General features: G+C 46.4%; 6 protein-coding genes across 11 annotated transcripts; 1 reads left to right on the top strand and 5 right to left on the bottom strand.

Moving 5' to 3' along the window:
• Positions 1–21,469: 21,469 nt before the first annotated feature.
• KIF3B (kinesin family member 3B) lies at positions 21,470–54,167 on the bottom strand. The gene is made up of 9 exons (XM_052650961.1): positions 54,121–54,167; positions 35,360–36,816; positions 31,104–31,205; positions 30,770–30,892; positions 30,546–30,664; positions 25,598–25,711; positions 24,808–24,913; positions 22,556–22,734; positions 21,470–21,976 (listed from the first exon to the last, which is right to left on the bottom strand). The coding sequence occupies exons 2-9, from the start codon at positions 36,749–36,751 to the stop codon at positions 21,883–21,885; spliced, it is 2,229 nt and encodes a 742-aa protein (XP_052506921.1). The 5' UTR covers positions 36,752–36,816; positions 54,121–54,167; the 3' UTR covers positions 21,470–21,882.
• Positions 54,168–67,954: 13,787 nt separating this feature from the next.
• On the bottom strand, positions 67,955–107,527 carry POFUT1 (protein O-fucosyltransferase 1). Of its 2 annotated transcripts, none has more exons than XM_052650724.1 (7): positions 107,395–107,527; positions 105,479–105,600; positions 100,897–101,079; positions 99,639–99,751; positions 92,270–92,462; positions 90,632–90,874; positions 67,955–68,299 (listed from the first exon to the last, which is right to left on the bottom strand). In XM_052650724.1, exons 1-7 carry the CDS (start codon positions 107,525–107,527, stop codon positions 68,147–68,149), a joined length of 1,140 nt encoding a protein of 379 aa, XP_052506684.1. In that variant the 3' UTR covers positions 67,955–68,146. The 2 variants fall into 2 exon arrangements, with proteins under 2 accessions (XP_052506684.1, XP_052506683.1); XM_052650723.1 differs by lacking the exon at positions 67,955–68,299 and adding an exon at positions 83,331–87,243.
• Positions 107,528–107,770: 243 nt separating this feature from the next.
• Positions 107,771–121,798, top strand: PLAGL2 (PLAG1 like zinc finger 2). Of its 3 annotated transcripts, XR_008200420.1 has the most exons (4): positions 107,771–107,828; positions 113,025–113,397; positions 116,727–118,873; positions 121,302–121,798. XR_008200420.1 is itself a non-coding variant. In XM_052650637.1 (3 exons), exons 2-3 carry the CDS (start codon positions 113,138–113,140, stop codon positions 117,955–117,957), a joined length of 1,491 nt encoding a protein of 496 aa, XP_052506597.1. In that variant the 5' UTR covers positions 107,771–107,828; positions 113,025–113,137; the 3' UTR covers positions 117,958–118,994. The 3 variants fall into 3 exon arrangements, 2 of the variants coding, with proteins under 2 accessions (XP_052506597.1, XP_052506598.1); XM_052650637.1 differs by lacking the exon at positions 121,302–121,798 and having other exon boundaries at positions 116,727–118,994; XM_052650638.1 differs by lacking the exons at positions 107,771–107,828; positions 113,025–113,397; positions 121,302–121,798 and adding an exon at positions 113,860–113,905 and having other exon boundaries at positions 116,727–118,994.
• A 4,698-nt stretch (positions 121,799–126,496) lies between these two features.
• On the bottom strand, positions 126,497–179,609 carry TM9SF4 (transmembrane 9 superfamily member 4). Of its 3 annotated transcripts, none has more exons than XM_052650659.1 (18): positions 179,496–179,609; positions 159,153–159,266; positions 154,067–154,166; positions 149,000–149,168; positions 148,771–148,900; positions 147,439–147,562; positions 146,040–146,158; positions 145,825–145,936; positions 144,522–144,592; positions 139,714–139,846; positions 139,033–139,114; positions 138,865–138,940; positions 136,010–136,093; positions 134,046–134,221; positions 133,511–133,574; positions 132,202–132,321; positions 131,360–131,449; positions 126,497–128,404 (listed from the first exon to the last, which is right to left on the bottom strand). In XM_052650659.1, exons 1-18 carry the CDS (start codon positions 179,508–179,510, stop codon positions 128,255–128,257), a joined length of 1,929 nt encoding a protein of 642 aa, XP_052506619.1. In that variant the 5' UTR covers positions 179,511–179,609; the 3' UTR covers positions 126,497–128,254. The 3 variants fall into 3 exon arrangements, with proteins under 3 accessions (XP_052506619.1, XP_052506620.1, XP_052506621.1); XM_052650660.1 differs by lacking the exon at positions 179,496–179,609 and adding an exon at positions 160,237–160,404 and having other exon boundaries at positions 159,153–159,269; XM_052650661.1 differs by lacking the exon at positions 179,496–179,609 and adding an exon at positions 160,237–160,404.
• Positions 179,610–194,669: 15,060 nt separating this feature from the next.
• Positions 194,670–239,810, bottom strand: HCK (HCK proto-oncogene, Src family tyrosine kinase). Its single transcript, XM_052650679.1, has 13 exons — positions 239,734–239,810; positions 221,001–221,118; positions 217,994–218,036; positions 217,487–217,586; positions 216,631–216,729; positions 212,594–212,697; positions 208,948–209,097; positions 208,452–208,604; positions 206,748–206,927; positions 205,835–205,911; positions 200,407–200,560; positions 198,379–198,510; positions 194,670–195,083 (listed from the first exon to the last, which is right to left on the bottom strand). Exons 2-13 carry the CDS (start codon positions 221,115–221,117, stop codon positions 194,881–194,883), a joined length of 1,512 nt encoding a protein of 503 aa, XP_052506639.1. The 5' UTR covers position 221,118; positions 239,734–239,810; the 3' UTR covers positions 194,670–194,880.
• Positions 239,811–258,045: 18,235 nt separating this feature from the next.
• Positions 258,046–275,694, bottom strand: CCM2L (CCM2 like scaffold protein). The gene is made up of 10 exons (XM_052650960.1): positions 275,635–275,694; positions 273,071–273,238; positions 270,790–270,873; positions 270,514–270,697; positions 269,253–269,713; positions 266,683–266,818; positions 264,205–264,268; positions 261,699–261,828; positions 261,063–261,201; positions 258,046–259,955 (listed from the first exon to the last, which is right to left on the bottom strand). The coding sequence occupies exons 1-10, from the start codon at positions 275,662–275,664 to the stop codon at positions 259,645–259,647; spliced, it is 1,707 nt and encodes a 568-aa protein (XP_052506920.1). The 5' UTR covers positions 275,665–275,694; the 3' UTR covers positions 258,046–259,644.
• Between the last annotated feature and the right edge of the window lie 11,990 nt (positions 275,695–287,684).

The following is a 287,684-nucleotide window of genomic DNA, read 5'->3' as shown; positions in this document are numbered from 1 at the left end:
TAGCGGCGGGGCGGGAAGGCGAGAATCGGCTTTCCCCTCGGCGCCCGGGTGTGTGCGTGTCTGCCGTGGGTGTGTGTGAGTGTGTGTGAAGAGTGAGGAGGGGGAGTGTGGGGTTTTTTTTTTTTTTTTTGAACAAAAACAAACCGAAAGGGCAGCTGGGAGTCGTAGTCCCGGCTGCCTCTCTGGCCTCCCCCGCTCCGGAAGAATATGGCTGCATGAAACTCTTGGACCACACTTCCCGACGTGCCCCGCGTCCCGTCTTTTCCGCCCTCCCCTCCCTTCCTTCTCCCCGCGCAGAGCTCGGTAGGGAATGGGGGACGGGCAGTCGTTCGGGGAAGGGGCTGGGCGAGTCTCGCGAGGTGCGGGAACTGGTTGGGGGCCCGAGGCATTGTGGGAGGTGGTGCTGGGAAGGGGCGGTGGCCGGCTGCCCTCCTACCCCGAGCTACGTTTAACCCCTTCGGCGCGTCTCGTCTTCGGGCCGACGCGCGGCTAAGGGTGGGAATAGAGAACTGGTAGCTCGACTCCCAGCGCCCACTTTTCCCCGTCTCCGCCTAAGCTGTTCTCACTGACACTTCTTGTAGGTGACTAGAGACAGGACTTTCCCTTTTGGTCCTCCCCTAAATGACTCACCGCCGCATAATAATGAGACAGAAAGACACTTACACCAGTAAAACGGTTATTGCACGATTGATGGACCTAAACAAGTAGTTCCCCATTTCCTCCTGTGCTTTCATGCCGCTGTACGTTTGCAGAAGCTGCACCCGCAGCCTACAGCGTTCTTACCACCTGGTGAACTTGATAAGATTACGGGTTGTGTCAAGAACTTGGACTTTGGAGCCATACTTACCAGAATGCACCTGAGACCTTTTTAGAAGCACTACCCCAGAGGAAACACAGAACATGGAGTCAAAAGAACCTAGAGCCGAATCCTGGCTAAACCATTCCGTGGCTATCACAGTATTTTTGAGATGAGTATCAGCGTAAAACACCTGGCAGGTTGGAAGAGGGTGTGCAGGGGGAACCCTGACATTAGGTCCGTATAATTTGGCTCCTGCCATAGAGTAAGTGTTTAATAATTGGCACAGGCTAAGAGACAATGAGCAACGTACTTACCCTCTCCAAGCTTTGGTTGCAGAAGCATGAAATGAAATGGGTTCAGAGTACCCAACACATAGGTTTTCTGTGCCTATTTATTGAATCAGCCAACTGCCCAGAAGCATCGCTAGAATCAGTCCTAAACTGGATAATGGCCAGTTCTTTAAAATTAGAGAGGAGGTGTCACTGGTCACATTTGAAAGGATTCCCGCAGTGAAGAAGCACACCTTCCACTCCCTGGTGTTAGCACATGGGAGAGCCAGTGATGAGGGAAGATAAACAGGGTGCTGCCCACGTGGAACACCATGGAGTTAAGTGCTCCCCCTTCAAATTCTCATCACACAGGAGGCTTTCAGGTCCAGTAAACAAAATCCTGCAAGGTGACTAGACTGTGCAAGGTAAAATAAGGCATGGTTTTGTTGGGGTTTTTTTTGGCATGTGGGATCTTAGTTTCCTGACCAAGGATGGAACCTGTGCACCTTTAAGTGGAAGCACAGAGTGCGAATCACTAGACTGCCAGGGAATTCCTAAGCGTGTTTTCTAATCTTCTGTCCCCTTCTAACTTTACCCCAATGCGGGGAAAGAAGAACCCCATTTCCATGATGAAAAAAAGTGTTTGACCTGACTTTTCACAAAAGGGTGATGGTGGTGGTAGTGGTTTAATGTATAACCTTTGACAGGTCATTTGGCCTGTTTAAAATCTTTTCTTGAGTAGCTTCATCCCACTACCACCCCTGCCCCACTGACCTCCAGAGAGTCACCAGAGAAGATTTATTCTAAAATGTACACGTTTAGTATAGGCACTGTGGTTGGCAGAATAATGTTCTTATTGCCCGCCTGCCAAAAAAAAGAAAAACTATGCTCTAGTCCCTGGAATCTGTGAATATGTTATATTCCATGGTAAATAGGACATTGCAGATGGAATTAAGGACCATAAAATAGGGAGATTATCCTGGATTATATGGGTGAACACAGTGTAATCACATGGACCCTTGAAGGCAAAAGAGATGCCTTGGAGAGAAATGGCAGAAAAGAATCAGATTGGAAGCTTGAGAAGTCAACCCACTGTTGCTGAAGGGGTCATGAGCCAGGGAATGTCAGAAGCCTTTAGAAGCAGAGAACCTGTCCACAAGTAATGGAACCTCAGTTCAACAGTCACGGGGGACTGAGATTTCATAACCTGAATGAGCCTGGAAGCACGTTCTCCCCGTCTCTCATCCTGCAGAGAGAAGTCCAGTCCTGCTAACAGGCTGATTTTAGCCAGATCAGAGAACCAGCTGACCCACGCAGTCCAGACTTGTGACCCGTAGAAAGTGTAAGACAGAATGTTGTTTTAAACCACTAAACCTAGTAACTTTTTATAATAGCAAAAGAAAGCTAATGCAGGGACTGTGGAGATACCTAATTTTTTTCCTGGCTCTCAGTTGAGTCAAGCCACAGGGGAATCCAGATGTGAATGTTTCAAAGTCTCTGCCCTTGCAGAATCAAACAGAAACCAATGACAACATCATAGTTAAGTGTGAAAAGAGTATGTTCAGAGGACTCTGCAAGATGTGTGTTAGAGAATTGGCTTTAGTCATTAAACCTTAAGTAGCTGTCATTTTTTTTTAAGTTAATGAGACTCATGAGTATTCTATTGTCAGAAACACCAAAAACAAGCCTATATATATATATTTGGGGGGGGGGTGTTTTTCTGTTTTATCACAGTGTTTTTATTACAAAGTTTCTTTGAAGTCAACACAGGTGCCACAGCACAGTATAAGATAAACAGGTCTAATATTCAGCCCTGCCCTGTTTGGGGATGAGTCAGTGTTTTCAAACTGCACAGTTATGAGCAAAGCACACAGGAATCTGAATAGCAAGCATACCACCAGCAAACTAAGCATTCTCAAGAGGACACATATACCCTAGGAACCTCACTAAGAGATAATGCATTGCCACAGACTTTGGATTTTGGCAGGCCTGGGTTTGAATCTTCTTGTAGTCATTCTCCATGGCTGTGTGGTCTTGGTCAAGCTGTGAAACCTCTCATTGAATCAGAGTCACCATTTGGATAATGGGGTACATAAACTCAAATGGGTGGAATTGGGATTAAGTGGGATCTTTGTAGAGAGATCACAACGGACTCACTGGAACACAGCAGACTCACTAAAGGCCATCAAGAAGATCTGAGTCAGAAGTGTAAAAAGTGCCTCATTTTTATACTTCAGTGAACCAAGCCCTGGAACAGAGTTTGCCACACTGACACATGTTCTCTCCCAGTGATTCTGTCCCCATTTTCAAATGAAGTTCAGAGAGGTCAGATTATCTCCTTCAAGTCCCAGGGAGATAACATTGGCTAAACTTCCAACACAGCAGATGATTCCCAAATGTGCACCTCTCCTGGTCTCCCTCCACAGTTCATTTCTTTGTATGATTTTTGGTTTAGTGTCTCTGCTCTTGTTAGCATCTTCTTGGGTTCATCATCACACTTTCAACACCTGGCACAGTCTTGGCATGTGGTAGGCACTTAATCTGTGGAATTAATTACCTTACTCAATAATTACTGTATTGGACAAAATCCCTAAGTACTACTTATGAGCCCTGTACAGTATTTGGAATCTGCCCAGGCAGAATTGGTAAACAGGCAAGATTCACCCAAACATATCTATGCAAGCTGTAAAGATGCTTAGAGATGGGGACTTCATCACCACACTAATTCAGCTTATCTGCCTTTCACCATCATTTAAATCCATTCCTGTTTTTCAGTCTCCCATGAGGCTGAAAAAGGTGTTTAAATCCTGTTAATATTGGTTACTTCTGGTTTGTAAGACTACATTCAACTGGGGGGAGAATGGGTTTTACAAAGCATTACATTTTTTTTAGTTGAAAAAAAAATTTTTTTTAATGTATTTGGCTGCGTTGAGTCTTAGTTTCGGCACCTGGGATCTTTATTCCTGCTGGCAGGCTCTCTATTTGGGCTCCAGAGTGCCTGGGCTCAGTTGCCCTGAGGCATCTGGGATCTTAGTTCCCCATCTAGGGGCTGAACCTGCGCCCTGCATTGGAAGGCAGAGTCTTAATCACTAGACCACCAGGGGAGTTCCAAAAAAATTATTTCTCATCTAAACCACAAAACAAAGCATTTAGATTAAGGTGGCAGATCTAATGTTTTTCACTTCTTTACAGTTGTCTGTAGTTTCCAAATCTTCTAGAATGAGTATGTGCTACTCATACTCATTTGAGTATGATGAAAAAGTAAAGTTTTTCATGCTTAACAATGTAAGAACACTTTTTTTTGTTTTTTTTTTGGCTGAGCTGTGCAACTTGTAGGATTTGGGATCTTGGTTTCCTGACCAGGGATTGGACCCAGGCCCCTGGAGTGCAAACCCAGAGTCCTAACCAGTGAACTGACAGGGAACTCCCAATAATACATCTTTCCATTTTACTTTAGGGACTTTCCTGGTGGCTCAGTTCGTAAAGAATTCACCTGCAATGCAAGAGACCTGGGTTCAATCCCTGGGTCGGGAAGATCCCCTGAAGAAGGAAATGGCAACCCACTCCACCATCCTTGCCTGGGAAATCCCGTGGACAGAGGAGCCTGGCGGGTTACAGTACGCGTGGTCATAAAGGTCTGACACAACTGAGCAACTAAACCACCACCACTATTTTACTTTAAAAGATCTGTGGGATCCCCTCCTAAAATGGCTTCAAAGGATGACCTGAGTGATTTTTTACCAAAATTGTAGATAAGAACAGGATACTGCCTAATTCTTTTAAATTTTCAGGTAGAGATTTCAGGACCCCATGAAGGAACCCATCCCAGTTTTCAGTCTCTTTAATGCCAGAGAGTTGTACCCATATCTACCATAAATCTTTCTCATCTTAATTTAAGCCATTTCCCCCATTCTTTCTCTGTGAAAAAGGAAAAGAAACTTTAAAGTGCATTTTGACACCAAAATTGTAAGAGTGGTGCTAATTTGTTGAGACTGGTAGATGAGCTGGTTAGTTCTTCATTTGCTATTTTTTTGTACTGAAAACATTAACTTACACATTGCACCAAATGGCTTTTCTTCCTCCTCCTCTTTATTGATTGCTAATAACCGAATGTGAAGTCCAGGGCTTGGATAAATGGCTTTCACAGGCCTTAACTCTTGAGTAGCACAATTACCATGTGAGCTGAGTGAGAAAACTGGCAGGGCCAGGAAAGTGAAGGAACTTTCCCAAGCACAGTTGTCAGTGGAGTCAAGATTTAAACTGAAAGCTCCTCATTCCAAATTCCTTGTAAGGCACTGTGGTAGCCAGCCTCCAAAATGGCCCCCAGTGATTCAAAGCCCTGACATTCACACCTGTTTTAGTCCCTCCCATTCTGAATAGGGCTGAACCGTGAAACCAACTGGGTGCTTTGGAAACAGCCATGTGTGGCTTCTGGGGTTCGGTCATAAAAGACACTGCAGTTTCTGCCTTGTTCCCTCAGATCATAAGCTCTAGGGGAGGCCAGACACCGTGTCATGAGGACACTGAGGCAGCCATATGGAGAGGTGACATCTACACCACAGGTAGCCTCAGACAAGCTTTCAGATGACTTCAGCCCTGGCTAACATCTTGAGAGATCAACCTCATAAAAGATCCACAGCCAGGATCACCCAAACAAGCTTCTCCTGGACTCCTGACCCACAGGAACGGTCAGATAATGTTCATTGTTTTGGTCAGATAATGTTCATTGTTTTAACTCCCTAAATTCTAGGGTCATCTGCTACACAGCAATACACAGCAATACATAGCAATAGACAACTAAGAAAATGCCTTTCTCCTGCTTAGCTTGTACATTTTTGTGAAATTTAAAAGTCAAGGAACCATCCTTCCAGAAAAACTTATACCTATTTAAACAAAATTCTTTTTTTTTTTTCAAACAAAATTCTTTACAGAATTTTAACATGTGCCCAGACCCTCTGAAGCCAACATGGTAAGACTAATCATAGTCTTCCCCTTTTCTTGAATGCTCAGAGAACTAAAACCACTTGTCCCACCTCATGGAGCTACTAACATGCCAGAGCCAGGATTGAAACCCAAGTAACCCAGCTTTCCCTGGAGAAGGAAATGGCAACCCACTCCATTATTCTTGCCTGGAAAGTTCCATGGGCAGAGGAGCCTGGCAGGCTACAGTTCATGGGGTCACAAAGAGTCCGACATGACTGAGTGACAGAGCGCAGCCCAGCTTTGCACATGGCTCACACTCTGCCAGCTTGCTTCTCTGCTCTCAGAGCCCTAGGTTCAGAACCGCTGCTCTAAGCTAACTAACCCCACACTGTCTCTTCTTTCTGTACTCTACCCCTTTACTTATAGAAGTTTCTCTGACCCCATTTTAATTGCAGTTCCTAAGTGATCCACTGTGTATTAGTTCCCACCAGAGAGACAGAGTCAAGGTCACTGACTCTGAGGGGCCCCTGGTCTGATGGGATCATACACATGGAAGCATAACTGTACACAACCATCAGTATTGGACAAGAATTCAGTAACAAACTCTGGGAGGGCAGACTTCACAGAGGTGGTGATACTCTGGTTCTTGAATGCCGAGAGAAAAAAGGAGAGGCTCAAGGGAATTCTTTGTAGATGTTACAGTGAATATGATGGGCGCAAGGGATGGCAGCCTCCCCATGTGTGAAAGTGCAAGTGTGTTCAGTTGGCGAGGAGACTAGCAGTTCAGTGGGGCAGGAAAAGACGAGGTCAAAGAGGTGGGCTGGGGCCTAGTAGGGGGCATAAGGGAGAGACAGGAGATAGATCCCCATGCTGAGGAGTTCTGATTGTCTCCTGTAACTCCCAAGAATCAGCAGAGCTCTGATTAGAGCTCAGATACTGGCTCTTACCCAACCCTGTGGCCCCAGACCCAGCAGCACAGGACCTGACACAGAGCAGATGCTCTTTGCTGAATGGATTTATTCAAGGAGGCCTGGGTGCTAACACTAGTCTGCCCTGGAGAGGGAACGCGTTGGGTGCAGAGTCGTCCTGGGCTCCTCCTGGAATATTTCTTCAGCAAGGCTTTTCCTGCTGCTCTGTACTCAACTAGGTCCTTTACACTCCCATAGCACCCAAAACTCCCTTCAAAATGTAATGAGGAAAAATATGTAATGTAATTCACTCTTGACCCTAATGATGACTTCCTCAATGTCTGCTCCCAAATTAGACTGTCAGCCAGATGAGGTCAGGGATTGCCGGCCTATTTGCTGTCCTGCCCTGTGTCCTAGAAGAGAGGCTCTTCTGTTCCAGAAAAGAGTAATACAGCATGGGGCACCTTCTTTAATTGGCACTGGTAAGTCTGTACTGATACAAGCCCTATGCTGAGCCCTAGGGACTAACAGCCCAATTAGACACGGTTTCTGCATCAGAGAGATGGATTTCAAGTGACAGAAAACCAAGGGATGGAAACCTGGGGTGCTCCCAGAGCTGAGAGAAGGGAATGTCTCAAAGCTGATACTGTGCAGGGAGAAATTATTCCCCATATCAACAATTATAGCTACTTTGGGTGCAACATATACATTTAAAAATGAATGACTAGATATAGAAAACAGACTGGTGGTTGCCAGAGGCAGGGTGGACAAAATGGGTAAAAGTGATCAAAAGGTACAAAGTTCCAATAAAATAAGTCCCAGGGATATAAGGCACAGCATGGTGACGATAGTTAATAATATTGTACTGTATATTTAGAAGTTGCTAAAAAAATAGGTCTTAAAAGTTCTCATGAGAAAAAAGATGTATACTATGGTGAGAGATGTTAACTAGACTTATTGTGGTGATCATTTTGCAATATATACAAATACAGAATCATTATGTTATATACCTGAAACTAATATTATGTCAATTACCTCTCAATTTAAAAAGTGAATAACTTTCTTATGTACTAAAGAATTCACGTTCACCAAAATGACAACAAAACTTATATCACCTGGAAATAAAATTAACATAAAATCGCACCTCTTATATGAAGAAAACTATAAACTCTTCCAAGGAGCATAAAGTCTTATACCCATAAAGAGCACAACTTGCCTCGGACTGGAAAATGCTATAACATGTGGACATTCATTATCTGAAAATTAGCATATCAAGTAAATGTCATCCCAGTCAAGATCCCAGGAAGATTTTATTGTTAAAGTGATCCTAAAATTCAACTGGAAAAATAGATGCATCTTTTTCATTACAGAAAGACTGAACATTTACTGACCATTTACCATGTGCCAGACTTGCTATGCATCATTTCATCTCATCCTCACAAAAACATAGTAAGGTAGATACTGTTACAATTAACTTTAGACAGTTGAAGAAGCAGAGTTTCAGAGAGAGAAAAAAAAATTGCCTGAGATTACACAGTTTGTGGATGATTGACCTGGGATTAAAGCTCTGGCTGGGTTGTCGCTGGTGGCTCAGTAGTAAAGAATCCAGCTGCCAATGCAGGAGACACAGCTTCAATCCCTGGTTCAATCCCGGTTCCCTAGAAGATCCCACGTGCTCGTGCGCCACAACTACTGAGCCTGGGAGCCTCAATTACCGAGCCCACATGCTGACACTACTGCAGCCCGAGCACCCTAGAGCCTGTGCTCAGCAACAAACGAGCCACTGCAATGAGAAGCCCGCATACTGCGACTGGCGAGTAGCCCCTGCTCGCCACCACTAGAGAAGAGCACATGCAGCCGCAAAGACCCAGCTCAGCCATGAATAAATAAATGAGAAAACTATAAAGCTCAGGCTGGCTGAAAGAACACAAACTCCGTCAACTGAACCACTCCACTCCACTGCCCTATTGCCAAGAAAAGTTTGAGGATGAGTTGGGACTTGTTCTACCAAATATTAAAATGTACCTACACCAACTAGAGAAGGGAATGGCAACCCACTCCAGTATTCTTGCCTGGAGAATCCCATGGACAGAGGAGCCTTGCGGGCTACAGTCCATGGAGGTCACAAGAGTCAGACACGACTGAGTGACTTTCACTACCACTACACCAACTAAAACAGTGCCATTTTGAAAAATGAACTGACAGACCTATTAAACTGAACAGAGTATAGGAATAGAGCCAAATGTATAAGGAATTGCAGCGCACAGTAAAAGTAATATGTCATATTGGTGGAGAAAAGATGGAAGTCAATACACAGAACAGGACGTTTGGGTAGCCATTTGGAGAAAAATTAAGTTGGAGCTCCATCTCTCTCCTTAAATCTAAATTTCACTTCTTATATCAAAGAGGTGTATGTAAACAATGAAATCTGTTTCTTTTTTGGGAAGAAATAAACAAGTGACTATTTTTATAATCTGGAAATGGCAGTATTTCTAAACATGTTTAAAACTTTTTTTTTTTAATCCATCAAGTAAAATCAAGTCAAGATTTGACTTCAAAAAAAAAAAAGATTTGACTTCATAAAATTAAAAATTTGTATTCGGCAATAAAACACTACAGACAAGGTTAAAGACAGCCAATACAGTGGAGGAAAATATCTGTCACATTCATGACAAAAAGTTCTTAAAATGTCAATAAGAAACACTTGAATAGAAAAATCATCAAATAACAATGGCCTAAACAGGCAATTAACAAAAGGAGAATCACAAATGGAAATAAATACTTGAAAATATTTTCCACTTCATTAGTAACCACAGATAGAAACAAATTTGAGACACCATTTTTCAACAGGTCAGACTGGCAAAGATCAAAAAGATTGGGAGAACCTAGTGTTAACAAGGCTGTATGGAAGTGGGCACAATTTATGCACAGTTTATGCTGGTGGAAGCACAAATTCATATAGTCTACTTTGGGAGGCAGTTTACCAAAATGGAACAAAATTATAATGGGAAAATTCTTGGCTAGTCATTCATTTACAGTGATTTATCCCAGGAAGGACGTTAAACAAGTAAACAACGACCTACGTATGAGGCTGCTTAACACACTATTGTATAGGGACTTCCCTGGCAGTCCAGTGGTTCAGACTCCTTGCTTCTACTGTAGGGTTTGATCCCTGGTTGGAGAACTAAGATCCCACGTGCTGCGTGGTGCAGCCAAAAAAAAAAAATACAGTGTTATATAAAACAGAAAATAATCTGGAAATTACTTCAATGATCATCATGTATTAAATAAACTCTGGTGATTCACACAATAGATTACTAGGAAGCGATTAAAAATGAAAATGTAAATCTATATTTATTAACTGAACATATGTGTATAACATATTATTGAGTGGAAACAGGACAGGTGTGTACTGTGGATCCATGTATATTATGAAGGTCAAACCAAGAGTTTGCATAAAGAGATACCTAAAAAATTCACCATCAGCTATAGGAAATGGAATTTCCAGTGATACGTAAGTACTTCCTTAAATGTTTTTGTATTGTTTCAATGTTTTATCATCAGAATATATGATTTTTATAATCAGAATATTCAATAAAGCTTTCTGTATTTTGATTTTAAAATGGCACTTAGCACTTATTATACAACCTAGGAACTTATTATTATCACATTTATCATGTCAGTCCTACAAGGAAGGTATTATTCATTCATTTTACAGAAAAGGGAGACAATCCAGTGCTCAGAAAGTTTAAGCAACTTGAAATGGGAATGTCAGGATCTGAACACAAGTCTCTTGTGTTGACACAAGAGCTTGGCTGACACAAGAGCTTGGCTGACACAAGAGCGCTTTCCATAATGCTACACTGTTACTAATAATTAATAGTTATTACTATTTTAATTTATATGCCTCTTGAATCTGCCTGCAATGCAGGAGACCACGGTTTGGTTCCTGGGTCAGAAACATGCCCTGCAAAAGGAAATGGCAATCCACTTCAATATTCTTGCCTAGGAAATCCTATGGACAGAGGAGCATGGTGGGCGTAGTCACAACTTACTGACTAAACCACCATTGTGTGCCTATTAAGTGCCGGGTGCTTGATGGATGTTTTCTTTAACCTTTCAGCAAACTCTGAGAGCAGCAGGGCAGGTATTAACCCTCCTACCAAAGTGCAGTAACTTGCTCCAGGTAGGAAGTGCTAACCCAGGTTTGCTGCTGCTGCTGTGCTGTGCTCAGTCACTCAGTCGTGTCTGACGCTTTCCAACCCCATGGACTGTGGCCCACCAGGCTCCTCTGCCCATGAAATTTTCCAGGCAAGAATAATGGAGTGGGTTGCCATTTCCTGCTCCAGGGGATCTTCCTGTCACAGGGTTCAAACCCACGTCTCTTGCATTTCCTACATTGGCCAGCGGATTCTTTATCCCTGCGCTGCCTGGGAAGCCCAGCTCCAAAACCTCTGTTCCAATTTGCCACATTTCCTGCTTATCTGGTAGAATACTGTCTACACCTTGAGAAATTTTTTGCCCTGAAGTCTTTGCTCCTCCACAGGTCCTTACATCTCTATCTTGTAGCTCTTTGGTTAGATCATAGTGCCTAAATGGGGCTTCACTGGTGGCTCAGATGGTAAAGAATCTGCCTGCAATGCAGGAGACCCTTCGATCCCCACGTCAGGAAGATCCCTTGCAGAAGGGAATAGCTACCCACTCCAGTATTCTTGCCTGGAGAATTCCATGGACAGAAGAACCTAGTGGGTTACAGGGGTCACAAAGACTTGGACACGATTTAGCAACTAACACTTTCACACTTAGTGCTTAAATAGACATTATGCATTTGACTATAATGCAGCTGTCTACTTTTACAATGAAGTATTTAAACAAGAATGTTGAGAAGTCTTAATTTATCTGCTAATTTGATCACTGAGTTCAAAAGCCTTGGGCTCTCCCCTGGCAGACTAAAACCAAGGTGCCAGGCTTCAACACAGTGTAGCACAGAGTGCTGTGGGCCTTTCCATTCACGCTGCTGACCATACCTCTCCCAGGTTTTTCATCGCAAAAGCCTGAGCGTCGGGACTGGCCCAAAGTGGCATTCAGTTAATGCCAGCTGAACAGAGGAAAAAAGAACGCTCTGCCATGAGAGAGATTTCAACCAGGCAACTCAAAAGGGCCTTGGAGGCTGAGTGAAATTTAACTGAGCAGAGATGAGGGTAGGCTTGGATGAAGGCAACATGCTTGCAGTCACCTGGAGAACCACTGCTGTACACTGCTGTCCACGGTTTCAAAGTGCTTTCCTATAATAATCACAACAGCTTCCGTTGACAGAAGGCTTGCCTCATGCCAGGCGCCAGGTGAGTTACATCTCTGCTTTCTTATTCATGTATTTTTAATGTATTATGATTACTATTGTCTTTATGATTAATATTTACTTGCTGTCTCTACTAGCTCCACACAAGCTCTAGGGAAGCATGTTTTTTTCCCTGTTGTGTTCAAAACAGTGCTTAGTACTGAACAGGTTACTGAATCCTCCACAGAGCCCCACGAGGTAAGATCTTTTGCCCCCATTTACAGATGGGCAACCTGAGGCTCAGAGGGGACTTTTCCAAAAGTAGAGATCCCACAAAAGGACAAGACTAAAAATAAATCTATGATTTCTCTCTCCATTACCACTGAAACTGCCTGAAATGTCCCGTTGGCCTCAATGTTGGGAGCTGCCACCTGCCTGCTCCTCACTTAATGATAACAGCCTTGCAACACTGACCCCTCCCTGAGCACTTGCTACTACACACCAGGCACTCTTCCCAGTGCTTCGCATGGTTTGACTACGAGCAACTTAGGAAGTACTTGCTATGATGCCTTTATGGCAGTTGAGGAATCTGAAGCCCCAGAGAGGTTAAAAAGCTTTGCAGTAATCATACAACCTGTCAGTGGTGGGTTCAGAATTCAGAATCCAGCAATCTGGGCCCAGCGCCCGTGCTTTTCACCCCTGGCCACGATGCCTCAGCAAGATGGCGAGCAGTGGGGGAGAGCTGGGATTTCCAGAGCACTTATGAAGGCCAAGGCCATTCTGCCTGGCAACCATTAGGCATGCTGTCCTGTTTCTCTTCATGCTCTCTTTTCAGCCTCACAATCACCCTGTGAAGTTACAGAGGAGGAAACTGGAGCTCTGAGCACCGGACAGATGAGACAGAATCGATTAGTGGTTGCCTACGGCTTGTGTGGTGGGGAGGAAACGGGGAGTGGCAGTTAATGGGTATTTGGGGGGTGATGAAAATGTTTTAAAATTGATAGGGGATGATGATTACACAACTGTGAATATACTAAAAACCAGTTAATTATATGTACTTTAATGGGTAAAACGCATGGTAGGGGGATTATATGTTAATAACGTCTTTTATCTTAAAGTGGGGGGGGCATGGAAGGAAGTGGCAGGGGTGGAATTTCCACAGGCTTCAGATCAAAAACTTTGGAACCGCTGTTGCCTCTTCTTTGTCTCTCACTTCTCACATACAACTATCAGCAATCAGTGTATATCCTAAGGCGTGTTCCCACTTCTCCCCACTGGCTCCCACTGCCTGGTCCAAGCTACCACCTCTTCTCCAAACCACCACACCCCTTCTAATCAGTCTCCTTCCCCTCCCCTTGCTCTCGCTCCTCTGTTCTCCACAGACCAGCCAGAGGGATCCTATTAAAGCATTCCTGTCAGATTTCCCTCTTTTGCTTAAAAGCCTCCAGTGGTCTAAAAATAAAATTCATTTACAATTCAGCATTGGTCCCCCGCCACCTGTCCCTGCCTGCCGGCCACACTTGTCCTCAAACACACCGCAGCCTCCAGGCCTCTACACCTTGGATCCTCTTCCCTGGAATGCTCTTGGTCCTGGTGCAGGAAACCCATGCTTATTCCCCAGTTTCACTCGGGGCTCTGTTCAAATGGAAAACATGCTGCACAGAAGCCCTGGCTGGCCTCCCAGCCTGAGCCAGCCACCAACCCCTGCTCGTCTCTCTCTCACCCCTGCCCTGCCTTGTCCTGCAGGGCACCTTTGTGGTGAACCACCTGTCTCCCCCACTAGAACGTGCCATCCCTGGGAGCAGGAGCTTCATCCTGGGTCCCTGCGACTAGAACAACGCCCCCACATATGAGAAAGGATCTGACACCAAAGTGCTGGCTCCTCTCACTGCCCCAGATCAAGCAAAGAAGACTCATCACCACGTTTAACAGACTGCACCCTGGAAAGTCTACAACCCGCCCACTGCACTCCGTGAGTGCTGTATCTGAACCATTGAGCACTTTGAAATGTATGCATTTGTGCAGGATGATAATTCCCTACCAGGCGGGGAGCTCCGAAGGGCAGGGCCCTGAGTCATATGTAGCCCTTTCTGGCATAGAGTGTTGAACAGCATTTGGTAAATCTTTTGGTCACTGGCCAAAGAAGATAAATTTCAAAACCAACGGCAGAAGTTTAATTTCTCTGTTCCTAAACGTAGCAAAGGCACCACCTTCCATCCTACTGCTTTGAAAAATGCCTCAGCCCCATTTCCAAGGGAACTGAGTCACAGTCAACCCTTGGAATTCCTTGGGTTCTGAGCTGTGCCAGGGAAAGCTCCCTGCAGAATGGAGTTTGCCAACTGAGCCCAGAAAACCTGTGTGAACAGCAGGCACACTTAAAGCAGCACTTGGTGAAACTGCTTCCTGTTATCTCGGGGAGACACAGGAGCAGGAGAGGCTGGCTAAGGAGAAAATGCCTGGAGTGTAAGTAGGACCGGGCGTCACTCCCTCACACACACATCCACCAAAAAAGCCTCCAAGGGCCGGCCCTCTATCTTCAGGCTGTGCCGTGGAGTTGAGCCCCTTCTCACAGTCAGCTTCCTCACTCCAGCACACCCTCCCTGTGCTTGTCCATGCTGTTGTCTTTGTTTGCCGTGCCCTTCCCTCCTCCTCGGAGGGGGCTGCTACCCTGCTCGTTCTGCAGGAGCACGCCTCCTCTGTGAAGTCTTTTTCTACCCCTCCTGTCCCACCACCCTTTCCTCTGACAGAAAACACTCTGTTCTGAGCTGCGGGTGTCAGCACTGACCCTACCACTTGATCCATCAGAGCGTCAAGCTGGAGAAGACAACACAACACGCCCTCAGGGAACTTAACGGTCCAGCGTGGGGAGACCAAGACAAACAAATACATTGCAATTGGGGAAAGGGCTTAGAAGGAAACGCGGTTCAGTGAGAGACACTGCACAGCCAGGTAGAGACGAGGGGAAACCAGAATGGGTGGTTGGGGAAGGCTTCTTAGAAGAGATGGCATTAAATGAGTGTCTGAAAGATGAGTATGAGTGAACCAAGCAGGAGTGGGGAGAAATTACCAGAAACAGGGCACAGCACATGCGAAGGCGTCATGGCCTGTAAGCGGCTGGAATTACCGAGCACCAAGAGGAGGCCTGGGAGAGCGGCACGAGGGGAGGAGACTGGCCGTCTAGAAGGTCCTAACCACTCCGAATCACTCTTCTGAGACTTGTTTCTCTCATCCTGTTTCTCTCTCTCCCGGCTTCAGAAGGGCTGGAGTACATGTTACTCCTCTGTCTCCAGGGCAGAGCAAGACACCTGGCGCTTGCAAGCATTTAACAAGTTCCTGTGGGTGGCACCGTCCCTAGCCATGCGGGTGAGCCACCTCTCTTTCTGCCCATTCCCCACCCTCAAAGCCATCCCCAGTCAGCTCGCCTAACTGAAGCACCGGGGGATGGTTAACCACAGACTGCTGATAGAAACAGAGGATGAAACAGGAGCAGCTGTGAGAGCTACAGTTACATCCTTGATAAACGCCATTGACAACCCTGTTGGCAGATGTGACCACCGCATGGTCCTCGGAGACCAGATTCTCAGGGTAAACGTCAGTCCGATGGCAACTCTAGTGCAAGAGGGCCTGCCAAAATCACGCGCCCTGAGACAGACTGTCAGCGTGAAGTTCAAAACAGTTTCCAAGGTCAACTGTTCTTAGTCACAGTACTTCTGACAATGCATGGGTTTTTTCTTCCCTCCACCCATTAAGTCTCTGATTCTCCAGAAACCAAATGGGTGTCCTGCAAATCCATTTTCAATACTGACACTAACTCCCAGTATCTAAGGACTTGGTCCCACAAGACTGCCCCCCCCCCACACCCCGTTTCAGAGGCTAGTCCAGTGTTCCAGGTTGCCACTTGGACCTCTGACCAACCAGCTGTAACTGCCGAGGGTTTCCACAATCCTTTCCTCAGGTTAAATAATTACTAGAATGAATGGCTCACAGAAACTCAGGAACGCACTTTATACTATTACCATTTTACTGATGCGACTCAGGAACATGCAAATGGAAGAACTGCATAGTGCCAGGTCAGGGGAGGGCCATGGAGCCTCCTGGCCCTCTTTAGGCACGCCGTCCTTCCAGCACTTTCGTGAGTTCACCAGCCTGGAAGTGCTCCAAACCCTCATCATTCAGGTGCTTTTATGGATGGGTTCCATTAGGCAAGCAGGAATGACTGAATCATTGACTATTGGTGATTAACTCAATCTCCAGTTCCTCTCCCCAACCCGGAGGTCAGGAAGGGTGCTGAAAGTTCCAACGCTAATCACAAGATCGGTTCCTCTGGCAACCAGCCTCCACCCCTAAGCTATCCATAGGTCACTTTGTTAGCCTAAGCTCTGGTGTGGCTGAAAGGGGCTTCTTAGAAACACCGGAAGTTACTCTTGTAATTACGGAAATTTCAGGGGTTGTAGAAGTTTTTTGGGGGACGAAGACCAACTACATACTTCTTACTCTGTCACACGAGGTTTGAGTAGTTTCTTGATTTTTTTTTTTCCTTAAAACAATCCAGAAGATGAGAAGACAACCTGGTGAGTCAGCAGGAATTTCCAAGTTGCCCAGCAACCCTGCCCTGGACCTCCCCTGATAGGTTAGCCCCTGACCACCCAGAGCTCTGTCACTTTCAAGAACACACTCATAATTCTTCAGATCACACTTTGAACCCTTGCTTTCCGGCTAATGAGTTTTGATTTTATTCTAAAATAGTTAACCATGTAGGCTAGGCTAACCTATGATTTTTAACTCTTTTGGGAAAGAAAGGGGACTATAGGGACGTTACATGTAGTTTGAGGGCATCTTCTGAAGAGTTAAGGATCATCTGCCCAATCACAGAAACCACTGTCCTCTCTGTTCTTTCCATTTCTCGCTGGTGTACTATTTCTAAAGCCCTATACTATAATCTTTTTTACAGAAGCTCTGCATGCTTCCCCCTAGTGAGGGTAGAAGAGGACTGCAGATACCTTCCCATGAAATCCTAGTTGTCTGTTACATGAGGCTTTCACAGGTGCTGTTCCCTCTTTGAACAAATTTCTTTCTTTATTCCTGTCCCGGTAACTCTTGGTCCTCTGGATCTCCCTTTATGCCATTTCTTCAGAAAGCCCTTCCCTTCTTTACTCACCCAATCCAAATCAGGCTGCTATTACTCTCTTATAATAGCATGTCATGACATTTGTCATGACTGGGTAATACACATTCAGGTGCTTTTGGTTAGCATTTACCCCACCTCCCTCTCCCATGCAAGCACAAGCTGTGTGTGGGCAGGGGCTATGTTGCTCACATCTCTGTATCCAGTTCCTGGAACAGCATGGCGCAGAGGAGATACTCAACATGTATTTGTTAAGTGATTAGCCGCTTTTCTATAGAGGCCTAGGGGTTTCTGAACATAATACACCCAGTACTAGCTTCTAGTTTCTTAGGATACAAATTGCTCATGGTGTCTTCTGAACCCAGGGCCCTGTCATAGCAATAACCAAATAATTTTACTATTGAGTGGTAGTGGGGGTGGGGTGGGGGCTTTGGGGGTACGAGGGAATCATACCACACAGTTTGTATGATCTTAGTTCCCCAACTAGGGATTGAACTCAGGCCCTCAGCAGTGAAAGTGCAGAGTCCTAACCACTGGACCACAGGGAACGCCCAATAACCACATTTGAAAATGTCTGCTTTCATCCATATACTTGTGTACTTGTTGCTTTAAATGCAATGCTAATCCCTACAGTGGCCCTTCCAGGTGTGACTATGACCCTGTTTTACAGACAAGCCCCACCCCTCCACACACACACACACCACGGTTTAGACAGAAAAACTAAAATCCTCATAGTTGCACAGCTAGTAAGCACAGGCACAAGCAGGATTCAAGCTGAGCTCAGAGTCCAGGGTCTGAGCTCCTTCTATTGAGTCTCCACTCCTCACACAAGGTACATGACCCTTCCTCCATCCTGGGGGCCGGGACACTCCAGCAGGCCTGAGCACATAAGAAACCATAAGACCAACAATGAGTCGCTCATTTCTGGTAATTTTTTCTTGATAGTAAATAACATGAAATATTTTTGTGTTAAAAAATGTATATTCTAAAGTATATAATAAATGTAAAGAAACATTAAAAAACAAAACACAGAAATTAAAAGTAATTTCATGCCTGTCTTAGGAACTTCCATGGAAAACCACAAAGAGCATTCTTTTGTCACTCTTTCATTTCATGTCCCTTCACCTTGCTGCTATATTTTTTAAATGCCAACATTCCAACTCAGTCTTCATGTTCCACTCCCACCCTCCTTCCACTGGAAAGATTCAAATGTTTAAAAGAAATTGGCAGTGTGTCAGCCACCAGCATGTCATTCTCAGAAGCATCAGTCATTTATGAGGACACCTTTTTGGAGGTACAATAAATCTGATTTTTATTACACATCTTAGTTTAGAGTCACTTTTACATTCCTAGACAAAGAGATGATACAAATAAATATTGACTATAAAACTCAGAGCCCCAAGTATTGGCATATTCTTTGTCTAAAGGTAGCCAAAGAGAAGGTCAAGATCAACAGTAACTCCAAGGAGCCATAAAGCCCACTGCCTCCTGCCTGCCCCAGGATCACTCCTTTCATAAATAACCTCAGAAGCATTTCATTCAAGAAGCGAGGGCAGGGAGGAGGTGGGTCAGATTTCCAAACAGTACAAGACACAGCCTTGCACGATACACAACAGCCAGGCCTGCTGTTCTTACCCAGGTCCTTCTGAGCATTCTGATTATGGCTTTTACAGTGTATTAACAGCCCCATTTTTGTCCACTGATGGTGCTGAGATGGCCCAAGGTGGTGTTCGCACCGAGCCTTGACCTCCAGTGGGAAATGTGAGGCTGGACTGATATCCCACGTTGACAGGGAATGGACACTTCTCACAAACTTGGCAATGATTCTACATTCAGCGAAGGAGCGCTTACAAGAGTCACACAGGAGAAGCAGACCATGGCCCATGCTGGAGCTGAGCAACTCTCTTGACGCCCGTGGTCGTGGAGATGCGGGTGGTGCCATTCAAGCAGCATGCAGGCATTCAACGGGGAGCCATCCAGCGTTAGGGTGGAGTCTTAAGAAAGTGCTTCATGCCTATGATTTGTGGCCGTGAGTTCTGAATCCAGGGGCCTGGGAGACATGGGATTTGAAATCTGAAACCAGATACATTCCTGCAGGCAGTTGCACGTTTGTCTCAAACTACTTCTCTCAGATGAGCTTATTAGATCCTGGGATCTTGCTGCCAAATTTCATTAGGTGCTGCTGACGTGAAGGTGCTCAGAGGGCTTGGAACATTCTAGCATGACAACAGACAATAAAAACCTGGTCCCTCAGAGCCCAAAGCAGCAGCTTCCTGGTGGCAGCAGGACACTTTACTCTATTCGAATATTCATCGGATCCATTTGAGAGAAGAAAAGCACCGGAGACTCAACCTCCAGCCAGGTGTTCTTCGACTTCATTTCACAGACCACCAGATGAACACAGCTGAGTACAAGGCAGGCCTGTTTTCATGACCCTGCCTGTCAACTTGGCTTCTTTTGCCTTCTTAGAAAAGTTCCATGGTCATTCAACCACCCATGGTCAGAATAGTCACCTTGAGACATCAGTATTCAGCTACAGGGTTATCTGCAATTTTTAATTCTCAGACTTCCTAGATGGAAATGTTCAGCCTACAGAATTCAGATCAGCTTCAAGGAAATGCAGTGCCAAGAGACAGGTGTAACCAGCAGGTCACCATCTTAGGCTACCCACCCCATCATTTGGTTCCTGTTCAAACAGGGACATTCTTAGTAAATAATAAAGAACAGGGTTTGATCCCAAGAAAGATGAGGGATGCTTCCATTATGCTCCACGAATTGCTGAAAAGGGCCCTGGGTTCAGAAAGAATGGTTACTAAACAGGAGATAAGCTGGTAGACGACAGATCTCCATTTGCAGGACGCTAAGACATTGCACTCGGTACCTCCTCTTTCCCACGGGTTCTGATCCAGAAATGTGCCCTGGGAACTGAGCAGCTGAGTTAAAACATAACTCAAGGCCCACTGAGTCGCCACCTTCCCGAGGCACGGTGCCAGCAAAGTGCGCCGGTGTGGCCAACTAGGGACACGTATTGTCCCCTCAGGCTTGGCTCGTGGACTCAGACCCCCACGTGGGAGCTTCCAGCCTGGATTAGTCATTCAGCGGGCCTTTAATACAGACAAAGGCAACAACTGCACGTTAGTGTATTTCTAAAGTCGGGCAAGTTCTTGGTCTCTCTCTCTCTTACAGACACACACGACACATTCAAAGAACATAGGCACCACTGTGCTTGCACACCCACACACACTTATGAGCTTCTCATGGGGGGAAATGAGTAACATCCACCTAGTGACCAACATAAAGCCAAATTCTGAGTTTCAATAATACAGAGAACTAAAACTTACAAACCAAACCAGTACATGTAAACGGGAACTCCTAACTCCTCTGAACTATTCCATCGCACGGCCATGCCTTGCTACTGCCCCGGGCTCTGCCTGGGGGGAGCCCCAGTTCTAGGATTAGGTGAGTTTTCTGCTGGAGGCAGGCAGGATTCCTCTGCCGCACCAGCTGTGACGTCTTCCTCTGCCACTGCACCAAGCCTCACGGCTCCATCTTGGCACCCACCTCGTCACCCCAGAGCTCTCTATGCAAGGATGGAACAAAACAGGGGATGCAGAAGTGCTTCTCTGTGTCTCATGCCCCCAGCTCTGGTCCCATCAGAGAAGGCAGAGACAGCCTCCCTTTTCCCAAAATACAGGCCCACTGCAGAGCATGCTCCGGTGGCAGAGGATGGCCCCAGGCAGGTTCGCTCAGGGAATGTGCATGGGAATAGATGGTGACCTATAAAGAACAAAGTGACACGGCGTATGGACATGGCATCAGCTTACAGATTCACGTCTTGGATAAGATGGTCATGGTTTTGAGGTTCTAAAGAAGCTGTTTCCCTAAACTCTCCAAGGAGGCAGAGGAAGTGTTATTTCTATTGCTTCTGACATGGAATCCTTCTGGAGCAGAAGTTGGCAGCTTCCTTGGAAAATATCTGCTCCTTCAGCAGATCCCAAAAGCAGATCCACTTCTTACTGAGGTGCATGGACCATGCCCCTCAGAGGCTTAGCTCCAAATGAGATTTCTCATTTTCTACCTATAAGAACGAGCACCTGCTCAAGTTCTAGGACTTTCGCTTTTCAGACCCTTTGCCACTTTATCCTGAGGCTCCAAAGAGTTGGTCTGCTGAGGTGACTCCTGATTTTGCCCTATTGTTCAACAAGAAGGGAGCCCAGTATAAAGAACAGGCTAGAAAAGTAGAGGGGAGAGGATGGGACAGCAAGAAAAAGGAGAGGAGGTGGCAAGGGAGAAGGGAAGCAAGGTCACCGGTCACTCTCTTGCTTTCCACTCTGGCTATCACACTTTACCTTATCCAGGCAGTTCTGAGATGCTAATTAAAGGACAAGTCCCAGAGGAGCTGAGTGCCATCTTACGACCAGCCTGTTCAACCAGATTAAGTTGGTTCATCGGCAAAGAGGCCATTGCTTCTCCCCAGGGGAATGGTTCTGAGTTTGGGGTCAAGTCCTCTCTGCAGGTTTTTGCTTGTCTCTTCTCCCAGAAGGCAAGGCTGTTTGTAACCTGGGAGAGGGGAAGTGGCTTTACTTTGGAACTAGCCCCCGAGGCTGTGGATAAAGCTGAGATGCGGGGGTTCCTGAGGAAGAGGAGGAGCCCGACTTCCTTCCACTTTTAGGCCTGCAAGAGTCAAGCACATACGTCCATTACACATCCCATTGCTCTCTCTGATGCGGATAAGCCTCCCTTCCCATCAGTGGCCATTATGTCTCAGAGTGGCCTTGCCTCATGGACTTTCAATTGTAAAACCACCCGAGACTGGCACAGCGTGACCCTCTCGGATAGCCGACATGACCCGACAATGGACGGATGACACCTCAGGGAGGGACTCTTGATTCTCAGCAATTGTTCTTCCATTAAAATTACATCTTGACTGTCTTCTCCAAATTGGTAAGAAGGAAAAAAAAAAAACTAAGTATGCAGGTAAAATTCCATCCATCTTTGGCTTTTTACTCAGTTATTTTCCTTAAACTTCTAATCCGGAATTTAATAAGACAGGATTTCTAATTGAGCACCAAATTAAGTGGCTGGTTATTTAAATTGAGGCTCAGAGCCTGGGCTGTGGATGCAGACAGACCGAGGTTAACTCGGGCTTTGCCACTTAGTTCTATGATAAACAAGCACATTTGCTACCCTCTCCCCTCATCTGTCCTTGTTCAGACATGTTCTGTTCAAACATAGGTCCCCAAGGCCACTCACCTGGCCTTGGTTTTCTTATGTGCAGTGCTTTCAAAGGATGACGCATCCACCTGTATCTCATCTTCATCCTGTAGAGCCGCATCCAATGCGGCCTGGACCTTGGGGGCGATGGCGGGGCCCTCGTAGTCTCTGGTGGTCCGACTGGGCATGTCCAGCTCCAGCAGCATGATGTTTTCTGCCTACAGAAGCAGAGCCAAGACAGCTAGGATGGCGCCCAATCAGACAAAAGGAGTTCTAACAATCTAAACCCAAGAACAGAACCTCAGATTGCTTGCTACTCAAAGCCTACCAAGGGTCTGTCTAGAAAAAGTGATGTAGTTTTATAACTTTTTTCCTGGTGCTATTTCAGATGACTTTTATTTACTTTCTATGCTTTTCTCTATTTTCCTTTAAAAAAAAAAAAAAGAATGTGTATTGCACCCTAAGGGGAATAATCAAGAGAAAATAATAAATTAAGTACAACCCATTTATTGTAGACAGTATAAAAATATTAAAAGATATGCAGAAGAAAATTGTAGTCATCAAAAATCTCCATACCTACAGCAGCTCTGATGAATTTTCTGGCTGTAGAGGGAAGGAGGCAGGTATGGTGCATATATAAGGAGTGTGTGCAGGGGGCAGTGTACGTGCTTATTATCAGATTTTGAAAATCAGAGCAGGCTCTGCCTCATAACTGGCCTTGTAGAGAGATCCCCTCGTTCGATCTTCTGTGGTGGGCCTTTTCCTAACCCCTAAACACCAGGCCGAGGGTGACGAGGGAAGAACACCCATGGCTCCACATCTTCCCCTCTAGCTCCTCCCAGTCGGTGGAGTTCAAGCCCCAGGGCCCTGGCCGGGGCATGAGGGAAACCAGCTGGGAGGAGGTTACGGGAGAGAATGGAGTGGCTCTGTTGATCAATTTTATATATTGAGATACTGCAATACATGTCTCTCAATGGAGCAGGTCTGTTGCTAAAAATCATCTGAGCGCCACTGCTTGAAATTCTATCTCTGGATCAAGGTAAGCCCCCTGGAAACCCATGTATTTGATTTGTTGGCTTTAAAATCATGTTTTTAGGCTGAAGACATGAAATGAACTGGCAAGATATGCATCCTCTGAAACTGCTAGAAAAATGCTTCTGAGAACTCTGACACATTCCTCATCTTCCACGACATAAAGCCACATCTGATAATCTCTTTTTTGCTTTTGTTTTCCTTATTCAGAATAACTTAGTGCCAGGAAGAACGGTGCTTGAAGAGTTAACTAGTCCTAATCTGCCTTGCTCTGGCTGCCAAGGGAGACTCAAAAACATCTCAAAATTTTTAAGTGACAAGCTTTCATCATAAAAGTAATTTAGAGAACTCCCTGGTAGTTCAGTGGTTAGGACTTGCTGCTTTCACTGCTGTGGTCCAGGTGCGAACCCTGGTTGGGGAAACTAAGATCCCATAAGCCATGCAGTGCAGTCTAAATAAATAAACATAATAGAGGTTCCCCATGGATAGTTATAAAAAATACAGATAAGCAAAATGAAGAAAATTTTAAATGACTGTGCTTTCATTAACCAGCAATTACCAGTTCACATTTTGATCTACTTTGCACCCGACTTTTAAATTCATATATACGCTTTCAGGACCAATTGTTCTATAGCTGAACAATACCTGCATCTCCTGGCTCATCCACTTACCAGCTACCTGAACTTTTAAGCCATAGGACTGACCACACAGAGTGAGTGAGAGGGCTCAGTCACACAGAGCAGCAAAGTGCTGAGTACAGGGCCTGCTGCATGATCAGTGCTTATAAACAGAAGCCTGTATGGTGTTTCTCCTGTAAAATATGCTTGGGTCATTAACTAGTTATCAATTAGGTCATTTCAATTAACTACATGGCTCACACATATTCTGTTAAATGGAAGGACTGCAAGTTCTTTCACGAACCTCCATCTCCTGTCATTAGACGTCTTTCTTTCCCGTCACCCCACAAGGCCATTCTGAAACTCACTATTAATGTGTACTGGCCACATGGACTACAGTATGTTTGTACTCTCTCCTTCCCTAGCCCTAATTTGCTAAATCTCATTCTCTTTTACCTTGTTATTTATGATTCATTAATCATACGTATTATTTGTTATAATTGTTATTAACGTAGCTGTCCTCAGGTCCCTCTTAAAAGTGTCAGGATACAAATTATGACTGTGCAGACGGGTCAAAGGGTTTACATAAATTTAAACTTCTCCAGGACAGAGAGGAGAGAAACATGAGTACAATCTTCTCACCCTGTATCGAACGTCTGGACGAACCATCATGGACATTCTTGCGTGCTGGCTCAACGGTCTCCTGTATCCCACAGCTGAGACTGGCCTTTTCATCATCTGCTGGTTCCTGGAAATGGACTGTGTGCTCAAGACCCAGGCCAGAGTGTGTCCCACAGTCCCAGGATTGGGACTGTGGAACTAGCACTCAGAAAATTCTGAGCCTCCTTTAGGTAGAACCCTAAATGGGAAACTCCCTGGACTGAGGGCTGACATGTAAATGGGGTGGGAGCTGCTTATATTTTCTGCTTGAATTGCTTTCTGATTCACATGTGAGCATCATGCATCTTTCAAGCTGGAGGGGCTCTGAGTCATCATCCAGTTCTTAGATAGCAGGCGTGAAGCTGAGCTGTCCACACTCCCCACTCCCACATCCTTGGCAGATTTCTCTCATCTTTCCAGCAGGACCCAGACAGAGACTGAGAATCCTCCACACAGTCAGACTGACAGATAAGATAACACCTGTGTACTACCCACCCCCTTGGCCTGGCACACTTCACTGGACAGGGGAAGCTGAAGAGCAGGAACTTGGGAAAGGCCACTAGTTCACTATGATAATGTTTCCCAGTTCCTAATACCACACTCGTCACCAAATGTTTACTTCATGAACTTACAGCAGCCACAAAGTCACAGCTGCAACTGGTTCCAAGTTCAAAGGAATCAGACTGTATTTTACCATTCTCCTCTGGGCAAGTCCAGCTTATCAACATTCTACCCCACCCCATTCCCACATTACAAGTCAATAGTGACTTACTCCAGTCTGGTTATAGGATGTAATTTCCAATGATCTTCCTCTTCATCAAAGAAGGATCTATTCATAATTTTACTTTTTTCTTCCAGGGGAATGAAGTTTTCTATAATAAGATGCCTGTAAGAGCACAAATACACAGGCGAATAGATGGACAAAGAACAAGAAATGGGTGCTGGTTATCTGGTCCCACATGAAGCAAGTAATAGGTAAGGGCCAAGTCACTCAACCAACATCTACTGAGCAGGTACAACGGGACTACCATCATACTAGGAGCTGGGGTACAGACAGGAACGACACTGGCCCCTGCCTGAGACAGAGGAACACTCGTAGGTATGCTGACAGGTCTATCGTAGGTATGGAGAAGGCAACGGCACCCGACTCCAGTACTCTTGCCTGGAAAATCCCACGGAGGGAGGAGCCTGGTAGGCTACAGTCCATAGGGTTGCTAAGAGTTGAACACGACTGAGCGGCTTCACTTTCACTTTTCACTTTCATGCATTGGAGAAGGAAATGGCAACCCACTCCACTGTTCTTGCCTGGAGAATCCCAGGGACGGGGAAGCCTGGTGGGCTGCCGTCTATGGGGTCGCACAGAGTCAAACACGACTAAAGCAACTTAGCAGCAGCTATTGTAGGAATATGGAAAGGTCACTTATCCCCAAGCAGTAGCATCTTGAGGAGGTGGAAGGACTAAAGAGGAAGGGAGGGACTTCCCTGGTGGTCCAGTGGCTAAGACTCCACACTTCCAATGCGAGGGGCCTGGATTTGATGTCGGGGAACTAAGATCCCACAGTTTTTGAGGCAAATAAACAAATAATTTTTAAAAATAAAGAGGAAGGCAATGCCTGGGCTATGCTGCAGTGAACTTGTGCTAAGTACTTGAGGGAGGGCCACTGGTACTGCTAAACCTGCTCCTTAGTTTCCAAAATGCTGAAAACAGATTACAATTTCAAATGCCTTCCTCCATTCCTATGGACTGTTGCCCAAGGTGGAAAACTCCACATTTGAATCACCAGAACAAAGAGGAGAACAAGATGCATTTCAGCCCCTTAGATCCCTGCAAATGAAGACCATTCCTGAGAAGAGTCTCTGCCTCAGAAGCACCCAGGGAACACGGCAGACAATGAAACTGGAACCCGCTGAGCTGTGTCTCTCCATGGTGATGACTATTTCCTGCCCCTCTCTGAGTGCACTCCTTCCAGACCTCAGGACAGAAAAATGCCAACAGGGTGTGAACGACAGAGACACACAAAACAAACACCACAGAGGTCGAGGGGACTATGAGAAACAGGCTGGCTTGCTGTTTACTCAGTAGATATGAAGAAGAGACAGAACAATGAAAATTACTTCCTTAAAAAAATAATTTGAAGAGATGACATTTTCTCTTTATTTGACTATTTAAGAAATGATTTTTCATATATTTGGGGTCCTTTTTTGTGTGATTTTAAAGATCTTATTTATACATTAGAAAATGTGAGACTTCCCTGGTGGTGAAGTGGTTAACGCTCTGACCTCCCAAGGCAGGGGGTGCAGGTTTAATCACTGGTCAGGGAACTAAGAACCTACATTCTATGCAGGGTGAAAAAAAATTTTTTTTAAAGAAAAGAAAATGTGAGAAATACAATTACAATTTCAATACTCAGAAATAGACATTTTGACATATTTTGTTCTGACCTTTTTTCTAGGTGTACATGCCTAGCAAGAGGACTAACACATATATTTAATTTTAAGGGCTCCGTCCCAAATTTACAACTTAATCATTAAAAGAATCTCTTTGAAAGTTCTTTTTCAAAAAAGATGTATTTATTTTTGGCTGCACTGAGTCTTTGTTGCTGCAGTTGTGTTTAGTTGCTAAGTTGTGTCTGACTCTTTGCGACCCCATAGACTGTAGCCCACCAGGCTCCTCTGTCCACAGGATTTCCCAGGCAAGAATACTGGAGTGGACTGCCATTTCCTTCTCAATAAAAAGTTCCTCTTTAAAGAAAACTTTGAGCAAATAAAGTGGAAGAACTGATATTAAAAATTTGTTTTTTAATTTGCAAAACCCCTAATGAAATAATGGAGTTACACAAAGATCACTGTTGGCTGAAACCATTAGCTCAGTGGTTCTCAAGCCAGGCTGCACATCAATATCACTTACAATATCTTAGTCAGACCTCGTGAGAGATCAGTGATTCTCAAAGTGTGCTCAAAAACCAGCAGAAACAACAGCTGGTACTTGTGAATGCAAATGCTCAGGCCCCACCCCAGATGTGCTGAATCAGATTCTCTGGATGTGGGGCCCAGCGATCCACGTTTAACAAGCCCTTCAGATGAACTGGTACCTGCTGAAAGTTTAAGGACCACTGCCTAGACGAGTGAAATCAGAACCTCTTGGGTAGGACCCAAGTGTCGCTATTTTTAAAAACTCCTCCGATGATTTATGTGTGTAATCAAGGTTGAGAACCAGTCCTTCAGAGTTCACCTTCAGTAAAAGGAAGTAAAGAAGATAGAGACGCAAGCTAAATGACACCATGAAGAAGCAGCAGACTGACAAATCCAGAATGTGGTGTATTTCTCTAGGCTAACTGCCCCAGCCTTTTCAACAATACAACTATGAAAAAAAGTTTCTAAAAAGGAAAGGGGTTGCTCCAGATTAAAATAAGCATAACAGACATAATAACTAAATGCAATATATAGTCCTTATGTAGATCTTAATACAAATAAACCAAGAAAGTCCAAATATGGGTAGGGTATGAGAGAATACTAAGAAACAATGTTAATTTTGTTAGGTGAAAATATATCATTACATCCACAAAAATCAATTTTAATTCTGACACAGTAGCTTCAGAATAAACATTCTGAAAATAAAATTAAGAAAACAATTCCTCATACGATAGCATCAAAAAAATAAAATACTTAGGTATAAATTTAACAAAAGAAGTGCAAAGACTATGCAATGAAAAATACAAACATTTATGACAGAAATTAAACAAGATTCAAATAAATGGAAAAACATCCCATGTTCATGGATCAGCATACTTAATACTGTTAAGATAACAATACTCTCCAAATTGATCTATACAGTCAACACAATTCCGATCAAAATCTCAACTGTTTTTCTTTTTCAGAAATTGAGAAGCTGATCTTAAAGTTTATATGGAAATGCACGAGACCCTGAATAGCCAAAAGAATCTTGAAAAAGAACAAAACATTGGAGCACTCACATTTTCTCATTTCAAAACTTACTACAAAGCTACAGTAAATAAGACGGTTGATACTGGCATAATGACAGACATATAGTTCAACAGAATAGTACCGAAGGTAGAGAAATAAACTTTACAATTACGGTCAACTGACTTTCAACAAGGATGCAAAGACAAAAAGGGAAGACACTTTCAACAAAAGGTGCTCGGGCAACTGAATATCCACATGCAAAAGAATGCATCTGGAACCATACTTCAGACCATGTAAGAAATTAACTCTAAATGGATCATAGACTAAATGTAAGACCTAAATCTGTAAGACTCTTGGATAACCTAAGAGAACTAAAAATGTTAAGTCCACAGTTAAACTTGGACACAAATGTTCATAGCAGCATTATTAACTATAGCTGAAAAGCAGAAACAACCCAAATGTCCATCAACTGATGAATGGATAAATAAAATGTGGAATATTCATATAATATGGGTCAGCTCTACAAAAAGAAGTACTAACATCCTGCAACATGGATAACTCCTGAAGACATGTTAATTGAAAGAAACCAGTCACAAAGACCACATCCTATATAATTCCGTGTATACGAAAGGTCCAGAATAGGTTAATTTACAGAGTCAGAAAGTAGATCAGTTACTTATAAGGCTGGGGGAGGAGATAATAAGGAGTGACTGACAACCGGTACACGTTTTCTTTGGGTGAGGGCACCCACAAATGTTCTAAAATTAGACTGTAGTGTTGACTTTACAGCCAAGTAAACATATGCATACATATTTAAATAACTTGTGGGGGAGTTCCCTGGTAACCTAATGGTTAGGATTCCTGGCTTTCATTGCTGTGGCCCAGGTTCAATCCTTGGTGAGGGAACAGATTCCCCAAGCTGTGCAGCCACAGTAAAAAAACTGACTTGTATCTTGCATACTTTAAATAAGTGAATTGTACGGTATGTGAATTATATCTCAGTAAAGATTTTACTTAAAAAAAAAAACAACACTGTGGTACATATGTAAGTATGTAGGAATGAGGTAACATGATGTAAGATTTGCTTTAAAGTATTTTTATGAGGATAAAGATCTGTGCTTTCACTGAAGGGGGCATGGGTTCAATCCCTGGTGGGAGAGATAAGATTCTGCAGGCTACACAGTAGAGCCTATCCCCCTAAAAAACCAAAAGCAACCAAACTATGAAAGATGGAGAACAAAAGACTGTTTATCATAGCATCTTGGGCTTTCCTGGTAGCTCAGCAGTAAAGAATCCACCTGCAATGCAGGAGACTTGGGTTCGATCCCCGGGTCAGGAAGATCCCCTGGAGAAAAAAATGGCAACCCACTCCAGTATTCCTGCCTTCCTGCCTGGGAAATCCCACGGACAGACGAGCCTGGCAGGCTGTAGTCCATGGGATCACAACAGTCAGACATGACTTAGCGATTAAACCACCACCACTGCTGGGCAATGGATATTTGGGTGTTCCTTATACCATTCAGAAAATTCTAATTAATAAAAGATTCCCTTTCATCAATAGATAATGGCTTCAGTAAGGCAGAATGGGAGGAACTTGGAGATCATCCGGTGAAGATACTCAGTTAACAGATGGGATGCAGAGACAGAAAATAACTTTCTTAGGAATAAACAGAAGACAGACAAGGTGGCGAGAGATGGAGAGAAGTAAGCAGGGGCCCTGTCTTCTGAGGGGTTTCCTACTTAACAAACAACAACACAGCAAGCGGCTGGGGTGCCCCGGAAGACCCAGGACTTACTTGAGTTTCAGCTCCCTGGTGAGCTCATTTTGGGTCTGCTCCAGCTCCTGCCGCTCCTTGATGTGCTCTTCTTGGAGGTCATGGATCTCTGCCTTGACTGCCTGAAGCTTAGAGAAGAGCTGGAAACAACAGGAGAGGCGGCTGAGCCGGGCAGCCCTCTAGACAAGAGAGTTCACTCTGCCCCACACCTCAAGGAGCCTCTGCCTGCCTCATTCCTTTCCTACCTTTTTGAGTTTCTTGGTCTTGATGTCCACCTCTTGCTGCAATGAGCTGTATGTCTCCTTCAGTTCTAAGGTCTCCTCGTCTCGGCTTTCCATCTGCTGCTGGATTTCTCTTTCTCGACGTTTCTGAGCAATGTCACAAAACTGATCAGTGTGCCTACAGACAACGTCTATTCAAGAATATGGGGCTGGGTGCTCTAGATCAGTCTCCCACCAGGAAGGCACTGACACACGTCCTTCCCATCACCTTTGAAGAGTCTAACAGAAAAGATATTGGCTCTGTAGCATTGACGCACTCCGCCCCACTCCATTCTCTCCCAAAGGGAGTGACAGTTACCTGTTCTGCAATTTCCTGCCGTTTCTGCTCCAGGATTTTCTGCTGTTCATTTGTATGATCTACTATATTTTTTCCTCCAACAAGCAGCTTACTCTCCATAGCCTTTGTGAGAAAAGAGCAGAATCCAGGTCGTGAGTGGTCTCGCTCAGAACATAGCTCCTCACAGGGAAGCCTGTGAAAGACAAAGAGCTCCGGACCGAGCCAAAGCAGGTAACTTCTTAGGGAAAATATACTGTGCTCAGCTGGGCCTGTCTCATCACTCGGGTGGAGCTTTGGCGGCTTCACTAGGGCTTTATAATGGAAATACTGAAGACACAGCTTCCCTACACATACATGAATTTCAGCTTTATATTTTAAAGAAAATTTTTGGTTTGTTTGTATGAAGTATTGACCTCAGTTAGAACCTATTAAGCACCTTCTACATGCTAGGTACTGAGGATGCCACTGTGAATATGAGTCAAAAGCTGAGAGTCCACAGAGGGCCACAAGTAGCAGGTTCTTATCAGATGGAGTCAGATCTTATCATGAGGAAAGGACAGAGGAATACAGGCAGAGGCACACGGGAAGGAGGGAATTCAGGCTCTTCCCAAAGGCAGTCAGAGAAAAAGCTTCCTGTCTCAAGGGACAGCTACAAAAGTGCTAAAGTAAAAATAGGAAACAGCTAAGGAAAAAAAATTGTTTTCAGAGGGTAGAGTAGAGAGTGGTGATACATGAAGTTGGCAAAGCAATCAGGGGGTAGTTCAAAAACCTCCAAGCCTTGTTTGGGAGACTAGGCTTGACCCTGAGAACTGCAGGAACCACTGACGTGTCCTTTGAGCACTAGGATACATAACCAGATCTGTGTTTTAGAAACAAAACTCCCCTGCACAGGAAGAAAAACTGGAAAAGGGCGGGCTGGGTGGAGTGAGAGCAGACAGGAGGCTGTTTTAAGGTTTCAGGCCTGAGCTGGGGCAGGAGAGGTTGGGAGAGCAAACTGGATGGGTCCGAGAGAGGCAGGATTCAGAGACCGCGGGAGAGAGAGTGGCAGCTGGCAATGATAACTCCTAGGAAGGAGTCTGGCTAGACTGAGGAAAGGCAGGCCGAAGCAGGCTCTGCGTGGCCCTGGGCATCTCCATGGAAATACCCAGCAGGCAGAGGCCATCAGCTGGGATATTAGGAGACAGCTTTGGGCTAACCATGGAGACTGAAAACCTTCAGCAATTTAGATGAGGGCTGAAGCCAGGGGAATGATTTGCACCTGAGAAGCACGGGCTCCAAAAACTCCACAACCTTGCTTTAAAGAAACTTCTACCCCTGCTGCCATGTTTCTGCCCCTGCGACTTTCCTCTTTTTTCAAAACGAAAAGGCTGGACTGATTAGTAATCACCACCCCCAACACACTCCCTTCCAGCTCTAAAATTCTTTTGTCCTATGACTGTATATCATCCAGGGATTGAGAAAGACAGATGTCATGTCATTCTCCCACAAATAAAACATGTAAGAGGTCCAGTGACCTTGAGCTGATGCTGAGTCTGGCCATACTCAGTTTCTGAGAGTTGCCCGACTGCCCAAGGTTGTTTAGAGTCTAGGTGCTCCCGGGCTTGAATAAAGGCCGTGATCTTTAAAAACACCACATGCAGATCAAACGCAAGCATACCCAGTTACACAGTGCAGGAGTCAGGAAGGGTCAAGCGACATAACAGAACCCCATAGTAAGCCCCTCCCCAGAACACAGTTACTTCCTAATTGTGTTGTATGTGACTCCATTTTCACACCAGGTCTTGAGAGTCCTACAAAGGATCCCTACCTCAAGTCAAACAGGACCCAGCTCTGTGAAAGGGCTACAGCTTCGCGTGGTGGGGGAAGGAGAGGCAGGAAAGAGATCACTTTGGCATTTTTTAAAAAATTAATAAACATAGACACGTTTCAGAGTAGAAATCAAAGTCTGCATAAACACAAGACAGAACCCAATGCTTCAAAGGAATTCTGACGGGTTGTCAAGCAGTGGTCATCCTCGGTTTTCCACAGCCAGCACTGTGCTCTCCTCTGCCAGGAAAGCCCTTCGCCAGAAAGAACAGGCAACACGCGGGCGCCTCCACACTCTAGAATTCTACTCGGCCACTGGCACACAGGGCCTGGCTGCAAGGGAGCACCCAGGGGGTGACCTTGCCTAATCAGACACCCTGCATAGAAAAACCACAAGCAGACACCATTGTTTATCTACCAGACAGACAAAAATTCAAGCCTGCTAATCACAAGTGTTGGTAAGGATGGGGAACAACCAGGACTCACACCCCGCTGGTAGAAGCATCAACACACACGACCACGTGAGAAAGCTACATGTTGTTGTCTGGTGAAGGTGAAGCTATACAACACCCTAAGACCTGATGGTGTCAAGCAAGAAACTCACCCACACAAGTTCTCCTCGAGTCAAGGACAAGGAAATCAGGGCAAGAAAACTAAAACAACCCACACTATCAGGAGAATGGAATGCCATGGAAATCTCAGAGCAGTCTGAATGAATCCCAGTTCCAGGCATCAAAATGGGTAAATTTCGTTAACATGACATTTAGCAAATAAAAGTAGATCACAGCAGTGGGATTCAATTGATACGAAAGTTAAAAATTATGTGAAACTAAAAAGATCTTTATGCAGAGTACATCATGAGAAACGCTGGGCTGGAAGAAACACAGGCTGGAATCAAGATTGCCGGGAGAAATATCAATAACCTCAGATATGCAGATGACACCACCCTTATGGCAGAAAGTGAAGAGGAACTAAAAAGCCTCTTGATGAAAGTGAAAGAGGAGAGTGAAAAAGTTGGCTTAAAGCTCAACATTCAGAAAACTAAGGTCATGGCATCCGGTCCCATCACTTTATGGGAAATAGATGCGGAAACAGGGGAAACAGTGACAGACTTTATTTTGGGGGGGCTCCAAAATCACTGCAGATGGTGACTGCAGCCATGAAATTAAAAGACGCTTACTCCTTGGAAGGAAAGTTAGGACCAACCTAGACAGCATATTCAAAAGCAGAAACATTACTTTGCCAACAAAGGTCCGTCTAGTCAAGGCTCTGGTTTTTCCAGTAGTCAAGTATAGATGTGAGAGTTGGACTGTGAAGAAAGCTGAGTGCTGAAGAATTGATGCTTCTGAACTGTGGTGTTGGAGAAGACTCTTGAGAGTCCCTTGGACTGCAAGCAGATCCAACCAGTGCATCCTAAAGGAGATCAGTCCTGGGTGTTCTTTGGAAGGAATGATGCTAAAGCTGAAACTCCAATACTTTGGCCACCTCATGCGAAGAGTTGACTCATTGGAAACGACTCTGATGCTGGGAGGGATTGGGGGCAGGAGAAGGGGACGACAGAGGATGAGATGGCTGGATGGCATCACTGACTCAACGGACGTGAGTCTGAGTGAACTCCGGGAGATGGTGATGGACAGGGAGGCCTGGCGTGCTGCAATTCACGGGGTCGCAAAGAGTCAGATACGACTGAGCGACTGAACTGAACTGAACTGAACAGGTGGCTTAGTGGGTAAAGAATCTGCCTGCAGTTCAAGAGATGCAGGAGATGTGAGTTCAATCTCTGGGTCAGGAAGATTCCCTGGAGAAAGGCACAGCAACCCACTCCAGTATTCTTGCCTGGAGAATCCCATGGACAGAGGAGCCGGGTGGGCTACAGTCCATAGGGTAACACAGAGTCGGACATGACTGAAGCGACTGAGCATGCACAAAATAATCCCTTATGTAGAGACATATATACACATTTGGGTAAACTATAAAGAAAAGCAAAGAAAGAATAAACACCAAATCCAAGGTAACAGTTACCTCTGGGGAGGTAGGGGCACAAAGAGCTTGTAAAGATACAGATGCTACTCTGTTTCTTATACTGGGGGAGGAAGAGGGGTACATGGATATTACTGTCAAAGATTCTCCAGGCAAGAATACTGGAATGGGTTGCCATGCCCTCCTCCAGGGGATCTTCCCAACCCAGGGATTGAACCCAAGTCTCCTGCTTTGCAGGTGGATTCTTTACCGTCTGAGCCACCAGGTAAACCCATGAATACTAGAGTGGGTAGCCTATTCCTTCTCCAGGGGATCTACCTGACTCAGGAATCAAACGGGGGTCTCCTATATTGCAGGAGGATTCTTCACCAGCTGAGCTACTAGGGAAGCCCTTGGGCACTGAATATCAACATCATTCCTCATATCACTTTTTTTGATAAAACAAAAAAATTAGAACAAAAAAAGAACGGCCCTAAGGCAGGGTACAGTACCTTGATTTTGGCCCCGAGCACCTCAGCAGCATCCTTCTCCCGCCGCAGATCCTCCATCTTTTTCTCCTTCTCCTTCAGCAGCCTCTTCTTTTCCTCTGCAACCAAGCTGTGGTCCTCAACAATGGCCCGCTTCTCGATCTCCAGTTTCTCTTGCTGTTCCCGCCAATAATCATCCTTGTCATCCCCTTCCTCCTCCCCCTCTTCTCCCTCCTCCTCCTCCTCTTCCCCACCCCCAACCCCCCTCCGCTTCTCTCGCCTCTTCCTTCTGCCAATGGACCGTTTCTCTAACTGGGCTTTGAGCCGAGCAATCTCTTCCTGGAATTCTCGAAGAAGGGCGTCCTTAGGGTCCTCGTTGACCCTTGGCTTGTTCTTAATGTTTTTGGCACGGTTGGCATATCTTAGAGTGGTTAGGGTCTCTTCTACGTTGTAAGAGGCGGGCCCCACGTTGGCCACCATCACAGTTTTAGCATTGCCACCAAGAGAATCCTGGAGGAGCCTGGTAAGCTTGGAGTCCCGATATGGAATATGGGTGCTTTTTCCATCTACCAGGGCAGAAATGACATTACCCAAGGCCGAAAGGGACAGGTTGATCTTGGTTGCCTCCTTCAATCTTTCCCCTTGCGCACCAGTCTTGGCCTGCCGTTCACTGCCAGCAAGATCTACAAGGTTCAGTTTCCCTACCCGGATGTGGTTTTCACCGTCGAGGCCCACCTCACTGCATTCGATGGTGATGACGAAAATTGCATGTGAACGGGAACTGTGCTCATTCATGTTGGTGGCCCCAACAGAACGGTTCTGGTTCCCCACGTTCATCACATGCTCTATTTCCTTCACGCTCTTGGTAACGAAGGAAGACAAGTCTTTCACGTACACCCCGGTGTCAGGCCTCTCTTTGAGCTCAAGCCTTTTGGTCTGATCCTTGGAGAGCAGGTCTCGGATCTCCTCCTGGTAGATCTCCAAGTAAGAAGCCCTGACCAAGTACTGTTGATTCTGGGATCGAGAGATATGGGTGAAGATGTGATCAAACGAGTTAGGGATGACCCCTCTTTTTTCAGGGTCGCCCCGGACTCCTTCCATCGTGTAGGTTTTCCCAGTCCCCGTCTGTCCATAGGCAAAAATTGTCCCATTGAAACCCTGAAGGACAGAGTCCACCAGCGGTCTGAAGGTCTCATCATAGAGTTCAAACTGTTTCGCATTCCAGTCGTAGACAGCATCAAAAGTGAAGGTCTTGGGCATTTCGTGGGCCACTCCCTTGGGGTTCTTGACAGACACCTGCCCTAGCTTCACGTCCACATCCACCACCTTGTCATATGAAGCAGCCTTTTCCTTGCCATTCATGGGCCTACAGCGAACCACCACCCGGACTGATTCTGAGCTTTTCAGCTTTGACATGATGACCTCTGGCCAGGTCACTCTTAAGGGCTATGAATCCAAAAATATCTCAGGATGCTAGGGTCCTAGGGGAGGGGAAAAAAAAAAAAAAGCACAGACAGTACAGTTGTCACTGGGGGCTGATTACACACCCAGGTCACCTCCATCCAGCCAACCTTCTGACAGCCATACTTAATAACTACTACAAATGGCTATTTCCTCATGGGATCTTAACTAGTTGCAGAGAGAAAAATAAAAACCCTACTCGACCAACTAGCTTGTCCACTCTTCAATGTATATTTTATCCTATACTACAGGTTGAGGTGGCTGGAAGCTTTATAAAAGCCCAAATAACCTTATATGCTATGGAACTACCATAACCTCTGCATAGAGCCATTTGGAGCTATCTATCTAAATTTAAAATGCAAAGCCCCTTTGATCTAGCAGTTGTATTTCGAAGAATTTATCCTACAGATAGAAGGATATCTGTTGTGGCATCATCTGTGGTAGCAACAGATTGTGGACAATCTCAATTCCCATCAAGAGGGGGCTGATGAAATAAATTTAATATATGCAGTGGAATCCTGTGCAGTTGCTAAAAAGAATGTGCTAATCTAAACATAATCCTAAACCAAGATATGCTGTTAAGTGAAAAACCCTGGACGAGGAACAGTGTCTATAGCACAGTTTACATATGCATGCTACAATATTAGAAGCATATATGTAAAAGTGGTAACGGTGGCAACCTTGGGAGGGGAACTATGGGCCAGAGGACACTCAGAGATCTAGAGAAAGAAAAAAAGCACTTTCACTATACACTCATTAGTACTGTTTGAATTTCCTATCTTGTACTAGTAACACTTTCCCATTCTAAAATCAACTATGGCTTGTGCAAAATGTGTTCTAATAAACAAGGATGTGGGGTAATGCATCACATAGAAAGCACTTATCCAGTCAATAAATTTAAATTTGAATGCAAATAAGAAAATAGATGTGAAGAAATTTTTAAGTAAAAACAAAAAAGAACTTCATTTGGTGCTAAAAACTCATGGAGCAGAAGAACAGATGATTAAATGGGTTCTTTGGGAAGGGGTAGGGAGCAAGCAAATTAGAGCAAAGAGATACATATGATGTTAAATTCCCCAAAACCTCAAACCAAGGGTTTTTAAAAAAACAGATAATTCTGACTTCCCTGGTGGCACAATGGATAAGAATCTGCCTGCCAATGCAGGGGACACAGGTTTGATCTCTGGTCTGGGAAGATTCCACACGCCACAGAGCAACAAAGCCCATATGCCCCAACTACTGAGCCCACACCCTAGGGCCCGAGAGCCGCAACTGCTGAGCCCTGCGTGCTGCAGCTACCGAAGTCCCTGTGCCTAGAGCCTGTGCTCCCCAACAAGAGATGCCACCATCACGAGAAGCCTGCGCTCGCAGCAAGTGGAGAAGGCCCTCGCAGCAACAAAGACCCAGCACAGCCAAAAATAAACAAATAAATAACTTTTAAAACAAAAATTATTTTAAAATACATATTTTTAAAATTAAAAACAAACAGGTAATTCACATGATTCTTGATTCAAAAGGTCCTTTGCTGACAGGTCCCTCTCCCTTACCTGTTCTCCAGCCAAGTATTATTAGATTTTTAATCTTCCTGAATAAGTTTATGCATAGCAAGCTCTATGTATTAACGCACACTACCCTCTCCTTTTTAACACAAGCATAGTATGTAATATACAATCCGCAGTGTCCTGCAGCTTGCTTTTTTTTACTTAACAACCTATCTTGGAGTTTGTTAGCCTCAGTAAATGCAGAGCTGCCCTGTTCTTTACGACAGCAGTAAAACATCCCTCTGTATGAAGGCATTGTAATTTATTTAACCACTACCCTAGCACTTAAGCTGTTTCTGATATTTTACTATAAAAACCTAGGACCACATCCTTTCATGTATGGGAAAAAAAATCTATCTGGATCACAGGATATATGCATTTATAATTTTGATAGATACGTAGAACACGAATTATAGTACTCATCGAGTTGTGAGACTGACCTATTCCTTGCCAACAAAAGGCAGAAAAATGTGAAGCCGTAATGAGTCACTCTAGGAATATATGCTGCCAATTAATAAATAGAGTTGTTATGTTCCTTCACTGATCTTTCATAAAAATTGTTCTGTCGGTAAGTAAGCACGTGGAAACATGAGAAGTTACTTTTCATAATTCTTCTAATTGTTACATGTAATAAAATAATGTTCTCTAAGAATGAAGAACCACAAGACCTCTTAGCCTCCCTGCATCAGTGTTTTTGTAAGATCTGTAAAACAGGGATAATTCTCCTTCATTATGGATGATTGTCGGACAAACAGTTACTTATAAAGGTGGAAATACTTTCTGAACTAAAATAGTCAGATTAAAACTAACTAATACAGGGACTTCCCTGGCTGTCCCAAGCATAAGACTCAGCACTTCCACTGCAAGGAGTACAGGTTCAATCCTTGGTGGGGAACTTTTGCTCACATGCCACAGCATGGCCAAAAAAGAAAAAAAAAAAGCCACAACAGTTGCATCCAAAACCCTTGTCAGAGGGGCATTCCGAAGATTACTGGTGGTGATGGTGGTGGTTTAGTCATTAAGACGTGTCTGACTCTGTGACCCCATGGACTGTGGCCCACCAGGCTCTTCTGTCCATGAGATTTTCCAGGCAAGAAAACTGCCATTTCCTTCCTCTGGGGATCCTCCCGACCCAGGGATTGAACCCGTGTCTCCAGCATTGCAGGCAGTCTCCAACATTGCAGGTGGCTTCCTTATTGCTGAGCCACCAGGGAAGCCTAATTTTATGCATTAATTATCACTAGACTAATATTTTCTCTTGTTCAATTTGTAGTCATCATCCTTTAAAAAAAGAAATCAGTTCAAATTTAGATCCAAGTAACTAATCAATGTTCAACTGTAGTGGTTTGCAGTTTAGTCGCTAAGTCATTAAGACGTGTCCGACTCTTGCGACCCCATGGACAGTAGCCTGCCGTGCTCTTCTGTCCATGGGATTCTCCAGGCAAGAATACTGCAGTGGGCTGCCATTTCCTTCTCCAGGGAATGTTCAGTTAAAAGTAAATATCAAGTCATTTAAAGAAAACTATGTAAAAGGCAGCCTTTCATTCATCACCTTCTAGAAGCTACTAGAATTTCGCCGGATGCTTCGAATCAGATATCAGAATGGCCAGGTTGCTAGGTCTCCTTTTCTTTTCCAGGGGAATGGCCCCCAAGCTACAGCCATGGCTGATCCCTTGACTGTCTCTCCCTCCACTTCAACAGAGGCCTAAAAGCTCTCTAGGTGCCAAGCCCAAACCCCAGGTCCCAGAGCCTCCTTTGGGGAGGCCTCTGCTGTAGCACATGGGATGGTGAGACAAGAGCTGAGACTCCAAGGAATAAGAAACAGAAGAGGGGGATGGGGAACAGGTCACTGGAGAAGACCGATTCTTCTGCATTTCATACCTGGGGAGAGGTTTTACCTATGAAAACGTGACCCCAAGCCTCTCTAATAAAACTAAAAAGCCTGCAGCAGGCTTTCATGCAGAGATGTTGATGTTCAGCTGCTTCTGTTACAGCCCTGTATATTTTTGAGTTCTCCAAAACAATAAAAACAAAGGAATGATAATGACCCACAGTAACCTTAAAAAGCTTTTAAAAAGAAGGAATTCCCAAAGTCTGAGTCCACTTAATTAAATCTCCTTGACTTGGAACACAGAACATCATTTCTTTTCTGAACTCACTGAGCTTGGCTGAACTAGTCATGTACTACTGACATATTACTTCAGGAAGATGGACTAATTTAATTTCCTGCCACCAGAGCTTAAAATCTTGCTGTGGGTCCTCCTCAAAGGAGAGGGTTTTCTTGGAAGGATGCCCTGATAGTCTTTATTACCTTCCTCCTCCTTCTTCTGGTCTGTCTAATTACAGTGATAAATCTTTAAAGGAACTCACAGCATTGCCAGGAAAGGAGAAACCACAGGTCAGCAGCTCAGCGTCTTCACCCCGAACACCTCCTCTGCTTGAACTTGTCATCCCATTGTTAACAACCACCATCAGAATAGATACTACACGCGAAAAACTGAGTCTTTGTCCAGCTTCATCTCTTTTGTCCACTGAGGAAATCAGCTGCACATTTCTCAGGGCAACCACTCTCTCCCAGAATCTTTCGTGTTTGGATTCACGCCCTCTCACCTGTGCTGTCAAGGAGTCCACAACAAATTCTAGAACTAGGGGTGGATTTGGATGATCATAACTATCGGCTTCCTATAGAGATTCTAGAACACAGGTCACAAACTGGTCACATTCTACCTGAAGCCACTTTTACTTGGCCCAATCATTGTTTAAAAAAAAAAATAACAAAACAAACCCCCCAGCAATTCTACCTCTATATCTGTATATGCCTTGGTGAAAAACCTTTGCACATACGCAGCACAAGGAAACATAGAAAAGGATGCTTCCTGCAGCACTGCTACAATAGTAGAAAACTGGAAACAACCTAATCATCCATTTATAGAGGAACTGAAAAATAAAAGATCATACATTCATGCTACAGATATTATACTATTCAGTATTTAAAAGGAATAAATTGGAGCAGGAGTCAGCAAACGACAGCCCACAGGCCAAATCCAGCCCACAGCCAGTTTTTGTAAATAAAGTTTTATTGGAACACAGCCATATCCCTTTGCTTACATACTATCTATGGCTGCATTAGCTACAAAATAGGAGAGCTGAGTAGCTGTAGCAGAGACAGTGTGGCCCACAAAACCTAAAATCCTGATCTGTCATAGAAAAAGTCTGTCAACTCTGAATTAGTTACATATATTTACATTAATAAATAAACAGGTTGAGACTTTCCTCATGGTCCAGTAACTAAAACTCTGTGCTCCCAACACTGGGGGCCCAGGTTTGACCCCTAGTCAGGAAACTAGATCCTACATGTTGTAACTATAAAGATTTCACATGCCAACTAAGACCTGGCACAGCCAAATAAATATTTTTTAAAAAAAAGAAAGAAAGAAAACAAACAGGCTGAGTGAAAAAGCAAGCTACAGAATGACAATGACTAAAAAATTAGAAAACAATAGGTTCATGGATTTGCATTTATATATATGTAAGTATCCCCAAAAATGGAATAGAAGGATATACAATAATTTATGATAGTGCCTGCTAAAACTGGACAGAGTGAAATGTAGAGAATGGAACAAAAAAATGTAAAGGATTTTTTAATTTATCTGTAATACTTTATCATTTCTCTTAAAAACAAATAGAAGCAGGTTATGAGGCTTGAAGCAAATAAGAAAACATTAACGATTGTCAATTCTGCTTCCTACATTATTCTCTGAATGTTTAAGATTTCTGAAAAAAAAAAAAAAACTAAAACAAACAAAAAACCAATAGCAACTTCACATTAAAATAGACAGGATTTCTGCTTCTCTGGAAGAATGGGAATATCCTGATGGCCCCTGGCCCAGGCCCCAAGCACCAGCAATAGGAGCTGAATGACAGCTCAGCCACCCAATGATGGGCCCAGCCACCCAATCCTCCCCAACCCACACTTCCTACTGTCTCACTCCCAGCATGCTTTGCTCATTTACACTTCCTGCCTGGCTCCTGTAGGCATCTCTGTCTATGACCAAATTTATGTATGCACGCTCAGTCATGTCCAACTCTTTGTGACCCAGTGGACTGTAGCCCACCAGGCTCCTCTGTCCATGGAATTTTCCAGGCAAGAATACTTGAGCAGGTTGCCATTTCCTACTTCAGGGCATCTTCCTGACCCAGGAATCAAACCCGTGTCCTTTGTATTTCCTGTGCCTCCTGCAGTGGTAGGCGGATTCTTTACCACTGTGACACCTGGGAAGCCCTTGTCATGCTGGTCCATCTTTTTAAATGACACTTACCAAGGCTCTGTAATGACATGGAATATGCTTAGCATAAATGAAAAAGCAGTTTACAAAATTAAATACAAGTGATCACAATTGTATAAAAATAAGACACACATCAAAACAGCAGTAGTGGTCCACCCTGTGAGATGGGACTACATATAGGAGATTTTCCCTGCTCCCTCAACCTTTCTATATTTTCCAAATTTTCTCTAACAAGCATGTGGTATCTTTAAGTGGGGAAAAAATAAAGGTCTGGCAATTCACTGTTCCTTGCAGGAACAGCCCTGCAAGGAGGGGTACCCCGTGGGTACATAGTGCATACCGATACACTTTTAATGGATGCATTTCAACGCAGTGTTCTCTAAGCTCAGATCAGGTAAACACCTGCCAACTGCTTGGCCTGGAGTTCAAGGACTCAGAGTGTCTGAAAGGCAACCCAAGCCACAGATCACAGAGCCCAGCAGAAAAGCACCACAACACTCAGACAAGAAGATAAAAGTGACGCCCTATTAACCAGCCCAAACCAAGTCCATGTGCAGCTTTCTCTCAGCGGAAGCAGCTGTTTCTACTCTGTATCCACCTCATCACCATCAACACGACTCTTTCGCAACTGCTGTTAATTGTTCTGAAGGATCAGGACTCCTTGTTTGCCAATCCCTAAACCAACATCAAGAGAGCAAGCTCAACTCCGGGTCTCTGGTTCCCATGACAGCCAGTTAACAAAATGGGAATTACACAATTTTCAAAACAAGATTATTCATCTCCAATTGAAAAAATAACATCCCTGCCTGGAGAACTTTTAAAAGCACATGGAATCTGTTTTGAGAGAATAGTTCTATATCTGCTTCTATGTACATAAAATACATCTGGAGGAATATGCAAGAGCCAGATAACAACACTGGTTGCCTGTAAAGAGCTGGGTAGCTAAAAGCCAAGAGCCGAAGGGAGGCTTTACAGTGTATATCCTTTAATACCTCTTGAATCATGTAAATATATTACCCAGTCTTAAAATCAAATTAGGGGAGGAAAAAAGATTGAAAATTTTTGTGAAATTAACTAAACTATATCCAGATGTTAAAACTCATTTTCCTTTCATCTATCCACTTTCACTGACCACCACGAATAGAACGGAATAGAATGTTTTAACTAATGAACAAGGGCCCTACGAGTAAAGCTACTTGTTCCCACTTCACGGGGAAGTGTCATAAAAGAGCTTCTATGAGGTCTACAGCCATGGAGTCTTTAACATTCTAATGTCAATGTTACGTGCCATGTAGCCTCAGCCATAAAAGGCATTCAGAACAAAGACATCAAAATAACAGACTAATAATATATATTCTGTTATTACAGGCACTGTTTATAAACATGAGGGGATCTTTTTTTGTAAGCCAGTTGAGTGCTCTGTCTAAACACTTTCAAACTATCTCTTATAGTAATATAAGAGGCACAGCATTTCAAACCGGCACAAATTATTTGGGCATTTGAGCAATCAATATCAAAAAACTGAAGGGATTTCCATGACAGTCCAATGGTTAAGATCCCACACATCCACTGCAGGGGGCATGGATTCAAACCCTGGTTGGGGAACTAAGATCCTGCATGTCACACATGCTAAAAAAATATATATATATAAACATTGAAATGCAATACTTGAAATGTAATACTCCCTTGAAACAGCAACTCCATTTCTTGCTACTATTTTAAGGCCATCAGTGAATAACTGAATAAATGTGCAAGATGTACATACACCTTTATGTTTATCTCAACTGCATCTCTGACCACTTAAACACTCATTGATAAGGAACTGGTTAGATTATGACTTATCTCTACAATGGGAAATTATGCAATCATTAAGAATGGTAATAAACCTCTAGCTACTTATACAAGGGAAGATGTTCATGACATCTTGTTGGGAGGGAAAAAGCAGGCTACCCAACAGGACAGTTACTATGATGCAATTTATGTCTACATGTGCGTGCACAAGTGCAGAGACAGATGTGAAGGAAACTGCAAAGACAAGACACACCATTCAAGCATAAACTTGAACATTCAGCAGGTCAGGATTTGAAATTCTACTCTGCTACTCAGCTATAACATCTTGAGAAAGTTACACTGTCATAGTTTCTTCTATAAAATGGAATTAAGTAACAACACCTACCATAAAGAACTGTTATAAGGACTAAGTAAGCTAATAAATGTTAAATGCTCAGTCTAGTCCAAGATGCATAATAAACCCTCAAGAAAGGCAAATAATATTGATCTCTGGGAGTGAGCTTGCAAATTACTGTTTTTGCTTTCTTTGGGCTTTGTGATAAGTATGTGTATTTTGTTTCTTACAATCAAGCAGGGAGATGGCAATAAAAATATTTTTTCTTTGGGGGAAAAAGGTCTAGTACCTTGGTTTCAGCTTACGTGTCTTAAGATGACAGACTACTTATCTGGAAAGAAACCTGGAAAGGTCACAGACAAGAAACGTGATTACACAAATGCCTGCCCCAAATTCAAATTGCTGCCATGAGCTCCGTCATTTCATGACCCCAACAGGCAAACAAAGAAAGCACTTATCTAGCAGGGAAAAGAGGCAAAGAAACCGAAACATTCATAAAAAATATATTCAAGTCTAGGGGACACTAATTCAGAATCAATGTGGGTCTGGGGCTTCCTTGTATTCAATAGTCACGACTCATAAGCACTTAATGTATATACCTCTTCTAATCCTCAAAATCACCTTTTGAGGAATAGGTATTAGCCTTATTTTAAAAACAAGGATGGGAGGCTCAGAGAAATTTATTGGCTCAAGGTCACAGCAGTTAAATGGTACAGTCAGGATTTAAAACCAGGTTTGTCTTACTGAAAAACTCTAAACTTACTAAACATATACACATGCATATACATGTGTATCAATATATGCAGAGATTAAAACAATTCAAGTTGTATATACAGTGAACAAATAAATCTTCCTCCTACCCTTGGGGAGATACTTGAAGCACATGCAAACATTAATATATGATATATTCATGCTTAATATATCTTAACTAATATAAACATTGCTTCCCCACTTTTAAAATTGAGGTGTAAGTAAGTATATATCATCATTCTTTATCTTACTTTATAGATCTTAGAGAAATCTCCCATTCCTCCAACCCTCACCCCTGTCCCTACCTTTTAAGTAGCTGCTTAGATACCACAGCACAGTTGCCTGATAATGTATTTGATCAGTTCCCCACTGAGGGAAACTCCAAGAGTTTTTGGTCTTTGCAAAAGGTTTTGGTTAGTGCAAACAATGCTGCCGTGAATGTCCTGAACACTGGGCTTCCCAGGTGGCTCAATGGTAAAGAATCTGCCTGCCAGTGAAGGAGATGCAAGAGATGAGGGTTTGATCCCTGGGTCTAGAAGATCCCCTGAAGGAGGAAAAGAATACTCCAGTATTCTTGCCTGGAAAATTCCATGGACAGAGGAGACTGGTGGGCTACATTCCATAGCGTTGCAGAGTCAGACATGACTGAGCATACAACGCGAATGAATATACCTTTAACTATATGTGGAGGTTCTTAGTAGAAGTTACTGCTAGAGGTTTAAAGCTATGCATGTCCTTTTGACAGAGGGCACGGTCTTACCCACTCTCCTGACTACACCATTTATCCTCTCACCCACAGGGCACCCACCGTCCACACAACCCTGACGTTCAGGGCTAATGCTCTGAACTACCACTAAGCTATGAAGCTGGAAGAGCCTGCCTGCCAGGAACTTCTTGTTCCAAGTACTGATCCAGCAAAGAAATGAAACAGTCTCTCTGCTTAAAATTCATACTGTGATGTCAGAAACTTAATCAACCAAATACAACATTTGGTCCTTGAGTAGGACCCTTTTCTGGATCTTGATTTGAACAAGCTGATTATTAAAAATATATGAGACCATCAAGAAACTTCAAACCCTGATGTTAAGGAACTATCGTTACTTTTTAGGTATAAAAACGGTATTTGTTAAAGAAGGTTCTTACTCTTAAGAGATACAAAAGCATTTTCAGATAAAAGTGACATGCTATCTGGAATCAAAATAATCAGGGGTGAGGTCAGTGGGGTGGATAAAAGGTCACAGGTGAACCAGAACTGCCATGTGCTGATAACTGCTGGAGCTGGGTAATGGGTTCATGGTTCATTCCACTATTCGATTTTTATGTATGCTTCAGAGTTTCCAAAATGGAAGAAAAAACAGATTGCCTTCTGACCAATGGCACTTTTTTTTTAACTTTTAAGAAAATTTTAACTGTGGTTAAAAAAAAACAACCCACCTTATTATAAAATGTACCCTCGCAACCAGTCTTAAGTGTACAGTTCAGTAATGATATTTACAGTGTTGTGTAACAGATCTCTAGAACTTTTTCATCTTGCCAAACTGAAACTCTATACTATCAAATAGCAACTCCCCACCTCCGTCTCCCCAGCCCCTGGAAACCACCATTCAGCCTCATGGTTCATCTGTATTGTAGCATGTGACAAGATCTCTGTCTTTTATAAGGCTAAATACATCCCATTGTAGCATATACCATATTTTCTTTATCCATGGATATGGCCATGGACATGCGGGCTACTTGTACCTCTTGGCTATTGTCAATAATGTTGTAGTGATGATGGGTGTACACAATGACTTGTCCTTTTAATCAGACAGCCAGGCAGCTGGGCAGACAGCCACAACAAATTCTGTATTTGAAGGAGGGAGGTGGCCTGGAATAACAAAAAAGAGGTTCAGACACACCAGGGATTGAAACCCAGTCCAACCATTCCCAGCTCTGGGACTCCATGCAAGTTCCCTCACCCCTCTGAGCCTATTTCCTCCTCTGCAAAATGGGACTATCATGAATGCCCGGCTATTTGGGGTTGTGTGAGGATCAGAGAAGGACAAGCATGACGATGCCTGGCCTACAGGAGGTGCCTCTGCCCTGACCCAATTTACGGGAGTGAAAAACCTTGGAGATTGGAGAGAGAAGCAACATGGCAGACTGAGATAATCAGCAGCAAAGTAAGCAGAAACCAGGGCGACCTGGCTCCAAAGTTCATGGCCTTTTTTCCGCACCAGCATGTCCTAAATGTCAGTTTTTGCCATATCCATGCACTACCTGTACTATTACTGAGTTAAGGTTTTGCATTAAATCTACTTTTAACACACATTTCTTTTTATAAGAAACTTTCTATCACTACCATAAATGGAAAACCAGTATCACTTGTAAATGGAAGGTAACTGAAAATACATATAATGACACACAACAGTGTTACTAAATTCAAACTAAATAACTATAGCTTATCTAAGGCCCCAGAACTGATCTCCCTTGGTTAGAAAGGGAACTCAGCACATGTTAAGGAAGACTGGAACCAAATACTCTTCTTGACATAGTCAGAAGAGCCAAAAGAGTTTCAGAAGGAATAACTCTCACAGTGTCAACTCAACAGAATTTAGGATGTTGTATCGGAGTGTCACCTAAAATCCTCCCCCATCCCACCTCGTTTAACCTCTAGAATCTAATGCCATCTAAATCCTCAAAATCAGAGTCCCATTACCAACATCTCTAGTGATTCTGGTGTGTACATTCATGTTAGAGAAGCTGCATACACATGCTACCTTTATAGTAAACAGTTTCCAAAGCTGATCAAACAGAATATCCCATAAATCACAGGGTGTTTCAGTAATATAATGAATTGGCTACATTTTAAAAATTCCTCTCTGGAAGTCCATCAAAAATATCATGGTTCACTGCCTGATTCCATAAAGACATGCTTGCTCTCACAGCTCATCCACTGCACAAAACTGGTAACGTACATACAGTATTTCTGGTTAATCACCAGCCAATAGTCTATTCAGAGAATGAAGGGTTTAAATGTTAAAGTCTCATGTTCTGAGTTGTATTCACAAGGAATTCTGTATCAAAAAGAAAAACAGGGACTTCACTATAGTCCAGTGGCTAAGACTCCATGCTCTCAATGCAGGGGGCCCAGGTTCAATCTCTGGTCAGGAAACTAGATCCCACATGCCACAACTAAGAATTCCGCATCCTACAACGAAGATCGGAGATCTGTGAACTGCAACTAAGACCTGGTACAGTCAAATAATTAAATAAAAGAAGAAAGAAAAACAGATTAAGGAGACAGCAAAGAAGGCTGACAAAAGTTATTAAGAGATACCTTATGGTATGTGAATTACATCTCATGACGCTTTTTTTTTAAAGATATTTTTAGAGGGTCCTAATAAAATTTTAAGAAGGAAAAGGTACAGTTTTCCTTTTGAACTTCATAAAGTTCTAACTTTCCCTAAACTAATTTATTTAGAACTGTTCTCTTATGAGGCTGGCAGAGAAGCAAAGATGCTCACCACAGCACTATATGTGATTATTAAAAGCCAGAAACATCATCAGTGCCCACTGCTAGGGAAAGTTTACTAGCTCATAATTACTAAACATGAAAATACGGAAAAATGGTTATGAAATGTTAAATGAACATCTCCAAATGCAACACTGGAAATACACTTTGAGAGCAACTATCTGAAAAGACATCTGCAAGTGGACCAGTAAGCTGAAACTGAATCAGAATACCTTTTTTAAAGGTAATCCCTCCCCAGTAAACCATTAATGGCTGCCTTTTCAACTTTGTTTAGACACTATCTTGTTGAAAACATTATTTAGAAGGCTGCCTTTACAATTACATTTTTTTTTCAACAAGGAAAGGATCCAGTTTAAAGAAATCACGAGGGGACTTCCCTGGGGGTCCAGTGGTTAATTAAGACTTTGCCTTCCACTGCAGGGGGTACGGGTTCAATCTCTGGTCCGGGAAATAAGTTCCCATATGCCTCCAGGTCAAAGAACCAAAACATAAAATTCAGAAACAATACTGTAACAAGTTCAATAAAAACTTAAAAAAAAAAAGATCCTCGTTAAAAAAAAAAAAAAAAAAAAAACTTGGCCTTCCCTGGTGGTACAGTGGATGCGAATTCGCCTGCCAATGCAGAGGACGTGGGTTTGATCCCCGGTCCGGGAAGATTCCACGTGACATACAGCAACTATGAAAGCCCGCTGCCTAGAGCCTGTGCTCTGCAACAAGAGACGCCAGCACTGTGAGAACCCTGAGTGCCGCAGCCAGAAAGGAGCCTCCGCTCTCGGCAACGAGAGGAAGCTTGTGAGCAGCACAGAAAACCCGCTGCAACCAAAACATTGTTTTAGTTTTAAAAACATCATAAGAAACATAAATACAAGTTTATGCAAAGATAATCTTTAAGATGTCCACTGTAGCATTACTCATAGAATTAAGTACTGAAACCAGCCTAAATGACAGTGATTAGGGAAATAGGTAAGAACTGCATATCCATGAGATAAAACACATTTAGGAATGCATTTTCCTTTGGACAGTAAGATGATTTAACCGTAGTTATTTCTGGGTGAATCTTAGTCAATCTTTAGGATTTTCCTCATTTTTCCTCAGTGGAAATTATTTTTATAGTTAGGGGGGAAAAATATTTTTTTAAAATGCTGACAAAATTGAAGAAATAAGGAGGGAAAAGCACCATGTATTTCTTGGGCTAGAATCTGTCCTGCTATTGCAGACCTTGCAAAACCAGTAACTATTTCCACCAAGAACTATCTTCTTGCGGTTATCTTAAGTAACTCAAGCTGACGTTTTATCTTATCTGGATGGAATCTTTTATGATTTACTAGCTAGACTTTTTTGCTTAGGTTATTGAAATGTGTTATAAAGTAATGCTTACTACAGTCCCCTATGCAGCTGGAGACAGTACTATGAGATTTAGACTCTGTTTAATTTATTTCACACATGAAAGCCTCAAAGCAAGTCTTTCCAGAAACCAGTGCTGAAGCGGATGTTAAGGACCCCACGGTGGGTAACGGCATGTCCAGTCTCAGCTCCGAAGAATCTATTACAATTTCTATTTCACTTGGACCCACTTCCATTTATATACTATGTTCAAATATGACAAAATGCAACTGCTGCAAATATCTTGCCAAAAATTATAAAAATAAAACCACACCCACCACAATTATCACTGATGCTCTCTAATGCAAACTATGATTTAAATAAACCAGCATGCTAAAGATAGATGTGCCTGTGTGTGAAGAGCTCTCCATCTCCTATCAGTGTGACAAAGTGAGGAGACAGTGTGTCACCAAGATTAACTGAGCCTTAACCAAGAACATCCCAAGCAGCAATGCAGATGTCTGTGCTGATAAGATGAGCTGATGGTAAGGATCTCTGACTGCCAAGACAGAGCTCTCAAAGCCCCACCCTGGAAGGCCTGGGAGAAAGCACTGCATCAAGTCACCACGGAAAAGGAAAAGATTACCCAACTCAAAGCTGTCTTTCAGGCAGCGCTGGAAGAGCCTTGAAAGACGATCCCATGTCCATTTTGACTATACAGATCCTGAGGGCCAAAGACGCTGAGTTACTTGCCTTGGGTAACACAGCAAATGGCAGAATTGTGCTGATAATTCGTCTCCACCCAGATCCCACTGCCTTTTCACACCAGAATTTCCTGCGATGGTACAGGCTTTGATCAAGAACTCTTTCTAAGATTGCGGAGATAAGGGGATACTGGAAGGAAAATCCCACCCAGCAGACAGGGAGAGCTGAGGCTCAACAAAGGGAATCTTTTGCAATTAGTCCTCGCTGGTGGCACAGGACTTTAGCCAGCTTCTCCTCATTGGTACTGATGTTATCACCAGAATCAAGAAGCAGTTCAGGCCTGAATGACTCAAAATACAAGCTCACAGTACCTACCCGCTTCATGTTTCAGGCCTGAGTTAGAGCTAAGAAGAGGGAGAGGTGGCCTATCTCACTAATCAGGTTATCTGCCTGATGCCTGTCAGTCAAGTAATTGACATCCAGAATTATATTCAAACACCAAGGGTTTTTCCCCTGATTTCTTCAGTCATTCTATGAAGTCACTTTGCCTTCATCAGCACTTGAAGTTAGTCACCCGGGTACAAAAGGGAAAGAAAGGCCTTTGACGAGACGTCAGGGAGGTGCTGCCCATCTGAAAAACAGATGAACAAGGAGGGGCTGGAAGGGCAGTGGACCTGGAGTCAGCAGGCCTGAGTAAGTTATCTGACTTTCTGTGCCTCTACTTTCCTCTTCTGGAAAATGGGATTCATCACAGTACTCAGTCACCAGGCTGCTGTAAGGACTAAACGAGACAAGGCGTGTAAAGAAAGGACAGCATTTGGATCAATAAACGTGAGCTATTCCTGTTACAGGCATAGCTTGGAGATACGGCAGATTTGGCTCTGGACAACTATAATAAAGCAAATCTTGGAATAAAGCAGGTCACACAAAGTTTTTGGTACCCCAGAGCATATAAAAGTTATGTTTACACTATACTGTTGTCTATTAAGTGTGCAAGAGTATTATGTCCAACAAAACAATGTAATTGTTTAATTAACATGCAATTGTTAATTTAAAAATACTTTATTGCCCCCAAAAATGCTAACCATCACCTGACAACGCAGGGTTGCCACAAACCTTCAAATTGTAAAAAATGCAGCACAATAAAACAAGGGAAGCCTGTACTTTTATTATCATTATGTTTGGTTAAGTCCTAGTTTTGTGACTTATTACTGAAGAGATGCATCACCAGCTTTAATGTACCCAGAAAACACCCTGGGGGCACGTCTTGGTAAAATGCAGACAGGTTGACTATATCTAGACATAAACTCTACATTTCTAATAAGCTCTCAGGGCACATGGGTGCCTTGATCATACAGAACAGCCTTGGACCAACAAGGACCTACCTAGCCCTGCACCTACCAAGTATCTAATATTATTGACCAAAATGAATGCCCTCGGAGCGCTTCATCTGTCAACTAGGTAAAATACATATGCCACATGGTCTCAGCTAACTAAACATCAGTACACAAGAATGTGGAGGGAAGAGCATTCTAAACTGAAAACAAAGCTAGACAAGCGGAGGTGGTAAATTATTAGTCTTACTATTCACAGTGCTGAATCTACAACATTGTGAAGTCTAAATTTACCGAGACAGTTATTAGCATAAATGAAAAGCAGGCTCAAATTCCCCTGCTCAGAAGAGATACTCCATTCAAGGATGCTCTAGGAATTCTAGCAGAACACAACAGCTTCTCAAGGGATTCCCAAATCAAAAGCTCTGAAACTTTAGAAATGTCATTCGATGGCCAAGAAAGAACCACTTTGGCAGGCAGACTGTGGCCATTTGAGGCACTGAACTTCACAAGTGATTCCATTCTGTCTCCCAGAGTTGGCCAGCCTTCCCCCAGAAACCTTCATCAGCAAAGATCTTGAGTTAGGACAGCAGAGCCAACAGCAATGAAACAGATGGGCACTGCTCTGGCACAGCCCGCACCTGCCCCTCCAGAAGCTGGCAAAGAGCCAGACTTCAAGAAAAGTAGGGCTTCTGATGTCCTGGAGGAGGCTTCAAACAGACACACCTGGCTGTCTATCCTGTAGGATCTCCTCCCCAGAGGCTCTAAGTGGGATGTTTATATCTTGTGCCTCTCCTCCAAGGGTTCACAGGAACCAGAGCTAATTCTTCCACACAGGGCACCTTACCAAAAAGCTGTCTTATCATTTTCAAGGCAGATGGCACCACCAACATCTACCTAGTTGATCAGGCCAAAAACCCAGGAATCATCTATGATTCCTTGCCCTCAACCACCATCCCGCTGGTTTCACCTCCACGACACATCCCCAATCCATCCTCTTATGCCATCTCTACTGCCAACACCCTAGAAAGCCACCATCACCTCTCACTTGGCCTCTGAACGACTGTTCAGGCTGCCATTCTTATACCTCTTAAAATTCACTGGCCACAGAGGCCAAAGTGAGTTTTAAAAAACACAAAACAGATCATATCACTTCCTTCTTAAAGCCTTCAGTGCTTTCCCATTGCTTCTGGAATAAAAGCCTACCTCCGTGCTCTGGGCTACAGGCCCTGCACGACCTGAAGCCTCACCCCCACCCATCCCCGACATGTCCACTTGCTCCGGCTACTCTGAGTCTTCTTTTGTTTCCCAGAATTTACCAACCTTATTCCCACCTCAGAGGCTTTACCCCTGCTCTTCTGCCATTTTCAAATGGCTGGCCACAAATCTCAGCAAAAATATCATCATCTTAGAGTAACCTTTTTGGACCACCCAGTTTAAGTGGCAGCACCCCCATGGAGAAGTTACTCTCTACAACACACTGTTTTACTGTTTTCAGAGTACTTATTTCCATTCATTTACCGGTTTCTTCTGCTGCTGCTGCCATTAGAATGGAAGCTGCATGAGAGCAAGGACCTCACCTACCTCTCTACCATCACAGCTCCAGGCTAGAACTGCACCGGACACACACCACGTGTTCAGCAAGTGAATGAAACTGAGCCAGTAGGGCGAGAGCACTGAACTTGGAGTCAGAAGGCCTGGAGGTCAACGTGAAATGGGCCACCTACTAGCAGCCTGGCTTCTTACCTCAAGTCCCTCGACTGTAAAATGGGAATCTCAATCTGCACCCTCCTGTCCTCACAGGGTTACTGAAAGACCAAATGAGTGAAGACACGTTTAAGCATTCTTGTAAACCATTAGGCACCATAAAGAGGGCACCGTATTATAAACCAGCACAACAGAAGGTTCTTTCTCAGAGACCCATAAATCAGTGGATAAAGGGCTTAGAGAGCAAGCCAAAACTTCTAGCCCAGGCACCCAACAGAAACCTAAGGACACAAAGAGATGTGAATCCACACCTTTACACCAAGGAGGGGAAGACACAAGACACGAACTCACTTAAAGACATAAAATTCAATTCAAATGCTAGCGACATGCAAATTAAGCTCCGAGGTCCTTGAAGAATGTGGAGTTGGGGCTGATCTCCACATGCCCCACATGCTTGGCAAATAGGGATTTGGTAAACATTTACTGAACTGGGAGTTGGACAACCAGACCTGGCATCTGACCATCATCTTTCGTTTTTCTTTGCAATCCATTCTGACATGGGATTACTGGTTCCTGGGGTAACCCCGTAACAGTGACATTTATACCATACTATGACAGCTACTGTTTCATGAATTCAGTGACCTTGTGAAGTTGACAAGACCTAGTATCATCAGCATATGCTTTAATTTATTCATTCACTAACCATCATTAGAATATAAAGCATCAGTTCAGTTCAGTTTTAATTCAGGTTATTTAGGCAGCTGCTGCTGCTGCTGCTGTTGCTAAGTCACTTCAGTCATGTCCGACTCTGTGCAACCCCATAGATGGCAGCCCACCAGGCTCCCCCATCCCTGGGATTCTCCAGGCAAGAACACTGGAGTGGGTTGCCATTTCCTTCTCCAATGCATGAAAGTGAAAAGTGAAAGTGAAGTCACTCAGTCATGTCTGACTCTTAGTGACCCCATGGACTGCAGCCTACCAGGCTCCTCCATCCATGGGATTTTCCAGGCAAGAGTACTGGAGTGGGGTGCCATTGCCTTCTCCTTAACATAGCCTAAATAACAATAGCTAACGTTTACCAAAATTGCCAGGCACTTCACATGTATTAGGCATAATAAATCTTCACAACAGCCATGGGTGGTAGATACTATTATTACCCTACTTTTCCAGATGCTGAAACTGTAGCACAAAGAGGTAAAGCAAATTACTCAGTGGCACACAACTTAGAAGCAGCAGAGCCAAGATTTGAAGCCAGGCAGCTTCATTCCATGCTTTTAAACCACTAGCATGCCATCAGAATTGCACAATAGCACTAAAAGGACCCATTAGCTTACTCCTCTCATTTTACAGAGGAGGGGTCAGGAGGACAGAGAAACCCCTTTAAACATTTCAACTCTGTTCTGAAGTTCACACTTTGGATGGTATCTATTTAACTGAAGCTTTATGTAAGATCTTGTTTCCTTGTCAGTGGAAGAAAAGCCTCTAGCCACAGCAGTCAGAAGGAACAAAAGAACCGCTGAAATATCAGAGATATCAGGGTACGGAGAAGAAAATACAGGATTTACCTGGAAGTGTGTCCAGCTCCATCACTTAATAGGTATAAAATTCTTAGGCAAGTCATTCACTTTTCTTAGCCTCAGTTTCCTCATCTTCGAAATGGAGATGACATCACCACCTACCTGGCAAAGTCTATGTGAAGATTAAATGAGATAATATACCTGAAAAGTGCTTCTTAATCATATACAGCTGACCCTCAGTATTTGTGGGGAATTGGTTGCAGGAGCCCCGGTGGAAACCAAAATCCATGGATGCTCAAGTTCTTTATATATAAAGGTGAAGTACATAAGTTTGTTTAAAAAAAATCGCATCCACACAGTTCAAATCTGTGTTGTTTAAGGGTCAGTCACACTTGGAAATAGCTATTACTGTTTCAAGAACTTCTCAAAAGACAGAAACATAACTCTCTGTCTTCTGGAAGAGTCAACAAGACCTAAGTAAAAAAATAAAACCACAACCTCAACTATCAACAAGGACTTGACCCTAGGGTTTCCCCCACCAGGACTATTTTGCAGAAATCCACACCACCTCCCTTGCTCTTAGCAGAATGAAGAAGTAAAACTGAGGGGGGATGTCAACAAGGGAGGAACATCACTGGTGCACTACACACCTAAACCCTACCTGTCTCAAAGTCAGCCCCTCCAGGAAGCCTTAGCCAAACCACTCCACATGCCTCCTAACAGCTTGTTGAGCACTTATTATGTGCCAAGCTACTTGACATACCCATCTTACTGGATTCTCACTGCAGTTCATTAATGCATTTTACAGATAAGAAAAAAAGGCTCAGAGATTAATTTGCCCAAACCAACACCATTACTAAGTGGAGATGCAGAGTCTCAAATCCAGGCACTCGGACTTCAAATTGGACTCTTGGCCCTTCTCCTCCCGACTGAGGGAACTTCCAGCATGCACGGCTCAATATCTTAAACACTCCGAGCAGCAAGTGTTAGGACCCCACTGGGCAAACAAGTCAACTGAGGCCAAGAGGGAAAGGGACTTGCCCAAGGTCACACAGTGAGCCAGGGGCAGCGCCAAGATTTGGACCCCAAGCTTTCGCTTCCCCACCTCCCTTACCGCTTCCCCTCTCCCTCCCGCTTCTCCCCCGAGTTCCGTCTCTGACTTCCACCCCTCGCGGCCGGGTCTGGGGTCGGGCCGCACTCCCGCTTGGGGGAGAAGGGGACGAGGCCGTCCGGACTGCCTGAAGATGCCCAGGAGGCAGGGCAGAAGATGCTCCCGCTGCCGGAGCTGCAAAGCCTGTCGGTGGTGCCGCCGCGGGCCTCCAGGGGAAGATACCATGCGGCGGAAAGATCGGCCCTGCCCAGCGGCCCTGCGGCTCCACCCCGACTCACCTGCAGCCCGAGCTGAAAGCGGGCGGCTGCGGGGGCGGCGGCGAGCCGTGGGCTTAGCCGTTGGCTCAGCCGTTCCCCGCTGCCCCGGATGGGGAGAGAACGAGGCCGCTCACTTCCTTAGCAACCGGCTCGGCGACCTACTTCCTTAGCAACCAGTGTCAATTTCAATAACTTTATTGAGACACGAATGACGGTCATTGACAGTCAGGCACGGCAGGGAGGGGCCGGGCACGGCAGGGAGGGGCCGGGCCCGGCCAGGTACTGGCCCTTAGTAGGTACCCAAGACCCTTCGGTCCTTTCACCCATCTAAGGGGGTGTGAGACGAGCGATACACGGTCTGACTCCGCCTGCTAGTATCTCGTGCCTCAATTTCTCCATCTGTAAAATGTAACGCACTGGCTTTGTCGTGTCCTTTGGCCTTTTCTAAAGTGCTTTCATGTCTCAAACTCCCATTTAGAGTCCAACAGACCACTCAACCGAAAATTCAGCAATCATTCCTGTCCCTTCTTTCTCCTTCACATGCCCCTCCCACCCCATTAAGTCAGTCACCATGTCTCTTATTTAGAGTGTGTATGTGCGTGCGTTAGGCACTCAGTCGTGTCCGACTCTGCGACCCCGTGGACTGTAGCCAAGCCAGGCTCCTCTGCCCGTGGAATTCTCCAGGCAGTTCTCCAGGCAAACTCTGGAGTGGGGTTGCCATTCCCTTCTCCAGGGGATCTTCCTGACCCAGGGATCAAATCTGGGTCTCCTGCATTGCATGCAGATTCTTTTTCGTCTGAACCAGTACCTCTCAAATATTTCTCCTATCCACCTTTCTCTGTCCCCAGTGCCATCACATCAGGCCAGGCGTTGTCCTCATCTCTAGCCTGCCTGACATAGTTAAGCTCTACTTCTACTCCTGTGTCCAGCCCTGACCTCCCAATCTATTTTCCACAAGGTGGCCAAAGTGATCATTTTAAAACATAAAGCAGATTGGGTCACATTATGCTCAGTACCATTTAATGGACTTCCATTTCTTTCAAAATCAAGTCCAAAGCCCTTACTACTTTCTACAGAATCAGTAAGACTCTGTTCCAGCCACATTTGCCTCTTAGGCCAGGTTCCATACCCCCTCCCCCAGGAACTCGACCTGCTGTTACCCGCTGCCGCATACTGTTATACCTGCCATGCTTAGTCCATAGTAGGTGCTCAACAAGTATGTGAGTCCATACATGCTTAGTCATGTCCAACTCTTTGCCACCCCATGGACTGTGGTCTTCCAGGCCCCTCTGCTCATGGAATTTTCCAGACAAGAGTACTGGAGAAGGTTGCCATTGCCTACTCCAGGGTATCTTTCCTGACCCAGGGATCAAACCCTTGTCTCAAATGTCTCCTGCATTGGCAAACGGATTCTTTACTACTAGTGCCACTGGGAAGCTCTGAATACCTGGGATGTTCTTCCCCACCCTACAGCCTACCTTTGTCTAATATGGCAAATATTGCTACTTGCTCCTCTCACATTATTTTCTGGCTCCTAAACGCACAATTAGACAACATTTCCCAGCCTTCCCTGTGGTTCAGACCAAGTTCTGGCCAAATGAACATGATGTGTGCCATTCTCAGGCCTAACCCATAAAAACCTCTCATATAATTGTTCATACTTCCTCAGCTTTAAGGTGAAGGGCTTTAAAGGACTTGAAAGTGAAGGACTTCAAGGCTCTAGGAGATGGCTGAGTTGCAGAATTGGAGGAATCTGGATCAATGAGACACTTCTTAGTAGACAGCTGTCCAAACTAGACAAAAAAATAAACTTTTGCTAGATTCTGCTACTGAGGCAAGGAGAATTTTTGTTACAGCAGTTAGCTGGCCCCAACTAAGATACCTGACTCGGAATCATCCTTTGGGTCCTTACTTACTTCCCTTCACATGTTAACCTACTCTACGTGCCTACCCAGCATTATTCAATATAGTTAAGTCCATGAATCATGTTTACCCTATAATAACTACAAACACTGTTTCTACTGAACCCAATAATGTGGGTTTATGTTTTATTTCTTCCACACTTTTTCATTTGTTTCCTTTGCAGCTATTGCTATTTTTTCTATATGTCTTAAACTTCTTTAGAAATTGTGTCTTGACCTTCTATTAGAAATTGTGTTTAATGGACTGAGCTAATTTTCTCATTGTTTTTCTCTTTCATTCCTCTTTTTTGGCTTTTTCTGTTCTACTCTCTGGGAGATTTCCTCAACTTTAGCATCCATTTCTTCTAAGAAAGGATTCTGGGCTCACCTTTCAGTTATCAGTATTCCTCTCTGCAGACGTTAGATCGTAACTTCCTCCTCCAGTTTAAGTCAGTACTTCTCCTCTGTCTCTGTCTGCTGTAAGTCTGCCAAAATTTCTGGACCACTGATGTCTGCCTCCTCTTCTATTCACATTGTGGGCTGATACATTTTTTATTTCTTACTGTCATATAAGCAGGAGTCAAGGAGAAAAAAAATCAATCAATACTAGATGTCTATATTTATAATTTTAAAAAAAACAGGTACATAAGGAGTATAAATAGCTAGTTCAGAGAAAGGGTATAGAAAACATGGCTTTCAAACCTAAAAAGATGCTCTGCTCACTCATATTAAAGAAAATGAAAATTGAAATAACATTGAGTTTTTTTTCACTTATCAGAAAGAAAAAAAACTTTGATAAGGGCCTGTTGATGACAGCCTGATCTTGTTTCTGTCCTTAGCAAGCTATATAAAACTGTGTAGAAAAACAGGATTAGTAACAATAGTACTAAAGTGTAGGGTGATCATCTCATCCTTGTTTACACAGAACTTTTCCTGTTTGCTATCAGTCAAAAGTCCCATCTCCCAGGGAATTCCCTGGCAGTCCAATGGTTAGGATTCTGAGTTTTTGCTGCCAAGGATGTTGGTTCAATCCCTGGTCAGTGAACTTAGATCCCATAAACCACACAGCATGGGGGAAAAAGTCCCATCTCCCAAGAAAGCTCTCAGCTGGGCAAACCAGGGTGGTTATTCACCCTAGTATGGTGGGGTACTATTTTGATATATTACTTAGTATGTTTCCATTTGCTTTCACACTGTGACCCCGTTTCCACTCAACTTAGACTTTGAGACAATTATTGCTCAATAAAGAGTTGCTTCAGGAGAAAAATAGGGAAAGGATGTTCTGAATTCTAAAGTCCTGGAGAGAAGACTCACGGCATGCAAGAAAGTCAGAGCAGGGCTCCCAAGCTCCCAGTTCTGGAGACTTGCTAAGTTTAAGGAAGAAAAAAAAGGGTGACAATGCAACAGCAAGGAAAGAGGCCAGTGGGGCCGGGATGAGTGGGTCCTGATATGGAGATATCATGTGGACCAAAGCAGAGAGCCCTCCGCTCCAGCTCCCCTGCAGAGCAAACTCCAGCCTAGAAACGATCTGGTCTAATTCCAGTGAACGCCACTGTGTCAGTTCATTTTAAGCAATAGTAATCAACTCTGGCTGATGATAAGCAGAAACACAATTCATTAAATAAGAAGTTCAAGGACTTCCCTCATAGTCCAGTAGCCAACACCTTGCACTCCCCAAGCAGGAGGCACAGGTTCAATCCCTGGTCAGGGAACTAGATCCCACATGCCACAGCTATGAGTTCACATGTCACAACTAAAACCCAGAACAAACAAATAAATAAAAATAATTAAAAAAAAAAAAGAGAGAAGTTCAAAACTCATCAGGAAACTCCTAGAAGTGAACAGGAATGACAAGACCAGGTCATGTGACACCTTATACTATGGAGTCGTCTGGTGAGGACATTGGGTACCAACTTTCACCACAGATATCTGGCCATGGGCACTATCTCAACATCATTCTCACCTACCCTCCACATGAGGTTTGCTGGCAGTCTCAGCTTCTTTGTAACCCAAGCTCTGATTGGTTGAGTCTGACTCACATGCCCATCTCATACTTGCAGTGGAAACTATAAAGGCAAATACCTGGCTTTTGGCTTCTATGGTGGGAGACGACTGCCTTCATTTACAAAATGAGAATTCCTTGAATATAAGAAAGGGATTCTGTTGTTGTTCAGTTTCTCAGTTGTGTCTGACTCTTTGCAACCCCGTGGACTGCCGCACACCAGGCTTCCCTGTCCTTCACCATCTCCCAGAGTTTGCTCAAACTCATGTCCACTGAGTCAGTGATGCCATCCAACCATCTCATCCTCTGTTGCCCCCTTCTCCTTCCGTTCTTAAGCAAGAAAAAATCCAATTATAATCAGACATCTCCTTACCAAAGATCTCCATCAGTCCTCCTCCTCACTGTCACTCAGTGAAGACACCTCTCCCCAGTAGCCTCCATGCATCCAGTAGCCACCTAGCTGGAACGAAGCTCAGTGTGTCGTGAAACTGCTCAGTCCCCATCTGACTTGTCTTGTGAAGACATCTCATTTTAATGGCCAGGAGCATCATGAATCCCCTGTGCCAGAGGAGGGCACTGGGTAGCTAGGGGTTGGGAGCAGAAGGGGTATGAGGACACAGATCCGTGGGCACCTGTCCAGGGTGGAAATGAGTGTAGTCAGCTTGCAGTCTCCTCTCAAACCAGGAGAAAGACAAAACACATCCCAGAAACCCATGGATAATTTTATTTTGCTCTCACCCAGGGAAGATAACTTCTGATAGACTCCATACAGGGTTGACAAATGGCAGATGGCTGGCTCCCCTTGCAAGAGTAAAAATCACCAAAGTTCCTTTCTTTTCTTGACATTCTACAGCAGTGCTATCCAACAGATCTTTCCACAGTGGTGGAAAAATTCTATATTTGATGGTGTCCAATACAGCCACCAGCCATGTATGGCTATTGAGTGAGATGTGGCCGGTACTACTGAGGAATTGAATTTTATTTATTCAACTTGAATTAAATTAAGTTTATATGGCCAGGAGTGGGTAGTGGCTACCGTATTGGATAGCACAACTCTGGGATATGGAAAATGACAAGCATGACTGTGGGGTCCAAATGGCCTTGGGTTTGAATCCCAGTTCTACCTCCACCAGATAGCCGAGTGTCCCAGTATGTCACATTATCTCTCTGGCACTCAGTTTCCTCATCTGAAAAATGGGGCTATTAATGCCACTGCTCAGGTTTATTGTGAGGATAATGGACATACAGAACGGAACAGTGCTTGACACTTAGTAGGTGCTCCAAAAAATGGTGACTCTCTTTCCCTCCTTTATTGAGTGAGGGTCATGGCTTCCTCCAGGCAAACAATAGTTGCAGTGTAAGGAGTCCTACCAGTTACAGAGTTTAGTCTACTTGGAAATTTCATACCAATTGGGGAAGAGGGTTGGAAAGGGATTGTTTAAAAAGAAGGAGAAGGTAAGTGAAATAAGTCAGGCAGAAAAAGATAAATACCATATAACCTTACTTCTGTGTGGATTCTACAACCAATAAGCAACAAAACAAAAACCAAGCTCATGGATATAGAAAACAGATTGGTGGTTGCCTGAGGCAGGGGGTGAGGGTTGGTGAAGTAGGGCAAGGGGGTTAAAAGGTCCAAATTTCCAATTATAAAGTGAATGCAATGGTGATGTATAGCACGGTGGCTAGAGTTAGTAGTTCTGTATTGCACATTTGAAAGAAGCTAGGAGCCTGGATCAGAGGCGGCAATGGCAGCCCAGTCCAGTACTCTTGCCTGGAAAATCCCATGGACGGAGGAGCCTGGTGGGCTGCAGTCCATGGGGTTGCTAAGAGTCGGACACGACTGAGCGACTTCACTTTCACTTTTCACTTTCATGCATTGGAGAAGGAAATGGCAACCCACTCCAGTGTTCTTGCCTGGAGAATCCCAGGGACGGGGGAGCCTGGTGGGCTGCCGTCTATGGGGTCGCACAGAGTCGGACACGACTGAAGTGACTTAGCAGTAGCAGCAGCAGGAGACTGGATCTGGAAAGTTCTCATCACAAGAAAAAAATTGTTGTGACTGTGTGTGGTGACAGATGTTAACTGGGCTTACCGTGGTGATCATTTTGCAATACACATATATAAATATGGAATCGTCACACTGCACACTTGAAATTAACATAATGTTATGTCAATGGGAAAAAAAGAGTGCAAAGGGAATGGTCTGTGAGAATGAGAAGAGATGGCATCCCAGCGCCCCTTTCAGGAAGAAACAAGATGCTGGGTTTGGACGGAGGCCAAGCGCCTGAGACATACTTGATGGTCCTCGCTTGGCTGAGCGCCCAGGCTCAGTATGGATGAGACGCTGGGATCTGAAAGAGGCTCTAAGGGCTGGGAATCAAGCTAATGTCTTCTAAATTCACATCTTGATGTTTTCTGAAGAAAGCCAGACAGAAGTTTGCCGGTAATGCTTCCTCCTCAGGCACTTAACTGGCTGTACGACCTTGGGCAAGTTTGTTCACCTTCTGGACCTTCTTTCTCTACACGCCTCCTGCAAGGTTGCTGTGAGAATTCACCCAGAGAATGGGAGGGAAACTGCTTTTCCAACTATCAGTCACCATAAACGGTAGAAGATGCAGAAAAACCGATGATGTTTAAAATCTCAGAGCCAGAAGGTCGTTGTGGAAGACTGATGACAGAATGAGAACTAGAATCGATGCCCCAGGACAGGGTCTTGTCTTGTTTCTCATCCTCTGGCACAACACAGGCATTTAAAAGCAAATATTATCTCCATTCACCTTTAAATGAGCAGATTTTAACGCATAATACTCGGCATTGGCAGGAATGAAGAGAACTTTCACCCCACTGCAGACAGGATGAAATTGGCACAAATTGTAAGGAAAATTAACAAGATGACTAAGAACCATTTGAGTCAGCCCATACCACTTCTAGGAATCAAGTACAAGAAAATAATGAAAGATGCTCCTAAAGATTTAGACACACGCATGTTAATCCCAGCTTCATTTACACTTATTATGTCCAATGTTCACTTCACTTCACTCACTTATTATGCCAACATTAGGGGAATGGATAGATAAACTAAGTTATTGATATATCAGTAACAGGGAATGTAAAGTTGCCATTGAAAATATTTTTTGAAGAGCATCAAATGATACGTAGGAATGCTCCAGAAAATATAATGAGGGGGAGAGTAGGATATGTATATCCATCAGGAAAACTTTTAATGTCCCATGGTGGTCATCAAGAAACAGTCTCTTAGGCAATCAACAGAATGAAAAAGAAAACCTCCAGAAAATAGTTGCAAGTATAAGGGGTTAATGTTCAGAACATGTAAAGAATCCCTACAACTCGACAATAAAAAACAAATGAGTCAATTAAAAACTAGGCAAAGGCTTGATATTTCCTAAAAAAAGGTATACAAATGATCACCAGACACGTGAAAAGATGCTCAAAAGATGCTCAAAATCATTCAGTTCAGTTCAGTTCTGTTCAGTTCAGTCACTCAGTCATGTCTGATTCTTTGCAACCCCATGAATCGCAGCACGCCAGGCCTCCCTGTCCATCACCAACTCCCGGAGTTCACTCAGACTCACGTCCATCGAGTCAGTGATGCCATCCAGCCATCTCATCCTCTGTCGTCCCCTTCTCCTCCTGGCCCCAATCCCTCCCAGCATCAGGGTCTTTTCCAATGAGTCAACTCTTTGCATGAGGCGGCCAAAGTATTGCAGTTTCAGCTTCAACATCAGTCCTTCCAAAGAAATCCCAGGACTGATCTCCTTTAGGATGGACTGGTTGGATCTCCTTGCAGTCCAAGGGACTCTCAAGAGTCTTCTCCAACACCACAGTTCAAAAGCATTAATTCTTCGGCGCTCAGCCTTCTTCACAGTCCAACTCTCACATCCATACATAACCACTAGAAAAACCATAGCCTTGACTATACGGACCTTAGTCGGCAAAGCAATGTCTCTGCTTTTGAATATGCTATCTAGGTTGGTCATAACTTTTCTTCCAAGGAGTAAGCGTCTTTTAATTTCATGGCTGCAATCACCATCTGCAGTGACTTTGGAGCCCCCCAAAATAAAGTCTGACACTGTTTCCACTGTTTCCCCATCTATTTCCCATGAAGTGATGGGACCAGATGCCATGATCTTCGTTTTCTGAATGTTGAGCTTTAAGCCAACTTTTTCACTCTCCTCTTTCACTTTCATCAAGAGGCTTTTTAGTTCCTCTTCACTTTCTGCCATAAGGGTGGTGTCATCTGCATATCTGAGGTTATCGATATTTCTCCCAGCAATCTTGATTCCAGCTTGTGCTTCTTCTAGTGAAATACAAATCAAACCATAAATTAAGAGCTATAACAAGTGTCGGAGAAGACGTAGAGAAATTGGATCCTTATGCTGTGTTGGTGGAAATGTAAAATGGTGCAGCTGCTGTGGAACTCAACATTGATTTCCTCAAAAAACTAAAAATAGAATTAACATACACTCCAGCAATTTCACTTCTAGATATTCACCCAAAAGAACTGAAAGCAGGATCCCAAAGAAGTATTTGTACACTCCATGTTCTTGGCAGCATTGTTCATGATAGTTAAAAGGTAGAAGCAACCCAGGTGTCTATGGATGGATGAATGGATAAATAAAATGGAGTGTAAACATACAATGGAATACTATTTAGAATTTAGGAAGAATTTAGGAAGGAAATTCTAATACGTGCTATAACATGGATGAAGCTTGAGGACATTATGCTAAGTGAAGTAAGTCAGTCACAAAAAGATAAGTACTATATGATTTCACTTACATGAGGTACATGCTGCTGCTGCTGCTGCTAAGTCACTTCAGTCGTGTCCGACTCTGTGTGACCCCATAGACAGCAGCCCACCAGGCTCCTCTCTCCCTGGGATTCTCCAGGCAAGAACAGTGGAGTGGGTTGCCATTTCCTTCTCCCACATGAGGTACATAAAGTAGTCTAAAACCATAGAATGGTGGTTGCCAGGGGCTGGTGGGGGGATGGGGGCTGTTGTTTAATGGGCACAGAGTTTCATTTTCCAAAGATGAAGCATCCTGGAGACTGGCTGCGCAGTGACCAGAATGTACTTAACACTGAACTGGATACTTAAAATGGCTAAGACGGTACGTGTGTGTGTTAATCGCTCAATCGTGTCGGACTTTGTGACTAGATGGACTGTAGCTTGCCAGGCTTCTCCGTCCATAGAATTCTCCAGGCAAGAGTACTGGAATGGATTGCCATTTCCTTCTCCAGGGGATCTTCCCAACCCAGGGATCGAACCCAGGTCTTCCACACTGCAGGCAGATTCTTTACTGTCTGAGCTAGCAGGAAATAATAATAAGAGGGCAAATATTATGTATATTTAAACCACAAGTTTTTTAAAAAAAGAAAAGTGGCTTTTAGCTCTTTTCATCCTATTCTACCTCCATACCACACAGGTTGTTTTCTTGTCCTTGAACTTGTCACTTTGTGGCAAGGTGGCAGCTCCAGGCATCAGATGCTCACAGCAGCATCTTAGGTGGGAAGACGCAGGGACAGAGGCTTCATCCCAATGATGCTGTCTTTCCATCCATGCAAAGTGAGGTAGCAAACTCACCACTCATGTTTCCTGGCCAGAAATGGGCCATATGCACACCTCCAGCAATGTTCGGTGTCCATGCTGTCCAATACTGAAGCCACAGTCATATATGTTAATTATAATTTCATTTTAATTAGTTGAATTTTAAAAGCCACATGTGGGCAATGGTAACCAAATTGGACAGTGCAGCAATACAATCTATTAATAGAAAGAGGATAAGATGAACATGAGTGGCCTGCATCGGTCATGAGTCCTTTCCCTGGACAGGCTGAGTTCTCTAAAATTAAGGCAACTCCATTACCACCAAAAAACAAAATTGAGGGACTTCCCTGGTTGTCCAGTGGCTTAGACTCTGCGCTTGTAATGCAGGGTGTCCAGGTTCAATCCCTGGTCAGGGAACTAGATCCCTCATGCTGCAACTAAGATCTGGTGCAGTCAAAATAAAAATAAACAAATAAATATTAAAATTTCTGAAGTTCTGTGAACAAGAAAGAAGGGTGTGTGTGTTGAGTAGATTACCAACAATCTCTGCTACAGGTAAGCTACTGTATCTAATCACACATTTGGTTTAAGAAGAAAGATGTGCATGTCTCTGTGTGTGTGTGTGTATGCGTGTGTGTGTGTGTGCACACGCGCATGCGTGCAGGAAAAACTGGAGGTATATCCATCAAATATTTACAATGGTCATTACCTCTGGGTATTGGCATTATAGTTTATTCTTATTTTCTTCTTAACCCTTTTTATATTTTCTAAATTTTATGTAGTAAGCAGAACTATATTTATTGTGAATAATAAGTAGCTACCATTACACACTTATTAGAATGGCCAACATCCAGAAAAGTGACAACACCAAATGCTGGTGAAAACGTGAAGTAGTGGGAGCTTTCATTCACTGCTGGTGGGAAAGCAGAATGGGGCTTCCTGGGTGGTCAACGTTAAAGAATCTGCTTGTCAGTTCAGGAGAGGCAGGTTCAATCCCTGGATCAGGAAGGTCGCCTGGAGGAGGAATTGGCAACTCACTCCAGTATTCTTGCCTGGAAAATCTTAGGAGACTAGCGGGCAACAGTCCATAGGGTCGCAGAGAGTCTGACACAACTGAGTATGCACGCTTATGTTTACAGGAATGCAAAATGAATGGTACAGCCACTTTAGAAGACAGTTTGGCAGTTTTGGTTATTTTTTTTTTACAAAACTAAACATACTTTTAACATACAATCCAGCAAGTATGCTCCTTGGTATTTACCCAAAGGAGGCAAAAAACTGTCCACACAAAAACCCGCATACAGATATTTATAGCATCTTTATTAATAATTACCAAACTCGGAAGCCACACTGAAGATGTCATTCAGTAGGCGAATGGATAAATAAACTGGAATATCTAGATAATAGAATATTATTATTCATTGCTAAAAGAAATGAGCTATCAAGCCATGAAAAGCCATGAAAAAACTTAAATGTATACTACTAGGGGAAAGAAGTCAATCTGAAAAGGCTACACAATGTATGATTGCAACTTTGTGACATTCTGAAAAAGTGTTCAGTTCAGTTCAGTTCAGTCACTCAGTCGTGTCCAACTCTTTGTGACCCCATGAATCGCAGCACGCCAGGCCTCCCTGTCCATCACCAACTCCCGGAGTTCACTCAGACTCACGTCCATTGAGTCGGTGATGCCATCCAGCCATCTCATCCTCTGTCATCCCCTTATCCTCCTGCCCTCAATCCTTTCCAGCATCAGAGTCTTTTCCAATGAGTCAACTCTTTGCATGAGGTGGCCAAAGTATTGCAGTTTCAGCTTCAGCACCATTCCTTCCAAAGAACACCCAGGGCTGATCTCCTTTAGAATTGTCTGGTTGAAAAAGTGTGGAGACAGTTAAAAGATCAATGGCTGCCAGGGGTTAGTGGAGAGGGATGAAAATGTAGAGAGAGCATGGAGTATTTTTAAAGCAGTGAAAATAACTCTACATGATACTATAATGCTGGATATATGTCATTATGGACTTGCCAGGTGGCACTAGTGGTAAAGAACCCACTTGTCAGTGCAGGAGATGTAAGAGACTCGGGTCCGATCCCTGGGTCAGGAGGATCCCCTGAAGAAGGGAAATCCCAAGGATAGAGGAGCCTGGCTGGCTACCATCCATAGGCTCGCAAAGAGTTGGACACAAATGAAGTGATTTAGCATGCAAACACACATATGTCATTATAGATTGTTCAAAACCATAGAATGTACAAAAGCGAATACTACCATAAACTATGGACTTTCAGTGATAATGATGGGTCAAAGTAGGTTCATCAGTTGTAACAAATGCACCACTCTGGTGAAGGATGGTGATAATGGGGGCAGTTCAGTTATGCATGTGGGGGACAGGAGACAACTTTGCTGTGAACCTAGAATCCGGCTCTAAAAAAAACACTTAAAAAATGAACGAACTAAGTATCAGTTGCGGTTTTGATGAAGGATATCATTGGCAAACCACCATTCTGATTCTGGTGATTACAATTCCTGGGGTAACCACTACCTATAGGGTGATGAAGGTCCATCACTTCCCTTTCCTGTCCCTGAGCAGCAAGGATATCTCTGATGCCTTGGAAACAGCAAAACTCAGGCTCTGCACAAAGATAGCATCCAACATAGCAATGGCCAACCCATCAGAAAACATTTACTGAAGCGACCGTGGGCAGGGCATCACTTTAGGAACAACAGGACACCTAAGGATGACTAAGACATAGCGTTTGCACTAAGCTGGGACTGTAGAAGCACGGGGAATCTTGGCTCTACCAATTCTGTGTGACCTTGAATAAGTTGCTTTCCTTCTCTGAGCTTCAGTTTCTTCACCTACAACCTGGGTGTGACTCCTGCTGGATGACCTCACAGAATTCCTATGGGAGAGTTACTAATGAAATGCTATAGTATGGGACTTTCCTTGTGGTCCAGTGGCTAAGACTCTGACTCCCAATGCAGGGACCTGGGTTCAATCCCTGGTCAGGGAAGTAGATCCTGCATGCCACACCTAAAGATCCCGCATGCCACAACAAAGATCGCAGATCCTGCGTGCTGCAGCTAAGACCTGGTGCAGCCAAATAAATTAATTATTTTTATTTTAAAACAGAAACACTGAAGTGAGATGCTCCATTACTTAATGGCTTACGGGAGATGCAGGTAAGGGGGAATCTCCAGGTTTGGAGGCAGACAGATCTGGGTTTGGGTCTCAGCCCTGCCACTGACGGCTGTGAGGCCTTGGACAAGATGCTTGATTGCTCAAAGCCACTGAGTGAGGAACACAGGTGCAAGGAGCATGGTGTGATATCAAAGCCCATGAACTGAGAATTCAGACCCGGATGCAAGACCCAACTCTGGCATTTATCAGCTACATGTGTTCTTCTGGCTATTTCCAAGGAGAATCAGAAGTAAAGAAATTCAAAGGCACACTCCTGACCAGTAGGAAAGTGGGATCAGGGGGTAAAAAGATAGGAAGCACTTGGGTTAAGAACGGAGACAGATAATCCACAGGTACAAGGGTACAAGGCTGAGGGTAAGAAGACCAAGGGGAAGCCCACGGGAGAGCGGAAAGGATATTTATGGAGCATTTACAGTAAGTCAAGTATTCAATCCTTACAATCACCTATTCTGAAGACACTTTTATCATCCTCACCTTATAGGTAGGAAAACTGGCCAAGGTTATGTTTTTGTCCCATGAACCCAGAGCCCACACTGTTTCCTCTCCCTACAGTCAGGTGGCCCTAGCTCATCATCCCTGTATTTCTCTCAAGTTTTCTGCAAATACTGGATGTGTCTCCAGACTAAAAAATAGCCTATTTTCCCCCTCCCCTGAGGCTTCCAGACTTGTGGAGAGCAGACACAAACTCATAGTGATTTGAGATGAAGCCTGGGGAGGCCCATTCAGCCCATTACTGCCTGCAAAGTGATGAGGCTCGGTTACTCAGTCCCTACCCCTGCAGATCTGCCTGGCCTGTCTCTGACTCTCCAGAGGCTCCCCTTCTCTCAGGGACAGAGCTTGGGGGCTCTGACAACCTCACTGTTGGCCATATTTCCCACATTTCTCTGGCCTGTCCCCATGAGCCCACAGGCCTCTTTGTGCCTTTTTTTCAGAGGTCCTTCCCCCCTGGAATTCCCTCTCCCCTGAACCCCTCTTTCTTCTCATACGTGACAGACCTCTGTTCATCACCCCTCACCCACCCCCATTCCACTCCAAAATAGGATCCTGCAAGCTTCCTCTTTCAGCTCAGTTTTGTCTCGGTCTTGCACAAAGGGAAATGTTATATGTGCTGGCACCTAAGAGGAGAATGTGAACTGTACTTCTAACAATTAAAACCAAGTAAGTAAGTAAGTGCTAGTCATTCAGTTGTGTCCAACTCTTCGAGACCCATGGACTGTAGCCCATCGGGCTCCTCTGTCCATTGACTTCTCCAGGCAAGAATACTGGAGTGGGTAGCCACTGTCTTCTGCAGGGGATCTTCCCAATCTAGGAATCGAACCTGGGTCTCCTGTATTGCAGGCAGATTCTTTACCATATGTGCTGACACCTAAGAAGAGGAAAAGGTGAACTGCACTTCTAACAATTAAAACCAAAGTCCCCCTTTAAAGGGCCTCCTAGGTGGCGCTAGTGGTAAAGAACCCGCCTACCAATGCAGGAGGCATAAGAGATAGCAGGTTTGATTCCGGGTCAGGAAGATCCTCTGGAGGAGGGAATGGCAGCCGACTCCAATATTCCTGCCTGGAGGATCCCATGAAAGAGGAAACTGGTGGGCTACAGTCCACAGTGTAGCAAAGAGTCAGACACAACTGAAGCAACTTAGCATGCACACACACCTCCTTTAAAACCTTGGAACTTACCTTAACCATCCTTATCAAAAATTACCTTCACAGGCAGAGCTAGGAACAGTTTATAGAAGCCCAAGAGAGGCCTTCATAACAATTTATTTATTTATTGCATTTATTTAGCACTGCGTATTCATTTTAAAATATTTGTTTCTATTTTTTGTTTATCCCTAGGTTGGGAATATCCCCTGGAGAGAAGGGAAAGGGTACCCACTCCAGTGTTCTGGCCTGGAGAATTCCATGGACTATACAAGAGTCGGACACCACTGAGTGACTTTCACTTACTTACTATAAATTATTTATTTATTTATTTGGTGTTTCCTTATGCCAGGCACTGTTGTAAATACTTTACAGCCTATCTTTTCCCATATCTACATCTTTAGGAGGTGGAAACTATTATGATCTCCATTTCACAGGTGAGAACTGAGATTTCAAATCGTTACCCAGTAAGAGGCAGAGCCAGAGTCATTCTGTTCTAATGCAGTTTCAAAGCCCATGACTTTGGTGTCTCTGGGCCCACAAACTGGTGGACTGGGGAAGCACCTGACTACAGTTGTGTTTTATCTGGTCTGCTACATATTTTAAAAACAGAGAGGGCTTCCCTGGTGGCTCAGTGGCAAAGAGTCCGCCTGGCAATACAGGCGACATGGATTGGATCCTTGATCTGGGAAGATCCCACATGCTGTGGAGCCACTAAGGTCGTGCGCCTCAGTTACTGAACCTGTGCTCTAGAGCCATGAAGCCACAGCTGCTGAGCCCATGTGCCGCCACTACTGAAGCCCACATGCCCTCTGCCCACATGCAGAGTCCGTGCTCTGCAACAAGGGAGGCCACTGCAACGAGAAGCCCGCACACCAGGTCTAGGGGGTGGCCCTGCTTTCCGCAACTACAAAGTCTTCACAGCAGTGAAGACTCAGCACAACCAAAAATAAGTAAATAAATACAAACAAAAATTTTAAAAAACTAGAGAATCAATTGCCAACATTTAAAAACTAGCAGATTTCTCCTATCAATTGGAATTTTCAGCTTCTCTTGAAATATCCAAGGAATTCCCTGGTGGTCCAGTGGTTAGGACTCTCTCTCACTGCCAAGGCCCTGGGTTCCATCCCTGGTCCGGGAGCTAAAATCCCACAAGTCATGAGGCTTGTGGCCAAAAAAAAAAAAAAAGATTCCTAAGACTCAGCCACACTGTCTGGGTTCCCACATGGCAATAATAGGCTGGGGGCAGTAGCAACAGCCCCTGTTAAACAGAATGTGTGCATTCCACTTTGCCATTGGCTCCCTGGTCCCTCGCAGGCCTACCTCATTTTTAGAAAACTTTCTTCGGCTGCGCCACATGACATGTGGGATCTTAGTTCCCCGACCAGGGATCGAACCTGGACCCTCTGTACTGGAAGCACAGAGTCTTAACCACTGTATTGCCAGGGAAATCCCATTTATTTTCTTCGACTTCCTGGCCTTTGGAAGCATGTGAGTTTGTGGCTCCTGAGTCTACAGTTTCTGATAGTTGCAGTTTCCTTGCAATGTAGTGAGTTCCCCATCACTGGAGACGTGCACACTAACGCTTAGTGCAGGTGCTGGAAAGAGATTGCAAGAGCTGACTGGGATCACATGGCATATATAGTCCTTTCCAGCCCTGCAATGCCAAATATTTACTTAAGACTACAGCATGTATTGTCAAGAGCTAACTTCCCCTCTGATCTCAACTTACTGTTTCAACCTTTCCTTCCCTTTACCTTGGTTTCTTGATCTATTTATATATTTTAATCATATGATTATGCTGTATGAATTCTGGTAAGCTTCCTCAAATCCTTTTTGGAACAAGGCATGGGGAACAAATAAATCCAGACATAAATATTTGCATAAAGGGCTTGGTTCCAGATACTGAAAAGAAAAAAAAGAACTATAAGTTGTAACAGCCAAGGTATGTTAGTTTCCCTGAGATGCTTGGGCTCAAAAAGATAAAGGACCTAAGAGTCTGGGATGTAGCAGCTGAATGAGCATGAAGCTAGGTGGTCTCAACTGATTGTCTCAGGAAATGAAGACTCAATGCTTTATCACCCATTCTTTATTTAAAATAGATTTTAAAATTATAAAACTAATTATGGCAGTTTTTTTAAAAATCGCTTCAGATTCCTTAACATTTCTCCCACAGAGAGGGAGAATCTATGTTTTCTTTCCTTGAATCTGAGTGGGCTCGTGGCTGATTTAACCAATATGCTGTGCTTAGTTGCTCAGTCATGTCTGACTCTTTGCAATCCCATGGACTGTAGCCCACCAGGCCCCTCTGTCCGTGGGATTATCCAGGAAAGAATACTGGACTGGGTTGCCATTCCCTTCTCCAGGGGATCTTCCCCACCCAGAGATCGAACCCGGATTTCCCATGTTGCAGGCGGATTCTTTACCATCTGAGCTACCAGGGAAGAAAGATGGTACAGATGATCTTATTTGAAAAGCAGAAATAGAGACACAGAGAACAACAGTATGGACACCAAGAGGGGAAACTGGGGAGGGGTGTAGTGGGAAATATGCTCACTACTATGTAGAAAATGGTAACTAACGAGAACCTACTGTACAGCTCAGGGAACTCTGCTCAGTACTCTGTAGTGACTATATGGGAAGGGAATCTGAAAAAGAGGGGATATACGTATATGGATGGCTGATTCACTTTGCTGTATAGTAGAAACTAACGCAACATTGTAAAGCAACTATACTCCAATAGAAATTGATTTAAAAAAAAAAAGTAGCCTCATGGAAATACCTACATGGGGAATAACTAAAGCCTCCTGCCACCAGTCAGTGAGGAACTGAGGCCTCCTTTCTGCAGCCATGTGAATGCCCCATCTTGGAAGGAGACTCTCCAGCCTTGATCAGGCCTTCAGACAACTACAGCTAAGGATGATTTCTTGACTATAACTTCATGAGCCAGAACCACTCAGCTAAGCTAATGCCAGATTCCTGTCTCTTAGAAATTGGGTGAGGCGATAAATGCTTATTGTTTTCACCTGCTGAATTTCAGGGTTCATTCATTCACACAAACAGATAACTAGTACCCAAGGTTCAAAATTTTTAAACATACAAAAGAAGATATAGCAAAAGCTCTTTGTCACTCCTATCTCTAAACACCTGGTCCCCCATCCTCTCCCACCTCCCCCAGCTAACTTACAGAAAGCCTTGGGAAATGTTAGGTTTATTATCTGGGATACAGAAGCAGATACCCTTGGCTCCTCTTATAGATTATCTGACTGAAGATAGACTGCAGCAATATGGCATTCCCCTTCCAAGCTATAAAGCCATGCCCTTCTTTCTGCACAGGAACTGAGCCTTTTCAGCCCTGATGCCACCTTTCCCTGCCATAGCCTCGATCTCCCACGAGCATCCCCACATCCTGTCCAAGTGTGAGGGTGAGGGATTCCCCTCCTTGCACACCAGTGGAAAACATTGGTGTGAAAGACATATGTCTTTTTCTTTGACCCACAGAAATCAGAAATCAAACCACACACCTCCCAACACACAGTCCCAGCCTGGTCCCCAGCCTTCTCTCCAAGGTGTCCAATCTTTATCCTGCCCCAGCCTTATATCCTCACCCCAGACTTCCCAGTCTGCTCTTCTGACCTCCCAAGACACTGCTCGTGCCAATCCTTCTTCCCCGAATGCTCTGCTCCCAACCTACCCTTTTGAAAACAGCCACCTCTCTCTCTCTGTGAAGCTTCCTCAGATATCCTCACATGCCTCCTTGCTTCCAATCTGGCCCCCATCCGTCCATTGTCCATTTGACAGCCGGGAGACTGATGCAAAACCTGAAGTGGTCCTTCCACTTCTGGCAAGATGGAGAAACAGTCTCCACCCTGCCTCTGCTGCTGAATGCAGCTCCACACGCTGGACAGGGACAACAAGCAGCTCTTGAGAGTTCAGAGAAGTCAGCAGTAGAAGCCAGATTGGGGAAGAGAGCAATTCAAGGATCACCAATCCGGCAGTGAGTTTACGTGTTTTTTTTTTTTTCAACTGAAGTGTATGTACTTTATTTTATTTTATTTTTATTTATTTGGCTGTGCCAGGTCTTAGTTATGACATGTAAGATCTAGTTCCCTGACCAGGGTTCGAACCCGGGTCCCCTGCATTGGGAGCTCCAAGCGTTAGCAACTGGACCACCAGGGAAGCCCCCAAGTGTTTTGTTTTTTCCCTCTGGTATTCCTTGGGCTGTCTCAATGCACTCAGAAGGACCAGGATGGGGGCGCAGGGAGATCCTTATTTTTATCCTTTCTGCCGTTCTCGTGTGTCCTTCTCCCCAGGCCATCTGTGGTGGCACAGGTGGTGGCAGGTGCCTCCGGGAGCCTCAAACAATGAGGAAGGAAAACTTCCTCTCCAACTGGAGGAGCTGTGGTCCAGAGTGGGGTGAACCACTACTGATTTGTCCCCTACTTGAGCGCAGTCATGGGAAATGCGCGTCAGAGTCGGGTAAATAAAGCCCCAGGGAGCCAGAAAGTCCCAGGGGGAGAGCAGGGAGGCGGGAGTTTGGAATAGTGACCCCATAAAGTTAACTGTGAACTTCTGGTCTCACCCACTAGCTGTACATGAGTGGATCTCACTTAAACAGCTCCGCATAGACTTTGAGAACTGAATCACGAGCGAGGCTGCTCGAGACCCAAGTTCTGAAAGCCCATAAGTGGCCCACACATAGAGCAGATGCACACGGCACCAAAGAGAGTTTGAAAACAGGACTGACATCGGAACCAAAACCCACAGAAGGCAGGAGCTGAACCCACTTTGCCAGTTGCCTGCTAAGACATAACTATCGATATTCTCTATGCGATTTAAGTGAGATTAAAGGCTATTAACATAGGACAGGCAGGCCTGGTGTGCTGCGATTCATGAGGTCGCAAAGAGTCGGACATGACTGAGCAACTGAAATGAACTGAACTGAACATAATAATCAAAACATCCAGGACAAACTACCTGCAATACAAAGAAGTAGAAAATGTCTACTAGCATGGGAAAGTCGATGAAAAGATGCCGACAGCAAGACGCTGGAATGATCTAAAGACCTTTAAGCAGCTGTTACAAAAATACCCCAAGGAGAAAATGGGGAGTTAATGTTTAATGGGTATGGAGTTTTAATTCAGAAAGAAGAAAAAGTCTGGTGATGGGTGAGTGGTGACAGTTATACAACAATGTGAGTATACATAATGCCCTGAACTGTATAGTTAAACTTGGTTAAAGTGGTAAATCTTATGTATGCTTTACCATAATTTTAAAAAATACTCCATGGAGTAAGGATAAAGATTTTAACTTTCTTTAACTTTTCATAACAGAATATCTCAAATGGAAATTTTAGAAGTGGAACATACAATAACTGATATTAAAAACTCAATGGAGGGCTTACCTGGTGGTCCAGTGGTTAAGAATCCACCTGCCAATGCAGGGAACATGGGTTTGATCCCTAGTCTGGGAGGATCCCACATGCTGCGGAGCAACTAAGCTCGTGAGCCACAGTTTTTGAGCCTGTGCTCTAAAGCTGCTGTTGCTGCTGCTAAGTCGCTTCAGTTGTGTCCGACTCTGTGCAACCCCATAGATGGCAGCCCACCAGGCTCCCCCGTCCCTGGGATTCTCCAGGCAAGAACACTGGAGTGGGTTGCCATTTCCTTCTCCAATGCGTGAAAGTGAAAAGTGAAAGTAAAAGTGAATTCGCTCAGTCGTGTTCACCTCAGCAACCCCACAGCTCTAAAGCTAGGGAGCTGCAACTACTGAGCCCTTAAGCTGCAACTACTGAGGCCTGCCAGCCTAGAGCCTGAGCTTCACAGCAAGAGAAGTCAGAGTAGCCAACACTCTATGCAACTATAGAAAGCCCACATGCAGAAATAAAGACCAACCACAGCCGAAAATAAAATTAGTTAATTAAATCAATCTTTTTTTTAAAAAAAGCTCAGTGGATAGGCTAAACAGTAGAATGGAGATAGCACAATCTGTGAACTTGAGGACAGATCAATAGAAATTACGCAATCTGAACAACAGAAAAAAATAAGCATGGTCCATGAGACCTATGGTGCAGTATCAAAAGGTCAGCATAGCGGAAGGATGGGAGAAGGAGTACGGCGCATGAATGTTTACAGCACTTCATTTATAATCCACTCCCCAACTGGAAATCACCCTTCCTCGGATAAATCAGTAAAGAAACTGTGGTATATCCTCACAAAGCTCAGCAATGCAAAGCAACGAGCTATTTGATGCAAATAGGCTTCCCAGATGGTTCAGTGATAAAGAATCTGCCTGCTAACGCAGGAGACACAGGTTCAGTCCTTGGGTTGGGAAGAGCCCCAGGAGAAGGAATGGCAACCCACTCCAATATTTTTGCCTGGGAAATTCCACAGACAGAGGACCCTAGCTGACTATGGTCTACAGGGTTGCAAGAGAGTTGCACATGGCTTATTAACTAAACAACAACCTGTAATCCTAGATGACTCTCAGGGACATTATTGTGGGCAAAAGAAGCCAGTTTCAGAGGTTGTACTGCATGACAGCATTTATGACATTCTCAAAGTCAAAACAATGGCGATAGATCAGTGGTCACCGCAGGTTAAGAGTGGGGAGAGTATCTCACTACAAACGGAAACTGGAGGGCTTTTTGAGAGGTGATGGAACTGTTCTGTATCCTGTTTGTGGTGGTGGTTACGCAAATGTGCACGTGTTAAAATTCATAGAACTATAAACCAAAAAAAAAAAAAAAATTTACCATATGTTAATTAAAACAAAACCAAAACCTTGTGGTAGTCAGTCTCAAGGTGGCCTACGGAGATCCTCACCTCCTTGTATTTATGGCCTGTGCAGTCTCATGGAATAGGGTTGGCCCATGGACCAATAAAAATGGTAGAGGGGACAGTGAATGAGTTCTGAAGCTAAGTCATAAAAGACACTGCAGCTTCTGTCTAGGCCTCTTGAATCATTCTCTCTGAGGAAAGCAAGCCACAACGCTGTGAAGACAGCCAAGCCAGCCTGTGGAGAGGAGCTGAGCCACCAACAGCCAACCCCAACTTGCCAGTCACGGGAGTGGGTCATATAAGAGATGGACCCTCCGACCACAGGCAAGCCTTCAGGCGAATGCAGCCCTGACCAATATCTTCTTGCAACCTTACAAGAGATCAGAACTGAACTTCTCAGCCAAGTTGCTCCCAAATTGTTGACCCACAAAGAAACTGTGGGAGAGAATATATGATTACTGATGCTTGAAAAGACTATATTTTGGGTTACTTGTTATGTTGTTGTTCAGTAGCTCAGTTGTGTCTGACTCTTTGCAATCCCATGGACTGTAGCACACCAAGCTTCCCTGTCCTTCACCATCTCCTGGAGCTTGCTTAAACTCATGACCATTGAATTGGTGATGCCATCCAACCATGTCATCCTCTGGCGTCCCCTTCTCCTCCTGCCCTCAGTCTTTCCTAGCATCAGGGTCTTTTCCAGTGAGTCAGCTCTTCACATCAGGTGGCCAAACAATTCAAGCTTCAGCATCAGTCCTTCCAATGAATATTCAGGATTGATTTTGTAGGATTGACTGGTTTGATCTCCTTGTAGTACAAGGGACTCTCAAGAGTCTTCTCTAACACCACAGTTCAAATGCAGCAATTCTCTGATGCTCAGCCTTCTTTATGGTCCAACTCTCACATTCGTATACGACTCCTGGAAAAACCACAGCTTTGACGAGGCGGACTTCTGCTGGCAAAGTGATGTCTCTGCTTTTTAATATGCTGTCTAGGTTTGTCATAGTTTTTCTTCCAAGGAGCACGCGTCTTTTAATTTCATGGCTGCAGTCACCATCCACAATAGGTAATGACAGTCCTGAGATATAGGTCAGATCATGTCTCTCCCCTGCTCAAGACCTCCCAGTGGCTTCTCACATCACTGACGTAAAAGCCAGAGATGAGGCCCACTCAGGTCTGGCCTGTGCCCTCCTCATACCTCACCTACTTCTCCTTCCTGTCCCTCAAACATTCCGGGCTAGCTTCCACTCCAGGACTTCTGTACTTGCTATTCTTTCTACCCGAAATGCTCTTCCCAAGTATGCATACACTCACTCACCCCCTGCAGGTCTCACTCAACTGTCACCTGGACACAAAGGTCTTCTCTGACCACCCCAGCCACCTTCCTTCCCTCTACCCTAGTTCATTCTCCTTCATGGTTTTCATGACCTCCTCATACTTTATGTACACATTTTTTTTCTTATCTGTTTCTCCCCCATTACAAAGCAAGCTCCATGAGAGGAAGGACTCAATTTATAATGGTTCAGTGGTTTAATTTGTATTCCCATTTTACAGATGAGAACACTGAGTCCCAGTGATTACACACTAGATTAATATTAAAGATAGTCTGTGCACCCAAGCCTTGGGACACCAAACCTAGTGCCTTTTCTAAAGAATCAACCAATCCAAAATCCTCATTTTCTAGTTCAATAGGAGATAAGAGTTCAGAGAGGGCTGGGAGGACTTCCCTGGTAGTCCAGTGGCTAAGATTCCATGCTTCCAATGCAGGGGGCCTGAGTTCCTAATGCAAGGAACTAGATCCCACATGCTGCAACTAAGAGTTTACATGCTGCATCTCAAGATTCCATGTGCCTCAACTAAGACCCGGCATGGCCAAATAAATATATATATATATTTTTTTTAAGAGAGAGGGCCGGGGATTTTCCTGTCACTAAGAGACAGTTCACTGTACCCTCCCCTTGTATACCACTGACTTAATATGGGCCGGAGTGGGGTCTCTCCCATTGGCCCATCTCCCCAGTTGGCTGAGAGCTCCTGTTCATTCACCAGCAATGGTTGGGAGAAGATGGTCTCCCAGTGAGCTAACACAGCACTGAAACACAAAGGACAGAAGTCAAGAAAGTTTCCAGCAGGAGGTGCCTGGTGAGGCTTCTGGAGCCCCAGTAAAGTTTAACCCCCATATCTGGAGCCCTTGCAATAGTTCCAAAACATATTCGTGCCCTTTAGCATCTCTCTGGCAGCCCCATGTCAGCTGCTGGTTCAGAAACCAAGCCTTAGAAAGATAGTTTTGCAATTTTGTGAAATAATACTATTATCATCAAGCATCGACGATGTGCCAGGTACTCTGGTAACAGCAGTTCTTTACATTCTCACAAAGACCCTATAAATTAGGATGAAATTATATCATGTATGGGCTCAACAAATTAGGGCAGAAATAGTAAATTTTGCCTTTATACTTTGGGACTTGACTTTAAAGGAAGCTGAGACTCAACTGAAGACATTATTTCCATTTGACAGATGCAAACGCTGAGTCTCAGATAGGCCAATAACTTGAATGAGTCACACAGCAGTTAGTGGCTGAGTTGGGGTTCAAACCCAAATCTCCTGGACTGTGTAGAGTCATCGTAATATACCACCAGGACAGAAATCAAAGTGTCTGGACCCAAGATAAGTGGCTTCTCCCTAAGCCACATCAAAAACCAATGAAGCCAGACAGTGTAGGGAACAGGCACCATGCCAGGGAGGATGAATTGGCACAAGCTCTTTGGAGGGCAATGTGGTCATGCCAATCAAAATGACAAATGTGCACTCTCTTTTGACCCGTCAGTGCCACTCTAGAAACACATGTGGGAAATGGCACCTGTTCCATGGTTTACATTGCGGCCTCGTTTGTGATGCCTCAGAAAGGTTAAATGCCTCTTCCCCTGAGAGCCCCATTGGTCCTATGCTGAGGGTCTTCAGGGCTTGTATAAAGATAAGGCTGAGGGACTTCCCAGGTGGTCCAGTGGCTAAGACTCCTTGCTCCCAGCGCAGGGGGCCTGGGTTCAATCCCAGGTCAGGCAACCAGATTCCACATGCCACAACTAGGAGTCCACGTCACAGCTAAAGATCCTGAATGCCTCAGCTAAGACCTGACACAGCCAAATGAGTAAAGAGAGAAAGAATTTTTTTTTTAAAATAAAGCTGGCTGTTCATGTACCATTAGCTACAATGGTGCTATTAGATTTTTTTTTTTTAAAGGTAAAGTGAGGGTTTCCTAACCTTGATCTTCATAATTCACAACACATTATTTACTTAATATTTTTCTCTAAATCAAATCATTTTTTGTAACCTAAGTAAGTTACTTAAAAGGAAACGTTAAATCACATCTGTAATTGAAAACATACAAATGCAAAGTATCCCCAAAATAAATATACTCAAAGCAAAACAGGGGTACTAAATTCTGGCTAGCTAATGTCTGACTCCTAGTCTGCCGTTAGCAGGATGGATTAGCAGGTGCTAGAGTAGTTAACGACTGGCACTAAACTGAGACTTTCTCTTTGACATTGTTAACAGGACTGAGGAATTGCTGAAAAGAATCCTCTCCTTCTGCTAGTGCCCTGGACCTCCTAAACGATCTTATATTCTGTTAACAGAGGGGAAATAGCCCCACTCTGCAGAGAATGAATGTGTGACGTTTTTTTTTTAGAGGTGGATCTTCAAAGAGGGATGGGGTGTCCTCCTAAGATTCCCTCTTCCCACTGGGGTGGGCTGAGTCATCGCGTGCAGGGAAGGAGGGAGTTTATAGGAAACGCCTTTTGTTCCTTCCCTTCCTGCTCTTTACCTGGTTGGGCTTGGCGTCCTGGGCTGATGATCCATAAAGGATTAGCTGTAAAAACAAAACAAACCTGCTTGTCCTTAAATAATGTTATTTCAAGGCAAAGGTCCCAACCTTGAAATAAATAGGGTTTCAAGTAAGAATCTGAATTAATTCTGACAACATAATCCAGAGAGCAAGATTTGCCTTCAGGTTTTTTTCTGTTAACCCCACGAAGGACAAAGAGAAAACTGAGGAAAAGGATCTTTACTTCCGAGCCAGGGAAGGATTATTGTTTATTATCATCATTAAGCTTCTTTGAAGTGAACAGAACATGGAAATGAAAGCTCAGCTTTCTTTTACCCTCTATCCCGTTTCTCCTTCCTGTCCATTCTCCTCCATGCTTTTGGAGGGTCTGTGATGTATCAGGACAGCATTTCCCAGCTTTGGTTCCTTTGAACACAAGTTTCTCCATTTCTGCCTAATCCACAACCCTCTCTACTGGTAGTTACTTAATTTTCAAAAAGTGTAACTCTCTTTGTTTTGCTTACGTAAGTTTGGCTCCATCCTAAAACAATGAACCTAAAACAACGAACTCCGTTAAATCAAGGACTGTATATATTTCCCCCAGTGCAAAATAGAGAGAAAAGTCAATGTTACAACACAAACTGAGCATGACGGGGTCCTCTCAGAGCCACACCACTGACTATGCTTGGTGGAATTTTCAAGGCATGCCAAGCCTCAGGGAAGGCCCTCCATAAGTGCTTGCTGGCTGGCTGACCACAGTGCATCACCCCCACGACCTTCTGACCAGTGGTGTTCATTTTAGCTCCTAGAGAGCTTGTTAAAAAATCACTGGGCTGCATCTACAGAGATTCTGATTCAGCAGGTCCAGAGCAGGGCCTAGGCATCTATAGTTCAAACAAGTTGCCCCAGGGGATGTCGACACCAGATGTCCAAGGAATACAATTTAAGTAAGTCTTGGGCTACTGGGCATCAAAATCACTTGAAGGTGCATCTTAAGATGCAGATTCCTGGGCACTACACACCAGACATTCTGATTCCTCAGGCCTAGGTGGGTCCCTGGAATCTGCCATATTAACCAGCTCTCTCCAAGGATCCTCCGGAGACCACCATTAGCATCTGGAACTCAGAGGTGAGTGACCCACATCAGGTCACTCTGCAAGTCAGGGACAACTTCTTCTCCTTGTTGGTTGGGCCACAGACCTCAGAGCATTCTGGACTTCCTCTTCCCTCCTAATTCCACTGCAGTGTGTCAGCAAACCCTGCTGGCTCTTCCTTCAAAACATATTTCAGATTTTCTTCAAAAGTCTCCAGTATGTGGACTTGGGAATGAGACAGTAAATGAAACAAGACTGGTGAAATGCTAAGGGTTGTTGAAACTGAAAATTCACTTTATTACAATTTTTATGTATATTTGAATTTTTTCCAAAAGGCAGCTTTATTTTCTTAATTTTATTTTTTGGCCACATCATGTAGCTTACAGGATTTTTTAGTTCCCCAATCAGAGATTGAACCCCAGGTCTTCAGCAGTGAGACAGTAAAGTCTTAACTAATGGACTGCCAGGGAATTCCCAAAAAGTGGCTTTTAAGTCTTAATCTAACAAATCCACTTCTAGGAATTTATCTTAATAAAAACGTGAGATAACAGAAAAAAAAAACAACTTACAAATAAAAATATTTTCCAAATAATAATAGTAAAAAACTGGTACTAAGTTCTCATAATAAAACAACAATAAACTATGAGACATAATAAACTATGGGACACCCAGTGGAATTTTCTATCGTTAAAAACACTTATTCAGACCATGTACCAATATGGAAAACATGATATACTATTAAGTAAAAAAAAACAGGACATTAAATTGTATATACTGCATGATTAAAACTATGTAAAGATTTACATTTTTTAAAAAACATTGACACTTTAAAGTCATTTTATACATCCAGAGTCTGACCAGTTTCCACCACAATCAATGCCATGACCTCTGCCTGAGCCCAATCGTTTCTCTTGCGGGCATCCCTGTGACACCTCTATCTCGGTCTCCCTGCTTCTACTCTTCCTCCTTCCCATCTCCTCTCCACATGGCAGCCTACAAAAAGGTAAATCAGACCATGACTCTCCTTAGTTCAGACCCCACATGGCTTCCCACATTTGTCCAAATAAAAGCCAAGGCTTGATCTTAACTAGGCTGTAGGACGGGTCATGTCACCTGTTCTCATCTACTCTGTTCCCTGCCTCACGTCTGCCACTCCAGTCACGTTGACCTTGCTAGTTTTCATTTCAGCTTCAGGACCTTTGCACTTGCTGTTGCGCTGCCTCCAAAACGCTGAACGAGCATGGCCCCCTCCACAGCAGCTCTTTAGAGAGGCCTTCCCCGAGCTCACCTAAACCAGCACTGCTCCCCCTCTGCACCCACCATGCCTTTTTAGTTTTCTTATAGCACTTAACACCTCCCACAATACATCTGCTTATTATGCCTTCTATTTATTAGAATGCAAATTCCTTGAGAATAAAGAATTTATGTCTGATCCTCTGCTAAATCCCTAGTACCCAGCACAGAGCCTGGCAACTGGTCAATAAACACCTGTTGAATGAAAGCATGTTGAATTAAGTAACCACCCAAGAAAACTCTAAGTTTCATGTGGGCTTTCTCTTTCCTGGGGGATCCTCCCTCTCTGAAAGCTCCTGGCAGTGGCAGACGCATGGCTGGAGCCCACTGGGGACAAAAGGAGACTGACCATTTCTCCATTCAAGGTCTCCACGGTGCACACACAGAGTAAACCAGGTCTTGTGAACAGGAGGAGCAGAGCAGGCTGGCTAACAGCATTGGCCTTTGGAAATCAAATCTGACCACTACCGGTTGTGTGGCCCTGAGGAAACTGAGACTTTTCCAAGTTGTTAATCCTGCCTGGTGCAAAGAGTAAGTTTCTACTTCCCAGGGCTAAGGTGGGGGTTAAACCAGGGAACATCCATAAAACACTTGGCAAGCACGGTGGCCGGTAGAGAGGAGGCGTGTGACCAGAGGCAGCCACACTACCCAACAGCCACGTATGGGCCTTTGTCTCCTTCAAGTTTACAATGGGCCCTTATACCCCCTTTATCTGACTGGGGCCATTCAACAACCCCATCGTCGGTTTTATCACCATTTTATAGGTGGGGAAACTGGGTCAAAGGAATAAAGTGCTTGCCTACAAAACACACCGAATCGGACTACAGCTCCAGTGCCCTCACCTCCAGAAACACGAGCTATTATGACTGCCGGTGCTCATCAAGAGGATTTGAGCAGCTTATTTGAACCCCAGACTCTCAAGTGTGTACAGCAAATGACATCAGTCAGAGAGCCACACCTAACCAACCGCCCAATGGAGGCAGGGGCTCGTTCCCATGTCCCTCAGTGAGGCTCATGAACAAGTCTGAGCAGATATACTATCTCTGAGTCCACCCCAGGATTTAAAATATTTTCCCCAGAGGGGAAATACAAATGCCCTTTCTGTATTAAGAGTTTGATGGCAGCTCTAAGCAGCAAATGCCATCTTTGCTGTTTGAGATCCTTGTCGCCCTTCAGCCTCTGATCCAGTATGCCCTGAAAAAAAGGCGTCTCTTCCCAAAGGCTACCCACAGGACACAGCTGTGGAGCTCTGGGACTGGCGTTCATCAGAGTCTCCCCCACTTTCCCAGGATTGAAGGCCAAGGGAGGTCACATGGCGGGGAAGTAATCGGCAGGTAACAGACATGAATTTTAGAACTACCCACGAGAACTGTAAGCTTCAGGTGGGTTTTCTGTTTCTTGTGGGATTCTCCCTCCCTGAAGGGTCCTGGCAGTGGCAAACCCATGAGTAGAGCCCAATGGGGACAAAAGGTGGCTGACCATTTCTCCATCTGAGGCCTCCATGGCACATACACAGAGGACACTGGGTCTTGTGAACTGGAGGAGTAGAGCAGGCTGGCTATCAGCACTGGCCCTTTGGAGGTCAAATCTGGATTGACCACTGCTGGCTGTGTGACCCTGAGGAAACTGAGAATTTCCTCAAGACCAAAAAATCACAGTCTCGGGGGGTCATGGATTTTTACCACTACAGCATTTGAGAGACAAAGAAACTCACAACCGTAACACTTTAGGTCTCACGGGCTTGACTGAGACTTCACTGGATGGGATGGAGCAGACAACGCCAGGAATGCAATGCGATGGCTCCTGGGTACTGAGGATCTTCCATCTGGTCAGGGGCTTAGTGACCACTCCCCTGTGAGGATACAGTCAGAAGGCTCCTGCTGCAGGAGGAAGGCTGGGAGGACAGGCCTGGAACCAATTTAATGACAAAGTTCTACAACCAGGCCCTTTGGAACAGGAGATAATAGAGACCTCAAAAGGATCCTACCAGGCCAGCAAGCCCAGGCCCTGGTGATGTGTTATGCGACCCTGATGGTGCCATGTTTGGGGCAAGCCATCAACCGCCGAGAGACTCTGAGAGCAATACCACGACAGCTTGGCTTGATGGAGGGTGCTCCCTGCTGGGAACGAGCTGTGTGAGCAGCACTTGGCTGTCTGCAGCATACTGACAGCACTGTGGTCGATAACTTCTTTGTGCATAGTGTTTATGACGGAGAAGACTGAGCCCCAAACCCTGGAAATGGCCTAGGAAGTGGGGGCTGACAGTGGCTCAGGCCAGGCAGTGGGGATGAGCCTGAGGGCCACTTTGGGGGGTCATGTGGAAAAGCAGTCGATACACCCACCCACCCCTAGCCTTATCCACATTCTGTTAAGGTCACTTTACGTACCTACGTTAATGAACTTCACTGATTTTTTTTTAAGATAAGGGAGAATTCTAGGGGAGTCATGATCTTGTATCAAAAGTATAAAAATTTCTTTTTCTATATATAAAATCTCTCTGAAGAGAATTGAGCATCTCAGACTCCTCAGAGCAGGGCAGACCAAAAGACAGAGCTTGGACTACTTTGCTGGTGTGAGAAATTCCCAGGAGAAGCAATAGGGAGCATATGAGAAAGGGAGATGTCTGGCCACTAGGAGCTTGGAAGTCCTGTGTCCTGGGAGATTGACTGTCTTCCTCTTCCAGGAAGTTCCTGGTACTTTTCTCTGGTCTCTGATCCTTGGGGAATCAACCGTGGGAGCACCTCTGGCTGCCAGGCCTGGCTGGAGGGAACAGCTCAGACTGGTGGTGTGCTCCAGCTAGGATCAGAACTCATCCCGTAGCTGAGGGGGCCTGTCCATGCCAAAGAAGGAGGATGGTCTCCCATGGAGGTCCCGTTCCCGCTTTACGAAGGCAGTGAAGGAGGAGACACAGTTGCCAATAAAGTGGTCAGCTTGGCCAAGGATGTACAGGTCGATCTGGGCTACCTCAGGCTTCAGACTCACCACCTTCACCTGCAGGAGGAAGGGCAGGGCGTTTTAGCCAGGGTTCAGGACAAAGTGGCCGGATCCGCCAAGGCCTGCAGCCACCCCTCACCTTCTTTCTCTGTGCTGAAGTCACAGACATAGAAGGAGGCACACAAAGCGTTAACACGCAGGGTTGGGGTGCCTAAAAGAAGTGCTGCCTAGCAGATGGTGACCCTAACCCTCAGCTCCACACACACACCACTCATTCACACTCTGTCTTTGCTCACTGGTGTCTTCTGCCAGGAATGCCTATCCCCATCCAGCTCAGTCCTGACCATACTCTCAAGGCTCAGTTCAAGGTCTGACTTTTGCATAAAGCCCTCGCCTCAGGGTCTTGGCTTCTCCAACCAAACCACAATCTGACCAAAGAGCACCCCACCCAACTGGTTCAGCTGCCTGGATGCCTCTGAGACTAAAGTCCTGTCCAATCTATCCCTGAGATATTCCTCAAACGTGAACCTTTCTCCTGATGGACTACCACTCCCCGGCTGCTCACCATAATCTTTCTTTCTACTGGTCTGCTTACCAAAGGAAAAGTGAAAGTGAAAGCTGCTCGGTCATGTCCAACTCTTTGGGACCTCATGAACTATACAGTCCACGGAATTCTCCAGGCCAGAATACTAGAGTGGGTAGCCTTTCCCTTCTCTTGGGGATCTTCCCAACCCAGGAATCAAACCCAGGTCTCCCGCATTGCAGGCGGATTCTTTACCAGCTGAGCCACAAGGGAAGGCCCTGGAGTGGGTAGCCTATCCCTTCTCCAGCGAATCTTCCTGACACAGGAATTGAACCAGGGTCTCATGCATTGCAGGCGGATTCTTTACCAAGTGAGCTATCAGGGAAGCCCAGATATCATAGGAAAGCAGCCAAAAAACACTTTCACAGATTTCCCTACTCCCTTATTCCTCCCTCCCTCCATCCCCAGCTGAGCACCCTTAACTCAGGACTGCGATGGATGGGGATAGGCATTCCTGGCAGAAGACACCAATGAGCAAAGACGGAGTGTGAATGAGTGGTGTGTGTGCGCCCTACTGCTCTGCAGATAAAGACTACAGATCTTGAATGTGGCCAAAGGCCTGCTCAGCTGCCTCTCCACCTTGAGCTCCAGCCACTTCACACCAGGCTCCCTTCTATCTCAGGATCTTTACACATGCTCCTCCCTCTGTTGGGGGTGCTTGTCTCTTTGTCTGGTTAACTCCTATTTAACTCTCATTCTCCAGCTCAAGTCTCATCTCCTTAGGGAAGCCCTCCTTGGCCCCCTCAGTCTAGTCCAGGCTCCTCTGCCCTGCACTTGCACAGAACCACGTTCCTTCACTTTGTGGCACACATCTCCTTCATGTGCAGCTTTCACTCAGCGATTCTCTGGTTAACGCCCATTTCCTGTACCTGGCTGGGGCTGTGTTGGTTTGCTGGTCACTTCTGACGGGGGTCTGTCTCAATATGCATCTGGGGACTGGACAAGTGAGTGAATGAGCCCCCATACCCAAGCCTGGCCCTCTCCTGTGGCATACCTTAAAATTCTCTGCAAGTCTCTTTTCCTGAGTTTAGACTGGGAGCCCTGGAGGGCAGCACCACATCTTATCTATCAGTATCCCCGGCTCAGCACTGCCCCAGCTTAATGGATGAGCAAGGATTAGTTCAGGAGAGAGGGTAGGCCGAGTCCGTGAAAGGAGGTGAGGAGTGGAGAAGGGCAAGAACAGTGGCACAGGAACAGGAAATAGAAATGGCAAGAGGCTCAAGGTGTAGCAAGTATACCAACTCTAAAAACTCAGAAAAAACTCCCTGGGACTCTCCGAGTCCTTCCATTTAGTACAGAGGTAGGGGGTGTGGGCAGAGCTGGGGCTGAAAGTGCTTTGCTGTCACATAGAGATTTCTGATGTAACAAAAATCATCATCTTGCTATTCAGATGGTAGCAGAAAAATAATACCAGCTTAATCATGGCCAAAATCCCCTGAACAATTCCACCCACGCCCTGAAACTTAACCGCTCTGTGTCATGCCCACTAAAATTAGCCCTGAGACCTCCTGGGTAAATTCTATCCTTTTTGGGGACTTTGGTTTCCTCAGTTTTAAAATGCAGAGGTTGGGTCGGAGGTGCTCCAAGGTCTCCGGCTCTGATATTCTTCTATAAAGTGGGTGGGTGGGGACCAGAATGCTGTGACTTGGCACTTCCTCTACAAGGCACTTCCTCAACAAGCCCGTAAAAGAGGGAAAGGGAGCCCCTCGACATAAAGCCAAGGGCGCCCGCTGTTAGAAAGCGGGTGTCTGTCTTTCAAGGTCTGCACAAGCATTCAGGGGCTCTATGCACTCCAAAGTCTTACTGAATGTTCACTATTAACTCCACCATTTTACCAATACATAACTACTCATTACCTGTTCTTCACTTACACAGTACCAAGCGCATTCTACTATTTACTCATATGTCAAACCCCTACTATTCACCCCTTCCTTAAGCATTTATGAAGCACAAAGAGCCTTTCCTGTATTCATCAACCACCTACTTCTACGATCAATGACAGCTAACTTTATCGACAACTTATTTTGTACCGGACCAGTTTTAGCTGCTTCTTATTTGATCTTCAAAATTACCCCACAGGATAGAACTACTCTCAGTCTCATTTTATTGATGAGGAAACAGAAGCACAGAGGTGAAATAACTTGTGCAAGGCTGCACAGGGAGGAGAGCCTAAGACCCTACGCTCCACAGTCCATGCTCTTCATCCCTCTGTGGCACTGGACCGCCCCAACCCGCTCTGTCCCCCAGGGCCCACTCAATATCCTTAATCACCAAACATTTACCAAGAGCCTACCATGTGTCAGGCACTGTCCTAGCCACTGGTGAGGGCAAGGCGGGGTCTCCGCCCTGCTGCTACTGCTAAGTCGCTTCAGTCATGTCCAACTCTGTGCGACCCCATAGACGGCAGCCCACCAGGCTCCCCCATCCCTGGGACTCTCTAGGCAAGAATACTGGAGTGGGTTGCCATTTCCTTCTCCTTCTCCTGGAGGAGGTCAAAGTATCAGGCTAGACCCCGAAGAACCCTGGATCCTGCCTTCAAGGAGCCACAGCTCCTGGGAAGAAATAAGACATTTCTACATGAGTCTCACAGTCTAGGTGTCTCGGGAGGAGATGTGATTAAGTGCTGTGAAAGCTCCCCGTAGGGATCCAGCAGCATCAGGAGTGGAGGGAAGCCTGCAGAGCCCCGGCGGAGGCGTCTGAGCTGGGGTTTAAAGAAGGGCAGGAACTAGAGAACAGGATGTTCAAGCAAAAGCCTGGCGGTGGGAGAACATGAAGCGTGAGGTGGGAGTGGAGGGAGCACCTTGGCACTGCCTTTGATTCCCTTCCAGCTGCTCTCCCTCCAGGCCCACACCCCATGTGTACCTTCCCTTTGAAGAGCTGCTGGATCTCGGGCAGGTAACTCTCAGAGTCGGTGGCGATGTAGACCGATTGGGCGTTCAGCGCTGTCACCCAGAGCTTCAGAGCGCGCCTGATTTCCTTCAGGTCAGGGAGGCACATGGTCATGGTGAGCGGGGCGGCGGTGTGGCGGCTGTAGCCCACACATTGTGGGGAGGCCATGAAGTGGGCACCAGCGGTTCCATCTTTCAGCATGGCACACGCGTTTTTCTGTGGGGCAGGTGGGGACAGAGCTATAGACAGCCACTGCCCACAACCCCAGAAGAGCGAGCCCAGGAAAGGGAAAAAGGCAGGTGATACACGAGCGCAACTTTTTCTTTTTTCTAAACCACTGAGGAAAAGGGAAATGCATCAGCAGTTAACAGTGCTAAGGGGATATTGGCTTTTCACAATTTTTTTTTTCTTGGTCTTACTGCATTATCTGGGACTTCCAGCAGAATTCTGAACTGTGCTGGTGATAATGGGCAACCTCATCTGATTTCTGACTTCAGTGGGAACACTTCTGATAGCCCCAAGAAGTGCACGTTTGCTGTGGGTTTCGGAGAGATAGCCTTTAGCAAGCTAAGGTGGGCCCCTTGTATTCCCTGTTGGTTAAGAGTTGTTTTTCTTCTTTTTTTAAAATCATAAATGAATGCTGACTTTTTATCAAGCGCTTTCTTGGCATCCACTGAGATGACTATATGATTTTTCTTCTTTGGGCATTAATATAATAAATTTCACTGCATCACTGGGATAAATTTTACTTGTTTGTGTTCTTGTTCTTTAATATGCTACTGGATTTTACTTGGTAATATTTTACTTAGGATCTGGGCATATACGTTCACTAGTGAGAATGGACTCTATTTTCCTGAGTTGAGCTTTTAATGAGTTTGGTATTAGCATTATGCTAGATTGAAAAAAAAAAAAGCAGCTTATATTTTCTTATGTCCTAGGGGAGTACAGGTCCTGGCTCCTTTACTTCGTGGAGGGGCAGGAAGGGGGTCGTGTGGATGTGACTGCTTCCTCAAATGACACTGAATGAATTTTGATCTAATTTCCACACTTTAGAGTATTTTTCAAGTTTCCGTTAATGAGTATTTCTCACACACAGATATATACATATCTTCTTACATAAACTAAGGAGATCGTCTGTAGTGTTCCTGTTATTTTCACAGGGAGGATAACCTGATGAGGTTTCTGCACATTTAAGCAGCTGCCGAATTTGGAAGATGATATCTTCTTTTCTTGGGAGCCCCACCCAACCTCCAGAGCTTGTTTTTCAACAAGGAGTCTACTGGCTAACCACTGAGCTGGGGCAGAAGACTGTGGGCTCTCTCTGGCTTGCTGCCTGACTCAGAGTCTAGCTTGATACCTCAGTTTATCCATTTGTGAAATGAGGAAAAAAGGGCAACTGTTAAAAATGAGAACTACCAAGCAAGCACTCTGAAGCCACATTTTGGATGTGTCCATGGTGGGACTGTGGGGCACAGCCCCATCAGCTTGGCCGAGTGAGGTCTCTTTGCCCTGGCTGGGACTTGGTGCAATGGGTTTAGCGTTCAGTGTCACAGACATGGGTCCTGCTCATGGATACATCCAACCCAGCCATGAAAGGAAGGGGCAAGTTACCCAGTCGGAGCCAATGCGCAGGTGAATGCCCACGTAGGGCCGGATGAGGTGGGCGTGGATCTGGGCCTCCCCTGTCCTCACCATCTCGTCTGACCACACCATGTACTTCTGGAGTGGCCTGTGCTCCTCCAGGACAGGGAACTGGGCAGGGGCACCAGGCAGGGCAAGCACTGGATGTTCCTCTGGAGAAAATCTAGGCAGGAGACAAAATGAGAAGTCAGACCGACGATGCACAGAGAGTCTGGCTGCCACCCCCACGGGAAAAAGGATGGCATTGCACCATGTCCCAGAGACCCTGCGGAGGGGCCCCTGTAACATGCAAGAAGCACAAGAGGTTGTGAAACATCAACGGGCTGATAAGAGACCTTGGCAGCGGCAACAGCCACAATATGCAATACTGTCCCGCCACGAGGAATTTACAACCTTCTTTGCTTGTTTAACAATTAAAAATTTACAGTAGAGCATTCCAGCCCTTTGTATGTCATGCTGGCTTCCAATCTGTGGTGCAGTAATTCACTCCAGGGTGGGGTGTCTAGACTGAGTCTCTGCCCTTTTACTCACACGGTGGGATTAGGAAGTGCAGCTGCTAACAGGTCACACTCTCAGGGAGCGTGTACAGTGGATGAGATCATTCACTCAACACTTAACACATATCTACTGATTGCCTACTACATGCTGAGGCCCAGAGGAGAGTAACACAGGCGTGATCCCTGCTTTCATGAGAGCACCAGAGGCATGAAGATGCCTCCATCATTCCCTGCCAAAGGCTCTCCCTTCCCCTTGTTCACAGTGCACCTTGTAATTATTTCACCCATCTTTTCTGCTGGACTCAGGCTTCTGAAGGCAGTATCTCTGTGTGCCCAGAACAGTGTCTAGATACACAGAAGAGCTCAGTAAAGATTTGTTGATTGAATGAGTGAAGAGCAAACCTGTGTTCTCTCATTAGCTAAGGCCAGACTATATTCCAGCAACACAAGATGCCCCACTGTTCCATAAACTTTCAAAGTACTTTCCAACTCCAGATCTCTGCAGACTTTTTCCCTTCCACCTGGTATGCCTTCCCTCTGCCAGTCAAAATCCTTTCCCTAAAATTATGAAATAGGTACAGGCACTCTGGAAAACAGTCTGGCAGTTTTTTGAAAAAAAAAAAAAAAACTAGACAAGCGATTACCATATGACCTATGTTTGGGCATTTATCCCAGAGACATGGAAGCCTCTATTGACACATGAACTAGTTTGTGAATGTTCACAGCAGCTTTATTCATAATAGTCAAAAACTGGAGACAACTCAGATGTCGTTCAACAAGTGACTTGTCGAACAAACTGCAGAACAAACCCACATCCCAGAACACTACTGCAATAAGAAGGAACCAGCTATTGATAGAGGGAACAACTTGGATGGATCTCAAGGGAATCCTGAGTGGAAAAAAGTCAATCTTAAAAGGTCACACACTGAATCATTCTATAATATTTGTGAAATGACAAAGTAGAGAAAAAAGAAATGGAGATGGGATTAGTGGTCATCAGGGACTAGGCTGTTTGTGTGTGTGTGTGCGTGTGTGTGTGTGTGTGTGTGCACGTGTGTGTAGGTGGGTTATAAACTGGCCACACAAGGACCTCTGTGATGTTAGAACTATTTGGTATCTTGACTGTGGTAATGGATATATGAACATACACACATAATAAAATTGAATAAAACTAAATATACACACACAGAGAAGTGAGTTCAAGTAAAACTGGGGAAATCTGAATAAAATGGATTGTACCAATGTCAACATCCTGGTTGTGATACTGTGCTATAGTTTCGCAAAATGTTACCACTGGGGAGAACCGGGTAAACAGCACTTGGGATTTCTCTGTATTATTAATATTTCTTACAAGTGCACGTGAACCTACAATTACCTGAGTAAAAATTTTAGTGAAAAACTACTAAATATTTCAGAGCATGCAGGAAAAGAGAAAATAATTTAACAGTCCACATACCTGTGACCCAAATTAGCAAATATTAATACTTCACTTTGTTTCAGATTTTTAAAAATACACACCTAAATAAAAGCTCTATCCTGTGGTCTCTTTCCCTCTTCCTCCTCTTTCCAGATACTGTGGTTTTATGAATGGTTGCACTTTCACTATTTGTATAAAAAGGTATCATCCTGTGTGCTCTTTACACAGTGCAATGGTGAAAGTGTGCACTATAGAGCCAGAAGACCTTGTTCTAATGTTGGCTATGTCACTAACTTGGGCAGGTGACTAAAACCATTCTGTGCCTCAGTTTTCTTATCTGTATAACAGAGCTGATAACAGTTCCCACTTCAGAGGGCTGTTGAGAAGATCAAACGGATTAACACAAGCAAAGCGTTTAGAACAGTGCTTGGCATGTAGAAAGCTCTCACAAAATTCTGACTCTCACCATATCCATCACTGTCATCATACTGCATGTAATCTATTACAACTTTTAAAAAATTTAACTCTCTGTTTTAGAGATTTGGCCATGTTGATGGTGTGGATCATGGGATCACGTTAACATCTCCTGAAGTTTTCCATCTGCATGAAGAAATCAGTTAATCTATCCAGTACCCTCCTGCTGGTCAGTGAGGCCGTTTCCATCTTTCCCCATGCAAAAGAGCTGCGATGGACAGGCCGCTCTTCATTCACACCTGACCAAGCACCACAGATACCTCTAAACTTCTGAGACCAGCTGCCACACCCAGGCCTCAGCTCCTAGGAGTGGGCTCCAGCCCACTTCTCCTTCACTGCTTCCTGCACAGTGATGTGCTCAGTAACCACATTCCCTGTCCCCTGACATGAGGCTAGACCCTGAGTACTTTTGTTCACGGTGAAGGCCACACACACGAGTGCAAGCCCTGTGCCAAGGAAGCAATGAGCAAGTGTTCATCAACAGCCTGGCTCTAACACTTGTCTTGTCAGAGTTTAATTTTATATGTACATACATGGGACAGGCAGTGTTCCAGTTACTTTGTGTACATTAACTCATTTGAGTCTCTTAAGAGCCCCCATGAGGCAAGTACTGCCATTATTCTCACTTCACAGATAAGGAAACTGAGACACAGCACGGTTAAGCAGCATGCCCACGGTCACACAGCTACGAAGTGGCAGAACAGGGATTTGAATCCAGGCAGAATCCTCCAGAACCTTTGTTTTTAACTATTGTACCTCACTCCCAGCTCCCCCATCCAGTCAATAAGTTCCTCAAAAGGTGAATCTGTGGCTTATTCTTCTGATTCCCAGTCTCAGTGCAGGCCTTAACACATAGTAGGTACAATGAATATACTTAGAATGAATTAATGAGCCAGGGATCTCACCAGAAAGACCAGATCAGGTAGTCAGGGGTTAAAAGAAGTGAACAGTAACTGAGTACCTACTATGGGCCAGGCCCTTAAGTGACTTTCAGAAGCCACCTTAAAGGACTTCAAATGAAAAAGTTGTCACTTCCTAGGGGGCTGGAACGTTAGGATAAAACCAGGACCTCTGCCCTCCTTGACCTCCTGGAAAGAATCTGCTGCTGACCCTTGGTGAATTCCAAGTCTGGAATATGTGCCCCCATTACCTGGATCTGGATCAGCTCACACAGCCGTCTTGGTTGGATCTGGATGCGACATCCTTACTGATAGGATAAGCACCGAGAAGCCAAACTGATGCACTCCTTTGCTCCCAATGAGGAAACTGGTGTTTGGAGTGAAAGTGGGGAGTGAGGGTCCTGTTTGGAAAGAAAGCTTGACTAGCTCATCTGTTCACATCCCTGGCTGGTGACCCTAAGTCAGGCCCTGAGCCTGGCAGCTGTCCAGCTGAATAAGGCACACTTTCCTACTACGGGGAGCAGTGAGCCTGTGGGGTGTTTTACCATTACACTGACTCTACTGAGACCCCCCCTACCAAGCTGGGGATTCTCCATGCACAGCACCCACGTGTGTGCCCAACAGATACCAGCGAATGGACATTATGCAGGGTACAGAGGATGCGGGCACATGAACGAGGCAGAGTCTAGCTCTCGGTTGTGGCATGAAAAACTGCCTTTCTCTGCAGCTCTTCATGACTGGCTCCTTCTCATCCTTAAGGTTTCAGCCCTGCCAACTGTATGTCACCTGTTTATATCCACTCAGGAAGGCTGCTGCCAGGGAGAACGATAAGCCACATGCTCAAATACCTGTTGCCTTCATGCCAAGAGAATGGTTCAGCCTGATGAGTCACAGCCTTCCAACAATGAAAGTACAATAAATAAATGTCTGTTGAATTAAACCTCCATCAGGGTATTCATAGATTCAGAACCAGCAGAGATGGAAAGATCCTCAGTGGGGAAGAAATAACCCTTATTCTCTTCTTCTAGAACCCAACTTTCAAGCTGGACACACAGAAGCCCAAAATACATTTCTCAGTACTTCTTGGGGCTAGGTATGGGTTGCACATCTAAGTACTGGCCAATGAGCTGCTGTAAGCAAGCTGTAAGGAAGGCTCCTTAGAAAAGTGAGGAGGGGCCCTTCTTCTGCCCCTTTTGTACCTCCAGCTGCCTGGGGTTTCATCAGTTATCTTGACCCATGAGGTGACACTAAGGATAAAAGCCGGTAATGGGACAGCTAAGCAGAGATGGGAGCCTAATTTCTAGACACAAGGGAGCCTCCATGCAGCCCTGGGCTGCAGTCCTTTTTTACATAAGAAAACAATAAACTTTTGTCTTGCTAGTCTGCTGTTATTTGGGGGTTTCTCTTACAGGTACCTAATTTAAACCTGGTACACCCAGACCTGTGACCACCGAAACTTTTAGCTGATACACAAGAGGGTTACTGACTGGTAGTGGGAGAGGGGAACTGAACAGCTCTAACTTGAGCCCCCAGGGCACTACAAGCGCTTCTCCACAACTCTAAAATTCAAAGAACAGTTTGAAAACGACCGATCTTAGAACTTTTCTGGTGGTGGAGTGGCTAGGACTGTGCTTCCAATGCAAGGGACCCAGGTTCGATCCCTGGTCAGGGAACTAGATCCCTCATGCTGCAACTAAAGATCCCACATATGCATGCACACATGCTCAGTCATGTCTGACTCTGTGTGACCCCACGGACTGTAGTCCACCAGGTTCCTCCATCCATGGGGATTCTCCAGGCAAGAATACTGGAGTGGGTGCCACTTTCTCCAGGGGATCTTCCCAACCCAGGGATCGAACCCGAGTCTCCTGTAGTACACGTGGATTCTTTACCACTGAGCCTCCAGGGAAGCCCATAAAGATCCTGCATGCTGCAACTAAAACCCAGTGCAGCCAAATACATGAATATATTTTAAAAAACTAAAAACAAACAAAAAAACAAATGTCATCTTATTGTTTTAAAAAGAAAGAAAATGATCCATCTTGCTCAATCCCTTCATTTTATAGATTGAGCACTGTGGCCTAAGAAGGGAAGCAACCTGCAGTTATCCAGTGAACAGGGAAGCATCTGACCCTTGCCAGTGCTGTTCCCCCGACACCCACACTCCTGCAATGGAAGGACAACTTCCGACAGCAAGAAAATACACCTAAAAAGTTGGCTCAAAGGCAAAAGCTTACCCAAGCCCTTACATAATTCCTACAACTCAACGAACTCAAACAAGACCATGGGGCGGCCAGGAACAAGTGTTTCAGCAACTCTGTCCGAGCGATGCATCCATGTAGCATTGTCCCTTCTCCAACCAGGATTGTGTGCTTTTTTTTGGCTTTTTGGAATTTGCTTTTACAACTGATGTCCTTTCCCCCCCTACCTCTCCACCCCCAGCATTTTAGAAGCAAATCTCCATCCTCTGAGGATAGTGTGCCTTCTGGCAATAGCTCTGAGTTCATTCAGAGCTGAATGGGGAGGATCAAGCAGGTAATTAAATGGAAATCAACAATTTCCTATGCAGGATCAACTATGAAGGGGGTAAGACTCTGCCATGATTGTCTCCTTAGTAGCTCATGAATTAGCTCTTAACACAAGTCCCAAATAGGAACTGGGAGCTGTTTAAGGCACAGCTCTTCTCTCCACAGTGATGAAGAATGGGTGCTCTGGAGTCAGGCGGCCTGGGTTCAAATCACAGCTCTGTCACTTCAAGCTCAGGCAAGTGATTTCACTTTTCTCTGCCTCAGTTTCCTTACCTGTGCAGCAGAGATGACAATAACACTGTGTCATAGACCTGTGAATGTATTAAATGAGCTATTATCTTGGAAGACTCAGGTAGGGAAGACTTAGTACAGCAACTGGCACACAGTAGGTACTAGATAAATATTAGTTTTTATTAACTATGAAAGCCTTACACATAGACCCCAGCTGCCCACTCAACAGCTGCATTACTTTGGGCAAGTTATTTAAATAACCTCACCGATCTCAGTTTCCTCACCAGTCAAATGGAAATTGATCATAATACCCACTTCATGAAATTTCTCAAAGGCTTAAATAAAATAAAGCATGTGAATAACAGTAACAGGTAACACGGACTGGTCCTCTACTACATGTCATGTGATTTATACACTAGGAGGCAGATACCATAGTACTCCTTCCATTAAACCAAGGAGGAAGCTCAGGTCAGACAGTCTGACCGGCTCACTCAGGATTATCTGAGAAAGAAAGGGCTGCCTGAGAGCTCAGGGCTGTCTAAGGGTAAATCAGTCTTCCTTTGCCTTGCTGGGACCACGCAAGAATTCATAAGCCCCTCATGGCTTCTAACCCAGGTCTGATGTCTAAGCCCCTGCTCTTTCTGGCCATGCTATAGCATCAGTGGCAAGAGTACTATGTTAGTGTCATCATTTTATCTAGACTGCAGGCAGCTGAAGGCTGAGACTGGGTCTTCCTCATTTTTATGTATCACCTCTGGCCTTTGAGCACTATGTCTCATACGTGACAGACGCTCTATAAATATTTCACAGCCTGTGCCTATGCCCTGCTAACCTATTTTTTTTTAAATAGGGTTTACTGGAATGCAATTAATAAAGCACATCCAATTAATATCAGGATGACATCATTTCTCAGTCTGCACCTGAAGCTGTTCTTCTCTAGAAGAGGCTTCCAATTTTCACCTTGTGAAGAGGAAGGTAACAGGGGAGTGATTCTCACGCCTCAAGGAGGAAATTGAGATGCATGTGACTGCACAATATTCTTTTTATGACATCCTTTATCGGCTGATAAACTCTTGCTCAACCTCGTGGCAGGTCAACGTCCCACCGTGTCAGGCGTTGAGATGGGAACAGATCATATAGGATCCCAAGTTCAAGAGACAGAACAGCCGCACCTTTGGTCTCATATATCAGGGTGCAGGGTGTGGCAGAGGGAAGAGGACCAGGAAAGTGCTGAATGCCCATGGGCCCCCCCACTCCTCCCCTAACCCCAGCAACAATGCCCCCTCCATGTACCTCTGGATCCACTGGTCTTTGTAGGAGGCGCTGAAGGAAATGCCTGCAAAAAGCTCGGACTTGTTGAAACTCACATGAAACTGATCCCAAAATGGGCCAAAGGGGTTTCCTTCCTGGAGAAAGAGAGTGGCCAAAGGCTTACTGGGCAGGAAAGCAAGCCAGGTGGGACTGGGGCTAAGGAACTGTGGATGGGGAAACCCTGTACTATCTGACTCGGTCTGAAATACTCTCACAGGATGGGCGAGTAGGAATGTCACTTCATAATTCCTGGGCTGGGGGCTGAGGAGGGTGGCTTGGCCTCCAGGCTGGTTTTCAGCAGGAAATGTTCACCACAGTATCTGAAGGAGTCTTTCAGCTCACATGCCATATCCTGCCAATCCTGCAGCATTGGTGGAGATCTGGGGAGGGAGCTACCTTGGATTTGGGACCATGGACTAAGAGCTCCAAGAGACTTTCAAGATCAGCTCTTATTTTCAAGATGGAAACCAGGGTCCAGACAAGGTAAGACATTGGCTCAAGCTCACAGAGCAAGTGAGGGCAATATTGGGACTGAAAGCAAGATTTCCTTTCTCAAATTTCATGACTTCTTCACCTACCCTCCCCAGACTTTAGCATAAACACTGAAAGACATATTGGGGATTGTCTTACTCCCAAAGTGCCAGAAATTTACAAACTTCTGATAAATATGACAGCCTTGCATTTACCTGCTGAGAGGCAATAAAGTATACAAGTTAGGAGGGTGGAAAATGGAGTCGTATTACCACAACTTATTTGCTATATGATTTTGGGCAAAATATTGAACCTCTCTTTGCTGTACTCAGTGTCCTCTCTATAAAATGAGGATAATAATGGTACTTTCCTCATGAAACAGTTGAAGGACTAAGTGGGATAATATGTGAAAAGCTCTTAACATGGTACCTAGCATGTTATAAGTGCTATGTGAGTACTAGTTATCATTACTGATGTGGTACTTTTCAGTTTACAAGCATTCTTACTTCTGGCCCTCATGATACTTTGTGAGCAAGACACAACAGGGACCGGCGTCTTTATTTTGTAGGTAGCAATAAAGGCTCAGAGGAAGCAAACTCCTCTGCTCAAAGTGACACTGTTGACAAATGCGAGAAATGGGGCTTAAATCTCCATCTTTCTATGCCAGGCTCTTCTGGTGCCTTCCCCCACATATTGCTATCCTGCAGTGTCTCAGGGCCTAGAGGACCTGGAACAGGCAGAAAGGGCCCCCCTGACCCACAGGACCCACCTTCATGGGGCATGTCTTCTTATCAGGACTTCGCTGGGCTGCCACCTCAAAGCAGTATGCCACCCGCTTCTCAGGGGGCCAGTGGGTGGGTGCCAGCTTCCCCATGAAGTCCTCCAGGCTGATGACACGATGGTAGGCCTGGAGGGGTTCCAGCTTGAAGTACTTCTGGTAGGGCACATGGACCTACAGGAAAAGTGGGGAAAAGCAGGGGTTGGAGAGTCCTCCCTCAGTATCCTAGCGGCTGCTTCAGAGACATCCATTAAAACCATATACTCTAGGACTTCCCTGGTGGTGCAGTGGATAAGAACCTGCCTGTCAGTGCAGGGGATATGGGTTCAATCCCTGGTCCAGGAAGATTCCACAGGCCACAGAGCAACTAAGCCCTGTGCACCACTACTGAGCCCACACTCTAGAGCCCGTGAGCCTCAACTACTGAAGCCTGTGCACTCCAGGGCCCAAGAACCGCAACTACTGAGCTATGCGCCACAACTAATGAAGCCCTCACACCCTAGAGCTACACGCCACAGCTACTGAGCCTGTGTACTGCAATTATGGAGGCCTGTGCACCTAGAGGCCGTGCTCTGCATCAAGAGAAGCACCACAATGAGAAGCCCTGTGCACCGTAACTAAGAGTAGCCCCTGCTCACCACAACTAGAGAAAGCCCACACACAGCGACAAAGACCCAGTGCACCCAAAAGTGAATAAGAAAATGTTTAATTAAAAAAAAAACCAACAAATCCATGCACTCTATGACCCAGAGATCTTAGACTGCACGTCAGTGACAAACTTTTGACAAAAGACACCAAGCTTAGAACAGAAGCTGGGAGAAAACACCTGTAAATTAAAGGACAAATAGTAATGGACCTCATGTTCAAAAATGCCTGCTGATTTGTAAGAAAGAAGATAAATGACACAAAAGAAAACATGGGCAGGAAAGGACAGGAGTGAGCAGCTCACAGCAAAGAGAACCCAAATAGCCAATACACTCAAAAGATGTGCAGGCTCACTAGAATTAGGAAAAAGAAAATGACAACAAGACACCCTTTCTCACCCAAGAGACCAACAAAAGTTTAAAAGCTTAACTCTGGGCTTCTCTGGTGGTCCAATGGTTAAGAGTCCACCTGTCAATGCAAGGGACATGGGTTTGATCCCTGTTCCAGGAAGATCCGACATGCTGCGAACCAACTAAGCCTGTGTACCACAACTACTGAGCCGGTGCTCTAGAGCCTGGGAGCCACAGCTAATGGGCCCGCGTGGCGCAAATACTGAAGCTCTCACACCCCAGAGCCATACTCTGCAACAAGAGAAGCCACTGCGATGAGATGCCTGTGCACCACATCCAAGAGTAGCCCCTACTCGCTGCACGCAGCAATGAAGACACAGCACAGCCAAAAATACATAAAATAAATATTTTTTTAAAAGCTTAACTCTATTGGAAAATATATAGCTGACAGTAGAGGCATACATTTTAGAGCCACTACTTTGGAGTATAACCTCTTACAGCATCTATTAAAAATAGAATTTTAAATGCACCCTCTATCTCTAGGTATTTGCCTTAGACAAATTCTTGCCCTTTGTACCAGGAGAGGGATAAAGGATGCTCAGTTTCATAATGGAAGCAGTACTGGAAAGAACTTGGAAGAAGTTCTACCAAAAGACACTAAGAAAAAAAAATAAGAAAAAGGAAAAAAAAGATACTTAAGTCCATGATAGTAGTTGCCTCTGAGCGTGGGGGAGGGACTAGGAGTAGCCTCGAACCAAGACAGACTTTATCTTTTAACAACTTTATCTGTAACCTTTTGTTTCTTTTCTTAACAACAAAAAAAGATGAAGCAAATACAAGAAAATGTTAATGATTATCACTGCTAATGGCGAGTACATGGATGCTGATTATATTAATCTCTGCATTTTTCGAGACTTAAGAAAATTTCTTGGAACACTATGAAATACAATTTAGACTTTATCCTATAGGTCAGAGTTTCCAAGCATGTTCCACTAGTTCAGGTGGGTAAAGGGTTCTGCAATAAAAAGGCTCCAGAAATAAACAGGCCTGAGAAATGCTAGGTTAAGCAGGTTTCTTTATGACAGGACTTCTCAGGGCCTTTAATATGCTAACATGCATTTTGAATCTCCAAATCTGGGGGGAATGAAGAACTGAGAACATAATTTCCCAAACTGACTTAACCACTGCACTGGTTCTACATAAGCCATTGGTGTCCCAATAAGCAGACTCTGAGAACCTTAGTTATTAGCAATGAGGTTGCGCAAAGGATTTTAAGCAGAAATAATATGAGATCTGCTTTCCTGAAAGATCTCTCTGGTGACAGAAGAGAGAATGTCCTGATGGTAAGATTAGAGGAGGGACGGAAAGATTAGGAGGCTATTGCAATGGTCCTTTTATTTGTTCAAGTATTCATTCAACATGAGTTGGAGAAGGGGGCAACAGAGGATGAGATGGTCGGATAGCATCACTGACTCAATGGGCATGAGTTTGAGCAAACTCTGGGAGATAGTGAAGGACAGGGAAGCTTTGTGTGCTGCAGTCCAGGGGGTCGCAAAGAGTCGGACACAACTTGGCGACAAAACAATAACAACAACAATTCATTCAACAGGTATTTTTGTTGTTTTGTTTCAACATATATGCCTGAGCATCTCTCGTAACTCTGAGAGATGGGGAAGCATGGACAGGTTAGAAAATGTAAAGAAAGGTGAAGTGCACAGTAAAGGGAGGCATTTAGGATGATGTCTAGGTTCCTGGCTTGGTATCCAGGTGAGTGGAGGTGACATAAACTAAGGCTGGAAATACAGGCAGGAACACAGGTTTGAGGGGAAGGTGCTGGCTCTGTGGGTCATCCAAGCAGACCCAAGGGCTGAGGAGTTTGAAACACTGGGTTTGTGGTCAGAGAGTCAGGGCCACAGATAAATTTGGAAGGAACATGGAGAATAATGAAAGCTGCAAGAGTCAACAGAATCTTAGAACAAAGCAAATAATGGTAATAAAAGCGACTAATATTTATTGAGTGCTGGATTAGCGCTAGGTGCTATACTCATCATGTTTCATGGACTTGACCACCTAACTGTGAATGGTAGGAATACAGCCATCCCTAGTTTACTTATGAAGAAACCCAGGCGGACAGAATCTAGATAACTCATCTGAGGTCACACAGCTAACAAGCAAACAGAAACAGGAGACACACCAACATTTAAACAGTGGGTGGGGAAAAAGGAGCCCTTGCCGGAGCACAAAGAGGAAAATGCAGACAGGTCTGGCTAAAGCAGGAACAGGCTGTGTCTTGGAAGCCAGGGGAGTAAGGAAGTTCAAGGAGACAGGCTCATGGGGCCAGGTGCCACCGGGAGGTCAGATGAGATACAGATCGAGAAATGACCCCTGGGTTTGGCAATTCTGAGGTCTCTAGTGACCTTCTGTGAGAACAGTCCCATTGGGGAAGGAAAGTCCAACTAGAGTAGGTTGAGTAACCTGCAGAAAGCAAGAAGAGACTCTGAAAGACTCCTAGCTGAGAAGAGAAGGCAAGTGAACCAGAAGGAGATGAATGGGCCATGTCTGAACTGTAACAGTAAGCGCAAAAAGTCAGAGCATCAACTGTGCCCAGTCACTGAGGACTCTCTATGTCATAAGCACTTTACATTGATCGGCTCAGCTGATTCTAAGAGGGAGGGATACCACCATCACTAACTCACTGAGGGAAGGAGCAAGAATTATTTCCAGCCTATTTTAAAGATGAGAAAACTGAGGCACAAGGAAGTCAAGTACCCTGACCAGGTACACAGCTAGTAAGTGGCCAACTCAGGCTGTGACCTCATTACTCTGGCTTTTATCCTCTGTTAAAAATCTCTCTAAAAATGGCATGCACAAGAAAAAATAAAAACTATGCAGAGAAAAGGCTGCAAGAAAGAAATATGGGTGTTTTGCATATAACCTTTTGAAGTTTATTAAGAACTTCCAAAGTCAATTCACTAAATAGTAACTCAGTTCTCACTACCAGACCCCTGGAGTTAAAATGTGAACAAAAACAGACAACAGGCCAGTGGAAGTCATAAAGAATATGCAAGAAATTAAGACAATGCTGGACTTCTCATTCTAAGGGACCCGGTGATGAGGTGGGAGCCAGACTCCTCTAGTTTGTGACCTTGGACATGTTATTAACTAACTTGTGCCTCGTTTCTCCCTCATAACTGATAATAGCACCCATCACCTGTGACCAATGGGTGGGACCAGACAAGGCTGGAAATGGAGTCTGGAGCTTCTAGTCACAGGCTCTGGAGTCACACAGACATGGGCTTGAATTCCAGTCCTTCTTGTGTGAATGTGGTAAGATACCTAGCCTCTCTAAACGTGTTTCTTAATAGAAATGTGATGAGAGGAAAAGAACTAATCCTCATGCAGTGCTCAGAAAGCAGGTGCTGAACAAATATTAGTGAGTTAGCCAGGGAGGACAGTTGTGGGTGGTGGATAGGGCAAACTCAGGGGGATGGGAGATAAACCCTATAGAAGGACTTGGGGTCAAGCAGAAGTGAGCATGACTAGGGAAAGGTAGACATGGGCAAACAGCAGGTACTCACATTTGTGAAAGGAGGCTTGTGATGCTGGTACTCAATCCAAGGAGGTACTGCCAGGGTGCGGTTCAACAGCTTTGCAAATGCCAGGGAGCCCAAGAAATGATCAGCCTGGTTCCCAAAGCGCCCTGGATGGTATATTGCAGGTGAAGTGAGGACTGGGATGTTGAGGGCTTAGGGTATGCAAGATTCAGAAAGGGAGCCAGGGATGGGGAGGACCAGGATACGAAGGAGAGCCAGGGGAGCTGGCAGCATGAGACCAAATCTAGACTCCTGGGTCTGATGGTCAAGGCCCTTCAGGCCCTGCCTCTTCTGCCTCAGTCATTCCAGGTTGTTGCTGTTTCCCAAACATGCTCTGCACTTCCCATCCCCACCCCCGCGTCTTCGCTCTTGCTGTTCCATCAGCCAGGGGTGCCCTTCTATTTCCTCCCCTCTGTACACAAAGCGGTAACTCCAATGCCTCACTCACTGGGATCCTTTCACGACCCCTCTGCCATATTCAGTCCCCATCCTCCGTCTCCCACCTTGGATAAGCTACTTGTGGTTCTTCCACTCTTCCTAGAATGTCCTTTCCCATTTCCTGGCCTTTGGCCCTTTCCTCAGCCTGTAAATGCCTCAGGGACAAGGGCCCTATCTGATTGTTTCTGTCTTCCCCAACATGGCATCCATTCATTCATTCCACAAAGAATGTTGAGAGGTCACAATGTGTCAGTATCTCTGCTAGGTGCTGAGACACAGGAGTGAGCAAGAAGGTCAAGGTCTCTGCCTTCAAGGGATTCACAGTCTAGGTAGGGTGACAGTGAAGTGAAGTTGCTCAGTCGTGTCTGACTCTTTGGGACCCCATGGACTGCAGCCTACCAGGCTCCTCCGTCCATGGAATTTTCCAGGCAAGAGTACTGGAGTGGGTTGCCATTTCCTTCTCCAGGGGATCTTCCGGACCCAGGGAACGAACCCGGGTCTTCCGCATTGAGGGCAGACGCTTTACCGTCTGAGCCACCAGGGAAGGCAGGGTGACAGTAAAGATAAATATGTGTGGTGATGGAGGAAATGATGAGATTATTTGGGTTGAGGTCACTGAAGTCCTTTCTGGCGACACTTACAAGCTGTGGCCTGAGGATGGGAAGATGTTGGTCTGGCACAGAGGCAAGAGGAGGGTGCTCCCAGCTAGGGAATTGTGCAGGCTGCAGGATTGAGCTTGTGTAAGGAACAGAAAGGGATAACTGTGCCTGCAACTGGAACGTCTCCGGAGAAGGGTGTGGTGGAGATGATGCACTGAGGGACAGACCATCATGGTTAGGAGACTGGAGGGTTTTAGGAATGAGTGACTTAAAAATGACACTCCACCACCCCCATTTAAACTGCATCCCTCTGACAGATTTTAGATTCTCTCTTACTCTGCTCTATTTTAATTTTCCCATAGCACTTACTCTCCTTTAAGATATGCAATTACTTACTCTTTATGCCTATCTTTTATGGTCTGTTTTTCTCAACTAAATAAAGGCTCTACAAGGGCATAGAGCTTTCCGACTTATCACCGTATCCCTAGAGCAGAGAACAGGGCTGGGCACCCAGTAGGTGCCTTATAAACATGTGTTGAATGAATCGCCCAGAGCCAGCTTTGGGTCAGTGACATCAAGTCCTACCCCACTAACTCCATTTACTGGACTCGGAGCTGGCTCAGGCTTTGCGCATGACACGTCGTAACCTCTCCCGGCCTCGGTTTTCTCATCTGCCAAATGGAAGGCTGGTCAGAGAAGGCCCTGTGTCTTTGCCACAGGGGCAGAAAATCGAGGAGCAGGCCCTGTCCGGCGCTGGAGTCCATTCCCGGACCTGTCAAGGCGTCTCTGGGAGCCTCAGAGGAGTGGCTTCTCCTTTCCGGGCCTCGGTTTCCCCACTTGGACAGAAGGCTCGGGAGGCCTTACCCATGCATGGGCAGTAGAGCAGGTAACCGGCCGGATCCCAGGAGCCCACGGGCAGCCCCAGGAGCGGCAGAAGCAGCAGCAGGAGAGACACACGCGGCGGCAAGAGCGACCGTGCCCACGCGGCGGCGCCCATAGCGGCTCCAGAGCCAAAGCGCGCCGCGGCGCGGAGGCTGGGAGGGAAGGAAGAGCGCGAGCGTCCGCCCCGCTCCCGGCGATCCTCGCGTGCCGCCCGCGCGCCGCCCCGGCCGCTCTAGCCGGCGGGCGGGCGGGACCATAGAGATCCCGCGGCACCGCCCCCTCCACGGCCCCAGCACCCGCTCGCGCGGCTCCCACAATGCACCGCACAATGGCCCGACCGCCGCCACTACCGGGGCCTGAGCGGGCCTGGCGGAGCCCGAGCGCGGCCCGGCCCGCAGCGCGGGGCTCGGAGCGCGGTGAGTCCCGGCGATGACCCCGGGGGACAGCGGGGAGCGGGGCGGGAGGCCGTCTCGCTACGCCCGCGCGCCGGGCACCCGGAGCGGCAGCGCCCCTCATCGTGGGCCCGTCAGCGCGGTCGCCCACACCCCCGACCCGAGGCCCCCTCTACGCCAGCCCGGCCCAGATAGGCCCCGGGGTGACCAAAACTCTCCTCGGACCCGTTACCTGGGTCTTGGGGACTCGAAGAAACCCTCTGGCCCAATCCCTACCGAGACCGGAGACTCAGCCCTGGAGGTCCCCTACTCCCGACCCCCGCCCCACCCCCCCTCCCGCCCAGGCTCCCTGGAGACCCAGATAACGCGCAGCTGACCTTACCAGGGACCCGGGTCTGGGGGACGCAGATAAGCTGCACCTGCTCCCTCCCCTCAGACACGCCTACCCGGACCCACATAAGCCCCTTTACTGCTCCATATAGTCCGCTCTTCCCCCTCTATTTCCCAGAACCACATAACCCCTTTTGAGGCTTCCCTCAAATATTTGGTTCTGGGGAACCCGATGAGCTCTACCCATAGTTTCCTCCTCGGCGATCCTATTCCCAACCTGCAGACAGCTTCCACTCGGTACCATTTTGAGACTCTTGAAATTCAGGGAATTCGCCTTTTATATTAGCCCCTTTAACCCTCCAGCCGCTGTACACCATCCCCAGCCCGTCTCTCTTTCTTTGCGGTGGGTGTGGTGGGGGTCTCTTTGGGATTCAGATAAGTCGCCCCTCCCTCCCTCCCATTCCTGAGACCCCCTCCAGTCTTCTCCCTGAATTTCTGTCCCTTGTCTGGCAGCCGTCCACCCGCAGCCCTCCCAGCCCCGGGGCGTTTCACACCCCCTCCTCCCCACCACGAAGTATGGTGGTCTAGAAACTGCTCAGGAGCCAAGCTGTCCCCTGCAAATCCTGTCCCAGGCTATGGCCCCGTCTCGGTGGGGAAAATGGACCTGCAAGGTGCAAGATAAGGGGATATTGGATGTGGGGAGTTGATACTTTAACCTATAAGTTCCTATCTCCTGGCTTGTGTGTTTTCCCACCTGTCTGCCTGGGACTTGGAAAGAGCCTAGCCTGGGGTTTCTAACCCAGCCCCCCAAGGTGAGGCCACTGGATTGGGGTGGGGGTCTAATCAGGTTTCCTCTTGGTGAAAACTGGGCTGTTGTGAGTTGCAGCCATTTGCTCAAGACCTCCTTAGGAGTGAGAGTCATGGGGAATCAGATGGAATCGGGAATCAAAAGGACTCCAAAGAGGGTCCGTGTACACTGATAGAACTAGCAGCCCGGGAGTAAATCCAACCCCTATTAATCCTGTTTGATGTCTCTTGGAATGATGCAAGCCATTGAGACTCTCCAGCCTCCCTGTAATTTAATTCTCTCACCACTGGGGAGTGTGTGTGTGTGTGTGTGGCGGGGAGGGGGGGTTGCGAGGCAGCTATACCCATTCCCCCCTTTCCTTCTCACCCTTCTCCAGCCAGTCAGTATATCTTTCCTTGCCCAGGTCAGGACTTTTTTTTTTTTTTAATCTCTATTTATAATTTCCCAGTTGCTATTTTGGGTTCTGCTTAGGGGAAGATTCTGTCCACCCCAAGGAAAGTTCCTGGGTGTGTTTCCTCCTCGGCAGGTGTTGAATTGAGTTCTTCAGATCCCCAAGTAGCTCTTGGGCAGGAGGGATAGAAGCTATTTTAGGGTAGTCACTGAAGTGGAGCTGTTAATCCTCTGTGGGTCTCTAGTTAAGAACACTTAGAGATTAACCCTTTCCTTGCTGCAGGGGGGCTATTTCTTAACAGTTCGGGGGGAGATTTGGGAGATTTCAACTCTGGTGAAGGTGGGAACATGCAACTCAATACAAAAGCAAAGATAATCGCTGCCTTTTGTTGGGTACTTAGTGGAAGCCAAGCCGAATGCTGAGCCCTTTGCATACCTGACTAAAATAATCCTTAAAACAAGCCTGTGAGGTAAGTATTTTTAGTTTTATAGATGAGGAAACAGGCTAATAATGGAGAAAGAACGCAGTTTCTATAGAGATGATGTAACACCATAAAAACTATAGTTTCATCAGAAGGGCAGCAGACATCATGGCACACAGCAGAGGACAGATAGATGAGGGAGTAATCTGCCTCCTTTAAAGGCTTCCAAGAGGGCCATAGAGAATTTTTAACTACGGAGCCTTAATAATAGAGATTCCTAAACTGAAGGAACTCAGGCCCAGGATATGGTGCTGGAGAAAGATAAAGTAAAGGGGGATTGGCTCCGGGGGATGTGCTGAGGGTCAGTTGTGGGGGAAAAGAGGAAGGCTGCATTCTGAGGAGGTGTTGGGAAGGGAAGGAAACTCGCTCTGAGGCCTGAGAAGTCACGTTAAGGGAGGAAAAGAACGTACTACTCAGGCCCTGTGCCGAAAAGGAGACACAATTTAGATCTCAGAGACTGCATTGTTTGTATTCACACATATTATGTCAAATGTTTCAAGAGTGTTGTTTCACTGAATCTTCCATGAGAATATTGGTAGGTAAGGAGAACTAATCTCTCTTTCAGAAATTGAGGAAACTGAGGTTCAGAGAAACTAACCTACCCGTGGTTTCAGAGTCAGTAAGTGGCAGCTCTTCTGATAGTAAGTCCAAGGTTCTTTCCACAATACCTCCCTCTTGATATCAGGCGCCAGAAGGAATCTTAGGATGAAAATATACCGAGTTATACCAGTAACTGGGAGGGATTGATTGTGTTTGTTTTATGGGAACAGGTTCTGTCAGCTTCTACAGTTGTTAAGGTTAGAGTGTGAGACCAGAAGAACAGCTTTGAAAGAGAAGCAGGATTTTTTTTTCCACAGTTTTGTGGAGAAGAAATCCGAAGAAATGGGCCTTCAAATAATGTGGGAGAGGCCCAGGAATCTTCCTGGATGAGAGGAGTTTGCAGACAAAGGACAGAGGGAGAAAAACTAGATTTCCTAAAGGATTCCTAAGGTAACACTAAAGCCAAAGCCCCAGTACGTGCAGATCAGGGCAAGCACATGGCTGCTGCCTGCCGCCTTTGCGTCTATCAATGCAACCTCGTGAGCTCTTCTTAGCCACCACCAGCCTCTTTCCTAGAAGCCCATTACTCACTCTTTCAGTAGCAGCATACTACACTGCTGTGTCTTGTTTGTGCTTGTTCAGGAGAACAGATGAGGTGGATGTGTGGGAGGTGGGGGACGTACTGTTCTCTTTCTGAGTTTGTGCGGAATTTCCAGGGCTAGGCTTCCCTCTCACGTCAGCCAAGTGATGCGACTTGCTTCCTTCCCTCTGGCTGCCATTCCCAGCTTTCCAGAGGCGGAGGTGCGTGATTTCACGTGGGGGGTGGGGGCCAGAATTTGACTTTGAAGATGGGGGAAGTTCCTTCCAAACTAGATATTCAAATTCATGCTCGCTCTCTGCCCAATTCCAAGCTGCCTAGTAATCACTGGTATTATAAACAGGTAATTCCACCCTTTGGAAGAAGGGAGGACTTAAACAATAAAAGCCAGACGTCAGAGGCCTTTGAGGTTTATCGTGAAGTAGGCAAATATGCCATGATTCGAAGGCTCAAGTGGGACTAGTTCTTAGTGTTAGCACGTGAGTCATGCAAAATGCAGCCACCTTTGTGCAAATCTTTCTAGGCACATCTCCACTCGTGATGGGGAAATTGTTTATCATATTACATTGCAGTGTTTCTTCAATAAGAGGAATGGTTCCTGAACAGGACATAGCTCATGTTAATGATGAGCAAAGCTCTCTCGGGCATGAACCCGCTGATCCCATCATCTCGTTCACGGCCAGCCTGTTGGTTGAATGGTCACTGTAAGCAGCAGGTGCTAATGAGCTGAGCAAGCATTCTTTGGCCCACAGCTAGTTTGTGCAGTTGGAGCCCTCCCCAGATTCTCGTGGACAATCCCCACATACCCGCTTTGCTCCCTTTACATGGAAAAGCCTCATGACCAAATTTTGGCATGAGCTCTTCAAAGGAAATTCCCCTGTTGTAGCAAGTTACATTGAGGTTGGTAACCTGTTTGTGTGATGAGCTTGTGAGTGTGAATGTGGGTCTGCTGTGCCCCCTTTGAGAATTAATGCCCTTTCTCTCTTCCTCTGAGTTGATGTCAGTAAAGAACTTGTGTCACCTTACCTATGCTCACCTGCTCCCCCACAACCCAGTAGAAAGACTTCAAGATATTGGCTCCCCCTTTGGAACTCAGTTTAAACCAGAACTGCCTGAGCATGTTAGCCTGTAAGAATCCACTTGCATTCAGTGACTTATGTACTCATCTAAAAGAAAGTTAAAAGTCCTTTTCTAGATGCTAGGTCTATGGAGCTGAAAGAGATATGATCTGAGCTCTCAAAGTATCTGAGTTTGGTGGTGGAGTCTGAGTTCTAATGCAAGTATGTTACCTGTTCACAATGGAGACGTGCATGTGTTCTGTGAGGGTCTGTAGGAGGGACAGCTCAGCACCTTGGTTATTGGACGGGCTTTGCTAAAGAAGTGTGGTTTGGGCCCTGAGACCAAGAGACCCAGAGTAGTGGTTGGAGGGCAGGATGGGACCAGCACTGGTTTAGTGGAAATGCTGAGTCTGCTGTTGCCTCTTCAGATGAACCTCTTGATGTTGATGCACTGCTGAGAAACACATCTGGCACAGAGGCTGACTCTCCAGGGTGTAAATTTCCTAAGTAAAGGCTTCTTTCTCTTCTGATGCCTTTTGGGCATTTTATTGCTCCTTAGCACCTCCACGAGGAGGAGAATTATAGAAAGTGAGGAGGAGGCAGGGTGAGGAGGAGGAGGAGGCGCTGCTGTCTAAATTTAGTGGAAAGGATGTAAAAGCGAAGTTGGAAGGGAAAGGGAGTTTAGGGCTTTTACTTCCTCCGATTATCCTGTTTTCTATTAGCCTAGGTGGTACTAGTAATAATAGTTACCATGTAGCACTTACTAGGTGCCCAGCCTTCTGCTGAATGCTTTATATTTATTATCTCATTTAACCCTCAAAAGGTCCTTATGATGTGGGAGATTAGTAAGCCCATGTTGTAAATGAGGAAACAGCTCAGGAAAGTAAGTAATTGGCTGAAAGTCACATGGCTTCAAAGTGGAAGGGCTGGGATGGAACTGGGGCTCTGTCTGCCTCCAGAGCCCATGTTTTCATGGTATTGGGCTCCCTAACACCAGGTGTTCTGATGTTTCAGGTGAAGAGATTGTTTTCTGAAGGCTGCGTTGGAGGCTGTGACAGAGCACAGAGCCCTGTGGAGCTGATGGGGAGGCTTTCTCAATAACATGGCCCTTCGCCATTAGCCTTGCCATGACCACATTTTTCACCAGCGTCCCCCCCTGGATTCAAGATGCAAAGCAGGAGGAGGAAGTGGGCTGGAAACTAGTGCCCAGGCCTCGGGGCCGGGAGGCGGAGAGTCAAGTGAAGTGCCAATGTGAAATCTCGGGGACACCCTTCTCAAATGGGGAGAAGCTGAGGCCTCACAGCCTCCCCCATCCAGAGCAGAGACCGTATAGCTGCCCTCAGCTGCACTGTGGCAAGGCTTTTGCCTCCAAGTACAAGCTGTATAGGTAGGTGACGCTCCCATACTTCTTCCTGCCCTGAGGTTCCCAGGGAGAAAGCCAGAGAGACTCCACTGAGTGTGGGACTTTATCTGTGGCAGAAGAGTAGAGGTTAATTTGTCCCATAAGTGTATCCTATATGTCAACCATTTGAGGTCACTCACTGAAAAATAATGGTGGTATTGTTTATTCAGACACTAGACTCTGATGGGTACAATATCAGATAGCGATGAACAGACTAGATTGAGTTTTGTTTTTTTTTTCTTTCAATACAGGTTTACCTCATTTTATTGCACTTCACAGATACTGCATTTTTTTTTTTTTTACAAATTGAAGTTTTGTGGCAGCTTTCAGTCAAGAAAGTTGGCCCAGTTTTCCCACTTTCCAAAAGCATTTGCTCACTTCATGTTTCTGTGAAGAATTTTGATAATTCTCACAATATTTCAAATCTTCCACCATCAAAAAGATTACAGCTTGCTGAAGGCTCAGGTGATGACTAGCACTTTTTAGCAATAAGGTATTTTTTTTCTTCTTTTTTTTTTTTAAAATAATTTTTTTAAAAGGTGATACGGACTGTTCTTTTAAAGTCTTTATTGAATTTGTTACAACATTGCCTCTGCTCTTTTATGGTTTGGTTTTTTGGCTGAGAGGCTCACGGATTCCTAGCTCAATCAAGTCTGCACCCTCTGCATTCGAAGGCGAAGCCCTAACCACTGGACCACCAGGGAAGTCCCCAGAAAAGTATTTTTAATTAAATATATACATGTTTTTTTAGACATGATGCTATTGTACACTTAATAGGCCACAGTATAGTATAAACATAACTTTTATATGCACTAGGAAACCAAAAAATTCATGTGACTCCTATTACTGTGACTTTTGCTTTATTGCAGTGGGCTGGCACCAAACTTGCGATATCTCCAAGGTGTGCCTGTGCTTCTTTCCCTACCTGTGTCAGGTAGTGGTGAGAATATTAGCCCCAAATTAGGCATCAGCCTTAGAAGTTTAGAGAGAAAAGGAGACCCTCTGGTCCAATCTGTAAATTGTAAAGTGCAGGCTCAGAGTGGAGAAGTTAACTTATCCAAGGTCGTATTGCTCACATGATCACTTACGACTCTGTAGAGTCCTCTGGGTTAGAAGATTTCCTGAAACTTGTAAGCGCAAGAACCCCTATCTAAAGTGAAATGGAATGTGAAAGCCCTGGTGTAAAGCAGATATGACAGAGCAGCTTTGAGGGGAGCAGGGCCTACTCAGAAGTAGTTTTGATTTTATCCTTGCCTTTCCATCAGAGGACCATGAGCGTGCCCTTTGCCAGTGATGCAGACTGCCTGCTGCACAGCCATTCATCCCTCGACCATGAGCTCTTGTCACATACCAGGCACAGTGTTCAGTGACAGGGACAGACACTTCCTATCAGTGAGCCAGACAGATATAGGGGGAGGGGTTGCTGACCCTCCTCGAGTTTACTGTCTTAATAGAAGGGACAGACAGCACACGAGTAAATACGTGAACGAGATGACCACAGAAAGCCTCTAGTTCCTTGTCTGGAAAACAGTTGATAGGAAGGAACTAAAACAGGTAACAGGGTTGTGTGTGACCAGGATTGCCCTCATGACAGTTCTGTGGTCCTCAGCTGTGTGCTCCTGTGTCTTAGGTGGATATCAGTTGGGGGTATCCTTGTAGACTTTCCTAGTGGCGGTCTGAGTGTCAGTGGGAGGCTCTAGGAAAGGTCCTGGGCCAGGAGACAGGAGCCTTGACTCCACCCGGAGTCGTCATACAATTTTAGGCAAATTACTAAACCTCATTGGGCCTTTGTTTTCTCACCTTCAAAATGAGGGAAATAGACTGGATCACTCACCATCTTCCTCTCATGTTACCATGCCACTTATGTCACAGGAGATTAATAGTAACCTTTATAGGTGTCAGCACTCAAAACAACATGAGGATAGTGGGTATGATTGATACCTTCCAGGTAGAAAGAATCACTGGATGCTGTGCTAGAGACAGCAGTAGCGTATCTAAGTGAATCCAGGTCTCAAGAAGGTCTGGGTTTAAGTGCATTTTAAACCCAGAAAATTGTCTGCCACTTACTGACTGGTGGGTGGGGCTGTCCTGTGCATCAGCTTCTTATGTAGAACACAGGGTTAATGACACAGCTCCCATGGGGCTTGTAAACGATGGGACGTCAAAGTCTTGCTGAGCTGATTCCAAATACCGTGGAGCTCTGGATTGTAGTTCCTGGATCAGCTCTGGTTTCCAGCCAGATAGGAGCAGAAGCAGGTAAACCAAGGGGCACTGAGGTCCCATATCACAAACACATCTTCTGAAACATTTAAAGGCTTTATGTGGCAAACAATTTAAATGGTACAAATGGACATGCAGTGAAAAATAAATTGTCACACTTGAAGCCACTGTTCTCCTCAAAGGCAACCATTGGGGTCAGTTCTTTGTGTATCCCTCTCGAGACATTCAAACATGTATTCCCTTCCTTTTTTATTTTCACAGGGGATTGTGTTACGTACACCATACTGAACTTCCTTTTTTGACTTGGCTCGCTGTTTCTTGGGAGATTGTTCCAGATCAGGAAGTTTAGATATATTTCATTTTCCCTTTATTGTGTCATTTAAATTTTTATAAATACACTTTTTGTTGCAAAGGAAATACATTCACATAATTCAAAATTCAAAAGGTATACAATGAAAATTCTTCATCACACCCAGAAAAGCTGCCCTTTCTTCTCCCCATGGGTAGCCAATGTTAGTTTCTTGTGTATCCTTTCAGAAATATTTTAAGCTCATATGAGCAAACATGCATAAATTTTCTCTCTTTTCCAATGCATGGTACCATTCCATAGGCACTGTTCTGTCTCATAGCCTTTTCCCACTTTATCTAGGAGCTTGTTACCTGTTGTATATATAAAGCCGTCATTATATTTAAAAGTTAAGGTGGGAATTCCCTGTTGTTCCAGTGGTTAGGACTTCACGCTTTCACTGCTGTGGGGCTGGGTTCCATCTCTGGTCAGGGAACTAAGATCCCACAAGCTGCACAGCCAAAAAAAAGTTGAGTCATTTTTATGGACTTAATTACTTATTTAGCCAGTTCCCTACTGATGGACATTTAGATTGTTCCTGATATTTTTGCTACTGAATTCAGTGCTGCAGAGAATAGCAGCACATGTGGTTTTGCAGGTGGTAGAGTGTAGTTGGCATGGCATCCATTCCATCGCATGCCTCTACCACAGTTTTTGTGTCTAGTTGCCTGTTAGTGCACAACTCCGTTGTCTGGCCAGCCATTATGATCTCCTTTCTTTCTCCTCTGTCCTTCATCCCTGTCTGCAGGCACATGGCCACCCACTCAGCCCAGAAACCCCACCAGTGCATGTACTGCGATAAGATGTTTCACCGCAAGGATCATCTGCGGAACCACCTGCAGACCCATGACCCCAACAAGGAGGCCCTCCACTGTTCTGAGTGTGGTAAGAATTACAATACGAAGCTGGGCTACCGGCGCCACCTGGCCATGCATGCTGCCAGCAGTGGTGACCTCAGCTGCAAGGTGTGCCTGCAGACCTTCGAGAGTACCCAGGCCCTGCTGGAGCACCTGAAGGCCCACTCACGCCGGGTAGCAGGTGGTGCCAAGGAAAAGAAGCACCCCTGTGACCACTGTGACCGGCGGTTCTATACTCGTAAGGATGTGCGGCGGCACCTGGTGGTCCACACAGGCCGGAAGGACTTCCTGTGCCAGTACTGTGCCCAGCGATTCGGCCGCAAAGACCACCTGACACGTCATGTCAAGAAGAGCCACTCACAAGAGCTGCTCAAGATCAAGACAGAGCCAGTGGATGTGTTAGGCCTAATCAGCTGCAGCTCCACAGTCAATGTGAAGGAAGAGCTGAGTCCTGTGCTGTGCATGGCCTCTCGGGACGTGATGGGGGCCAAGGCCTTCCCTGGCATGTTGCCCATGGGCATGTATGGTGCCCACATCCCTACCATGCCCAGTGCGGGCATGCCACACTCCCTGGTGCACAACACGCTGCCCATGGGCATGAGCTACCCTCTGGAATCCTCACCTATCTCTTCCCCAGCTCAGCTTCCTCCAAAATACCAGCTTGGATCTACCTCATACTTGCCCGACAAATTGCCCAAAGTGGAGGTGGATAGTTTTCTGGGGGAGGTTCCTGGAAGCCTGTCTCTCTCATCCGCTGAACCCCAGCCCACCTCACCTCAGCCGGCAGCAGCTGCGGCCCTCCTAGATGAAGCACTGCTCACCAAGAGCCCCGCCAACCTCTCTGAGGCTCTCTGCGCTGCTAATGTGGACTTCTCCCACTTACTGGGCTTTCTTCCTCTCAACCTGCCCCCATGTAACCCACCTGGGGCCACAGGAGGCCTGGTCATGGGCTACTCCCAGGCTGAGGCTCAGCCCCTGCTCACCACTTTGCAAGCTCAGCCTCAAGATTCCCCAGGAGCTGGGGGACCGCTGAACTTTGGGCCACTGCACTCTTTGCCACCTGTCTTCACCTCTGGCCTGAGCACCACAACCCTGCCTCGTTTCCACCAGGCATTCCAGTAGCCACAAGGAGGCCCTCAGCTCAGTCCTGGCTCTGTCAGGGAGCCTCAGTACCTATCCCATCTGCATCCCCCATGAAGGCAGCTGAGCTTTCAGAGCTGGGTTCAAAAAAACAATTCCAGTATCTGTATGGAGCACTTGGTTTGGGGGCTTAAGCTCCAGGATTAGTTCCAGGAGGAATCTTGAGCCCCAGCCCCATGAAAAGATATCATACAATAGGACTTCAGGTATTTTTACTTTTTTTTTTTTTTTAATCTGAATCGGGAGCCACACCTAGCCTTCTCCCTCTCCAAAGCATCGGAACCTCCTCCTCTTTGAAGAAGGGAGAGGTCTCTTGAAGACACAGAGGGTTTTACTTCGGATGACCTCGAGAGAAGTAGTCCAAGAAGCCCGTCTTCTGGTCCCAGCCTGCAGACCCCACAGCAGTTGGTCAGGCACTCCTGCAGAGGGTCCATCGCCTGCTTCCAATCAATAGGCAGGAGGGAAGGCCTCTGCCTGTTGTTCCCCATTACCTCCATCCCTCCTGTCCTAACACCTCCATTTTCAGTCAGTGTTTTCCAGGAACGGTACCGTTTACACAGTCGCTTCAGACACACCATTTCACCTCCCTTGCTGAGCTGTTAGCCTTAGAATGATTGCAGTGAACATTGTTTACACACCGTGAATCCATTCCCACCAGTCCATTCCAGTTGGCACCAGCCAGAACCACTTGGTACCTGGTGTTAACTGGAGCCCTGTTTACAAGGCGGAGTCGGGTCCCGACTTCTCTTCATTTGAGGTCACATTTTTCCCCTGTGGGGAAATAAACTGACTTTGGACTGCTTCAGTCTCTGCCACCTTCCATGACTGTGTCTGTTCTTGCCTTCCTTGGGAGAGTCCACAGGAGACAGGCAAGAAGATTGGAGCAGCTTTCTCACAGGTCTGCAATTCTGTTTTTCTTCAAGTACATCGTGACCCCCTCATCCTCCTTTTGAACTGGAGAGAGGGGAAGAAATGAAAGGCATGCCCACTTCCACTCCCCCCGCCCCCACCCCGTTCCTTAATCCCTACCCTGAATATCATGAGTTGTTATTGGTCTTGGAAGGAGGGATTCGGGTTCTAGGCTGGTGTGGATAGCAAAGGAGAGGGTGTGAGCCCCTCATATGTCTCTCCTACCTGTCCCGTTTTCAGGAAGTTGTGGAATTGTTGGAAGAAGAGTTTTCAGAAAGTTGGCAGATAATTAAGTCCTAATCATCATCGTATCATGTATGGGGGGTATACACCATGTATGGGACATATCATGGGAGGTGTACATCATTGCCTCCCATACCAAACTTTTTTCTTCTCCACAGTGTTCCTCCTCTCCCACTTTGCAGTCCCTCTGGACTCAAGGCCACTGTGCATAGGCTTCTCTGCTCTCCATCAAAGAACTTCCACCTTCCTCTTGTGGCCCCTCACTTTTGCCCTCAGTACTCAGCAAGTTTTCTTGCAATAAACGATTAATTCTCTTGACTTGTGGGGCTCCCTTGTTGCAGACAGCACAGCTCTTGCCCAACTGAACCTCACCCCTGCTTCATCTCAGTTCTGCATGGGCTTTGCTCTTCCCGCTCGTGGAAGGGAGGCCTCTCAGGGACCACCAGTATGGGGCCCTCTTGAGACACTTCCACTCTGATTCAGAAACACACTTCTACCTCTTTACTGTTAACTCCTACAGATGGCAGCCAGCAGTTTCTGGGCACTTCTCTCAGCAGGTGCCTCATACTGGCTTCTGGCTTCTTCACTAGGGTTTCAGGACAGACTACCAAGGAACTGCCTCAGCCTCTTCCCAGTTCTCCCTGTCCCCATCCTGTCTAGAAATCACTTTGGTTTATGAGCAGGTAGGTCCAAGACCCACGCTTCTGCTTCAGTGCAGGCCAGTACTCTTTCTTTGAGGTGAAAGCCTTAAAATGTAGCTTCCTGGCCCTTGATTGGAAGCAATGTGGAATGAATAAACATGTTTTCATTTAGGCAGGCTAGCTTGGGATACCTTTTTTTAAAAAAAAAGACAAAACCAGATATAAAGATGTCTGGCAAGATTAGAATCAGACTAGGTGATTTACTTCTAAAAATTAGCTTCAGTGAGTCCCAGGGACTAATTAAGGTTTACTTTTAAAAGCGTCCACCTTGGTACGCAGCCCCCTTCTGCATGCTATGCATGTTATTGGGACTCGTATATAGGAAATGGTAAGTGAGGACCCAGTTGGGACTCAGTGCCGCCATTGTCCTTGTTGTCTCTGATCTTCATCACTAGACCCAGCAACCCTTGCCCCTCCTTGCCACCTTTTCTGCATCTTTTGTTTACAGAGGTAAAGGGGCCTCTGGCTATGGAATATGAAGTCTCGGACTGTTAGAAGAGTCCCTTCTCTTTGCCTGCTCTGTCCGGTCCCTTCCTTGAATTCTCTCCCCCAATAGTGATGCTGGGAAACTCATAGGACAGGCAAAGCAACTTTAAAACCTTGTAACTTGGGGCCTTGCCCCTCCTCCCCTCCTCTTCCTTCCAGTCCTGTTCCTCTCGTTCTTCCTTGAATGCCCTTCCCACCCACAAATAATTTTCCTATCACTGTGAACTTTGCTGGTGCAGAGGAACATCTGCCTTCACTTTTTTTTTTTTTGGACTGTAGATAGCCAGCAATTTCTTAAACCTCCCTTTCCAAAAGAAAAAGAAAAAAAAAGTCCTTGACCTGTTGTGCAAAGGATAAGAACAGCTTTATCCTGCTCAGTACCAAACCCACTTCAGTACCCTTACTGAGGCCATGAGAGCCTAGGGGTTTCTGTCCAGGACAGGAGCCATGGCATGTTGGCAGAGACCAAACAGGGACCAGGAAAAGGGGTGATTTCCCCTTCCCCACCGCCTCCAACCTCTGTCAGCGATGAGCTGCCCTGAATAGTGGCAGGCACCTCCCCCTCTGCACAGAAGCTAGTCAGGGTTGAGTGCAGTCTTGGGGGGCCAGGGGGTAGTAGCATGCCAGCCGGGTCAGCTCAGGGATCTGCACATCTTGGGAGAGGGGAGAGGAACAATGAGTTTTTTTCCCATAACCTTTTACAAATGGCATTTTGTGCATGGAAATCCGGGAAGCAGGTGTGATTCCTTTTTTGCTCGTAGATATTGTCTTAAGCTGAACTTCTACTGCCCTAAACTTTTCCCCTAGTAGCCCTTTAAGCCCCTATGCCCCCTTCTTTTTGGTAGCTGTTTTCTCCAGCCCCCCTCCATCTCCCCTCTTTTCTAGGAGCTATTTTTAAGCACGACTTTTTTAACAGTTTATATTGTACAGGATCAATATTTTGCTTTTTAACAAGGATATTTATGTAATAAGAAACTTTTGCCTTAGGCAGGTGTTGGCCAGAAAAGTCCAGATTCCTCTGGGACCCCACCCTGGCCTCTCCTGGAGCTCTGAACCTGCTGTGGAAGGAACTGGCTGTGACCTCACCACTGGAAAGCAGGGTCTGTGGCAAGGGAAACGGGTGTACTGGTTCTGACAGGAGGAGGATCCACCATGGTAATCAAGTGCCTCTGTGGAGGGGTTTAATTTCTTCAGATGTTCGCCTACTTCCTTAGTGGGTTCTCCCCATATTGCACCTCTCCAACTCTCACCATTTGGCACTGGAACTCCTGAAACACCACTTCTCATACACCCCCCTCCCTCTCTCCCAGTGGTCAAGGCTTTGGAGCCACTCTTTCGTAATACCAGATTATTTAAAGAGAGAAAAATACAAGACAAAACCTTTTAGCACTTTGTAAACACAGTGAATAACCTCTTGGAGTATTTTTGGCTTTATATAAAACAAGGTTTTTAATTGTAAAATATAAGTGCCATTAGAAAATGCACAGGGCCTATCTTTGTTAAAGTAGATTTTTCAATGTTTTACAGAATTACATTTTCAAAAAAAAGTTTTTATAATGAAGTTGTTTATTAAAAACTTCTGAATGATGTGTTTGGAAGTTGTGAGCCTGTCTCATTGGGAAGGGGCGGGAGAGAACCTGAGGAAGAACAAGTCTAGACGTCGTTAGCATCCAAGGGGATGGTGGGTACGAGGGAACACACAGTGAGAACCCTTCACGTTAGCACCCACAAGCCCTGTACTCTGAAATGAAAGGTCTTTGAGGTAAGTGGCATCATGCTACTTAATAATCTTGGATGCAAGAATCAGAAAAAATCAAATGGACTCAATGAAATTTCATATCACTGCAAATGCCAGATGGAACGCAGTTTTGAGGTTAGTATTGGTTCAGCATCTCAGACATGGTAGGCTTTAGCATTCCTGTTTCTGCCATATCTTGTGCAATTGTGACCATCCTCAGGCCCTTCCATGTGGCTTGTCCCTTTATCAAAGCATGCTGCCACGATTCCAGTCATCCTCACACAGTGCTGACCAGAAATGGAAAGGGACCCTTTCCAGGCCCCCTAAGTAGAGAGGAGTCCTTTTATTCACAGGAGCCCTGTAAGCATCTTCTGTCTCATTGGCCTTGATGGTGTTCTGTGCCATCCCCAAGCCAGTCACTGTAGACCAGTGGTGACAAGACTGAGCCAAGGGGAGGAGTGTGTTCTCAAAGGAACTCTGGCGTACTGTTAGAATGAGGAATGGATGCTGGTTGTCCAAGAAAAAAATGTCATCCATGGCTCAAGGTGCACAGCTGGTCGGTGACAGAGCTAGGACTTGACCTTGCCCACATTTGTGTGTAGGCACCCATCTGGTTCAGACAGATTCTTGAAAGGAGTCTGGCTTCACCTGATGTTGCTTGGCCAGTCCAGCGAAGGCGGTCATCACTGTTCTGAGCCCCATCCCTTGTACTGAGTGAGATCCTCTCATCCGAGGCTCAGACTGAGCTTGCTTTTCTGTGGTCTGGAGCCACTGTCCATAGGGAAGCAGTGCAAATCACTGAGTCCAGCCCAAGACTTTATGGGACATCCCATGTTAATGTGTGTTAAGAGGTGTTTTGTGTTCAAAGGCAGTGGGCTGGCCCTTCATCTCTTTGGCTTGTTGACTTGTGTAACTCCACTCTAATGGGTCAGACCTCTGCTAGGGCCCCAAGGACATCCACTTTGCCCTCCAGGAGCTGCATTCCTGGGAGTGGGTCTGGCGGCTCAAAGCAGTCTTTTCCATTGAATAGGAAGAAGATGAAGGCTTTCCGGAGGAGGTGGCAAAGACTTTCAGGTGAGGAGGTGGAGTATTGGGCGTACTGACCACCATGGGCCACAGGTTGGGGAGCTGAGATAACAGGACTGCAGGCATGTGCAGGATTAGGGTTGCAGGGGTTGGTCCACCCAGGCTCTTACTCTCCAGGCATAGGCCCTACACTTGAGACTACAGTTCATGTTTGTAAAATGGAACAGAACAAGGGGTAGCCCCGAGGCCCAGGAGGAGGTAAAGCAATGTTCAGCCCACCAGGCCATGAGGATCCAGCTCTTGGAGGGAAACTGGGCAGAGACTCACTTGCTCCCTGGTTGGCTGCATCTGAGAATTTCCCTTGTCCCTGATTCTTCCACTTCAACCTCTTTTCTTCCTTTTATCACAAATATTTTGAGCACCTCTGTGTGCCCAGCGACTGCTATACAAGTTTCAGTCTGGTCAGAGACCGAAGGATACCTCTTGAGTCCTTTGCATTTGCCTGAGTAATTTATCCTCTGCAAAACTACCCCAAGGCCACAGTAGAGTGGGCACCAAGCAACTCCCACCTGTCCACCGCAGGTGGGAAAATTACTGTTTGACATGGTGGCTCTGATGGAAGGTTCTATCTGTCTGTGATCTGGGTCCCTGTTCAGAGCTGTTCCTTGCTTGCTACACTCCTGCACATCACTCCCTTTCCACCCCCGACTCCTAGTTCTGTCTGGGTGCCTGCAGTCACAGCCCCTTGCCCCTCCATCGGGTACCTCGCCCCTTATTAGCTAGGGAGCCCTGGTGAATCACACCCGAAAAGGTGTGGGGGCGAAAGGGGGCGGGGCGAGCCCCGTAGGAGAAGACCGCGCTTCTCGGCCTCCTGCAGGCGGTCCGCTGGGGTCGCTGCCAGCCTTGCCATTCCCTCTCGCGGAATCCGCAGCGTCGCCCCAAGCCCCAAGCCCCCCTCCAGGCTCCGGGCTCCAGCAGGTTATGGCGGACGAGGGTTCGGGTCGGGGCGGGGGGGGCGCCTGGAAACCGCTGCGCGCCCCGTGCCTGCGTCTGGGGCCCGAGAGGCTGGGGGACAAGGGAACCCAAGACCCCACAGCCCGCCCTGCAGCTGCCCCGCCTGTCCGGGAGCGCCAGGAGGCCTCTGCGGCCACTGACCCGAGCCCGGAAAACCGGCCTTGTCGGGGATGGCGCCCCAGCAACCTGTCGCACAGAAATGTGGGGGGCTCGAGCTGGAGCCGGCGGGAAGGTCGAGGAAATGACGATTGAGAAGGGCGCCATCTTCATGGAGGAGGCGGAGGTGGGGGGCGTGGGGAAGCAGCCGGTGGGAGATGGGGTGAAGCTGGTGCGGGAAGAGAAGCTAGAGGTGGGAGCGGAGGCGCACGAAGGCCTGGGGCCCCTGAACTTGGTGGCCCAGGTGTGGACCCGCTGGAAGCCGTCAAGTGGGGAGCAGGAGGCCGTGAGTGCCCAGGCAGACAGGGCCTACCTACGATGGGAGCGCAGCTCTGGGCACACGCGCCAGCTGTACCTGGTCCCAAGGAGCTACATCATCCAGAATATTTCTGGCTTCTGGGTCACTGCCTTCCTGAGAGGCTAGAGGCCACTATTACGAAGGACATAAGGAAACTGTTGACTGTCTTGATTGTAATAATGGTTTCATGGCGTGTGTATATATGTCAAAACATGGGACTTCCCTGGTGACCCAGTGGTTAAGACTCTGCTTCCACTGCAAGGGGTCGCAAGTTTGATCCCTAGTTGGGGAACTACAATCTCATATGCCACAGAGCATGACCATATATATATATATTTCAACAACGTATCAAGTTGTGTAGTTTGTCAATTATAATTTAAAATATAAACAAAGTCTTTTAAAAAGGCAGCTATAGTAATGGTTAGAACGGGTTTTGGAAGCTGGCTTCTTCAGTTGAGTACTACAGCTCTCACCTGCCATGGGATGGCTCAGCAGTCTACCTGAACCACTGGGGCTTGTAACCTCCTCTGTTCAGTCGCTCAGTCGTGTCCGACTCTTTGCGACCCCATAAATCACAGCACGCCAGGCCTCCCTGTCCATCACCAACTCCCAGAGTTCACTCAAACTCATGTCCATCGAGTCGGTGATGCCATCCAGCCATCTCATCCTCTGTCGTCCCCTTCTCCTCCTGCCCCCAATCCCTCCCAGCATCAGAGTCAAGGAGGCTAGTAACAAAACATGCCTCAGAGGATCATATTCAAGATTAAGTGAGCTAACACATGAAAAGTATCCACAGTGTCTGGAACACAGGAAGTATCCCATGAATGGCAACTGCATCTAAAAACTGGTCCAGCATTAAGACTGGGTGGACCTAACAGACAACTACCGTTTTTGTTTGCTGTGCATCCCTTACTATGGTGAATCGTTGTTTCCTAATCACCCATTCCACGTGACTTTGGTGGGCAGAAATTCACAATATCCAACATCCTTGGAGTATGCAGCGTGTTAATAGTGCTCAGTCCCCCTAGATGTAGTGATTGGTCCAAGATGTACAAACAGTAATCCCAGCTGGGCCCCTTAGAGACCTTTCCTGGGATTTATCTATGTTGAATATACTAACATAAGGGGAAGTCTTTTTCTTCTGGGCTTTCTTAACTGGCTAATGTAGGCCTTGGACTTCCCTGGTGGCTCAGATGGTAAAGAATCTGCCTGCAATGCAGGAGACCTGGGTTTGATCCCTGGGTTGGGAAGATCCCCTGGAGGAGCACATGGCAACCCACTCCAGTATTCCTGCCTGGAGAATCCCCATGGACAGAGGGGCCTGGTGGGCTATGAGTGAGCACAGCACAATGTAGGCCTAGGCTGATCTATGCCATGCTCTGCCGGCCTCCCACAGAGGAAGACTGTTGACAATGGGATAAAATGGTACAGAGAAAAGCAGAGTGACGACAGGGAGAATCTTAAGGCTATCCTTTGTGCCCCTGCATCTATCCAGACCTGAAGCCAAACCACTCTTGTCCTTGATGACTTATGAGCTAATCAGTCCTTGGGGCTTTGGGCAGTGTGACCTGTCCCTACTGCCTGACACTGAAGGAGTCTTACATGACAGGTGACGTGAGTGAGCAGCAAACCATTACAGCTGGGAGTCCTTTAAAAACCAGGCTCACTGCTGCCAACGCTCACACTCACTTGCCATTTCCTACCTGGGGGCCAGAGAGGCGTGCTGAGTGACTCAGTATGGAGGGGCTGGGCAGGTGGGAGAGACTCTGAACATGCACCAGGCAGAGCGGCAGAAAGCCTGATGGGAGACTGAGCTTTAGGGGAAACCACTCAGCTCAACCCCCTGGGGGAAATCTGTGTCACCTCAGACCTGTAACCCTTGCGAGAGTCAAGAGACACGACAACAGGACAATGACATATTTATTTACAATTGGACCAAAAAAAGGCATACAGGCATCTTTTACTTAAAAAAAAATGATGATGATTTAAAAAGTCAGAAAAATTGATGTCTGAACCATTTATGAGGAGTCTGTTTACCCACTCCCGCCCAAAGAGAATCTCTCAGGGAAAAAAATTCAAGATGTGAATGAACAAGACTCCATCATCATACTCTACTGCTCGGGTTCCCTTTCCGCCAACCTGATGCTTGGTGGACGCCGCTTGGTACTGCGGAGTCACTGTGAGGCAAGGTTGAGAAGATCACTGGTTTGACTGGTGGAGCTGGTGAGGGCTGCCGGGAGAATCTGGGGGTGGGCGTGAGGTGGGTATGTTCCTAGCTTAGCCAGCATCCTGAGCTTTGTCTTGTGGTGGGGGTCCTAATGGGGCTGGAGCAAGGGTGAGTGGCTGTTACTTAAACCCTGACCCTAGGGTGTGTTTGGTCTCTTGCAACTTGAGAGCAAAGGTCTGTGACAGGCAGGGGGGAGGGCAGAGGTTAGGAAGAGGGGGCGCCGATGAAGAAGCCAGGCATCCGTGTCAGCTCCTCTTTCTAACTTAGGCTCCTTGCTTCTTCCTGGGACTTGGGGAAGGAATGACACAACTTACTTTCCACTTTCCTTCTTGCAGGTAGTGTTCTGGGTGTTTCCCCAAAGGAGGCAAGAGCTCAGACAGGAAGTGGAGGGGCAGGGTCTGGCTGAAAGAGCTGTGTGGGCACAGGCTGGGGGATGTCAGGGAGAGAATGCCTCTTCTCAGCCACCTGAAGAGGAGACCTGAGGTCTCCAGGCCTTGTCCTGCCCTGGAAGCGGGGGAGGAGAGGGTGTCCCACCAGCACACACTGCAAAGAGTAGCACCCCCCGCCCCCCAACCCAGGAAGGGGCTGAGGAGCAATCTGAGGGGTGAGGACTCTCATCCGGACAGACGCGTGAATGCTTGGTTTGGCTCTGGAAATACTTGGCCCCAGATCCAGGGTTTCTTGGCACGAAAGACAGTTCATTGCAAGTCTCTCCTCTGGTCCAGCAAACTCCGGCTGCTCTGAGCAGGGGCGATTCCTGCTGTCCTGGGGCACTTGGCGCCCAGTACTTCTGGGGGATTTCCTTGGCTCAACCAAGATCTGGGCTTGCTCCCAGTGACAAGATGACCAGAGGCCTGGTGGGGAGCCCTGCTTTGAGTACCCCTGGGAGGAGGCTAGGGAGGAAGGAATAGGGAGGGGAAGGGGCTGGAAGAGGCTGGTTGGCACTGAGGATGCGAGTCCGGGCTGAGCTGTGCTTTGTCGCGGCATCAATGGCGAGGACGGGCAATGAGAGGGTCAGAAACCTCCCTTAGGCCCCGGCGTTTCCTCTTCCAGTTAGTCGTGGGATAGCCAACAGCCCTGAGGAACTGAGGTGGAGACAGTGACCAGAACCCAGTGTCTCGGTGGATTTATCCATCCTGGATCCATTTGTTAAAAAAAACTTAGGGAGAAAAACCCCAAACCAAAAATACACCTGAATAAACAGGTCCAAGAGTTCCTGCTGGAGGGAACTTCCCTAGCACTGAAGAAAAACAACCCACAAAAAACTCATCCCCCATAGAACTGCAATAAGATGATGAAGAAAAATGCAAGATTTATCTACAGGCCTTCCCGCCCCACACGCAGCCCCGGGATCCAGAACACTGTGCCAGGAGTTACATTCCAAACGAGCAGGAGTTGTTTTATTCTATGTGCCTGCAGTTCCCTGTGCGGGGCGGCTTCCTGTCCGTGGATGGAGTGGGCCAGACCATGGTCCACCCCCATCAGTCTATCTTCACAGCAGCGTAGATCTTGCGGACAAACATGTAGGCTGCATAGAAGCCGATGGTGCCCGTGAGGAGCCAGAAGGACAGGACCATGAGGGCCGTGTAGCCAAAGTAGAGGAGAGAGGGAATGAACTCGACGATGTCCAGCTGGGGCGCGAGTGGGGAGAGAAGGGGCACACTCAGTGCCAGCCTGCTGTGGCCACCCAGGTGCCCCCCGACCTTCGCCCAGACCTCGTGGGCAGGCAGTGAGGGGCAGGTGGGGCACACGGCCAGGGTGAACCTTCGTCAGCACCAGGGCCTGTGCTCCGCCCTGCGTGCTCACGACTACTGTGGTGGGTTAGTAACCCATTTTACAGAGGAGCAGGCATTTGAACCTGGAGTCAGAGGCCCAAATCCACTGACCAGGCCATTCCATGTTGGAGTAGGAGTATTCCTGCGGAAGGGCCTGGGAGCTCACTGGGAGATGGGGCTGACCTCAGGGCCCACTGCCAGAATGACGAAGGCAGGAAAGGCCACGGATGTCGCTTCCCCACCCTCCACAGTCCCCAGAACAGTGCAGTGAGACTCACGGATGGCTGGAGCACAGAAGTCGGGGGAGGAGAAAGGCGTTCTCAGCTCCTGACTTTAGGACCAGAGAGTCACCATGAACCTGCCTCAGCCTATGGTGCTCTCCGCCTGAAGGCGCTCTGTCACTTTTTTTACCATCTCACGGGGAGTCGATCCTGGAGCATCTCAACTCCTTAGCTGAGTTCTCAGACCTGGGCAGCGATGCCAGGGAACCTGTCATGTGGTGGGCTTTACTGTGCCAAGTGGAGCTAATCTGGGACCCTGGTATCAGGACCTGCCTGCCCACCAGGGCCCGAGTGGGGCCTGTTCCAGGGCTCTTGGGCAGACCCATGGTCACAAAATGCCAGGAGTCCACAAGAAAACAATTAGGGTCACTGTTTGAGACCATCTCCCTGAAGTCAAATAGCCACAGATTGGGGGATGAAGGCCATGTCTTCCAGCTCAACCACCCATCTCTCTTTTTATGGGCTTTCTTATGGCTGAAGGTGGGGTGAAGGTGATGGGGGGGACAGAGTAGTGCTAAATCCAGTGGTAAAACCAGAAAAGGAGTGAGGCAAAAAGGCGGTGCTGGAAAGTTCCTTAGAGTTCAGACAGGCCAAGGCCATCATGTTTCAGACAAGGCTCTCGGGCTGGCTTTAGAGCAGAGAAGAAAGCCTTAGGCAGAGGCAGGAAGGGCAGGACGCTGAGCTGTGACCTTTGTGTAGGCGGCTATGGAAGCAGGCTTCACTTGCCCAACACTGGCTTTTATCTTCCTTTTTTCCGGGGTCTTGGGTACCCACTCCCTACTCTGTGGTCCTATTGGGGCTGTCAGTCCAGTACAAAGCCTAAGCTAGTCAATCAGAGTACACCATCCTACTGGACATGAAGAACAGTGAAGGGTGACGTATAACCTGGGCCAATGAGCATCTTCCCTGGGACTGATAACATGAGGACAGAGGAAACACTTTCTTTTATTGCTAGGGCTGCAAAGCTAAAAAGAGACTCTACGGCTGCTACTGGCCATCCTTCTACTTTGTGAAAAGATCTACCTGCAGACTGAAGCCAAGAAAACACACACAGAGCTGAGGTATAAACACAGAGCTCTGATACCATTTAAGCTGCTGGATCTAACCAAGCCTGAAGCTGTATTTCAACTTCTTATTAAACTCACATAAGCCAAAACATTCTTTTTTTGCTTAAGCCAGCTGGAACTGGGTTTTGGTCACTTTCCATTCAGAAGTTTCTGATAAATAGGGGCTGCAGAGAAGGGAAATTAGATTTGTTTTGCAGGATTCCAGCAATAAGATTGATCTGCAGGTGGAGTTCACAGGGAGGCAGATTTCAGTGTGAATCAAGGAAGACCTTAATAATGACAGGAGCTATCTGAAGAGAATGGGAGCGTCAGGAGGGAATGCCCTCAGTCACTGATGTGCTAGAGCAGGGGTCAGCAAGCTTCTTCTTAAAGGGACAGGTTATATTGGGTTGGCCAAAAAGTTCATTCAGATTTTTCTGGAAGACAGTATGGAAAAACCCGATTGAACTTTTTGCCCAAGCCAACAGCTGAGGCCAGTGGTCTCTTGTCAAAACTACAATACTCTGCCGCTGCAGTGTAAAAACAGCCTGGACAACACTGAATGAACAGCCGCCAATAAAACTGTTTACAGCAACAGGCCTGCTGGCCCACAGGCCACCACTGACTGACTCCTTAGCGAGGTGATCCTTTGTTGGGATCGCTGGAGAAGGAGCCAGTCAGGGGACCAGAAGCAGGGCTGAAACGCTACACTCACATATCTGGACAGTCCTTTCCAACCTGATGTTTTTGGGAAAGGGAATTCTAAGCTTCACTTGCTTAGCCTATGGCTCTACTTTGGTTTCAGAATACAGCTTCGTTATAAGCAGAGGACTTCTTGCTTTGGAAACCCAAAATACAGTGGCTAAGTCCCGGAGGTGACACAGGGTCCAACCAAAGCAACTCCCAGACTCCCCTCAGCAGCCCATCTGATTTCTGTGTTATGCGCACATCCACCAAACCTGTTGTGGGGATCTACTTGGACTCTTAAGCCACCCTCTGGGGACAGTGAGCTCTGTGAGTACAGCTGAGCTCCTCGATCTGAGTGCTAAAGGCTACTGTAGCAGTTTCTGTTCTCATCTCCTTAACTCTTCTCATTTGCATTTATTCTTTCATGCTATCGTTCTTTTTCCCCGTCTTCGTTTCTTTTTCCTCCCTGTCTTCTTGAGCTGAACACTGTGTCACCTTACGCCCTCTTAAAGCACTGTGAGGTGATGCACTTCCTTTTAGCTCCGCTTTGGTTGTTGTCTCACAGGCTCTCCATACAACATTCTCACTGTCGTCTATCCTGAAGGCTTTTGTCACCCAAACATATTCTCTTTCCAAAAAGATTCTGTTCTATGAGCAGGAACAGTTCTAGAATGGCCTTGGTCCTCCCCAATCTTGGTAGAAAAGTAAGATTTAGACACTAGAGGTTTTTCCCCAGCACCCCCTCCCTACAGTCCTGCCCTGAAAGGGCAAAGGGGCTCCCTCATGCAGGGTGGTACCTTGTTAACAAAGTAAAAGATGGCATAGACCAGGACATAGAATGCAGATCCCCCGGAGACTAGGAAATTCCTCCACCACCAGCGGTAATCCTGAGAAGGAAACAGAGAAGGGTCACTGCTGTCTCCAGGCCGAATCTCTTCCCCAAGTTTCACAGCTGCCTGAGGAGCTTAAAGACCCTGTCTAAGGATGGTAGTATCTGGGGTCATGTGAAGGTTTTATGCCTTGACTGTGATGGTGGTTACACAACCACATGCATTTCTAAAAACTTACACAACTACAGACTAAACAGGGTGAACATTACTGTCAATAAATTACACCTCAATTTAAAAAATCAACAACAAAAGAACAGTATTAACATTAGCATTTCGTGAGCAAACGTTCACCACATGCCACGTCCTGTTCTAGGTGCTTATTGTGAATCAGCTCAGAGTTCATGAAGCAGCCCTCTGAGTTAGGTCTGGAAGGCACACAGAGGTTAAATGATTGCCAAGAGCTACGGGAGGAGCCAGGGTTTCAGCTCAGGCTGTCCCAGAGACCTGGCTTTGCTCACTCTGCCAAGAGCTAGTCCCCAGATGGAGGGCAGGTTACCCAAACGGCGCTAGCTATTGAAGAAATCCCTACTGGAGTGGACTCAGTACTCACAAGTACTGTCATGAGGTAATGGTGACCTCCACCCACAACGAGTCTACAGCTGAACAAGTGGAAGCTCGGCAAGGAGAAGTGACGCACTTGCCCAAGGCCTCAGAAGACATGGAACCACGTGGGAAACCCAGTTTCCCTGACCCATTTGATGCTGGCCCCAGCGCCCCCGACCCCCAAGTGCTGGCCACATTCCCCTCACCTCTGCACACAGCTGGAAGTACACCATGACAATGCTGATCTGTGAACAGGACACCACCAGGATGATGAAGACAAGGAACAGGAAGCCAAAAAGGTAATAGAACTGATTCTCCCAGATTGCCTGCGGATACATCAGAGCCAGCCTTCAGTGAGCCCGCCCCCTGCCCCTGCAGCCGTTGCCTGTGCTCGGGAACTCCCATCCCTCAGTCGGGACTGGCAGGAATGGAGAACCATCATGACACCACTGGGGCCTGTGGTCCTGGCTTGTGCCTGGCCTGGTCTCTCCTCTCTGGAGCAGAGGGTGAGCCAGGCTGTCCCTAGGGAGGGGCTGGGGCATGGCTGATCCTACCATGGGTGGGCCCTAACCTGAACTCAGCAGCTTGTGGAAAATAACAAATCCCACCCCAATCAAAATTACACAGCAGCCACCACTACCTGGGGTGGCTCACCACATGCCAGGCACAATGCTGCATGCTTTATGCACAACTCCGCATGTCAGCCTGTGAAAGGGTGGCCTTTTGCAGTGAAGGAGTCAAGGTTCACAGAGGTCAGTGACTGGCCTGGGGTCACACAAACAGAATAGAGGTGGCCCCCTTGGGCAGGCAGCCAACCCATCCCAGGCAGGGCTGGGTGGGCGAGGGGGTATCAGCTGGGCAAGCTGGGCCACTCCAGAGGTGCGGTTGCTTGTCCAGCACTGACTTAGGGCAAAGTCCTCTCTCTGTGCTGGACACCGAGCTGGGTCAGCTGGCCTTAGATGGCTCTGAAGAACCCTTCTGCCAGCTTTCATCTGGGCAGGCCTGAGAGAGGAGCAGTAATCATTAAAATAGCAGCTCTGAGTTAAGAAGCATTTCCTGAATGTCAAGCACTATGCCTTCTGCAGACATTATCATGTTCCAGCCTCATGATGATCCTGAGAATTAAGCATCATTTCCCACATTTTCCTAGCAGTTCTGAGTAACTGAGACAGGTAAAGACATGTGCAGACCCAGAAATCAAAACAGATGCAACAATGCTTAATAAAGGTGGTGACTAATGGCAATACTGCTAAGACAGCCAAAGCAGCTTCTAGAAATTTCACTGAGCCCCTCCCACATCAGACCCTGTACACATGGCACATCTCACTTAACTTTCCAAGCTGTCATGAGAGGCAGGACCGTTACTGTATTTTAGGGTGAAGAATGGGGGCTAAGAGAAGTTAAAATTTCTGTCTGAAATTTCACAGGCAGTAGGTGGCAGAGCACCGAGCAGAGGGGTGGGGACAAGGCTGGTGCGGGTGAAGGTGAGGGGTGGGAGCAGGCAGCAGTACTCACACTGAAGATGAAGAAAAGCTCGATGAACATGGCACCAAAGGGCAGGATCCCAGCCATTAGAATACTGCAGAGAACGGGAGGGTTAACACTGCTGGGAGACCTGGGCCACTGGAAGCTCCGGGCTCCCTCCTGAGCCAGGGAGAACGAGAGTGCTGACACTCGCGGTAGGTCTAGTGCTTCCAGATGCTTTTGTGTCACTACAGTCACTCAAGAGGCGTGCCTCATTCTCCCCGTTTAGAGATGGGGAGCTGCAGTGCAGAAGGGGCGTGGCCTGCCCGAGGTCCCAGGCAGTCGCAACCTGTCACCCTGCACCTTTCCACCCCACCCCTCACCCCCGGCCAACACCTAGTCTGGCTACAACTTGGTCCTCTCTATCTTGGAGTGAAGCTGAGCTCTTACGCAGTCTAGAGCCAGCCACAGTGCAGCCCCTGCCAGGAAGGGTACCCTCGTCCACGCTTTCCCAAGGAGACGGCTCTGGGAAGTGTCGGCCTTGTGGACCCCAGAAGCCCCCGCCTGGCCCCTGCTGGAGACTCACCCCACGAATCGGTTCATGTACCACCGCTGCTCGGGGATCTGCCGGGGAATCTGGTTGGTGCGCACGGGGTTGTCATATGGCTGCTTACGGAAGCCGAAGTAGTAACCCAGGTAGACGAGAGGCAGGGAGATCCCAAACCACATACAGAGCAGGGCCACCATGGTGGGAAAGGGCACCTGTGGGCACAGCGCTGTGAGGCTCCACTGACACCCAGGCCAGGGCCGTGCAGTGGGGATGGGGACCGTTTGGGTCCCAGGGCAGGAAGGGCTCAGCAGGACACCACGAGGGGGAAGCTTCTACAGACACACCCCACACAGGGCTCCTGGCCAGACCACCCTGGGGTGGACCCTAGCCCTGGGAAAAGTGGAGGGCAGATGGAGGGCCAGCTGAGCCACAAAGTGAAGAAGGAACCACGGCATCCCAGAGGAGCTTGTCACCAGGGAGGATGTGGGGAGAGAACAAGGGAGGGCCTGAGAACCGGAAGGGGAGATGAAGGGCCAGAATAAAGGGAAATTACATGTGCTATGTTAAGTGGAAAAAAAAACAGAAGTACACAAATAGTGTGTTTCCAATTTTGTTCAATGAAAACACCACACTATACCACTAAGCGAAAAGCTGGATATCAAACTTTATGTACAGGACTCCATTTTAATGAAAATACCCCAATACTTAAATATGCATATACGCCCAGAGATGCCTATGACAAAAAGTTAACAGCACTTCCTCAGATGGGGTAGGGGGCATTGCAATTGATTTTTCATTTTCTTCTTTAATCCCCATTTGCAGTCTTACATTTTTCATGCAAAATGAAAGAAATAAATTAATATCTGAAAAGTATTTAGAACTTATTCCAAAGTAAGCACTATATGTTTGCTATTATTTTATAATTTTACAATTACATTATTCCATTTTAAATACATCTAAAAAGAGGTTGAGATGAGACAGAGGATGAGATGGTTGGATGGCATCACTGACTCAATGGACATGAGTTTGAGCAAACTCTGGGAGATAGTGGAAAACAGGGAAGCCTGGCATGCTGCAGTTTACGGGGTCACAGAGAGTCAGACGTGACTTAGCGACTGAACAACAAAAAGAGGTTAGAAGACTGCAAAAATAGGAAATTCCCTGGCTAGGACTCTGCGCTTCCACTGCAGAGGGCATAGGTTTGATCCCTGGTTAGAGAACTAAGATCCTGCAAGCCACACAGTGCAATAAAAAAAAAAAAAAAAAAAAGACTGTAAAAGTATCGTAAAGATCTACATTAACTTTTCTGTACTTTCCAAAATTTCTACAATGAGTGTTGATGGCGAGCAGCTGGTAATTGGGAGGAAAATATTGAGAGAGAGAAGGGAGACAGGTATAAAAAAGAGGAAGTGAGAGGAAGAACAGGACCTGGTCTTTCCTGAGGGCAGCTCCCTGGACCGCTGGGAAGAACCCAATACTCCACAGCCTGGACTGTGGGCCCCACCCAAGGCCCTTCAATGGGTACCTCAGTGAGAGGGAAGCAGTTCCCTCCACTGAGGCTGGGATGGCAAATGCCTACCCCACCTCTCCTGTAGCTCATCAATTAATAAGACCATCTCCCCATCTCCAACTGAGTCTGCAGTCCTCATATGGGGGCTGGCAGGGACATGATGAGGAGAGCCTTGTTTTGGGATCCTGACCTCACCAAGTCACACCAGGCAGCTTTCCCTTGGTTGAGACAAGGGAAATTCCCCAGTTGGCCCCTGGACTGCGGAAAGCTCCTTTTAGAGAAGTGAGCTTTAGGCAGCTGTCTGAAAAGAGTCCATGGGAGGGTCAGGGCAGATGGATGCACAGGGCTGGGGAAACCCTGGCCAGCCCTCAGCCCCCAGGGCTGGGAACAGACCTCTGGGGACTCAGAAAAGGGAAGGAAATAGCAGGAAGTCACCTGCGGGTATGGGTCTGAGCACAGCTGGCCCTCCCTGGCTGGGGAGGGCACTTACCGCTCCTGACGAGTGCTTTCCCCAGATGAAGCAATTCAATATGAAGCAGATGCCAAAAACCACGCCAGGATACAGTGTTGCTGTCTGGAATCGAGAGACACCAGGCTGGGGAGCTGCGTCTAGGGGGGCTCTCAACTGCTCCCTAGTTGGGGCACCCAGACTAGAGGTTCCCAAGCCCTCCTGTCCTGGAGGACTCAGCACCAAGATAATCCCTTCCAGAAAGCACTCCCTGACCTCTAGACTACGCGGGCCTCCTGCTCTGTCCTTTTAGATCCCTGGACTGCTCCTCCCTTGCCCTCATTCAAGTTCGTGGTCTCATGCTGTTGCGACCCTCACAGACGTGAGGTCTTGGGAGGACCGTGTCCTGCTTAGCGATGTGCTCCCAGCACTCAGAGCACAGTGTGCTCAGTAAGCATTTGTTGAATACGAATGACCAGATAAAGCTTTCACTAAACACGGTGGTCTGCACCTCAACCCAAACCGTCTAAAGTGGTGGGGCAGCTTTAACTGTCTTAAGGGTGGCAGGTGCTGGCCTCCAAGTGCATGATCTCACCTAACCCTCACTACAGGCCTAGATGGGAAGTGCCACCACCATCTCTTTTTAAGAAGAGGACACTGAGGCCCAGCGATGTTAGATAACCCCCATGCCAACTTCACACAGTCAGCTAAGGGTGCAGCAGAGGTTCAGACTGTCAGCTGTCTGACTGCAGAGGTCCCACTTCTGACACCCTGTGGGGCAGTCTATCCCGTTGGGATCTCCGGGGCTGGGGCTCAGGCCCAGTGGACCAAAGCTCTAGACTCACAGCTGAGCCTCCTTCACTACTGTGGCTGTCCAAGCACCCAAGAGAGGCGCCCGCCACGATGCCCGAGGCACCCTGCAATCTGGCGCTCAGCCTCATGGCCAGTTTTATTTGTCTCTGGCCCGTAGCCTCCCACACTCACTGACGGGCCCCTGCCCCTCCACGTCTCTGACTCTGGCCCTTTATCGAAGGCACAGTTAATAGCATCTCAGGTGTCCGCTTCCTGAGCGTCAGTGCTGCACTGGTGACCTGCCATGCGCGTCTCCTTGCATCCACACAACAACCTGGAGACACCAGCCCCCCGTGGACAGATGAGGAAACCAAGGCTCAGAGAGCTGGCCAAGGTTACCAACCAAGGAGAGAACTGGGCCAGGACTGGGATCCAGGAGATTCCAGAACTTGAGGCTGCCCTGCTGGCTGCTTCCATCCAGTGGAAACTCTCCTCTCCAAGGCCCAGCTCAAATGTCACTTCCTCCTTCCTGTCTGTCCTGGCTTATTCTGCTGTGTAGCAGGGAATTCCTTGTCTGTCCTCCTGGCTGAAATTTATGGACTGGCCACTGTGCTAGATATGAGGAAGAACAGGGAAAAAGTTCAGATCCACAAATGGAGACCACCACATGTGGCACTCATAGGCACAAGGCTTTGCGCCAGCCCCTCTGGGGTGCCAAGGAGGACACTGAGGTCAGAATCGGGGGAGGAGGAGGGAGCTAAGACTTAACCACCCACACAGGTGCCAGAGGAGAGGCATGGTCGTACACCTGCATGACTGCTGCAGAGGCCCGCCTGGGAAGGGATGCAGAGCTCCACATCAGAGACGGGTCACAAGCTTGCAGAGAAACTGGGGAGGTCTAGCATAGCCAAGGTCCGTGAGAAAGGCAAAGACGCCTGAATGTGGCCAAGAGTCCTGGGGATGGAGGTGGGAAGGAATTCATGCACTAGTTGGCAGGAGAACCATCCACACTTGGTGGATGAGGGGAGGCGGGGGGTCATAGGATAGGAGGAGGAAAGGGAGCCACCCTGGTGTCTGCCTTGGGGCCTGGGTGGGTGCTAGCAGACAGGGTTTGTGCTGGGACCCACCCAGGGAGACCTGGAGGCTATCTGGCGGGAGACTTCATCAGGGAAGTCTCACCAGGGGAGAAGAGGGCTGGGTTTTACAGTTCTGAAGACCCCTGGCTCTCAGTACACAGCGGCCCACGGAAAACATCCGATGCATCGAGCATTCATAGTAGCCCGAGAAAAACACATGATGCATGACGAACTCAGGAAAGTTTTTTGATCTTTCCAGAACAACTGAAGGCTCTTCCATACTGAGGGCTTACTAAGTGCCAAGGTATTAGCCAGAGTTGGACTAGCCTGAGTTCCCCTGAGTTTTTGAAAGTTGTGAGAATGGTTTCAGAAGGCTGGGTCTAGAGGCTTTTCCCAGTTTGGCACCAGGGGTTTCCCTGGTCCTCTAAGGGCTCACTTGCTCTAGGAGAAGGGGCTTAGGACTCCTAGGTGTCCTCCTATCTCCCGGGTGTTCTCCTCTTTTCTGCTGCCAAGAATTCTCCTCACCACCAGGACAGCGATTGTCAGGAGCTGACCTTACTCCAGAGGAACGGCGGCACCAAGTCTGGCAAGCAAGCTGACGGTGACGTGGGGCCCGGCCTCTCCCGCCTGTGGCAGGTAATTCTCTCTTTACTCTGCTGGGCAAGGTGTTCTCCCAGCAGCCCTGCTGATCAGGTTTTGACCTTAAACTTTTGACACCTGGGCTTGGTGCCTAACTCCTATTATTCTGAATCCCCTATTTCTATTTGTTCTTGAGCCATGGGACAACGCAGGCTAAAAGTCACCTTATTTCAATTCCCTCTTTTCATCGATGTGGCAACTAAGGCCTTCAGAGGCAAGCACCCATGGGTGAAGTGAGAGCCCAGGGCTCCTCCTTGGGTGCACCCCTCCCATCCCTCATGCTGCTGCCCAGCCTCTGGCCTTGAACACCCCCCAGGACTGCTCCCAAGGAGCCGAGGAGGAAGCGCCTCAGCTCCCCACCAGCACACGGAGGTGGTTTGGGACACTTACACAGAAGGCCCCTTTCTTCCACCGATGGCCCTTCAGAGTGCGGTACAGACGGCCAGCTGAAAATCCACCAAACACCCTGTGGGAAATGGCAGGGGTCCACACCAAGGAGACCTGTTAGCTGAAGCGGAGGCCACCTGAGTCAGCCCCGAGCCCCCCAGACACACCTACCCCATGAACATGAAGAGGAAGCAGGCTGTGGTCATGAGTGCTCCCCGGCTGGAGGGTGACAGCATCCCGAGCATGGCCACAACTGAGGAGGGGGTGGGAGAGAGGGAACGTCAGGGCCTCTAGCCCGAGGACCCTGTCCCGCTGGCTGACAGGGCCCCGGCGCGGGGGAGGCTGGACGAGGCTCCCTTCTCCTTCCGCCCTCCTCTCTACAGGAGAAGACTGGGTCTTAGCTGGGGTTCAGAGGGGTGCAGCAGTTATCATACATCAGCAAAAAAAGAAAAGTAGGCAGACGGACTTCAGCACTGCCTATAGCCACTATATAATCATTTTGCGGGGTGTTTTCTGGGAAAAGAGACCTGATTCCAGTCTAATCCTGGCATGGAAAGGCGTAGGTCATATAATGCCTAGCTGCAAAAGGAAGCCAACCTCCCCGTGCTGATCTGTGGCTTCACTGGCAGGGTGGCTGTGCGGGGGCCTATGGATGGTGCTGGCAAGATCTGAGGAGCAAAGCACTGGGAACTGTGGCTGAGAGGAGCAGCCCTTCTGCTGGGACAGATGCTTCTGTCTGGCCCAGAGATGCTGACAAGTCCCTCTGCCCCAGGAAGGGAAGCCCACTCCTCTCTCGGACTCAGGCCTGTGCTGTTCCCCCCGCCCGACCCCAGCCCGGCAAGGCCCACTCACAGATGACGATGAGGATCATACAGAAGAGCTGAATGCCCGAGCCCAGCAGGGAGCTGAGGATCATGGGGTACTGGGGGGGCCTGAAGACGTCACCGTGCACCAGCTTCCAGCCAGACTCTTCCATGGTGTCTTCCTGCAGCAAAGGGCCAGAGAGTGAGGCTCTTCCTGGGCTCCAAGGAGGCAGCTCCTGCAGGGACCACCCCTAGGACCCACATCCTCTGATCAGGGTTGAGGGTGCCTCAGATGTGTCAACCAGCTCCACTCTTACACAGGCGTGTGAGTGAGAAGTACTTCTCAGAGAACTGTCACATGGGGAAAGGAGGCCACTAACATGAGCAGACAGCCGTATGAAAGGAAAATTTCCTCCCCACATGCCACAAACCTACTGCATGAAAAAATAATGTAAACCAACACACTAAAACGCTGTGATAGTTTTTGAGTGGTATATTTACAAGTTGTTTTTTTTTTTTACTGATTATAAAAATGATATAAACACATCTTATTTTACTGCGCTTCATTTTACAGCACTTCACAGATACTGTAATTTTTACAAATTGAAGGTCTGTAGCAACTTGCATCAAGCAAGTCTACCGGCACTATTTTTCCAAAAGCATTTCCTCACTTCATGTCTCTGCATCACACTTTAGTAATTCTTGCAATATTTCAAAACTTTTCATTATTATTATATTTGCTATAGTGATCTATTCTCAATAATCTTTTTTTTCCTAATTATTAGTTAGCTGCACCAAGTCTTAGCTGTGGCACACAGGTTGCAGCACACAGGATCTTTAGTTGCAGCATGTGGGATCTAGTTCCCTGACGAGGGATGGAACCTGGGCTCCCTGCATTGGGAGCATGGAGTCCCAGCCACTAGACCACTGAGGATCAGTGATCTTTGATATTACTACTGCAATGGTTTGAGGCTGCCATAAACTGTACCCATAAAGATGGCAAACAAACAATAAACGTATGGTCTGAATGCTCCATCAACGAGCTGCTCCATCTCTCTCCCTCTTCTTCAGCTTCCCTATTCCCCAAGGCATAATATTGACATTAGGCCAAGTAATAATCCTACAATGGCCTCTAAATGTGTAAGTAAGAGGAAGCGTTACATGTCTCTCACTTTAAATCAAAAGCTAGAAATGATTAAGCTTAGAGAGGAAAGTCTGTCAAAGGCTCAGACAGGCCAAAAACTAGACCTCTTGCACAAAATATTCAGCCAAGTTGTGAAAGCAAAAGAAAAGTTCTTCAAGGAAATTAAAAGTGCAGCTCTGGCAAATATAGGAATAAGAAAGCAAAGCAGTCTTATAGCTGTTATGGAGAAAGTCTGAGTGGTCTGGAGAGATCAACCCAGCCATGAGATCCCATTAAGCCAAAGCCTCACCCAGAGCAAGGCCCAACCCTCTTTAATTGTGTGAAGGCTGAGACAGGTGACGAAGCTGCAGAAGAAAAGTCTGAAGTTAGCAGAGGTTGGTTCATGAGGTTTAAGGAGAGAAGCCCATCTCTATAACATAAAAGTGCAAAGTGAAGCAGCAAGTGATGATGGAGAAGCTGCAGCAAGTTATCCAGAAGATCTAGCTACATTAACAGTGGCTACACTGAACAGACTTTCAATATAGACAAAACAGCCTCTGACTGGAAGAAGATGCCACCTCTGACTTTCATAGCTAGAGAGGAGAAGTCAAGCCTGGCTTCAAAGGACAGCCTGACTCTCTGTTACAGGTTCATGTAGCTGGTGACTTTAAGTTGAAGCCAGTGCTCATTTACCATTCTGAAAATCCTGAGGCCTTGAAGAATTACGTTAAATCCACTCTGCCTGGATGACAGCACGTCTATTTACAACGTGGTTTACTGAATACTTTAAGCCCACTGTTGAGACCTACTGCTCAGAAAAAAAAAAAAAAGACTCCTTTCAAAGTATTACTGCTCATTGACAAAGTACTTGATCACCCAGGAGCTCTGCTGGAGATGTACAATGAGATTCATGTTATCTTCATGCCCGCTAACACCCATCCTGCAGCCCATGGGTCAAGGCATTGTTTTGACTTTGCAGTCTTATTTAAGAAACATATTTCATTAGGCTAATGCTGCTATATGACAGTGTGATTCCTCTGATGGATCTGGGCAAAGTAAACTGCAAACCTTCTGGAAAGGATTCACCATTCTAATGCTGTTGGTTTTTTGTTTTTGTTTTGCTAAACTGCACCGTGTGGAATCTTAGTCCCCCAACAAGAGATTGAACCTGCGCACCCTGCACTGGAAGCAGGGAGTCTTAACCCCTGGACCACCAGGGAAGTCCCAGGATTCATCATTCTAGATGCCATTAAGTGATTCACAGGAAGAGGTCAAAATATGAACATTAACAGAAGTATTGATGAAGTTGATTCCAAGCTTCATGGATGAACTGTGAGGTCTGCAAGGTTTCAGAAGTGACTGCAGATGCAGTGGAAGCAACAAGAGAACTAGAATTACGAGTGGAGCCTGAAGACTGGACTGAACTGCTGCCATCTCACCTGTTAGATAAAATTCTAACAGGTACGGGGCTCTTTCTTATAGAGGAGCAAAGAAAATGATTTCCTGAGATGGAATCAACTCCTGGTGAAGATGCTGTGAGAATTTAGCAAATTTCACTGCTGTCTTATTTTAAGAAATTGCCACAACCACCCCAAGCTTCAGCAGCCAACACTCTGATCAGTCAGTAGCCATTAACATTGAGGCCAGATAAAGATAATGACCAGATAAAGGCTCAGATGTTGGTTAGCATTTTTTAGCCCTAAAGTATTTCTAAATTAAGGTACTTCTTTAGACATACTGCTACTGCACACTTAATAGACAACAGTATAGTATAAACATAACTTTCATATGCACTGGGAAACCAAAAATTTGTCTCACTTGCTTTACTGTAATAATCACTTTATTGTGATGGCCTAGGACTGAGTCCACAATATCTCTGCGTATGTCTGTATGTACTCTTACATGTGTAATAAAGTTAAAAAAAATTCTTTAGTATGATACTCAAATGAACAAAAAGTAGTAAATGTGTATCACAGACAATTTTTAAAAAATCCAGAAAGATTGAACAAAAAATATAAAACTCATAAACACTTAAGGATTAAAAACTAAAACCAGAAAAATACAAAAATGATTTATATACTTAATAATACTGTGTTTTGATCTATTTCCTTAGCCCTTTAGATATATACATGTGTGTATGTGTATACAGCTTTTTAACAGTAAAACTGGGATCGTACTGTACTTACTTGGTTACTTTCAGCTGAGGGATGGTTGTGAGCATTACCTCATGTCAGTGCGCACTCTCTACAATTACTATTTAATAGCTGTACAATTTTTCATTGTGCAGCTATATTATACTATAACCAAGTTATTATTATGGGATATCAGTCTACATTCAGTTTATTTAAATTATGAACAAGTCTGCTATAAATATTTCCAGATCAAATTTTTGTGGTTTTGATGCTCAGGGAACTAAGATCCTACATGCCGTCTGGTGAGGCCAAAAATTTAAAAAAAAAAAAAAAAAAAGTTAACTTTTTGACAGTTTATGAAACTTACTGTCAATTAACTACTTTTCATAAAATTACCAGTTTACACTTGTATAGGTGGCATGAAAGGTGCTTATTTCACATTAACCTTGCCAACAATTAATACTATATATACAGAGCTGTGCTAATTTGAAGGTCCAGAACTGTCTTCTGATGATTGAAACTGCATGTGGGGGGCTTGATGTTGTGGTTTAGTTGCTAAATTGTGTCCAACTCTTTTGAAACCCCATGGACTGTAGCCTGCCAGGTTCCTCTAGCCATGGGATTTCCCAAGCAAGAATACTGGAATGCATTGCCGTTTCCTTCTACAGGGGCTCTTCCTGACCCAGGGATTGATCCTGCGTCTCCTGCCCTGGGAGGTGGATTCTTTACCACTGAGCCACCAGAGAAGCCCATGTTGGGGACTTATGCCTAAGATAAAAACACTTTTTCACATGTTTCTTAGCCATGTATCCTTGTCTGTATTTTTTTGTTCATCAGCACCTTAGAGAATTTTAGTGTTTTTTAATACCAGTTCTTTTAACCATCATCTTCCTTTTTAAAAGCATTTATTTTTAATTGGAGGATAATTACTTCACAATATTGTATAACTATCATCTTCTAAAATATTTGTTGCATATATTGTTTGCCATTTTACTTTTCTGTTTTGTTTATTTTGACATAAAGGATTATGTATGTCAAATCAATATCAATCAAATATCATATACTATTTGTATGTCATCAAATCAATCCAGTTTTCTTCCATCATGAAAGCTTGGAAATTAGAAAGCTGGGCTTCCCTGGTGGTCCAGTGGTTAAGAATTTGCCTGCCAATGCAGGAAACAAAGGTTCAATCCCTGGCCTGGGAACATGCCACATGCTGCAGCGCAACTAAGCCCGTGTGCCCTAGAGTCTGTGCTCTGCAAAAAAAGAAGCCACCACAATGAGAAGCCCTCACGCTGCAATGGAGAGCGGCCCTCGATCGCCACAACTAGTGAAAGTCTGTGTGGAGCAATGAAGACCCAGCACAGACAAACACAAACATAAAATAAAATAAAAAAGCAAAATAAAATGAGAAAATCTATCCCAATCACTTCGAGTCATTAAACGTTTTGTTTTCCTTTTCAATACTTTCAAGGTTTGTGCTATGAATGATCACACAACCCTCCCCCACCCACCCCCAGTCCTGGTCTGGGAGGCCTGGAGCTCTGCTGCTAGACCACCCTCCCTCTGCAAGTCCATCCCTCCCCAGCCAAGACCTCGTACAATGTCATCCTCCTTATTATAGTTGGCGATGTCCTTCCGCAGGGTCCGAATGATAATCATGCTCAGGATGCCTGAAACAAATGGGGGGCGGGGGGCAGGGAGGAAGAGAAGCCGTCAGCACTGCCAGCTGAGTCTTCTGCGCTGCTGGTCCCCCCAGCATGTGTGGCTTTCTTCAGTGGGAACTGGCTATGCAGTGGCCTCAGGTCCTCTCCTAGGCAGGGCTCCAGCTCAGCGACCAGGGGCGGAGCAAACAGAAGGTCACCCCTCAAGTGTAGGGGGGAGGAATGAGCTGCTGGGATTGGTGGAGGCTGTCACAGGACACTGCTTCCACTCTAGGGAGAACAGCATCCCTGTTCCTCCAGTGGTTGGTCCTTCTAACTTCCCCAGGCTCACCTCTCTGGTCATTTATTGCTGTTGGTTATCAGGTCATGGCCCATCTCCCTCTCACCTGTGTGCCTATAACCCAGGCTACTCCTTTTGCCTTAACTCCTACTCACACTTCAAGACATCTCCTCTTGACACACCCCGAACAGTTCAGAGGCCCCCATCGGCACTGGCACGGGCTGTTTCTCTCTAGGCAGCGGTATAGCGGCTAAGACAACAGATTATCAGACCCTGAGCTAACTTACTGCTTTTAGGCTTGGCTGAAAGGAGGGGGGAGGCTTGTGAAGTGTTTATTTGCACCACAGCTGGTCCCAGGGTAAATGTTTAATGAAGACAACATTATCTTTACTTCCTCTCTGATACTGAAAAGATCAGTTATGTCCACTGCCCTCCCGCCCTCATGTCTTCTGGCTTCTCACCAAGTTTGTCCCACAGCAGGGATGTGTGACCCTAGCTAGAAGAGTCCTTCCCTGGGTCTCTGAATGCGGCTCCTTGTTCAGAGAGGTCTTCTCTAAGGCAGCTTTCACCCTCTCCTCACTTAGCACTACCTGGAACTCCATCACTCTGGGGCTTTTCTGTCTCTCTCCTACCACCTGAGCATAGACTGAGGGGAGAGGCTGGGTTAGTTTTGCTCAACACCATATCCAGCATGTGGCTGGGGCCCCAAAAGGGTGAGCAATGACGAACCCTCGTTGAATGAACCAGCGGAGGTGTGTGTGAGGAGAGGCGCGGTCTTCCCCAAGGAGCCCTCGAGAGTAGAGGCTGAGTCTTGTTCACCTCTGTGTACCTGGTGCCCCCACAGAGCCCTGATGTCTGTTTCTGACCCACACTGGGCTCCAAGAACACCCTAGAAGTCCCCTGTGAGCAATGTGACACCTCAGCCCCTTGTTCTCTCCACCCTCCAGCCCACAGCTCTCACCTGACAGGAAGAAGACCACCACGACGGAGTTAATGATGGAAAACCAGTGGATCTGCACGTCGCTCATGGTGAGGTAAGTGTCCCAGCGAGAGGCCCACTTGATGTCACTTTCCTGGCGGTGGGGAGGAAGTGCTTGAGAGCCAAGCCTCCTGCTTGACCTCTCCCGCCCAGCCGAGCCCTCCTCCCCTACAGCTGTGGAGGCAGCCCCTTCTCACCTCCCAGTGCACAGAGTACGTGAAGTACAGCTGATTCTCCTTGGTGGGGTCAATTTCTTGGGGCGAGGAGTTGGTACCCTCAGGCAGGGTGCATGAGCTCTTCTCGTCTGCTTTGAGGTCTGCGAGAGACAGAGACTCAGTCTGTTCCTGGGAGGGCAGGTGCCACTACCCAGGGACTGTTCTGGGGGCGTACACGGGGGAGGTGTGCTGCTGAGAAGAGGCTGGGAGAAGAGCTGGCAACGACAGCTTTAAAACTGTGCTCCCTGGAACCCTGACTTTTCAAAGAGCCTCAGGGGTTGCAGAGAGGTGCGTGCAGGGAGTGGGTGTGAGTCCCTGTTTAGTTAAACAGATTCTTCCTTCACTCGTAGCAAATATCTACCTGCTCGTTCAGTCGGTCCCATTCAGCATGCAGACCCCGCCAGCCCACTGTCTCACACGCTTCCTCGCTCATTCAGTCCCCAGATTCCCGGCACTCCAGCAATCAGTCCTCAGTCACTTTCCCCTTCACTTACTCATCCATTCATCCTGCCATCGTCCATTCATTCAGTAACAAACATACAACAAGCAGGCGCCTACTGCCTGCCTGGTACTGGGCTAAAAACAGTGAGAAAACAAGACAGGGTCTCTAACCTCGAAGAACCACGGGGGCAGCAGCTGCTGTCAAACACTCACACAGTAAACGTCAGGCTGCACCCACAACACTGACGGGAGGAGAGGCAGTCTGCGCCCCGAAAGCACAGGGTCTACATTTTACAAGAGACTTCTGAGTATTATTTTGTTTGTCTGAATACCAGGTTCCACACCTTAAAAAAAAAGTCCCAAAACCCACCACCACAGTGGACAGAAGACCAGGCCTACTAAGTGGAAGTGCGCTCTGTGGTGAGCAAGGGCTGCCAGGCGAGGTGAAGCTGGACTAGGTTCAGTCAGGCCCAGAGGGCTGGGCCTGGGCTCTCAAATTCCCACAGGACAGCTGACCCTGGGCCAACTTTAGTCTATACCACTCACTCACCCGCAGAAGCACAAACACTGAGACTGGCTGCCCAACAGCTCTGTCTGTACCTCTGCCCCTTGTTCTTGAGCTGGCTGGTTCTTATGATGGGCCCAGCCAAGCCCGATTGCTGTTTGGTCGTGGCCAAGTCGCCGAGCTCTCTGAGCCTCTGGTTCCCATCATAATCAGAACACACCTCCCTGGTGGCTGTGAGGGGGTCAACCGGCAGGTGCCAGGCCAGGGCTCAGCGTGTCAGCTCTCCCCTTGTCCCTGCTTTCTCTAATGGGAATGCAGCGACCCTAGCTTGGCTGGGCCCCTATCAGCCACGTCAGGAGTCAACGGCGCAGAGGCCCCGGGCGTGGGAGCCCAGGCCCGCCCAGCCCTGCCCCCTGGCCACACCTACCCACTCACCCTCCAGCCTGATGCTCTGGGGAATCACCTCGAAGCGGACGACGCGGTACGTGTGCTCCCGGTCCTCTTCCAGGTCCTCCCGGTGGTAGTAGAGGATGAACGAGAGGTGGTTGTGCAGGTAGATCTGAGCAGGGCAACACAGGCGACGAAGGAGCTGGAGCCAGGGAACCACCAGCAAACCCACACAGGCAGGCCGGCCAGGTATTCGGTCCCTTCCCGCATTTAACAGACCCAGCTGAACCAACCTTCCAAATACACTGCTCTCACAGCAGTCCGTTACTCATGAACCCTCCAGGGCTCAGTGGGGCTTACTAAAGTCCAGACCCCACAGGCTGGGATTCAAGGCCCTCTGTCCTGTAACCCTGACATACGTTCTCAGACAGGTTAGTTCACCTGTTCCCCTGGATCTCTCCCTGCCTCGTGAACGGTCCCCACCCTGAACTCCGTTCACAGCGTTCATTTCAACTAGAATGCCGTCCCGACTTCATGCAGCTCAAGCCTCTCTAGTTTTCAAGGCCCACCTACTCCGTGACAACCTGACTGCACGGACGCTCCCTCCGAACTCCTCTGGCACTGCCCATGGGACTGGAATTGGGACTTAAGCTCCAGGGCCTCTCACTGTCAGTTCTCGCCCCAGTCATGATAGAAGCCCTTGGAGGACAGTGACTGTGCCTCGAAAGAAATGTGCTTGTTCTTTGTTCCCTAAGTAATGTGTGTTCAGTCTAAAAAATGACGAATGTAAGAGAATCCCCACTACAATCAGCACCACTAGCGTATTTCTCAGTGGCTGTGCTGCAGAGTGCTTACACAGATTGTCTGATATACTCTGCACGACCCCCCAAAGGGCAGGTATGGCTATCACATAGATTTTATAGAAAAGGAACACAAAGCTTAGAGAGGTGAAAGAAGTAGGATTAGGGTCACTCATCAACTAGTAAGGCAGGATTCAAAACCCAGAGAACCTGTATGCTCTTGACCACCACTTAGCTCACTCTCTAACACACTGACGAAATTCCAGATTTTTTTTGGAGGTGGGGGTGGGGTGGGCAGAATTACTCTTATAATCCATATGATCATATAGTTACACAGAATCTGAGGTTTCAGGCACTGCACTTTCCACTTCCTCTGTAGCATCTGCTAGCGCCCTGCCCACCAGCACCCAAACTTCCGACAGACCACACCTGGGGGCACCAGCAGGAACTTGCCATGGCCATCCCTGTATTTTCTGTTCTAAGCCTAGAGCTGTAGGTTTCCCCCTGCTCTGTGGCCCCAAGTGCTCATGACTGAGGCGTGGCTCCCCAGCCCTCTCAGCACACTAGGGCATTCCAATACCTTGTTGACGTCTGTGAAGCCGAGCCGGTAGCCGTGTTCAAACTGCACATCTTTCTCCTTCTTCTTGTCGTCGCCATCGCGGTTGGAGTAGAGCTCCAGCCGGGTGGCCACGGGCAGGTTGTCCGCAATGCTGGAAACCCAAGGCCCCGCTCAGTCCCTCAGACTGCCACTCCCTCAGGGCCCTCCCCTCCGGGAACCCAAGGCTGGCGGGGAGCAGAGGACAACTCACAGGTGGACGTAGTAGTCCTCTGAGATCCGCTCAGCCACGAGCCGGCTCTGCTCCACGGTCAGGGTCACTGGCTTGTTGGACTGGCCGCACAGAACCTCACACTTTTTCTCACTGTTCATGAGAACCTGGAAAGGGGTGTTGACAATCCGGTCCCCTCTCAGCACCTCTCCTGCCATAAGAGAGACAGATGGAGCTCAGAGCTTCAGCCCCGAGGTTGCTGAGGTCAGCAGACCCACGGAGACGCAGGGCCCACCTGGAAGGCTTCCAGCAGTCCTGCAGCCTGGCACACTCAATGTGATACCCCGCCTGTTCAGGCCAAGCTTGCCCACCTGACCCCACCTGTTGCCCCCGCCTCCCTTTTGTGCTCTAGCACCTCTAGACTCTTCAGGGCACATCAAACATGCCCCGTCACTCCATGCCTCTGAGCTGCATTATCATTTCCTTTGCCAATCCCTGCCCCACATTCCTGGGAAACTTTCTCAACCTGCAGGCTCAGCTTTTATTCCACTCTCTGGAAGCCCTTCCTGACCTCCTTGAGGCTCAGCTCGTCTCTCTCCTTGGACTGCCCTCAGCACAGAGGGAGCATCGTACGATGGTGAAGCGAGGATTACTGAACCGTGGCTCTGCAGCTTACTAGCTCAGCAATCCTGGAAAGTAATTTAACCTCGAGGCTCAATTTCCTCATCTGCAAAATGGGAATAACAGTACCCATCTCACAGGATTACAGTGAGAAACACAGAGTAGGAAGGCAACAAATACTACTTCTGTCACCAGCATCACCTCTGCACCTTTTCATACGTCAGTGCTGTGATTCTGCACAATGTACTGATGGTCCAAGTTTCTGCCCTGCTACCTGATGATGAGCTCTTCAAGGGCACATGATTTATTTCCGTGTCTTCAGATCCTGGTTTAGGCAGGGAGGGAGGCAGTGTAAAATCCAGCACTGGAGATTTTTAGCCAAAACATCTTACTTAAGGAACTGGCACACCCTTGCACACCTATGACCTCAGAAAAATCTGTTGCCAGGTGTCCTGTGAGCAGGCACCAAGCAGTCAGGGACTAAACCCAACAGCACTTTCATGTGGAGCCATTCTGACAGTTCTACTGGGATGAGGAGGAACTGGGGCGAGCTGAAGGAGATGAACCGAAGCCCATAGGCTTTGCACTAACGCCTGAACCCACACCTGGTCTAACGGCCTGTCAGAGTGGACCTGCCTGATGTGGGACTCCTGGCCTAGTCATTTGTTTGTTTGCTCATTTGTTCCTTCCTAAACTGGGTATTGGTTATATGCTGGGCTCTGAAGACACAATGTTGTACAGACATATTCATGGAGCTTATGGTCTAGTAGGAACACACTGATTAAACAATCAGGACAATGAGAAGATATAGTATAATAAGAGGAACTTGCTCTAGATGTGGGAAGCAGGTCTAGGACAGTTTCTTGGAAACAGTAATGCTTGAAGTGAGCTCTAAAGGAAGAGAGGATTAAAGAGGCAAAAAGATAGGGAAAGACTAGTCTAGACAGAAGGAACAGTATGTGCAAAGGGTCCTTTCTCGGGGGAAGAGTTGGGGGAAGAGGAGATGACAGGGTAAACTTGAGAGGCCTGTATGGTTGCAGTGCAGACAGCAAGGGTGACCTGAGGTGAGTCAGAGACTGGCCAGAGCTGGACCTTAGGGGGCCTGTGGGCCACACAGAAGTTTGATCTTCATCCAGAGAGCAACAAAAATCAATAAAGGGTTTCTAATGGGGCAGCAGAAGCCATTATCTGATTCTGGTAACAGATCAGTCTGGCTATTTTGTCAAGAAAACATCAGAGATGCAAGGAACTGTCTGGGGTGATGGCAGGCACTGTGCAAGCGAACAGTGATGGTGGCTGCATTCCAGGGTGTGGGGAGGGTGGAAACAAGCACACGATCAGGAGCTACCAAGAGGTGAAATCTAGGGGGCTTGGTGCTGATTGATACAAAGGATGAGTGAGGAGGACGGGTGCATATCAGAAAGACTCTGAGGCTTCTACAACCAAGTTCTAGCTCAAGTCCCCAGGCTCCTTCCTCTACCACATGCCCTACCGCCCACTTGTCTTCAGTGAGGTCAACAGGGGACTCACTTGAGGAAGGGAAGAACATACAGAGAGAGGAACAGGGCTGCAGATCTAGTAAGACAGGTACCACGTCTTGATATTTAGAAATTAGATTTAAACCAAGAAGGAGGACACAGTGGTCTAGAACAGCTCATTTCTAATAGAGAAGTATTCCTTTTAACTTTTAAAGCTGGGAGCAGTCAGCAAGCCACACTAAACGAACAGCAGGCTAAGTGGCCACTCGAAGAGAGAATGCCACTGTCCTCTAACACATCCGCTGCAGATGCCCCCTCACAAACCCCCCACCATATGAATCTTTATCAGTAAACCGATCTGAGAATCAGGAGCACAACCCTCAGACAGCCCAAATGAACCTTTCTGGAAAAGGCAGTCTGGACAACAGAAAAGTGAAAGTCCAAGTGTTACTTGCTCAGTCTTGTCCAACTCTTTGTGACCCCATGGACTGTAGCCCACAAGTCTCCTCTGCCCCTGGAATTCTCCAAGCAAGAATACTGGAGTGGGTTGCCATGCCCTCCTCCAGGGGATCTTCCCAACCCAGGGATAGGACCCAGGTCTCCTACATTGCAGGCGGATTCTTTATCAGGTGAGCCGCCAACAGAAAGAACTGTTTTAGAGTTAAAAAACTTGGGTTAAGGGAACTTCCTGGTGGTCCAGTGGCTAAGACTCTGTGTTCCCCATGCAGGGGGCCCAGGTTCTATCCCTGCTCAGGGAACTAGATCCCAGATGGCTGCAATTCAAGATCCTGCACGCTGCAAGTAAGACCTGACGCAGCCAAATAAGTAAGTAAAAATAAATACTAAAAAGAGAAACAAAACAAACCTGGGTTAAAATCACCACCCCCTGACCATGAGTAACTTTTTCAAACCTCTGAAGCTGCTGTGCCCTCTACTCTGGCATGGAGGCCAGCGTACCCGGCTGTGCAGTCACAGTGGAAACCGAGTGAGACGGTACACAGACTGTGCTGCTTGAGGCTCTGGACCCTGAAGCCACAGTTCTTGGGCTCTGCCACCAACTCGGTGAGTAACCTGAGGCAAGTGACTTCACCTCCTGTGGCTCACTTCCCTTGTCCATGACAAGTGGATTTTAAGAGTAGCTACCTCAGAGGGCTGTTGTGAAAATTAACTAAGTTAAAGCACAGACAGGCTCAGAACCCTGGCTCATTGTGAGAGCCATGTAAGGACTAACGGTGATGATAATGATGATGAAGAGAACAAGGCTTGCAACCCAACAGGCATTCGCTCAAGGCTGTTTCTGCTCCATTCAGGGAGGACAGTTAACTTTAACTGAATGATGACGATGTGTGAGAGGCTGGGTCAGAAGTGGCAGAGAAAGACAGAGAAATGTAGGACATGATCCCATTGCTCAAAGAGCCTCTGGGCCACAGAGGGAGGCACTACACAAAGATGAAATAAGATACAGTGTGACAGGATAAGTTCTGTACACTCCAGTTTCCATTTCCATGAGGCAGGAACATTCCCTAGCTTCACGGAGGTTCAGGTCACCTAGTATCACACTGAGGTGTGCCCAACTGTTGAGTTTTGGGCTGTGGACAAATCCACACCAGCTCACGGGAAGGGAGGAGCTGCTCTGAGGGGTCTGGAGGACAAAGCAGGTCAGGATTCCTGGTAGCAGCAGGGTGCTGGGAACATGGCGTGGTGTAGAGAGAAAAAAGGTTAAGCGGGACTTGCTTAGTGGTCCAGTGGTTAAGAATCCACCTGCCAATGCAGAGAACGTGGGTTTGAGCTCTGGTCTGGGAAGATTCCATGTGCTGCAGTGCAACTAAGCCCATGCACAACTACTGAGCCCACACTGTAGCGTCCACGAGCCGCATGCAACTGCTGAGCCCACGTGCCACACTGCTGAGCCAGGGCACTGCAACCAGACAGCTGTCCCCACTTGCCGCAACTAGAGGAAGCCTGCGTACAGCAACAGAGACCCAGGGCGGCCAAAAGTGAATAACAAGGGATTGATTCTAAAAAACAGGAAAAGAAGGGTATGCAGCAGGTGAGCAGGAACAGCCTGGGCCCTAAGATCAACCTCCGTTCAACAGCATCAGGGGAGACTTGGGGACTGGTGGTGTTGCCTGGTTTAGGTCAAAGTCTGCCCCAGCTGGCCTGGGATGCCCAATACCCAACAGGAGGTACAGACACTGGCTAGAGGTTCTGGAAACATCAGAACCATGTTCAGCCCTGACAGAGAAGGCGGCCCTTTTAGGGGCTTGCTCAATAACCAGTTCTCTCCTTCCCCCTCCCTAAGCTGTAAGAGAAGAGGAAAGTCTCTTCATTTTCTCAAAGTCGGTGGGGTGGAGGGACATCCTTCCAATTTTTTATCTCCAGGACTTAAAGTGAGACAGGCACAAAATACTAATAATCATGTCCTCAACAGAGTCCTCCAAACATTTTTTCTTTTAAGCCTGAAATTCTACCAAATGAAGAATTATTTGAATTAAAGTAAAATGGCTGCTATTTATGAACACATATGCCAGACACTCTAGTGGCTGCTTCACACATTATTTGAGGCAAGGCCTGAACAGCTTAGCAAGAACTATAGTGATGTCTGCTTCTATCAAGGCCGGAGATAATCACTCCCTCTTAATTAAAAGGAGAGCACGTTACAGAAGCCATGAGAGACAGAAGGGGATATCTGGAAATCAAGAAGAGCCAGTCTGAACAGTAGCCAAGGGCTCCAACTCTGAAGCCTGACTACACAGATTCCAAGTCCAGCTTAGCTATTAATTTATAGTATAACCAGTGACAAGTTACTTAATCTGTAAAAACAGGAATAAATACAACTACCTCCTTCAGGATGTTGTGAAGATTAAACGAGCTAATATATAAACAAACTATGTAGAATGGCGTCCAGCACACAGTATGTGCTCTCTAAGGGTTAACTGCTATTATCATTATGAAAAGATCTGAGTTCCTCTTTGGGACAGGGTAACAGCAGTGCCAGAGAAGAACTTACCCAGATTCTCTGCCTTGTAGGTTATTTTGTTGGGCTGGCAGAAGGGCAGCGAGTAGTATTCGTAAGGTAGCTGGGTGCGAGAGCTGGTGAGCTTCACAGCCTGGTGGGAGAAGAGAGGCCATTATTCCTCAACCCAGAAAACAAGGGGACTTTCTACAATCCTCCCTGGTACCCACTCATCTTCAGTATACTCAGTATTATTATCTAAAAGGCAAACTAACTGCAGCAGACACAACTTTGGTATACTATAAATATACTCTACAATTCTGAATTATTTCACAGCTCACTAGTTTCAGACTGCATTATAGATTTTGTTTAAAATTACAACCAAATCCAATATATACTCAGAGTCCTTAACATGTTGATATTCTTTGACCCTATAATTTCACTTCTGGGTATCTTTCCTAAGGAAGTAACTCCAAATGAGGGAAAACACTTCAGGAACAAAGAGCTCACTCTTCATTCCTAACCACAGTGGTCTTCTGCCTCTATTTCCTTGAGCCTGACCCGTCCCCTCCGCCTCCAGCTTGGAACCCTGCTCCTCTTGGCTTGATTCTGGCTCCTTCTCACATTTGCACGCTCAGTCTCTTCAGTCGTGTCCGACTCTTTGCGACCCCATGGACTGTATGTAGCCCACCAGGCTCCTCTGTCCATGGGATTCTGCAGACAAGAGTATTGGAGTGGGTTGCCATTCCCTTCTCCAGGGGATTTTCCTGACCCAGGGATCGAACCCCTGTCTCCTCCTGCACTGTAGGCAGATTCTTTACTGCTGAGCCACTGGGGTTTCAGCTGAAATTCTTCACCTTTGAGTCCTTTCCTAATCATCTTACCAAAGGAATTCCCTCACTTCCTCTACTTCAACACTCCTAGTTATCTTTGTAGCATGTCTGATAAAATATAATTATTTGATTTTTTTTTTTTCCCCAAAAGAAATCAGCCTCCCCTACTGGAATTTAAGATTTAAGGTTCATGAGGGCAAGGACCGTATGTATCTTGCTCACCTATGTAACCACTGTGCCTACAGATCTAGGCATATAGGAGGTGCTCACCAAATGTCTGCACAATGGAAAACGAGAGGAAAAAAGCGGAAAAACAGCTAAAAGCTCCATTATGGGAAACTGGCCAATAAATCATAAACTAGTCATTCAATTAAATATTATGCAACCATTAAAGATAAAGTTTAAGAAGACCATGAAGGAGAACATTAAGGAACTGATGCAAGAATGTAGCTCTGGAAACAGTGACAGCCACAGACTACTCCCCAAATCATGGATAAAATAGAACAATCAAAATGCTGCAAAAAATAAATTTTAAATGCAACTAAAATTATCTTTGCTGTTTAGACTCTATTGACCATTCCTTATACACCATCTGAAAGTATAAATAATTTTAAAAATCCAGGTCCAGTCCTTACTTAAAACTCTTGTTTTGGAATTAGGAATTTTTCTAATTTTAAGAGAGCAATGTGGTTTTATAACACCTCCCAGCTGGATATGGAGTAGTACCCCACATTCAATGACTGTTTGTACAAAGAAATGTAAAAATAATTATACTAAATGGGACAAATAAAGTCAATAAAAAAATTCAGGTCAGGTCTTGCCTACAACGAATTTAGAAAAACCCTGGTTTCAGAGCTTTTTTAGATGTTGGATTGAGAACTGGGGGCCTCTATGAAGCATTTCATAAATTGCTTGAAGCAAAATAATCAAAAAGTTATTATCTGTTGTAACTGCCTATTATTTTGTGTCTCGTAATATTCTCTCCTCCTGGACAATCAAAAAAGAATCCACATTACAAAGAGACAGTCTCACCTTTATGTCCCCTCCCGCCCTCTCTCTTCCCACCCACACATATGTTCTCACACACCCAGCTTGGCAGGACTGAAGCCAGAACCACCCAGCCTTCCCCACACCACAAGCTTTGCTCTGGAGGGGGCTTCTGGCTAAGGCACTGGGAGGAAGGTCCTGCAGTGGTGAAGAGCTAGGCTCTGAAACTAACCCTATGTCTCTATCACAATGTGTCCTTGGGCAAGATGTTTCACTTCCTTGGGCCTCAGTTTTCATAACTGTAAAATGTTCAGTAAATCTCTAAAATATACAGTTATCTGCCTCAGAGGGCTCTTGACAGGGGCATCTTGAGCTAAGCCACGCATAATGCCTGGCATGTTACTTTGATTATTGCTCCCCAAAATTACAAATGGACTTCCAAGGAAGAGGGGTGCTCACAGAAATGCAACACATGGAATGGTGCCTTTGCTTGTTACACTACATAGTTCCAAATGCACTTTCTAACAGTAATTCATCATATGTATTTACCCACCCTGCCAGGCTACGTACTAGGAGCTGGTGACACAGCAGTAACCAAAAAAGATAAAATTCCAGCCCTTCTAGAACTTGATTTGTGATAGTTTTCGATTTTCCACAAATGTATCATATTTTTAACCTCTAAATCAGTTAACTCCCCCTAGATAATGCAAAGTTGCTTGAATCTAATGCCCCAAGTAAGCATGACATGTAGCAATTTATAATTTTCCAAATACCCAAAATGTGGTGGCAAACAAAGGCATGTGTAGTACACGACAGCGCGTCCCAGCCCTTCAGGACCCTCTGGTCTTCTGCTCTCCCTTTTGAACACCGAATGCTTAGGATGAAAACTGTATTTTCTTACAAGCTCTCTGCTTTGCTTTTGCACAGATCAGTAGAGATGTGGTTTCCCAAGAACACAATAATGAAGTAAGAAATGTACATTTTAGGAGCAGAATTTATTTTCATAACTTTATAAATTTTGCTAGCCCTTTTTACAGAATTGCTAAGGATTTGAAGGACTACTAAAAATTTCAACTATTTTGCCTATGGGGGACTGATATAGTCAAGAAGCTGGGGGTTTATGGAAGTGTGAGAATGCCAAGTATACTAGGCTGTAAACACTGCACAGAGAAAAAGACTAAGAAAAATATCGAGAAGCATTAGGAGCAGTTGTATTTGGGTGATGGCTTACTCCTTGGAAGGAAAGTTATGACCAACCGAGACAGCATATTAAAAAGCAGAGACATTACTTTGCCAACAATGGTCCGTCTAGTCAAGGCTATGCTTTTTCCAGTGGTCAAGTATGGATGTGAGAGTTGGACTATAAAGAAAGCTGAGTGCCGAAGAATTGATGCTTTTGAATTGTGGTGTCAGAGAAGACTCTTGACAGTCCCTTGGACTGCAAGGAAATCCAACCAGTTCATCCTAAAGGAGATCAGTCCTGAGTGTTCATTGGAAGGACTGATGTTGAGGCTGAAACTCCAATACTTTGGCCACCTGATGCAAAGAGCTGACTCATTTGAAAAGACCCTGATGCTGAGAAAGACTGAGGGCAGGAGAAGGGGACGACAGAGGATGAGATGGTTGGATGGCATCATCGACTCAATGGACATGGGTCTGGGTAGACTCCAGGAGCTGGTGATGGACAGGGAGGCCTGGCGTGCTGCGGTTCATGGGGTCACAAAGAGTCAGACATGACTGAGCGACTGAACTGAGAGAGGAGTTCCTTTAGCTGGGAGCTCTGGTACAAGGCGGCAGCCCTCCCTGGTGGCTGGTCCTCGCGCCTTAACATAAGACAGCTTTGCAGGGCCAGCCACTGCAGTGCCAGAGTTTTCCAAGGGACTCTGCTGTATCATAGTTCAAGGTCTCCCTCTGCTCAGTCCTGCTTCCCTCATTCCCTCTCAAGTGCCGACCCTGAGTGCCTAGACAATAAATCTCATGTAGCAAAGCTCCACCTTAGAGTTTGATTCTGGGGAAAACTAAATACAAAAAGGTCCACCATCAACCCCCTGCCCTATTTGGGGCTTTGAGAATGCCACTCAGAGTCTGTTGTTATAGGAGACATTACCCAAGGTGTCAGACTGTCCACTGCCCCTGATCAATCATATTTTAAAATGACTCTCCCATAATCCCTGTCACAAGTGACTGACACGGAAGTGGGCACCTAAGCTGAAGAAGTGAGGTGGCCTGGACTCTGATTTAGGACAATGCTTTCCAAACCCTAATCATTCATGTACTGACTTGCCCTATCTACCTAACATTTATTCTACTATTTGCTTGGGTATGATTCATTTTTAGATAAATACACTCATTTAAGAAACAAACATTTTATCGCAATTAAAAATGCAAAACCAACGATAGTCATGAAATCATGAGCTGAAGTAATCGCTATATTTTATAGTATAATTAAAAGAAAACAGTTATTAAAATATATTTGTCAGCAACTTAAAATTATCTCATATACCACCACTCAGATATGCAGTGCATAGTTAAGAAATACTAAACCACAGAATCCTGGCAGAAGCTAAAACTGAAAAAACAGAATCCATAATAGGCTGCGTACACACATCTGATATGAATTATGCAGAGAAAGCTGGTGACAGAGAGGAGGATGTGCGTGCACGTGTGCACAGTCGCATCTGACTCCTTGTGACCGCAGGGACTGTAGCCCGCCAGGCTCCTCTGTCCATGGGATTTCCCAGGCAAGAATACTGGAGTGGGTGGCCATTGCCTTTTCCAGGGGATCTTCCTAACCCAAGGATTGAACTCGAGTCTCCTGCTTGGCCGGCAGATTCTTAACCACTGCACCACCTGGGAAGCCCAGAGGAGGATGGAACAGCCCCAAAAGGGAGGCAGAAACATCACTGAGGAGGAGGCAGGTAGAGAGACAGAGACACAGAAAGAGAGACAGAAAGACACAGAAGTAAGTATAGGAGAAAGACATGGAGACACCTGTGAAAGTGAAAGTAGAGAAACAAAGACACCAAAAGAACCAGAAATAGAGCCAGAGCCAGAAAGAGAAAGAGAGAGAGGAACACAGAGAGAGAACGCACAGAGTCCCAGAGGGAGACGGAGAGCAGGAGATCCTGGAACTGCGGGGCCCCGGGGGTGGGCGGGGCGGGGGCGGACTCCTTCCAGCTCTGAGCCAGGGACCCTCTTGCTCTCAGGCTGACTGGTCTGTGATCTCTGCAACCACAGGAGGGACATGACCGCTCACTGTGCTCCTGCAGCCAGGTCCCTGGCCCAGCACAGAGGCTTCCATAGACCCGGAACACACTTACCTTGATCTCAACAGGATCGTTCTGGTGGAAGTTGATTGGTGCGACCCCAGGAACATAGAAGGCTGCTGTGTCACACGTGAGTGAGAAAAGCAGTAGGGACCACGGCAACCAATCCTGCTTGGAAGAAGAGAGGCAGCAGTCAGACCAGAGGAAAGAAGTGAACAACCCTCTGCGGCACCCTCATGTCTGCTGCAAGCGACCCCATCTTACCTCCACTCTGAGAAGCCTGAGCACCTCCCCAAGAACTGCCATCCAAATGCCCCCCAAAGTGATACAAGGCAGATTCTGCACTTCCAGAAATGAGCCACAGACTGAGCACGGTAATTAACATCAGGGCAAACTAACACAGGAGCCAGGGCTCCCCACTCCTGTAGCCATGTTCCTGTCACTGTTCCACGTGTATCACTGTCCCACAGGCCAGTGGGAGACAAAGCTCACAGCGCCCTGTTAATTCTGCTTCTCTACACAGCAATGGGCTCCCGGTGTCAGGAAGCTTGTATTTACCAACGTATTTTTCTACAAGCCATCTCCTGACCCCACCACCTCCCATATTCCATCTTGACTCCAGCTACACTGGCCTTCTTACTGTTTCTTGAGGGTGAGCCCTTCTGCACCTTCCGGGCCATCACCTTCACCGTTCCCTCCTCCAGAATGTCCTTCCCACAGATGCCTACCTGGCTCATGTCCAATCCCTTATTTCATTCAGGCCCCTCTCAAGTCCTCAGAGAAGCCCCCACTGACTAGCTGTCTAAATGGCCTCCTCACCCAGTCTCCTCTAACGTTGGGTAAGAGTTTTTTAAAAAATAACTAGATTTTAATACATTTTGAAAAAGTAAAACATACACAGTAAATAATTCAAACAGTAAAAATGGGTACAACAATGAAAAACAAATCTTCCTCCTTCTTCAGCTCCCCACAGACAACTGCTAGCACCAGTTCCTTGAAAATCCCTCTGGAGATATTCTGTGCACGTACAAAGGGAAGCATTCAGAAGTATGGGCCTGCCTTGATACAACAACAACAACAAATAGACTTTTATTCTTTCTTTCTGTGACAGAAAGCCTACTGACTGTGGGCTACTTACCAGCATCCAACCTCCTCTCCATCAAGTGGAGGACTTCCTCTGCTTGAACAGTCATCAGGAGATTCCAGCTCTCTCTCTTTGCTAGGCCTTATGGGGCAATCCTTAGACTGTGCGTGCTTTTGTGCGAGAGAATAAATCCTGTCCTTTTCTTTTCCTCTAATTCCTCTCTGAACCTGAATTCCAGTTAATAAAATGCAAGAAAGACAAATCCTGTACTACTGGCATATAAACTGTCATCCAAAAGTCAATTAAAAATAATAAGCTAACTCTAAATTTTTGAAAATGATGCAGAAAACAGGTAATCCAGATACCATCAACAAACCACAGAACAATTTATCTTAGAGGAAGAATCAACAGATGAAACATAGCAAAGGATGATTTCCATAATATGCCAGATTCTTAATATTTTTGCAACCAAAAGCAATTCAGAAATTTGGTTTAGAATTAATGACCATACCAAGATCATACTGTTAGTTTTAGCTATTAAAATGCCACTGCTTTGATCTTCTCATATGGCTGGAGGGATTATAAACTGAAACATTTTTGGGGGGGCAGTCTGATACTCTGTAACAAAAGCCCCCCAGAACTGGACACTCTTTGACCCTGCTAGGACAGGAAACGCGAATTAACTTCTTGGACAACCCAATACTAGATATGTTCAGAAAAATATGCCAAAACACCAAAATGTACATAAAAGAATGTTCACCCCAGGATTATTTAAAATAGTGAAATAGTTCATAACTTACAACAGTAAAATATCCAATATTAGTGGAATGGGTCAAATTATGGGGTATCCTTTTATGTAGTTATTAAATAGGATGATGTATTTTTTCAGTAGGAATATCTGAGCTTTAGATTTAAGTAGAAAAATTAGGGAATAGAACCCTGCTCAGCAAGATCTGCTCCGCTTTTTAAAGTTATGTTTGAGAAAATGAGGCAATGTCTTCCTTTTCTGTATATCTGTAACTGGGCTTCCCTGATGGCTCAGATGGTAAAGAGTCTGCCTGCCATGTGGAAGACCTAAGTTTGATCCCTAGGTTGGGAAGATGCCCTGCAGGAGGGCATGGCAACCCATTCCAGTATTTTTGACAGGAGAATCCCCATGGACAGAGGAGCCTGGCAAGCCACAGTCCATGGGGTAGCAAATAGTTGGACATGACTGAGCGACTAAGCACAACAGATCTGTATTTTCCAGTTCTTCTTAGGGGATTATACAAATTTATACCAATTAAGAAAAATAATGAAATAAATCAGGCAAAAGAAAACATCACTGTTCCAAATGCCTAGGTTAGAGCCAATTCTAGCTTGGTATGGAAGGAACTCCACCTGCTGGCTCCAAGATGTTTTTCCATCAGCAGCTCCCACTGTTTCTTTCTAAGCCTTCAGGAAGGCCCTAAGGTTGTCCCTGTCTTTGGAGAGCAGACTTGCCCAAGTGAGGCTGCCTTCAAGGGCTTTGCTCAGGGTGTTTCCGACACTTGCTCTTACCTTATTCAGGTCCTACCTACACTCGGAGGTCCCGTGTAGGTAATGTTTCTTCCTTCAAGAACTCCTCAGATCTCCACAGGGGGAGTTATTCTCTTTTTTCCTTATTTTTTAAGGCTTTTTGTGAATATTTCTATCACAACACTAAAGGCAAGAAATTGGAAACTACCCAATACCCAAATGAACTTTCACATCTATATATGTTCAAAGACGGCTACTTAAGTTACTTGACAAATATTTAAATCTGTACTTGTTTAACACACCACTATTAGCACTTTTCGTGCTGTATTATGGTTTAAGTATCTGCTCTCTCTCCACCTACATGAATCACTTGTCTGGCTTTCTTGGTAGGACTACTCGATAAACTCTTATCAAACAAGCTAATAATAAGCATCAAGCAACCTCTGATCTATAAAAACATAAAATCGTTCATTCACATAGAGGTTGAATACTATGGTTCTTAACTTAGCTATATCCCCTTGGTAACTGATTTTCAAATCTTCAAATTTAAGGAGTTTGTGGTACCTCCCACCCATCCAAGGACCTACACTGAGACTCTTTGAGACATCTATTATGTCCATAGCCTATCTGTACATCTAAGATAGTGGTTCTCAACCATGATGCACATTAGACTAACCTGGAGAGTAAACGGATTAAATTCAGAATCAAAAGGCACAGAGTGGCTGAATGGATTAAAAAACAAACCAGCTTTACACCTCAAGGAACCAGGAAAAGAACAAACTAAGCCCAAGTTAGAAGAAGTAAGGAAACAAGATTAGAGTAGAAATAAATTAAAAAGAGACCTTTTTAAAAATAGGGAAAAAATAACAGAACTGTGTGGGTTTTTTGAAAAGCTAATACTGACAAACCCTAGCAACACTGAGGAGAAAAAAACTCAAAATCAGAAATGAAAGAGACATTACAACAGAAGCCTAAGAAATAACAAGGATAAGGTTCTATGGAGACCGTTTATAGGTCAACAAATTGAATGAAACGGAGACTGAATCAGTAATCAAAAATCTCCCAGCAAAGAAAAGTACAGGACTAGATGGCTTGAAAGGTAAAGTCTAACAAACATTAAAAGAAGAGTTAATACTAATCCTTGAACTCTTCCAAAAATACAAGAGGGAACACTTCCAAACTCATAAGATGAGTAGCTCCCTCATACCCAAAGCAGACACAGACACCACAAGAAAACCAGCTATAGGCTATAGGTTAGTACCCTGGATGAACACAGATGCAAAAATCCTCAACCACATGCCAGCAAATTGGACCTCACACCTCACTAAAAGTAGCGGACACCAAGATCGAGTGGGACTTAATCCCACCATATAAGGATGGTTCAACAAATGTAAGTCAATCAATGTGATAAACTACATTAACAAAATGAGAGGGAAAAAACCAAACTTTTCAACAGACTCAGAAAAAGCATTTAATAAATTTCAACATCCATTCATGCAACCACATGGAACATAGCCCACCTGGCTCCTCTATCCATGGGATTCTCCAGGCAGGAATACTGGAGTGGGTTGCCATGCCCTCCTCCAGAGGATCTTCCCAACCCAAGGATCCAACCCAGGTCTCCCACAGTGCAAGCGGATTCTTCACTGTCTGAACCACCACGGAAGCCCATAAAAGGAATTTACCTCAATACAATAAAGGCCACATATGAAAAGCCCACAGTTAACATCGTTATTTCTTGCTAATCAAAAATATATGTGTTCTACCTCCTACAGTGCTGGTGGCGGTGGGAATGAAAACTGGTGCACTCACTATAGGAAACAGCATGAAGGTTCCTCAAAAAACTAAAAATCGTTTCCTTATGATCCAGCGATCCCACTCCTAGATACATATCCAGAAAAAGACTGTAATTCAAAAAGATCCATTCACCCCTATATTGACAGCAGCACCATTTACAATGGTCAAGACATGGAGGCAACCTAGGTGTCTACTGACCGATGAATGGATAAAGAAGATGTGGTGTATGCACACACACACACACACACACACGCATGCGCATGCACACGCGTGCGCACACACACACACACAGACAATGGAATACTACTCAGCCATAAAAAAGGATGGAATAATGCCATCTGCAGCAACATGGATGGGCCTAGAGATGATCACACTAAGTGAAGTCAGAAAGAGAAAGACAAATACCATACGATATCACTCACAAGTGGAATCTAAAATATGACACAAGTGAACATATCTACAAAACAGAAACAGACTCGCAGATACAGAGAACAGACTTGTAGCTGCCAATAGGGAAGAGGGAAGAAAGGATTGGGAGTTTCCCGCTGTACCACACAGGAAACTATATTCAATAACCTGTGATAAACCATAATGAAAAGGAATATATATGTATAACTGAATCACCCTGCTGTATAGCAGAAATTAATACAACACTGTAAATCAACTATACTTCAATAAAATTTAAATATATATATATTGGAAAAGACTCTTGAGAGTCCCTTGGACTGCAAGGAGATCCAACCAGTCCATTCTAGAGGAGGTCAGTCCTGGGTGTTCTTTGAAACGAATGACGCTAAAACTGAAATTCCAGTACTTCGGCCACCTCATGTGAAGAGTTGACTCACTGGGAAAGACTCTGATGCTGGGAGGGATTGGGGGCAGGAGGAGAAGGGGACAACAGAGGATGAGATGGCTGGATGGCATCACCGACTCAATGGACGTGAGTTTGAGTGAACTCCGGGAGTTGGTGATGGACAGGGAGGCCTATGGGATCGCAAAGAGTTGAATGGGACTGAACTGAACTGAACTGAATATATGTGTGTGTGTGTGTCTGTGTTCTAAATTTCCCTTCCTAGGAAGCTCAACACCAGACTTGCCTTATCTGGTAACTGTCAATTGAGGCCAGGGCAGATGATTATAATCTCTTATGGCTATCAAGCCAATTAAATCTAAGAAGTTACTCCAGTTCTTTTGTAACAGAGTCCTCTAATCTTAGCAGAGAGACACTGCCCGTGGGAACTGAAGGGCTCCATGAGACCTCAGGTTGCAGAAGAATGAAAAGCAAATCCCGAAAGACTTCAATATACTTTTATTCCAAAGTCTCAAACCAATGGAGCAAGCACACACAAAAAAACCAACCAAACAAAAAGATGAAAAATACTCACCTTGGCGGAAAACAACATTAAAAAGTAACAGGAAGTCACAGAGTCACTAGCCACCTAAAAGTAAGTACAAGGCACTGTGGTACAGCCTCTTCCATGTGCCAAGTCCCCGCTTTGTGCTCAGCACTTTACAAACACTGACTCACACCATTCTCACAACTACCACTACCTGGGGATTTCTATCACCATTTCCCAGATGACTGCCGGTTAACCTGAGACCCAGAGATTATATAACTTGCTCAAGATCAGAATGTAGAGAAACAGTATGCTCTTTTCAGGAAGGTGAGCTGCATTATAAGATGATGCACATGTAATGATGACAGTGATAACAATGTCAGCTAACATTTGCTGGACACTGACCATGTGCCAGGCACAGTTCTAGGTTCTTTTCATGCAACAACGCAATTAATCTTCAAAACAACCGTATGAGGCAGAGACTCTTACTGTTCTCATTTCAGAGATGAAAGCAGTCTCTCTCCAAGGTCCATGCTCTAACCAGGACAGAAAGGATTTCACTACACGGAGCACCTACTATTTGTCAGGCACTGTGCCAGCCTCACAGAATGCACCCCCACGAGCCAGTTGGGGGACAGATAAGTCATCAGCCAATTGCAATGCTAGGTCCCAGTTGCTATGGAGGGCCTAGTCTCTTATGCTAGCAGCCAAGAGGCTACGGAGTACACAAGAGCAGCAACAAGCCCGCCCAGTCTTGGAGGGGTGTGGTGTCAATCTAAGCATTCAAGTCTCCTCCAAAGGAAAGGAGAGAGGAGGAGGGAGTGCTGCATAAAGAGCGAAACACAGGGACAAAGGCCTGGGGGCAACCATAAGGAGTTTTTGGCAGGTGAGGTGTAGGTTGGTGCTACTGGAACTTTGATGTACATATAGATCACCTGGAGGCGTTGTTAAAAGGCAGAGTCTGATTCCGCAGGCCTAGAGGTAGTGGTGGAGAGTGTATTTCTTACAAGCTCACAGGTGATGACAACACTTGTAGTTCATGGATCATTCTGTGAGTCGAAAGCATGAATAGGTCTGTGCAGCCAGGAGGCTGGAAGGTACGTAAGGGATACATCACACAAAGCCACACTGAGGAGTCTGGGCTTTGTCCTTTGTGCACTGGAGAGACTCTGAAGAACTTTAAGGAGGAAAGGAGTATCTGCAGTTGTAAAGATTACTCTGGTAACCGAGGACGTGTATGTGTTTGGGGGAAGGGTGTATATGTGTCCAGCACACTTCTGTTCCAGAGACATTGTAATGTTCAGCCCTAGATTTGACAACTAACAAGGATAAGTGAAGTCACCTATAAATTCTTGGTCAAATGTGAACAGAAGCAGCAGCCAGGCTGGGGAGCAGAAATGGTAGGCAGTGGTTCTGAAACTTGAGCAGGCAAGGAAATCACCAGGAGGGATTATTAAAGCTGATTCCTGGGTCTAACCTCCCAGAATGTCTTCTTTGGTAGTTCTGGAGCAGGGCCTGAGAATCTGCTCTTCTAATAAGTTTCCAAGAGATGCTGGAACTTGTCTTGGGATCACACGTTGAGAACCATGGGTGCAGTGGAAAAAGCACAGGCTCTGGGGGTCATACAGGTATGAATTCAAGTCCTGACCCATCACCTCCCAGCTGTGTGCCTTTGGGCAAGCTTTTTAAACTCTGAGTCTCAGGTTTCTGATTTGTGGGAAGAAACTAGGAAACTAATACTCAACTCATGGCAGGGTGCTACAGTGACAACGGCAGTAAGGACTAAGGACGGTACACATTCAGTGTGCTTGATAAGGCAGAGTGGCTTTGCTCTGGGTTGCACTGGAAGGCAGGACCAATGAGCACACTGCAAGGAGGAAGATGTAGGCTCATTCTAAGGAAACTTCCAACAAGAGAGTTACCTAGCTAAGGAAAAGGCCACTGTGACTGTGAAGTGATTGTGAAGTCACTCAGTCGTGTCCAACTCTTTGTGACTCCATGGACCGTAGCCTACCAGGCTCCTCCGTCCATGGGATTTTCCAGGCAATAGTACTGGAGTGGGTTGCCATTTCCTTCTCCAGGGGATCTTCCCAACCCAGGGATCAAACCCGGGTCTCCCGCATTGCAGACAGACGCTTTACCCTCTGAGCCATCAGGGAAGTAAGGAAAAGGCCATAAGCAGAGCTAAACAGAGAGAAGCAGGTGACAAGGAAGGAAGAGGACGGTGATATCCCTACCCTAGTGAGGAAAGTGAATCAGAAGCCTCATGACCTCCCAGGAAACTCAAGAAATTCATGATTCCTTTGAAACTATGTGATGTTCCACCAAGTCAAGCAGCCTAAAGGTAGAACAAAACAAGGCAAAGTTCCAACCCGAGTTGGGTTCCTTAAAGATATCTCTTGAAGAACCTGAAAGTGAAAGTATAGTCGTGTCCAACTGTTTGTGACCCCATGGACTGCAGCCCGCCAGTCTCCTCTGTCCATGGAATTCTCTAGGCAAGAATACTGGAGTGGGTGGCCATTTCCTTCTCCAAGGGGTCTTCCCAACCCAGGGATCAAATCTGGGTCTCCTGCATTGTAGGCAGACTCTTTACCATCTGAGCCCCAAGGGAAGCCATAGGGGGTCACATAATCCATGAGGCCAGAGAGGGGAAGTGACATGGTCACACAGGCAAGTTGTCTGCAGAGTAAAGAAGGTCCAGCTCTACCAAACCTGGCAGAGCTGGGTGATCAGAAGTTTGTCCCCACTGTGCGAGCCATGCTCAGAGATAATTTTAGGTCATGATTAGAGGTGTCCAAAGAAGAACTTGATGCCACAGATTAACTGCTTTTTATCTCCCTTTACCCTCCTCTAATTCTTTTCTTCTCCAATACTACGCCTTCCTGTCCCTCCCCCAATTCAATGGTTTTCTACTAATAACCAAAGCACTGTAGTCAGTTTCACAATTATCTTTTACTTCAGGATTATTCTGAAAAAAAAAAAAAGTGAAGGCAGACTAATTTTACTAAATATTAAATATAGAGCTACACAACCTGTTCGGCACTGAAGAAGACAGGAAAGAAATGTACAAATTGAAACAGGAGAAATATTAAAAGAAAATATACTTTAACACAATCTTGATATGAAAAGTTTTCTAAGAAGAAAACAAAATCCAGAAGCTACTGAGAAAGAGAATATACAGAAAGGAAGAAAATGGAAAAAAAAAAATTCATTGTAAAAAAAGACAATTTGAATGAAAATATTTCGCACACACCTGACAAAGGACTAATTTCTTCAATACACCAAGAACTCTTACAAACCAATAAAGGACAAACAACCCCAAAGAATAAGAACGGGCAGTTAAAGAAAAAAAGGTTCATATGGTCAGACACAAGAAGATGCTCAACATCATTCAGAATCTAAAAACTGCAAATGAAAATAATGACATCTTTTTTACCTATCAGAGTCAAAAAGTTTAAAAAAAATCTGAATACACTAGATATAGATAAATTTGGGGAGAGCAATTTAGCACAATATACACTTAAGTGGGAGGCAGGATTATTACTGAAAGACTGCCAACATAAATTATTAAGTAGAAAATAAAGATGCACATCAATGTATACTATAATCTCATTTGTCTAAATAAATTTTTTAAAAGAATGTACCAAAGCCGAAGATATCACAAGAAAACGAAACTACAGACAGATATTCCTCAGGAACACAAATGGAAAAATCCTTAACAAAACATTAGCAAACTGAGTCTAGCAATACAGAAAAAGGTTTACATATCATGGCCAAGCGGGTTCTAGCCCAGGAATGCAATGTTGGCTTCATATCTGAAAATCAAATAATGCAATACATCGTATAAATAAAAAACAAAAACTATACAATCATCACAATTAATGCAGAAAATGCACCTGATGAAGTCCAACACATATTCATGACAAAAACTCTAAACAAACTAGGAATAAAAAAGAACTTCCTCAATCAGATAAATGGTAGCTTTGAAAAACCCACAGCCAACATCATACTTGATGATGAAAGACTGAACGTTTCCTCCCAAGATGAGGAACAAGGCACGGATGTCCACTTGTGTCATTTCTAGTCAGCACTGCTCTATAAATGCAAATAATACACTCTACGCTAAAGTCATCCAAATTAAAAAGAAAAAAGTCCTTTTATTTGCAGATCACATATCTTGTATCAAGAAAATCCTAAGGAATCCACAAAACTACAACTAATAAACAAGTAAGACGAGGTCACAGACTACAATATCAATTAAAAACTACTTGTATTTTACATACGAGCAACAAACAACCCAGAAATAAAATTAAGAAAACAGTTTCATCTACAGTAGCTTCAAAAAGAATAAAGTATTTAGGAATATGCTTTTAAAAAGGAGTTGTATCCTGACAACTATAAAACATTGCTAAGAAAAGTGAAAAATATCTAAATAATTGGAGAGACATTCCATACTGAAATGGAAGACTCAGTACTGTTAGGATAGCAATTCTCCCCAAACTAACCTATGGATTCAGTGCAATCCCTATCAAAATCCCAGCAGGCTTTTTTATTGAAACTGACAAGCTGATCCTTAAATTTACCTGGAAACACAAAGGACCCAAAATATCCAAAATAACTTTAAAAAAGAACAAAACTAAAGGATTTATTCTACCAATTTCTAAGCAATTATAAAGCTACAGTAATGAAGACACTGTGATAAGGATAAGCATAAGAGGCCAATGGAACAAAATTAAAAGTCTGGAGATAAATCTTTGTATTAACAGTAAACTGACTTTTAACCAAGTTGCCAAGGCAATTCAATAGGGAAAGGGCAGTCTTTTCAACAAATGGTGCTTGCACAATTTGGTAGCCATGTCCAAAAGGAACCTGACATCATGTACAAAAATTCACAAAATGGATCATAGATGTAGACAGAAAAGCTAGCAAAAAAACATTTTTATGTCCATAAAACATCTACTTTTAAAAAAGCAGATTATTTTTTTAAGTAGATTTTTTTAAAAGTAGACGTTTTATGGACATAAAAATGTTCTGGAGAAATATTTAAAAAAATCAGTACACCTGATGAAGGGATAGGGGATAGCTGAGTGACTTTCTTTTCATTTGTAACATTTATGCTTTTTTCCATGTACATGGATAACCTATATTCAAAATAAATACACTGACATTTTAGGAAGGGGAAGGTTTCCTCTGAAAGCATTTGGGCAAGTTCCCCTGAAGATGGGCAGAAAATGGCAGCTATAAGCTAAGAATGATGCCGTGGAGATTCTAGAGCCAGGTGTGTGATCTGAACCAGACCAGATCAGTCATTCTTAAACTTGGGAAAGTGTTGCAAATCCCTCTGAGAATCTTAAAAAAGTTACAGAAGCTGCTCCCAGGAAAAAACACTCCAAAATGCAGAATATGACATTATGAGTCCAAGGAGATCAAAGACCTAGAAGTTGACAGGCCCTTGATTAAAGAACTCTGTACTGGATCCCATTTCAACTTTTTGTGACTATTTGACTTAATTACCTTTGTAGCCCTTGACCGCTTGACAGAGGATGTTTGACGTGTATTTCATTTCTGTAAGGAAATTAGGAAGAAGCAAAGTACCTGCTTCTTGTGAAATCCCTTTATATCGTCCTTTAATTTTTAACTGATCCCCAGAAACTCTCACATGAGACTGTCTGGAAAGTCAGTTAAGTATTTAGCAAACATCTGTTGCATGTTCAGACCCATGAACAGAGTGGGAGTCACAGGAGAGGTGAACCAGTCCATTCAATGTTATTTGCTTTACGTGGTTTCCAAGTCACAAAACTGCAGAGGTAGGATGTCAAGGAACAAGGGGACGGTAACCTAGAAGCCCTTGTATTGTAATCTAACTCTCCATCTCAGGCAAAGATATGGGTGACTGGGAAAGTTATAAAGCTCAAGAGACCTAAGAATCAAGGTCTTGCCCTCTCTATCTATTTCATTCTTGGGGGTTGGGCACACAGAAAAACTTCTCCCAAACAATAGCCAAATGAAGAACTATTAGGACCCAAAAGTACCCTTCACCCCTCCCAGCCAACTCTGCACCACCCAGTTTGAAAGGTATGAACAATTAACTTCTTCCAAAGAAAATAGGAAGTTTCCCCTGAGAATTGAAAATTTTTCATTTACTCATATTCTCTGTGGCCAGAAGTTAACCGTTTGTTTTCTGGAGCTCTCTGCCTTGCTGCCTTCTTTCCCATAAATAGCATCTGAGTATAGAGCGTGGCCAATCTGAACAGCCTTCCAGATTCCTATTCCATGCCCTTCCTGCTGCAAAAGCTGCACTTCCCTTAAGAGTAAGCTAGATTCTTCTTTTTCCTTTTCAAAGATACAATCATTATTTCAAGATCATTCAGTAACTGCTCCACAGATTTGCAGGGGTGGGGGAGAAGAAAGAAAAAGACTTTGGGGCAGTTTGCCAACACTTAACTGAAATCAATTACCTAATCAGTTAAAGCTCCCTAAGAATTCAACCATACTTGAACGAAAGCTAATGACAGCCAAAGACCACTTACCAAGCAGCATCCATGGAGCTAAAGACCTCAGGAAGAAAAACAAACAAACCCAGAACCAAAATTAGCCACAGGAGACTGAAAATGTAGCCTTTATTTCAGAGCCCATAGACACTGACTACTGGGGTGCTGCTGCTGCTGCTAAGTCGCTTCAGTGCAACCCCATAGACGGCAGCCCACCAGGCTCCCCCATCCCTGGGATTCTCCAGGCAAGAACACTGGAGTGGGTTGCCATTTCCTTCTCCAATGCATGAAAGTAAAAAGTGAAAGTGAAGTCGCTCAGTTGTGTCCAACTCTCTGCGACCCCATGGACTGCAGCCTTCCAGGCTCCTCCATCCATGGGATTTTCCAGGCAAGAGTACTGGAGTGGGGTGCCATTGCCTTCTCCTTCTTCAGGAATAAAATGGAGCTAATTCAGAGAGATGGGAATACCAGACTACCTAACCTGCCTCTTGAGAAATCTGTATGCAGGTCAGGAAGCAACAGTTAGAATTGGACATGGAAAAACAGACTGGTTCCAAATAGGAAAAGGAGTACGTAAGGCTGTATATTGTCACCCTGCTTATTTAACTTATATGCAGAGTACATCATGAGAAACGCTGGGCTGGAAGAAATACAAGCTGGAATTAAGATTGCCGGGAGAAATATCAATAACCTCAGATATGCAGATGACACCACCCTTATGGCAGAAAGTGAAGAGGAACTAAAAAGCCTCTTGATGAAAGTGAAAGAGGAGAGTGAAAAAGTTGGCTTAAAGCTCAACCTTCAGAAAATGAAGATCATGGCATCTGGTCCCATCACTTCATGGGAAATAGATGGGGAAACAGTGGAAACAGTGTCAGACTTTATTTTTTTGGGCTCCAAAACCACTGCAGATGGTGACTGCAGCCATGAAATTAAAAGACGCTTACTCCTTGGAAGAAAAGTTATGACCAACCTAGATAGCATATTCAAAAGCAGAGACCTTACTTTGCCGACTAAGGTCCGTCTAGTCAAGGCTATGGTTTTTCCAGTGGTCATGTATGGATGTGAGAGTTGGACTGTGACGAAGGCTGAGCGCCGAAGAATTGATGCTCTTGAACTGTGTTGTTGGAGAAGACTCTTGAGAATCCCTTGGACTGCAAGGAGATCCAAGCAGTCCATTCTGAAGGAGATCAGCCCTGGGACTCCTCTGGAAGGAATGATGCTAAAGCTGAAACTCCAGGACTCTGGCCACCTCATGCAAAGAGTTGACTCATTGGAAAAGACTTTGATGCTGGGAGGGATTGGGGGCAGGAGGAGAAGGGGACAACAGAGGATGAGATGGCTGGATGGCATCACTGACTTAATGGATGTGAGTCTGAGTGAACTCCGGGAGTTGGTGATGGACAGGGAGGCCTGGCATGCTGTGATTCATGGGGTTGCAGAGTCGAACAGGACTGAGCGACTGAACTGAACTGAACTGAACTGAATACTAGTAGCTGATACATTGTTTCAAGAGTGGAGAAAGATGGAGACCCAGTGGTTAAACTTGGCACTTTCAGGGCAGGGGTCCTGTTCAGACTGTGGTCAGGGAACTAAGATCCCACACAGCGAAGCCAAAAAAGTTAACATAATTTATTGGGCAGAGACACACACAGACTCAAAAGTGTTCTTTGGGGGTAGGGAACAACCAACTGTGTGAGAGTCCAGGTGAAACTAATAACTATCCCACCAAGCAGAAGACATCCAGACCCAGACCTTGAGGCCAGAAAGTGCAGAAATAAAACATTAAAAATGCACGGAACTTCCCTCCCTGCTTGGGTATTTATTAAATACTCTGTTAGCCCAAGCAATAGGCTTAGATAGTTCATCTAAAGATTTCAAACCCTGGAGTAGGAAAGTTACAGCGTGTTCATCTCTCATTTCATTTAATCATCACAATTCTTTCAGAGTCTCACCCTCATTTTAAAAATAAGAAAACTGATCCAGACAAAAAAGTTCTGGAGATGGATGGTGGTGATGGTTGCACAATAATGTGAATGTATTTAATGCCACTGTACACACAATGTCTCTGTACATGCAATGCCACTGTACATGCAAAGCCAGTGTACACATAAAATAGTTTAAATGATACATTTTATGTCGATTTTACCACAGTAAAAAAAATTTTTGTTTTAAGTGACAGGTTTAAAGAACCAAATGGTTGGCCGGAAGTCATAAAACCAATCAGTGTCAGATTCTAGTCCATGAGCTTAGACCCAGCCTTAGTTTCTTCATTTGTAAAATGGGTTTTTGTAAAGATTAGATGGAATAATGGATGGACATATGGTTTATCAACTGACATGTATCTTGTGAACAGAAAATTTCCCCTCAAAATTAGGTAACCTAGGGGATTACCACAAACTTTAAATATTGCTTTTGAATCCGCATGTCAAAATAGGAAGATTTTTATAGAGAGACCACCTCATTCAGGAGTTGCTAATTCAACCCTCTAGAAAGGCCATGCAAATTACCTACTGGGTGACGCTGCTAAGGAATAAACCAAAAGGTATGGAAGACTGGGTCCTGCACGGGGAATGTTCTTTATGGGAAATTTGGGCCCAAATTTTCAAGAGAAAAATGAAAACCCAGAACTTTCGTAATGTGGAATCTCCCAATTATTAAATACTGGCAACTAACTGGAAAAAAATGTAAAGTCCTGTGCCTGCCAACCTCTCTTCCTTGCCCCCCAACCCCAATCAAAGCCATGTGAAGATGCGCTCCATAACTGTCACTTCATAGCATGAGATCTGCTTCATTAGAAACTGAGGCCCAAAGATACTAAGTGACTGGCCAGGGCACCCAGACTCCCTTCTAAACTGGCTTATGAATTCAGCTCCAATTTGTGATTTGATTTTGTTTTTTAAGAACTGCCAGTACCATTTAGTATACCCTCTGAACACAAAACCTTGAGATTTCAAACCCTGGGAGATCTGTCAGTTTTAATGCTTGGGGATAGGTGAGAAGTCATGGTACAGAGCAGAGAAGGAAGCAATGAAGAGGAATGGGACAGAACCGAGAAAGAAGTCCCAGCGTCCGAAACCATGTTCCACTTGGGAACTATCAGTGTCAGCAAATGGTTCAAGGATCAAAGCAGGTCTGGGGCGGCAGGTGGCTCCTACCATTCGCCTATGGCCAGATGGCCCCGTTCATCCTGAGTCCTTCCCACCTTCCTGCCAGTGCCCAGAGATCAAAACTCAACCTTCAACATTCTGTGACCTGCTTCTTTTTCACTGAGATCAAAGGGAAACTTTTGTCCAAGTTGTAAAAGAGAAACCAAGAGGCAACTTAATGCCGCCTCTGCCTTCCTTGGACTTCCTGGGGGGATTAAGGGCATTCCTTTAAAGGGATTTCTCAGAGAAACACGTCTGTGCCAAGGACTGGTGTTGGCGCCTCAGCTTCTAAGGACACAGCGGCTCCCGCGGAATACATGTGCCAGGTGGAGCAAGTGGAGAGAACAGACAATACAACCAACAGACAGCAGCCCAGAAAGACCACAGAGACTAAGATCACGGGGGAAAAAAATCTGATTTTATAGGCATATCAGCAAAAATCACCTTGAATGCAAGTATTCTAAGCCACAAAATTTTCAACCTCAAGTTGAAATTTTCAATATCATTGAAGATTTTACAAATTTCATTGAAGAATTTAGAAATCCTCAAGTCTAAATCTTCATTTCACATATGACCTGTGCTGAAACAGACGAACAACACCAGAGTAATTTGCTCCAGGCCACCTGATAGATCAGTGGCAGTGCTGGGACTAAGCCGCAGCTGCCTCTTCTTCAATGAGCCGCGCTGGCCATTCCCAGGTGAGGCCCCGGGGAGACAGCAAGTTGCCACACACAGGACTGCTGGCAGAGTCCAGGCCTCCTGCCTTCTGTCCCAGGCCTCTATCAGCCAGACTTCATCACAAAACACGATTCCTGTGCCTCTGACTGGCCCGGAAACAGGGGGACAGGAGCCGAGGGGGATACTGGGAGGAAGGAACGGCTAGCACTGCTTTCGTTTGATCAAAGGAACCTAGAGGTCATTCAGACCATTCCCCTGCCTCTGGACTGGATCAAACTCAACCTCAGAACAGTGAGAACTGACCCAGCAATTCTACTCCTAGGTATACACCCAAGAAAACAGAACCAATGTTTACCCAAGAGCTTGCACACAAAATATTCACAGCAACATTATTCATAACATCTCGAAAGTAGAAACAATCCCCAAATCCATGAATAGATGAAAAGGTAAACCAAATGAGGTCTATCCACACAATGGAACATTATTTGATCATAAAAAGGAATGAAATATTGACACATGCTGCTGCTGCTGCTGCTAAGTTGCTTCAGTCGTGTCTGACTCTGTGCGATCCCACAGATGGCAGCCCACCAGGCCCACCCCGTCCCTGGGATTCTCCAGGCAAGAACAATGGAGTGGGTTGCCATTTCCTTCTCCAATGCAGGAAAGTGAAAAGTGAAAGGGAAGTCGCTTGGTCATGTCTGACTCTTAGCGACCCCATGGACTGCAGCCTACCAGGCTCCTCCGTCCACGGGATTTTCCAGGCAAGAGCACTGGAGTGGGGTGCCACTGCCTTCTCCATGACACATGCTATGGCATGGATGAACTCTGAAAACATTATGCCTTGTTTAAAAAAAAAAGTCAGATAACAAAACACCACATATTGTTTGATCCCATTTATATGAAATGTCCAGAACAGAAGAATCTATACAGACAGAAAGTATATTAATGGTTGCCAGGGACTGGAGAGAAGAGGGAGTGGGAAGTGGCTGCTAATGGATTTTTTTTAATGGGGTGATGAAAATATTCTGGAGGTGGACAGTGGTGAAGGTTGCACAACTCTGTGAATATACTAAAAAGCAATGAACTGTAAACTTTCAAAGGGTGGATTTTGTGTTATATGAATTATGATCCAATAAAACGGAAAAAAAACATAACACCCCAAACAGCATGAACAATGTGTGAGAGAAATACACAGAGTTTTATTTTCCAAACAGAGGTTTCTAGACTCCTGAGATGTCTACAAACGTCAATGGACACTTCCCAAGTTCCACCAAAACAATATTCCTCAGAGCATATTCCATATGCTCAACAGTTCTATAAAGGATGAGATATGGGCCTGCTCCTCACCTCAGACCCAGCCAGAGCAACTAGGTATAGTGTAACTTTATAGTCATCTAAAGCCAGGCAGGAGGAACGCAGGAAAACTACAGAGAACTTCTGTTTACATCAGCCATCTACTCCTAACTGGGGAAGTTCAGGAAACACCCACTGTGCTAACACAGATCTGGGAGGTGGCAGCCGACCCCTGGGGAAGAAGAACCAATCACTAAGGAAAGGGAGGGAGGTAAAAACCCATAAATATCACTTGAAACTTGCACCCACAACCCTAACTTTCAAAATAAAAGAAAAAACCAAAAGCCAGCAAGTTCCCACGGTCACTGAATCTATTAGTTAGGTTCCTCTTTGGTTGTATGACTTGCCTCAGAAACCCAGACACCCCAAAGCAGAGCCACACACTTCCATCCCCAGCAGTTGTGAAACAACCTATTGTACGAGGGTGCGGGGACTGTTCTGACTTCTGTATAATAAAGGGCTTCACACAGACCAAGCTCAAGTTTATCTGCCCACCCAGCCCGTCACACGCAGTATGACAGACACGAAGTATGACGGACATGTAGTATTCCCTGGTAATAAATGTGCTTCTGTGACTTTTCACTATTGCATCGAACATGAAGCTGCTCATGTGCCCTCTTTAAAGTGGCCTCTGTGGGTCCCTGTACACACTACACTCTTAATTTCTGGAAATCAGTTTATAGTATTCATCATGAAAGCAGAGGATGATACTCCCAAGTGACACAACAAACATAAAATCACTTTGCTGTCCACTGTGCTTAGAATAAAATCCAAATGCCTTTCCATGGTTTCTCTGCAGGCTGAGAACAGGTCAGCTCCCTTAATGTAACATTCTGAAAAGTGTGGGAAGGGAAAGCACCGTAACAGAACAGTCTTTCAAAATGCAATCCACAGATTACAAACTGTAGACTACAACCCACAATTACAGGCATGCTTCTAGAAACACAGCTCTTCCTGCCTCTCTTTGATTCCATCTTGTATCATTCTTTGCTCTCCCCTACCCCCGACTCCTCACCATGTTTCAGCCCCTCCAGCATTCTGTGTTCCTCAAACATACTCTTTTCCATCTTGGTCCTTTATACTTGCCATCTCCTTTGCCTGGAACACTCTCTGCATTGCTGGTTCCTTCTCGTCAATCAGGTCTCAACTCACGTCACTTTCTCTGAGAAGACTTCTCTGACCACGTAATCCAAAGCAGTTGCACCAGCCTGTCACCCCCCAATTACTACCACGTCATCTTGCCCTCTTCACACTTACCACTATCTGACATTACCTTGTTCATGTATTTTCCTACTGACTGTCTTCTCAGGCTAGAAAAACTCTACAAGCACAGGGACCTTGACCCTCTAACTCACCAGTACATCCCTAACTCTTGGCACAGAGCAGCCACTCAAATATTTGTTGATTAAATAAATGTGTACCAGAAATATGTTAACTTATTACCTCTTAAAACCTCAGAACAGAGCAAGAATTTCCCAGTGCAATGCTATAAATGCAACTTTACTGAACTCCTTCCCTATGGCAAAAGAGGGTGTGACTTTTCCTGTTCATGTTAAGTTCTTATGCCATTCTTGTTCTGAAAGTGGTCCGGAAAAAAAAAAAAATTGGTTTCAACATATCACGTTTGGGATTTTTTTCTGTGGTCTAAGACCACAGATATCAGGTAAGGCTGTGAAGTCTTTTACCTGACCTCTGAGGTTCTAAATAAGGAATCCCTTATTAAATAAAAAGGATAATTTATCAGTTGGTTAATAGGAGGAGGGGAATTTGTTATCAGCCAGTAACCTATCCTTGCTTGGCAAAAATCAATACCAAAGAATTTAAACAAGAATCTTCCTTTACTAAAGTCAAATGTCTTTTGTGTCCCATCCTGTGTCCCAGGATGAAATTATCTGCTGAGGAAGCAACATATAGGAACAGTACAAAATCACTCAGCCTAAGTGACTTCAATTTTGGTTCTGGTCTCTTGACAAGCAGAATGTGAGCCGACCTTCTGGAAGAAGAAAGGGCCAGTTTTTCACAGATCTACTTCCAGCATTCTATATCAGAAGCCAGCCAGTTCTGACCCACTTTCCCGGTACAGCTTATCCACATACCCTTATCCACACAAACGCATCATCCTAAAGAGCTGTGTGGCCTTGTAGGGGCACGTGAAGGGGAGGGGGCTAGGCGGCACTGGCATAGTGCTTTTCACAACTGACCACCTCCATCATAATCACTAGAGTGCTTATAAAAGTGTAGATTCCTAGGCATCTCCTAGGCCAACAGAATTAGAATCTTTGGAAACTGCATTTTTAACAAGCTTCCCCACACACACCACAAGTCTTGTGCACAGGAAAGTCTGACAACCAGTGGGATAAAAGATCCCTAGGAGAGAGGCAGGCAATTGGAATTGAGAGAAGACGAGATGTGATTAGAGAAGGATCTGGGGATTGACAATGGGGGCTGGGGGGGTAGGGGTAAAGGCATGCTTCCGGGTATCGGCAGTCAAGACCGGCAGTGGGGACAACTGAGGGTAGAGGGGAGGACAGGGCTCTAGAAAGGATATGACACAGGGTTTGGGGTGGGAGAGGTGAGCACGCATCCGCGGACTGGTCAAGATAGTGGGGAGGCGGGGAGGTGGAGAAAGCAGGGTACAGACGTGAGAGGGAGGAGCAAAACTGGGAGTAACGGGAGCTCTTTGAAGGGGTGAGGACTGCAAAGTGAAAATTGGGAAATGGGGGTCACAGGAGGCAAAGACCAAGACTGGAATAGGAACCGCCTAGGGTGGTAGCTGAGACCCTTCCTCTGACCCAGAGCCTCCCCCAAAACTTCGGGCCTTGACAAGCCTGAGTGCGGGGCAAAGGCCGGAGACGGGGAGTTTGGGGGAGACAAGCCCAATCAGGGATGTCTCTGAGGCCTGAGCTAGGGGTCCCTGAAGTGGATCGGGCCGAGCATGGGACGCCAGGAAGTCCTAGGATCCCCCAGAGCGGCCCGCTCCATCTCCGGCTCCCGGAGTCTCCTTCACTCACCATCGCCGCCGCCATCTTGGATCCACGTGTCGCCGTAATGACGTCAGCGGAAGTAGGGTTTCCTTGGTTACGGAGTTTACCTCCGCGAGGTGCTGCCCTGTTTCAGTCGCTCCTGTGGTCGCGGTGAGTGGAGGCGCAAAGAAGACTTAGCTCCTGATCGCTAGCCTGGTCTGGGCAGTTAGGTCGCTGATTAAGTAAAAAGACAGGGTGGTGTAACTACGGAAGCCATGTTAACTCCTGGCAGACCCACGCTCCTTCCCCGGCTGACACTGCATTGTGGGTAATAGCGGAGTGCGTAAAGGAGCTTGTTCTGTGGGCTCCATCTTTACTATTGGCAGGAAGATTCGTTGCCAGGGTTACCTGAGCCCCTTGATTTGGTTGAGTGGGATCCGTACCGGGGTTCCATTAGCAGAATGATTTGTAATTAATGTATTTAATTATTTGCTTGGCTATCCAATATTCTCTCCAATAGACTCTAATCCCTATGTGGGTAAGATCCTTTTTTTTAACCTTGCTTTGCCTCACTCTCATCTGTGAAATGGGGAGGAGACTATTTTAACACCTTCATTATAGGTTTATGATGAGAATCCAATTAACTAATGTTGAATAATATTATTAAATAAATGTCATTATACTCTTATGTCTACTCCTTCAGTCGTGTGGTAGGTGCCCAATACACTACTTACTAAATGGAAGAAGAAAACGCAGCATCTTTAGTTGGGGGGTGGGGCGGGGGAGACAGCTTTGGATGTGGACTTCACCTTGTTACCTAAGAGTGTAACTCGAGGCAAGTCACTCCACCTTCCTAAACCTCAGTTTCCAGTAGCTACAAAAGGGGACTCAAGAAGCTGTGGTGTTAAAATTGGCAGAAATCTGAAAGTTCAGTTGGTCCATGTATCACTGTAAAGTTGGTACAGTACCAGTGCTATCTGCAACTGTTAGGGAAAGTTGTGAAAGATCAATAATGGTCAATATCACGTACTGAACATTTGTGTGCTGCAGCATTTAGCATCACGCTAAAACTGCTCATAAGGCTCTCTTGTCTAGTCCTCTAGTCCCCCTCTTGGCAGGGGGTGGTTGAACTCTGATCCCCACCTAGGAGCAGGGCTATGGTTGATTGCCAGGCAAAGAAGGCTGCCAACAGATCTTTCCATCAACATACTATTTCTCCCACCAAGAGGTTGACTCTATTTCTCCTCCTTTTGAATCTGGCTGGTCACATCACTTGCTTTAACCAACAGAATATGATACAAATGACTCTGCCAGTTCTGGGTCTAAGCCTCAAGAGACTTGGCAGTTTCTGCTTCCATCATTTTGGCTCTAAAGACATCTGGCGACCAAGCTTGATAGCCACATGGAGAGGGAGGGAGGACCGGCCAACATCTCCAGTTACTCTAGAAATTCCAGCTGACTCCCAGGCATGTGGATGGAGTCATCATGGACATGCTAACCCACGCTGAACTGCCAACTGAATGCAGCTACATGCATAACCTTATCTGACACCATACGGAATAACAACAACAAAAAAACTGCCCACCTGAGCCCAGTTGTGTTAGGTTTTGGAGTGGTTTCTCATGAAGCAATAGGCAATTAAAACACAGACCTATTAACTCTTGTGATTCATACAACCGTCATGAAGAGGAGCACAACGGATAAATCCCCAAGGGAGAAGAAACTTGAGCGAGCAGGAGGAGCATTTCCCTGGAGTTTCATAGCTAGTAAGCCACAGGTTCTAAACTTGCAACCAGTTCTGGAGCTTGAATCTTGGCTGTTTCCTATCGTTTCTGGAGCCAAAAGAGGGTTGAATGATAAGGAACGAAGCTCCATGAATGGTATATTATTCCTTGGTTATTTCCATTTTCCCCTTCATATCTTCTGCTTTTCCCAAAAGGCTTTCATGACCCAGTCTCCTTTAATAACATCATCAGAATCTTTGGGCAAGACTGACTGGGTTTAGATTCCATTTCCATCACCCACTGGCTCCATGGTAGAGGCAAATTTCTTTTTTCCCTTAACAATTTTTTAAAAATTGTGGTAAAATACACTTGCTTCCCTGGTGTCTTGGTGGTAAAGAATCTGCCTAGCAGTGCAGGAGATATGGGTTCTATCCCTGGGTCAGGAAGATCCCCTGGGGAAGGAAATGGCCACCCACTCCAGTTTTCTTGCCCGGGGAATCCCATAGACAGAGGAGCCTGGCGGGTTACAGTCTATGGAGTTGGAAAGAGTCAGACATGACTTAGCAACTAAACAATAGCAACAAAATGTATATCACATAAAATTTACCATTTTAATCACCTGTAAGTGCAATTCATTGGTGTCAAATGCATTCACCATCTGTGCAGTCACCAGCACCTCTGGGAACTTTTTATCACCCTAGACTGAACTCTGTGCCCATTAAAGTGAAAGTCACTCACTTGAGTCTGACTCTGCGACCCCATCCATGGAATTCTCCAGGCCAGAATACTGGAGTGGGTAACCGTTCGCTTCTCCAGAGGATCTTCCCAACCCAGGGATTGGCCTGGGGTCTCCTGCATTGCAGGTGGCTTCTTTACCAGCTGAGCCACCAGGGAAGCCTAAACAAAGATATAACCAGTTGCAAAGTGAAAGTCACTCAGTCCTGTCCGACTCTTTGCGACCCCATCGACTATACAGTCCATGGAATTCTCCAAGCCAGAATATTGGAGTGGGTCAGTTCAGTTCAGTTCAGTCACTCAGTCGTGTCCGACTCTTTGCAGACCCATGGACTGCAGCATGCCAGGCTTCCCTGTCCATCACCAGCTCCCAGAGCTTGCTTGAACTCATGTCCATGGAGTCGGTGATGCCATCTAGCTATCTCATCCTCTGTTGTCCCCTTCCCCTCATGCCTTCAATCTTTCCCAGCATCAGGGTCTTTTCCAGTGAGTCAGTTCTTCACATCAGGTGGCCAAAATATTGAAGTTTCAGTGTCAGCATCAGTCCTTCCAATGAATATTCAGGACTGATTTCCTTTAGGATTGACTGGTTTGATCTCTCTGCAGTCCAAGGGACTCTCAAGAGTCTTCTCCAACGCCACAGTTCAAAAGCATCAATTCTTCAGTGCTCAGCTTTCTTTATAGTCCAACTCTCAAATCTGTACATGACTACTGGAAAAACCATCTCTTTGACTAGATGGACCTTTGTTGACAAAGTAATGTCTCTGTTTTTTAATATGCTGTCTAGGTTGGTCATAGCTTTTCTTCCAAGGAGCAAGTGTCTTTTAATTTCATGGCTGCAGTTACCATCTGCAGTGATTTTGGAGCCCCCCGAAATAAAGTCTCTCACTGTTTCCATTGTTTCCCCATCTATTTCCCATGAAGTGATGGGACCAGATGCCATGATCTTGGTTTTCTGAATGTTGAGTTTTAAGCCAACCTTTTCACTCTCCTCTTTCACTTTCATCAAGAGACTCTTTAGTTCTTCTTCACTTTCTGCCATAAGGGCAGTGTCATCTGCATATCTGAAGTTATTGATATTTCTCCTGGCAGTCTTGATTCCAGCTTGTGCTTCATCCAGCCCATCATTTCACATGATGTGAGACATTCAGAAAATTAATGCTAGGAAGCATTAGTACAAACAATGTTAGTGGAGGTAATGGGATTCCAGCTGAGCTATTTCAAATCCTAAAAGATGATGCTGTTAGTGTGCTGCACTCAATATGCCGGCAAATTTGGAAAACTCAGCAGTGGCCTCAGGACTGGAAAAGGTCAGTTTTCATTCCAATCCCAAAGAAAGAATATTCAAAGTACTGCAAAATTGTACTCATTTCACATGCTAGCAAAGTAATGCTCAGAATCCTTCAAGCTAGGCTTCAACAGTATGTGAACGAAGAACTTACAGATGTACAATCTGGATTTAGAAAAGGCAGAGAAACCAGAAATCAAATTACCAACATTAGTTGGATCATAGAAAAAACAAAGAAATTCCAAAAAATAAAAAATCCATCTACTACTTCATTGACTACATGAAAGCGTTTGACTCTGTGAATCACAACAAACTGTGGAAATTTCTTAAAGAGATAGGAATACCAGACCATCTTACCTGTCTCCTAAGAAACCTGTATGTAGGACAAGAAGCAACAGTTAGAACCGGACATGGGAAAATGGACTGGTTCAAAATTGGGAAGGGAGTATGTGAAGGCTGTATATTGTCACCTTGCTTATTCAACTTATGTGCAGAGTACATCATGCAAAATGCCCACTGGATGAGTCACAGGCTGGAGTCAAGATTGCCAGAAGAAATATCAACAACCTCAGATATGCAGATATGACTGTAATGGCAGAAAGTAAAGAGGAACTAAAGAGCCTCTTGATGAGGGTGAAAGAGGAGAGTGGAAAAGCTAGCTTAAAACTCAACATTTAGAAAACTAAGATCATGGCATCCGGTCTCATCACTTCATGGCAAATAGATGTGGAAAACGTAGAAACTGACATTTTATTTCCTTGGCTCCAGAATCACTGCAGATCGTGACTGTAGCCATGAAATTAAAAGATGCTTGCTCCTTGGAAGAAAAGCTGTGACAAACCCAGACAGCCTATTAAAAAGCAGAGATATCACTTTGCCAACAAGTCCATATAGTCAAAGCTGTGGTTTCCCCAGTAGTCACACATGGATGTGTGAGTTGGACCATAAAGAAGGCTGAGCACCAAAAAGCTGATGCTTTCAAATTGTAGTGCTAGAGAAGACTCTTGAGAGTCCCTTGGACAGCAAGGAAATCAAACCAGTCAATCTGTTGGTAAAATGAGTTACGAGATCAATCCAGAGTCAGAGTGGGAGAGAACCACACAAAGGCATGAATTCAAGGAGGCATGATTCATTAGCGGTCATTTTGTCACGCTCCGTGACGCCATCATTGCCTAGGCCACCTTCCCCTCTCTCACCTGGGCCTCCGGAATGGCCTCCTACCTGGTTTTCCTACAGACTTTTTTGTCACCTCTCGTCTCTCTTCTCCATTTAACCATCAAAGTCATCTTTTAAAAAACAAGAATCAACTGTGTTTCTCCCCTGTTTAAAACTTTACCCAGTTAAAATCTCAAGCCCTCACCATGACCTGCAAGGGCCTAAATAGTCAGGCCTTGACTCCCACAATGTCCCCTTCATTCAGAAGCCTCCAGCCACACAGACCTCCCAGGAAACTTGCCAAGCTCATGGCTACCGCAGGGCCTTTGTACTTGCAGGCCTTTCTCTCTGGAATACTCTTCACATTTTGTGTGATTAGCTGCTTCTCATGATTAGGTCTCAGCTCAACTGGCGACTCAGAGAGTTGTTACCTGCCACACTCACACATACACACACAGGGTTGGGTTGGCGGTGGGGAGAGATACTTTGGTTACTTCTTATTGTTTTTCTTCCAATAAGAAAGCCTACAGTGGGTCTGTGGTGTACCCAACTGTGTCTGTATTAAGTATGTGCCAAAAACATATTGGTTGAATGCTTGCATTACGATTTCATCTCAGGCCTCTATCAGTTGGGAACAGCTGTGGCTGTAAGGAAGGACCCCACCCCAAACAACAGTGGCTTAACAAAATAAATGCTTACTCTTCTGTCTTAGTTTGGTTTCTTCCAGAAGCTGACTCTGACACAAGGATTCAAGCAAGAGTAACTTTTAAAAATGTATTTATTTTAATTGGAGGCTAGTTACTTTACGACGTTGTGGTGGTTTTTGCCATACATTGACATGAATCAGCCACGAGTGAACGTGTGTCCCCCTGTCCCTAAGACCCCTCCAACCTCCCTCCCCATCCCATCCCTCCGGGTTGTCCCAGTGCACCAGCTTTGAGTGCCCTGTTTCATGCATAGAACTTGGACTGGTCATCTATTTCACATATGGTAATAGACATGTTTCAATATTATTCTCTCAAATCATCCCATCCTCACCTTCTCCCTCAGAGTCCAAAAGTCTGTTCTTTATATCTGTGTCTCTTTTGCTGTCTAAGCAAGAGTAGTTTATTTTTAATTTTTTAAAATTAATTTATTTTAATTGGAGGCTAATTACTTTACAATATTGTATTGGTTTTGCCATACATTGACATGAATCCGCCACGGGTGTACATGTGTTCCCCATCCTGAACCCCATATCCCTCTGAGTCATCCCAGTGCACCAGCCCTGAGCACCCTGTCTCATGCATTGAACCTGGACTGGCGATCTGTTTCACATATGATAATAGACATGTTTCAATGCTATTCTCTCAAATCATCCCACCCTTGCCTTCTCCTACAGAGTCCAAAAGACTGTTCTATACATCTGTGTCTCTTTTGCTATCTCACATATAGGGTTATCTTTACCATCTTTCTAAATTCCATATACATGCATTAGTATACTGTATTGGTGTTTTTCTTTCTGACTTACTTCACTCTGTATAATAGGCTCCAGTTTCATCCACCTCATTAGAACGGATTCAAAGGTATTCTTTTTAATGGCCAAGTAATACTCCATTACATATATGTATCACAGCTTTCTTATCCATTCATCTGCTGATGGACATCTAGGTTGCTTCCATGTCCTGGCTATTATAAACAGTGCTGTGATGAACATTGGGATACACGTGTCTCTTTCAGTTCTGGTTTCCTCAGTGTGTATGCCCAGCAATGGGATTTCTGGGTCATATGACAGTTCTATCTCCAGTTTTTTAAGGAATCTCCACACTGTTCTCCATAGTGGCTGTACTAGTTTGCATTCCCACCAACAGTGTAAAAGGCTTCCCTTTTCTCCACACCCTCTCTAGCATTTATTGCTTGTAGACTTTTTGACTGCAGCCATTCTGACTGGTGTGAGATGGTACCTCATTGTGGTTTTGATTTGCATTTCTCTGATAATGAGTGATGTTGAGCATCTTTTCATGTGTTTGTTAGCCATCTGTATGTCTTCTTTGGAGAAATGTCTGTTTAGTTCTTTGGCCCATTTTTTGATTGAGTCATTTATTTTTCTGGAATTGAGATGCAGGAGTTTAAGCAAAAGTAGTTTAAAGGGAGTAATTTAAAATAATTAAAAGGAGGGAAAGGGATACCAGAGGGCAGTCATGTGGAGGAGCCAGCTCCTGTTTGCAAGAGCTGATGGTTAAATTCTTAGGAATTTTGTGAGCCAGTTGTTGAACATGGGCATTTTTGAAAATGAAATTAATTTAAAATTAAATAAATGGTATTAAAAACAAAAGTATGAATCATTCAAAGGGCTTCCCAGATAGTGCAGTGGTAAAGAATCCTCCTGGAGACACGAGAGATGTGAGTTTGATCTCTGGGTTGGGCAGATCCTCTGGAGTAGGAAATGTCAGTCCACTCCAGTAGTCTTGCCTGGAGAATCCAATGGACAGAAGAGCCTTATGGACTACAGTCCATGGAGTCACAAAGAGTCGGACACAACTGAGTGACTGAGTACACACACACACATGAAACATTCAAAACTCATCATTTCCTAATAATTTTGCTATTCCCTAAGCTCCTGATTCTATTTACATCTATTTTGTTTACAACAGAATACTTCTAATTCCTGATACTACACACCTCCTCCCAACTCTGTGCTCAGTGGCTTTGGATTGTAGCAGAGCCAGTTTATGCATTAACACAGTAGGTACAGTGCCCAAGGCCCACGAGACTTTTAGGGGCCATGAAAATGTTTAAAAGAAATAATTTCTTTTAAAATCAGAAGATAAAAGTAAACATTGGGGTTGAAGTGAAAGCTTTTGTATATAATATTAGCACTCCATTGTTTTAAAACCAGAGCTTATTTATTTATTTATTGGCCATGCTGCACAGCTCGTGGGATCTGAGTTCCCTGACCAGAGATTGGACACAGGCCCCAGCAGTGAGAGCACTGAGTTCTAACCACTGGACCGCCAGGAAATTCCGAGTATATTCATTTTTATATCAATGCAGCTGTTGACTGCAATTTGTAAGTGAAAGTATTTACATCGATATTTATAAAATGTATGTTTTATGGAGGGAGAGTCCTACAAAGACAAGGTTGCTTAAAGTCCATGAAAGTGACAGTGCCAGCGGGTGGCAGCCTGAAATTGGCCATGGTGGGGACATTTACACCACAGATATGAGCAAATGCTACAAATCAGGGCTTGAATTTTTGCTTTGTTAGCAAACATTTTCTGTAAAGGGCTAGATGATAAATATTTAAGGCTTTACAGACCATGTGACTGTGTTACAACTACTCAGCTGGGCCTTGTAGCACAAAAGCTGCTACAGATGATAAATAGTGAGCTGTGTTCTAATAAAATCTAGTTTGCCAAACCCCAGCTTAGACTTAAAGTGATAAAGTGTCAGTGATGCAGATTAAACTTTAACAGCTACGTGTTTGTAGCTGCGAAACGTTGTAGTCAGCACAAAAATGTGACACATTTTATTCAGCAGAGAAGTTGCTCATCCACGTCTCTGCAAATGGCGCATTTCATTGCTTTTTATGGCTGAGTAATATCCCATTGTATGTACGTGCCACATCTTTATCCATGCCCCTGTTGATGGACATTTACATTGCTTCCATGTCCTATCTATTATAGATAGCGCTGCTGTGAAGATCGCGGTACCTGTATCCTAGAATAACAGTTTTCTAACTACTTGATCCTCTGTGGTGACCTAAATGGATAGAAAAAAAAAAAAAAAAAAAAAAGAGGTAATATGTGTGAATGCATGTCTGATTCACTTTGCTATACAGTAAAATAAAAACAACAACATTGTAAAGCAACTGTACTCCAACAAAAAAGAAAAAGAAGTTGCTTGTATCATTGACTAACAAGTGAAATTCTGACATATGAATGCCTTCATTATTCCAGATTCATCTGATTCATGAATATACATGACATTGTCAACCCACATTCATTGCAATGAATACTTGGAACTGTACTTAAAGAGCATATGTTGTCAAGCAGGTTACCATCGTGGTTAACAAGCTTAACCTTGTGGGGAAACTCTGGATAACCATGCAAAACACACACCTTAGAGTTATCCTACCCAGAGGGCAAGGGAACAGTTCTGACTGATCCCACAGGGTGTTAATTCTTTGGTACTTTTGGCCTTCTGGGAACACTGGAAGCTGAGGCTTTTTGCAGTTTTAGGAAAAGAGTTCTCAGGCACAGGGATGCAGATAACTACAGCTAGACGTTCAGTCCACTGTAAGGATACCAACAGTGCATGTCACACCCTCCAAGGTGAGAAGTCTAGGGAAGACTGTCTTAGCTGATATGGTGGCTGTGCCTAAAATATCTTCAGGGATTCAGGCTTCACCCAGCTTTGCCATCACTAGAATTAATTCATTTTCATCAGAGTCCATGGTGGCAGCTAGAGCTCCAGCCTTCACATGTACATTCTAGGCAGAAAGAGGAAGAGATGAAAAATAAGAGGTGAAGAGCCCACGTTAGTTGTCCTTTAAGAAAGGATTTTGGAAGAAGCTACACCACGCTTCCACTTACAACCCATTGATCATAACTTAATCACACTACCATACTTTGTTGCACAAGTAGGAAATGTAATCTTCATTCCAGGGAATTGTGTCCCTGATAAAATTCTATTTCTCTAGCAGTAGGGGGAACATGGATAAGATATGGGGACAACCAGCAGTCATTGCCAACCTCAGAAAGGGAAAGGATGCAAACAGTATGAAAACTGATAGAGCCTTATATTAGAACCTATTGTGATGAGGACAGATCCATGACAAAACTGAGGGCCCACGTAGGGGAATGAGGAGACAGAGTTTACAAATCACAAGGGGAAACAAGTGCTTTTTCTGTATTTAACCTCAAAGCTACAACTAGAGAAAATATAAGCAAGTTAATAATGTCTTAGAAAGAGCATCTTACCTATGCCTTCTTTGACATCTTCCAGGGAGGAGTCCATGCAGTTTTCCCATAAAATTCATGTCCCCAAATCTATCCCCATATTTATTTAATTAAAAGAATTTCGTTTTAGAGCAGTTTTATGTTTACAGAAAACTGAGTATAGAGTTCATGTATACTCCCTCATCCAGCCCTCACCCCCCCCCCATTTCATCCCTGTTATTAACATGTTGCCTCAGTGGGGTACATATGTTACCCTTGATGACCCAATAGTGATACATTATTATTAACCAAAGTCAATAGTTCACATGAGGTTTCACTCTTTGTGTTGTACTTTCTATGAGTTTTGAAGTGTTTATCAGTTCAGTTCAGTTCAGTTGCTCAGTTATGTCCGACTCCTTGTGACCCCATGAACCAGAGCACGCCAGGCCTCCCTGTCCATCACTAACTCCTGGAGTTTACCCAAACTCATGTCCATTGAGTCGGTGATACCATCCAACCGTCTCATCCTCTGTCATCGCCCTCTCCTGCCCTCAGTCTTTCCCAGCATCAGGGTCTTTGAAATGAGTCAGCCCTTTGCATCAGGTGGCCAAAGTATTGGAGTTTCAGCTTCAACATCAGTCCTTCCAATGAACACTCAGGACTGATCTCCTTTAGGATGGACTGGTTGGATCTCCTTGCAGTCCAAGGGACTCTCAAGAGTCTTCTCCAACACCACAGTTCAAAAGCATCAATTCTTCAGTATTTAGCTTTCTTTATAGTCCAAATCTCACATCCATACATGACGACTGGAAAAACCATAGCCTTGGCTAGATGGACCTTTGTTGACAAAGTAACGTCTCTGCTTTTTAATATGCTGTCTAGGTTGGTCATAACTTTCCTTCCAAGGAGTAAGCATCTTTTAATTTCATGGCTGCAGTCACCATCTGCAGTGATTTTGGAGCCCCCAAAAATAAAGTCAGCACTGTTTCCACTGTTTCCCCATCTATTTCCCATGAAATTATGGGACTGGATGCCATGATCTTAGTTTTCTGAATGTTGAGCTTTAAACCAACCTTTTCACTCTCCTCTTTCACTTTCATCAAGAGTTTATAGTGGTATGTATTCACCATTAAGAGTATCATACAGAATAGTTTCTTTCACTGCCCTAAATCCCACTATGCTCCACCTCTTCATCCCTCCCTCGTTTCCCACCAAACCCCTGACCTCTTTACTGTCTCTATAGTTTTACCATTTCTACAATGTCACATAGTTGGAATACAGTATGTAGCCTTTTTAGATCAACTTCTTTAATTTAGCAGTATGCGTTTAAGTTTCTACCATGTCTTGATAGCTCATTTCTTTTTATCACTGAACAATATTCCATTATATGGATGGGAGGATGGAACCTGTCAAAGGATATCTTGGTGGCTGCCAAATTTTGGCAATTATAAATAAAGCTGCTACAGACCTCTGTGCAGATTTTTGTTTGGACATAAGTTTGCAACTCATTTGAGTAAGTACCAAGGAGTGCAGTTGCCGGATGGTATGGTAAGATTATGCTTGTTTTGTAAGAAACAGACAAGTGTCATCTAAAGGGGCTGTACTATTTTGCATTCCCACCAGCAATGAGTCAGAGTTCCTGTGCTCCACAGCCTTGCCAGCATTTGGTGGTGTCAGTATTCTGGATTTTAACCATTCTGATAGAAGTGTAGTAGTTTTGCACTCAGTTATTTTCATTTGCATTTCTCTAATGACATCTATTTCTGCTTTATTGACTATGCCAAAGCTTTTGACTGTGTGGATCACAATAAACTGTGGAAAATTCTGAAAGAGATGGGAATACCAGACCACCTGACCTGCCTCTTGAGAAATCTGTATGCAGGTCAGGAAGCAACAGTTAGAACTGGACATGGAACAACAGACTGGTTCCAAATAGGAAAAGGAGTACGTCAAGGCTATATATTGTCACCCTGCTTATTTAACTTCTATGCAGAGTACATCATGAGAAACACTGGGCTGGAGGAAGCACAAGCTGGAATCAAGATTGCCGGGAGAAATATCAATAACCTCAGATATGCAGATGACACCACCCTTATGGCAGAAAGTGAAGAGGAACTAAAAAGCCTCTTGATGAAAGTGAAAGTGGAGAGTGAAAAAGTTGGCTTAAATCTCAACATTCAGGAAACGAAGATCATGGCATCTGGTCCCATCACTTCATGGGAAATAGATGGGAAACAGTGGAAAGAGTGTCAAACTTTATTTTTTTGGGCTCCAAAATCACTGCAGATGGTGACTGCAGCCATGAAATTAAAAGACGCTTACTCCTTGGAAGAAAAGTTATGAGCAATCTAGATAGTATATTCAAAAGCAGAGACATTACTTTGCCGACTAAGGTCCATCTAGTCAAGGCTATGGTTTTTCCTGTGGTCATGTATGGATGTGAGAGTTGGACTGTGAAGAAGGCTGAGCGCTGAAGAATTGATGCTTTTGAATTGTGGTGTTGGAGAAGACCCTTGAGAGTCCCTTGGACTGCAAGGAGATCCAACCAGTCCATTCTGAAGGAGATCAATCCTGGGATTTCTTTGGAAGGAATGATGCTAAAGCTGAAACTCCAGGACTTTGGCCACCTCATGCAAAGAGTTGACTCACTGTAAAAGACTCTGATTCTGGGAGGGATTATGGGCAGGAGGAGAAGGGGACGACAGAGGATGAGATGGCTGGATGGCATCAGTGACTCAATGGACGTGAGTCTGAGTGAAGTTGGTGATGGACAGGGAGGCCTGGCGTGCTGCGATTCATGGGGTCGCAAAGAGTCGGACATGACTGAGCGACTGAACTGAACTGAACTGAATGACATATGATGTTGAGCATCTTTCATATGCTTATTTTGCATCTGTTTATCTTCTTCTTGAGGTGCCTGTTTAGGTCTTTTGCCCACTTTTTAAATTGGGTTGTTTCCTTACTGTTGAATTTTTAAAGAATTCTCTGTATATTTTGGCTATCAGTCCTTTATCAGATACGTGTTTTGCAAATATTTTCTCCCAGACTGGAGCTTTTCATTTACTTTAAATATTTTAGAGCAGAGTTTTAATTTTAATAAATTCCAGTTTATCAGTTTTTTTCTTTCATGGAGAATACTTTTGGTGCTGTGCCTATCCCTATGTTTTCATCAGGCTTTCCTGTGACCAAAGGGATAAATCAGAGTGTAGGCTAGTGGGGTTCAGAGGGCAGTGTAAACAGAAAGAGCAGGTGGGCAGGAATTGATCCCTTGATCTTGTCCATTTAGATTTTGCCTTTTGAGATCATGTCTCAATCATATATTTCTATAATAAGGCCACATAACAAAACAACCCCAGAACGCAAAGGCTTAGTAAGCATTTCCTTCTTTCACATGTCCATAGGACAGCTGGGTTTCAGTTGATCAAGGCTGTTCTCACCTGGGTTTAAATCCAAGCTGCAGGTTGGGTCCAGATCTTTTCCACATGTAGCTGATCTTCACGGGACTTTGTTCGTTTCAGGTCAAAAGGCTGGAGGGCAAGCCTACCCACACAAGCACATTTCTAGCCTTTGCTTAATCATATCTGCTAACATCCCATTGGCTAAAACAAGTCCGTGGCCAAACTCAACATCAATGGGGTAGGGAGGGACGTAAGCTCCTCTTATGGATTACCGAACAGCAATCTAATGTGCCACCAATCATATTTGCAAATTCCTATCACAGGACCTTGGGCTTTGCTTTCAGAGACCCAAAGACACATTCCCAAACCAGGAAGCAAGAGAGAAATTCAGTTATGAACTACGTAAGTTAAAACATTTTATTTTCCACTGTTCTCACACCCAGTGCCTAAGGTTAGACTCTGAGCTACTCAGGGGTACAGAATCGAGTCGGTATAGGGTTCCATGGGACTCTGGTGGGTGCATCACAAAAGGATATAGATCCTTCAGGAGATACAAGAATACAGATGGGTGTCACTTGCTCCCCACCCCGTGGTCTAACTCTTCCTATCCCTCCCTCTACAAGGCTGACCACTGGGGACTCTCAACTAAGACGACATCCAGGAAGGCCCCACTGCCTCCTTGTCTTCTCTGCCTCCTTCTTACCTCTCCCCCCACCCCTCCCCTCCTCTGAGAGCTTCCCACTCAGGGTAGCTGACACTTCTCAGCAGCCACGTTTCCACTGTAGGACTGTAGGATTCCATCACAACCGTGATGGCTGCTGGGCCATGGGAAATGCAGGGGCTATAGGCAGCCCCCAGCCCTGGGGGAGACCCAGACCAACCAACTTGTATAAGAACATGGCTTAGCAGGAGAGCCATTGTCCCAGATCATGAAAAGCCATTCCTGTCATCCTGGCACATGCAGCTCCTTGGAGACAAAAACCCACCCAGTGTGACAGGTGAATAATAGTCTGTCCCCCTCCAAAAGAAAAAAAAAAAGATGTCCACCTCCTAATTCCTGGAACTTGTGAAGATGTTATCTGGTGTGGCAAAAGGGACTTTACAAATGTGATGAAGAAACTGAAAATGGGAAAATTAGTCTGCATTATCCAGGTGAAAGTGAAAGTTGCTCAGTCGTGTCTGACTCTTTGCGACCCCATGGACTGTATAGTCCATGGAATTCTCCAGGCCAGAATACTGGAATGGGTAGCCATTCCCTTCTCCAGGGATCAAACCCAGGTCTCCCGAATTGCAGGCGGATTCTTTACCAGCTGAGCCACCAGGGAAGCCCAAGAATACTGGTGTGGTTAGCCTATCCCTTCTCCAGCGGATCTTCCCAACTCAGGAATCGAACTTGGGGCCTCCTTCACTGCAGGCAGATTTTTTACCAACTGAGCTATCAGCGAAGCTTATCCAGGTGAGTCTAGTGTAATTACAGGGGTTCTGACAAGTAACAGAGGGAGGCCTCAGAGTCAGAGAAGGAGATGTGATGACAGAAACAGAATTTGGAGTTATGAGCAGAGGAAATCAGGAACGTGGGCAGCTTCTGGAAGCTGGAAAAGGCAAGGGAATGATTCACCCCTGGAGCCTCCGGAAAGCATGCAGCTCTGCCAACCTATCTCAGACTCTGACCTCTGAAACTGTAAGATAATACATTTGTTTTGTTTCAAGCCACCAAGTTTGTGCTAATTTGTTACAGAAGCCATAGGAAACTAATACAGCCAGCAAGTATTCAGGGGGCAGTTAGGAAACTGGGAGCATTGGACCCCACTTCTCTTTGCCAGTCCTTTCCCCTTTGACTTGTCATCCACCAAAAGGCAAATGTTCCAAAACCGGCAAGACAAGAAAAGCTAACCTATTAGTAAAACCTTTAGCTGTCAGATCTTTTATTTAAATATTTATTTCATCAGTTTAAAAGTTTTCTATCCAAACCGCAGCGGTAACTAGAATCCAGCTGTCCCAGGCAGTAGAAATGTCAACTGGAAATGTCCTGAGAATCTCAGACTGTGGATCGCCAGAGTCAAAAAGGGAGTGTCCAGTCCGTCCCACCCACTTGGCAGATGAGAAATTGTGGCTGGAGGGAGGGTGGGTGTCTGAGAATAGGAAGGGTGAGCCGGGTGCCGGGAGCCACCGCGCAGGCATGGCCTCAGTGCCTGGCCCCACCTGGCCGCCCCATCACGGCTGCTGTTGGTACTGGCTCTCGGTGGCCGTGTAGAAGTCATCCAGCACACTCTGGATGTATTCAAAGGTGGGCCGTTCCTCAGGTCGGTTCTTCCAGCAGCGAGTCATGATGTTGTAGAGCTCTTCAGGGCAGTTGTCTGGTCGAGGCATCCGGTACCCACGCTCCAGTGCACGAATCACCTCGGGGTTTGACATCCCTGAGAAGGAGCCACGGAATTATAAAGGGAGGGATTGGGGTCGGCCGGGCAGACAGTCACTGCCTCCCCAACAACCATCCCTCCCCACCTCCTCATGGGAGCCGAGCTCCTCCCACAATGCAAGCCAGGCATCCCTTCCCCCACTTCCCCTGCAGTGAGGGCAGGGGCCGGGTGCCCAGTTTTGGCCACACCCTTCCTCCTTTCTTTGGACACTGTGACACAACGTGGTCTGTGGAGCTGCAGCAGCCATCTGACCACATGGGGAAGACAATCACAGAAGAACCAACCCAGAGACCTGAGAGTCATTGAGCAGCTGAACTGACCTGTCTCCAGTGTCAGACTCCTTAGTCTGGGTTGAAACAATTTACCTATTGTTTCCGCCACTCAGTCTGTTAATTTGTTACTTGATGCCTGCAGGGCTCCATAACCCCCTGCCTGGTTTTTATTGGTGAAGGCTCAAGATAAAACAAGTCAGGGAGCCGACTCAGTGTCACCCTATGAGTAGGAACATTTCTTTGTTCAATTAAAAAGTTTATGTTAGTTATCCTCAAGAACAACCATTTAAACATCTATGATCCCCAATTTTATATTACTAGAAGGCAATAGCACCCCACTCCAGTACTCTTTCCTGGAAAATCCCATAGATGGAGGAGCCTGGAAGGCTGCAGTCCATGAGGTCACTGAGGGTCGGACACGACTGAGTGACTTCACTTTTCACTTTTCACTTTCAGGCATTGGAGAAGGAAATGGCAACCCACTCCAGTGTTCTTGCTTGGAGAATCCCAGGGACGGGGGAGCCTGGTGGGCTGCCGTCTACGAGGTCGCACAGAGTCGGACACAACTGAAGCGACTTAGCAGCAGCAGCAGCAGCAGTCTTTCTTAAAAAAATACTTGGCCATGCTGTATGGCATGGAACCTTAGTTCTCTAGCCAGGGATTGAATCCTTGTCCCCTGTATTGGAAGTGGTATTCTTAATCACTGGACCACCAGGGACGTCCTATATTACCAGTCTTGAACTCCAAACGTCATATATTCAAGTGCTTCCTTGAACATCTTGGATAAGCCACCTCAAGTTTAACAGGGCTAAAACAGAACTCTTAAATTTTTATCCCTAGACCATCAGGCATCCAGTTGCTCAATCAAAACCAGGAGACTCATCCTTCATTCTTCTCTGTCCCTCGCTTTCCACATCAGCAAGTCACAGCCTTTCCTCTTTTAAAACACAGCACCAGCTCATCAACTTATCAGTTACCATCACCACTGTCTGTGCAACAGCTGCAGCTGCCACCGTCTCCCCAGCCCTGATCCACTCTCCACGCTAAACCAAAGCATCACTTGCACGTGGAAATCAGACGATGCCACTTCCCTGCCCATAATGCTCCAGTAGCTTCTTTACACTTAGACTAACACCCACAGTCTTCACCATGACCAGGGATCCCGCCTGACTGGGCCCCTGCCAAGCCCCGCTTCACGTACCATCTGCTCTCATTTCTTGTCTCCATCTACCTTGCTTGTTTGATATTCTTCAGATACAACTCAGGCCCTGAGAGCTGGCAGTGCCTTCTATCTGGAATCCTTTCCCTAATCCTCACTCTGCTCACTTTCAGCTCAGATATGACCTGCTCTGACAGTGCTCCATGCCCACAGGAGCCCTAGGTTACTCTCCTACGCCCCTGCTTCATTTTCTGTTCCAAGTGATCTCCACTGAGAAGTGCGTCTATTTAGTGTGTGTTCCTTCAGGCTATAATGTGAGCTTCTGCCAAGCAAGGGCTTTGTCTCCTACTGTATACTCCATGCCTAACACACAGTAGGAATTTGATACATACTGATGAGTGAACCAAGTGTCTGCACCTTTTATTTCTAATTTTCAGAACCACTTCTGCAAGGTGGTTGACTTCATTACCTATATTTTTCACAGATGAAGAACTGGGGTAGAAGTCAAGTGAATTTCTCAAAGTGTTGATGGGAACAGGATTAAAGTTCATGACTATTTACTTATAAACTCAGAATTCTCTTTATATCCACCTTGCCTCCCGCCCCAGGGTTCTGGCTACAGATACCCTAGGAAGCATCCCAACTGAAAAGGAACAGAGAAAAACTTTATCTGCTGAGTCCCAGGCAGTCTACATGCCAGATATATCTTTGTATACCCCATGGTCTACTCAGTGTAGAGTGACGCCCACAGGTATGGAGATAAATTCATCCACTTGACAAATAGTTACTAGGCACCCACTACAGGCCAAGCAGAAAGGTAGCGGTCCAGATGCACCAGTAAGGAATACAGACATGATTTCTGGCCTCACAGACCTCAGGGTGTGATGGAAAAATATCAAATAAATATGGTTATCAATGGTGATAAATGCTGTGAATGAAATGGCATAGGGTATTGTGAACGAGAAGCACAGGGACGTGCATAGTACTTTAGATGACTGGGTGGTGAGGTATAGCATGACATGAAGGGAGAGGGAAGAAGTAGGCAGGGGCTGGATCATGCTGGACCTGCAGGCCACAATTAGGAGTTTGTGATTTTGTCCCAATTATGCTGGGAGGCCTTTAAAAAGTTAGAGGTGGAGAAGGGAAAAGTTCTGACCCACAGTTTTAGAAAAATCCCTCTGGCCCAGGGAGACATGGCCTTTAGGAGAGAGGGCAGACTGCTTAGGAGGCCACTGTACCAATGAGATGACGGAGGACGTTGGTCTGGTGTGGGTGGAGGCTGTGGAGTTAGAAGTGGACAGACTTGGGATGCTTTGGAGTCCAATGGCTGGAACCCTGTGACTCCTTGAATGTGGAAAGGGATGAGAGAAGAGGAAGGGCCAAGCAAGCTTCCAGATTTCAGGCTTAAGAAATTGGACAGATAATAGTGTTATTAACTGAGAGGCTGGGGGTGAGGGTCAAGAACTCAGTGAGGGTCAACCAACTCAGGCTGGTGGTTGCCAAGGGGAAGGCAGTAGGGGGAGGGATGGAGTGGAGCAGACATAAACTTTTATGTAGAGAATGGATAAACAATAAGGTCCTACTTTATGGTACAGAGAGCTATCTTCAATATCCTATGATAAACTGTAATGGAAAAGAACTTATATTAATATGTATATATATATGTATATATAACTGAATCACTCTACCATACAGCAGAAATTGACACAACATTGTAAATCAATGGTACTTCATTAAAAATATTGATAAAAAACAAACACAATAACAAACAAACAAAAACTCAGTCTGAACGGACACAATGACTAGAGAAGGGAGCCAGGCTGCCCTGGAAGCAGCCCCAGGCTGATGCCCTCTCTCCTACCTGGGTAAGGGATCCGGCCATAGGTGACGATCTCCATCAGCAGGATTCCGAAGGACCAGACATCTGACTTGATGGTGAAGGAGCCGAAGTTGATGGCTTCGGGAGCTGTCCACTTGATGGGGAACTTGGCCCCTGTGGTTTGAACAGAGCAGAGTCAAGGAGAGTCTGGAGAGCAATCAGAGCTAGGTCTCTGCTAGGGGGAGGGAACAGGACATCAGTACAGCTGCCAACATCTGCCCCCTGCAGGACTGACTTCCCTCAATCTGGCCCCCGTGGAAGCAAGGAGCATCCATTCTGAGGACCAGTGGCTGAAGTAGGGAGGAGTGAGCCAAGGTACCTGGGGTGTGGCAGGGGACTTGCCCTCTTGGGGCCACCTCATTGATTCAGCTGATGTCCTGATGAACTACAACTCCTGAAGAGCAGAGTCCTAGGACCTTTGGGGACAGCAGAAATTCAAGGGACTTTGAGTCCAGGTCATACCTGCTACCTCGACCTCCTAACCACTGTCGGCGAAGGGAAGATTTCGGTTTCCCCCAGTCACTGGGTGTCTCTCCTTCTAGTCCTCCTCTCCTTCCATCTGGTCTGGGATAGGTTGAGTTAACCTTTAGTGAGTAATTTTTATTGCAATTCCACTGTAGTTGGGAATGCAGTGTAAAAGATACCTGTTTTTTTTGAATTTGTTGAGACCTGCTTTATCATCTAGTACATAGTCAAGTTTTGAAAATTCTCTATGTGTTTCCTGCTCCCCCCATCCCTTCCCTTGGGACTAAGAGAGTTTTCTTTATTCCTGCTTATCCTCTCCTGGTTTAGAAGTTATACATTCTATTCTTATTCTTTTAGTGGTTGTACTTTTACTGTGTCATACAAACATGAAATAAAATATACAAATCTTTCCTATACAACTAGATGCCTTTTATATATGTATCCCCCACTTGTAATCACCGTTCAGATTAAGATATAGAAAATTTCAGCATCTCAGAAGGCTCCCTCCTGCCTCATCTCAGTCAATACCCCTGCAATCCAGGTTAAGTATTATTCTGACCTTTAGCACAATAAATGAGTTTTGTCTGTTTTTTTTTTAAAGTTTTATTGAGATGCATGCACAGACCATATAATTCAGCCACTCAAAGTATTCAGTTCAATGGTTTTCTTAATATATTCACAAAGCTGTGAATTTTAAAATATTTTCACCCCACCTGTCCCCAGACCGTAACAGTCACCACCCATTTCTTTCTAGCTCCCCACTCCAGCCTTGGCTGGAGTTAATCTACTCTCTGTCTCTATAGATTTGCCTAGAATTTCATATAAATGGAATCATACAATACATGGCCTTTGTGTCTGGCTTCTTTCACTGAACATGATGTTTGCAAAGTTTGTCCATGTTTAGGGTATATTAGTACTTCATCCCTTTTTATGGTCAAATAACATCCCACCACATGCCTAAATTTCATTTTGTGTATTTGTTTATCAGTTGATGGACTTTTGGGTTACTTCCACTTTTTCGCTGTTAAGAATAATGCTGCTGTCAACCTTCGCATACATGTTTGCCTGTTTCTGAATTTTATATAAGTGAAACTATCCAGCATCTACTTTTTCGGTCTGAGTTCCCTTATTTTGATATTATGCCTGTGAGAATCATCCATTTTCTTTTGCATTTGCGTGTGTCATTGGTTTGTAACTTCTCATTGCTACATAATAATATTCTGTGAATAAACCACAATTTAAATATCATTGTACCCTTTATGGACATTTAGATTCTTCCCTGTTTTTGTCTATCACACCTAAAGTCACTCTTGCCCTTACTCTGAATTTTAACATGACTTGACTGACCCAATCTACAAGTGATCCCACTTACTGGGGGAGACTGGAGGCCAGAACTCAAGATGGAGCCCCTCCAGCTTAATAACACACAGCTGATACTGGGACAAACCTTTGCATTTTGATTAGTACCACTTTCACAGGTCCTAACGCTCAGTACACACGACCCACTCCAGTGGGCCCCACGGGGCCCTCGACACCATCCCCTACCTTCCCGCGCTGTGTACTCGTTGTCTTCGATGACCCGTGCCAAACCAAAGTCGGCGATCTTGCACACCAGGGATGCAGACACCAAGATGTTGGCGGCTCGAAGGTCTCGGTGGATGTAGTTCCTCCGCTCGATGAAGGCCATGCCTTCTGCAATCTCCACCCAAAACAGAGACACCTTTACCCTCAGATTTGGCCCAGCCCAAGGTGGGTCTCACCCAAAAGCAGAAGACGACTGTCCAAGTGTGAGAAAACTGGAAAATATATGTGCTGGCCTGGGGCCTGGTCTCAGATTGGCATTTCTCTGTCTACCTAATCAGGTTGGGGGGATTCTCATAGCCTGGGCCAGTCTGGAGCTTCTCTATGGTTCCAAGACTTCCAGAAAATACTTTAAGGAAAAAGCATTATTTCTCCAAGGAGAAATACACACACACACACCCCAGGATACTTTGAAGGGTTTTCATCTCCTATCCCCTTACTGGGAACAACCTAGGCTCACATCACATTTTGTTGTATCTATTATGCCTGCTTCACTGCCAAGCCGGGGTAGGGAAAATTCCTTTACTCATTCAATAAACATCTACTGAATGTCTTGTGGGCACCAGACATGTTACTTGGACAGGTCGGGAGCCAGGCAAAGCCCCCACAGGTGGTGATAAGCACCATAAAGAAAGGGGAAAGCAGGTGCTAGGACATGAAGTGTAGAGGGCTGTTTTGGATTGGATGGTCAGGAGGTGAAACTTCAGCAAATGCTCTGTCAAAGAAGAGCATTCCTGGCAGAGAAGATCATGTGCAAAGGCCCGGAGGTAGGAAGCAGCTTGGCTATTCATGGAACAGGAGGCTGAGCAGAAGTTGCCCAAGGGAAAGTGGGGAGGAGAGAGGAGGTTGTGGGAAAGCCTGCTGATGGGGAAGAACCTTGTAGGTTAGGAGAGGGGGTTGGGTTGTATTCTGAGCATGAAGGGAAGTGGGAAGTCTTAGAGTAGGAGGGTGACATGGTCTGATGTATATTTTAATGTCATCAGGGCTTCTGAGTGCATAGTGGACTGTGTGAAGAGTTCTTATTCACAACGGTACCTGGGAAGCCCGACAGAAAGATGGGGGATTTTTTTGTGAAGACGTTTTCCTCTTACAATAGTTTGTTTATTACCTCTCATAAAGAGGTTTATGATTAACCCTCAGAAACTCAGAAAATAGCATTTATAGTTCATAAACTGGTCTTTGACGTCCTTGAGCCAGGTGTTAGCACCGTCTCTGTTGTACAGAGACCTTTGTCAGATCACACCCCCAGGATTTGAATATCCACCCCCAGGGCCTCCATGCTGCCTTTAAGCACCCAGAACTCCAACACTGCAGGTGGCTGCAATCTGGTGAGATTTTTTGGGGAGGTAGGGTTTCTGGCCAGACTAAACCAAGGTCTGTTCAAGGTCTGAGGCAAGTGGATGGTACGCTTGCGGAAAGTGGCCAGCAGGGGGCACCCATGGCCGTTGGAACCGAGATCTGAGTCTCCAGCCTTTTCTAACGAAACCAGACTTTCTGATTTTGCTTGTCATCGCCTGCCAGGAGTGGGTGAGGCAGTCTTGGCCTCATGGGTGTGGAAAATTTATAAGGAGTTCAGACGAACAGTTAACAACAGCCATAACATTAACTGTGGACGTTGTAGCTTATTCTTTAATCATAATATGATATTTAATACTTAAATAGCATTTTCTCTCTGCTTTGGGGTAGGTACTATTGCCTCAGCACTATTATTTCACAGGTGATAAAACTGAATCCCAGAGAAGTAACCACCTGGTCCAGGTGGAGACCAGCACTGGAAATCTGACAGCCCTGCTTAGGGTCTGTGTCCATTACCCTACCTGAATTTTCAGCACAGAGCAGACAGGCACTAACGCTGGTATTTTTCAGTACTCAGGCGCAGACACTCATGTTATGGATCTGCACAGGAGCACATGAGCTCAAGGGGGCAAGTGGGACTAACCCCACTTAGAAGACAGCAGATGAGAATGCCTAGGTTATTCCCGGGTTGGACCAGCTCAACTTGAGCCCTACATCTCTGTGATCTCCAAGCAAACTACTTTACCCACTGTACCTCACTTTTCTTCTCTGTAGAATGGGACAAGAGAATCTTCTTCCGAGGGTTTATGTGAGGATTAATACTTTAAATCTACACCAAGTGTTTAGAACAGAGTCTGGCATATAAGTATTGACTTCAACAGTCCCTGTTGACAAAAGCAGCCCTCAGAAAGGTTAAGCTATTTGCTCAAGACTACACAGGCAGCCCCAGTGGCTCAGAGGTTAAAGCCTCTGCCCGCAATGCGGGAGACCTGGGTTCAATCCCTGGGTCAAGAAGATCCCCTGGAGAAGGAAATGGCAACCCACTCCAGTATTCTTGCCTGGAGAATCCCATGGACGGAGGAGCCTGGTGGGCTATAGTCCCCTGGGTTGCAAAGAGTCAGACACGACTGAGCGACTTCACTCTCACTCACACAAGCAGCCCTGGGCTCAACAGCAAAACTCATATGATTCCTAAGTCCATGTGTATACAGTGTTGCTTCTCAAGAGTTTGTCAACTGAACGAATAGTGGGTAGGTTGGCTGGGTTCAGGATTGGTCTATAAATTGGGAGTTGATGAGGTGGTGAGATTTCATGAGCACCAGATGGTCTGCCGTGATGTCAGTCATTGGCACATGGGTTTGCTTCTGAGAGAGTACCAGGGAATCACAGAATCAGCTGGAAGGGCCTGTAAGGATATTCCAGCTCAGGGCTCTTCACATTGAATCTAACTGAGGGACAAAAGAAAGGTCACCCCTTCAATCAGAGCAGCTCTGTTTTAATCTATTTTAAAATCATCAGCTGCTCCGTAAGATTCATTTGACCAATGTAGTTGTAGCTAAAAAAAAAAGGCTTTCAAACTTGAAAAGCACAAAGATTCCTTCATTTGACAAATGGAGGGACCGAGAGACCCAGAGTTACACAGATCTGACGTTACACAGCCAGGTGGTGACGGGTCAGTCTCTGCTGCACCCACCTACCTCTCTAGGACTGGAGGTGAAGACCAGGCCCCAGGGTGGCTCCTTTCTGTCCCTGGTCTCTGAGTCCACCTCTGCTCCTGGATGCACAAGGGCCTGGCACCTCTTTCCCTCCTGTGGTTTCTGTCTTTACCGTTTGTACCACGGGGAGAATTGTTCTTGCCCTGGTCTATGACCCTCCTCCCAGCAAGGTTTCTGCCAGTGTGACGGTTACAATTTAGCAACAGGCCAGACTCCTGTTTCCCCAGGAAGTAGGGCTCATTGAAGAGAAATGCCTCTTCTGGATTTCCATATGCCTCTGGTATTGGAAGACTCTGAAAGGCAAAGCCTTTTATTATACTCTTCCTTTATTATACCCTTCCCAGGATTTGCATAGTCAAATGAACTCTGCCTTAGGCACCTCCTGAAGGCCCTGCCCTGGGCCCAGATGCCCCTCTCCCTTAACACCTTCCAGGCTGCAAGCCACATCCCCTTCATTTTTGCCAGGCTCAGGCTCCAACAGATCAGGTTGAGCTCTGGTTTTGCCCTTTGGACTTTGGCATAGACTGTTTCTTCTGCCTAGAATACCCTTCCCTCTCATCTTCACCTGCCCAGCTTCTATTCAGGCCTCAGCCTAGTGACCGCTTCCTCTGGGAAGCCTCCTCTGACTGCTCTTGGACTGGGAGAAGTGCTCCAGCTGTGGGTTCCCACCAGTACCCGTTTCCTCCCCTGTTTTCCCACAGACAGGAGAGAATGAATGAGCGAGGACAGAAGTGAAAAGCACTCAGGCTGGGGGTGAGAAGAGCTCCATAAAGTGAAGGGAAGATGAGAAAGAAAATGGAGTTTTAAGAAGCGTTTCTGTGATTTCTGGAGATTATTAATTTTGCTGGATACTGCATTCTTTTGACACTGAGCCAGGACTACTTGGGTCGTGGCTCTCTAAGATATTTAGTTGTTTAATAAGTGTAAGCCCTAGCGGGATAGCAGTACTTTCCATTTTGTTCACTGCCGTATCCCCCCAAAGTAACACAGTCACGTAGGCAAGCTACTTCACCTCCCTGGGCCTCAGTTGCCTCATCTCCTCTTTACTTCCTCTCTAAACCTTAACTTCCTGTTCTGTAAAACGGGATGACAATTACCCATCTGTGGCCAGACTGTCACATCATGGTTCCCTGTGAACCACACCTCCTGGGACTCACGCCTTTTTGCGGTCCCTCCTACACTGACTCTGGGCTAGGTCATGTGACTTGCTTTGACCAACAGGACATTAGCCTGCATGATGCGAAAAGGAGCTTGCTCAAGATCGCTTAGTCCCTTGCAAGACTCCCTCTGCCTTTCTGCCATGATGTGAAGGAGCTCAGGTTAGGCTACTGAAGGAGTGATGTGGAGTCACTGGAGACAGACCCAGAGGATGAGCCACCATCCCAGATACTCTAGCCCCCGGGAAGCTCTCAGCAGAACGCATCCTCAAGAGGGGGCTGGGTTTCACCGTGTGGAGCAGAAAAATCACCCAACCAACTCCAGTCCACCCCATAGAATCATGGGAAATGATACATTGTTGTTTCAAGCTACTAAACTTTAGAGCAGTTGGTTACAAAGGAATAGATAACAAAAATCTCACCCTAGGAGGCTGATGTGAATGAAGACTATATGAGTAGGGACTTGTGTGCATGCCTAGTCGTTCAGTGCTGTTTTGCAGCCCCAGGGACTGCAGCCCTCTGGCTCTTCGGACCATGGGGATTCTCCAGGCAAGAATACTGGAGTGGGTTGCCATGCCCTCCTCAAGGAGATATTCCCAACTCAGGGATTGAACGCAGGTCTACCCACTTTGCTGGTGGATTCTTTACCTTCTGAGCCACCAAGGAAGCCCAAGAATACTGGAGTAGGTAGCTTATCCCTTCTCCAGGGGATCTTCCCAACCCAGGAATTGAACTGGGGTCTCCTGCATTGCTGCTGCTGCTGCGAAGTCACTTCAGTTGTGTCCGGCTCTGTGTGACCCCATAGATGGCAGCCCACCAGGCTCCCCCGTCCCTGAGATTCTCCAGGCAAGAACACTGGAGTGGGTTGCCATTTCCTTCTCCAATGCATGAAAGTGAAAAGTGAAAGGGAAGTCGCTCAGTCATGTCCGACTCTTCACGACCCCATGGACCGCAGCCTACCAGGCTCCTCTGTCCATGGGATTTTCCAGGCAAGAGTACTGGAGTAGGGTGCCATCACCTTCTCTGCAGGTGGATTCTTTACCAGCTGAGCTATCAGGAAAGCCCCAAGTTAGATCATAGAAGGCACAGTTAAAAAGAATACTTTTATCCTGAGCACTCAATACATGTTAGCTATTACTGTTATTATGATAGCGTGCAATCAATAAACACGTGTTGAATAAATAATTGACTTCCCCTTCCCCGACTTCCCCATTAGACTCTCACCTGGGCTGAGAAGTCGATGAGTTTGGGCAGTGGCTGCCTGCTACCTTCTTCACTTTTCAGGAAGTCCAGCAGGCTGCCTGTGTGGGGGTAGGGGGAACAGCATTTACTACTCTCATGACTTTAACAAGTGGTTAACATGGTTCATCATAATGAATTTAAATAAAAGTATTTATTTACTGTTCCTAGCATATGAGAAATAGAATCTGAGCATTTGAGAATGACTTTGTGCTTGCCAGGCTGGTTGTTTGATTGAGACAGCTTTCTGAGCCTGGGGGACTGGGACGATGGTTTTATAAGGCTGGCATAATTGTGTGTTTAGAAAATGATGAAAGCTTTGAGACGTCAAATCCTTCTAAATGGATGTCACATGGGACATTTCTATATGTTGAGAAATGGGCAGGAATTGAACATTATTGAGAAATGACAGTCTAAAAAAATATCCCTGAGACATCTTGGACTGTGTGCAGGCAGGATGGGAACATTCTGGAAAGGATGCTTAGCCAATGCATAAGGAATGCTTTGCTGAGTCTCCTGGAGCATTGGTCCACCCAGGGAAGATGGCTGGTGGTCAGGGAGTCGGGGGTGGTTGAGGGAGTCTCCCCAGCCTCAAGGGCTCATGGTGAACCCATAGAAGGCTCTTCTCCTATCCCCGAGAGGGGTTCTGGCCCCACCCCCTCTCCCAGAGGTCCATGTGCTCCCCTTTCCCTGGCATCCCCCTAACATGATTTCACTCCCCTTAATCAAGAGAGTGGGGCAGTCAGATACGAAGGTACTCAGTGAGTTTATGTCAAAAGAGTTCCTGGCCAGACTGGGGGCATCTTGAAGGCCAAAGAACCACGTCAGAGTCACCTCTGACTCTGCAGGTGACCAGGAGGAGGCATAGTTGGTACCCCCAGCTCCCAGCACACAGCACCTTTGGCCATGAACTCCGTGATGATGTAGATGGGTTCCGTTGTGACCACAGCGTGCAGCTTCACCAGCTTGTCATGCTGCAGAGTCTTCATCAGGTTGGCCTCTGCCAGGAAGGCCTCCACGGACATGCTCCCGGGCTTCATCGTCTTCACGGCCACCTTGGTGTGCTTGTTGTAGGTGGCTGCAGCAGGACAGGAAGCAGAAAAGGTGGTCAGGGCCCACTGCTCTTCCTCACAGGCCCCAAAGACCTGGCTGCAGACCTGCCTCCTCCAGCGAACCTTTCCTGCCCATCTCAGCCCTTAGAGAAGGAAGGGGAGACATGTGCTTTGCCCTCAGGTAGATGTGGGTTGGAAGGCTGGTCCACCACTTCCTAGCTGTGTGCCCTTGGGCAGGTCACTTAACCTCTCTGAACTATGGTTTCCTCATATGCAAAGGTTCATGCAGGGGTTAAGGGGTTAAAACATCACTCTGATTGTGCCACTCACTTACACACCTACCTTTGTTTTGTCACACATTCACATACACACCATCTTTGCTTTAAATGTTTATTTAATCTTAACACTGCTCTCAAAATAAATATGCCTCATCATGGTCCACAAGGCCCTGCATAAACTGGCCTTGCTCACTTAGCCTTGTCATCCACCAACACCTCTACCCCTTGCCTTTTGCGCACCAACCTGCCTGCATATCATTCAGTCCCTCGAGCAGCCGTCTCCCCCTCCCACCACAGGGACTTTGCTCATGCTGTTCTCTCACTTCACCCCACCCCTTCCCTGCTTCATCTTGTTGATCTTGTAAATCTCAGTGTTAATTGTGTTTCCATTTTGCCTTGGCTGCCAGGAAGCTCTAATGCAGAGTTGAGGTCTTCCCACAGTAAGAGCCTAAGGCCTTATATAGTGTGTGTGTGTGTGTGTGTGTGTGTGTGTGTGTGTGTGTTTTCTAACCCTATCAGTCTGATCTGTCTTGCCTTCCTCACCATGCTTTCTCTGCCTTTTCTTCTTCAGTGCCTGACATATAGCAGGCTCTCAATACATATCGTTGAAGTGAGTGGATTTTAAACTTGTTTTTTTCTGGCTGAATTGTTGGCATTTCTGTAAGCTGTCTTCACTCCCATTTGGAACGTGGTGGAGTATAAACACGGTGTTGGGGGGGCCCCAGGCACTGGGCCAGGCATCGCGTCTACCCCCGCAGCTCTGCAGGGCAGGCTTTGCTATTCTTAAGTCATTAGAGGCAGCCCAGCGGGGGTGGAATATGTCTTTTTGAAGCCCTACAATGCCCTAGCGTGATGCTGGGCACATGGCAGGGGCTTAGAACAGCGTGTTCATCAGCTGCCAACATTCAACTCACCTGGAAATCTCCAAGCTATACTTTCCCATTCTTAATTCTCATCATTCTAAGAGATGCTCTGGTTCTCTCAACCCCAGACTGTCCCAGCTCCATGTGAGGAAGCAGATTCCTCATCAAGGACTTCCGCTTCTTAGAAGAAAGTTTTTGACCCCAACAGGCCTGACCTCTAAGATTTGCGTGGCAGTGTTTGCATGACAGGACTATTCGCTTTGCTATCAGATGAATCACTCCTTTACGGTTATTATTCAAATCTCCCCTCTGCCCTGGGTGGCATTCCCACTTGGCCTCGGACTGTTCTTGGAAGCAAGGATCTCCCTCTCCCCTCTCTCCCCTCCTGGCTTTGGCCCTGGGTCCTTACCCATCCAGACTTCCCCAAACTGCCCAGCTCCAAGTTTCTTCTCCATCTTGAGGGACTCCCGGGGGATCTCCCAGGCGTCTTTCTCCCAAGGTTTCTGGGGCTTGGAGGACATGCAGGGCACTGTCAGCTTCTGGCAGAGTCCATCGCTCCCCTCTGGAACAGAGCCCCCTGGTCAGCCAAGGGCAGGCAGCCCCAAGCCAGCCTCAGGCTTCCCCTCCAGACTTCCCTTCCTGGTCCACTGCATCTGGCCCCTGTTCCAAAGGGCCACTCCATCGAAGACATTCCCAAGAGAACAGAGCATGGTGAGATGGCATCTCTGCCTTCCCGTTCAACAGACCAAAGACTTCAGGAGAATCCAAAGCAACTGTTTGTCTGGGGGGAGGGTCAGGAAAACCTTAGCAGGCCTCAGAGGCAGCAGTGCCCCTTGACTAGGATTCCCAGGAGAGAGGCCCACCCAGCTGGGCCCCCAGAAGGGAGGCAGCCCCGCAGGACTCACTCGAATAGTGGGCCACCAGTTCCTGCAGGCTGCCGAAGGTGCTCCGGGGCGAGATGTAGAAACCCCCATTGTCCAGCGTGCGGATCTTGTAATGTTTCACCGTGTCCCTGTGCTGGGGGTCGTAGTCTCGCACGGACAAAGAGTAGCTCCCTGTGCGGGCCAGAGAGAAACCACCCGGCGTGAACACCCTGACAGCCTCTAAGGCCACTGCTGGTACCGTCTTGACATCCGCGCAGTGGAGCAGAGGGTAGGAGTGGGCTGTGGAGTCTGGCTGCCGGGTGCTTGTCAGGCTGTTCCATGTCCCCCTGTGAGACCTTGGACATGTGACCAAGTCACCTCTCTTTGCCTCAGTCCCCTTATCTGTAGAATGGGACTGGTTATCATATCTCCTCCCCTCAGCACACTGCCTGGTGGCAAAAGAAGTAATGCTTGCACACAGGATGTAAAAGCTCAGTAATATTGGCTGTCATTGAGTTCATTATTATTTCTTTTTCTTCCTATTATCTATCTATTTTTCACAAAACCAAGATACCACACCCAGTTTGGTAAAAAGCAAGGCTGTTTAGTACTATTTACAATAGCTAGGACATGGAAGCAACCTAGATGTCCATCGGCAGATGAATGGATAAGGAAGTTGTGGTACATATACACAATAGAATACTACTCAGCTATAAAAAGGAACGCATTTGCTTCAGTTCTAATGAGGTGGATCTGGAGCCTATTATACAGACTGAAGTAAGTCAGAAAGAGAAAGACGAATACTATATATTAACACATATATATGGAATTTAGAGAAACGCTCCTGATGATGCTAGATGCGGGGCAGCAAAGGAGACACAGATGTAAAGAACAGACTTTAGGACTCAGTGGGAGAAGGTGAGGGTGGGATGACTTGAGAGAATAGCACTGAAACATGTACATTACCATATGTAAAAGAGAGGACCAGGGCAAGTTCAATGCATGAAGCAGGGCACTCAAATCCAGCACTTTGGGACAACCCAGAGGAATAGTGTGGGGAGAGAGGTGGGAGGGGGGTTCAGGACTGGGGGGACACATGTATACCTGTGACTGATTCATGTTGATGTATGGCAAAAAACCATCACAATATTGTAAAGTAATTATCCTCCAAAAATAAATTAGTTAATTAAAAAAAAAATAGATGATTTTATAGTGAAAGCAGTATGGGTATATCCATAGGTTATTCAAATACAAATAAACATTAATTCTGAAAATAAAAGTTAGGCTGTTTAGAAGCAAACAAGCAAAAAGATTAAACAAACAAACCAATCCAGTTCAACTATTACAATATAAACATTGAAATGTAAGTGTCCATATTAAATGTCGTGGCAGGCTGAGTCACAGCCCCCCACAATGCCACGTCCTAATTCCTGACACCTGTGTGTGCATCATCTCATGTGGTAAAGGGATTCTGCACATGTGATACAGTTAAGGAGCTGGCGATGGGGAACTATCCTGGATTCACATAGACCAGAAACACACATGTCTTTCAGTCCCTGGCCATGGTTCTGGTTTGTGAGCTGTGTGTCCTTGGGCAAGTTATTAGCTTCTCTCTCTCTCAGCTTTCTCCACCACAATAGCACCATGTCATAGGATATGGGGGAGGTTTAAATTGTTGCATGAATTACAGTTGACCATACATGCTGGGGCTTCCCTGGTGCCTCAGATGGTAAAGAATCTGCCTGCAATGGAGGAGACCCAAGTTTGATCCCTGGGTTGGGAAGATCCCCTGGAGAAGGGAATGGCTACCCACTCCCGTATTCCTGCCTGGAGAATTCCATGGACAGAGGAGCCTGGAGGGGTACAGTCCATGGGTCAGACAGAGTTGGACACAACTGATCGATTTTCATGCATGCTAGGCTGCTGTACTTAGTCGCTCAGTCATGTCTGACTCTGTGAACCCATGGGACTGTACCCGCCAGGCTCCTCTGTCTATGGGATTCTTCAGGCAAGAATACTGGAGTGGGTTCCATGCCCTCCTCCAGGGGACCTTCCCGACCCAGAGATCGAATCCAGGTCTCCGGCACTGCAGGCGGATTCTTTAATGTCTGTTATTTGGTTGCTCAGTCATGTCCAGCTCTTTGAAACCCCATGGACTGCAGCCTGCCAGGCTTCCCTGTCCTTCACTATCTCCTGGAGTTTGCTCAAATTCATGTCCATTGAGTTGATGATGCCAACCAACTATCTCATCCTCTGTCACCCCCTTCACCTCCTGCCCTCAATCTTTCCCAGCATGAGGATCTTTTCAAATGAGTCAGCTCTTGACAATGAATGAATAGGAATAATAAATAATAACAATGAATGGATAGGAATAATATTCATTATAAAGGACTATAGTTATATGCATTATAATAAGCTATATTGTTCATTACAGTGAATGATTAACCCCACAGGTAGAGGTTTTATATCACCACAATGTTGTACGTAAAGAGACTGAGGTCCAGGGAGATGAAGTACCTAACCTGAAGTCACACAGCCTGTAAGTAGCAGAGCTGGGCTTCAAACCCAGGTAGCTGGGACCACACTGTTAATCACTCTGCCCAGTCAAGGGGAGGCTGACTTGGCTGATGCTGAGCGGGGAAGGGCAGAACCCAGGAAGCAGCAGGATGGGACTCAGGGCACTTGTACTACAAGTTTATTAACTCAGTGAACCCACCTATGCCCACTCTGAGGGCTGTGGGAGTGGCCAGGCTCACCTTCCTGCCCTTGTGTGCAGGATGGCCCAGAGGGAGAAGAGAAGCCGAGGGCTGTGTACGGCTTTATCTTTGGGTACTATTTCTTTTCCTCTGGGGGCTGGTAGGGAGTTTATTGGATGGGAGGAAATAAAGCCCAACCATTCCCTGACACAGATTGTGAGTGCTGTTTCAGCCACATTCAGGCTTCCCCGGTTCAGAAATCAGGGGGCAAAGTAGAAGGCCCCTAAACTGATTGTCCAGGGTACTGCGAGGTCATACCTTTTACAATTTGCTGATGTCTCTGAACCAAGCAGTTTTGAATCTAAACACAGTAGTAAAGGCACACACTGTGTGTGAAATCTGAAATCATAGGACTCCTACTTACAATCATCCCTTTGGCAAAATTGGCCTTAGTTGATGCCAGTTTGAGTTATTTGTTGTTTTGGGGCACTACTCTTGCCTCCTATGCAATGACCAGGCACAAAGCCACCCTCACAGCACGGAAGTTTCAGGAAGCAGGTCACTGACATCAAAATATCCAAATACCTCAAAGGAGTTATTTGAAACAGGTCCCAGACAAGATTGCTTGAGGTCTCTTCCTACAGCCTGAGTCCATCTCATTTCCTTATGGAAGGAGAGAGGAGTCAGGCTTGTGGACAAGATATATTTTGATGGGTATATAAAAGAATCCAAGCTAATGAAGATCAAGTTCAGCAGGTTGTTGTTCTTCAGGGCAGTAACCACTGCATCTTACTTTCACGGACCTAAGTTGGCAGGTCTTGGGGCTGAGAAGACTTGAACAAAGAGCAGAAGGAAGCCTGGCAAGCCGGGGAGGGGGGCTGGGTGAGTTGTTCAGACAATGGCATACCCCAAGGGAAGGACGGTGTCTAGTCATGTCTGGGGCTACCCTGTGTGGTGGGGTGGAAACACAGGGCTAGGAGGACTGGCCTCACCTTTGGTGGTCTCGCTGTCCCGGATCATGAAAGAGCCCAGCACGTTGCCAGGGGCCAGGAGTTGGCGCTCTGCGTCTTTTCGGCTGATGCCCTTGAAGAACCACCTAGAGGGAAGGCAGGGGGCAGTGTGTAAGCCCGCGGTGGGCAGTCCTGTCTGACTATCAGCATTCTCGCCTGGCATCAGGACTCCAAGGGCCTGGATTTCTCTGGTGTCAGTTTTACTCAAAGATTCTTTGCGGGGAAAGCAGTCATTCCTTTGATATTGACATTTTACCACAAGTGAATCCAGTTTGCTGGGGCTGAAACTTGCAATTTGGGATTTCTTTAAGAAAAATAATACAGCATTCTAAATACTAATACAAAATGTTGCTGGTTATTCCAGTACCACCCAACATGAGGGATAAGGTGATGAGCAAAAAGACTGGGTGGCAAAATACAGCAGTCTTAACCAACTGTGGTCAAAAATCTTCCTTTTGCAGACTTCTCTAGTTTGATCAACCTCTCAGGATCTTAGAGGCCCATGTGAGTGAGGGCTGAGCTTTGTTACCATCACAGTTCATCTTCCTCTATAGATACAGAGTTGAATATAACATCAGCATGAATTTCTAAGCTCAAATGTGAGATTTCAAATAACTTTATACTTGGCACCACATCCCTGGACCTTTCTTCATCCTCCTTGACTATTTGGGATCTTTAGATCCCCCTCAAAAATCTAAGGATAACTTTAAGCAGCAAAAACCAAACTTATTCCCTGAGGAGTAGTTCATGCACTGTGATGGAAAAAGCCCCAGGCCAGAGGTCAACTGGCCTTGAGCCTGCCACAAATCTATGTGTGACTTAGAGCACATTGCTTTCCCTCTCTGGATTTCTGTTTCCTCTGCTATCAACTGGGGAAACAGGCAGTTACCATTTATCAAGCTCTTATTATCCACCCAACGACTCTATGGAATCATTGCCTTTATTATCCCCATTTTACAGATGAGGAAATCAAGAAACAGAAAGAGCAAGTAACTTGCCTGGCATCACACAGCTAGTAAGTGGTGTAGGCAGGGTTCAAAGTCAGGCAGTCTAACCCCAGAGCCAAAGGTCCTAATCACCCTGCAACACCCCTGCCTTCCTTGCTTTCATTTGGTAAAGTGAGTCAAGCCATGGTAAAATGTTCAAGCAATGTTAAGGATACACAGGAAGAGCTGTCCTCCTGGCAATCCCACCCCCAGGAAGTTATCCCATGGATTCTGCACAGGAAGAAATGGCATATACCCAAGGAGACTCAAGGCAGCATGAGACTGGGGACAGCTTAAGTGACCACTGACGAGGGATGGTGGGGCGCCTACGTGGCAGACACTGCAGCCGTGAAACGGAGGCACTGCGGCACTGCACGGAAGATCTGAACAGGAGAGGTGGGAGAGGATAGTGCAGAATAAAACGGAGAGAGACAATGTTCTTTGCAGCATTGTTCACAATAGCCAAGACACAGAAACAACCTCAATGTCCATCAAGAGATGAATGGATCAAGAAGTTGCAGGACTTACATACAATGAAATATTGTTGTTGCTGTTTAGTCATTAAGTTGTGTCTGACTCTTTTGCGACCCCATGGACTGTAGCCCACCAGGCTCCTCTGCCCATCGGATTTCTCAGGCACGAATACTGGAGTGGGAAGTTATTTCCTTCTCCAGGGGATTTTCCCAACCCAGGGATCAAACCTGTGTCTCCTGCATTACAGGTGGATCCTTTAACGCTGAGCCACCACAGACATGATAGTGGAATATTAGCCATGAGGCAGAATAAAACAATGCCATTTGCAGCAACATGGATGAACCCAGAGATTATCATACTAAGTGAAGAGAGTCAGGAAGGGGAAGACAAGTACCAAATGATATCGCTTACATGTGGAATCTACAAAAATGGTCAAGTGAGCTTACAAAACAAATAGTGTCACAGATGTAGAAAACAAACTTACGGTTACCAGTGGGGAAAGGGAAGAAGAGGGTTAAATTGGGAGACTGAGATTGACATATACATACTACAGATAACTAATAGGGGGCTATAGCACAGGAAACTATGTTTAATATTTATAATGGCCTCTATGGGAAAAGAATCTAAAAAAGTGGATATATCTATATGTATAACAGATTCACTTTGCTGTACAGTTGAAACTAACACAACATTCTAAATTAGCTATACTCCAATTTTTCAACAAATTGGAGGAAGATATATGTAGTTTCTTAATCAAGTATAAAGCATTTGGGAGGACTTACAAGAAACTGGTTGCTTCTGGAAGGGAAGTAGCTGGCTGGGGATAGGGTGGGGGGAAGACTTTTCACTCTTTAGTATATGTCCTTCTGCACCATTTGCATTTTGAAACATTTGAAAATGCTGCTTATTTCAAGGCAAATGAGGAAGTAAGATTCCATCCCACGCTGATTTCCAGGCCCCAGCTGCTCTCTTCAGAGGCAGTCTCTGCGAGCAGTCTCTTGATGTGGACACAAGAGCCTGGGAGTGCAAGACTCAGGGGTATTCAGGTCAGTGGTTCTCAAGGTGGGTCCCTGGATCAGCAGCATCCACCTCACCTGAGAACTTGTTAGAAATGCCAATTATGAATTGGACAGTTGAGGAGTGGGGCTCAGAAACCAGCATTTTAACTAACCCTCTAGGTGATGCTGATGCACTCAAGATTGAGAGCCAGCCATTAAGTTCTCACCCAAATGATAACCCACCACATCTGTCCTCTGCACCTGGCCTTTTCCACTCAGCAGTTATATTGCTTTAAGGAGTAATACCAGCCATGCCGGGTGAGGGTGAGTATGGTGCAGGGTGAGGTATGGTGCAGGAATTCTCTAAGTGTTCAGAGCCTGGAGCAGGGGAGCAGAGCGCAGATGGCCCAGGAGGAAGCCTGGAAGGACAGAGAAGCAGCCAGCGCCCCCCGCTTCCCACCGCTGCAGCATGTACGGCATGTGCTGGGGGCATTCCAGGACAGAAGGGTCAGGGCTGGGAGTGAGGGCTTCCTCATGGCCACAGAGGGGAGACTTCACAGCGCAAAGAGGTTTTCTGTGTACTAAGAAAGGGGTGACTTTAAGCTAGGAAAAGCCCGTTTTAACAAGTAAGCATCCCAAACCCTCAACACCATCTAGCCAGAGGGAGGAGGCAAAGGAGATAAAACTGTGGTGACTGTCAGGTTTCAGCTTTTTGACTGGCTGATTCTGAATTGAATCTATTGCCACCCTATAGTGTGGTCACCTTCTCACTTGTCAGTGTCACCCCCCATACTGTGAACATCTCCAGGGAGGAAGCCTGCCTGAGTCATCTAGTATTCCTGGAATAAGGACTGGGAGTTCAGTGGATGCTGAAGGGTCTGTGGAATGATTGAGTGGATGGATGGATGGATAAAGTACAACTGTCTGTTTTCTGAGTCAAGGTAGACAGAAAGAGCCCGCAGTAAAGAATGAGGGGTTACAGTGATCTCCTTGAGGGTGGGGGATGTCTCATTGGCTCTGTGGCCCCCAGTTGGCACAGGGCTCAGGGAGGCGCAGGCACAGGCAGGCTGAATGAGTCATGTGAGGAGTGACCAGCCAGGTGTGGGCTGGCTTGCCTCTCAGAGGACCCTCCTTGGCACAACTGTTATACTTCATCCAACAAATATGCATTGAGCACCTACTGCATGCCAGCCTGTGTGGAGAGTGCAGGATACAGCAGAGGACAGACCGTGTCCCTACCCTCATGTGCTCCCATTCTAGTGGGGGAAGGCAGACAGTGAACTGGGCACAACCAAAGCAACAAGATTGTTTTTGCTAGTGAGAAGTGTTCAGAAGAAGTAAAGCAGGGAGTCACACAGAGTCACAGTGGGGACCTGCTTGAGACTAAGTGGCCAGGGAAGGCCTCTCTGAGACCCAAAGGATGAAAAGGAACCAGCCAGGCAAACAGCTCTAGGAAGAGTGTGCCAGGCAGGGGAGACAGTGAGCACAAAGGCCCTGAGGCAAAAGCAAGGCTGGCTCAGCTCATGCTTGCTTCTGGAGGGCAGGGAGATGGAATACTCACTCCTCCGTCTCCAGAGAGTTGACGCGGGCAACATAGTTGCTTGGGATGTAGCCCTCTTTCCGGGTGGCCAGAGATCGCGCTCTCCACCACTCGCCAGACCTGGGGGACAGAAGAGGGCAAAGGCATCAACCCCGCAGCCGTGGCCTAGAATACCCCCAACAACAGGAAGCTGGTAGGGTGAAGGGCAGGGCCACTACCATCCCAGCCCCCAGCCTGCACTCCATGATGAAGGTTAATATCTTTACAACAACCCCGGGGCTAGAATCAAGCTCTGTCCCTACATTCACAGTCCACAGGCCTAGGTCTTTGGCCTCACTCTCATTCCCTGGACTTGTGGCCTTGACCTTACCAGCCATATATAAGGCAGGGCCCTGTGCCCATGGCAGACTCACAGTGGCTTGCTGGCCAGAGGGACTGGGCTCAGGAGTCTGACCAAGCATAAGCAGTCCCAGTACATATTAGATACTCCATCTAGTGATGGTGAGGATTATAGGAGATTGGAGGTAGCAAACTCAGAGATCCACAGATCTGAGTGCAAAGTCACCTCAACAGGGTCTGTTCCATAGGTAAGCCTACCACTTAATCATAGGAGTCCAAGGAAGGCTTTCCTAGGAAAGCACTGTCAGCTGTCTGTCCTTGCCTGGATGTGCACCATTAGCCAGCACACAAGCCCCTTTACTGTGGCTAAAACCCAGGTTAACAGCAAACCCTTCTTCCTCTATTATGATCACATTCTCATCAGTCATTTACACTCTAGTATAATCTAGCCTATCAGGTTCTTTATTGAAACACAAAAGAGAGCAAAATTGAGTATTAGAGATAGCTATGTCTTAGGGGAAGTGGGATGGGGACTCACTCCTCCAGGACCACCATCTGGTCCCCCTTTTGGAAACTGAGGTCTTCATGGTGAATGGCATCATAATCATATAGGGCAACCACAATGATATCCTCAGAACCTGTTGGGAAGGGAGATACATGGGATGGTGAGGCTTTATCGGAGCACACCCACAGCCCTGGGTGTTTCTCACCCCAAGACCTGGCACCCAGCCCTAGACCCCTTGATGTGTGTGTTCATGCTATACAAGTAAGCATCTTGCCAAAGGTCATTCTTGAGTTCAAAGCTAATGGAGTCATGTTCATGCTGTGTGAAATAGCGCTATAGAAACACAATGGCCTATACTAAGTACTTTGGGGGCAAATTAGGGGATTTTCAAGGGCGGTTTTGACTGTTTCGGATTTTTGCCTCAAGCTCTCACCAAGCACCTAACCTAATCCTCTACAATCACCAGACTCCACTGCACGTGCCTTCCAGATACTCACCCCAATCACCAGACTCCACTGCACGTGCCTGCCAGTTACTTACCCTCTGCGGACCCTGGTGGGTTGCCGTTGCTACTGTCAGGCCACTGTGGGGAAGAAACGGGAGAAAAGAATGAATCCAACAGTGTGTGTGGAGCCATGGAAGGTTTGTGTCAAAAAAGGATATCCCAACCCCATGTGTCATGGGGGGAGGCCCAGACGGGGCTGGGGAAGTGCCCAAGGCCACACAGCACCTTAGCGGCACAGCTAGTACAAGGATGCAGCCCTCTAGGGTTATGGGCTCTGCCTTAGACATACTGGGGGACACTGACTTGTCTCTTCCCCTCAACATACAGTGAGGGGAGTTGGTCCAGATCAGTGTTTTCCAAGCTATGTTTGAAGAGATCCTAGGTCTACCAGCAAGCCCATGAACAAAGGCTCCATTACATAAAACAACCTAAGTGTCCATCCAAAGGGGAATCTGCACCAAATTAAGGGAGCTGCTCTAAGCAGCTCTAATAGGAAGGAGGCCACTTCATTCCTGACATAGCGAGACCTCAAAGGGACATTGTTGAGTAAACAAAGCTAGTTCTTCAGAATGGTAAAAATGATACGCTGGTATAAAACACATACTCACACATCCTAAACAATTTCTGTGGACACATACTGTACAGGTGTGAGTAAATTCATGGAAAGAGGTTTGCAAGGTTCCCTGCTAAACTGACAACAGCTGTTATCTCTGGGCTAGGGTGTGGTATTTCTAGGGAGGAGGGCATTGGTCAGCAGATACTATAGTTTTAAATGTAATTTGTGATTTTTATTTTAAAAGAGAATGAATTTGTATGTCACACAAGTAAGTAAATGCTAATTTAAATAAATAGCTTTGGAAAATACTAAGTATATCCTTTTTGGGGAGACACATAAAGCCCATTACAAAGATCCATAAAGGCTCTGGGAAGTCCTATGGAAAGGAGCGTGTGGCCCGGTGCTTTGCAAGCTGATTTGACCCGGGAATCCTTTCTCAGTTACTACATTACTGCTAAATCAAAGTTCTGCATGAGCAGAGCAATGAATGGCTGATAATAATGTCCCTTAAACTTGATGTTCAGAGAGAACAGGCAAAAACTGATGGGAGAAAACCTCTACTTCCCCCTAGGAACAAGTCAGGGGGCCTCAGAGAACCTGAGACTTGGGAGCCTAGCCACAGAAAGGGCCCCGGGCCACGCAAGTTAGGAGAGAAGCTGACCTGGGAGTGACTTAGGGTTTAGGATGTCACCTCAGGACATCACCAGTATGGGAAGTAAAACTCAGGCTGTATTAATGGAGGTCAAGTGTCAGAAGATGGGAGGTGCCTATTCCACTCTTCTCCTGTTTCTAGAACTAGTCCTGTTCTAGGCATCATGCCTGGAGAAGGGCAAGCAGGTAGAGAGAGGCCAGGAACCCATGTTGTGTGAAAGATGATTTGGAAGGAAAGGGTGGGTTGGGTAAGATCTTTGCCTTCCATCTCTACAAGCTCTCACAGGGCAAAGGTAGTAGATGTGTTTGGGGTGGGACTGAAGGGGGAGGTATAGGATCCAGGAGTAAGGGTTATGGGGTAATAGGCCTCCCTTCAACATGAGGAAGAACTTTCTAAGGCGCACCAGGAAGAAGTGCACCCCTGCCTCTGGAGGCTGTGCTTGCTGGGATAGCTTCAGATAAGGGGATGGACGAAAGGACCCCAGAGGAGAGAGAACCCCAGCGTTGAGTTTAGAATGACCCAGCTCTGCTGCCTCCCAGCACTATGAGCCCAGGGAGCCTTTTAACTTTGAGCCTCTGTCACCCTGGCTATAAGAAGCATTAACTCCAGCCTCGTGACTTTTGGTGAGAATTAATGGCCACCTCATACGAAGAGTTGATTCATTGGAAAAGACTCTGATGCTGGGAGGGATTGGGGGCAGGAAGAGAAGGGGACGACAGAGGATGAGATGGCTGGATGGCATCACCAAATCGATGGACATGAGTCTGAGTGAACTCCGGGAGTTGGTGATAGACAGGGAGGCCTGGCGTGCTGTGATTCATGGGGTCGCAAAGAGTCAGACACAACTGAGCGACTGAACTGAACTGAACTGAATGGTATAGAAACAGCTCAGTCCAGTGCCCAGACCATAGAAGATTTCCAAAGAACAATAATGCTTATTACAACTGCTGCTGCTCCTCTTAACAGCAGCAACAGTACTGTCAGCCCTGTTACTAGGACTATTACTGTAACCACCATTATTACTACTGTTATTGCTCTTCGAACCATTGCAACTACCATGACTAGTCGGGGGACTTCTGTGGCAACTGGGGCCCCCAGGCCCCCACGAATGCCGCCATGACACGGCTCCCGTCACTAGCGGCTGGCTCTGCCTCTGTCACTTTGTTCCTGCCACTGGGACACTGGAACATGCACTGAGTTTGAATCCCTACTAGCCTTGCAGGTTCAGCAAGTCATTTAGCGTCTGCGTCTCATCTCTGAAACGGGTATAAAACAACTTGTGGCCCACAAGAGCACTATTGTGAGGATTAAAGGTGTTAATATCCATCATGCCCTCAGGACGGTGCTTGGTTCATCGTAAGCTCTGTGTAAGTGTAACAGAAGTGAGCGGATAGCTCTGCGAGTATTACCACTCCTCTCATAGACTCTGTGCTGTGGTTCCTACCTCCATTGCTATTATATTCCCACGAGGATTGTTGTTACTATTATTACTACCATTGTTACTACAGCTGTCGCCATGATACCGATGCTGTCATCATTACTGTCATTTCTTCAACTGCTGTTGTGACTAAGCTGCTCATTCATTATCCTCAGCACTGATTATGGTGCTGGCCGGGTGGGACGGCCGGCTATGCCCCTGGGACCTGGTCACCCAGGCTGAGGGGCCAAGGCGTGTATCCTGGGGAGTCAGGGCACTGCTGGTGACTGGTCAGCTGCATTTCACCCCAGACTCACCCTGCTCACCCTTGGGATAACAGGGAACGGCGAGAGCAGTTTGGGGCAGCGTGGGGCAGCCCCAGACAGCCGCCAGCATCCCGTTTCTTCCCTCACTCACCCGCTTGCCCGAGGACGTGGGATCCGGCACATACACGGGGCTGTGTGGGTTGGTGTTGGGCTCGGTTTTTGAGACCTTGCCTCCATTCCGGAGGAACTTGGACTTCACGCATCCCATCCTGCGGTAGAGAGAAGGGAGATGAGCCCAGCTTGCTCTGATCCCCGCAAGGGGGAGTCTTTGGTGCTGGGCTTGAAACCCCCTGTTACCAGGTTGGCTCCCCTCCCCGTGTCAGCCCCGCTACCTCACCCTCACCTTACAGAGCTCACTCTGCCCTTGTCATCTCTGGGCTTCCCCATATCCACATCTGCCACGCACCCACACAGAGCTGACAAGTTGTCAAAGTCATGCTACCAAGGACTCTGGCGATGGGAAGTTTATTGAGAGAATAAATCGTGATGATTATTGAAATTCAACACACTCTGGGATCAGAAAGCCTGAGCTGATACTTGGTCCTTCCCCCCTGCCTCCACACTAACTGCTCACTTATCACTGCCCCTGCTCCCTAGTCTCGGTTCCTCATCAGCGAAATGGGGATACTAATACAGCCTACTCTCAGGGTGTTGGGAGGATGAGAAAGTACGTGGGTGGGGAAATAGTCTAGAGTCAGGCTATGAGCCAACAGTAAGACTATACTTTCATTATATAATAAGTTAATATTTTATATTAAATAATAGAGATCAGGTCACATAATGTGGCTCAAACAGTCAAGCCACCAGATCCCTCATATCACTTTATAATTGCCTTCTAACAGCATCCTTCCTTCTTCCCTCCCTCCCTCTTTTTCTTCCTTCCCTTCTTTCCCTTGTGGACTTATTTGGTCATTCATTCGTTCATTCATTTATTGGGCAAACATTTACTGAGCACTTTTCTTCCTTTTCATTTCTTCCTTTAAATTTTTAGTTATGTATTTATTTTGGCCGCAACACATGGCATGGGGGATCTTAGTTTCCCAGTCTGGGGTTGACCCCATACCCCCTGCAGTGGAGGCATGGGATCAAACCACCAGGGAATTCCCTACTGAGCACTTTGCTAAATCATGACTAAGACAAGCAAGTTCACGCCCCTGTTGGAGCTCACCCTGGAGGTGGATGGGAGACACAGGTAAGGATCAGGTAACAAATAATAAACGGGATAAATTTAGTTAGTGAAATGCGTGAGGATGCTCAAAGAGGATGTTGATAGGGAACAACAGCGCGGGGCCTCTGTAGTCAGGGTGACTGGGGAAGGCCACTCTCAGGAGGTGATGCTGGACCTGGGGCCCAGCTGACACAAAGGAGTCGGTTATGTAACACTCTGAGGGAACAGTGCTGCCAGCGAGTGAATACAAAGGTAAGTGTAAACAGTGAGTGCACAGGCCCTGAGGCTGGAACGTGCTTGGAGAGAATCAGGTACTGAAAGGAGGCCAGTGTGACTGGAGGTCACAGGCAGGTGGGAGCAGGTAGTATATGCCGAGGCTGCCCCATCTTCACCGTGGTGAGGAATTTGGATGGCATTCTAAGGCTGAGGGCAAACCAGGGCAAGTTTCCCAAGGATGACAGGATCCAATCTGCACTTTAAATAACCCTGTCAGCTGTTCAGCTGCTCGGTGGAATATGGCCTTTAGAGAATAGGTCAGGCTCGAGGTGCCTGATGGTGGCCTGGCCTGGGGTGGTGGTTACTGAGGGGGTAAGCAGCGGAAAGGGTCAGGGGACATTTTGGTATCCCTTGCATTATCAGCTTACATATTTTGGAGGTAGAGCTGACAGACTTTGTTGATGGATTAATAAAATTTAAAGAAAACACATTGATCCATCAGAGTCAAAACTTCGTTAAAGTGGTAGAAGCGTTTTATTCTTTTCTCAAAATGTGCACGCGTTTGCTGGGAAGTCACATAAGGAAGCAATTGTTTTCCTCAGCTCTGCACAATTGCAATTTTCTTCTAAAGCAGTTATACTTATCTTGTTAAAATGAACAAGCGTTTGTGGCTTAAGAAAAAAACCCAAACTCCTAGTTTTATGGGAGTTATTTACTTACTTTTTTAAAAAGATTCTTTCCATTTACAAGGATGTTTTTGTCTGTCCTGGTGGGAATTGGGAACAGTTTACCACCTTAAGATAAGTGGTTTCTGCTTCATTCTCCTTTTGCAAATAAAGTAAGGAACTGATCCAGACTCCTGGAGTGCTGGATCATTAATTTGAAAAATTATTGCAATTAATCACTGTTTTATAATGTACTCATATGAACTGAAAATGAAAACCAACACCTCTCTGGCTTGTGATAAATATGTATTACAGTTGTGGGAAATAAAACAGGTTATTGTGAGGTTCTATATGACAGAAAATCATATTCTGATGTATTTTGATTAAGTTAAGGGTGATCTGGGAAGAGGATGGCTGTGGGAGGTAGGGCAGCTCCCTCCACCTCTCTGAGCATGTATTTGGTATTCATCATCAACTGACATGTTCAACGTGGCCACAGGGTCTTGAGGGGTAGGTCTCCTAACACATAAACACATGATTCAGGGTGGTGGTGAGCACAGAGTGAGTTGAGAAGTCTGAAGGCATCCGCCACACAGTTAAGTTCTACAGAAGAGCTAATCATATCATTGCCATTTACTGGCAGATAGCCCTGCCCTGGAGGAACACTGTTTGCCAGTCCTTTGGGCCTCAAGTTTAGAGATATCATAATACTTGAGAAGTTAACTTCTTAAAATAGGGAATTCCTGTTAGTTCCGTTTTTGCACAATGAAGTATTTTTTTTAAGTGGTATATGGGCAAGAGTCAAATTTGCATACAACATGATTTCCCCCTAAACCAAGAGAACCACACCACTGCTTGGCCTAGAGTGGCCTCTGAAATGCTCATTTTCATGACCACTAGACACAGCAATGTAATGTGAGCCACGTATATAATTTAAAATTTTCCATAGCCGTGTTTTCTCAAGGTAAGAAGAAACAAGGGAATTAATTTTCAGTTGTATTTACTTTTCCCAATATGTCAAAATTATTATTAATGTGATCAACATAAAATGATCAATGAGATGCTTTATATTCTTTTTTTTTTTTTAAGTTGAGTCTTTATATCTCAGTGTGTGTTTTACATGTACAGTACATCTCAGCTAGGACTTGCCATGTTTCATGTGCTCAAGAGCTGTCTGTGAGGACTTCCCTTGTGGTCCAGGTCCACAGTGGCTAAGACACTGTGCGCCCAATGCACGGGGCCCTGGGTTGGAATCCTGGCCAGGGAACTAGATCCCACATGCCACAATTGAAGATCCCCGCATGCTACCACTAAGATCCTGCATGCTGCAACTAAGGCCCGACCAAAGAAATAAATGAATATTAGAAAGAGAGAGAAAGAGCTGTCTGTGGCTGAAGCTACTCTACTCAGCAGGGCAGATACAGAATATTGCCATCACAGCAGCACCCCAGAGACTGGTCCTGCTCATTTCTGTGTTCCTTGGTGGTTAGCTCAGCGCCTTGCTGGCACACAGTAGGAGTGTAACACATGGTCAGTGAATAAATGTGCACCCAAAGCCCATGCTTTCTGTAGTCAGTCCAAGATAAAGGCATCTGGACCTGGCTCCTGCTCCAGCTGGGATGCAAAGACTGGACACACAGAATTACATTCCCAAGGAGCTGTTAGGTATTGGCAAAGACAGTCAGAGCCATGCAAAGACTTCTAAAATACTTGTTGAGTGAGAAAAACAACCTGCAAGACACATATAATATCAAGCCATTTTGTGAATCTAATATATATCCAGGTTCTTCCACTAACATATATATGTTACTTTGTTCATAGTAAAAACAACCTGTGTATAATAATTGAGCAGCAGGATAATAAATTGAATTTTGAAGAGAGGGAGAGATTTCAATAAAGATTTGGGGAAATTCAAGAATATTTCATAGAAGCACTGTCTTTCAAAGAGAATTTGAGGGAGTTTATGATAGTAAACCATATACAGAGCACTTCAAGACTCAGAAAGGGTTCTGGTGCACCATTTGAAAGGAAGGATGATCAAATCAGAAGCCTGGGTCCCCTGCATAGGAGGCAGATTCTTTACCACCTGAACCACAAGGGAAACCCCTATATGTTGACAAGTGGTTCCCAAATGGGCTTCCCAAATGGGCTCCCCTGATAGCTCAGTTAGTAAAGAATCTGCCTGCAATGCAGGAGTCCCCAGTTCAATTCCTGGGTCAGGAGGATCTGCTGGAGAAGGGATAGGCTACCCACTCCAGTATTCTTGGGCTTCCTTGGTGGCTCAGCTGGTAAAGAATCTGCCTGGGATGTGACAGACCTGGGTTTGACCCCTGGGTTGGGAAGATCCCCTGGAGAAGGGAAAGGCTACCCACTCCAGTATTCTGGCCTGGAGAATTCCATGGACTGTATTTTTATAGTCCATGGAGAAGGCAATGGCACCCCACTCCAGTACTCTTGCCTGGAAAACCCATGGACAGAGGAACCTGGTAGGCTGCAGTCCATGGGGTCGCTAAGAGTCTGACACGACTGAGGGACTTCACTTTCACTTTTCACTTTCATGCATTGGAGAAGGAAATGGCAACCCACTCCAGTGTTTTTGCCTGGAGAATCCCAGGGACAAAGGAGCCTGGTGGGCTGCCGTCTATGGAGTCTCACAGAGTGGGACACGACTGAAGTGACTTAGCAGCAGTATAGTCCATGGGGCCACAAAGAGTCGGACAGGACTGAGCGACTTTCACTTTTTCCCAAATAGATGATGCTGGTGTTTGGCTGGGTTTTGGAACCATGGGATGGGGTAGGGAGAGGGCGAGAGAAGAAGTTTGTGTAACCCAGGGCCTCTCTGCAGGGTGGGGACCACAGAGCGGCTGGAAGTGAGTTAGAAATGTGACAGGGTGCCTGGCTGCTTGGAGCATGGCCAGCATGGAAACCAGCAGCATCATCGTATTTGAGCTGTTAGAAATGAGGACCCTCAGGCCCCACCTCCCAAATCAGAATGTACGTTTTTACAAGGCCCAGGTGATTCATGTGATCATTCTAGTTGAGAACTGGGCATGGTGAATATTTTTTGCTCTTGCTTCTTCAGCTGCTGCTGCTCCTGCCAAGTCGCTTCAGTCGTGTCCGACCCTGTGTGACCCCATAGATGGCAGATTACCAGGCTCCCCCGTCCCTGGGATTCTCCAGGCAAGAACACTGGAGTGGATCGCCATTTCCTTCTCCAATGCATGAAAGTGAAAAGTGAAAGTGAAGCCGCTCAGTCATGTCCAACTCTTAGCGACCCCATGGACTGCAGCCTACCAGGCTCCTCCGTCCATGGGATTTTCCAGGCAAGAGTGCTGGAGTGGGGGGCCAGTGCCTTCTCCATGCTTCATCAGCATCCATCCCTCTTCTGATAACCGTGCCTGGATATTCCTTAGGAACCCAGCCTTCAGTGGGGCTTCTGGGGGGCTAACCCCTCCCTTGTCTTCAGGGACTGACAACTTGATACAGGACCAGCCCACTAGGGAATTCCATGTCTTCCTGACAACCAACGGTGGTTGGTTCAGTCATAGGTGTGTATGTGATTCTATCTGAGGCAGTCTGCCTCGGGGTTTTGCTGGGAAAATTAGGGAAAAAGTACTCTCTTTCTATAAGCATTGTTGTAGATGTGGGTGTGAATGAGGACGTAGCTGTGGACGTGGACACAGGTGCAGATGTAGGTATAGATGGGGATGTATGTGGCCGTGGATATGGAAATGGATGTAGGTGTAGGTACAGATTCGAGTATAGATGTAGGTGTGAATGTAGAAAACGAGCTCGTGGGAGCCATTCTGACATCATGAAGGGAGGGACTGCCTTAGAGGGAAGCCATCAGAGGCCCACAGAGCTGAGCAATGGGGACAAAGTGATTCCTGAAGACATGTTTGAACACCTGGATCCAGCTATGCCTAAAACTTTTCAACCTCAGAATTCTTCTAATTCACGAGCAAATAAATTCTCAATTTGGCCTAAGCCAGTTTGAATTGGATGTCTGCCACTTGTACCCAAAGAGTCCTCACTGACTCTTAACTATTCCAGGCAACACTCTGAATTGAAAGAACTAGGGTTTCTGGGGATGAAGGCAGAGAATCTGCATTTCAAACAATTCTTTGGGAGAGTCTTGGTGCACTGAAATTTGAGACCCACCAATGTAGTGGAAGGAAGGCCAAGCCTGGGGTCTGAATACTTGGCTTTGGATCCCAGTTCTTCCACTGACTGCTGTGTGACCTCGAGTAAGGCTCTTGCCCTCTCTGAGCCTCATTCTGCCCCCTCCCCGCCCCTTTATAATAGGAGGCACTTGCTTCTCAGGCTTGGCCTGAGGTCCTGTGGGATAGGGATTTGAAAGGCTCTTTGAAATTTCTGAAAACACATGTTTCTTGTCTAACCTGACTCAAAACCAGGCTCTGAGAGCAGAAGTGGCTTGCCTGGCCCCACATTAACTTAGAACAGCTGATCCCCAGCACAGACACTTCCTCAACTCACTACTGAAACCCCTGGAACCTGAAACCAGCTCCCTGTCCCCTCGGTTTCTGCAGGCCCTGCGTGGAAGGGAAACAAGAAAGTTCAGCTTGCTTGGCCTGACTGCTTCCCATGGTCACCGTGCTGGCCACAGAGGCCTCAGAGACTCCTCCTCAGAGCCCTGCCTGAACAGCCTGTGGAGTGGGCGGCTGGTGGTTTCCTAGGAGCTTTTAGGCTCAAGCAGTGGCTTCTGAGGGCTGGGAGCAAGGAGCCCTGGAGTTTAGTCTCACCTCTGCCGCAAACTCACTGTGTGACCTTAGGCAAGTCCCAGCCTTTCTCTGGGACTCAGTTTCCCCAAATATGAGATGAGATGTCGGGTGATTAGTTCTCCGAAGGGCACAGCTATAGTTCTTTCTTGTGTAGCAGCTACTCCTCCTCCTTCTGACAATAGCTCCTCAATTTTCTTTGGGAACCACCCCTCTCCCATTATCAGTTCCTGGACTATGTATGGCAGAGCTGATGGGTCTGTGATGAAGTCTGGCCAACCAGACTTGCAGTAATAGGAGCAGAGATGGGCATGTGACTCAGTTCTGGCCAATGAGAATCACCCATTTGGCTGGAAAATGGGTGTTGCAAAGCAGAGCCTAGTAATGAAGAAATACAGATTCTTCAACTCTGCATAAAGCAGATATGCTCATGGACTTTCCAATATCCTTCTTTTTCTGCTTGAGCCAGTTTGAGTTGGATTTCTGTGCCTTTGAACCTCAAAGAGGTCTGCTGAGTGCAAAGGAAATTCTTACAAAGGATTGCAATTCATACTCAGGTGTAAATGGCTTACAGCAAAGATTGCTGTAACTTCCTATTAAAGGAAGTTTTGATAGAAGAAAGTAAAGCGGGTACTAGACCCATTAGAGTGGGTGAGGGGTGTGTGGAGTATGAAGCTGGTGGCACTGAAGCCATGCCTAGAAAGGGCCTGACATGGATTAGGCTGGCCATATACATGAACCCATCTGTCAGATGGGGAAATGGAGGCCCACAGAAGAGAGGATTCCTAGGTAGTCAGTGGCAGGTAGAGCAAGAACCCAGCTCTCCTCCTCCCATTCTCCCCAGGGCTCAAGACTGTCCATTTAGAGGAAATTTTCCTTCTCAGAATAGCTCAGCCATGGGGGCAGGGGAACAAACCTTCCGCTGTCAGGGACCAAGTCCCTGAAGAGTTTTCAGGAACACATAGCTCCCTCTCCTCGGGTTCCTTGACTCTTCTGAATGAACCAGGCAAACCTCCAAGTGACTGCTCTCCATGATGGACATTTAGGGGTCACCTCTGACTCTCCATCTCTTCCCTTTTCCAACTGTCAGCTTCTTTCTGATCAAGAGCTCAAAACTTTGATTTTGCAAATACCCATAGAGGGTGGGTGCCATGCCTTGGTTTACACAACAGCAAGTGACCGAGCAACATAGGAAAGAGGAAGTCAGGTCTTTGGTCATTTGCCTGACTCAGTCAGAAGGTTGACTCTGAGATGTATATGTTCCACCCACTTGCTCCAAACAAGTAGTAAATTTTTATCATGTTCAATGTTACCTCTGGGTCACCTGATCAACTCCAGAACTCAAGGGCACTTGTAAGCCTCCTTAGAATACTTCTATCTTTAAGGTAGGCAGAGGGCAGGGAAGTTTGGAAAAATATAGGGTCCAGAGGATCCTCTGGAGAAGAGCATGGAAACCCACCCCAGTACTTCTGCCTGGAGAATTCCATGGACAGAGGAGCCTGGTGGGCTACAGTTCGTGGGATCACAAAGAGTTGGACATGACTGAGCAACTAACACTTGAAGCCAGAAAGAGCTGGGTTTGAATGCCCTTTCTGCTTCTTACAGATAAGTGAGCTTTTTAAAATATAAGTCAGATCAAGTCCCTCGTTTGCTCAAAATATCCTGGGGCTGCCATCTCACTTGGAGTAAGAGTCCAAGTCCCCTCTGGCCAGGCTGGCAAGGCTCCATGGCCTGGGGTCCCCTCAACCTCACAGTCCTGTCTCCTCCAGCCCTCCCTTGATTTTTTCATTTCAGCCATACTAGCCTCTTGCTATTCCTCAACTCACCAACCATGTTTCTACCTCAGGGCCATCGCACAGGCTGCTTTCTGGAACATTCATCACCCAGGAAGCCTCTTTCTCTTCACCCAGCTCTTCCTGCAGATCTCACTTTCTCAGCAGGGTCTTTTCTTATCATCCTGGCTAAGATAGGAGCACTGTCCCCAACTTCTATCACTTTCTGGCCCCTTCCCAGCTATATTCTTCAGGGCTTTAGCCACCATCTAATATGGTAGCCACAAGGATGAGCCTCTCAGATCTCCAAATGCAGAGAGCAGAACTGACCAATGGCCTCAGCTGTCGTGCTGTGAAGAACATCACTGTTGCCTTGGGCTGCTCTCACCCAGTGGCTGAGAGTGCCAGGGGTACCAAGGCAGGACCATGCCAGGGGGACCTCTGATGGAACCTCCTTGACAGCCTTGCCAATGTTCCTTAGAACTGCCCTGCAGTTTAAGACATTTCTACCTTCCTTTCCTTGCTTCTTCCCTTCCTTCCTCTCTCCTTCTTTCATTTGGAGTCAGACATGCCTTGCTAGTATTCATGTATGGGTGTGAGAGCTGGACCATAAAGAAGGCAAGCCTGGAAGAATTTATGCTTTTGAACTGTGATGTTGGAGAAGACTCTTGAGAATCCCTTGGACAGCAAGATCAAACCAGTCAATCCTAAAGAAGATCAACACTGAATATTCATTGGAAAGACTGATGCTGAAGCTGAAGCTCCAATACTTTGGCCACCTGATGAGCAGGACTGACTCATTGGAAAAGACCCTGATGCTGGGAAAGATTGAAGGCAAAAGGAGAAGGGGACAACCGAGGATGAGATGATTGGATGGCATCACCAACTCAATGGACATGAGTTTGAGCAAACTCCAAGTGATAGTGAAGGACAGGGAAGCCTGGTGTGCTACAGTCCATGGGGTCACAAAGAGTCAGACACAACCGAGTGACAACAACAGTGCCTTACTGTCTTATCTGATGCCTCTCCTAACCTCTCCTAGCTCCTTCTACAAGCATTCCCTCTAATCAGTTTCTGAGAGTCACCTTCTCCAAGGACCTGACTAACAGAATGAAATGCCCTTAGCTGCCAGGGTGCCCTAGATTTCTCCTTTTAAACAATAGTCACAAATGTGTGTTTAAACTGAGAAGGACTGTTCATATTTGTTTATCTTTGCTTGGAGAGGAACAAAGTCTTTCCTTGATTGGAGCTGAGTGAAGGTGATCCCCTTCCAAAAGGACGTGGTAGCCAGTTCGCCCAAGGGACAATTTTTCACTTCAACCTCCCACCGTGCTCCAAGGTCTGCTGCCCCCAAATCTGACCCCCTCAAATAGAAACTTCAAAGTTTCCATCACGTGCTCTGACCCTTTTACACTTTCTTTTTTATTGTTGACAGAGCCAGTTCTTTTCTGTTTTGGAGGGTATGCATTGTTGTTTTTAAAATTACCTTTCATCACCTAGTAAAACACTACATTGTCCTTGTTAAAAATGAAAACAATAAAACTAAATCTAAGGCACCTTTGGAATAAGGCCTGTAAGTTACCCTTTCCAGGCCCTCCACGGCCACTCCTCCACTCATCACCCCCTCCCAGGTAGCCTCTTCTTGTACATTTGCATATTATACTAAAGCAGATATATCAGTGCCCCGCCTCCTTGCTCAGCTGTTCACCCTTCTGAACACTCGCTGGACGTCCAGCTGCCAGGACCTGCATCTCTTCTTCTAGATTCCTCTGTGGTCTTTGGCGCTGGCCCTGCCCATGAGCCTGGTAAGTGGAAGTGCTAGAGGATTGTCAGCCCGCGGGAGCTGATCTCATCCCCATCAGCTGTGACTGACAGGATCAGGCAGATAAGCATCCCAGTTCCTCTGGCTCAGTGGCTTCCAGCACTCCCAGTAGAACTGAGCTCCAGGTGCCAACGATGGGACTGACTTGATCACATCTTTATTGTCTGCTGACCTGGGTTCGATCCCTGGGTTGGGAAGATCCCCTGGAGAAGGGAAAGGCTACCCACTCCAGCATTCTGGCCTGGAGAATTCCATGAACTGTGTAGTCCATGGGGTTGCAAAGAGTTGGACAGGACTGAGCAACTTTCACTTTCACTTTCACTTCTCTTCTCTGTCTTGCTTCCCACCCTCCTACAGGGTTTTCTGGGATCAAATCCCAAATAAACTAAACAGTGAATGCATTTGACATGCCTTCTAGGGTCTGCTTCTGGGGAAACTCAGGCTGACACATATACACTCATAGAAAATACGGAGTATCGCTTTTTATGTGTGTATTAACATAAAAGGAATACCGTTTTGCATGAATGGTGGGCAGTAGTCATCCTATCCTCATTTTTCAGATGAGGAAATTGAGACTCAGGGAGTGAAAGAATTTGGCTGGTGCGTCACAACTTGTGGCACGCAATGTTGCCACTCAAACTCAGGCCTCCCGCGCTCTGTCTGCACGCATGCGTGCTAAGTAGCTTCGGTCATGACCGACTCCTTGCAATGCTATAGGACCGTAGCCCACCAGGCTCCTCTGTCCATAGGCTTCTCCAGGCAAGAATACTGGAGTGGGTGGCCACTTCCTTCTCCAGCGCTGTATGGTTCTTCATTTCTCTGGCAGAGTGGAGGGAGGGTCTTCTATTCTCTTGGCTGCACCTAAGTCTCCTGGACCAAAGGATTTCATGGTGATGGTGGGAGCTCAGGTAGGTGTCGTAGGTCAGGATAAGGACTGTCACAAGGCCCAGTACAGGGCAGGGCCACCCAGAGGGTGCAGCCTGTGTGGCCACAGCCACTGGCCAAGAACATTCAAGCAAGGATTTCTTCTCTGTCGTTACCCATGCCTCTGGAATTATACACTAAAACTCCCAGTCCTGGGGTGGAGGAAACTGGAGAAATGGCATGGCGTATCAAAGCGCTGTGGGGTCGGGGGTGGCTTAGAAAGACAGGCTAAGAGATTGTACCATTAACTTACTCTGTAACTTTGGGAAAGTTACTTACCCTCTCTGGGCCTGACATTTCTTTTCTATAAAAAGGGAGGCCTTGTCATGATTTTAAGACTGGCTTTGAAAACTCAACTGAGCTATAGGGGCCCACAGGGCTTTCCACATGGGGCAGGTAGTCCAGACAAGGGTGCTGCAAACTGGACGTTTCGGGGGCAGTCTACAGGGCAGCCCCGCTCAGCAGCACCATGCTACAATGAGTGAATAGCAGCAGAGCACAGGAGACCAAGGCTCCAGTCCCAGCTCTTTCAGTTGTTCAAGAGAAGACAGAAACTCAGATTTCCATGAGCTCTCTTGACTTTAAATATTAGTGCATATTTAAGAAGAATCATCGTGTGAGGCCGGAGAAGGCAATGGCACCCCACTCCAGTACTCTTGCCTGGAAAATCCCATGGACAGAGGAGCCTGGTGGGCTGCAATCCATGGGGTCGTTACAAGTCGCACACGTCTGAGCGACTTCACTTTCACTTTTCACTTTCATGCATTGGAGGAGGAAATGGCAACCCGCTCCAGTGTTCTTGCCTGGAGAATCCCGGGGACAGGGGAGCCTGGTGGGCTGCCGTCTATGGGGTCGCACAGAGTCGGACACGACTGAAGCGACTTGGCAGCGGCAGCAGCATTGTGTGAGGCCAACTGAAACACACATATTTGCTGAAATATCTCAGGCAAAGGAGGGGAGGGAGTGTTCAACACCCCTCAATTCTGTATTTTTGAGGCCCTACTATCTCTCATTCCTACTGGAATGCAAAAGTAGGAAGTCAAGAAACACCTGGAGTAACAGGCAAATTTGGCTTTGGAATACGGAATGAAGCAGGGCAAAGGCTAATAGAGTTTTGCCAAGAGAACACACTGGTCATAGCAAACACCCTCTTCCAACAACACAAGAGAAGACTCTACACATGGACATTACAAGATGGTCAACACTGAAATCAGATTGATTATATTCTTTGCAGCCAAAGATGGAGAAGCTCTATACAGTCAGCAAAAACAAGATTGCGAGCTGACTGTGGCTCAGATCAAGAACTCCTTATTGCCAAATTCAAACTTAAATTGAAGAAAGTAGGGAAAACCACTAGACCATTCAGGTATGACCTAAATCAAATCCATTATGATTAGACAGTGGAAGTGAGAAATAGATTTAAGGGACTAGATCTGATAGACAGAGTACCTGATGAACTATGGACAGAGGTTCATGACACTGTACAGGAGACAGGCATCAGGACCATCCCCATGGAAAAGAAATGCAAAAAAGAAAAATGGCTGTCTGAGGAGGCCTTACAAATAGCTGTGAAAAGAAGAGAGGCGAAAAGCAAAGGAGAAAAGGAAAGATATTCCCATTTGAATGCAGAGTTCCAAAGAATAGCAAGGAGAGATAAGAAAGCCTTCCTCAGTGATCAATGAAAGAAACAGAGGAAAAGAACAGAATGGGAAAGACTAGAGATCTCTTCAAGAAAATTAGAGATACCAAGGGGACATTTCATGCAAAGATGGGCTCAATAAAGGACAGAAATGGTATGGATCTAACAGAAGCAGAAGATATTAAGAAGAGATGGCAAGAATACACAGAAGAACTGTACAAAAAAATCTTCATGACCCAGATAATCACAATGGTGTGATCACTCACCTAGAGCCAGACATCCTGGAATGTGAAGTCAAGTGGGCCTTAGAAAGCATCACTACGAACAAAGCTAGTGGAGGTGATGGAATTCCAGTGGAGCTATTTCAAATCCTGAAAGATGATGCTGTGAAAGTGCTGCACTCAATATGCCAGCAAATTTGGAAAACTCAGCTGTGGCCACAGGACTGGAAAAGGTCAGTTTTCATTCCAATCCCAAAGAAAGACAATGCCAAAGAATGCTCAAGCTACCACACAATTGCATTCATCTCACATGCTAGTAAAGTAATGCTCAAAATTCTCCAAGCCAGGCTTCAGCAATACGTGAACTGTGAACTTCCAGATGTTCAAGCTGGTTTTAGGAAAGGCAGAGGAACCAGAGATCAAATTGCCATCATCCGCTGTATCATCGAAAAAGCAAGAGAGTTCCAGAAAAACATCTATTTCTGTTTTATTGACTATGCCAAAGCCTTTGACTGTGTGGATCACAATAAACTGTGGAGAATTCTGAAAGAGACGGGAATACCAGACCACCTGACCTGCCTCTTGAGAAATCTGTATGCAGGTCAGGAAGCAACAGTTAGAACTGGACATGGAACAACAGACTGGTTCCAAATAGGAAAAGGAGTACATCAAGGCTGTATATTGTCACCCTGCTTATTTAACTTATATGCAGAGTACATCATGAGAAACGCTGGACTGGAAGAAACACAAGCTGGAATCAAGATTGCCGGGAGAAATATCAATAACCTCAGATATGCAGATGACACCACCCTTATGGCAGAAAGGGAAGAGGAAAGCCTCTTGATGAAAGTGAAAGTGGAGAGTGAAAAAGTTGACTTAAAGCTCAACCTTCAGAAAACGAAGATCATGGCATCTGGTCCCATCACTTCATGGGAAATAGATGGGAAACAGTGGAAACAGTGCCAGACTTTATTTTTGGGGGCTCCAAAATCACTGCAGATGGTGACTGCAGCCATGAAATTAAAAGACGCTTACTCCTTGGAAGAAAAGTTATGACCAACTTAGATAGCATATTGAAAAGCAGAGACATTACTTTCCCAACAAAGGTTCGTCTAGTCAAGGCTATGGTTTTTCCTGTGGTCATGTATGGATGTGAGAGTTGGACTGTGAAGAAGGCTGAGCACCGAAGAATTGATGCTTTTGAACTGTGGTGCTGGAGAAGACTCCTCAGAGTCCCTTGGACTGCAAGGAGATCCAACCAGTCCATCCTAAAGGAGACCAGTCCTGGGCATTCATTGGAGGGACAGATGCTGATGCTGAAACTCCAATACTTTGGCCACCTCATGCAAAGAGTTGACTCATTGGAAAAGACCCTGATGCTGGGAGGGATTGGGGGCAGGAGGAGAAGGGGACAACAGGATGAGATGGCTGGTTGGCATCAACGCCTTGATGGACATGATGAGTCTGGGTGAACTCTGGGAGTTGGTGATGGACAGGGAGGCCTGGCGTACTGTGATTAATGAGGTTGCAAAGAGTCGGACACGACTGAGCGACTGAACTGAACTGAACTATGTCTTAGGTGCCAGGGGTTAGAGATACAGTAGTTTTGGAGACAGACATGTCTGTGCCCTCATGGGAGTTACTTTCTAAAAGAGTTTAAAGTCTAAGCCCTGACCAGTCCTCTGAATGCAGACAACTCTCTCCTCACCCTCTGGGGTAAGAGGCCCCCAGAGAGCAGCCTGGTAGAGGTGAGATTGAGACTCATGCTTAATGAATGATGGTTTTAATAATAATTTTTGAAAAGGAAAATAGCAAGTGTTGACCACAGGGTGGAGAAACTGGAACTCTAGTACATTGCTAGTGGGAATGTAAAGTAGTGGAATATAATTTGGTGATTCTTCAAAGGTTAAACTTGGAGTTACTATATAACCCAGAAATTCTACTCCTAAGTATATACCCAAGGGAACTGAAAACAGGTGCTCAAATACATGTACATGCATGCTCATAGCATCACCATTCACAGTAGTCAAAAGGTGGAAACAACCTGAATTTCCATCTACAGATGAGTGGATAAACAAATCATAGAATATACATACAATGAAATACTATTCAGCCATAAAAGGAATTAAATGTGTCAGTATTTAATGTGGATGAACCTTGAAAGAATCCAGTCACAAAATGTCACATATTATGTAATTCCATTTACATGAAACATCTAGAATAAATTAATCCATTGATACAAAATGCAGGTTGGTGGCTGCCAAGGGCTGAGGGGTGGGAGCAAGGGGAATAACTGACTATGGCGTTTCCTTCTGAGATGATAAAAATGTTTTAGAACTACACAGAGGTGCTGATCACACAACCCTGAATGCCCCACTGCATTGCTCACTTAAAATGGTTCATTTTATAATGTTATATGAATTTCACCTTAAAAAGTTTTAAAAATTGAAGACTATGGACTTCCTTGACAGCCCAGTGGTTAAAACTTCACTTTCCAATGCAGGAGGTGTGGGTTTAGGAAGCTAAGATCCACATGCCTCGCTGCCAAAAAACCAAAACACAAAACAGAAGCAATGGTGTAACAAGTTTAATAAAGACTTTAAAAATGGCCCACATCAAAATATTTTTTAAAAATTGCAAGCTAGCTTAAAGTGCTTTGCTAGGATGGTTAAAACAAATTATAGTCCCTCCAAACAGTGGACTATTACTTAGTCATTAAAAATTTGAGGATGTTTAATGACATGGAAAAATGCTTGCAATGTAATACTAAGCAAATAAGTGGGATAAAAATTGTATAGGCAGCATTTTACTAATTATGTTAAATAAAACGTGCACAAAAAAGAAGGCTATAAAAATAAACTAAAACATTTGCTACCCAAACATTTTTTTTTAAAGATTCATGCTTCTGGGAATTTCGTGGCTATCCGTTGGTTAGGACTCTGTGCTTTCACTGTTGAGGGCCCAGGTTCAATACCTGGTTGGGGGACTAAGATTGCTCAAGCTGTGAGGGGAGGCAAAAAGAAAACCAAAAAAACTGAAAAGCAAAACAAAACAAAAAAAGATGCATGCTCCTATTGCTGGAGCATATACTAAGTGTCAGGCGTAGTGAAGAGGGCGGAGGAGAATCTTTGCCCTCCTGCAGCTGAGAACAGGTGTCTGTGGCCCTGGATCTAGAGGGAGCTGGAAGGTCAGCAGAGCCGATCCTTTCTTCTCTCTTCTCTGCCCCAGACCCCCTGGGTGACATTTCCATGCCTCGGTCCTCCTCATACACAAAAGCTGCCCCTTGGGAGAGCCACTCAGCCTCTCGGTGTTTCCCCCTAGAAACACCTGTACGTGAGCCCAAGACCACACATCCAGGCTGGCCCCAGCAGTGTTGTTTGTTGTCCTGAAGCCCTGGATCAACCTGACTGTTCAACATCGGGGGGAATGAGAAGTAGGGCAGGACAGTACCCTCCTGGAATCCTCCACTTAGAAAGAATAAACTAGAGCTCTGTATCTTATTCTGGCTAGATTCTGACAACTTAATGATAACAAGGCAGGGAAAATGAAACTGCCGCAGAATCTCACAGTTAGACAGCATTTATGTAGATCTTTAAAACACGAAAGACAATTTTACGTATTGTTTATGCACCCACATATATATGTAATACATTTTTAAAGGCACAGACAGTAAGAGCTATAATTCATGACAGAGATTGTCTCTGGGGAGGGAGAGAAACAGAACTAAGATGGATACCCGGTGGGGAGGCTTCAATGTTATCTGTTACTTCTGGTAATTTTATTTTTCAAAGAAACTGAAACAAACGTGACAAAATGCAAACATTTGTTAATTCTGGGAGGGGGGTTCCTGGGATATTTAGTATATTGCTCTCTTCACTTTTCTGTATTTAACACCCCCCCCCCCCGAAAAAAAAGGATAGTGCAGAGAAAGCAGTGATGATAACTGATATCTTTTGAGGCCTTTCTCTGTGCTGGCCAAAGTGGTTTGCAAAGTGTGGGCCTTGAACCAGCAGCAACAGCATCATCCAGGAATAAAAATACTATAGGTCTTGTGCCAGACCTATTGAATCACAAACTCTGGGGTCAAGACCCCAAAAATCTGTGTTTCAACAAGCTTTCCAGGTGATTCTCATGTACTGTTTAAGTTTGAGAACCACCAGGCTAGACTGTAATAGCTCTAGTGAAAGTGAAGTCAGTCAGTCGTGTCTGACCCTCAGCGACCCCACGGACTGCAGCCTTCCAGGCTCCTCCATCCATGGGATTTTCCAGGCAAGAGTACTGGAGTGGGGTGCCATTGCCTTCTCTGTGTAATAGCTATGACTGTTGTTAATGGATATTAAGCAGTTAGACCTGTTAGGCAATAAGCAGTTAGACCTGTCAGTAACTCAATCTAATCTTCAAAACAACCGTATGGGGACTTCCCTGGTGGTCCAATGGCTAAGACTCTGAGCTCCCGATGCACGGGGCATGGGTTTGATCCTTGGTCAGGGAACTAGATCCCACATGCTGCAACTAAGACCCAGCGTGGTCAAATAAATAAATAAATGCATTTTTTAAAAGATCCTCTGAGGTAGCCATTATTTCAAAATCCCCATTCTACAGTTGTGGAAACGGAGGCACAGAATGGACACATCCTCTGCTCAAGGTCCAACAGGCAGGTTGCCCACCCAAAACCTCTTGCTTAGCCACTGCACTAAACTGTCACTTGAGTGCACTCTCAGTCGCTTCAGTCGTGTCTGGCTCTGTGCGACCCAGTGGACTGCAGCCCGCCAGGCTCCTCTGTCCATGTGATTCTCCAGGCAAAAATACTGGAGTAGGTTGCCATGCCCTCCTCCACCCTCCTCCAGGGATCTTCCTGATCCGGGGAGCAAACCCGGGTCTCATGTCTCCTGCACTGGCAGGCAGTTCTTTACCACTAGCGCCACCTGGGAAGCCCAAACTCACTTACACGCCCTCTAGTATACTCTATCTCATCGCAGTCTTGGAAGACAGACCTAACAGCCCTCTTTGACAGATGAGGAAATTGGAATTTAAAGAGGCGGAGTGAGAGACTTGTCCAGAGTCTCACAGGAGGAAAACGAGGGGCCAGGCATCCTCCTGTGGTCTGTCCAGGAGGCTTCAGGGTCCGACCTAGACCGCCTGGGGATCCGCGCGCAGCCGGGAGGAGGAGGGAGCTCAGCGAGGGAACCGACCCAGCGGCAGCCCAGCCTGGGTGTGGCTCGCGCTGTCACGTCGACGGCCAGCTGTCCCCTTCCCCACCATGGCTGCCAAGCCGCCGTGACCGTGACCGTGACCGTCACCCAGCCCCAGCAGGAACAGTAAGGGCTTTTCCCCTCTCAGGCTCCTTGAAGCCCTTTTTTTCGTCTCTTGCTGAAGAGGAACCTGGACGGCCTAGGGAAGTGGCGGCTCAGGCAGAAAGTCACCCTCCTGCGTCCCCAGGTTTGCAGCCGGGCCATTCGGCTGTTCATTTGGACATTCTCCCCCGCGGGTCGGTCCCCGCGTCCCGCCGCCTGTGCGCCGCTCCGCCGACGGTTCCTTTCCGCTGCGCCCCAGCCTACGCAACTCACCACCCTGGGTGCCCTCAGCAGCCCGAAGACCCGACCGTCAGGCCAAGTTCGTGGGCCGGTGTCCCCTGACCCCCGAGTCCGAAGCACTCACCTGGGCGCCCGCTCCTCCTCCGGCGGGCAGCCCGGATCCTCGCAGCTCGAGCGCCCCCCCAGCTCGGCAGTCCCCGGGGTCCCGGGGCGCTTGAGAGCTAGGGGAAGGTGAATTGACTCTCAAGAAGAGGCTGGGGATGCGCTCCGAGGGGCTTCGGTGCCGTGCGTCTTTGGGGGAGGGGCCCTCTGGCGCTGAACTGTCCCCTTCCACTCTCCCCTACGCCTCGGCGGTGCGTCCCGGCCGGAACCAGGGACTCGGTGGCGCCCCACAGACCATCTGGGCGCCTTAGCCGCGCCCGGGGCGATGCTAACCCCGCCCCCAAGTGTCCTAAACCCGCCCCGAGGATTCTGACCCCACCCCAGGGACTCCAATCTCTGTCCCCACCTCTCAAGATCCTAATCCCGCTGCCTAAGGATTTTTTTAAACACCGCCCATCCAAGGCTTCTAACCCTGCCTCCAAGAATCCTTACCTCATCCCCGAAGGGCAATAACCCCGCCCCCAACAATTTTAACCGGTGCTTCCAAGGTCCTAATCCCCAAATAAACTAACACCTCCTCCAATGTATTCTAATCCTGCCTTCCAGTGCCCTAACCCCGTCCCAAATGATTCTAAACCTCACCCTCTCGAGAACCCCAGCACCCAATCTTCTCCTCCTGAGATCTTAATTCTGCCCCAAAGGATTTTGAATCTCACCTATGAAGGAATTTTAACCTCGTCTACCAGAGGTTTCTAATTCTGCCCCCAGGATTTTAATCCGGCAAGTGAAGGATCCTAGTCTCTTTCATAAAAAGATTCTAACCCAGCCCTCAAGATTTGTTACCCTAATCCTAGGGATTCTATTCTAATCTCGCTCCTGGGTAATCCCAACCTGTTCACATAGGATTTTAATCCTCCTCTCCCCTCAGGATTCTAATCCAGCCCATTCAAAGATTCAACCCCTGCTTTCCAGGTTTCTGATCCCACATATCAAAGGATTCTAAACCGGTTTGGGAGGATCCTAACCCTATCTTCCTCATTCTCACAGGACTCTACCCCCCTCCCCCAAGCATTCCAATTCATTTCCCCACCATTCCAATCGTCTCCTTCTAGCCCAGTCCCCTCCCCAACGCTGTGTCCCAAGCCTTCCCAGCTCTTCTGTGGTCTGCGGTTTCCATTCCTCAGGCCCTGGCTATTCAAACTCCATGCAAAGTTTTTGCCCGCAGGAACCAGCCTGACTCACTCCTGGCCAGTTTCCCGATAGCTCAGAGGAGCTTGAAAATTGAGGGGGCAGTAAGTGGTGCTGGAGGGTACAGTTTGAGGCTGCAGATGAATGAGAGGTGCGCAGGGCCAGACAAGGGCAGAGCCCATCTCCTCCTGGAAGTGGACTGTCACCCTAAATCCTGCTGAACACACCTCCAAAAATGTATAGAAACACTACAGTGTCTCTGTAGTCCCACCCACTACCAGTCAGTTCAGGCCCCCACCGTCTCTCATTCACTCGTTCATTCACTATGCTGGGGCTGAGCTACATAGGACTTTTCAACCTCAGCACTATTGATTGACATGTGCGTGCCTGCTCAGTCACTCATTCTTGTTCGACTCTTTGTGATCCCATAGACTGTAAGCCTGCCAGACTCCTCTGTCCATGGGATTATCCAGGCAAGAGTCCTGGGGTGGGTTGCCATTTCCTCCTCCAGGAGATCTTCCCCACCCAGGGGTGGAACTTGCAGATGGATTTTTTTACCATGGAGCCACTTGGGCAGCCCCACTACTGACATTTAGGTCCTGAAATTCTTTGTTGTGGGGAGCTGTTCTGTGTATAGCAGGAGGTTGAGCAGAATTCCCAGGTGTCATCCACTCGATGCCAGTAGCAGCCCCATTCCTCAGTTGTGATAGCCAAAAATGTTTCCGGACATGACCAAAGGTCCCCTGTGGTGGGGGGTGGGGGGGATGGCAGGTGGTGATGGAGGGGGACAGAACCATGAATAAGAAAGATAATGACCCTGCTCTTATGTGTTTGGTTTATGTACTTAAATACATGTATGGCCTTTTAAAAGGCAGATATTGTTTTAATTGTGTGTTTAATTTTCTTGGATAGTACCTAAATTTTAAACTTTTTTTTCCCACTCCATCACTAGATACTATTCATATCTAGCCATGTTACTGAAGGTCATTGTCTATATTCCCCATAGTCTATTTATCTATTCCACTAGTCACAGACACCCAGATGGCACACAGCTTCACCCTACCATAAACAGTGCCACTGTAAACATCCTGATATGAGTCCCCTTTATGAACCTACGTGAGCATTTTATTAAGACTTGGCTTTGCCAAGAATGACCGAAACTTACCAAATGGCTGCTGCTTGGATTCTTCTCCACCATTTCCCCATATCTTGACTGTACCTTAGGTATTGTCTGCTGGTCTTAATTTGAGTCCCACAGGAGTAGACCCTAGACATAGATTAAAGTGAAAGTTGGTTATTTAGAAGATGCAGAAAACACGGGTAAAGGAGTGGGTGAACGAGAAGGGAAGAAAGCCACTCAAGAAAGCGTTACCAAGCAAGCTCCAATTGGGGGCTCCTGGAGCTCAATCATGCCTGGGGAGTGAACCCACACAGAGTTACCCCACCTGAGACATGCGGTAGTCCGGGCATTTATACACCAGCTCCTGTCAGGCATTGGATGAGGGCTGCTCCTGCTGCTATTTAGTCACTATATAGTGTCTGACACTTTGCAACCCCATGGCTGCTCCAGGTGGGGCCGGATATTAATCCTCCAACATTTCTGGCCTGCCCCATGCATGCTCTAGTCACCAGACAGAGCCTCTAAGAAGATAGATGCAGGTTCTGGGGATGTTAGAGTGTCGTTGCCAGCATCAGCCACATCTTCTGAGTTTGCCATTCTGATGGCAAAGGACCAATGATAGCAGAAACATTCTCCTTTTAATAGCCAATTTCTCCAATTTCTTTTTTTGCTATTAAAGTAATGCTGCAATGAAAATCACGTATGTGTTCCCAAAGCCCCTATCAACTTTACTGCAGCATAATATAAGTAAAATGCGCCATTTAAAATACTCAGCTTGATGAGTTTTGGCAACTGTAGACATCCATGTAACTACCACACTAATCAAGATAGAAAGTTTTTTTTATCACTCCAAGAAGTTCCTTTATACCCTGATACATTCAACTTCCCCACTCATTTCCTAAGCTAAAAATTGTTTGGCTTGTTGTCACTATAGACTAACTTTGTCTTTTCTAGAATTTCACATAAATGCAACCATACAATATGTTTCTTTTTGTGAGTGAAATGGGCCTTCATTTTACTCACATATTGCTTTTAAGAGTTTCCACGTTTTTTATATTCTAGTATGTTTTCCTTTTACTGTGCTGAGTAGTATTCCATAGTACAAATGTATCACTATTTGTTCATTCATTTACTTGCTGGTGAATATTTGGGTTGTTTCTGTTACATGAATAAAGCTGCTATGAACATTCATGTACAAGTCTTGGCATGGATACATTTTCATGTCTCTTGGTTAAATGGTTTGGACTGGAATTGCTGGATCATATAGTAAGTACATGTTTAACTAAGCTTCCCACGAGGTGGCTCAGACAGTAAAGAATCCACCTGCAATGCAGGAGACCCGGATTTGATCCCTGGGTCGGTAACTTTATAATACAAACCTAAAGTGGTTTTCAAGGTAATTATACCACCTTGAATTCCCACCAGTGATGGGAATCACCATGGTTTCCAGTTTTACCATGTCCTTGTCAATTTTGTATTGTTGTTCTTTGTGATTAAAAAAATATTTCCCATCTAAGTCATATTAGCATGAAAGAACATTGATACAATTACAAATTTTACCCCAAAACACTACCTTGCTAGTATTTGGAATAGCAAACATTTTGTCTACTCAGGCATTCATTCATTCATTGTCATAGGGAATATAGCTGACCACACGAAATGGTGCTAAATACTGCATCTTTGGAGTCAGACTGGAGTGCAAACCCCGACACTGCCATTCATCAGCTCAGTGATCTTGCACATACTGAGTTACCTCTCGGAGCCCATCTCCTCATCTGTCAAGTGGGAATAGTAATAGTATTTACATCAGTGAATCATTGTGAGAGTCAACTGACATCTTATGTCTGAGGATGGTAAGGATTATAAGAAAAATAAAGCAAAGCAAGCGGCAAGGTGGCAGGGGTGGGGAAGGAGTGATGGTGTGACCCAAGACGGAGTGGCAGGGAAGCCCTCTCTGAAGAGGGAGCATGTATGCAGATACCTGCTGAATTGGGGGAGTGAGTAACAGAATAGTCTGGGGAAATGTGTTCCAGGCAGAAGGAATAGTAACGGCTAACGTCCTGAGGTGTGACTGCACTTGATGTGTTTAAGGAACACAAGGAAGTCAGTGTAGCTGGAATAGAATGGGCACAGAAGAGAATGATGGAGAGGATGTTGGAGAGGGTGTGAGGTCGGACTGTAAGGCCATGAACATCCTGATATTAAACTTTAATTGACACAGGTTGGGAGCAATTGGAAGGTTCTGACTTCATGGGAAATAGATGGGGAAACAGTGCAAAGAGTGTCAGACTTTATTTTTTTGGGCTCCAAAATCACTGCAGATGGTGACTGCAGCCATGAAATTAAAAGACGCTTACTCCTTGGAAGAAAAGTTATGACCAACCTAGATAGCATATTCAAAAGCAGAGATGTTACTTTGCCGACTAAGGTCCATCTAGTCAAGGCTATGGTTTTTCCTGTGGTCATGTATGGATGTGAGAGTTGGACTGTGATGAAGGCTGAGTGCCGAAGAATTGATGCTTTTGAACTGTGGTGTTGGAGAAGACTCTTGAGAGTCCCTTGGACTGCAAGCAGATCCAACCAGTCCATTCTGAAGGAGATCAGCCTTGGGATTTCTTTGGAGGGAATGATGCTAAAGCTGAAACTCCAGTACTTTGGCCACCTCATGTGAAGAGTTGACTCATTGGAAAAGACTCTGATGCTGGGAGGGATTGGGGGCAGGAGGAGAAGGGGACGACAGAGGATGAGATGGCTGGATGGCATCACTGACTCGATGGACGTGAGTTTGAGTGAACTCTGGGAGTTGGTGATGGACAGGGAGGCCTGGTGTGCTGCGATTCATGGGGTCACAAAGAGTTGGACACGACTGAGCGACTGAACTGAACTGAACTGAGCAGAGGAATAAGCCACAACTGGCTTGTATTTTAATGGGATCTCTCTGGCTGCTTGGAGGAGAATGAATTAGAGGGACCAAGGGGAAGCAGGGAAGCCAATCAGCAGGCTGAGGCTATGCTCCAAAGGCTAGATGATGGTGGCACGGGCCCGGGTAGTGGCAGTCAACAGTTGTAGGTCTTTTCTCAATCATTTTCAGATGCCTTAAACTTCATGGATATGCACAGGAAAAGTCATTGCAGCACCACTTTTTACCAGGAAAGAATTGGAAATAAGCTAAATGCCTGTCATTTGAGGACTGGGAAAAAATGATAATACAATAATGGAGTGCCCAGCAGTTGTCAAAGGAATAATGATGTTTAAAAACTAATTGTCTTTCTACACACTGGCAATCAACAAACTGAAAATAAAGCTAAGAAAACAATTTCACTTACAATATTAATGAAAAGAATAAAATACTTGGGAATCAATTTAACAAAAGAAGTGTAAGATACTTGGAAAACCAAGAAACATTTTTGAAAGAAGCTTAAGAAGACCTAAATAAACTCATCTCATGGGATGGAAAAGACATCCCCTTTGTGGACTAGAAGACTTAATATTAAGATGGTGATACTCCCCAAAATGGTCAACCAAATCCCTATCAAAACCCCAGGTATCTTTTTTAAAAAATAAAAATAGACAAGTTCACCCTAAAATTTGCATAGAAATGCAAGGAACCCAGAACAGCCAAAACAATCTTGAAAAAGTAAACACTGAAGGACTCACTCTTTTTAATTGAAAACTTCACTACAGTAATCAAGATAGTGTGGTTACTGGCATAAAGGTAGAACTATAGATCAATGGAACAGAATTAAGAGTCCAAAAGTAAATCCTCACATTGACTGCCAATTGATTTTCAACGAGGGTGCTGAGACAATTCAATGGGAAGAAAGAATAGTCTTTTCAACAAACGGTTTTGGAACAATTGGATATCCCCATGCAAAATAATTAAGTTGAACCCCTACCTCACACCACCCACAAAATTTAGTTCAAAATGGATCATAGAACTAAGTGTATGACCCAAAACTATAAAACTCTTAGAATTAAATCTTCACGACCTTAGGTTAGGCAAAGCAATCTTAGATGTGGCATAAGAGATAAAAGAAAAAATAGATAAATTGGACTTCATCAAAAGTAAAAACTTGTATTGCAAATGATACAATCAAGAAGATGAAAAAACAGCACACAGAAAGGGAGAAAATATTTGCAAGTCATGCATCTGATAAGGTACTGGTAGCCTAAATATTTAAGCAACATAATTCAATAATAAAAAGACAACATACTTGAAAAGTAGGCAAAAGATCTAAATAGGTATTTCTCCAAAGAAGCTATACAAGTAGCTAATAAGCACATAAAAACACTTAGCTATTAGGGAACTACCAATTAAACCACAATGAGATGCCATTTCACATCCATTAGAATGGCTGATAAGAATAAACACATAATAGCAACAGCTGATAAGACCACGAAGAAATTAGAACCTTCACATATCATGGTGGAAATGTAAAACCGTTCAGCCCCTTTGGAAAGTGGTGTGGCAGATCCTTAAGAAGTTAACATGGAGTTACCACGGAACCCACTTCCAGGTGGTCCCACTTCCAGGGTGTCTACCAAAAAGTATTGAAATGTATGTCTACACCAAAATTTGTAAATGAAATTTTCATAGCAGCGTTATTCATAATAGCCCCAAAGTGGAAACAACTCTGATGTCCATCAGTGGATAAATAAAATGTGCTATATCCATTCAATGGACTATTATTTGAAAATAAAATGGTATGAAGCATTGATATATGTACCACATGAACTTTGAATATTTGTTACATGAAAGAAGTTGGTCACAAAATATCACACATTGTATAATTCCATTTCTATGAAATATCCAAAATAGGCAAATTTACAGAAATAGGAAGTAGGTTAGTGATTGTCTAGGGTGGGAGTGGAAAGAAGCAAGGACTGACTGCTCATGGGTACAGGGCTTTTTGTGGGGGGGAGTGGGTAACGAAAATGTCTTAATGGGTGCACAACTCTGAGAACATATGAAATATTACTCGATTGTACGTTTAAATGGATGACTATGTGGATTATAACTCAATAATACTTTTTTAAAATGAAGAAAGTTCTATGTACTAATAGGGAACAAGTGTGTAAGTGGAGGGGAGCGAGGTGCACAACAGCTTCAATTATGTTTTTCTATGTGTGTAGAACAAGAAAACAAAGATATGGGAATGTACCAGCACATGCCTGGACTGAGTCAGGAAGGGCACACATAAGAAACAGCTCCTGTGGTTTATTCCAGGGAAGGGAACTATGTAGCTGGATGAGAGAGGAGAGACGGAGGCTTATTGGTCCTAGTTTACCCTTGGTACTCTCGAATTTTGAACCACCTGAATATGTTAATTATTCAAAAAATAATATTAATTATTCAAAAGTAAAGTCATTTAAAATATCAGAGATTTCATGGACAAGATAGAGTTGAGCTGGGTAGGATTTTTAGGGGATGAAGAGTCCCAAAAGGTTCTGTCTGTGCACTTGACACTGGGGCCAGCAGGGCAAGAATGATGGAAGCAAAGGCACTGAGGCTGGACTGACTGCGTCTCACTAGCTGTGACGTTGGTCAAGTTACTCTACTCCTCTCTGTCCATGCTTCTTCATCTGTGAAGTGGAATGGTAAGAGCGCTGACCTCACCAGGTCACTGAATCATTGCATGTCAAGTTCATTACTGTGCCCTCACTTACATCATCTCATTTAATCTCCTTGAAACAGGGATGATTATAAGAGGATGGCTCAGAGGAGTAAAGACACTTGTCCAAGGTCACACAGCCAAGAACAAATTCGAACCCAGGTCTCTGAGCCTCCAGTGTGCCTCCAAAAGCTTGTAACAACTACACAAACTTGGTGAGTGTGCCCTGGAGACTGAAGAGCAGGGAGAGAGAGATGCTGATGGCGGGACATGACACAGGGCTCAGTCTTGGAGAACAATGCAGGCTTCACTTTACAGAGGGCCAGAGGGCTGCTCTTTCAGAAACATATTTTCCTATTTCCAGGAATATTTGCATTTTATTTATTTCAAATGCTTTGGGAACTGCTGATTGTTCTACATTCAAAGCAGGATAGGGGATGGGGAAGAGAGTCACAATGATTATTTCAGGGCCCAGATATTTCCCCTTTTAGTTGCCAAGTAGCCAGTGTTCGTTTCACAGCTACACCCTCCCAGGCAGGAGGTCACTGTTGCCCTCATTTTCCAAGAGAGGCAAATGAAAAACTGAGAAGGTTAGCCCATGAGAACTTCACAATAGCCCCTAGCAGGTCCTTCTTAAAAAACTCCTCCAGTCTCCATCTTCTCTAGCTGCCCCCGCCAAGCCCACCTCCGCCCCTGCCCTGGCTTATTTTTCTCCAGGGAACTTGTCACCACCAGGCACTCTAATACATATCTATGTTAACCTGTTTGTTGTCTATCTTTTCTACATTTTTTTGGCATGTTCCATGCAGATACTATTCATGTACACTGTTTTACAGATGGAGAAACTGAATGAAGGAAACAAATAGAATGATGAAATGAATGACAGTGCCTAGGATCCAAACCCATTCATTGATTAATTCTATTAATATTTATGAAGGGCTTACTTTGTGTAGCTTCCAGGCTTTTCTTTACATATTTACATACAAATATAGGTAGGTGGCACAGTGGTTAAAGAATCCGCCTGCCTATGCTGAAGCTGCGGGTGATGTGGATTCGATCCCTGGGTGGGAAATATTCCCTGGAGGAGGAAAAGGCAACGCACTCCAGTATTCTTGCCTGGAGAATTCCATGGACAGAGGAGCCTGGCAGGCTATAGTCCACAGGGTCATAAAGAGTTACCCACCACTGAGTGACTGAGCATGCACGCACACGTAGGTGAAAAAAAATAACAATGTTATATTTTTAAAAAATGAATATACTCTCTGTACTGTTCTACAAGCTTGTTTTACAGCTCTCTCTATGTTAATTCACCTGAGCAAGGTTAGGGCCCATGTCCTTTAATCTCTCTGAAGGCAGTCAGGAGCTGCCAGGACAAAAATTTACAAGATAGTCTTGGCCCTCAAGCAATTCAGTTAGGGAGACAGAAACTTAGACCAACAACTTAGACACAGAAGTAGAAAATTCTGTGGTAGAGAGGCACATGACATTGTAGAACCAAGTAGGAGGGACACTGGCTCTGCCTGGGGTGCATCACGGAGAACTTCTTGGAGAAGGTGATCCTTTGAGGTTTAAAGGATAACAGTGGAAGGTCACTGCAAAGGGTCCTCCAGACAGAAACTACAGCCTTTCAAAGACTGAAGACTGGCCTGTTTGAGGAACCACAAACCTTCTTTTTGTTGGTGTCTGAATGAAACTCCAATACTTTGGCCGCTTCATGCGAAAAGTTGACTCATTGGAAAAGACTCTGATGCTGATAGGGATTGGGGGCAGGAGAAGGGGACGACCGAGGATGAGATGGCTGGATGGCATCACGGACTCGATGGACGTGAGTCTGAGTGAACTCCGGGAGATGGTGATGGACAGGGAGGCCTGGCGTGCTGTGATTCATGGGGTCGCAAAGAGTAGGACACGACTGAGCGACTGAACTGAACTGAACTGAACTGAAGCCCTAGGCAAGAGAAGGCACATCTGGAGGCTGGAGATGGCAGCAGCAGCACCGGATAAGGAGCTGGGACTTTTTCCTGAGGGTGACCAGGGAGATTGCCCTATGGGTGTCTTGGAAGCCCACCTACCCCAGGTATACCCTAGCGGCAGCCGATCTCCTGCTCAGGGGTGTGGCGGAGCGGAACGGGGACGGGGGTGGTGGGGGTGTCCACGGAGTTGTTTTTCTGCCCCCAGCTGCGTGGCCACCTCCAGCTGATGGATCTCCCCCGGGGAGGAGGGGTAGGGGACAGTTCGGTTTCACAGCCCTACTCCCTTCCCCCCGTGTCTCCGGAGGCCAACAAAAGAGGAAGCGCTACGCGGACTTCCTCCTGGGTCCGGGTGCGCCAGAGCCCAGGGGGGTCCTTCGAAAGGGCGGAGGGATGGGCGGGATGATGGGCGGGGGAGAGCAGGACCTGCCCGCCAACCCGCGCTCAGCCTGGTCTTCACTCAGTGGCCGAGCTCCGGCTAGGTGAGTCCAGGCCTGGAGCCTGGGGAGGAGGCTCGCCTCCTGGCAGTCCTAACTCATTATTCCTAAAAAAGACCTCCTTTCTGAGACTCACATCTTGAATGAGAGGGCACATCCTACCCAGCAATTTAAAACTGAGGCGTTGTGTATGAATTATCATGGAGAGAGCCCAATATATGCTTTCAAAATAGTATAGAGAGCATTATTCATTAAAAAAAAAAAAAAAAAAAGGAAAACACATTGTTTTGTGTCTACCTATATACACAGCTGACAAGAACAGAGATAGTCACTGAAGAAGAGTGTAACATGGGACCAGAGAGAAAGAGGTGGTGACCTTTCCTCTGCTTTTAAAACTAGACTGTATTTGTTTTTATTTGTGTAATTAAAATAATAATAAATGAGAGGATTGGTATGTATGGTTATGGAGGGTCCTTTCCATAAAGTTTCTTGTTGCAAAACTTCCCCCAAATACATCAAAACTGAAAGACTTTTACAACAAACCCCTATACTCACCACCTGCATCTACCATGAACATTCTACTTGCTTTATCACATGTCTATCCATCTAGCTCTGCATCAGTTCCTCTTTAAAAGTATTTCAGAGTGAATTAGTTCAATGTTTGTTTACCAATTTTTGATGTAAAATATATGTACAACAAACTGCATAAGATTAAGTGTTCATTAGCTGAATTTTTGCAAATGGATTGTACATTTATATAAATTCAACCCCATTAAAATAGACATTGCCATCAATCCTGAAAGTTCCCCTTTGTCCTATTTTAATTGCCAGCATTCTATGAGTCAGCATCTCACACAGGGCCAGGTATATAGTAAGTGCTTAATACATGTTGGTTGAAGGATGAATGTGGACATGGCCTTCTACCCTGAGGGCAGGATCATGTCTTTTTTTCTTGTACTCCCCCACAGAATGGATACACAGTATAGCTCAGATGGTAAAGAATCTGCCTGCAATGCAGGAGACCTGGGTTAGATCCCTGGCTGGGAAGATGCCCTGCAGAAGGGAATGCTACCCACTCCAGTATTCTTGCCTGGAGAACTTCATGGACAGAGGAGCCTGGCAGGTTACAGTCCAAGTGGTCACAGAGAGTCAGATACGACTGACATACTTACTTACCTTCAGTTCAGTTCAGTCGCTCAGTCGTGTCCAACTCTTTGCGACCCCATGAATCGCAGCATGCCAGGCCTCCCTGTCCATCACCAACTCCCGGAGTTCACTCAGACTCACATCCATCGAGTCAGTGATGCCATCCAGCCATCTCATCCTCTGTCGTCCCCTTCTCTTCCTGCCCCCAATCCCTCCTAGCATCAGAGTCTTTTCCAATGAGTCAACTCTTCACATGAGGTGGCCAAAGTACTGGAGTTTCAGCTTCAGCATCATTCCCTCCAAAGAAATCCCAGGGCTGATCTCCTTCAGAATGGACTGACTGCATCTCCTTGCAGTCCAAGGGACTCTCAAGAGTCTTCTCCAACACCACAGTTCAAAAGCATCAATTCTTTGGCACTCAGCTTTCTTCACAGTCCAACTCTCACATCCATACATGACCACAGGAAAAACCATAGCCTTGACTAAACGGACCTTTGTTGGCAAAGTATGTCTCTGCTTTTGAATATGCTATCTAGGTTGGTCATAACTTTTCTTCCAAGGAGTAAGCGTCTTTTACTTACCTTGCTAGATGCTTAATAAAGACTATTGACTGTACTATTTACACATTGCTGTGTAACAAATTGCCCCTAAATTTAACAGCTTAAAACATTATAAACAGTTATCTCACACAGTTTCTGTGGTCAGGAATCTGGAAGCAGCTTAGCTTAGTGGCTCTGGCTTGGGGTCTCTCTGAAACAGGCAAGGTAAACCTGGTTTACAGTCAAATGAAGGATTGACTGGGGCTGAAGAGCCATTTCCAGGATGATTCACTCATACAACTGTTGGCAGGAGGCCCAGAAGCTCACTACGTGGACCCCCCCATAAGGTTGGTTGCCTGAGTGTGCGGATGACATGGCGGCTGGCTTCCCCTAGAGTGAGTGATTGGAGAGAGGAGGTGATGCGTCATGCTGGTCACACAGGTCATCTCCATTCCATGTGGGAGTGGCCCACACAAGAGCAGGAATGCCAGGAGGTGAGACTACGTGGGGGCTTCTTGGAGAAGGAAGTCATTATGAATATGGATTCAGATTCTCTGAGCACTTGCTTTGTGTTGGATGCTGTGTTGGGCTCCAGGAGGGAGTATAAGTCACAACCAGTTCTTCCCATCCTCCTCACCAGATCAAACTCTGTGTGTGTGTGTGTGTGTTGGAGATGGAGATGGGGAGGTCAGGTAGACACGGAAACACATGGGGTTGTAGAGTATGATAAATACTGCAATAACAGATTTTTAATTGTTTTTCTGTGATTCATACTCATGGCACAATATTTAAGATACATCACTAAAAGAGAGTTTCTTTTCCTCCATATTTTACAACTGTACATTCCTCCAGCTCAGAGACAACAACTATCGCCTGTTTTGTATATCCTTCCAGAACTATGTATTCCATGCGGAGACACAGACATTCTCTGCCCTCTTTAAAGAAAAGGATAGCACCATCCAAAGTGCATTATTCTGCATCTTGCTTTTCTTTTTTCCAATTACTTTATCCTGGAAACAATTCCACATCAGTACACAGAGAGCTGGGCTTCCCTGGTAGCTCAGTGGTAAAGAATCTGCCTGCCAATGCAGGAGATGCAAGTTTGATCCCTGGGCTGGGAAGGAAATGGGAGGAAATGGCAACCCACTTCAGTCTTCTTGCCTGGGAAAGCCCATGGACAGAGGAGCCTGGCAGGGAGCCCAGGAGGTCGCAAAGAGTCAGTCATGCCAGCAACTAAAGGACAGCCACACAGAGAGCTACTCCCTTCTTATTTATGGCTACGTGGTATTCTGTTGTCTGCACGAGCCCCAGTTTATTTAATCAGTTCTCTATCACTGAACACTCGATTTATTTCCAATCTCTTGTCCTTAGAAGCAAAGCTGCAGTGATTTTCCTTGTATCTTCATCATTTCCATGTTGTGGGTATGAATGCAGGAGACACTCCTGGCAGTGAAACCGTTGCATCGAAGGGTGTGTGCATTTAAAATATTGATAGATATTGTTAAGTAGGGTTTATACCAACTCGCCCTCCCACCCAAAACGTGTGAGTGCCTGTTTCCTCACAACTACCCACACTGTAAGTTGTCAAACTTTCCAAACTCTGCCAATCTAGTAACTGAAAAAAAAAAAAAGACTTCTCAATGCAGTTTTAATTTGCATTTTTCTTATTAGAGTGAAGTTGAACATTGTGTCACAAGTTTCAGAACCAATTATCTTTTCTGTGAACTGAAAAAAATAATTTGCCTATTTTTCTTTTGGGCTATGGGTCCTTATTATTTATTTGAATGTTCTCTTTATACATCAAAGGCACTGTCTGCGTGATAAGCTTGAAAAATAATGTTTTGGAACAATTTGCTTTGAGACAGAAATGAGAAGTTTCTACCCCATGAGCTGCTAGGCTCTTCTGTCCATGGGATTTCCCAGGCAAGAATACTGAATGGGTTGCCGTTTCATTCTCCAGGAGAGCTTCCTGACCCAGGGATCAAACCTGGGTCTCCTGCATTGCAGGCAGATTCTTTACTGTCTGAGCCACCAGGAAAGCCTGAAGTTTCTACAGGTCACATCATTTTCTGTGCATCACTGCGGGGCCACCTAAGGGTTAAGGGAGTGGCCATGCCATGTATTGTTCTAGAAGGTGATGCTAAGACCTGGTGGTGGGGTTGCGGGGAGAGGGGTGGGCTAGGAGGCAGTTGTGAGCCTTGTTCTAGAAGGAAAGAACTGTCTCAGAAGACAGCAAGCTCTCCAGTGCAAGAAGTAGACAAAACAGGCTGGCTTGGCTCTAAAACATTTTGTCCTTCATCTGGAATGTCTGTGAATAGACAAGTCAGAAATGGGAGGACACAACAGTGCGTGTGTATGTGGTAAGTCACTTCAGTCATGTCCAACTCTTTGTGACCCCATGGACTGTAGCCCGCCAGGCTCCTCTGTCCATGGGATTCTCCAGGCAAGAATATTGGAGTGGTTTGCCATGCCCTCTCCAGGACACAGCAGTGGGGCTGTCAATTTCTGATCATTTGCTGGTTACTGCATCTGGAACATTAATAGCAATATAAACTCCTTAGAGAGGAAGCCCCATGAGGCCAATGTTCAAGTGCTAAATAAACAGTTGTGAAGAATGAATGAAAGAGGGAATGAGTGTTCTAATCAAAGGATATTAGATATTACTGTCTCTCACCTGATAGGAAGCCCTCTTCCCCTCCTTCCTTCTTTGAACCTGCCCTCCCTTCTTCCCTGACTTTCCTGGTGGCTCAGATGGTAAAGGGTCTGCCTACAATGTGGGAGACCCCGAGTTCGATCCCTGGGTTGGGAAGATCCCCTGGAGAAGGAAATGGCAACCCACTCCATTATTCTCGCCTGGAAAATCCCATGGACAGAGGAGACTGGTTGTCTACTGTCCATGGCGTCGCAGAGTCGAACACGACTGAGTGACTTCCCTTCCCTTCCCTTCTTCCTTCCTCTTACCGCATCTGAGCCAGTTCTTAGCATCTCTCCTCTGGTCCTTGTCCCAGCCCTCTCCCTAGGGCCCCAGGGCCCAGGTTTTTCTCCCCCCCAAACAGCTAGATTCATTTTGAGAAAATGCAAGCCCATTAGCTCACTCCGCACTGCCTGTACTTCCCAGCCTGCCCTTCTAGGGGCATCTCAGCCTGTCCACTTCTCTGATTTCCTCCCCTACAAGCCCTGCCCCTCACCGCACATACTCCATGTACCTCCCAAGTAAGTCATGGTCACATTGATTAAGCACTTACTAGATTACTAGATGCTTCTGGGGTTTTCCTGATAGCTCAACTGGTAAAGAATCTGCCTGCAATGTAGGAGACCCCAGTTTGATTCCTGGGTTGGAAAGATCCCCTGGAGGAGGGCAAGGCAAACCACTCCAGTATTCTTGCCTGGAGAATTCCATGGACAGCAGAGCCTGGCGGGCTATAGTCCAGGGGTCACAAAGAGTCAGACATGACTGAGCTGAGTGACCAAGCAGCAGCAGCAGGTGCACTTTTACACGGATTATCTTGTTCACGCCTCACAGCAATCTACAAGACCTCTGAGGCCAATGCTATTATTGCCCCATGTTATAGATGAGGAAAACAAGACCTTTAGGGGCTTACCCCAGCTGCAGATGACAGAGTTGGGACTCAAAACCACAAGTCTGACCCTGGAGCCAGAGTGTTTAAGTGTCTCAGAGGGTGCCATGTTCCCCTGCCTACACTCATGCTGGGCCCACCTGAAGGGCTCTCCCTGCTCTTGTCAACCTGCCAAAACCCTACTTGTCCTTCAAGGTCTCACTCGTAGGTCACCTCCTCCAAGAAGGTTTTTCCAGCTTCCCCCGAAAGAGCCGGTTTTTCACTCTTTGATTTTACAGCTGAGAATTTTGTGTAGTGATAATTTGGGGACCATCAGGCTAGGAGCCCCCAGCAGGCAAAGATTATTCTGTATCTCCCTCTAGTGTCTAGCACAATGCCTGGCACAGAGTGGGTGCTCCCTAAATGACAGTGACTGGATGGCAGTGGTGCCAGAACCCATCCCCAACATGCAGGTGCAAAGGATTGCTGGGAGTCTCCAGGGCCCCCAGGTGGGAGGGACTTCAGGGACAGTGGCAGTTGGAGACGTTTTCACTGCCCAGCACGGGGCAGGAGTGTCCTCAGGGGATCTAGCTGGTCGGGGAGTTCCATCTTTACACCACCCCTACAGATGTTTGGGAATCAGCTGTCCCTGCCCAGGGGGGTTTCCTGTTTTGCAGTGCCAGGAACTGAACCATGATGGGAAGTGACCCTGGCAGGGTTTCTGAAGGCTACAGGAGGAAGTGTGGCCAGAGTCCCCGTTCTCAGAGCCTGGGTCACCCCAGCCCTCAGAAACCAAAGGGTTGCATGGCTTTAGTAAGAGGATAGTTCCGGGGTGGCTAGGGACTTCCTCAGGGTATGAGGGGAAATTGCTCCATCCTCAGAGCTGTGGGGTAAGAGCTATCTCAGTGCCTCTCAGCAGTCCTGACTCTGTGCCAGGCTAGGACTGTGGCCAATTCCCAAGCCTGATCCTCTTGCAAAGCCCTCAGGCCTTTAAGAGGGACCCCCACCTCTTTGGTCTCTGCCCCTTGTCAATGGACTTCCCCCTCATGGCTGCCTCATTCAGGAACTTACCAGGACACCCCATGGCCTCAGGTCTAAGTACCTCAGCCTCTGATCAATGTACCCCAAAAGTAGGTGGACAGGATAGCAGAGCCAGTAGGAGCCTGGGCTCTGGGGTGAGCCAGATATGGGTCCAAATCGCAGCTCACTGTGGATCTTGGGGGTCATTCACTTCACCACTTTGAGCTCCAGTTCCCTCATCCACAAAATGAAGACAAATAAATTTGAAAATATCAAAATTAAAAATTTGTTCAATGGAAATTTGCTCAGAGGAAGGTACCACAGACCAGTGGTTCTCAGTGTGGCCCCTGAACCACTAGCGTGGTACTTGTCAAAAACATAAGTTCTTGAAGTTCCCTGGTGGTACAGTGGGTAAGAATCCACCTGCCAATGCAGGAGACATGGGTTTGGTTCCTGGTCTGAGAAGATTGCACATTCTGCAGAACAACTAAGCCCTTGCACCCTGACTACCGAGCCCAAGCTCTGGAGCCCATGAGCCACAACTCTGAGCCTGTGTACTGCAACTACTGAAGCCCGTGAGGCCTGGCGCCTGTGTTCCACAACAAGAGAAGGCATTGCAATGAGAAGTCTGTGCACAGCAACGAAGAGTAGTCCTCATTTGCCGCAACTAGAGTAAGCCCACGCCCACCAGCAAAGACCCAGTGCAGCCAAAAATAAATAAATAAATATTTTTAAAAACCACAAGTTCTTAGGGCTTCCCCGGTGATCCAGTGGTTAAGACTTTGCCTTCCAGTACACAGGGCATGAGCTCAATCCCTGATTGAGAGCTAAGATCCCACAGGCCTCGTGGCCAAAAACCCAAAATGTAGAACAGAAACAATATTGTAAAAAAAATTCAATCGAGATTAAAAAAAACATTAAATAAGTAAATGCTAAAAACAAACACACACAAGTACTTGGGCCCCATCTCTGTTCCATTGAGTCAGAAACTCTGGGGTGGGAATCAGCAATCTGTGTTTTACAGAGCCTTCCAGAAGATTCTGATGCATGCTAAAGTTTGGGAACCACTGCCATAAATAAACTTAATAGATGGGCAAGGGACTAGGAGAAGATGTTTATAACAATATCCAACAAGGGATTAAAATCTAAAAGGTATAAACTACTCCTGCACATCAACAAGAAAAAGACAGGAAACCCAAATGATAATGGGAAAAGGATATGAACAAACAATACTGAAGGGGAAGCCTAAATGCCTTACAATTATAAGAGGAGGTTCTGAATCTCAGGGTTAACAGAGAAATGCAACTTAAAGCAACCGGATGCCACCTTACACTCAAATAGGCGAAAGGTTAGAAAGTTAGATGATGGTAAAGTTGCTGAAAAAGTGGGGAGACAGTATCCTTCACACACTACTGGTGTAGCCATTCTAGTGACTTTTAGCGAAAATGAAAACATATATACCCTATGATCTACTCCTGGGTATAGAGCCCAAAGAAATTTTCACACAGCCCCACAAGGGTCATGCACAATTTTCATCACAGTGTGGTTTATGGTAAGAGGAAATTGGAAGCAACCTGAGTGTCCATCAGTGGATGCTCAGCTTGGAATATTTTGCAGTGGTTGGATGTAATAAGTTAGGTTTTTACACAGGAAGGAAACAACAGAATGAGTTTGTTACATAATACCATTTATGTAAGGTAAACACACACATAAGACATTATACATTTTATGTCCAGGGACATATATCAACACACAGAGATGGGTACCCATGGTGGGGAGGAGAAGGATTGCGGGGATGTGTGGATGAAGTCTGGGGAATATAAAACGAAGTAAGATTCAGTCAGTCATGTCCGACTCTTTGCGATCCCATGGACTGCAGCACGCCAGGCTTCCCTGTCCATCACCAACTCCCAGAGCTTGCTCAAACTCATGTCCATCGAGTCAGTGATCAGAAGGGCCTTTTGTGGGTCAGTTATGACGGGATAGTCATTTGCCATGAACTGACTATGAATCAGGGAACTTGCTGAATCCAAGCCCTGGTAATAATAATGATATTACTTTAACAATGGCGATAATAGTACCTACCTCATGGTAAGCACCTTGTGTTCGGCCATGTAAAGTTCTACAGATAAAATTTAGCTTTTCTAGGTAATTTTCTTGCCTCTTCTGAGGGCTTCTTTCAGCCTCTGAGCCTTTCCTGGGGCTGTGCAAGTCCTGTCTTTATGCTGACTTTTCTCTCCCTCCAATTCTGTCTTTGGGTTTCTCTGACTACCTGAGATGCGACAGCTGGCCTGCAGAATCTTTTCATTTGGACTTTGAGCATGGAGTCAGGCTGGAAGAGAGCTGTGAGGGGCAAGTCCTATTTTCTCCTCCCAAACTGTGAGTTCCCTGAGGATCTTCCTACATCTCACCCTCACCTCAGTTCATGTCCCGTTGCACACAGCTAAAGACAGGTAAACTGAGTCAGAAAGTGTTCGATGTGGAAGGGAACAGCATTTATTGAACACTTATCATGTGTTAGACCTAGCACTAAGGTCTTGACCTTCAGTAATCCCTATGACCCCCTTGTGAGGTGTGTGGGGTCAGAAGAGAACATGGGAGAGGCAGAGAGGCTAGGACACCTACCAGACAGGGAGCCTAGCCTGTCCTGCTCCAGTCGCCAGATCTGAACGAGCGACTTGTTCAGAGCCTTAGGGTGGGGGCTGGGACCCAGATCATGCTCCTCTGGGTCGACTCTTGGTAGAAAGAAACCTCTATTCCACACTAAAGATCTAAGTCCATCTGCAAAGGGGAGACCCTGCCTCTTAGAGCTTCAGAAAGACCCTCTGCACGATTTAGTATGTCCAGCGTGAGGTAATATCTAAGGGGAATCAGGAGACTCCCTCCAGTTTCTTCTCTGGAACCTCAGTTTCTCAAACTGTAAAATAGGAAAAGAGGTCTTCAGGCTCGGGGAAGTCTTTTCTCAACCGGCCAGCAGGTGGAGCACACTCTCCATCACTCGCTTGGCCTCCAGAAAGTTGCGGAGTCTCGAGTGTCTGTCCCGAGGCCGAACGTCCGGGCTATCGGGACAGAGAAGTTCGCCGCCCTCCCCGACCGGCAGAGGGAGCTGCTGAGCCCAGCTTTGGGTCCCGCCCCTTGCAGGACATTCTCAGTAGTGTAGGGACCGGGGCGGGGGACCGGTAGGGACAGACTCCCGCCTCCGGAGCGCGGAGCCCCGGGTTGGGGTCTGGGGAGGGGATCCTGGGGATGGATCACACACACGCACAGACAAGGGCGCATGAGACTCAGGGGCGGGAGTGCGGGGCCACCCCCTTGCCCGCCCTCTGCATGGACGGCGGCACAGGCTACAGGTAGTTGTCCTCGGCCGCGTCGCCCCCGCCCGGGGAGTCCCGGGCCTCTTCGTCCGTGCTTTCGTCATCGTCTGGGGCCAGAGCCTCGATGTCGTGCGTTATGTCTGTCAGCAGCCGGTGGAAGGCCTGTGCCTCCGGCCGCTGGGCGCCGTCGTAGCTGCGCACCGCCGACGCCGACGTGGAGCTCATGCTGCGCTTGATGCGGCCGAAGCTGTCGGTGAGGATGCCGCCCTCGCGGATGCCCACGCCCTCCAGGAAGCCTTCGAAGTAGCCGATGTCCTGGTCCGGAATGAAGGGCCTCATCCCTGCGGGTCGAGAGCCACGGTGATTCCCCGGGGTCAACCCTTCCCCTCCCGCCGAGGGATCACCTTCGCTGGAGGGCGGAGTTCAGATCCCCCGCCCTGCCACTTGCTGGCTGTGAGGCTTGCACAACTCCTTGACTCTGAGCTGGAGAATAATGGTACAGTGCCCCGTACACATTTAAATGCTCACTGCATGTTAGCTTATTCTTGTTATCATTATTATTTCGATGGTTATATTCCTATTTATTCGTTATGTGCTGTGCTTAGTCGCTCAGTTGTGTCCCACTCTTTGCGACCCCATGGACTCAATAAGTAGCCTTAATAAGTATTCTGAGCCTTACTGTCCTCACCTGTAAAACAGAGGTAATTGCACCTGTTCTTCCGGGCTGTAAGGATTAAATAAGGTTCTTAGCACACACTGAGCAGCCCATTGGACTTCTGTTTTACTTCTGTCACTACTTACTAGCTTTATGACTTATGTACTTCGTTTCTCTAAGCCTCAGTTTTCTCATCTGCAAAACGGAGGCAAGTCATTGTTTCAGCTTTCAGAATTGAGGGCCTTCAACCAGATGATCCTTTGGCACATGGTTAACTGCCAAATACATGTTAGCTTATTAAGAATGATCATTCCTGGGACTTCCCTGGTGGTCCAGTGGTTAAGGCTTGGCCTTCCAATCGAAGGGGTGCAGATTCAATTCCTGGTCTGGGAGCTAATATCCCATATGTCTCAGGGCCAACAAAACCAAAACATAAAAGAGAAGCAATATTGTAACAAATTGAATAAAAACTTAAAAAAAAAGGATTATCATTCCTCTTTCTGTTATCATTAGCCCTCTTTACTAGCTCCATGACCTTGGACGAGTTCCTTAGCCTCTCTGAATTTCGGATGCCTCGTGGGGTAAAATGGGAAGTGTCATGCCCTCTTGCAGCTTTGCTGTGAAGGTGAAATCATTACACCTGTGCTCTCTTTCCTGGCTCTGTGACTGCAGACAAGTCCCTTCCCCTCTCCACACTTTGGTTTCCTCGTTTGTCTCATGGATCTCATGATGTGGCTTTACGGGAGGCCAAAGGGTAAAGAGTGAACAATCCCAGCCTGGGCAGGGGGCTCACCGAGCAGGAGGAACTTGCGCCGGTCTCCGTAGAGCTTCAGCAGGCCTGCGCAGTAGTCCTGGATGGGCAGCCCCAGCCGGTACTCCCGAAGCAGCAGCGCAAACTGCTGGATCTCTGGGGGCCCCAGCTTAGTCCGCAACTGTGGGTGCACCATTTGAAATTAGTCCCCTGCCTAAAAGACCCAGGGCTGGGTGTATCCGGCCCAGCCCTCCTCTGAAAAGCTGGCCTCCTGGGGGACATCCAGACCCTTTGGGTTGCATCTAAGAGTGGGATGTGGACTCAAGCTGTCTAATTTAAAATCCTGGCCCCTTTACTGACAAGCTCTGTGATCATGAGCAGACGATAACCTCCTTAACCCTTGCTTTCCTCATCTGCAAAGTGAGAATAATGTTGGCACTTCCTCTTGGGTTTTGTTGAAAGATGAAAGGCGATGATACATTATGGGTGCTCAGAACAGTGCCCGGTATAAAGCCAGCACTCACTGCTAGCTGACTTCCTTAAGGTCTTTCATGGCTGACTCCGTTTCCTCTCCGAATGTCATGCCCTGCCCTGACCTCTGCGGTCTTACACTTCAGTTATGCCCAGGGTTGTTCATGATTCCTGAAACACCTGGCCACACTGCCCGCCCCAGCTCACCGTGACCATGTAGTCCTGTAACTGCTCGAGGCCCAGGCCGCTGTGGTCGCTGCTGCTGCAGTGGGAGCCAGGGAAAGAGGGTGTGGACGTGCCGCTGTAACAGGCTTCAAATGTGTCCTGGGAGCTGTTGCTGCAGGAACAGAGGGAAGGGGCCTCACTCCCTCTCTCCAGCTCCTCTCCATGTGGTAGGCTGAAGGTGGGAGGGGACAGTCACCCATGCCCTGGGACTGAGCCCTCCTCCTGGACCCCATTTTGGCCCTTGAGGTCTCCTGTGATCTGGCCCTGCACCACCTCTCAAGCCTTGCCTCACCCTTGCTGCTTAGGTTCAGGCCACCTGTCTTCTTGCTTTTCCTCTAATACTCCAAGTACCTCCTCACCTCTGGACCCTTGCCCACGCTACTACCTCGGCCTGGAATGCCTCTCTTTCCCTGTTGTGTGCTCAGCTAACTCTTCCTCATCATTGGATTTTAAAAGTCATCTCCTCGGGAGAGTTCTCCCTGACCCCTCCCGACCGGGTTAGACCCTCTGTCCAATATGATCACAAAGTCTGTAAGTCTACCCACGACATAGAGGCCTTTCCAATGCCCCCGCCAAATGTCCTTTCTAGCCACTCTGTCCCTCACATCCTCTGTCGCAGCCTCAGTGGCCTCCTGGCTGCTCCTCAGCCTCGCCAAGCATATCCTGCCTCCGCCTCCTTGCACTTGCTGATCCCTCTACCTGGAGTGCTCTTCCCCCTTTTATCCATCAGGTCTCAGTTCAAGTGTCGTCACCTTGGAGAGGCCCTCCCGACTCCCCATATGAGGCAGGGTTTTTGCAGCCACTCTCTGAGCTTCGCGGTAGTGTTTCTTACTGTTGATGCTTATTGCTACTAAATAATGATTTCACTGTCCCTTTGCCACACTTGCAAAGCATGCATGAGCAGGGACCTTGGTTTTCTGTTTGCTGAGTACCTACTATGTGGCGAGCACAGGTCTCATTCTTGCCTTGCTCCCCCTGTATCCCTAGCACACAGCACAGCACACAGGGATGCTGAGGCAGGATCCGCGTGGTGAGTCTGAGGAGCAGCCAGGAGGCCACTGTGGCTGCGACAGAGGGTGTGAGGGACAGAGTGGTTAGAGAGGACATTTGGTGGGGGCATCAGAAAAGCCTCTGTGTCATGGGTAGGTACAGAGTAGGTACTCAATAAATACTGCTTAAATAAAAGTCAGCCTTGGGCTCTGCCTCCCCATCTCTACGTTGTTCCAGAACCATCGTCAATGATTAGCTCTATAGAAGCAGTGTGGACTCTAAGCCTACTTGGGTTCAAACCCCAGGCCAACAACTTACTAGCTTCTTGACCTTGTGTAAAGTTACTTCTCTATTTTTCAATTTCTCTAGCTATACAATGGGATGGTAAAAATTGGTGTCATTGTGAGAAATAAAGGCGTTAGAGTTATGGACTAACCAATAAATAAACAGTAGTTACTGTAATGTTGCTATGTTGATTTTTTAAATGAAGTGCATTATAAAATAGCCCTTGGCACATACCAAGTTCAAAAGATACTCATTGTCATGATTGTTGCCTCTCTAGCATACGGCAGATTGTTTAAGGACTGGCCTAAGGGTACACAGTGTTAGGCAAATATATTGCTGCTAAAAAGAGGATGGGGGGAGTAAGGCATATATCACTGGCAGAGACTTGCCCTCATCCAGTCAAAGGCCTTAGCAACAGAATTACAGTGACCAATGTGTCTCACTTTTCCTGAGACTTTCCTAGTTTTAGTACTGAAAATTCCATGTCCTGGGGAACATCTAAATCCTGAGCAAACTGGGGTGGTTGGTCACCCAAAATGGAACCCTGGACAATGTTCCCCACTGAGACTTTTTTAAAAACCTTGTTTTCCAGTCCTGCTTATAGCTAGCTGTGCCTATGAGACCATGTTCTGGCCGACAAGATGTAAGCAGAAGCCATCAGGTGGAAATTTTAGCAAAGAATTAAAGACCTGCTGTGATGGTTGGAGCTATTACCACTATTTTGGCCCATGAGGTGATTTGGGGGATGAAAGCAAGTATTCGGGAGGCTGGAAAGATACATCTGGGCCCTTGATGACCACAAGGCCATGAACTCCTGGTCTACTTTATGTAAGAGAGAGGGGGAGGGGGAGGAAACTCTTATTTAAGCGGCTCTTTTTAGAGTTTTCTATTCCATGAAGCCAAAATGATTTTTTGGCATTAGTTGTGATTTTGGCCTCTGCAAGCCACTGAGTGTCTGGATGACTGGGGAAGAGCGGCAGGGTCCTGTGGACCTAGTTCTGGCTTCTGGCTGCCTTGTCTCTCAGGGGTTCAGATTCTATCAGCTCACCAGAGCTTCAGACTCAGAGCCCAGTGTCTCAGCACAAATCAAAGTGGAGTAACTTTCCCCCATCCTCTCTTGCCCACAGGGTCTCAAGAGTGCCCAGAGGAGCAGTCCTGTTTGTGCAGGGACGGAAGGGACCAGAGTGGGGTCCCTGGCCAGGGCAGTACCCACAAGGAGCTGCAGCAGCTGAAGTCGGCGTCGTAGGCATAGGTCCCGTCAGTGCGGCAGCTCTCACCTGGGGGCAGCAGAGAGAGGGCAGTGAGTGGTGGCAAAGCAGGGACCAATATCCCCGGCTCCCCGAGGCCCCAAGCTCAGCCCCACCCTGGAGTAAAGATGGCGGCTGGAGCAAGGATGGCCTTGTAAGCAATCGTACAGGAGTTAGCTTACACACTGAGTGAAATGGGCAGCCACTGGAAGATTCTGACCAGGATTCCTGACCCCACCACCAACACAGAGACAACCTTGGGCAACCCACCTCTTCCTCCTGGCCCTCACCTTCCCCAACGTTGTGACAACACTACCTACCTGCCTACTCATGGGGACCTTGGGTAGAGCAAGCCAGGGAACAGTTGCTGTAAGGTTTGTAAGCTATATATGTTTGAGAGAGAGAGGGAAAAGACCTTTGAAGGGAAGGAGGTCAAAATCATGAGGAGAAAGGAGCACCAGGTACAGAGAATTTGCTCTGTACCTGACCCTGTCACCCCAGTGAACCCAGGTACTGGCCTCCTCCTTGGCTCATTTAGTGGCACTTCCTCAGGACACTCCCCTGATTTTCTAGGTCAGGCTGGTTTCTCATTATACATTTTCATACTAGAGTGTACGGTTGCATTTTATTTGTGTAACTATTTCTTTTAAAGCAGGTTCTTTTTCTTAAAAAAACAAAAACAGGATTTCCCTGGTAGTCCAGTGGTTGGAAATCCACCTGCGGATACAGGGGACATGGGTTTGACCCCTGGTCCAGCAAGATTCCACGTGCTGCGGGGCCACTAAGACCATGCACCTTGACGCCTGTGCTCTGCAACAAGAGATGCCGTCACAACGAGAAGCGTGTGCACCACGGCTAGAGAGGAGCCCCCCTTGCTGCAACTAGAGAAGGCCCACAAGCAGCAGTAAAGACCGGTGTGGCCAAAATAATTATTTTTATTTATTTATTTGAGTACATCCGGTCTTCCTTGTGGCACACAAGATCTTTAGTTAAAGCATGTGAAATTTTGGTTGCAACATGTGGGATCTAGTTCTCTGGCCAGGGATTGATTGAACCGGATCCCCTGGATAGGGAGCATAAAGTCCTAGCCATTGAATCACCAGGGAAGTCCCTGTGTAACTATTTAATTATTGTCAGCCGATTAAGGGGATGACCGAGGATGAGATGGCTGGATGGTATCACGGACTCGATGGACGTGAGTCTGAGTGAACTCCGGGAGATGGTGATGGACAGGGAGGCCTGGCGTGCTGTGATTCATGGGGTCGCAAAGAGTCGGACACGACGGAGCGACTGAACTGAACTGATTTCAGCAATGCAAGCCTCCGAGGGAGGACCATGTCTGATTTTAGTCACCAGTGCATCCTGGGGATTAGCAGGATCCGACACTCAGGTGTTCAAGAAATATTTGTTGAATTATCTTATTTATTTGTCCATCATCCCTGGGAGAGTCAATGAACTTCCCCAGATTCTCAATAACCACAGTTTCCACAGATGGGAGTGCCTCCAGGAGGAAAGAGCCCACTCCCTGTTGCTGCTGCTGCTAAGTTGTGTCAGTTGCGTCCGACTCTGTGCGACCCCACAGATGGCAGCCCACCAGGCTCCGCCGTCCCTGGGATTCTCCAGGCAAGAACACTGGAGTGGGTTGCCATTTTCTTCTCCAATGGAGCTATGCAAACAGGGACCACCTTGAGGGGGCTGTGGCTGAGGAAGTTCACTTTGGGGCCTTGAAGGCAGCATGGAGAGTGAAGGTTTTGCAGATGGAAGCTTTAGAATCAGGTGCACTTGGGTTTGAATCCTGACTCTGTCATTTGCCAGCTGTGTGACCTTGAGATATTTATTGACCTCTCTGAGCCTTAATAGCCTCATCTGTTAAAACTGGATTCATAAGGCCTCAGACAGTTCTTTCATCTATTCAGAAAATACACCTTGAGCATCTGCCCCTGGTCCTTCTCTAGGCACAGGTGACACAGTGGCAAACAGGACAGATGAGGTTGTTATGAGGATTACAAAACATGTGGCACATTGGGTCTGTGCTTGGCACATAGCTGGTGCTCAACAAATCTCTGTTGATTTCATTTTCATTCCAGCCCTTGACAGCACTCAAGGACCAGTCTTGAAATCTTGGTTTTGACCTAGAGTCCTAGTAGGGCTAGACGGTTCAGTAAACAGACAATCCCCTGGGATGCCAAAATACAAAAGGGAGAGAGAGTTCACCTCTAAAGGGCTTATTATAAAGCTAGGCTTGAGGTCATTATGAAATTGGACATTTTATTTTAGCTATATATTGGGGGTACACTGTAATTGCTGTAGAAGTCAGGACCCCTAAAGGCTTTTGTTGGTCCCAGTCTTGGGACATATCACCCTCTACCCCGCCCCTGACCCCCACCTCCTCTGGCCTTTTGGGATGATTCACAGGAAGGTTGGCCAGGAGCTGGAATACTCACTGCGGCTACAGAGCCACGGTCGTTCAGGCGTGGATGTGTAGTGGTAACCAGCCCGGTCCACACACTCGATGCTCTGGTCTCCGTAGATGATCTGGAAGACCTGACAGATGAGGGCACAGGACTCCTCGGCAGCATCCTTGTCCAGAGAGGAGGACAGAGCTCAGTCTCTCTTCCGTGATCAAGATGCCCCTGCTTCCTGAAAACGCAGTGTGAGCGGGCACACAGGGGCACACATGCAACTGTGGGCGACTTCAGAGCCACTCTAAGGTCATTTTCCATCAAAATTATATAGCCATGTTCTGGGTGGCTTTTACAGAAACAGCCACTTACTGGTCTTTATAGAATCCTGTGACAACTGTAACTCTTGTGCTCTGAAAAGTACAAACATGTACCCCCAGTTTATGGGAGAATTATGGGCCTTCCTGAAGCTTATGCTAAATTAAATTCAGTTTACATGTAGGAAGCTGAAACCCAGAGACATAAAGCGATTAGCCAGGACTAGAACCCTAGTCTCCTAATACCTAGTAAGAGGAGGAAGAATTACATGTATGAAAATGATAGGCTCATCATAGTTATTGTGCCATATTTAGATGTGAGCTTCCTGGCACCCAGGGCAAAAATGGAAGCAGGATGAATATATAAACTTCAGTCCCTGACAGAAGGAAGGCATTTAGGTTCTTGGGTAAGACTTTTTTGAGATGGCAAATTTGAAGAGGAATTTGCCGCTTTGGTTTAACTTTTTGAGTAAGAGATATTGAAAGACAACTAATGAAGAGTCCATCTTCATGAAGTCATTTCTTATTTTGTGCTTCTCAAAAAGTCAGCCCAGGGTATAAGTTAAAATGTAACCTCAGGACAGACATTTTGGGATGAGGGAGTGAAATTATCATTAAACCAGGATTGATCCTTATAATAACCCTATCAAGTGGACAGAGAAGAGGGGATCCTTATTTTATGAGACTGGATAAGTGACTCATATAGCAGGCTCTTGGCTTTGGTTAATATTGGCACCCAGGTGTTTTGACTCTAACTCCTATACCCTTCTTGGGACCATGATGCCTCAGATTGGAGGCCAGAGGCTCAGATACTCCCGGGGAAGAAAAGCCTTATTTATTTACTCATTCTACGAATTATTACTTATTTCCACTGTGTGGCAGGCACCGGGCTGGGTTCTGGAGTCTCAGAGGTGAATTAGGTAAGGCCTAAAGCCCTCCCAGCCTAGTGGAATAAACAGGGCACACTGGTGCCTATGTCTGGAATTGACTTTCTTGGCTCTTTGCCCTGCTGCTTCCTTCTCTCTTCCACGTTTCAGTTTAAAAGGCACAAACTCACTTTCCCTCTGAAAAATGGATCTCCTTCCTCCTTATCATTTCAAGTTGCCTGTTTTTTTGTTGGTCCCCATCATAACAGATCGTAATATATTTTGAACTAATCCATCTACTCAATGTATTTATTGAGCAGCTAGGAAATGGCAACTCATTCCAGGATTCTTGCCTGGAGAATCCCGTGGACAGAGGAGCCTAGTGGGCTACAGTCCATGGGGGTGCAAAGAGTCGAACATGACTGAAGTGACTTAGCATGAACGCACACATATGCCAGGCACTTTTCTAGGGGCCAAGGATAAATGCGAAAGTGTTTCAAGTCCACTCCATAGCCTGAGTTTACTGGTTACTATCCACCTTTCTTTCTAAAGAGGCACCATGTCCATTTTGTTCACCACATGGGATTTATATATAGGGGGAGTTCAAGGCCCTGGGTCAGAGAAAAAGCTTACAAGTCTCAGGGTTTGAAGGTGTCCGCTAGACAGTGAGCTCCCTAAGGGAGGACACTAATTATGTCTTGTTCATTTCTGTATCCATGGCACCTAGACCAATGCCTAGCAGAAGCTGGTACTCAATAAACATGGTCAAATAAATAAAAGCAAGGGTGAATGTGGAGGATAGAGGGTGGGGCAAGAACGGTGGGAAATCTTATGCTTTGGGTGACGACCATTGTTACCAAGAGTACGGGCTCTGAACTTTTGGGTCCCAGTGTTGAAATCACCGCCTGCTTCCTGTGCGACCTGGCACAAGTTGCTTAGCCTCTGTGTCTGTTTCCTTCTCTGTAGAATAGGAATGATGGTAATATTTGCCTCTAGGGGTTAACGTGAGAACAAAATGATTAATGCTGGTTTCCTGTCTGGCACAGGTCGGGCACTCAATTCGTGCTGGTGATTACTGTCCTATGATTCTTACTGTGGTAGTGCGGAGACTGAGGACTTTGGGGAAAGAGGAGGGCTGGAGGAGGGATTAGATCTAAGTCTGGGCCATTTTGAACTTTCATCCCTCCGGGACAAGTAAGGGGGAGGTGTCCGGGAGCTAGAGGGTAGAAGCCTTTTGCCGTTATGGGCGCACAGTGCCTTAAATCCTGGGGAGTAGGGCCAAAGGAGGGAGATGAAAAGGGACGGGGGGACGCGGGAGTGGGGGCGGAGGGTTGCGGGGGTAGGGGCAGAGGGATGGGGGACGGGGGCGCGGGGGTGAAGACATGCCCTGGAGGCAGGGTGCAGGGGCGCAGGGTGCCCTCGGGCTCACCCTGTTGGCCACAGCCAGAATGACCAGGTTGCAGTAGGCGTCGGGGCTGGGGTCCTGCGGGTCTAGCGGGTTGGGGCCCGGGTGGCGCCGCTCCCAGCTGCCACCGCCGCCGCCCGCCTGCCTCCGCTCCCAGCTGCCACCTGGCTTTCCCGCGCCGCCGCCGCCGCCGGCGTGCCGCCGCTCCCAGCTGCCGCTGAACGTCTGCCGCCGCTCCCAGCTGCCCGACGCCCGCGCCCCGGCGCGCTGGCGCTCCAGGCTGCCGCCGCCGCCGCCCCCGGCCCGGGCCTCTGCGCCTGCGCCGCCGCCCCACGCCATCCGCCAGTCCAGGCTGCAGATGGTGTGGCGCCGCTCGGTGGTGCCCACCCGCCGCTTCTCGGGCGCCATGCCCGGTGGGCCCGGGTCGCGCCCCGCCCCGCCGGGGCTGGCGTCTACGCCGGCTGGCACCGGGTCCACGCCCAGACCTAGGAGAGGTCGGGTGGCCGTCAGAGCAGGAGATCCAGGCTAAGCGCCCCCTCTCCCGACGCCAGCTGGGGGTCCTGACCCGCCGCTGCGGCATGGGGGTTTGGGAGTGAGTCCCCCGGCCCTTGTGCTCAGGCCACACCCCTAGCTTCAAAGTCAGGAGGCCCGACCCCGCCCCACCCTCAGGCTCCACCCCTGGATCTGGCCTTTCCCACCCATCCCACCCCATCCAGACGCCCCTTGCCTCGGACCCTGCCGTCTGATCTGAGTAGTGGTCAGGCTATCGCCTCCCTCTTTACTGTTAACTCTGACCATGTTCTTGGTTTCGGGAACCTCTCCTTGGATCCAAGCTTCCCTTCAGCCCCGCCCCTGGTCTCAGGCCCCCGCCCCTAGCTTGGCAGGGTCTCACACCTCCCACCAGGTAGCTCAGCCGCGAGCTCCGCCCCGCAGTGTACGGCTCCGCCCCTAAGTGAGACTCCGCTTCTTGCCCCACGTACCCTCCTAGCCTCAGAGCTTTGCTACCCATGAATCACGCGTTCAGGCCTCAGGATTCTGGCTTCTCCATCATTTCCGAGATGGTGAGTCAGGCCGCCCTCCTTCAACCCTCAACACTGGGCTCCCACTTCTTGCAAACAGCCATGCCCTATCCCTAGTCTAGGGGTAGTTTGGTCAGGCCTTCCATCACCCCATCCTCCAGCCTCAGGCCCCGCCCCCGCCCCAGGCTGCGCCCATTTCTAGGTGTCGGGCCGTTCTCTACCCTTTCCCCTCCCCGCCCTGCCCCGCCAGGCCCCGCCCACCGTACCGGTCTTCAGCACCAGTAGGTGCAGAGCGTCGTCCTGCAGGTAGGAGGCGGCGGCAATCTCGTGCGTGGGTATACGCAAGATAAGCTCCTCGTTGTCGCGCCAGGTGAGCAGCAGGCAGCGGGCCGACAGGCTCAGGATGCTGTCTTGCTCCGCCGTGGTCTTCAGCGGCAGCTCCTTCAGCTGCTGCGGGGTGGGTCGGATCTCCTGAGTCCCGGTGGCCACGGGTGGGAAACGTAGGGGACCAGACCCTGTCCTCCCCTCTCCCGGCGCCTCACCCTGGCCGTGTCCAGCAGCTGCAGGAGCTCGTCCCGGCTGGAGGGGTTCAGTGAGGAGGTGACCCAGGTGAGGTGGCCCAGGAACTGGATAGAAATGGGACGGGGGTGGGGGTGGTGGGAGAAGGGCAGAGAGGTTACCTTGAAGCCGCGGAGGACCCTGACCTCACTGACACCGTAAGGGTAGACTGAGATAGAAATATCTGAATTAATAATAATGGCTTGGTAATAACTGTTATTAAAGCCATCCTAGGACCCATAGTCCTGCGAGTTTTATGTACTCATTCATCCTTACTTTGAGGATGAGAAAACTAAAGCACAGTCAAAATAAATAACCTGCCCAGTATTATCTATAATAGAAAGGGTGGAGCTGGACTCCACACACCAGAACCCACACTCTCACAGCTAGCTTATTTTTGCTAATATAAGCTTACTTTATGAACATACAGTTATTTGACTATGGCAGAAGCAAAGGTCACTGTAATAGCTTGAGAGAACAGGCCGCTTGTAATTTCCCACTTGGCCTGAGTGGCTCCTGTTCATCCCAAGCACCCGTGTCAACAGGTCACTGGCCTTCTTTATGACCTTGTTGCAGAAATTAAGTGGGAAGGAAAGAATATTGTATCAAGTTAGTGTATAATTTTGTCAGAAAAATAAGTAAATAAATCATTCATTCTTATAGCTTAATGTTACTTATAGCTAAATGTCATTAAGTGTAAGAATTAACATTTTTCATTATTTTTAGTTTTATTCTTACAGGTGAATTCTACCAATCATACCATTTCTTTTCTTTTTATTCTCTATAAAGTTTTAGTCCCCAGTTTTTTAAGTGGATTTGTTAGCTTTTCACTTTATAGGGTTGCCAGATAAAATACAAGATGCCAATTAAATTTGGTTTTCATGTAAACAAACTAATTTTTTAGTTTGTTTTTAAAGTAATTTTAGTCTCATGTAACACTGGGTATGTATTAATACTAAAAAATATCATTGCCTACCTGAAATTCAAATTTTTAATAAAAACTTTATTGAAGTATAATTGATTTACAATGCTTCAGGTATACAGTCAAGTGATTCAGCTGTATACATATATAATATATATATTCTTTTTCATATTCTTTTCCATCATAGATTATTACAAAATATCAACTATATTTCCCTGTGTTATACAATAGGTCCTTGTTGTTTATCTATTTTATATATAATAGTGTGTGTTAATCCCAAACTCCTAATTTATCCCTCCCCCTACCAAAATTTAAATTTAACTGGGTTCCTGTTTTTGCTAAATCTGACACTCCTACACCCATATCGATCTTTGTTGGGTAATGAGGATTCTCCACTGCTCCTTCATGGTGCGCATGAAATAGAAGTAAAGCCCTTGAGTTGGCCCAAGTCCCTGTGACTTGCAGAACTGGCTTCCTTTAATCTGGACACCACCCAAGTAGCAGTAATGTCACTGCAATAAAATCTCACAAGATGGAGACTGGCTTTTCAGTGCACAGGGCACCTTCCCATCTGCTCTGCCCTTGGGGTAGACTTTGAGCCCCATGTTGAGATGGGAACACTGAGGCTGAGCAGATGGAGGTCACTTGCTGAGGGTTCCCAGCATAATGCACGTGCAAGGCTGGGTTGACTCCAGGCCTCTTTCCCCTGAGCCTCCCCTGTGTCAGACAAGGCTGGTCATAGGTTGGTGTGCAGGAGAGGTAAAGTCTTTCCTGATGGGGTCCAGAACACGCCACCCTAAAATTTGGCACCTCAGCACATCGACTATTTTAAGCTGAAGGAGTCAGAGGAAACGACAGCAGCAGGAAGGTCATTCAGAATTCCCCTGCATCATCCTTCTTCCCTGAAAGCAGGAGATAAATCTCCTTGGTGAAAGGTACCCTCTTTTCAGAGTACCAGCAGGAAGGGAGACCGCCTTATCACCAGAGACAGGGAACTGAGGGCCGAGAAGTCTGTATAAACAATCCTTGTTCCTCCTTTTCCATGTACTACCCCTACTCCGAACACCTCTGCCTTGTCAGTTCTTCACAGATTTATTGTTTCTTTGTCCAAAATGTATAAAAGTTTCCGGCTCTAGTCACTTCTCAGGGTCTTCCATTCTCTCCCTGAACGTTCTCATGTACATGTGAAAATTTAATAAAATGTGTGTGCTTTTCTCTGGTTAATCTTTGTTCAGTTTAAATTTCAGACCCAGCCAGGGACCCTAGGAGGGTTGAGGGAAACTTTCCCCCTAATCCGTTGTCCCCAGATCTTTCGCACCCCTCCCCCCTCATCCCACGCATACCTTGACCTCTTTCTCCAGATAGTCACAGAGCAGAATCTGAGGGTCGATGAGGTAGTCGGGGGGATAGAGGGGCATTGAGTGCAGGGGGCGGCGGCTCACACTGCTCCGACAGGCTGCCCGGCGCGCAGCCTTGGGGAACACCAGCCTCCGGATGGGGGACACAAAGCCCTGGGGGAGCAAGGGCGTGGGGGTAACAGCAATAATAATAGCCACTGACTTGGTCTTCTCCAGCACCAGCACTTATATGAAGCATTATATTATCTAATTGCATTCTAACAAAAACACTGCAGGGAGGGGCAGGTTACCTCTGTGATTTCCATTTTACAGATGGAGAAACTGAGCCTTAACTAGAGAGCTAGTAAGGTTACCAGCTAGTGGCTGTAGAACCAATAGTTCACCCTGGGCAGTCTGGCTCCAAACCTTCATTCTAAATACCCAGGTTAGAGGTGAGTTTGGGGGAGAATGGATACATGTCTATGTATGGCTGAGTCCCTTTGCTGTTCGCCTGAAACTATCACAACATTGTTAATTGGCTAACCCCAATACAAAATAAAAAGTTAAAAAAAAAAAAAAACACCCAGGTGACAGTAGAAACCTACCTAGGCTAGGCTGGGGCAAGTACAGAAGAATATTAACATCCAATCTGGCTGAATGGTAGGTGCATAGGTATTTATTAAGCTATTTTCTGTGCTTTCCTCAATATTAGACATGATTGGTTTCTAACTAATGATACTGTAGTATAATCCAGTGAGCACCTGCATAAAAATGGCCTGGGTCTAGATTGAAGGAGCAAATTCTAGGGCCTCAACTCAGCCCAACAGAATTTAAACACTCAGGAAAGTGTGAGCACTGATTTAGAGCAGTGGTTCTCAGTGTGTGGTTCCTGGGTCTCCACCACCAGCAGTAGCAGCATCACCTGGGAATTTAAGAGAAATTTACATCCTTGTGCTCCATGCCAGACCTATTGGATCAGAAACTGTGATGAGACCCCCATGATCTGTGTTTTAACAAGCACCCCAGGTGATTCTAATGCCCAGTTCAAGTTTTACAATCAGTATCATGGATCCTGGATTAAGTACAGGGAAGCTCTGAGGAATGAGATCAAGCAATCTGGGAACAAACATTCCAAGAAGAGGGCACAGCATGTGCAAAACCCTGGGGGCCGCAAGGGCTGGATGAGCACAAGCCTGGAGAAGAAGTATTATAGCCATTTCACTGCAGTCAAATGATGAGATGAACAAGTCATAGAGGGCTTGAATGTTGGCTATGGAGCCAGGACTTTATCCCATGTATGGGAGTATGTGTGTATGCCTGAGTGGACCGGGAAAGTGGTTGTTTTGTCTGTGGCCCTGAATGCTCCAGCCTTGCCCACTTCTCCAACTTCACCTCACTGCCCCTCACTCCTGTCCTGTGGTTCTAGGGCCATCTTTCAGTTCTTCCTACTTGCTATATTCCTTCCTCCTGTGGAGAGGCTTTGCACACACTGTTTCCCTGCCTGAAACACTCTGTCCTACCCCCTTTCCTTCTACCTATCAGCTCAGGCTGACCAGTCTAAGGTTTAACATTCTCCCAGCACTGCATATGGAGAATTTTGTACACTTTCACATTAATTGCTTAAAAAAAAAATTGAAAGCTGTCTCCCCCACTAGACTGTAAGCTCCAGGGAGGGAGGAGGGACCTTGTCTGACTTTGCTCACAGTGCACCATCACGAGCACCAGGCATGGTGCCTGGCCCATAATAGATACTGAATAAATATCTGTAGAAGGAAGGAACCAAGAAGCAACAAGCACCGATGTCTTGGCTCCCTTCGGAGCCCTCATAATTCACATGGGAGCCTTTTCAAACAGTTGGATCTTGGTTTCCTGGGGGAAGAGGGCTCGGTGGGGATGGGGGTGGGAGTTGGAAGCCCAGAGGCTTCCTGGACCGCAAAGACAAACAGGTGAGATGCCCAGAGAACCAGACTAGAAAATTTCTGAGAGTCAGGAAGAAGCAAAGATCTAGGGGGTTGGGGAGTGACCCTCAGGCTGAGGCCTTTGGAGCAGGACTGGTCCCTGTATAAAGATGGGGAGAGGGCAGGCTCAGCTAGAACCTGGCAGGAGGAGGAGGTAGATGTCCCAAGCCCAGATAGGCAGCCTTGTCGCACACATTTGCCCTGCCTGAGGTCCTTCTCCCTGATGAGGCAAGGAGCAGGGGAATGGGTTTGCTTGATGTCTGTTTTCCTGTCTGTCCTTCAGTCTGAGAAACTGCAGGGGAGAACCCCCAGGAACACCAGGGAAGCAGGTTGGGAGTGTCTCCAGACTAATCTGGCTGGCTGGATTTTCCTGGAAGGTACCTGTCCGTCTGTTCTTTTCTGGGATGGCAGAGGTCACTAAGAGCAGGGAGACTGGTTAGAGAGTTTGAGCCAAATGTCTGGCTGCCCAAGGGTGGAGAGGAAGGTCTTTCCAAATAAGAAGAAAGGTGCTCCTGACGCCACTCACTGCCCATCACCCCACCCCTAGGCTTCTCATTTCTCCAACTCCGGGTACACTTCTCTACCCCGAACCCTTTCCAAACCCCCACCTACCTTTTTCCCTTTCTTGACTTCATATTCCATGGTGAAGCGTCCCCTCCGCTCCTGCCACCCTCCTAGCCACCCCTCCACCTTCTCCCCCCACGCAGTTCCTTTGTTCTTTTTCCTGCCTGGTCGGAAACTCCACCAGCCCTGGAGTTCCTGCCCCTCCCATCTGATAGTGAGCGCCAGGGTGAGGGGTGGATGAAGGATGCAGCCTTGGGACCCTCCAGCTGAACAGTGGAAGCCCAGTCAGAGCACCAGACCAGGGAGAAAACCCCAAGCTCTCCAGCCCTCAGGCTTGCTACCGAGGGGGCCGGGGGAACTGATTAAGGCTGGGAAGTGTCCTCTGAATTTAGAGACAGAAAATCCCAGATCCACCCCCACTTCTGCCACTGACCTTGCTGTGTGACCTTGGCAAGGCAGGTGAGTTCCCCTTTTCACAGCCTGTTTCCCCCTCCCTTTTATAAATTAGGAGTAAACATTGCCTTCCTCTCTAGGCTGCTGTCGTGAGAAAAAAATGAAAGAGTGAGTGGGCAAATGCTTCATAAACTAGGGACTACTGTGTGAAAGCAAGTTATGATTTTAAGAATTAATCATTACCAATATTAAGGGAGGCAGTATGCCTGGGCTTCAGAGATAGGCCGCTGGAGTTTGAATCCTGGCTTTGCCACTTACTGAGGTTATGACCTAGGGTCTGTAACCTCCTGTGCCTCCATTTCCCCATTTGTAAAATGGGTACGATATCAGCCTGACCCTCAGAGTGAACTTGTAAGAATTAAACTCACTTAGAAAAACTCCTAGAACATGTGAAATACTCAATCAACATTAACTCTTCACCTATCTGTGTGTCTACGTGTTCTGGGCTGTTTTACTGTCTCTTGAGAGAATACTACTAGGGAAGCAGGGCTCACTTTGTGGTTCTCCACTGAGCCCTTTATGTGTTTCATCTCACTTATTCTTCACAATATTGTTGTACCATTGTTATATGTGTTGTGTTTTTGTGTGTATTAGTTGCTCAGTCATGTCCAACTCTTTGTGACCCCATAGACTGTAGCCAGCCAGGTTTCTCTGTTCATATAATTTTCCAGGCAAGAATACTGGAGTGGGTCACCATTCCCTTTTCCAGGGGCTCTTTTCCACCCAGGGATCGAACCCAGGTCTCCAGCATTTCAAGTGAATTCTTCACTGTCTGAGCCGCCAAGGAAGCCCCATATGTGCTATCCAGATTTTTAAAACAGACTCAAGTGCGGAGGTGAACCCAGGGAGGGCACACAGTAAATGGGATGAGAGCCTGGAATTTCTGCCTGGTCTGGCTCCGATCTGAAGCCTGATTACTTACCTCTCGGGCCTATGCCCTCTGCATGGCCCACCCAGAGCAACGGGAAAGGTTCTGAGTGATCCCTCCTCACCTTGCCCCGACCACTCGGTTCTGGAGACCTAAGCCCTGGAACTGATTTGCTATATGATGCAAGCCCACTGCTTATTGTAACCTCTCTGGGTCTCAGCTTCCTCATTTTTCCACTGGGAACAATAAGCCCCCAAACTCTGTCCTGGAGTCAGAAGTATGAGAGGAGAGATATCAGGCCATGGATAAAAAGCAGTTGGAAACTGTGAAGTGCAGGGGCCCATGCATAGGATTGTTTGGAAAGTTTTTTTTAAATACCCCAGTATGCCAGGCCAGTGCCCGTGGGAGCAAAGCTCATAGCTCCCTACTGCCTCTGGGTGTGAGAGCTGCAGAAGGCTCTCAGACACCAGCCTGCCCTCTGTCTCTTCCTCCCTCTTTCGGAGGTGGGGAAATGGCCCAGACTGCTCAGTGATAGCTCACAGAGCCACCCTCCCTGCTCCCTGACATCCTGCCCGTCCTGTCCCTACAGCAGGAAGTGAAAGCCTCTGCCTGCGGGCTAACAGGAAGAGGCCAGGATGTACTAGCCAATCCCTGACCGCCCTGGACGTCACCCTCCCAGTTAACCCCTGAGCAGGTCCTGAATTCCCACCCTCAGATGGCAGCTGGGAATGAGACGCGGTCTCTTGCTCTGGAAACTCCATGATGGCTTTTGCAAGCCTTTTCTTCTCTCTGAGCCTCAGTTTCCCTCTGTGTAAAACCTGGATGTCTCTTATTCCTGGATTAACTCCAACCATCCGTGAACTCCTATGGAGGTCAAACATGACCAGTGTTCTGAATGCCACTCAAAATAGCAAACCATATCTGTGTTCTCTGCAGTCCCAGCCCAGGATCATGAACAGATCAGGTGCTTAGTACAAGTCAGTGGAAAGTGAAAGTGTTAGTTGTTCAGCTGTATCTAACCCTTAGCGACCCCATGGACTGTAGCCCACCAGGCTCCCCTGTCCATGGAATTCTCCAGGCAATAATACTGGGGTGGGTAGCCATTCCCTTCTCCAGGGGATCTTCCCAACCCAGGGATGGAACCCCCATTTCCTAGGTGGTCTCCTACATTGGCAGGTAGATTCTTTACCATCTGAGCCACCAGGGAAGCCCAGGAGACAGGTGGACCTAGGTTCAAATGTGTATGACCTTGAACAGATAGTTTCTCTCTTGGAGTCCCAGAATCTCATGCCTCAAAAGCAGAATAATAATGGTGTTTACCTCAGGAGGCTGCTGCAGGGATTAAATGGGATCAGAAGTATACAATGGTAACACTTAATAATAAAGCTGCTTGTGAATCAAAGAAGAGGTGAGTAAAACAAAGTCTGTGCCCTGAAGACTCGACAGTCATGGAAAATAGAATTCACCTCTTTTGAGGCACCTCCAATTGATTGGCAGGGGCTGCCCTGGAGTGCTGATTATAAAAACCAGATTTCCCAGTGGAAAGGGGATTGCCATGGGATGGTGAGTGGGTGGGTGGAGGATGTGGCAGCCAGTGCGTATGCTCACCCTGGATCTAATGAGAAAGAAAGACAGACAGGCAAAGAACTCTGACACGAGGCAAGCGGCTTGTTTGGGGAAAGCAGAATTGGGAGCCGTTCACCAAGCCTGTGGCAAACGAACCAGGGTTTGAAGGGAAGCAGGATTTGAAGGGCATGTGTATAGGAAGGTCACTCCAGGCAGAAGGAATGGTGTGAACAAACACTCAGTGCCTGAGATGTGATGCTTTGAGCTGCTAAGAATAGACTATCTGATCAAAGGTGGCTTATACATAAGGAACATTTATCATCTCCCAAGACAAAGCCCAGTGATAAGTGATTTCAGGGCTGATTAATTGAGCAGCTCAAGAATGATATCAAGTGGGAGGGGAGTTTAGGGGAGAATGGGTATACATATACGTATGGCTGAGTCCCTTCACTCTTCACCTGAAACTATCACAACATTGTTTGTTAATCAGCTATACCCCAATACAAAATTTAAAAAAAAATTTTTTTAAAGAAAAAAAAAATCAGGCTTACGAAAGGAAAAAGTAAAATCCCATTAACACCAAACCATTGAGAGAGAAACTCTACCAGGAAAATACACAGCCTCAGAGCTCACTTTGAAAAGGCAGCACACATTATTTCTAAATGGGTTTTTAAATCCCTTCTCCGGTTTAGTGTTTGTATTACTTTATATAATTAAAAGATTTCCTCATGCCGAAAAAAAAAAAAAGAATGGCATCAAGTTTCTTACATCTTCTGCTTTGTTGGTGTTACAGGCTGAATTCTGTCCCTCCCAAATTTGTATGTTGAAGCCGTAACACGCGGTACCCCAAGGGTGGCTGTTTGGGGAGATAAGGCTTTTAAAGAGGTGATTAAGTTGAAATGAGGCCACAGTGTGGGTTCTAATCTAATCTGACAGGTGTCCTTATAAGAAGAGGAAATTTGAAGACACAGATACCAGGGGCGCATATACACAGAGGAAAGACCACGTGAGGACTCAGTGAGAATGCTGCCATCTGCAAGCCAAGGAGAGAGCTTCAGAAGAAATCAATCCTGCTGACAACTTGATGTTGGACTTCTAGCCTCCAGAACTGTGAAAAAAATAAGTTTCTATTAAATTGCCCAGTCTGTCATGTTTTGTTACGGGAGTCCTAGCAAACTAGCGCAGCTGGAGAGAGGGTAGCAATACAGACATCATACTCTTCATTATTATTCTGGTTTTGATGCTATCAACGATTGAGGAGGCCAAGGGTTTCCCTTTCTTGTATGTTTTTCTGTTGAGAAGGAAACCTTTCCCAGAGATTCTTCAAAAGACTTCCCTTAGAAGTCCAGGGGTCAGATGTATTAGCCAGGACATATTTCAGCTGTCATGAAGACCCCCAAACAGTGGCTTAAAGATGATAAAAGTTGATCCCTTCCATCACATAAGCAGTCCAGGTCAGGTATGGCAGTTCCATGTGTCCAGGACCCATGGGCTTCCTGTCTCGCTGCTCCACCATTCTAGGAATTTGCTCCCAACTTCAAGCTGCCAGTGGGAAGAGTAAACTGAGCTAGAGGAGAGCACAGCTCCTCCCTCTAGGGGGATGACCTGGACGTAGCACAAAGTTCTACTGCTCATAACCCATTGGCTGGAACTTGTTTCCATGGCAACAACTAATTGCAAAGGAAGCTGGGAAATACAGTCCTCTGCTCTACAGTGGCCATGTGCTTAGCTAAAAAGCCCTTTATAGAGAAAAGGGGTGCATGGATACTGGGGACATACAGCAGTCTCTGCCTCACTGAATTGGTCACATGCCCGTGCCCCCACCAATCCTCAATCAGGGGAAGTATCTTGGACCAGTGGTTCTCAAACTTGGGTGTGCATCAGAATCACCTGGAAGGCTTATAAAAAAATGCTGCTCCTCATCCCCACACTGACTGATTCAGCAGGTCTGGGGTGGGCTCTGAGAATCAGCATTTCTAACAAATTTCCTGGTGATGCTGGTCTGGGGACCACGCTTTGAGATTTCTGTCTTAGGCCAATTCAATCGTGACTTGCATCCTGAGGCCAGGAAGAGGCTGTACACACTGAGCACTTGGGCTGGGGGCTCCTAGGAAATGGGGCTGTACCTGAGACCATGGTGAGAAAAGCCATTGGGTGGCACCCAAGAGAGGCTCATAGAAACAGGAAGATGGAGGTTTGGAGAAGCTATAAGACTGTGAAGATATGAGGGCCAGGTACGATAATGTTGGATGTGAGGATCAAGAGATATTTTGGGTCTCATTATGAAAAGTCAGCATCAGGCAAGGGGTTTGATCTTACCTACTAAAGAAAGTCACCAGCTATCTGGCGGTACAAGAACTGAGTCATTAGCCACTGCAGTCACTGACCTTTAATACACCCTGAAACGAGGTTAGGAATGAGGTACTCTATGCTCTGGGAAAACTGGCAAAACAGACTTTAAGATAGTTAGATATTTTCAGGTGAAATTTTTATAAATTTGGATTCTTGCATCTTCTCATACTTAGAAAAGCACTAAGACCATTAACTAAGATATCTGTTCCTTAAGTCTAGCAGCAACATTCTACAGAATTGTGTACTTGGTTGCACATATCCTCCCTATGCCCAAATCACATATATACTAACCCCCAACCCCACCTCTTCCGACAGTTTCTCAGAGCTAGCTAAGGGGCTGTCTCCTGGGCTATAGTCCTCAAAAAGATGCTGAATAAACTTGACTCACAGCTTTTGCTTTGTGCATTTTTTCAAAGTTGGCAATCTTTATCCTGAAGGCCCTGGGGAGCCACAGGAGATTAAAAAGTCAGGAAATGTCATGATCAGATTGGAGGGAGAAGACATTAAAGCAGTGTCCTCAAAGAGAGGTTCTCAGACCCCCTTGCACCAGATCTGCTGGAGAGCCTTTAAAATTCATATTCCCAGGCATGCTGTATCCACCCTCCAATCATGGAGGTGGGACTCTGCATTTTATTTATTTTTTATAATAATTTTAATTGCAAACTCCCCCCACATTCATTTTTTATTTGTTTATTTTTGGCTACACTGGGACGTCATTGCTGGGCCTGGGCTTTCTCTGAAGCGGTCTGTGGGCTTCTTGCTGAGGCGGCTTCTCTTGTTGTGAGCACTGGCTCCAGAGCTTGAATTCAGTAGCTGTGGTGTACCGGGTTAGTTGCCCCGCAGCATGTGGGATCTTTCTGGACCAGGGATCAAACCTGTGTCCTGGAGCACCAGAGAAGTCCAGAAATCTGCATTTTAAATAATCCCCCTCTACCCCAAGCATTTTAAGGTTCGAGAACCACTGGATTAGAGGGTGGAAACACTGGAGGTAAGCAGATCATTTAAGGGCAATACCTTCTAGAATGTAAGCTCCATGAGGGGAGCGATCATGACTGTTTCATATCTTTCTTATTCACTGTGTCTAGAAGAGTGCCTGGCACATAGTAGGTACACAATAAACATTTATTTTAGTGGCATCAGGAACTTCAGTCTAGGTCCTGACTTTGTCCATGGACTCATCCTGTTGCCTCTAGCAGGTCTGTTCCCAATCTCTTTTTCCCCTTATCTATAAAACGAGGAGTTTGGAGAAAATCCCTAAATTTTTGGTCCCACCCACCATTCTGGAAGTATGGATGTGAGAGTTGGACTATAAAGAGAGCTGAGTGCCAAAGAATTGATGCTTTCGAACTGTGGTGTTGGAGGAGACTTGAGAGTCCCTTGGACTGCAAGGAGATCCAACCAGTCCATCCTAAAGGAAATCAGTCCTGAATATTCATTGGAAGGACTGATATTGAAGCTGAAACTGCAATACTTTGGCCACCTGATGCAAAGAACTGACTCATTTGAAAAGACTCTGCTGTTGGGAAAGATTGAAGGCAGGAGGAGAAGGGGACGACAGAGGATGAGATGGTTGGGTGGTATCACCGACTCAACGGACATGAGTTTGAGTAAACTCCGGGAGCTGGCGATGGACAGGGAGGCCTGGTGTCCTGCAGTCCATGGGGTCACAAAGAGTTAGACTCGACTGAGCGACCGAACTGAACTGAACTGAACTGAACTGAACTGAACTGAGCCATTCTGGTTGAGTGATTGAGGCTTTGTCCAATCAACAGGGAGCTTTGTGGACTGCCACCAAGTGCCTCTGTCTCTTAACAGAGCCCCAGGAGCCACAGGGGATGTGGCAGAGGGTATCTTTCCTCCCCGCACCCTCCTTCCTCATCTCCTTTCTCTGGCCCAGAATAGCCAAAACAATAGGACACAAACAGCACGTACTGAAATGACTTTTAATATCTCATGTCGCAGCAAAATTAAAAATATACAAAAAGTTTGTGGTGTACAAAAGAGTCTCAGTACAGAAGTCCCAGCTTGGGGTCCCCTCCCCCTCCTGGGGGAAGGGCAGAAGGGTGAGTAGGGTCCAGGACTGAGGATGGCACAGATGTAGTAAATACCAGGAGGTGGGACTGGAATGGGAAGCACAAGTGGGCAAGGGCTGGGGGCCAATTAGGAGGGGCAGAAAGAACTTGGAGGGGAGAATCACCCAGAATTGTGCTGAAGGAGGGAACTCAGCCCCTCAGGCATGGCTAGTGGTTCCTGGAGTTGGCAAAGAAATGGGAGGGGAGGCATCAGGACTGGGGTGTTCGGATGGGACCTCGAAGAACTTGGGCTCTGGTCCTACCCTGCTACAAACTCACCGTCTAACTTTTCCTCTGGCCGTGTCTTCCGGGCCTTCTCCTTTGGTAAAACAGATGCTGGATGAACAAGCCACTAATTCCTAACTTGGGATCCCAGAGGCAGAAATGAGGGCCCACAAATGCTCTTGAGAATTATATATTAAACATGCCAACAGAAGGCAGATATGCCTCCCACCTTTAAGCCCTAAAAGCTAACTCAAGGCTGTGGAAGCATTTATCTGCATTCAGAAGCTCAGCTTGAGTTCATTTAATGTGGGAAAATTATTCTTCAAGAAGTGAGGCTCGTTTGCGGGGAGATCTCCTGAACTATAGGATCCTCAGGGGTGAAAATAATAAAGAGGGCTCTGGGAATCATTCAAGTCCCTTCCAGCTAGTTTATGACTGGTTTAAAAAAAAAAAAAAACAGTGGATTTGGGGGACTGTTCAGATAGGGTCCCTCCAAGTTTGATTGTTGAGCCCAGTGGAGACAGGCCTGTTTTGGATTCTGGGATTGGGGGGAAAGGGAGATGGAAGAATATCCTTTTTCTACCTGGTGCCATTCTCACTCACTTTGTCGCAAGCTACCCTCCACTCTGGAATTATTGCAGGTGCTCCAGGGCCCTCATCCCTTCAGCCTGGCCTGGGGGTGCCCTTACAATGATTGTGCATAGAATGAAGGCCAGGATTGCTGGGAAGAAGGCAGCCCCCTTCTTGCTGGGAGAAGGGAAGGGTAAAGGAGGCAGGGCACAACAGGACTCTGCCCCTCTCCTCTGCACTCCCTGTTGCGGGGGAGCGGGGTGGGGGATGAGGGGGGAAGGTTTCTACTTCCAGGAACCAGGCCATCCCTAGATAAGGACTTCCATTCCCACTTCCACAACTTCCTGTCTTCTTCCCCTCCCCTCTACCTGTAGCAACTAAGAACTGGGAATGTCCTAGCCCCTCCCCAACCAGAAGGGCACATTAGCCCAGCCCCAGGGTCTCAGAACGCCCTCTGGCTGGGAAGTGGCATCACCGGCCCCATCTCCACTGCTGCCCATGTGGCTTGGCACTCACTTATAATCTTTCATTGAGACATCACAAAGCACAGAAGTACAGAAACTGATAGCTCCTCCGCCTGCAGGCCTTACCTGGGAGGGGGCCATCCTCAGGGTGCCTGTTGAAGAATGGCATGGCCCAGCCCAGGATGGGGGCAGTTGGCTCCTGGCCTTCAGTCCTCTCTGCCTATACCCAAACTCTCTCTCAACCCAGAACAGTTTCTCTCTAACTGGGGGCCCCAAACTGGAGAAGACCCTGGGTTTTACACTGCCCCTCTCAGGCTCTGGAGGGGCCTGTAGCCCTTATTGGTGGATAGTTCCCAAACCAGGGACCTCACAGATGCCCAGACTTCCCTGGCCTTTTCAGCTGAGAGGGCATGGGGCCTGCTCTCATGTGGCTAAGCCATAGGGGTTTAGGGTTGGACTAGAAAAGTCTCAAAGGAGTTTCCAGACTCTTCAGGGCTTCCCAGAACCATATCAACATTTTGAACCAGGTTTCAAACTGCTCGTCCATGGGTCAAATATAAGTGTTTAGATTGGCCAGACTGGGTTTTTCAAAATTCTGAGTTTTAGTTGCTATAGACAGGGCCTGCACTCTTTGGTTTCCCAGAGTCCTAGGCATGCTTCACTGTCCAGCATCTTTACGTCTCTTCATTTCATTAACGGGAAGGATTTCAATTTGCATCCCATGCACTCCTGCCCCAGAAATCTCCCCACTGCCCGAGGTTTCTATGAATTCTCAGCCCAGGTGATCTCCAGGGAAGGGACTTGTGGGACTTTACCCCTTAGGAGGGCACTGGGGCTGCCAGGCAAGACCTTCCCTGGACACTCCTAGCCCTGCTGGCCCTGATCCTGAGACCTGGACCAGGGCTTGCTCTCCCTGACCTCTGCTTTCTTTAATTTTCATGGGTGACATGTCTCTACAGGACACAGGTGTAGCAGGGAGCTAGCTGGGGGTAAAGGAGATTTGGGGGAGATAGGAGGATGAGACAGATGAAAGGAGACCAAGAAAGACTTCCTTGGTGGGGAGTCCCCTGCAGGGGATGGATGGAGGTCTCTGTGTGTCCAACCGGGGTGAGAGTCACAAGGCACGTGGTACATTAGTGCGTGGGGGTGTGATGAGGGGGTGTGCTGCCTGGAGGTTTGGGGAGCACAGTCAGCAGCCTGGGGCATCAGTTCCAAACACCTGGGAGCTAGAAGTCTGCCCTGGGAATGGGGACATGGTCTCCTAGGGGTTGAGATACTGAGGGCAATGCAGGGCCCCGCAGATTTGATACCTGGAGCATCCTGTTCTCTTCTATCCCTGACAAAATTAAGATGGACCCAACTTGGTTGAATAGCATCACCGACTCAATGGGCATGAATTTTAGCAAACTCTGGGAGACAGTGAAGGACAGGGAAGCCTGGGGTGCTGCAGTCCATGGGGTCGGAAAGAGTCAGACATGATGTAGCAACTGAACGACTACCTCTCATCCCCAGGACAACACTAACTCTACCATGGACTTCCTCTGTGGTCTTGGGCAAGTCCCTGGTGCTTTCTGGGCTTCCGTTTCTTCTTTCTAGTAGATGTGGAGGATAGTGGCTTAGGGGACCCTAAAGTCCCCTCTGGGCTGTGGTTCTCACTGCAAGCACCCTCTAGAGATTCTGGGAAGGACTGAGTCAGGCTAGGGTGGAGGACAGGGAGTGAGGAGCGGGAGGTAAGGACCCAGGGTGTCCACTTCTGGCAAGGAAGAGAGACTGGCTGAGGTAGACTGTGTCACAGAAAGGAAAATAAAACAGCTTGAATGGGATGGTGCCCCTTCTGCACCGACTCCTCCAACCCAATGAAACCAGCAGACCAGCAGGGATGAGATGAACTAGGCGACAGGTCAGCAGAGAGAGGGACCCCAGGCCTGGGAGGGATGGGGTGCTGAGCTTCTAGGTATGGAGGGAGGGGGGAGTCCAAAAGAGGCCTTTCCAAGGATGAGAAGCAAAAGGTGCCTGTAACCCCTCCTTTGGGCCCTTTGACTATGACGACTCTGATGCTCAGACATCCTTGCAAGCAAATGCCTTTAAGGGAAGGTTTTGTAGGATTGAGACGATGTGGGGGTAGGGGTAGAATAAAATCCAAAAATGAGAGCCTGCAGCCACGAGTCAGCACCGCCTGCTTGTCTCTACTCTGGTTCTCTGGGCAGTTCCTGCAGCTGTCAGCTCCCAGGGAGGGTTGTTTAAACTTTTCTTTCTAGGATGCTAGGGAATGGGGCAGCCAGATGGACCATTCTAGGACATCAAGGAGTAAGGAAACTTGCCAAGGCTCACCCTCATGTCCCCTCTCTGAACGGACTTGTTTTTTCCTCTGTAAGATGGATCGATAACACCTCTGTTGTCAGGATGTTGCCAGCAGGTGGGAGTCAAAGTGAAACAGTCCAGAGTGAAAACTCCTGGAACAGACAACTCAGGAGAAGCAATCAATCAGATCTGGGTCCACACCCTCAATGCGCCCACCTCACAGAGGGCCATGGAATTTGATCTCTGAAAACAGCTGGACAGAGGACAGGAGGATGACGGAACCCACCAGAAAGAGTCTGAGTCAACCTTGGGCTTCCCCCAACTCCCATCACCTTGAGGCCTGGCTCCTGAGGCATCTCAGGGATCAAGGAAGTAGAAGGAAGAGAGAAGGGAAAGCACTCTTTGTATATAGATGGGGAGGAGATATACACCATCCTGGGCTGGAGGGGGGCTGCGGGGGCGGGGGGAGCTGAGGTGATGTGTTACGGGGGTGCCGTGTGCTTGTGTGTGTGTGTACGTGTATGTGCAGTCCTGTCTTCTCTGCCTTCGGAGCTACCCTGCACACCCTGAGTGTGGCCCTCTTCCTGCACCTTCAGCAAGTTCACTGTCAACCCGTCACTATCTGATGGGACACAGGAATCTAGGACCTTGTGAGACTAGCTGCCACTCTGGGCCTCGCTTCTCATCTTTAACCCAAGGGAGGCTGAACTATGAAGGGCTAATTTGCCCCTCTAATTTGCATAGTCTAGGATTCTTACATCCACCTCGTCCCAGCCCAGGCCTGCATGTGTCCTTAGTATTGCCTGTTGAGCCCTTGCAGTGAACGTGCGTTAGTAGGCGTGAGCGAGGAGGTTTTGAAGGGAGGGGTTCCAAGCTTCAGCTAGAGGCTCTGGCCCCTCACCCCACAAAACTGCCTTCATCTTGGCTCCCATACCCCCCACACTATCCAGGACTGGCTGTCCCAGGTGGAGAGAAAGGACGCTAGATTAGTGGTCACAAGGATGCCCTGGGGTGTTTGGGCCATGGGAATGAACCATAAGTCCTGGAGAGTTGTCAGATCTGAGGCAAAACAAGTCAGTTTTACAGCTGCCGCTCCAGGGAGCTTCATCTGCAAGGTGGCTAAAAGCCAAGATTCGTGTCATGTCCTCATAGCTAATTTTTCCCAGCTGGAAACCAGCTGGCAAATTGAAACGTCTCAGAGGTTCTGAGGACAGTTTCTTCTTGGGG

Source organism: Budorcas taxicolor, chromosome 13, assembly GCF_023091745.1.
Source record: "Budorcas taxicolor isolate Tak-1 chromosome 13, Takin1.1, whole genome shotgun sequence".
Classification (NCBI taxonomy): Eukaryota; Metazoa; Chordata; class Mammalia; order Artiodactyla; family Bovidae; genus Budorcas; species Budorcas taxicolor.
This window is presented reverse-complemented; position numbering and strand designations above follow the sequence as displayed.

Coding starts and splice junctions, on each gene's coding strand:
- KIF3B (XM_052650961.1), bottom strand. CDS start 36,751: ATGTCAAAGCTGAAAAGCTCAGAATCAGTCCGGGTGGTGGTTCGCTGT. Junction 31,206..35,359: donor TGCTCGGGGCCAAAATCAAG/GTACTGTACCCT, acceptor TTTCTCACAAAG/GCTATGGAGAGTAAGCTGCT. Junction 25,712..30,545: donor ACCAGGGAGCTGAAACTCAA/GTAAGTCCTGGG, acceptor GTGCTCTTACAG/GCATCTTATTATAGAAAACT.
- POFUT1 (XM_052650723.1), bottom strand. CDS start 107,527: ATGGGCGCCGCCGCGTGGGCACGGTCGCTCTTGCCGCCGCGTGTGTCT. Junction 105,601..107,394: donor GCTCTACTGCCCATGCATGG/GTAAGGCCTCCC, acceptor TATACCATCCAG/GGCGCTTTGGGAACCAGGCT. Junction 99,752..100,896: donor AGAAGACATGCCCCATGAAG/GTGGGTCCTGTG, acceptor CTCTTTCTCCAG/GAAGGAAACCCCTTTGGCCC.
- PLAGL2 (XM_052650637.1), top strand. CDS start 113,138: ATGACCACATTTTTCACCAGCGTCCCCCCCTGGATTCAAGATGCAAAG. Junction 113,398..116,726: donor TCCAAGTACAAGCTGTATAG/GTAGGTGACGCT, acceptor CCCTGTCTGCAG/GCACATGGCCACCCACTCAG.
- TM9SF4 (XM_052650659.1), bottom strand. Junction 139,847..144,521: donor ATAATAAGGAGGATGACATT/GTACGAGGTCTT, acceptor CCTTTGCTGCAG/GAAGACACCATGGAAGAGTC. Junction 133,575..134,045: donor TACATGAACCGATTCGTGGG/GTGAGTCTCCAG, acceptor CGTTCTCTGCAG/TATTCTAATGGCTGGGATCC.
- HCK (XM_052650679.1), bottom strand. CDS start 221,117: ATGGGATGCGTGAAGTCCAAGTTCCTCCGGAATGGAGGCAAGGTCTCA. Junction 217,587..217,993: donor CCCACCAGGGTCCGCAGAGG/GTAAGTAACTGG, acceptor CCTTCCCAACAG/GTTCTGAGGATATCATTGTG. Junction 212,698..216,630: donor AACTCTCTGGAGACGGAGGA/GTGAGTATTCCA, acceptor CCTTCCCTCTAG/GTGGTTCTTCAAGGGCATCA.
- CCM2L (XM_052650960.1), bottom strand. CDS start 275,664: ATGGAATATGAAGTCAAGAAAGGGAAAAAG. Junction 270,874..273,070: donor ATCTGGAGAAAGAGGTCAAG/GTATGCGTGGGA, acceptor ATTTCTATCCAG/TTCCTGGGCCACCTCACCTG. Junction 264,269..266,682: donor ACCGTGGCTCTGTAGCCGCA/GTGAGTATTCCA, acceptor TGCTGCCCCCAG/GTGAGAGCTGCCGCACTGAC.